We start from the raw sequence: 237024 nt of genomic DNA, 5'->3' as shown, positions 1-237024 counted from the left end.
CGATCAGAAGCCCCAAAATTTATACAGCAATGGGATCAAGTCACTACCAACAAGATGGCAAAAAGTTATGGAACAAAATGGCACCTACATACTTTAGTCAAATGTAAATAAACTATAAAAATAAAATTTTTGAATTTTCATATAAAATACGAAGAAACTTTTTCCCCAACCTATTAATAAGATCTAACAACAATCAGTTTCGAATGATAAGTCTTGTAGTGGTTTATCAAAGTAAGAATGACGTTATTGTTGCCTCTGAAAGGGTCCGAATACTTAAGTATATTTTCCGTAAAGTCAAAGCGCCCTCGGGCCGTAAATATTCAAAAGAAAAGGATAAATTCTATAATACTATTTGAATCTTAATATTCTGTTTGGGTCTTAACTTGTAATGTATGATAAACTTTAATTTAATGCAGTGATTTTTAAGTTACTATCTTTTTTTTTTATTTTTTATGTATGTTACCGAATTACTCGAAGATGGCTGGGCCGATTTTGACTATTCTTTTTTTGTTTGAAAGGGCATGTTTTACAGGTGGTCCCATTGTCAGGAGATCAGGATCTGATGATGGGATCTTGGAGAAATCGAGGGAACTCCTCAAATTTTATAGGCACACCTATAGTGATTTCGGTTTTATTCAAAGTGCCTTGGTCATATGCTCACGAAAAGTGACATTTGATGAAGTGGAACTGATGATGAAGACCACAACTGATAATCAGAACCTATTAGTAACTATTTTACGGGTTTAGTTCTATTTCTTTAAGATAGTCGTCAAGCAATTGATGTTAGTAAACATGCCTATGATGAAGTCTAGCTGATGGTGGACTACCAGGAGAACTCCTCAATGATTAACGGCATTGCATCGGGAAAAATGGTATTGTCTAATTGGCGATGAGCAGTTAACATTAGGCTATTGTAACTTAGGTAACGCTTAATTTGAGTTGCAGTCCACGTCGTATTGAAACGGCGTTGAGTTATGATTAGAGTCGAAAGCCGAAATGTACTGAGTATAATAAAGTGAATGACAAACACTACCAATTATAATTATAAATAACAAAAGAACACTGAAAAGCAGTAAATAAATTTTTATAAATAAAAAAAAACCGCCTTCAAAAATGAACTAAAAAGAAAAAAATAATCAGTTACATCCATATCCAATTTACGATTTTTTAATGCAAAGTTTTGCATGAAATCGAAGAAGTAGCGGGAATGCTTGTTAACAGAATGAGCAAGCAACCGACATTCTGTGGATACATATGCTAATTAACTTCCATGTAATTTTCTTTCAGGCAGGTTTGTTACTTGTATGAATAAGCCAGTGCACGAGACAGTACTAGCCAATCGTAAACAAATGTCTTACTGCTTCGAGTATTTAGAATATGAAAATAATATTTAGATAGTTACGAGTACTGCCCGATATCAGTGGATACGGCTAATATCATATTTAAGCCTTGTTAAACGCATGCTTAATTATTTTAAATGTAATTAGTGAAATAATTATAACTACCAATTTATCGATATTAGTATTTTGATATCGCGTTTTATGATATACCTACGAGTGACACTAAATAAACTACAGAATGTGTTTATATAAAACGTTCACAGCTTTCTTCGAAATAGACAATACAAACCAATTTCTTCCTTAAATTAATATCTGTAATATGTTCGAAAATATGCATGTAAATTACATGCTGTAATGGGTCGTATTGATTTATACAAAAAGCACAAAGTATTTATGACACTTCATTTTATAAGGATGAATGCTGTATTGCTTAAAATCACTTTATAAATACCATTTTTGCTCGTGGAAAGAAAAGCATATAAATTGGTTATTGTGATCATCGCGGACCTTTTTGGAGTCCTTTTAATGCGTACAATATTCGTTAGTTCATCAGTCAGCGTTGGCAGTGTAAACGAAAAAAGTGCTTATTTACAACATCACAATGGATACGTCTAAAATTATCAGTGTTTATATACTACTATGCACGTATTGTATATATAAACCTTCCTCTGAGTCACTCTTTCTATTAAAAAAAAGCCGCATTAAATTCGATGCGTAGTTTTAAACATGTAAGTGAGCACAGTGTCAGTCAGACAGCAGCAGCAACTTCATTTTATACTATGTACGTGAAGCGATACGTCAAACTTTTTTGATATTTAATAGAAAATATGAAATCATAGATTTGTGCCAACTTTTAACAAAAATGTACTAAAATTGTAAATAATACGATTGGAGGAATACTTATGTGTTTATTAATTTGTTGTAATATAACAACAGAAACATCAACAGTATGTATATTATTTACAAAAAAATATGTGTAATTAATTGGTAAGCTCTATATATATCCCAAAAAATGTTATTTATTTTGCTTTAAACATTTCGGACTTGAACATACTCTAGACAACAAAAAATATGCAATCTCTGCTTTATATTTCTGAAACGTTTAAATTTTCATGAAAAATTTAACACCAGCCGTAGAATAACTGAAAAATGTCTGCTATCTCGTTATGTAAACTAGACGCCTCTGATAATGGCGTCATCATACGTGACGTTACATGAACTTCGTTGCATATTGCATGTGCATGAGCATGCATTTTATAAAATCGTAATTTAAAAATTTACGTAAATTTATTTACTTTGTATTTTTTAATATTTTTAATTCTGTGAAAAAGCTCAGAATTTTTAAAAAAACTAAGAAGATACTTAGTCTAAGGTGTTGTAAATTTAATAATAAAATGTATAAAAGTATTTAATAATTTCATAACATATACAATAATTAATAGTATAAAAATGAACTTAAAACAATTCATCTCCAGGAATACATGGGCAATAAGTTATAGAGGACACAAAAGTGCCGTCATGGAAACTGGTAATGGCTATCACTCAGGTAATGGATGAATGTCAGAGAGGAAACAGATTGCTACAGACAAAGACAAAACACCAAAGTGTATTATGTTGTTAGAAATATACAGCCAGAATATGAATTATATCATTCTAATAAGGTTACTTTTATTTTTCATAACACGAGGTCAATCAGTGGACCGACCATGATAACAACGTCGATCTCGATTGACTTTCGTTTGTTAAAATCCAACAAGAATTTGTCTACGGTTGACCTTTCAATGACTAAGGAGAATTATGAAAATGTGACCTCTGACGAAAACTGAGAAGAAATACCGCTACTGTACATCTAAGTCGCATCAGTTACTCCTTTATTAAACACAAGCCCAACATGTCCTATACATTTAAGAACTGTATTTTATAACATAATATTATTTGTTTATTATTCATGAATACTTAACTAATTCAAATAAAATAACACGAATTTTTTTTTCAATTCTTCTTAATAGAAGGAGTTGCTTTATAAAAACGCATATGACTATAGTTTTTACGTCAAAGTTTAGTTTATTTATCATAAAAGGTCATTCAGTTTTCTGTCAACAAATGTTCAATAAACTCAAATAACTTTATTCAATATAGAAGCATTACACTTTCTTATTGATGGTCAATTGAAACACTACCACTGGTTCGGAAAAGAAAATACTCTGACCTGAGAAGAACCGGCGAAAGAAACTCAGTGGTTTTTTTTTTTTATTTGTCTCATATATTATTTAAACAATTTAATATGAGATGAAATAGCCAGGAGGCGATCGTTTCATTCCCAAGGTGTGCTATCGATCATAAACTCATTAATTGTATAGTAACCTTTTGCACACAAGCGTTCCTTAATAATTTTCTTAAATTTGGCAACAGAGGCATTTTGAACGCTTTCTGGGATCCTGTTGTAAAACCGTATACATTGCCCCACAAAGGAGTTACTGACTCTATGTAGTCGAGTAACAGGAGTAACAAGTTTGTGTTTGTTCCTTGTACCAATGCTATGAGTATCACATTTTCTCATGAAATCATTAATATTTTTTCGTACATACATAACATTGCAGAATATATATTGAGAAGCAACAGTCAATATCTTGATTTCTCTAAATTTATTCCTTAACGATTAATAGAAGATAAAACAGATGATATAATGTAAGACAAACATGTAATCTGTTAAATTTATAGGCAATTACTAAGATATGACCGTTTCACAATATAAAAATAAATATTTCAGTGAAAAACTTTAATTTACACAAAGTTGGGGTCGTTAAGCTCACCCAGTATTCTATATTTCAAATTGGATTTGTTTAAATCCGTTTTCTGAAACGGTTATCGCTGGCATTGCACGCATTTACATAATCTCCCGTATAAGGAGTCGAGGGTTCATAAAGGGGTGCGTAATTCGTTCATTTTCTTCACCGAAATGACGTGATAAATTATTGAATGGTCATTATGATTTGTCTCGTTGGAATAGTGACTAACTTTTAAAGTCCTGTAAATATCAAGTTTCTGGTATTAAATCACGGATTGGGATATTTTAGTTAGAAAATGGCAGTAAAATGAAGGAATAGGGAGTGTCCCATGTTTGCACACTTATGCACTGTAATATGTCATGCGGCATTTACAATTCCTTGAGTTTGGCTACCGTGGTTAACATCTTGAAAACTTCTAAGAATTGTTGACTTTAAGTTATAATAAATAATTGCCGGACTACACAGGGACTCGTGTAATTTATTCATCAACATACTTATTTAACCGGTTTACTGTATATTTTATAGTCAAAAATGTAGTTTTAACTTCATAATTAGTTAAACAGTAATACCCTTTTATTTATAATATGTAGCCAATCATGTAAATAAAGTGCTCACCATATCAGATTAACACGAGTTAAAAGAAAAAAATGCAAAAAAATAATAATTTTCTAATTATTATCTATATTTATATAGAAAAATGTAAGTAAGTGTGATAGAAGTTGTATATTAAGTGAAAAACAAATTGCCATCTAAGGATTACAAGGGTGGCTTAAAATATAGAACATCACGCGAGCTGCCAAATGTCAACTGTCTGCGGTTAGACGAAGGTCTGACAAACTAATATCCCACAACCCCGGGTCCACATGGATCGCACTCTGCATACTTCGATTAAAATATTGAAGTCGTGAAAGTAAGTAGGTTGTTTGTAAGGTGAAGATTCTTCAAAACGACCTTACTAGCCAAAATATGGAATACATTTTATTATTTGTTAATTATAGGTATTTGGCAATTTTAATTACCTTATAATTCTGAAGTTGGAATTTGACAGTCCTTTTGTTTATAGTTTTACGAAGGAAAAATCTTTTATTCATTTAAAAGCAATACGAATATATAAATAGCATATAATAGCAATACGTTCCAAAATCGATTACACTTATTTTTAATAATTCGTATAAAATAACAAAGCTTGTGTTTATCAATGTAAATACATATTAATATAATCAATGTAAATACATATTAATAACAAATACAAATTTGAATTATAGAACACTTATCAAAAATAGTTGTGGTTATGATTATGCAGATGTAATTATAGATTTATCGATAAACTGCCATCCAATTAATTTACTATCGATATCCAATATTCTAAATTTAAAATGCAATTAAGAAAGATGTTGCGTTTGAGGTGTACTTCAGAAAAGTAAATTATCACACAGAGCTACAGCAGGCATGACCCCTGTAGCAATTTATCTGATGTAGCAATATGGATTAGATGACCTACTTTTCTCCTGCGTTACCGATAATAATCTGAGGGAAGTATTAATTGCTATTGACTTGTAAATGTTTTATTTTATCGAAAAAAAATCATAAGCCAAAAATACTTATACCGAAATAGGGAAATTAGTGATTTTTAATAATATCAATACTTTTCATTTCTAAAAATTTATATTCATACGCATTTAGACTTTTTTCGTGTTGACCATGGTAGTCTATTATTTAAGTATTAATATTTGTTAATAGTGTTCCTATAGGGAATTATAACATTGTCAGAGTTAAAATTTAATAATAGTAAGTAGTCTCTGCAGTTTAATTTTATTAAAATTAAAAATTGTCTGCGTTAATTTTTATCATTTGCCTTTTAAGGATACATACCTACACTACATGTACCTAAATTTCCTAAGATGCTGCAGTATTTGTTCAAAAATTATTGTCTGTTTCTTGAAATTTTGTAAAACGGTCAGATAAAAGTAGGTTAGGTTATATTTAAACATTAAATCATAATAATTTCTACCTATGGTAGCCGCTTTCTGTAGCCTAACTGGGTAAGTATCACTCATTTACAAATTATTCTACAAATTAGTAACACTCTGAGTTGTCTGTCGATCTAAATAAATAATAAATAAATATTGGATAACAGAAGTAGCGAAGTTACCACAAACACCTAGACCTAAGACGACATAGAAAACTAATAAATCTTCTACATCGACTCGGCCGGGAATTGAACCCGGGGACCTGAGTGACGTACCCATGAAAACCGGTGTACACACCACTCGACCACGGAAGTTGTCAAATGTCGATCTAAGCTAATATAGTGATGGCTAATATTTATAACACCTTAGTGTCGTGGTTGTGTGTGTACGTCAAATGTCAACAAGTGTCATACTTCTTATGGTGCCAGTGTCTATGCCCTGGTGGATATGTCCGTATTATGACAAGGAATGTCACCAAGTGGCTAGAGTCATTAGTTCGTCAACTTTAAATAAAATCAAATGTACAAATTAAATAAAGGCCAGTAAATAAAAGTTGACCTATATACTAACATAAGGCAAGTTGGCGTTTTGTACAAACCGACTTGACTTAAATATTTATCACCTGGTCTGTATTTTTCTCAGAGCACGAAAGAGTTAACAAGGTCATCGTGTTCTGTAACGCTTTAGTATGACCCTGCGTCTGGAACTGGGTCATTTTTTTTGTTTCTACCACTTTAACACATAGTCTGATCTCTAAATGTAGCTTAAGTGAATTCAAGGAAAATATCCCTTTAAAGTTCAGCTTTCAGTTATTCATGACATTTTAATTCACAGCTATTTCTTAAAAACTCTTTCAGAACGAATCACTGTTTCACTCAAATAACATGATCCTTTTTTTGTGTGTCATTCACACACCAAAAATCATCAAATTTGTTTAGTTGTGAATGAGCAACAGACTAACAGAGAGAAAGAGTTATTTTCACATTTATAATATTGGTAAGTGTAGATTATGGTAATATCATACTAATTTTAGACTACCTATATTTCAACAAACAACAACAACTGCCTGTAAATTCCCACTGCTGGGCTAAAGGCCTCCTCTCCCTTTGAGGAAAAGGTTTTGGAACATATTCCACCACGCTGTTCCAATGCGGGTTGGTGGAATACACATGTGGCAGAATTTCTATGAAATTTGTCACATGCAGGTTTCCTCACGATGTTTTCCTTCACCGCTGAGCACGAGATGAATTGTAAAGACAAATTAAGCACATGAATCAGCGGTGATTGCCTGGGCTTGAACCCGCAATCATCGTTTAAGATGCACGCGTTCTAACCACTGGGCCATCTCGACTCACCTATATTTACAATTTCAAAACTAAAAATCTGATTGATACGTACCTAAATTTTATAAAAGATACATAATAATGTACAGTATAAAGATAGACCTTTAATATAGTTTATATAGCAAAAGAATAGAGTAAGATTTCTTTTTATGAGCTAAGGTTATGTGGCGGGTTGTAGGCATGATCTCTATAAGTATGAAGGCGTCTCCAGTATCGGAATATGCCATATTATGTTCATATGTGGCATATTTTTTTAAAAACGTTGCCATAAGCAACGTAATTGAAGAGAAAATTATTGATCTGAACTGTTGAATTGAAAACTGAAAACAATAAGCAACACGTAAATTAATGAATTACTAATTTATGCTTCGTATTCATCAATGACAAGGACGGGAACATCAGCCGTCATTGTCGATGTGATATTACACGATTAAGATAAAATCAAAGAGTCTTAATACTAAAAATTAAAAAATAAACAATAAAAACATCTTGTTTTCTTCAAATTTGATGTAGTTTACAAATTTTATTATGTTTATTAAGTATATTACTGTAGGTACAATAAATTTGATAGGAAATCAGGTATTAGATACCATGCGGATTATGGCGCAAGATTTTTGTAATCGTCTTTCAACTTTAGTAATATTGCCGCTTTACTATCTTAAGTCGACTTATTAAAGTGGGCTAGCGACGATCGAATGAAGATTAAAAGTGTCTTCAAGAAATCTGTAAATATATTTGTACTACTCGGGCTTAATTATAAAAAATAGTGAGTGAGCTTCATACAAAAGTAAAGTGCTAAAGTAAACCGTGATATTATTCATAAAGTCAGTAATTAATGGTGAGCAAAAATGATAAAAAGAGCACAGTAAGCGAATACAGCGAAGGAAGTTACTCATTCCTTTTAACATCATGAAAATATAACAGAAAAAAAATCTGAGCGAGAAGTTACTTTTGTAAAAATGTTCATTCATAAATTTTATAACAGTCATAATGAGATAAACGCGAGCCCCAGATTTGTAGATCACGTTAAGATTTTAAACAGCATGGTATTTTCTGGTTAAATTATTTACCGACCGTCTTCTTTGTACAGTTAGAATGCCACGTCTGTAATACTATTAAATTTAAGGCTATTTAAGTTTAGTGTTTGGGAGAAACGTTGATGGGTATTGCTTTCCCTTACTAGTTTCAAGGGAACCCACAAAGTCTTTTGTATTTAAAAGCCAAATCTTACCCATAAATATTGACCGAAATAAGCTAGATAGATGTTATTTTATAAAAAAAGGTAAGGTCTCACATTCTATTACCTAACGAAATTAAAAACACATCACATTAACTTTATCACAGAGAGCGTGTATGATTTTTCTTTTTTATTATCATGGTCCGCGGTGAATTGTCAGTGTGAGGAATTGTTATCTCAAAGTCAAAGTCAAAAACCTTTATTCAAAATGGAAGTGTTTACACTTTCTTATTGATAGTCGAAAATCTACCACCGGTTCGGAATATAATACCTCAGACCCGAGAAAAACTGGCGAAAGAAACTCTTTACAATATACAATAATAAACATATTTTTGTTATTTGAAACAGCCTGGAGGCGATCATCTCATCTCCCAAGGTGTGCAGTCACCTAGAAAGTCATTAGTGCTGTAATATCCTTTAGCACACACACCCTTTAACGATTCTTTTGAATTTTATAATTGAATATTGTTGAACGTTTAATGGGATCCTGTTGTAAAAACATATACATTGCCCCAAAAAATAGTTACTAACCCTGTGTTCGGATACTAGGCGTAACAGGTTTATTATTGTTCCTAGTATTAATGGAATGTACATCACAATTTTTAGGAAAATCATTTATGTTTTTGTGTACATACATAAAATTATCAAAAACAAATTGAGAAGCGACAGTCATCATTTTTGTTTCTTTAAATTTACATCTTCACGAATCTTTTGGGCCTAGGCTATAAATTGCACGAATGGCCCTTCGGCAGTACAAAAATAGTATTAATGTCAGCTGCATTACCCCAGAGTAGGATGCTATACGACATAATACTGTGGAAATAGCTAAAATACACAAGGCGAGCCGTATCCACATCAGTCAAAAGTCTAATATTTTTACCGCATAGGCTGCAGAGATGAGTCTATTCGCCAATTTACTTATATGGGGGCCCCATTGGAGCTTAGAGTCTATTGTCATACATCATATATCTATTAATGAATATAACTTACTAATTTTAATCTTGTTCTTCCAATTATTTTTCCATTACTTTACTCTACCTTAAGGTTACACAGAAGACATCTCTACTTTAGAACATTTTCCTTGTCGGTGTTTATATTTAAGTTTAACTCTTTTTCGGAATCTTTTTATGTGAAAAGAGTAACTGATTCTCACCTATTATGTAAAAAGAGCAAAATTGTTTTTCAACTAAAACGACCAAACAAATTTATTAAAACATTTACCTCAATATAAGTTTGAATACTAATACCGAGTAAGGTCTGACATTAATAATCCTTGCCACAAATGTTCATAATGAAGTCATACAACAATTTCTCATAAAGCGAGATCGGCGAGTCTGAACCGGGATTAAAATTAAACTCTTTCGGCTGTAACTCGTTTGTCCCTACTGAATATTTTAAACCTATTTGCTAACGCGGCCCGACGTGGATTTAAAAGCGGGACTGCATGCGAATTTTTAATGGATTGCGAAATTAAAACGATATCCAAATATTTCTACAATAGTATTGTTTAGACATCTACAATGTTACGTAATATAAATAAATAGGATAAAGTAGCAGCCTCCTGGAAGTATAGTAAAGAAATAATGAGAATTTTAGTAATTTTTAATGTGTTATCGTAAATTAACAAATTCTGTAGTACATTTAGTATCGTCGCTAGTAAAATTATAAAGGCTAGTAAAAATAAATATATCAACTTCATATTTTCTGCTTCTTTCTAAAAACATTTCTAATTTTATTTACTTGGAACTTCACGTTCTAGAGTTGACGTTAAATATATAAATTATGATAATAATATCCGTAGAAATGAGAAATTGAATGTTTTTAATAATATTTATTTGTAATTTAGATTTGAATATGAAATTAATTTTAAGGATATGAATACAATCTATTTTAATAAAACATTCGAGTAGGAATATCTTAAAAATAAATTTTGTCTGTTAAAATGTTTTTATACTTTGCTTAATACTTCGCCTTGATACCAAATTCAATTATCATAAGTTGAAGACGAATTTATAACGATACATTGCCTTAGCGTCTGGCTCTGGACTCGAATTAGGCCAGAACTAAATTAAATATGGACTTGGCAGGGATAAATGTCGCTAATATTTTTCTTGTGAAATTCGAGGCTTCAGAGTTTCGAAGTAATATCAACGGTCGTTTAAGCCGATTTTATGTTCGTAAAAAGTGTTTATTAAGAGTAATTTTCTAAACCGCTATCAGCACTTAATGATTAATAATGGTGTTTATATACATTTTTTACTAACAACTTATGTTTAAAAATTATGTGCAAAAGATTTTTTCAACAATTTTTGCATTTTCGAGACTTACTAATCTACTAATATGCTACAAGACGTTTGACTTATCAAATCGTCAAGTAAACGTCACGTTCGATCAAGAAAAAAAAAAATTTGATATAATCATTAACTCGTTTTATATAAATAATAATTAATCAAAATCCAATGTAAATAATATATAGATTATCACTGTCAAATAAAAATTAAAAAAAATCGCGGCTTATAAAAAATCTGCATAGTTTAAAAATAAGTCCTTTTCCGCAGTCTTTACGCTAATATCTTTTGAACTACCCAAAGGATTTTACTGGTGTTTTCATTAATAAACAGTTTTATGAAGTAGGATTTAAGCCGAGAATTTAAAATTTCCTAGTCCGATAACAACAATAACTTTTCTTTTTCTGTTTGTTCTTCTTTCATAAAGTTATATATAAGTTATATATAAGACTTGTACTCACGTACATGTATATTCAAAAACATATTACATTAATTTAATTTTGACATCCGTAGACATTTCGAAAGGGTCTCCTACAGATTAAGTTTCAGGGTACTGTTCTGGATCGGATTTAAGGGAGAGCAACAGGGTTTCGGTCGAGGGGCTGACGCGTTATTATTTTTTATTTTTAAATAAGAAATAGCCTAATGCTATTGATGTCTACTTTATACCTAATAACTTTAATTATAATATGTTATCCTGGGAATTTTTAATATTTATAATAACGCCAATGTCTTTGCACTCTACGAGGAGAAATATTTGTCTGTCTGCCTACCTATTAAATTGATATAACAATGTAATAATAATACTACGTTTTTTTATGACATAGGTGGCAAACGAGCAAGAGGCTCACCTAATGGAAAGTGACTACCACCGCCCGTGGACATCTGCAACATCAAGGGGCTTACAGGTGCGTTGCCGGCCTTTAAGAAAGGAATACGCTCTTTATACTCTATTTGAAACTAAAGAGGAGAAAGAGAAGAACAGCCAAATAAACAACATTTGAACAAATTGACGAAATCATCATCGTCGAAAGTTTGATTAATCTATCATATTCTATCATAGTTTTGATCGTCGACGAAACTGCAATCAGAATTGCAATCTGCAATTTGGAAGTAAAATTAAACTGGATATAAGTAGTTGCCTGTAAAAGTATCTTATTATAACACAAGATGTATTAAATGTATGTATGAAATCTTAGTATTTCAAAATATAGCTAAGTTATTGGCAAATCACATGAAACAAGTAAATCTAAGGTTTCATTACCTTTTTTCCTACTTCAATTGGATTAGACTATACATTGCGTTGTTCAGAGACGCACTTTCGAAAGTTATCGAATCGATAGCTTTAATAAATAGATAGAATACGGCTCCAGTAAAAGTAGTTCTGAATCCAGCCATAAATAATACTATTTGTATATCCGATTCGACGGCGAAAGGCTTTAAGCAAATTCAATTTGCGACGTTTAACTATTGTGACGTTTCGTTTTACGCACACGAAATGGAGTAGCAGTCTAGTTTAATTACAATCACCGAAAATATTGAAAATACCTTTATAAATTCCAAATCATTTCAGGCGTATACATTTGTGGTTCCGTACATTTCAACTATTGCTACAATCACTGATTTTTATTTATCAATTTCGTATTTTTATATTAATTTTAATTTTGGGAGCCATATTTTTAATAAATATTTTAGTTATGCCTACTTATAACTTTAAAAAAAGTGCATATTCAATATTACAATGAGCAAGGAATTCCTTTTTCTTCTATTTAAAAAAGAAAAATATTATTTAATGAAAATATTTCTAAATATACTATATGTATGCTCGCATTAAACTCGCGTTAAAATGTTGGTCGGCTTAACGCGAGATCTTATTTAATTTTTCCTAGTCATATTTTTTATTTTGTTTTTGGTGTATTTATTTAAATCACAAATGTAATTCAAGAAGTTAAATTAATATGTTAACATTTAAATTGAAGCGGATATTATTACCACATAGTAGTCCATACATGTGTACGGATGTAACATTTTCACGACGTCAGTTCATTATTGTGTTTGAAATTGGAATCAGAGTAGAGTACAATACGTTCGTGCTACACGTGTGGGATATATTAAAGTTTTAAACGATTTGCTCTGGCCACACACAATGTTATAATTTTAGTATTATCTGCTGTATAAAAAACTATATTATATATTATCATATTTATTTATTTATCTTCGTTTGTGAGTACATGATTTAATCGGTTGATGGGATGAAGTGCTGAAATAAAAAAAAACGCAAAGGTATTTCTTACTGCATTTCTATACTGAGAAATAAAGATATTGTAAAAAAAAATTAGTATAGTATATAGCTGTACTTGATATTATTAATTCTGACTTTGTTATAGATAATATATAACGAAGCAGCATGACCGATCCCGTTTTAAAAAAACATGACGTCAGCATAGCTGACGTCACGAGTATCAGAATTTCGATCTTTATCCATCCTTGGAGGTTTGAAATTAAACTCAGGGAATATTCTTCTCTGATTTATTCCAATGTATAGGCGGTCTGATAGCTCCGACGACTCGACCATGCCTCTCGATGTCGGCGGGCGCTTGATCTATTATAACAAAAATAGGTGGGCAGACTTATTCACTCAACATAACAGCTGTTTACAAACACTAAAATATTTCAGACTAATTTAACATTTCAAAATTCACTAAAAATTATTAATTTAACAATCAAACAGTTTTAAAAATAATCATTTCGGGACACGTGTTTTTCTTAAATTCGTGGTTTCGCGCCGACATATATTATTATTTTCATTCACGTTGTTATGCACAGCCAAATGGTTCAAGTAATGGATGGATTTTAGTTTAGAAAAAATTACGGAAATATCCGTGATTGCTAAAAAGTTTATCTATTTATTTATACTTTATTCCACAAAAGAAAAGAAACGATGGCACAGAAGTAAAAATATGTGACACTGTAGCCTGTTTCTTAGAGCATATCTCACTGACAATCATTGGTGAAAGAAGTTTTATCTGAGTACAGTGCGATTATTATTTTTTTCTCAAGATAAAAAGGGTTTGAACAAGGACTTTTAGGCAATTGAGGCCTGATGGCTGTGATGTTATCTAGCATGAAAAGTGTGACGTATTCTTGTGGAAATGAAATTGGCGGTCATACCTAGTGTTATCGGTATTCAATGAATTGTAATAATATACGTTTTGAACCCATTTGGCTACCACATACATGTTACAATGCGGTGAGCCGTGATGGTCCAGTAATGAGAACCCGTTCATGCTAACGGATGATTGCGGGTTCAGACTAAGACAAGCACTCGTGCTCTGCGGTGAATAAAAATCGTGAGATAACCTGCATGTGTCTAATTTCAACGAAATTCTGTCACATGTAAACCCACACACCTGCATTGGAGAATGTTGTGGATAAGCTACTATACAGCCTGTATAGTAGTCTACCCGTGACCAATATACGCGATTAAAATCCGTAATAACTAGTTTTATTTAAATATACAGGCTGTTAGTAGAATGTCGTGTCGGAGCACGTTCTGATATTGCATCTTGGAAATCGACGCAGCTCATTGTAAAAATAACGTCACGACTTCGTAACGTGCGGTAGCCTTTGGCTTTTTTATTATAAATATGTGTAGCCTTAAGAGCAAATGGGCCATTGTTGGTAAGAGGTGATCATCGATCGCAGACATTGGCGCTTTAACTATTAAACACAACCAAAAACAACACATTACCCATTCACAGTCAATCTTGGAAATTAAGATTTTGTGTCCCTTGTGCCTCATCCACACAAGTTCAATTACCCTTCAAACTTGGAAATAATGAGTGCTTGTACGAGTATAATACGACATAACTTAGATGTAGCATTATTGCCGATTTATACAACCAAAAGAAATAGTTCCCTATCGCGCTATTCGACGCTATTCGTCGCTATAGATTCTCGCGTCGGTTCCACCATAAAGCAAGTGCATGTAAATCGACGAGTCAAATTAACGAATATATTAGGTCATATGATATTACCAGTTATTACGTTTGTGTAAAGATCATATTCACATAAGAAATAAATATTGATAATTTGCGACAACGTACCTACTACGGATGTGATCGGTTTTACGATTTTGCCGATGCTGCATCTAATTTGAGTCGTATTATACATACATGACATATTTTTGTGTGTAAAATTCATAGAGATAATGAAATAATAAATCCTTTATTTACATAAAGTAAACAGTTAAATAAAACAATATTTACTTTTAATCAGACATATTAAATGTATTGTAGCTAGTTTGAAATTGTTAAAGTTATTACGCTCGGCGTCTCGTGTGCTCATAGTTTAGATACTCGCAATATACTAATGAGATAAGAAGTAAGTTTGTCTGTTGTCAGTGCAAACGGGAATTTATAATATGTGCTCACTTAAATTGGATGTTTTATTATTTGTGTAATTAAAATGTAAGTTATATTTAGTTTTATATTTATATTTATTTATACTATTTATATTATTATATATTTAAATAAGATGATAAGTACACAATAGGTACTCATATATTTATTTATTTTTTATAATTAGTGTTTGTGAAGATCACTTAAGTTTTTATTTATTAACAAAGTACAGTAAATATTTGTTATGAATTATTTTATTTTAATGTAAATATAAATGAAATTATTCGATACATTTTGTATGTAAAAATATAATGTATACAATTCTTTTTTTTGTTTTATTTAAAAAAAAAGTAAAAAATCAAAAAGCTGTCATAGATAATAATAAAAATGATAGGGAACATTAGGTTGTGCCTCCTGTGAGGATTGAACTCACGACCCCTGGTTTACAAGACCAGTGCTCTGCCACTGAGCTAAAGAGGCTTATGATGTTTCTTTATATAATGTAAACCAAATTAAAATACTCTTATTTTTTTTTGTAAAATCAGGACGATAACTCTGAATGTGATGACTGACTTATCTCAATTTGAGTGGTCACCATCACACCCACTTTTAATCCTCATCAAACTAAGAGAATAAAGGTTTTAAGTGCTTGTAATTAAAAAAGTTCACTCACCCTTCAATGTGAAACAAAGCTGTACAAATTATTGCTTTGGTTTTAGCATCACGCGTAAATTCTTAAGTAGGTGTCGGTTGGTACCTCCCCAGGGGCGCTGTACACAACACCCAACCGGCTATAAATGTATGATGTACTTTAGTCAATGATATACCGTCTATATTAAGAATATATAAATTAGTCATTAAATTCTTTCGAATGAGACATTGTTTGCTAAATGTTAATTTATTTTTGGACACATAAAACACTTACGACAATTTTTTGATGCGTTGAAGATAATATTTGAAACATCGAAATAGAATGGTTAGATCACCATCATTCAATATTAATTATAGCCTACCATAACGTCAGTCAACCTACCGTAAAGCACTAATGATTTGCATTGGAGAGCTAGATGGGTATTGTGACTAATTGTCCTCTGCGCTTGACAAAGGACATAACGTCTCAGATAACATGGCAATTTATACGAAATTATTTACTCGTACAACGCCAATTTGACTGTTATAACTAAGGCTTTTTGCATAAATATCTATCAGAAATAGAAATGAAAAAGCCTTATACGTTTCGTACAACAATTCTGCATATTAAAATGTGCATGGTTACATATTAAAATGTCGTTATAGTCGCAGTCATTAATAATTATTATTCTACCAGATGTACTGCCTTGTAATTTCGCCAACCTTTTGAATTGCAATGCCAAAAGTCTTTCATCTTAAAAATACTAAAGCAACGCTTTTTATCCTATTCCGAACTTATTTAGAAAACGGTTATTACTCAATACATTTTTAAATGTCTTTGTCAGCATAACTGTTTTTTTTTTCTAAAAAAAGTAAAATATCTCCATAAATATCTGAAAATGTAATTATTATTTTTTAAATCACGTTAGTTACGTTATTTTATCCGGTTTTAAATAAAATAAAATTAATGGTTGAGTTAGTTTTGTTAATTTGTAAATAGTCATTAACCTAAATGGTAGTTATTTTGAAACAGATATATTATTATAATTATTGTTGTATACTCGTATATATGTAAAGGTATTCTATATTTGAAACAAACTGTAATACTCGTATTTAGTAGGAATAGCATCGCTTTTGTGCGTACATAGATAGCTATGAGAAGCTCGTCAGTCACAAATACAAGTTCAATGCTCTCGGCTGTAGTACGTGAAATGAGATTTTCTATTGTGAATACATTTCTATTTCAGGAATTCACACATACGTTTTATTTGATATTCTAATGATTTATTCATTAGAACTGAAACAACATCTTATTCATATTAGTGAATCATTATTCGTACATAATAAGGTTTTAGTCTGTTTGTTATTGATAATAATAACTAAAGTTGCATTGTGTTAGTTATATGGTAATGCGAAGCTGAGTTTGTTTGTTTGTCTTGCCTCGTCGTATCAAACTAAACTTCCTAAAAGTCAGTAAAGCCACAACCACAATCTAGACGAAATATTATGATTATATAAAAAAAGTAAAGTAAAGTCAACAAACAGCCTGTACATTTCCCACTGCTGAGATAAAGCCTCCTCTTCCATTAAGGAGATGGTTTGGAACATATTCCACCACGCTGTTCCAATGCGGGTTGGTGAAATGCACATGAGGCATATCGATGAAATTAGACACATGCAGGTTTCTTCACGATGTTTTCTTCACCGCCGATTTGAATTATAAACACAAATTAAGCACATATATATAGTGGTGCTTGCCTGGTTTTGAACCCGCAATCATCGGTTAAGATGCACGCGTTCTAACCACTGGGCCACCTCAGCTTATGCTCATGCTACTACTACTATGATTATATACCCTACAGAAAATAACCCACGTGGGACAAAATTTACCTTTTCTACCTTTATCATGAGAGGATGAACAAATATCAAGTCTATGAAAATTAAGTATTGCTTGGTTTGAATCCTTCATTTACGATTTAAATATCAGCTATAGATGATGATATAAACTATATGGAAATTTATTTTTATTATTAAAAATATATATATAAAAATAGCTTGTTTAAGTTATATCAAAAGATAGAATGTTGAAATAATATTTATTCTAGTACGTATTCATAGATGATTAGACAGTAAAACTGTTCATATACATATATACCATATGTATATTTAGTATAATAAAAGAAAAAACTTAAAACAACAATATTATTATGGCATTCTGTGTAGTCAAGTATTTCGGAGAAGCAATAAGTTGGAATTAGTTCCAATATTGCCTAAAGGTGTTCGAGCACGTACGACACGACTATTGTAACAGTAACTATTATTATATTTTATCTAGTATGTATTTAAACAAGTATTTTATCTTCATTTATAACTAACAAGGTATATAGTAATAATGTATATTTAAATTTTTAATATGCATTTCAAATTTATTTTAAAATTCAATGATTATTGACGTATTGTTATAATTTACCATTTAAACCATTTACTTTTGTTACACATACACATACATTACATCGATTGTATTGATTGTAGCAAGGGGTTATAATCGGTTACTTGTTATATTTTCCAGTGTCCACAATCCTCTTCTCGTGTAATAGAAGCTAGAAGTCTAGCAGTATCCATTTTTTATCGCTTTGAATAGCAATTCTAATTCACTGGATGAAAAATGAAGACCTGTCACTGGTTGTGGAATGAGATGATTTTTTCACTATTTTTTCATTTGCTCTATGGTGCAACTTGCAAATTCCATAATGGCAATACGTATTAAATATAGAAGCATTTGAAGCAGTTTAATTTTATGTAAAAATAATGTTAATAAGATCTGATTTAAATATAAAACAAACTCAGGCATTTTAAAGTTTTTTAATATATATAAAACTTTAAATTTATTATTTTATCATCCTTTTTTATGAGGTAGATACTCGGAAGAACAAATGAAACAACCGATGGTAAGTTGTCACCACCGCCCAAAAATATTGATGCTGGAAGAAATAATAACCATTTATATATCCAACCAAAACGCCACCAACTTTGGGAGTTAAGACGTTATGTCTCCTGTGCCTGTAGCTACACTGGCTCTCACCCTTCAAAGCGGAACACAACAAAAAATAGTATTGTTATTTGGCGGTAGAACATCTAACCTACCTAAAATATATTTAGATAAAATAATAATATTGTTTTTTTTTTCACAGTTTTATTACAGGTCAATGGACAAAAATTTAATCGTAAAACGTGTAGGTTTATTTTACGATGTTTTTATTTGCAGTCGTTTACAAAACAAATTGTAAACAAATTAAGTACCCATTAAAATATTGCTGTCTGGAGATACACAGCATGTGACGAACACATCACCCGGCGATCGAAGTGTGATTAATGACATTGGCAAACTGATACACACGTAACAATGAAAATATTGCGACTACTTGTAATGAAAGTGTGCGATACATTTTATTTTTGTGTTCTTCGAAATGGGGATCAGCAAAAACGTATTTCATATTATATTTACGCAGTCTTTGATATACCAGTTCTGAGATTTAATCTAAATATATCGACGAATGAAAGATATACAATAAAATTATTTGCTACGTATATACAGAGTTAATATTAAACTTGATAATTTGTTTTATTTATTGTAGCGTTATATAGATTAATATTTCGGAGTTTGTGTAAGGAATTTACTTTTGTTCAAGTTGTAATGACTATTTCTTTATTGATTTTCCTCTCAGTATATCAAAGCTGAAAGTAGGATTACAATTTAATTGGCTTATCTAAGTAACTTATCTTGTTTGTAGTTTTTGTAACGGTAATGTATGTTTTATGTTTAAGATTTATATACAATATAAATAAATAGACTATTTATAATCTGTAGATTCCTCTTAATAAATATATCATGAAAGCTTGTTTAATAAAATTAAATTCAGATAAAAAACGATAGCAAATCCTCAATCCATTGTTTGAGTTTTTTAGATTTGTTTTTAAATTATATCTTAGGATTATACTACCAGATAACAATACAATTTTATGTTACTTATTTTACAAAGTGGTATATACCAAAGACGAGGTTTTATGTTTTCGAAACACTGATTAGGTTAGCTATGGGTAAGCTTTATAAGGGCAAGATCAAACTAGAATTACAGTGATAAAAACAAAACTATCAAACTATTTGTGGCAATGTTATCACTGATACAAAACGAGTAAGGTAAATGAGCCATTTGAGTATAAGTGGTCACAACCACCGAAATACTACAAGAAATATTCACTATACATAACATTGTCAATTCACAACCAATTTCGGGAACTAAGATGTTATATAAATCAGTTCACCTTTTCAACTGTATTACAATAATTTGAAGTATTGCTGTTTGACCCTAGAATGTTTGACGAATGAATGGTACCAATATAGAAGAGGTTTTATAAAGCTCAACCACCAATATTCATCATGAAGTTATAACTTACTCATTACTTAATCAAAATAATCTGCCTAAGTAAAGCACCAAGGTAATAAAAGTGGTAATAAAAGTGTACTCAATAGTTTTTTTAATGCTGACTTTTATTAGGGAAACGGTGAATATTCGAATAGTAAAGATCTTATCTTGTAGAAAGGAATGAAATTCTGCAATGTTAATGTAGAGCTCGTGCTACGATAACGCTACGGTTCAATTAATTTCATTTTCGTCTATCGCGATTTAACTTTCATTTATAAATTAAAAATTACTTACCAAAATTTTCGATTTTTTATTCCATATGTGTAAGTATATACATACATATGTCTTTATAAAACTATGTAGTAACGTAAAGGTAAATATTGGTATAAATCCTTAATAATTGGCTTGTATATAAAAAATATTTATTACCTTTATTTTTTATTTTTTTTAATCTACAGTAAAATGTTTTTATTTTATTCACTACAATATCATTACACAGTATATAACAATATCGCTTACCTCAATCTATCCCTATGTATGCATTGATCTGTAAAAATACACAACCGAATTTGGTGCGATTTTTTTTAATAGATTGATGGGGAGATTTATTTACAACTTACCTAGTAGAGAAATACTGATAATTTTAGAGATTTCTAAAGTGATGTAAAAAAACCATTCTGTATTATATTTAGTATCAGTATTACACCAGTGCGAAGCCGGGGCGGATCGCAAGTTAAAAATAAATGAAAATAGCGTACATCTTACTGGAAACGATATATTTCGAAAAAATGTTAAACCTTTAGTAAAGGGTATATATATGTACGTTTTCAGACACGTTTCGCAAGTCAAAAAATAAGTTCATGCAATACTAAATGTATAACCAAGTACATATACGATGCCTCCGCTACTGCTTCTATTAGCAATAAATCGTCAGCGCTACTGTTTGTATCCATAAGTTAATAAAGGAAAAGGGAAACAGAAAACGAAACTAGATGTAAACTATGTCTTTGTATTTGCATTTAAACGAAAATATTTAGTCTTCAAAAATAATTTCAGAGGAATTTGTATGCTCAAAGTGAATCGGATTTTAATTCATTTTCTTGAAAGCAGTGAACGTTCCGTTGTTTTGTGAAACTTGCGGTGAGTGATCTCGTAGACAGAGACTCGGTTGAATCGAGTTGCGCGAACTTATCTATTTTTCACACTATTTTTTTTTTGTTTCGACGTCACGGACTTTTGTGCAAAAGTCGCTTTATTGAAGTCTCTAGAGGTGTGGCCGGGATACAATTTGATGAATCGTTTTTTTTTTAAACGATTAGTGACGGTGATAAAATTGATCTTTCATATTTTCAATTTAATAAAACGTAGCCGTGTAATTTTCGAACAAATATTTGTAACTTAGACCATAACAATAACAACAACATTGAATACAAATGTTGTGTAGTGTAAATATTAATATTGCAATTATTGTAGCGAAATGTATTTCACATTATGGTCATGAGAATAAATAGGGTTGTCAAAGATATTACAGATTGGACTTAAATCGTTAACAATTACATGTTTTACTTAGTAAAGAATATTAGGTAAGATTTTCCCTTATAATTTTTCCAAATTTAATATTTTTGCTGACGTCGATGTTTGAATGCTTAAGACTTTATGGACTGATAAAAGATTTTTCAAAAGGAAGAAGGACTCTATTGTGGGACTTTTGGAAGGAAGTAGAGACAAAAATAATGGAAAAAGATTTCTTGTTTGGCATTCAGCGATACGTATAATTTCCAACCCTGTGCTTAGATGTTAGCAATACATGCACGCACGTGCCTACAGATAACAAAGAGAGACAACAAATGCATGAATAAAACAGAAGCGGCCACCTTGAATATTTTACATGGACCAGTTGCAACCATCGGAACTGTTTTGTTGGAAAAGCTGTGCGTGAGGTTCACATTGTTGTTTGTGTATTGTGTTTTGTGTATCGAAAGCGTTACCTTACTTTGTATTACCTATATAAGTTATGAAAATGTAAGAAAAAATACGTAATTGTAATTCGTATAAGTGATGATAGATATATTTATTCTTTATAATTAATAAATATTTGTGATTTGTGAAATAAAATCTGAAGATATTTGTGTAAATATATAGAACAAAAAAATGTTTGTATTAAAAAAAAATATTGTTTTATTTTAATTCAAAATTTATCATTTCAAGTTGTTCTGTGTAATTAACAACTTGTCGAAACCGGCTTTTGTTATCCCACAACAAATTTTAATTAATACAAATTTCATTCAAAGCTTCGCATTGAATAAAACTTGTATTCACTGAAATCTTATTTTTTTAATTATACTAAATATAATTTAGATTTTTGCAAAGATGTATAACCAAAATAGGATAATTTCTAAACAAATTCACATACGGATTTATGAATTTTATATATCCAATAATCCTTGGTGGTGATTATAGCCATAATGGTTCTTAAATATAGTTGGAACAGATCCAATATTAAAACTTGGAGGCAAACAGTTATTTAATATTCACGGATCAATTTTTTAATAAAATATTCAGGATGTCAAAGAAAAGAAGTTGACCATGTAATGTAAAGATTTTTAATAAAACCAGTGTTTACTTAATGTCTTCTTAATATGTTGTTTCCCAAGATTAACAGTGTGTTTCACCCTTTTATTGTTGTTCGCATCAAAGTCGAAAACCAAACGATTTTCTATTACAAAAAAGTGTAATAGTCTATTGAATATATGGCGTTACAGTCGTTTTTAATATTTTAAATATAAAAATTAAATATAAATAAAATAAAAATAATAAATGGTTACTGTACGAATCATGATCGCATGGAATACTGGCAATAATCCTAGAAGAAGTTATCGTTAGTAATTAATTAGAATTAAAATGAATAAGTTCAGAAGACAAATCACTGTGACATATTTACGTAAAACTTGTAAAATATTCAGAGGCGTTATTTTATTCAACATTGACAAATTTACGTAGGCCAACGCTTCCGATTTAATTGTATTAGATTTGAGAATTAATTTCGAAATCCATAAGAGTATGAAATAAACTTTACTTACTTCATAACTATGAATAAATCTAGAATCGAAATTATAATACGACACTCACCAAAATAGTATTTTATAAAATCACGAATTCAATTTGTGTCACTTGAATATTACTTCGCCAAATAAGACGGTTCTTTTCAGTTAGCATTTAGTGGTACCTGTAAAAGGAATGAAAATCATAAAGGCAGGCCTTTTTAACTTATCTTATTCTCAAGAACACGTTCTGTATTGTGCGTTAAAAGAGACATTACGCACAGTAAAGAAAGAAATATAAGTTAGGACGAAGAGTAAGCAAGGAAAATGTCTAGGAATATAAGTAAAAATGTAAGATTCTTTTTTTCATGTCAAACCTTCAAATAGCTAGACATAAACTATGAAATTGACACAAATAAAGTATTTTAATATATTTAATGGTTATCAATAAACATACTTTCCTTATTAATTGAAAGGGGATCGATTGTTTGACCGTTTCAAACTGTTTTTGAAAGCATATTTTAATACCAAGCATTAATGATAAAACACATTCGATAACATTTGTTATTATTAAAAGCAATTACAATAAAAATTCAGTATTTGTGTTTTATTTTGTAGTGCTGTGTTATGGTTATTAAAATGTATAATAATTAAAATGATGTAAAATGTAGGTTAAAAATGATCGTTCTAACCTGATCTGTGAATATTTTCATTTTTCAGGGACAGAATACTTGACCCAATAGCTAATTAATTGATGAGATGTCGATGATGTTACTATGTTAAAAGCAGCATCTTAAACTTCCAACTAGATACTCCTCAGTGACGTCACTGTTGGTTTAATATCAATATCGACACAGAACTGCACAATATTCGACTGGCTTTAATTATTTGGAAATAACGTGGAATTGTGTGGAACAGATTGTAGATGTGTTTTCAAAGTGTGGGGCTAATACTTGTTGACTTTTAAGCAGGATATATTATGTATTTAACTTATATAATGTATCTCAAATGTTAGAAGAGAGACTACTGAGTTCCTTGCTGGTTCTTCTCGGAAGAACCTTCATTCCGATCTGGCAGCATTACTTTATAGTTCTGTAAAACGCCGCTTTAAAAGTGCTTGTAAAAGCCTCATTGAGTATAGATTTCGATTTTGATTACCAAGAAGTCCATTGAGTTCGTACTTGAACAGGATACCAATGATTTATTTTATAATAACATTTATATGGAAACTGTTTTATTATACTTACAAATAATTAATACATAATCTGTTCAATAACAAGCATGCCTGTAGAAATATAATACATAATGCCATTTACTTATCATGTTTGATAATCTTTTGTAAATGTAATATGATCTTGTATCTAATCAAATTGGGTTTCTTTTCATTGTGCAAATACACTCTCACAAAAGATTCCATATCATTGTTATTTAAAAAGATGAATTAAATAAGTAGCTAAGATCAGATACCTTATACCATTTACTTGATGGTAAAGCGTTGTCCAAGTCCATCTGGGTTGGCACCACCCACCCCTCATGGGGTGGTTCCCATGTTGGTGTCGCATTGGTGATATGAGGAATGATGATTATTTCTAACAGTACCAATATCTAAAGGTATTAGTGACTACTTACCAACAGTTAGCTTATTTACGACGTCAATTCATAATCAACCTTAAATAGAAATCTTAAACAAATATTTTTGCTCGTAGAGATACTGACTCACTCATTCCTCATACCGGAACACAGCACTACTAAGTTTTATCTTTGGGAGTAGAATATGTGATGAGCGGTAGGTATAGGCATGGGCTTGCAAAGTCCTACCACCAAGTGAAAACTTTCTCATTTTCTAAGTTTTCTTGACAAGAATAGGGACATTGTTACAGGTTTGTGATATTTACTGGTATTCAATCTAATCAGAGTATCCTTTTGTCAAGTAGGCTCATAAAAACATTTTGCTTCGTCGCAGTATTCAATTAAATGTGAAATGCTATCAGCGGTTCGGAAAATAGAATCTACCGAGGAAAATTGGTAAGGAACTCAGTGGCTACGCATTTCAATCATTTTAATAAAGGAGTTTAACTCGTTCAGGTATATACTATATTCAGAATATATGTCATTTATTCTGACTGGATGTCAACACAATTAAAAAACGAAATTCATGCTTTTTTATCATTAACAAAATATCGTATACGATATTAATATTAAAAATGCGACAAGGATGCCTGCCGTCTATTTATCTAATTAATAATAAATATATATTTATTTAAATATTTGATAAAAATCATGATTAATAATTGAAGTAAAAATAAAATATAAAAATTGACAATAACTGGTGTAGTAATCAATAAAGTTTTTAATGAATTTATATTAAATAATATCGAAACGATACTTTAATGATTTTATTTTAAAAAAAAATGTGTAAAATCTACTTAGGCGTTATTTTCTGGTTTGAAGCGTACGTACAGGTTTAATTACTCGGAGAAAGCTGCGCGTAACAAAGGCAGGAAATATCGGTGTTTTCTTGCCAGTTGCCGTGAAATATTACGCCCTGGGATATTTTTAAATAAAATGAACTACCTAGACAGCTATTTATGCATTTTTATGCAAAATATAATAACTGAGGTAAGCGTCGGGCTAGTGTAATAAAGTTAAACTCTTGTACCGACGTTCTAAGAAAAATGAATGTGTAAAATATAAATATACTTTATACTTTAACAGTATAGACAGAATAGAATTTATTGTTAACATTTTAAATAGTTTATACAATTTTATGTATATTGTTACATTTTGCTTTCGTGTAATATTATAAGAATTTATTTAAATTTCCTATCTGCCTTACCATTGTACTTCACGACCAATCAGAAAAGAGGTGACTAGCGGGGTGAACCGCCATCTTAACGTTTTTGGCGGGAATGACGTATTAGTTATGTAGTCTGTGACAGGAATTTAGTACTACGCGTGACGTTGAACGTGATTTTGGATCGATGTAGAACACTTAAGAGTATTTTTTATTAAACTAGTGGGTCTCTCGAGATACTTCGTTTATTCAAAAGAATTGGATTTTATCGATGACAATTTTTTTTGCGTTTTTTTTTCTTATACAGTCGTAGTACTACTCTCTAATCGGCCAGTAACTTTTATCCATTCTATAATAATGTTTGTTCTGTAGCATGCATTTTCTGCAATCAAGAATCATCTTTATTTTTCTGTACATCTATGGCTAGAGCTCTTTAAAATGAGACCATAATCGGTTTTCTACGTGCAGCTATCGTCCCATAAGCAATGGGATAAAAATCAAGTTACGCTATTAATATATAATATAATAAAGTTGTTGAGAGAAGTTGGATCGCTGTAGCAAACCCGTCAGACGATTGTAATCGTTTGATTGATGTATTATGTTAGTAATTGTGAAGAGATTTAACTTTGTGAGGCCTTAATTAAATTGTACGAAACAGTCAAGACTTTGTTTTCGCATCCATAATACCTGTAACCACTAATGATCATGTAGAGGAGGATAACGGTGTTTTTGTATAGATTACATTATATTACATGATTTTTACAAAACTCATTTATATAATTTCATTTGTGTTAAATTAGGACTAAATATTAACTATGTAAATTAATGTGTATTGAAAATTTTCACACATATATATGCATATATTTTGACAGTGAGGGTTTATTCTCTGATGTACGACCGGTTAGGATTAATTTCGGTAATTGCTGCTATTAGAGGATATAATAGGGTTGAAATGTATAGTTTGGCGTCGTGTTTGAAATAAATTAAACAGAAAAATGTTATACAGATTTTCAGTTCAAAATGAGACGCTTAGGATATTTTTTGATTGGATTGCAGATCCAATCGCTAGAGACAAGCTAGTATTTTATTGACAACTAGATAACCGCCGCGGTTCCGAGCAGAACAAGGGCTTAAATAAAAATTTTATTTCGTATAACATATAACTTTATTGGTTTAGACAGAGGACGCTAGTTCACTTGCAATAATTCATTGTTATATAATACTTCAGTCCACTAACATAAAATCTTAACAATACTCCTTTTTTAAAACGCCACTCCGAGGTCCCGGTTCCGATTCCCGGCCGAGTCGATGTAGGTTATCATTAGTTTTCTATGTTGTCTTGGGTCTGGGTGTTTGTGGTACCGTCGTTACTTCTGATTTTCCATAACACAAGTACTTTATCTACTTACATCGGGATCAGAGTAATGTATGTGATATTGTTTCATATATTTATATACAGCTAGTATTCTTTAAAAACAAATACTTGATTTTCAGATTTACTATTATATTCCAATAATTTCAATTAAAAATATAAAATCGACAGAATGTTAATGTTGTATTATCTCATAAAAATATTTTTCACCGCCATTGTTATCCACAAGCTAACTCTGATAATACTAGTACACCTAGGTTCTCATAACGCTGCTTTTAATGCCCGTATAGGAACTAGTATGCAGCGTAAATTTTAATCAATGTGAGTCGTGGAGATTACGTTGTGGTTCTACCGGCGAATGAACCCTTATCATACTAATATTATATTCAGGTAAGTTTACTCGGTTGTATGTTACATATTAAATTTTCACGGCTAACGGCGAGTCCAGTGGTTATTTTACAAGCTCGTAAATCACAATGTGTTTTATTCTCAGGGTGGGATGATAAAAAAAATAGTTTTATGTCGGAATATTTTTTGTAGCGATCCCAAGTTAGAAAGTTGGTGATATGATCTTGTGGCTCGGAAAACCTTGAAACCTTATGTATTATCTGATTTCTCTCAGTTGTATTGGATTGCGGTTACATCAGATTATGATAATCAAAGTTCACATTTGTATGTTCACCCAGTTTTTCTTACTTTGAAGTTATTCTGACATTATGCGTTGATTTTTCTTCCCGTTTAAGGCTCAAAAACTAATTTAAATATCACAAATGATATCACCACATCACATGTGAATAGAATATGACTTAATTAAAAGTACTTTTCAAGATATTCGTATATTTTTGAAGCTCGCAAACATCTCTAATTTAAAGGCATATTTCACGTCACAGCTGCTTAAAGGGAGTTTTCGAATCTGTATCGTGCGGTACAGTTTATCTTATTTAACTGGCTTGTTGTTCTAGTGGCTTTTAAGGCTGCGGTGAGAAATTCGATCTGGGGCGTGTGATATTGTACGTCGTAAAAACTTATCATGAAAGTTTTTCAACAGCAACTACTTTGAGCACGTTTTCAGTTAAATTACAAGAACATAAATTACGAAGCTGACGTGAAAAGATTTCTAATTAGTAAAGGTATTCTGTAATATCATAAGGTGATATGTGACATTTACTATAATCATTATAAAATTTAAAAGCTATAAGTATCAAAATCGCATACCACTGTAAGTTGACATTTCACTGTCTTACAGACCGCACTGCTGTCACATGTAATAAGTTTCACCCACTTTATCTTACTTTTCCTTCCATACAAAACGTCTTAAGATCGTCTTTACAAACAATGAATTTATTCTTTCAAAGCCAGTCAAAAAACCGATGAACAATTATTCCGAACAATAGTGAGTCTGTAACGCGCCCGCGTTTGGCGACAAAGCGCCATTTTATATTGTGGAGCACGAACTCAATCTTCTTATTGCTCTGCCGCTGTGCGTCACCCTTGTTTATTGCTTGCAATTCCATCTTAATGCAATGGGGAGCCTTGAACACTATGACAGATTCCTCATTATCTTTACCTTTGTCCGCGTGGCCATTAAATCTATGTCAATTAATATCTAGGTCAATGCGCTGTAACCAGGAGAAGCTGTGTAAGTATTGCTGTTGTATAAACATTTTACACCTAGTACTTCCTAGCAAACTTATTATTCAGATTACAATAAAAATGAATTTCCGTTTGGTAAGATTATAACTTTGGACGTTAATGTTCAAAATGTAGATTCCACTAGTATAGACCTTAGTTGCTTAACAGGATATGCTCTAAGTTACTCTAATTATATTGCGAGTGTATTTAGTACTAACAATATTTGCGCGCTACGCGGTAAACGTAAGTCTTCAGTATTCTAAGTTATTTAAGCTAACTTTAATACATAAAGCCATTGTAGACAGACAAACCAATGTAGTGATATTTATTTTTTGTATTTTTTATCTGTACTGTATGTATGTTTACTTGTGTGTGTGATTTGTATGTTTTTGGGTGCTGAAGACCTGTATTTATTATTTATTTAAATCAATTTCCTGCTAAGAGAACTGATAGAACTAGAACAGTTGATAATAATACGTTCCGACATTGCGTAGCTTTCGCTTGTTTCTGTAATTAACGCATACAGAGCAGTAGATACATAGCGCATTCAAGCCTATCCAATCTATTCGCGAATCAGTAACAATGCGGGCTTTAACGAGATAGCAAACAGTTATTACTGAAACCGATTTGAATGCGTTCAATTTAATGCTTTCAACATTTCGGTTTTGAAGGTAAAAACGACTAAAAATATAATTTATAATCGACAATTCGGTCAATTACTATATTTGTTTTTGCTGCGTATGATTTAAAGTTATTTAAAATACACTTATTAAGCAATAGGAGTTTTAGTATTAAGATAAGCCGAAATACTAATATAGTCGTTAAAAATATCAACAGTGGTGGTATGTAAGAACTGTTTGTATTGAAAATCGACGGATCGCAGTATAAGCGTATGTAGGTGACTTCAATGCATGTATTTTTTAAATAATATCATATCATATCCTCACGTTTTCGACCGTGTTTTGTCTTGAGTTTCAAGGTTTTGTTTCTAACACTTTACCACGATCAGTTTAATATACTTCCTATTGCTTTATATATAAAATATATCAATTATTTCGTCAGTGTTTAAACCGACTCATCAATTAATACTACACCAGACACCGTTGCTTTGTATTACTGAATTTCCGGTTTGGTGGGTAAGTTAGTCAATGTAATTGGTTGCAGGCTCAAAGGACTCGGATTCCATGGTTAGCGGCGGCGCTTTGAATGTCTAAGGTGTGGTTTTTGTTTCTTACAGTGCCTGGTCTATTTCATCATTTGATTAAGGAAATAACTTTAATTAGCTAAAATATTTAATTTAAAAATATTAAATTAAATATTAACTTTTATTTAAAAATAAAAAAGTATGTCAAGGCCGAATATCTATTCATTCAATATTACACAACACTTGTTGATTGTTTGTCAAAAACCTATCACCGGTTCGGAAATGTACACCATATATAAACATCTCCTATTTATTCCTAACAACAAATTTAGTTATAACAATACTTACGACGGATCGTAAACAAATATTACGGTAATAATTATCTAAAATGCAAAATGTAACAAAATTGCTTTTGGGAAAAAACAAACACCGAAAAGTAAAAAAAAAAATACAAAAATTTATGAAAAAACAAAAAGGAACTCACTGACGTATATGAATAATTTGTATCGTAAATATACATACGCTTTCCTGTCATAAATCCAGTAAATAATTTATGGAATGAGCGGACAATTCTACTAATTTAACTTATGTTAAGGTTGCCTTACGGTTCAAATTCTAATCCGATATAATTTAGTTTTTTCCTTACAAAAATAAATCTTACCCGAATCGTAATTAAGGGATAATTCTACTAATTTATAACAGCTATGATACGTATCATTATATCTGATACAACTGAACCGTAACTGGATTATGTTATTAGAAAAGGAAAACGACTGAACAGCATCGTAGACGTTTCGATTCTATTGCGATAACGTAAAAAAATGTTAGTAGAATTGTCCAGCATTGAATATTATAGACATAATTTACACTGCCAGTTCCAGAATCGAGAGTACTATGTCAAAGCCAAGATTTTGGAAGTCGCTTGCTCCTGACAGGCATTATGTTATTCATCAAGTTACCTGCTCCATTAAGGATGAATAGGCCGGGTCAAACAGTCTGAATACATTTACTAACTCGCTCAAACTCAGTTGCAGGTTGCCGTCGAACTTTAATGAGAGGCAAGCATTAAAACCAACTAATGAATTAAATAAAGTACAGCCCTTGTTGAACTTTGGCTTGCATTACACGTTTCATTTGAGTGAACGTACGAATATGGTGTTTATATGTATGCAGCTAAATGCTATTTCCCTGTGTATGGTTCCATTAGACCGACTATAATAACTACGCATTTGCATTGAGAGCGACTGCATGTCGATGGGTTTTGGAAAGGTTTATGTAAAAATGATTTTCATTTGACGCCTTACGGAAGAGACATTAACGTTTTTAACTACACTAAAATTAAACATGGTTTAAGAACTTTATTAATTCCTCAAAAGAAATACATATATTTCACTTACTGAGAAACTATATAAAATAAAACAATTATAAAAGAAGCGTACAGAGATAACAAAGAAAAGATAAAATAAAATATCACACAAAAGAGGGTAGACAGATCTTAAAAAATAAACACCGTATACATGCATGTTTCAATTATTAACTTCATAGATTAATAAGTACCAGAAGTGGCATTGATGGATATTGTTCATATGGAAGTTAAGTTTATAATGTTGCAATAAATTACCTAAGCCGGTATATGTGAAAATTAAACATCTGTGCCCTTTCCATATACTTGTTTTATACCAGCATTTATAATCATTTATATTGTATGTTCATTAAGTGCAAAGACAATGTAAAATATAAATAATCTTAAAAGCGTTTCTTACAATTATGTAACTGTGCATATACGTAAATATTTTACTGAATTTTAATGAAACTAAATTTACGTCAACTCAAATGACGGTACGGAGATTGTTACCGGAAATTTAAAACTATCTTAGTCTAGTCTATCTGTCTATCAAATTGATGACTATTTTCTAACGATTTTATGAACTAAATATTTCATACTCAATCCCGAGCCAAGCACTATTATGATTCTGTTTTCATATGATTAACTTATGTTTATAATCCATCTCGTGCGTGGCGCTCAAAGAAATAATAAAATAAATCAGTATGATGGATTAAATTCTAAACTTTTTCTTCATCCTTTGCCTAGAAATGAGACACTAACAAGTTAATACTTTTCCCAGATTTAGCTAAGTTGTTAAAAGTTTATAATATATACCAGTACTTAACAGTAATTAACAAAATCAAATAAGCTAAGTATAAGAGTATTGTATCCCCCGATAAATTTTTTTCCAGCACATTCAAAATGAAAAAAGACACCAAAATTCAAATCTAGATAGTGTGATCTACAGGACCTTTTGTATTTTATAATCATCGGTGTCTCAAATATAGTTTTTTTTTTTTTTTATGGCATAGGTGGCAAACGAGCAGGAGGCTCACCTGATGGAAAGTGACTACCACCGCCCATGGACATCTGCAACACCAGGAGGCTTGCAGGTGCGTTGCCGGCCTTTGAGAAAGGAGTAGGCTCTTTTCTTGAAGGTTCCCATGTCGTATCGGTTCGGAAAAACCGCCGGCGAAAGCTGGTTCCACAAAGTGGTTGTGCGAGGCAGAAAATGTCTAAGAAATCGCGCTGTTGTGGATTTTCGGACATCAAGATGGTGCGGGTGAAACTTAGAATTTTGACGAGATGTCCGAAGGTGAAATTCAGCAGCCGGGATTAATCCGAACAATTCCTCGGAACATTCCCCGTGAAAAATTCGGTAGAAGATGCAGAGTGATCCGACATCTCTACGCAAAGCCAAAGGATCAAGGAGATCGGAAAGGGCTTGATCGTCGATAACTCGAGCCGCTCTACGTTGGATGCGGTCAAATGGAAGGAGCTGGTACTGGGGAGCACCCGCCCAGAGGTGAGAGCAGTACTCCATGTGAGGCCGAATTTGCGCCTTGTAAAGTTTTAGGCGATGGGCCGACGTGAAATACTGTCTCGCCTTGCTGAGCACGCCCAGCTTTTTTGAAGCCAATTTGGCTTTGCCTTCCAATTGACCGCGGAACTGAACGAGGCTCGAAATATCAACGCCAAGTATTCCGATACTACCTGTAGCGGCTATCGGAATGTTCTCAAATCGTGGAGATACGACAAATGGTGTTTTTTTAGCGGTTAACGCGCAAACTTGCGTCTTTTTGGGGTTGAAATGGACTAGATTTAGCCGGCCCCAATTCGAGACTTCGTTTAATGAAGACTCGATTTCAGACACAAGTTTGTTCCGGTTCTCTTCGACGTTTTCCCGAGAACTATTAGCGCGGCCGGTGTATAAGGTGTCAACGGTACTGTCGTCTGCATAGCAATGAATGTTCCCGATTTGCAACAAATCATTGATATGCAGAAGAAACAGAGTGGGTGATAGAACGCAGCCTTGTGGAACACCAGCATTGACGAATTTTAAGTCAGAGCATGCACCGTCGACAACGACCTTGATGCTCCGATCTGCCAAAAAGCTGGTAATCCAATTGCATAATTTCCCGGGAAGCCCATAGGAAGGAAGCTTCGAAAGAAGCGCTTTGTGTCATACACGATCGAAGGCCTTCGCTATGTCCAAGCTGGCTGCTAATGCCTCCCCCTTGCTCTCAACTGCTTCAGCCCACCTATGAGTAAGGTAAACTAGAAGATCACCGGCTGAGCGACCCCGACGGAAACCGTACTGGCGGTCACTAATCAGCTGATTCTCCTCTAGGTACCGCAGTAGCTGGCAGTTAATAAGGGACTCCATTATCTTGGAGAGCAAGGAGGTGATGGCTATAGGCCTATAATTGGACGGGTCTGAGCGGTTGCCTTTTTTAGGGATCGGATGCACCAAAGCTGTCTTCCAGGAATTCGGGACGACGCCTAATGTGTAGGATTGCCGGAAAAGACGCGTTAAGACCGGTGCCAACTCGGGAGCACATGTCCGTAGCACGATTGGAGGGATACCATCGGGTCCGCTCGACTTATGAATGTCCAAGGAAATAAGTGCTTTACGAACTGCACTTTGCCGGAATTTAACTTCCGGCATCGTGGTATCACACCGCGGAATTGTTGGTGGAGATTTTCCTTGGTCATCCAGAGTCGAGTTCGACGCGAAGAGAGAGCCTAAAAGATCAGCTTTCTCTTTCGCGGTATGGGCCAATGACTCACTGTCCCTGTGCAGAGATGGAAAAGAGGGCTGACAGAAATTCCCTAAGACAGCCTTAGCGAGAGACCAGAACGCTCGTGTTCCTGAAGGGAGACGCACCAGTCTCTCGCCAATTCTGCCAATGTACTCCGTCTTCGCCCTAGCAATCACGTTTTTGAGGGACCTAGAGGCAGAGTTATATTCCTTTTTGAATGCGCTGGTATTTACATCACGAGACGCAGATGCATTAGCCCAGGTTTGATAGCGTTCCCACTTTCGGCGTGATGCCGTTTTGCAGAAACGACCAAACCAAGGCTGGGACTTGCCACCGACGGGTACTGCAGAGTAAGGAATGAATAGTTCCATACCCTGAAGCACCACATCGGCAACAGAGTCAGCAGCAGCGTTCGGATCATCCGGCGAGAAACAAATCTGCCCCCATGGGCACGATGCAAAAAAAGACCGCATCCCATCCCAATCTGCTGACTTGTAGTGCCATACTCGGCGGCACCCAACAAAGCGAGGCCGTGAGTACCGCACAACCGGCACTGTACTCCGGACGAGATAGTGGTCAGACGAGCCCAGAGGGGGATCGACGATAACCTGATAGCCATCCGGATGCGAAGTCAGCAGAAGGTCCAACAGGGAAGGTGTATGATCCTCCACATCCGGTATTCGCATTGGCGAGTTGACCAGTTGTGTCAGATCATATGCTAGAGCGAAGTCCAGAACAGATCTACCCGCATGATCGGTGGTGCGTGAGCCGAGCCATTCTGCGTGGTGAGCATTAAAGTCACCCAGAATAATGATCTCTGCGGATGGAATCTGCTGAAGCACGGAATCTGTAGCCATTTGGACGTGCTCAACCAGTCGGTCGGTTTCGGCATTACCGCTATGGGACCTATAAAGGCACGCATAGATTCGCGGATGATCATCGCAGTCTACACGTAGCCAGATAATCGATAGGTCCTGTCCTTCAAGGCTGCCGAGGCGTCGAAAACAGATATCATCTCTGACGTAAACGCATACCCCAGCTCGTGGTATAAAAGAATGTTCCAATTTGTACCCAGGGTACGAGAGAAAAGTCGTATCGGCAGGAGAAGATATCTGGGTCTCGGTTAGAAAGAGCAAGGCCGGCTTCGCCGTTTCCAGATGGTAGTGAACGGCGTTGAGGTTGGAGTTGAGTCCCCTTATGTTGCAGAAGTCCACAGCGAGGGTGGTAGGGGTTGCCTTATGATGCCTGCTCCGCTTGCCCCGAACAGTGGCGAGCGCAAAATTGCCCCCCCCAGAATTCGGAGGGCAGCCTGGGCATCCCTGCTCAGGCGGTGTACGTCCTGAGCATGGATGCCCAGAGAGGGATTCTCCACCGCTGTCGCTGATGGTACCCTCCTGGGGTAATTTAACCAAATTCTGCACAACCATCAAGTTTTGGGGGGGAGGGGGATTGGGCCTCCGGAACTCTCACTTACCGGACGAAACGCGGTAACATAGCCACCACTTTACGCCGATTTTAAGTGAGAGAGTGGTACTTCCCCGGGCGTGCCGGCCCATTCGGCTGTAACCCGAAGGTATACAGCGTGGCACTACCATATTTCCATCACTAAAATACATTTACAACGTAAACAAAGAAAGGCTACATGGCATAAAACAAAACTCTACCCGATCGAACCCATTAATTTAATTAATATAGCCTGTCGCATAGCGTTTAACAATTCAAAGCGTTCATTGAACACTTTTTTTTCGCTGGAAGTTTTTTAATGAAATTTTTCGAAAAAAGAACGTTTTTAAATATCTCGTTCAAGTAATTTTTGATTATTTTTTAATTCGAAAAAAAAACTGTTATCTCTATATCCATTTGATATAATGATTACGAACGAAGTTGCGAGCACAGACTCGCTGCAAATGAACATTCGAGACTCGCTAAATACCATAGCCTCAGACACCCATCAGCAATGAGCAACGCACTTAACAAAAGTCACGTAGACGTCCGCTACCCAATAAGGTACTTTAAACATTTACAACTTTATTTCCCTTCCCACGTATCTGTTATAGGAAAATAACTCTTAATGTCTAGATATTATAGTTTATCTTTGCTCATAAATTTGGTACAGATAATATTTAACTTTGTATAAAATTTCAGTCTAGGCTGAACAGAAAGTGAAGTATATTATTTTAATAATGACGAGAGTCATTATACAATAGTCCTCGAAGTTTTTGGTAGACTTCGTTATTTTTGTGCGTTTGGAATGCAATGGTATTTGTTATATGGTGTAAAATACACTTTCTATAATAATATATATTCTGTATTGTTATCCCATATTAATGAGTACTTTTTTGTGTTTTTCAAATAAAGTATTAACATACTAATCCTGTTTGACTATTTTTGAAACATTAACATTTTAATTAAAATTTTATCTGAACTTTAATATTAAAATTTAATTTAAAAAAAATACACATTTCATTTAAATCAAAATCTTTGATGAGTATGCATCTAAATCAAAATTAAAAATAGTTAATGTACAAATGATGACCGTGTGGAACGTTACCGAGAATGCTAGCAGGATTTCCTCGTCGAATCGTAATTACGATTCTCGGGGTAAAATATAACATTAAAAAAAAGACGAAAGAGAAATTTATCGGGTGCAATTTAATTCCTTCCTATTTCGTTTATGAATTAAATTTTTATTTTTGTGTCAATTTTATATTTGACAAAATTTTAAAGCAGAACTTAATTTGACGCAGAATTAATCAATTCCAGTGCCAGTATTTTTATTTAATTTCTTAGCAGCTAGTTATGTTTGAATTGATATTTTGAGATAACTGATGAACTATGATGTTAATTAATTAGTAGGTAGTTCATGATATTCTGTTTTAAAATAAGATATAAATCATAATGAGTAATCTATAAGGTCATATTTTGATGCAGAAGAGAAAATAACTTATGTTATTGGTAAAAGTTTTATTAACGTTCTTTGCGAAATTGCTTGGAAGAGCAATTTGCTCTGCGAAATTATTAATCTGTACAACAAACTCAGCTTATCTCATATATAATAAAACTTCTCACTACGTTTACATTAAGGTACTTATTTTATGATGTATGAACTTTCCTGATGATGTAGGGTTCAAATTACAGGTTGGGTTAATGACAAGTCATTGACTATTTCTATCAATACGAAATGTTCTAATGCATGTCTGTTTAAATGTTTTAATATTTATTTCGTGGCCTCCGAGGCTGAAATTCAGTCACGAAATAATATTCATCTCGAACAACCACTCTGTGTAATCAGGTTTTGCCAGAGGGTTCACCGAACTTTCAAGAAAAGACCCTACTCATTTCTCAATGTCCGGCAGCATACCTGCAAGTCCCATGGTATTTCAGATGTCCATGGATAGTTACTTCTACATTAAATGAACCTCCTTCAGATTTACTACCTATTTCATAGAAAATATCATTGTATTCTTCTATCAATAATTGTTTTATCTTATCTTTATCTTCTATCAAAATAACGGCGTAGAGATGCTACGCACGCGCTACCACACCGTAGATGTTCTATTTTGATATCACAAATATAAAGAGTATAATATAAGATAATCACAAAATAGTATTACTAGTATTCTTATATTAATAATTGTTTGCAGTACTTTTGAGTTCTTATATTCTTTATTAGCTAAAGTTTTAGTCATTAATAGTTAATTTTTCTGGTATATTGTCATTACACATTGGCGTAGAGATGCTACGCTCGCGCTACAACCTCGCAAATGGTCTACGTTGATCTCTACATTTCGAATTAATCGCTGAATATTATATTTATAAAACAAAGTAAATTAGTATGAGTGCGATAAAAACGTCTTTTTCGAAGTTTAAGAGATTAACATTTTACCTCTTATGGTTTTTTATCTGGACAATTTATTTCCGTGTATAGTGAAATATTCGAGAAATATAACGGGAATCAGGACGATATCGGCTTAACCCAGATCATTTTTCATTATTTCAATAAAAAAACCTTCGTCTGTTGTATTTTTATACCTGTCTGTTATTTCGGAATAAAACGTAGATATTTAGATGATAAATAATAACATATTATTCTGGTAATGCTTTACGAATATAAAAATATCATAAAGTTAAGGTTAGTGATAAAATAGTTGAAATATTTTGTATAAAAAATAATATAAAGAGTCATATTATATCGCTGCTAATGCTACATGATAAAATGAGAAACTTTCATGAAAGTCCACTATTGTCAGACTTTATTGGTCAAAGCCGTTAACCGTTGAGTGCTTCAAAACATCACTCTGGTTTTTTTCATTACGAAAATAAATATTTTATAAGAAAAGTAATTATTATATGATAAACTTAGTTATTTGTTATAAGTACATGATATGCAATCACTTCGAAAAGTCAAGATTCTTTAATGCTGTGTAGCGGCTCTCGGGGGCTAAGCCGTCAAAACAGGAAATATGGTATTTCTAATATTTGTAGAAGTTAACTGGTCAAGGTAGATTCTAACGATCATGATTATAATTATACACATAAAAACACAATAATTGTAGGCTTTAAAAATTGTGTATAACCATTTTATTATTGTAATTTATATTACTCTAATCTTTATAATTAGATGCAAATGACAGTAGTTGTGTTCCGCGGTTTTGTTTACCTATTTGATACATTTCGTCTTGGGTAAGGTTTATGTTTATATCTCAGTACCATATGATCTTCACGTAATATTAAATAGTATTTGTTGTCTGTAATTCTTTATATAATCATCCGCCCATTTGCGTAGATAAAACCCACTCGTCACATACATATTTTACCATCTACTTAATAGCGATACTAACAACCCATCAAACAGAATGATGATGAGAGATCTCTTATATACATTTATATAAGAGAAGTAAGAGATAGATAATATTTATAACAGTGCCTAGTTTTTGGAAAGTAGTGATGAACTACCATGGGTATCCATTGGCATGGAAAGGCCTATTTCCTTGTCTTTACAAAACTGAAATATATAAAGCGCATAATCTTTTCAATAAATAATTGGACTATTTAGGAAAGGGTCATTGTTATTGAAATTTCGTAGTTTATTGTCCATTTATAATTATCTAAATACAAATTTAGAAATTTATGTTTTATACCATATCTTATTTTGTGACTTTTATTTATAAATCAATATTATGTAATGTTCAAAAGGCTATTGCTTTGGTCGAGTTTGTTTGCTCAAAGGTCGTCTGGAATAGATCGCTCTTTTGATACAATATGCCTTTGTACATCTTCCTTTTCTTATTATTCTCGTGTGTATAATACTCGTAAACAATGTTTAACGTCGTATATATGGAATCAGTAATTAACATACATTTATTTATTACATTATTTTAGTAAATAATTTAACCTCGTCAAATTCGATTAAAAACTTATCCAACTAAATATATAGTACTTACTTAATTTGTTAACATTTGCATAATTATAATACGTCAACAATACTAAAATGTTGAGTATTAAGCATTTTGATAAATGTTTGATCAAACAGTTTTTATGAAATTAAGTAAGCTATACAGATCTTTATATATTTACAAATAAAGTTGAAATTAAAGTAACCGATATATAACCTCAAATTTTATCGGTTTTGACATCTTGATGAATGGGGTAGGATTTCGTGTATTTATATAAAATTGGAATATTACGAAACACGTGAATATTTTTTTCCTCAATACTAATTAGGGTGCTAAAAGATAAAAAATAAGCTTTGATTTTAGGTACTCAGTTATTTGTTTAAAGGTTTTTCTTGCTTTCAGCGCAGTTGTCAAGATTATTGCACATACCAATTATCACAAATTCAAAATTTCAGGAGTCGATAAAATGTTAAAAATATTTAAATGATATGTATTATTTCTTAATACTGATAGTATGGTTTCTTCTGCATCACAAAACACAAAATTTTACGACTTTCAATAATTAATAAATAAATATTGGATAACATCACATACTTTACTCTGATCCCAATGTAAATAGCTCAAGGACTTGTGCTATAGGAGGTCAGAAGTGATGACGGTACCCTAAATACCCAGAACCAAGACAGCATAGAAAACCAGTATTTTTTCTACATCGACTTGGTCAGGAATCGAACTCGAGACCTCGGGTGGCGTACCCACGAAAACCGGTGTAGACACTACTCGACCATAAAGGACGTCGACTTTGATTTGGGAAAATAAAGTGGTGATCCGCCGCAATCTTTAGCCCGCCCGCGTACCTTTGTAATAAAAAAGATTAGCGTTCATAAAAATTATGATATATAATAAGATCTATGAATACAAAAATGAATACAAAAATGTAGTAAATAAAAATAGTCCCTAAAAGTGAAATTCTTAGTGGAATGGCCGCTGAACTGCTACGAATAGTGGGTTTAATCAGTGGATTGAACTTGCTATTCGTAACAGGGTAGCGACCCTGTTCTACTAAAGTAGAAAATTATTCAAGTAGGCTTTTACTTATAAATCTTACTTTTTATAACATTAATTTAAATTTATAGTTACCACCGGTTCTGAACATGGACTTGCCACAAAAACGAGCGGCAAGAAATTGAGGTTTCTGGTTGGTTCTCTAGCCCTCTTTCGACATATAAATTACACACGTATATTATATACAACAATTAAATTATTTTTTATGATTCTGAGAATTCGACGACTACTAAGTTGATGCTTTTTTATTGTTCGTTCATCATTCATCTTTTTTTGTAATTGGCAAAGGTAAAGGTTAAAAATGCCTGAGAAATTTTATCAAGGAACACTATTCCTTTGAAGGAAAGATCTCTGATTGACACAATATATTACATTACAAAATTAAGAGTTTAACTATTTTCGATTTACTGCGTTTTATTTGTAAAATATACTATATATAATAAATTAGATTTGACGTAGCTTTATGTTATGCATATTTTCGTCTGCTATTTGTCCTTCATCATAAATACTATCAGGGCTTTTCAGGGATGACTCAAAGATAAGCCAAATTTATTTCCTGTTATCTTAAAAGGGAAGGAAGGTCTTTTGTATTAGGCATAAAACAAATCTTATTATGATTATATATTTAAATCTTTTATTGTTTATTTATACTATTTTTATGAATTATTAAAATGATAAAATAGTATTTGTTTAATGTAAATTAATATATTTATATATATATATATATATATATATATATATATATATATATATATATAAATTAATATATAATTTTTAATACGCTTGCTTAAGTACAAAACTAACAAAGTTAGTTAATTGTTATTTACAAAAATGTTTTACGATCGCGATTTAAATTATAATTGAAATAAAATATTATATAGGTGTGCATAATCATAAATATTACAAATATTTGTAATATAAATTAAGTAATCATTATATTAAATCATTTAAATATATATTTAAGATATATTAAGTACATGAATCATATAAGGGTTTTGAGTAAATGGTATAAGTATATAAGGAGGTTTAATGTTTGGTATTACATAAAAAAAATATTGGCTAGAACGTGTACATCTTAACGGATGATTGCGGGTTCAAACCCAGGCTAGCACCATTGAATTTTCATGTGTTATCATTTGCTCGACGGTGAAGGAAAACATCGTCAGGAAACCTGCACACTGTCTTTCAACGAAATTCTGCCACATGTGAGTCCACATTAGAGCAGGGTGGTGGAATTTGCTTCTCCTTAAAGGAGGAGGACTATCAGTTTATCTTTTTTTGAATGAAATAGGTAAGTACGGGCAATGGCCATCTAATGGTAAATGGCTGGTAAAAGAGCCATTTCAATTTCATAATTTTAAATTAGAATAATAATTCATAAATAATATGCAAAACACTGTTCCTGACTGTTTTATTTTACCTAATATAAATAAAATTCTTTGATATTTAGTTCACATTACAAGTCTTGGTAGATAGTAATCAAATTTTTCCTTTATAGAATAAGACGCTGTCAACAAATTTTATTATTTATAAAGGAAAAAACGTTTCGGAAACGAAATGACAGGCTTTTTAAAATCGGGTAAGTTATATTGACATAGAATTCATTATCTTCAAATAAAGTAGACCTTGGGACTTAATGTTGCGGAAGAAAATTTGATTGTTCGAACAATGAGTTTAGAAATTGCTCTTCGCAATGTCATAATATTTTCCGTAAAACATTGTATCAATTTATTTTATTATAAAAATTCATAACATTATCTAACAAGCTCGTTTTCTTGACTTCGTTCTTTTAAAACCTGTATATATAACATTATAGGATATTGTATTTCTGCCTTTTGATAGTAGGTATCACAGTTTGAATGATTTAAATGTTTCAGTCAAACTTATTTAAATCAAATCATGACTAATAGTCCTAAATGTTTTAGATTGGTTACCATTTAATAAATACCACATTGTTTTGTAGCACTTGTTAAAAAATAAGTATACAAATATTTGTAGCAAAAATAAATTCGGACACAATCTATACACAAAAAAAAGTTATTTGTTTAAAATGATGGCTGGAATTGTATTGTGTATTTTTATTCGATAATATTTATTAAACTGAAAAATCAGAAAAAAACGTCCTTATTCGTAATACACTTACATATATTATAAATGAGGACGCCTTTTGTATTGTTTTACTGAAAAAAACTCTTAAACGAATATAATAAAATTTTAAACTTCAATAGTTTAACATTTTGCAAGTGGTCAAGCTTCGTTATTTCATAATTCTACAGAAATAACACTGCTGCACTTTCAAAATCTGTCTTTTATTTTCGTTTTCTAAGCAATGTCATGATAGAAGTGTTTCCGTGTGCATTTTTGGCCGATAAACGCGATATTTTTTGGAATAGCGTTCCCAAAAAAAACTCCGATAAATTGCAATAAACTAGTGGAGGACACAGAAGTGAGAGCCTTTGAAATGATTGAAAAATTGATTGGAATGATTGGTGCTGGCGGTCCGCAGATTGCAGTTCGGCGCGTCGACCGAATTATTGCAGGCTATTGACGAAAAGACTTTTGAGGCTAAAACGCATAAACTGCGCACTTAGATTTTAGTACCAACGACTTTGAAAGTGTTTCATTGATGTTCAGTTTAATGATTTCATAGATTTCTCTCTTATATTCTTAGTTTAAATTGTCTTGTTTTAATATACTCAAATAAAACTAGGTTTATATAAAATTAAGACTTTTATGTGTACAATTACTATTTTATAATTTTGTTATTCTTACATTTGATTTAAATGTTAATTTATCGTATCGATTTTCAAATAAGTAAGGTTCAAAGTATGTACTACTTTCAGTATCTTACAAAAGGCTTTTTGCTCGATCTTTCTTCCAAAAATAATACTTATTAAAATAAAATTAGTACAGTCTAATAAAGTACCTAAAACTTTAGAAGAAACTTTTAGAATATAAATTAATCTAAAATTAGCAATCATTTCTATTCACACTACTGGTGTTAAAATACGGTCTTATACAGGAATATAATCTTCTGCGATTCAAGCAATAAATGTTTGTAAAAGGCTGTTTAAATAAAAATTTAACTTCGCACGCTATTTTGTCAAAGGACATTTGTTCACAGTCACCGATGTCACGGAAATATAGCCATTTTTTTAATCACCATAGCAAAATTAGATCAAGTATTACTTTTATATCAGTGTTGTTTACACATATAAAGATGTATGTATTACCTCGAATATTACCCATATTAAATATTTTATTTTTTTAAGTGTTTAGTGATAAGTCGAAGGTGTAACTTTTTACAATAAATAAATAAATATCAAAAAGATACTCAATAAAGTGTTATCAGTAAGAAATTAATATAGACTCTATATTTTGCAATGTCAGAAATTGCTCCCTTCTTTGCGAGATGTGTATCTTGCTATCACAAAAATGATCGAAGACGGCCAATATTGCCTTTATTTGATTTATTTTTCGTAGATGACATGAGCAGAGATTAGCAATTAATAACTGGAGATGGGCGAGGTGTATATGTAAGACACATTGCACGTTGAAATTGCAATTTAGATGGAAGCGCTTTTAAAAATAAAAACTATATAAAATCTACATATAATGATAAAATTTGTTTTACGCCATGGAAAAATACCGCTCCCTGAGGTTCGTTTAAAAATGAGAAACTGAATAAATGGTCAGTTTTTCACTTTAAGCACTGCTTCAGTAGTGCTTAATGACCTCCCATAATAAATCTATTTATATATGTAACACTTAATAATAAATTATTATTCAATTATAAATAATATTAATGTTTATATACGAACTTTTGTTTCTTGATGATTGAAGAAGAAATTTAAATTAAATTTCTTTATAAAACCGGTTTTCGTTCGTGAGTTTGCTAAAAGGGTACCTACAGGAAATAGGCATAAAAATATGAGGCCGTAATAAAATTGTGCCGCTGCATTGTGTTATTACCAGCCTTACCCAGTGTGGAGCTACGCCAATGTATTTTTGATGCCATGACATGAAAAGTAACCGACACAAGCTTTTGTCAATATTATATATAAAGTGTTTTTATTTTGACATATGTATAACAAGTCCATTAGTAAATGTCATTAATAGCATTTATAATAAGATAATAAAAATAATAATAAGATAAATAACTATATAATTATAAAAAAAATGTTATCTAATACATAATCTAGTTCAATGCAATTCAGTTTTGTATTATTTACTCGAATTTATATCGATTTTGTTTTAAAGTGTTGTAACATAATTTACTTTGGTATAAATACAACATGTTTCACAAAGTTACATATTTTGAATTACAAGAAACTTTATCTGTGGTCGCCAAACCCCAAAAAGTTGTAAAATATTTTTTACGATACTTCCAATTTCTGTGATAGAATAAAAAGTTTTATTTAAACTGGCACTGTGGCGTGCTGGTTTGATTTATAATTGAACTCATTTTTTCGTAATCTGCACAGGGTTGCCAGTGAAAAAATATCTGAATCAGTTTAATGTTGATTCAAAGTAACGGTTACATTCCAAAAATATAATAAATTTATAAATACAAAAAAAAATTTACACCTGTGTACTTTTATATATAAATAAATGAAATATATTCTGTATCCTATTTGGACATAACATATGTTTCCTCAATATTACACGCAGTCTATGGTATCAATCACTAACAGGTGACCAGCGGTTAAATGTTCATTTATTTGATTGATGGAATCATTCGTCACTGTCAATGACCTCAGGAATAATAAGGGGTTCGTCCTCGTTCTTCATTACATATACTGTTACCGTAATTTTTAATATCAATTAATACATTAATTAAATCTATATATACCTACAACTGTATTCATCATACTATGAAGTAAAATTGTTTTACGTTCTACTTAGTGATCTATACGTATAATAAATTTGGAGTGCCCTTTTTTACTCAATGCTTATGTTACATACACGGTATATGTACCAAAATAACATTTTTTATAATTTTTGTCTGTCTGTCTGTTTATTCCAGCTAAGCTCTGGTACGGCTGGAACAAACAGACAGACTTTAAATGGCAGATAACTGAAGTAATAGGGAGTACTTTCGGCTACAATCTTTTTTTTTCTTAAATTCAAACGCGTACAAGGTCGCAGGCACAGCTAGTGTTAGATATATTTTTCATGTATCATGTAAGCGATGTAAGTATAAATGTTTAGTACAAATAATAATATAATTATGACACAGTTTTTATACTATTACCTTGTAAAGGATTACTGGACCTTAAAATTTGAGGACGTTCTGGCTCGATACCACCCATCACGTAACCTAACCCTATTTGAGTAACGTTTGCTTAATGACGTAATTGTAGGTTTCAATGTTTGTTCACGAATTTCTCGAAAACTAAAGGGCATACTGAGATGATCATTTTTAATTTAAGTTAGGTTAGGTTAGTTACTTCACTTAGGGAACAGTGTAAGTTTCATTAAAATCGGTCTAGTAGTTTCATAGATATATTTTTTTATTTTTAGTTCATAAGCTTTTTCTAATTTTGAAATCGGTTTAATTGATTTTATAAATTATTTATTCAATAAGTATTACGTATACGTAGAGTTTAATTCCTTTTATTATCGTATATGGTAATGAAACGTGTGATTTTATTAGCGATAGCTGGGTTTGCTCTGTATTTTCCTTTAACAGGTAGTCGGAGCTTCTCAGGCGTAGCTCGGTGAATAACGTATTCGAAAATAATATGGTGACCACAAATTAGATTTGCGATTATTTTCTTTCTACCAAAATGAGCTACTCTTTCTTGGGAGGTAAAATTTCTAAGTTTTAGTACAATATATAGATTAAAGTCGCATGTGGGGATGCTGCTTAAATTAATTATGATATTTTCAAGGTTTTGAAAAAGTAATGACTAACCCATAAATATAATCTGGACTGGATACATTTAAATAAGAGATCAATGCAATTTCGATTATTTTAATTACCTTTCTATAATATGTCATATATAGATATATTTTTATTACAAGAGGAGGGTAAAAAGGTATGCATATACATATATCTCAAAGAGTGTTATTTCTCAGCAATGGAGAAGGAATGCATGGTTAGAGAATAATGAAAGAGAGATTCTTAACATACCTATATGTAAAAAAACTTTGAGTTAACATAGAGCTTTAATAATTTCTTGTTATTTGATTTGCTTTGAAAAAATAGTTTTTTTTTAATTAGCTGACTGAAATGAAAATGTAATATGAATGATGTATGAAAATATCCGTCGTCAAAATTTTTCTTTACGAATGTTTATTATCTACTGATATACAATATAAAATTCATAGATGGAGATATTCACATATAAAATTAATAGATAGACAAATTCAAAGATCACAAAAAAAAACAAATCCAACTTCAATGTACACCATCTGCCTCATCAATCATCGCACTGAATTATATTGTTATGGAATTTTTTAATCATTATTCCATAAAAAAATGTTTTAGGGCAACTTTAAAACAAAAGCGATTTGCCTAAAAATAAATTATTTTATAGCTTCACTAAGTGAGTTATGAAGCGAGGCAAGACTAATCAATCTTGGCTGGCAGCCTGCCCGTGAAACTTGATCCTTTCATTCGGATACGAAGCAGGGTGGGTTGGATAGTACAGATTGAAGCCCGTATTAGTTCCAAACCTCGTTACGCGAGCAAATGAGTGCTTAGATTTAGAACTTCATCAAACTTTCTCGCTAAGAAGTTAAAAACACAGTTCCGGTCAAAGTTCTTGTTCACACCCATAGTACATATTGTAAGGTCCATTATAATAAATATAACATAACATTTAATTATATAGATATAAATAGAAATTAATAAATATTGGACAACATCACATACATTACTATGATGCCAATATAAGTAGATGAAGCACTTGTTTTATGAAAAGTCAGAAGTAACGATGGTACCACTAAAAACACCCAGACTCAAGACAACATAGAAAACTTATGAACTTTTTCTACATCGACTTGGTCGGTATCGGGGATCTCGGAGTGGCGTACCCATGAAAACCCACTACTCGACCACGGAGGTCGTAAAATATTTTATATTATATTTATATATACATATCAATGTCAATTATAAACAAACGCGCCATTTTGGGAGCCTTCTCTTATATTTGAATTGTTATTTTTTGTATTCGATAGGCTTTTATTATGGAAGGTATAAAATAATTTATTTGTACGCTATAAAACCACAAATAATAAAAACATCGTGAGTTGAAGCGCTGGGCACAGTTAGAATAAAATAAAAACATTCCCCATTGTGCCTGTGATTTTTTTTTCTACTTCAACAGTATTCGGCATTGCAATTACGACGACAACGTTTTGTTCAAAAGTTCTAACATATTGAATAAATATAAAAACAAATAACATTGTTTTTTTGCACATAAAATATTAATAGTATTCATATAACATTTGAATAAATATTATTAATATTATTTTAGTATATGAAATTGTTGTCACCCTTCAGATTGAAGCATGCCTGCTGGAGTATCGCCAACTTCTACACAAGAACGTATTTCGTAGTAATTTATAAAATATTTTCCTACAAACATATAAAGTGTTGTCGTTCCAACTTAACATCACAAGCTTGTGCAATAGCTGGTGCATCTAAAATATTCAGTAGCGCTATACATATTATAAAATAGAAACTCGCGCATTTGTATATAACAGTTTAGAAATATAATTGTATTAAAAACATATTCAAGATTATGTAATAATAATAATAAGAGTCTGGCGGTTTTAACAAAACGAGAATTGAGTAACTATTATGTACTAGTTGTTACCCGTGTCTTCGTTCGCGTTTTAGGGTTTTTTTTGTCATGTGTTACGCAAAAAAGTAGCCTATGTCGGTCCTTGGAGTTCAAATATGCTGCGTACCAAAATTCATCAAATTCGGTTCGAAACAGTGACAGACAGAGTTACTTTCACATTTATAATATTAGTATAGATTACCCACATACAACAACAACAGCCTGTAAATTCCCACAGCTGGGCTAAATTCCTCCTCTCCCTTTGAAGAGAAGGTTTGATATTCCAACACGCTGTTCCAATGCGGGTTGGTGGAATACACATGTGGCAGAATTTCTATGAAATTTGTCACATGCAGGTTTCCTCACGATGTTTTCCTTCACCGCCGAGTACGAGATGAATTATAAAGACAAATTAAGCACATGAATCAGCGGTGCTTGCCTGGGTTTGAAACCGCAATCAACCTTTCTAACCACTGGGCCATCTCGACTCACCACATAGCCAAAAACGATAGACAGCATTAACGACAAAGCATTATACTCGAATGTATGTATGTACTGTTATAAAGGTGCTCTGTGAGCTGATATATAGTTTGTGGCAGTCGCAAATGTGGGCTATAATTTGACGATTAATGTGTTTTTGGTTTTAGGTAGTTCTCAGGTAATTAATTAATTAAATTCAGTAAAAATGAAATAATCCTATGTTATCGTAGACAGGCAACCATTGTGATTTCAATTAATTATATTAATTACTGATTAATTTAATCACTATTTGAAAAATAATTATTATTACCATAATTATATGTTATGTATACAGTAAGAACAAATATTGGGATTATACTTTGCAAGAAATAATGAGGTCGCTACAAATCGCGTAGTCGTACATAACCTTATTTCAATGGAACAAGTAGAACAACTCACACCGATATCCTTTACGCGTATATTCAAATTGAACAAGGTACACAAACATTTCTTAAATATTAGTATTTATAACAATCCCAAATGTGAGCGCTATTTGATGTGGTATAATTGTCTATCATTGAAATAATATGTTGTATGTATGTATGAGTATATAATAAATGATTAACTTAACATAATATTGTACAACTTCATCTGATGTTATATTTATGAGCTTATGTCTAATAACACCTCGTATCGATCAATAATTTACTGGGCAACATATGAAGATCGCTGTCTCCTGATGATCACGCCCGATAGAGCAGTGTGATAATAAGATACATGCTCCTTAATTCCTTTTTAATTATAATTATAACTTATTACTGCGTCGGGAGTGTGATAATTGTTTACGGTTCTAGTAATCATAATTAGACAAAATTTTTGCAGAGAAAAGAAGATCTGTATGTTCTCACAGGAATTCAGTATCCTAACAATACTTTTTATAGGGTTTGGAGCTGGCAAAAATTATGGCATAAAATGTCATAAATTGCAATAAATAATTTAAAATGGCAAATATTTTGTTACATTTAAAATTATTTGTTAATTAGTTTATTAAACGTGTGTGTTTAGTTATTGGTTAATTTTGCATTAAATTTACATATAATTGTTGACAATCTATACAATCAACCCTAAGAGGCTGAAAGTACAATAACTGAATTTCAAATACGATGAATTATACAGAGATTTTTAGATCTAGCAACCCTAAAAGCATCAGGAGGCGAGGAAGCTGTAGTAATTAATTGATTGCGAGCTGCATCGGAGCTGACTTTTATTCTCCTTTTATTTGTTTAGCCGGTGCTTCGCTATTATTACCATATATTGTGTTGCGTGATCTGAGTTCCAGAGCGCAATGCTGCACTGTGTTACGTTATACAATAACGTATTGATAACTGATATATGAATTTTACTGTTTTGTTTTGTAATCTTATTTAATACTAGCGGACATACCGTGACTTCGTCAGCGTGGATGTTTACTTGTGATGAAATTTATTTGTAGCTTTCTCATTGGTCTCGATTCAATTGCACTTATATTTGTGAATTTTTGTAGATTTGTAATGCGACGCCATTGAATGTAATTGACAGGTTTAAACCACTCGGTTGGAATGTTTATTCGTTTCGGCCTTCCAAATACATATATTTGATGAGGCACACGAAAGTATTAACCATTCCCTAATGTCTCCATAGGAACCCGCTTCAGAGGTAATAGTATGTATGTTGTATAGTATAGTATGTTGCTACAATCTGGTGCAAGTGTATAGAACCTGAGCCGAGATCTGCTCAAAGTATACGGAACATTGCTGAGGGAGACGGCATCCAGTCGATCGTTTTCCCACCCCCGGGTGAGGAAGTTGAAATTCTGTGCTCGTAACGAATTATCTTCCATTAAGAAACCCCAAAAGCGTGCGAAGCAGAGCATGGGAAGCGCCAAAGGTCAAAAGGATCGATCGCAGTGGTCAGTAAGCATCTCACATACATAAAAGGTCACCTCATACCTTTGAACTTTTCCCTTGGGTAATAAATTTAAACGATACTATCAAGTTACTAGTTATTCAAAGATATATATGTATAGCTGTGCTTCGTTACCAAGGTTGTGTGAACTAGTTTAACTAGAGACACAAGGGACGGCAACAATCTCGCACGGATGCGACGTCAATGTTATGGATTGTATAAAATAATGTCTCTTGCAATATTTATAAATAGCAAAATTGAACTGGAATAAATGATGACCGCGGTCTTGTGAAAAGTGTAGTGTAGTACAACTTCGAGTCTACATGACTCTAAGTTGTATTGTAATAATTTGTTTGATATTCCTTATAATCTTACTTAGAGATTTTCTGGCTCTTGACCTTTTAAGTATTCGATTAGGAAAGAAAAATTGATTGTTGTATTTATAGCAACATTGTTTAATACATTCGGACACAGCATCGTCAAACAAATATTAGAAAAAGAGTTTACGGTCATCATGTCATATATCTTTTGATACTTTTCTTTAAAGTTTGTTTTATAAGCCTTTTTTGATATATTTGTAAAGTTAGTTATTTATTATTTATTGTTTCAATCAATCTTATTTGTATTTCAGTGAGACGCGGAAAATATGTACATAAATTATTTATCAATTATTTTTTTTCTATAAAATTATAATAATGTCTAATGTTTTCGAACAATGTCGCAAAAATAAATACGCTATAAAAAGTAAACACTAAAAACTGGAAAAAAGTATTCACGATTTTCTATTCTATATTATATCTCAAATAGAAAGGAAATAAGAGAGCAAGATGCACCTTTCATAGGCATGACTCACAACCATCCAACCAACTATTGCAAACCAAATCCTTTTAAAATACAAAACTCTTGTCTAAAGTTAACAGATTACATACGGCTATAACTGCTCATTAAATTGTTACAAACCTTATTAAATTATCAGCTTGATGTCTCTAGAGGTCGCATCAAATCTGAATTAAAGCTGGTGTAAAGGCTTAAGCCGCATAGAGTTGGAATAACGCCAGTAGTATTTGTTTGTTCCACATTTGGAAATACGTTGGAATATTTGTGAAAGGATTGAAAATCATTTTTCACTATAAAATTTTGCATGTAATGTTTGGGGAACTATATACGTTTTTTATTTTTGAGAAATAATAAATTTTTTTTATTTGAAACCTCTATTGACATGACGGCAAATGACGTGACACTCTCTACACCCATGTGTAGAATAAATATAATATGATATACCTCGTCGTTATATGTTATAATAATAAGAGAAATAGTTTAATTTTATTAACGAAACTTTCATATATTTTACTTTTGGTTTCCTCCAATTTTCAACATTACTTTCTATAATCATTTTTCGATATTTTACATCGGTAGAGTGATTCGTAACGCCTGATCGATAAATTGTTTATTATATTATTTTTAAATTTACTGATAAATGCTCAATTAACATTTGTATAATAATTATTAATTACCTATTATATATGTATGTTTATTCTGTATAACATAGATAAATAGGTTATTAAGCAAATCGTTCCCTAATAGATCAGGTTCGTATCGGCCACGTAGTCTGTGAAGTGTGCTCACATAAACAATGCTCCCTCTACACGTATCCGTAACTTCAGGCCCTGCTCAGCTTAGTGTAGCGTAACAGCCTGTTCCCAGGGGAAGGGCTTGGGAATTTTCACGTCCGCTAAGTTTTTCCTATGTTGGTCAATTCGGTAAATATATAAATATTATGCTACTTTTCGTAACCTTTGTATAATATCATAGTCCATATAAAAATATTCATAAAATACATGAAATAATTAATGGTATTCTTTTATCGTTTTTGATTTATAAGTACCGAACTGTTAAAATCGTTTATATACATTACAGACATTTAACTTAAAAGCATTTATTTTTGGAGAGATTCGATGTAGACAATCACAGATTATACTTACTGTTTAATAATAATAAAGTATGGTTTCTTATAAAGTATTATTTGTATATATTCTTTGTATTATGTAAGTAGGTACTATAGGTAATCAGCTCGCTTCGTTGCTATTCAAAAGCCATTGGAAATTACGAAATAAATTTCCGTAAGTTTCCAACAAAAATATGTTTTCAATTTTCTGAGAACTAAAGTTCCTTACTCGCTTCAAAATTTAGTTTTAGTACCGCTCCCGGTCTGGATATCACTTGAAACGAATGTACGAACTTGAACGGGAAGTCTGTGAACTGCATGCAAGTACATGCTCTACCAATTAGTAAGTTAAAATCTTTTGCTTAAACAAATTGATGAAAAGACGCATCAGTAAAACATCATAGAGAGGATTACAATTATTTGATTGTTAGAAATGAGTAACATCTATGTTTCTTAGAATTATTATTCATCTGGGATGGGTAGGTGTCACTCAATCGTCAGATATTCTACTGTCAAACAGGAATACTTAGTATGGCATCGTTCTAAAAAGTTAAGTGAGTCTGCGTAATAGGCAAAAGGTACATAATAGATTAGTTCTTAATAAAAGGTGGCACATATGCAATGTAAGGATTGTTTCATTCCATATTTAATCAATTTTGGTTCAGTAGTTTAACCGTGAAAGCATTACAGACCGATATTCAGACAGAGTTATAGTTATAAGTAACATATAGAATCGTTGTTCTTAATACAAATGAAATTCCATTTCTTTTCAATGTAACCTTTTCTTAATTATAATTATATTTTTTAAATAACCGAATATCAAATTTTAATATAAAGACTTTTTTGTTGTTTCTCGTTTAAATTCGATTAGTCACGTCTTAATGAATGTTCTCAAAGAATGAATGTCATGAATGTTTTAGAAAGAGGTTTTTATTTTCCCTTTTCATTCGTGTCCTTCTAAATTGTAAATTTAAAAGTACAACAAAAGAACTTTTGAAGGCCTTCTTCATTAAAAATACATTAAGAGAAAGGTGAATGCTTTCTAACCGACTTCAAGAAAAAGGTGTTATATGTTCGACAATTATTATTTGTAGGTATACATAATTATTCATAAACTGCTAGACCGATTATGGCTGTGAAAACAGTTTGTATACATTGGTTTTTATGTTTTATAAAATTATTTTAGCGTATTATTTTTAATTTTTATTCCATTATTACACGTGACAATTTGATTATATTAACAATATTAAATAGTAATCTGGGTGACATTCACAATATTTAGTAAACTTATTTATTAGACATAGTATAATACCCTATCTAAAATATATAACATTACTTCTATATAAAAAATCTACAATTCCATAAAATATTTAATTAAAAATGAAATACATGTTAGAACATAATTTGGGTCACCTTAGGAGCTTACCCGAATGAACGAATAAGCCATATCATTAATTATTTATGGTCCCTACCAGCACAGTGTGTGGTTGAATATTGTATGCAATTTTGTTCAGACCCCAGTTTCAATCTTTTGTATTTTCATGAAATTAATCTACGATATAGACGTTGCCAATACGCTTTCAAATTATATAATATGACGATGTGCCTTACATACCTTAGGATTTTAGAATTATTTAAACATTGTGTGTATATTTAATTTATGGTATAAAACAAGTAATGAAGTTTTCTAGTTTTACCTAAAGTCATACATCAAATACCTAAAAATAAAAGGTACAGTAAAGTCTCACTGCTAGTCTAAGGCCTCTTCCCCCGTTGAGGGCAATATTTGGAACTTATTCCGCCGTGCTGCTCATATTACTGTTGTTAATACATATATGATTTAATTTAGTCTCAATTATTAAGAGACTTACTCACGTTTCCTTCTTTCACCATCGACGAAATGTGATGTAAAATGAAAGTAAAAAAAAACTATTTAAATTATCTTAATAGTAGAAAATAAACGATGAAGTCAATCAAAAATATCATTTTGTTATATCATACAATTTCATGATAAATTATATGTTAACGCAATATTATTAATATTGTATTTGATATATTGTTTTTTTATTTATTTAATTATTAATATTCTTTATTTAAAATTTCTGTTCTATTTTGATTAGATTTTTGAACAATAATTAATGATAATCTATTTCTAATATGAATATTAAACTTTCAGCCATGAAGTAAATACAATAAGCTGAAGGCTTTGTATTTTCTGCTTCAACAATGTCTTTGTGGTGTTTTATTGAAGATTGAAATTCGTTATGGAAAGGAAATTGTTACTTAGCGTTTCTCTCTGTTAAAAGGCTTTCAACGAATTCTTTATTTGGTTTTGGACAAAATTGAATTACTTTTGTATAATTCAAAGTTAAAAATATTTTTTGTTAAAAATATTTTTTATTAAAAATAGTCTACGAAAATATGTTGGAGTGGATGTACTGTTTCTGTTTATATTTATAATTAATTTATCTATTGCCCTTCGGATGCAATACTAACGGCGGCACGTCGCCATGACAGTGACATATCGTCCGCCATGATGGCTGCCATTTGACAATTAATTCTAAATTTAAAAAATAACGAAAATATGAAATATATCATACATGTCTTGCTATTTTTCTAAATATTTTTCCAACATATTAAACTGAACTCACGAAAATGATTAATAAATTATAGAAGCCATAACATAACCATAAGATAACCTATACTTGGCTTTGCCAAGTTGGGTAGCCCACTCATCAGATGTTTCATCACCAAACCGCAACACTTTGTATTATTGTGTTCCGATTTGAAGGGTGAGTGAGACAATGCAACTACAGACGCAAGCAATATAAAATCTTAGTTATTAAGGTTGGAACATTTCTTGGATTGCCAATGTTCCAATATTGGTGGAATGGTTAATATTTCATAAAGCGCCAATCTCCACGAGTAGTGGTAACTTACTATCGATTGTCCCATTTAATTATTTTTTCATATTTTGTTCGATATTTAAGTCAGATCAGACTATTACATTATTTGTATGCAAAAAAACTGCGTAAAAAGGGTAAAAAACAATCCAAGCTATCTCTTACATATATACATACGTATGTCAAATATCCATTTCATTTATTTCATCAAACACATAAAAGCTAGGATTTATTTTGTTAAAAACAAAGTTTTGTCAAACATTTGCACTGTGACATGAAAGGTTTTTTTAATTAAACGACGTGTGTATACATTTAGGTTTTCGTGCATATTTTAACATTTTTATTTTATATGTTTTGTATCAGTTACAATAACATAATAAATAAATGCATAACACCTGAGCTAACAATACAAAAAAAAACAGCAGTTAAGGTTTCATTTCTGGAAGTCTCTTCTAAGCCAAGAATCGGGTAGAGAATATCGACAAAACGACAAAAAAGATACAACCTTTTAACAGTTACAGCCTCTCAATACTTTTTAAGAAGAGTAAAATTTATTTAAGCTGCTGGAATTTGTATAAAGTTAGACTTAATGAATGAATAAATATTTGTAGTACGAAACCTCCTTTGTGGTTTGTACTTCATTTCACATGTAATCTTCACGTGTCAGTTAGATTTCAATTGCCCATGACAGGTAATTTCAATTATGTTAGGTTATTTGATCAGCTTAAATTGATCATCGAAGAATATGAGTTCGCCTGTATGTTATGTGTGGCTATTTGATTTATAGCCACCCGCTGTGAACCCACAGGTCAAAAACCAATATAAAGATTGCGATTGTTAAAAGTTTTATGGAAGGACGTGATCTTCCATAGCCTTTAGGCAGTTAAGTTATCAAAGCCGGGGTGGCTATACGACAAACCATTTAATATGAACATTGCAGTTACGATCCTTTTAGGTTACATATTTGTATTAAAACTTTAGCCATTGTAGTCTTAAAAACAGTTATGTTATTTGCTTTGTTGTTGAAATCAAAACCTACATAGACACTTCTTTGTTATTAATTATATTGTGTCCTTGCTAATATATTATATAAAACATTTCACCCTTTATGTTTCACGTAAACTAATTCAAGTAGTACATAATTATTGCCCGCATGTATAAGTTTGGTACTTTAAAATATCGTTATCTCTGTCGAGTACAATTCTATTGAATTATAACCAGTTTAATTCGTAGTGGAAATTCAGCTTAGTAGTAATCAAACTAAGTGCTTTAATGCCGAGATGGATCCAATGATACTTTGATATAGCCTAATGTGCTTATAGGTCGTTCCTACATATGTAACGAAGATACTATGGTTCAATGGGCGTCTATGACACCGTAGCGAATGTTGCAATAATTATAAGTATAAAATTTAATAATCGAATAAAAAAAAATAACAGTTTATGAAATGATATTTTGATTTTTTTTATTAAATACTTTTTGTAAAAGAACTGATTATATCGTTATTTATTTTCCTAAAGAGGTCATATATTACCCTTAAATTTAAAGTGAAATTAAATCATTTATTTCTATGTATATGCCTATGGTGAATTATCTGATTGTAAATGGTGACTTAAAAGTACTTTAAAAGGCATATTTAGTTATCTTGCAAGTGATATTCGATGCCAACTCGAGGCAGTGTATTAAGGCTAATTCGTTTTTTGTCAGTTGTACAAAATTAACAACTAAAAAAAAGCGACTGCCACATACGTCTCGTTGCACGTAACCTTTGCCAATTGTTGCCACACAAAATATACAAATACATACTTTAATCAAATATTCTTATAATAAAAAGTAAAGTAAAGTAACAGCCTGTAAATTCCCACTGCTGGGCTAAAGGCCTCCTCTCCCTTTAAGGAGAAGATTTTGGAACATATTCCACCACGCTGTTCCAATGCGGGTTGGTGGAATACACATGTGGCAGAATTTGTATGAAATTTGTCACATGCAGGTTTCCTCACGATGTTTTCCTTCACCGCTGAGCACGAGATGAATTATAAAGACAAATTAAGCACATGAATCAGCGGTGCTTGCCTGGGTTTGAACCCGCAATCATCGGTTAAGATGCACGCGTTCTAACCACTGGGCCATCTCTGCTCTCTTATATTAATTTTATTATAATATTTAATAATCGTAAGGATTAGTGATTTGTTCACAGTTATGACAAAACAAATAAAATTTGTATGATTAAGATTGTAAAATACATTATTAATAAATCAGACATGATAATAATATATATTGGTTAAATTGAGCACATTCGGAAGAGAATTTATAATTACAGCCATTAAGCCTGTTAATTATTTACGTTAAATCACGTATTCTAAATTTAATAATTTACTTAGATACGCATTGATGTGACAGTCGAAGAGCGTACAAAGAGCGATCGCTGCCATTGTTACTTGCAAGTAATTGTCGAGACGTGATTGGCTGCAGCGCTTGGAACCTGCATCGTGATTGATTTATTATCTGTGTCCTTGCATAACCGAATAATTTAGATTATCTGTGTATAATTCTGTTAACGCACTATTTGTATTAGAATGTATTGAAAACATGTCTTTTAGATTTTTTAAAATAAGTAATTAAATAAAAATATGTAGACAATGCCTGATTTATATTACTGTTGTTGTTAAAAATATTTGTAAATTCAAATTTCGAATACCATTCAAATCTGCCGAATCTATTTTAAAAGGTAATAATGGAAAAATCCATTACTTACACTAAAACCGAAATGCAATCGAAAATCCCGGCCTAAAAATTGCACTAGAGTGCAAAGGGTTCGCTTCCAGTCCTTGCAAAGAGTTCCACTTAGTTTATTTTGACCGGACCACTGCAAACGTTGCCTCTCGCCTGAAAGGCGAAAAGAAAAAAAATCATGTGGCTGTTTACTTTTCGGTATAGCAAAAAGATTTATTTTAGAAAACATCTTTTAAGAAGAAATTACTTCTTATTTTATTAATGAATAAAAAAAAATATTATTAATTAAAAATAAATAGATAAATTTCTCTGTTCAATATAAGATGTTTGAAACACAAAACAGATTGTTTTATTATTCATATTTGATCATCTGGATGTCGATGTACCCTTAATTTAATCCTACATACAACCTTTTAAGATACCCTTTGTTCTGTTAATAAGGAAAAGGTAGCCACCATAACATTATGTATTGATTTAGTATAAAATTCGTTTTTAGAATAGTTTTTTAATTATTTTTCTTTTGAAACTGAGATGTAAGTATACTAGTATCTAAACGACACTTATTGAACGCAGACACAAACCAATAAAAGCCTGCGTTTAGAACGATACAATCAATTAACGATCCTGAGTCCAAGATAACTTCCTTTTGACTGCTTTTTTAATGCTTGCCAATGAAAAGTAAGCCTTAAGAGCTTAAATTAAAGTCCATAATTAAGGGAGTACGACAAATGATTACAGTTTCATTGCTTCCCACTCGCCTAAGGGCACTAGAGTGAACGTAAACAGTTGTTATGACTAGTCTGATAGTCAAAAGTTCGTCGTCGTTGCCAAGTTTGTGTTTTATTACTTGAGAAACTTACTTGTGCCAAAAACTTTGAGCTAGAATTTGAAATTCGCTACACTAATTCAACTCTTTGTAGTTCAATCCATGTAAATGGCTAACAATTATTCATTTATATTTATAATTAAAGTGTAATTACACACGAAAACTGAGACAAAATATAAAAGCGCCTATGAGTAATTCGAATATAAATTTCTGATAACTATTTGTAATAACTATATTTAATTTTACAAATAAATTATTATCAGGAATTTAAAATATAAAATAAACGTGTGAATCATTTTCTTTATTTCATTTTACTATTTCATTAGTCCTACACATAATAATGTATCTGTATGTATTTGAAATTAAATATATCAACACGTTCATTGCGGAGCGAGGTCTAATGCGCCTCGTATGTGTTTCCCTTGCAGTGTGGCTAAGAAAAGCATAGTTTTCTCTGTCGTGCGGAGGCCGTAACGTCTATTCTATATATTGTAGGAAAGTGCTAAATATGTTTATTTCACATCACATCACATCATCAGCTCGTACCCATCCACTAATGGACATAGGCCTCTCCAAGTGCACGTCACTGTGGTCTTTCTCCCGCTACTCGCATCCAGCTCCTGCCTGCCGCCTTGCGTATATCGTCACTCCACCGTGCCTGAGATATTTTCAATAGGCATCATATTACTATTGAAAACCGAATGATATGGTGTACCTACGTAAATATAGGGTGTATTTGGTACTGAAGAAATAAAATTCGATAACATCATATCATCACATCACATCGAGTTTTAGTTTCTTAAACGTTTCGTAGTCTTGTACACCCCGTACCGTTGATGAGAGTTTTCATACGAAGTCTTAACGTGTTAAGGGATGGTCTTAAGAAGACATTACAAATAGTTATCCCCGTTATAGTGACAAATATTTTTCTATTATGTCAAATTAACATTAAAACGTGCCCGTATATTTGTGACCTATTTCAATGTTGACCGAGAGTCAAAAACTCTAGATATGAGTACTGAAACTTAGTGCTGTTTTACATACAGGATACGAGAAGCTGCATAGCCAATGAGTGCGGCGCATAATGTGTTTGAATCATTGACTTTTATCTTCTATGTATGCCACAAGTACGATATCTCTCGATCTATTTACCCATATATATATTAAGGAAGATTTTTTGAACTAAGCAGTTTTTGCTATTTAAATCTTTTGAAAATGAATTCTTTAGAAATAAAAAGATACTCGTCTGTAGTAAGGTTTTGTGCAGGTCCGGCTCTAAATAGGTTAAAGTAAAGTAAAGTAAAGTAACAGCCTGTAAATTTCCCATTGCTGGGATAAGGGCTCCTCTTCCATTAAGGAGACGGTTTAGAACATATTCCATCACGCTGTTCCAATGCGGGTTGGTGGAATGCACATGTGGCAGAATTTCGATAAAATTAGACACATGCAGGTTTCCTCACGATGTTTTCTTTCACCGCCGAGCTCGAGATGAATTATAAACCCAAATTAAGCACATGTATATAGTTGTGCTTGCCAGGGTTTGAACCCGCTATCATCGTTAAGATACACGCGCTGTAACCACTAGGCCATCTATGATTCGGCCTTATATGATTTATTTGATGTGTCCTGCCTATTTATACAGTAATGAAAAAAAAATACTAATTAATATACAGTACAATAGTTAACTGTCTCTACTTCGTCCGGGTTAAATAAGAATTTTACCCAATTTTCTTTTTTTCCGATCGTAGAAACCCTTACAAAATGCACAATGTTTATATAACACATTGATATATATAAATATAACACAGAATATTTGACGACCTCCGTGGTCGAATAGTGCGTTCATGGGTACGCCACTCTGAGGTCCCGGGTTCGATTCCCGGCCGAGTCGATGCAGAAAATGTTCATTAGTTGTCTATGTTCTCTTGAGTTTGGGTGTTTGTGGTATCGTCGTTCCTTCTCATTATGCATAACACAAGTGCTTTTGCTATTTACATAAGGATCAGAGTAATGTATTTATGATGTTGCCCAATAATTAAAAATTCAATTCAATTCTTAGTTTAATGGCTTTTAGTTGTGCCGGCAGGGTACAGATTATTTCGCCAATGTCATAATTAAAAATATTCATCTCTATTAAATAAACACAAAACCGTTTTTGATGTCATTTACCGTAACACACATAAATAATACTTATATAAATATATATGTGAAACGCTATCTATCGGAATTGGGTAACAAGAATACCTTAAAAATAGTTATTTCTTTTATATAATATTACCCTATAAAGACAGGAAAAATAATCTTTTAAAATAATCATTCAATTAATTACCGTAGTTACTTTCAGCTTTTATCATAGTAGGTATTATTACTTTATAGCTGTTTTGTTCATAAATAATATAAACAATATTTATATAAATTAACGCCTGCATTATCTACCAACGTTGTGTTAAATCATCTTCATGATTGGGTTCTCTGAAAGAGGCTGATCATTAGTCATAAGACTCCTTTGTACTGAACAATAACATGATTAGACCTAACTCTTCCCTGTAATTACGTAGATTACAAGGACGTATATTAATAATATTAACAATATACACGGCCTCACTAATAGAACTTGTGTAACGTAATAGTTTACATCTAATTATCTCTTTCTATCATCAGCAATTTTACATACCAAAGAAGAAGACAAACATACACTTAGAGTAATAATTAATTATATTTAGTACTAGCTGTGCACGCGACCTTGTACGCGTTCGAATTTAACAAAAAACAAAATATTTTAGTCTTAGTTACTCCCTATTATATGAGTTATCTGCCAGTGAAAGTCCCATCAAAATTGGGCCAGCCGTTCCAGAGATAAGCCGGAACAAACAGACCGACTAAAATAGTAAAAAAAAATATTTTGTTGTATCGTATATGTATATAGATAATAATCAAAGACAAAAATTACACAATTTTACTGCTTCCTGTACTCTCAAAATTAGGTCTGCTCTAAATAAATTCCGAGTCTCCAAGTTAACGCAAATGAATTCGACTTTGCTCGTCAGAACTTTGATATGCAAATAATCTTAGCGAGTAAGGCAAATCTTAGCTATCGTCTTAGCCTTAAACAGCGAAAATTCCTTTTAGTAAGATTTTTGTAGCAGCTCGATGGATGAAAAGAGACTTGAATACTTTATATAATTTTCTTCTTTGTTTAACAAATAAACAACCATTTTGCATAAGTTACGGGTTTAGTTGCAATTTGGTAAAAATATAAAGTGTCTATATTTTCGGGTTACACGTTTTTTGCGATATATGATTCGGATCCATTAAATCGGTTATTATTTTGGAGACAAATAATAAATAAATAAATAAAAAAGCACTTGTTAAAATTTACAGGTATCTTCTAAAATTACAAATGACTATACTATAAATAGTGTTTTTGATTTTAAGGAAAAAAATTGTTCATATTTTTATTCCAGTTATCAGAAATGAAATACCTTAACTTAGAAGACTTAATAAAATGTTTTATATTGCAATCGAAATATTAAAGAAATTTATGAACAAAAATGTGTATATTTCCAAAACAGACCATCAGCTTTAGGAATTCTATGAAAAGGTTGTCGATGAAAGATCCTTTATGAAAAAGTAAGGCTAAAGAATTTTTGTATTGATATTTTCTGCCTCCAAATAATTTTGCCCTTCGGGACAAGCAACTTATATATATACGACAAGTGGGAGGATGCTATTTTTCATGAGCCATTTTTTATCATATAAAAGATTTATAGGAAAAAAATATGTTACAGTACAATATCAGAATTTGAACGATTTACGATTTTTGTTAAGATATACATTTGCTCCTAGTATGAAATATGGTACTTTAAATATTCCTTTATTATTTACTTTTTATAAAATTAATTATACTGATTGGCTGTTAAAATATCATTCTAACTTTTTTTCTAAATATAATTTTTTAGAGTTATATAAATAATTTATAATTTTTAACAGAATATACGAAGAAGACCTTGGGCTTAGAGATTTATTTTTCAACTAAGACTGGTAACCGGCCATAAATATTAGCGCTTTATATTAAACGTTCCTTATATAGCCAATGCGCCACCAATATTAGCTAAGATGTTATCTCCCTTACGCCTGTAACATTGGCTCACTCAACCCATTAAATCAACACCACACTATATATACTACCTACCCAGATGGGCTTTCATATAATCAATTTACTTTTTTAATTTAGAAATTATCTGTACTTAATTCTCAGACCAATCGTGAAAGTACACAAACGAACGAGCTCTCACAAAGAATCAAGGTACTGGAAGCTGAATTTTAAATCTGAAGCTGATCGCTTTCCTTTCCGATACGAAAAACCGGACGAGCTAGTTTTAAAATTAACATTAAGAATAGTTTAAAAATATCCTGAAAAAAATGTAGAAATATTTCGTTACTTCAAGCAAGGTCTCGAAAAAAAATATTACAAAAAGTTGTCAGGTGGCTCGCTTGAAATATAAAACAAAACGTAGGTACTGTATTATGGTAATATAATATACCTTATGTCATTTCGTAATTTTACCGGTGTGACCAGTATATAAACATCCCCGAAATGCGTAAGCGTGGGTGTGTGGTAATATTAGGATTATGTGTTAATCTTAGTATTAATTTCATCACGATTAACACCCTTAAGAGATATTTATAATAACAATGTGATATACATTTGCATCAATCTTGAAAAATCACGTAATAGCCTATATGACTCAAGTATATTTTTTTATAATTGAACATTCATTGTTCAGTGTCGGAGGAACTTTTCAATAAAGCCTTTTTATTTGTTAAATTCAATAATAAACAGTTTCATGGAAACGAAATCTAAATAATAAGATACTTTGTTATTAAATGTAAGGATAGGATGATTTTCATAGGAATATAATATAACGGGCTATAAGCTCATTGTTTATAACTCGTTTAAATATAAAAAAAATCCTTAACAGTATTTCTAGCATATATATACAGAAGATATATATTCTATAACACACAGAAGCATTGTGTTTCCAAAGATCACGTAAAAACTGTTAAAATGATGCGTCATTTCATTACTTCACTGATTGCTAAAATGGGTGCTATTTATTTTTCTATTAATTTGCTAAATCATCCTTTTATTTATGACTTTAAGTGCATGCAAACTTATTTTAATTATAATTTTATCTCGTAATTATTGAGGATATATAAAGTTTCAAAGTGAGCTCATCTAATCAATGCATCTTAGAGTTAGATTAGAATAAATAAAAACTTATAGTCTAGAATTTGCGACAACGTATATATATTTATATATAACAAAGACACCACTTAATAGTTCATACAAAATAAAGTAAAGCTTACAGCGGTCGGGCATATTGTTATGGCGGGTGAAGTGGTTTATCGACGTTACTTTGTTGACAACGACGAGAAACGTCTGCACCGGCCGGATGATCGCTCGTGAAAACAGAATAGATGTTGCCAGTAACGAACATGTCACGAAAGTAGAAAGTAGTCTTAAAAAAAAAAAATACAATTCAGCTAATGAATATGTGTGTTACGAAATAATATTTTCGTAATTCATTTCGATTTCACTTTCATTAATGATAGTATAAACCACTCTATCGATCGATCTATCAAATAAAATAAGCGCAATTGCAAAGTGTAAAGTAATTGGGGTAAAATATTGGAAATAAATGATTTATATAAGATAATGTTTCGTTATTTTTTATTGTTTAACTAGATTTACATAATCGTAAACGTTTTTAAACATATTAACAAATAGAAATAAGCTGCAAATAATTCATCAAAATACTTTATACTACTCATTAGAATTCTTTATTAGTCATTAAAAATAGTAATACACTCACTTGAGATAATACAAAAAAATCATTTATTATTACGTACAAGATACATTTAAATCTGTACAATCCGTGTTTTTTCTAAACGATTATCTGAAATTACAATTTTGTCTAAAAATAAGAAACTTCAACAGTGGTACTTTTTATATTTGGTATATAGAGTACAATCCGATCTTTAATGTTTGTAATTTATCTTTCAATTTACTTTGACATGGTACATAGTACATACGCGGTGCTCCTCGGTATAGAGGTTCAACGACGTAGCTCGCAGTAACTGCCGGACGCGCCGTCCAATTTGACTCCATTTCCGTTTGCTGTAGGACATTTGCACAGCGAGATTTTCCTCTTTTCATTTTTCTAGAGTATTTTCCCCTATTTTATGAAGAGGAACAGCTAAATGATAGTTTGTATCAGCATGACTGTAGGGATTTATAAGTTAGTTGTAGTTATTTACATAATAAAACATGATATTGAATTATCTTAACGATTTAATTCTTTTTAAAATTACTTATACAAAATTATTTCGAGGTACTCTTACATTTTTATAGGAATGATTCTTAAAATTATCATATTAAATTAAAATATATAAATAGTATACAACTAAATTTAATGCACATAATAAATAACAACTAGGGAGAAATTGTAACTCCACATACAAATATGTATATCATAATTTCAAAATACTTGTACCATTTCGAACATACTTACAGTTGATTTCAATAGACATTAAGCAGTAGCAGACATTTTTAACTTAGCCGTTTCGGAAAATTTAAATCGTTTATAAAAAATACTTTGGTAAAAAGGCATATCATTCGTTACAAGATTTTGTAGAAGATAAAAAAGCTTGGTATTTATACCTGTTGACTTCCAGGCAGGTTACATTACATACATATATTATATGGACCTATATGATTGTATTTTTTAAATGTTGAAAAAGAGTAACTATTGAGTTTCGTGCCGGTTCGTTTCGGTAGAATCTACGTTCCGAACCGGTGGTAGCTTCACTTAATTGTTAAATGATGATTCAAAAGTGCTTGTAAAAGCCCACTTGATTAAAGTTTATTTTGATTTTGATATGATAAAGCATGATAATACAATATACGATTTTTTATAAGAACAGGAACGATTCTGATATATATTTAAAAGACAGAGTGTTTTGCGATGAATGTTTTAGTAGGTATATAATAAATGGTACGATATGCTAATGAAACACTGATAATTTTGGAAGTTTCTACTCTTTCTTTTCTTTGCTTGGTGGTAGGGCTTTGTGCAAGCCTTTCTGGGTTCCACCCACTCATCAGTTATTCTACCGCCAAACAACAGTACTCAGTATTGTGTGTGTTCCGGTTTGAAGGGTGAGTGAGCCAGTGTAACTACGGGCACGAGGGACATAATATCTTAGTTCCCAAAGTTAGTGGCGCACTGACGATTTAAGGAATAGTTAATATTTCTTACAGCTTCATTGTCTATGGGTGATGGTGACCACTTACCATCAGGTAGCCCATATGTTCGTCCGCCAACATAAACCATAAAAAAAGTTTGTAATGCGATGTCATAATAAACAAGTTAGGGCGGTTCGATAGCACTGTAATCAATGATGTTATAGTAAACAGAAATCTTATTAACGCGCAAAAAGTGCAGACTAGAAAACGTCCTAATTGGGAAGTTTGCCTTTAGTTGTTTTACGTAGTAATACGTTATAATACATCATAATTACGTAGTGATACGTTTTGCGTAATTAAAACATCTAGTTATCCCTTTTACTTATTATTTTTCTCAAGCTATCCTTATTACTTTTAACGAAAAGTAAAAATAAACTAAAATAAACGGTCCCCGGCGCGGCACACTTTTTTCTGTTGTTTAGTATGGATATCATATCTGTTTATTAGAATATCATTGACTGTAATGATCTAATTAACTGGAATTTTAATAATTATGCTTATCAAACAAATAAACGTAACAAAGCCTATAAAGCTATAGGGATAAAATTGTTACGAAGACAAAGCAGGATTTGTATTTATATAAATTTTAGAAATTGCTTTACTTGAATAAGCAAAGTATGAGAGTTATTATTGAATAGCTAGAAATGTATACAGGGCGGCGCGACGGAGATCGTAAAAAATAATCACCCGCTATACAAAGCTTGCGGAAATCATATTACCACAGAGGATAAAAAATTCTTATAAAAGTATACAATACGGACTTTTACAAATTTTGTATACATTTTATCTTTGGCAAAAAGGTGTCCGGATAAATTAAATATTTTGTACTCAATAAAATGGTTCCACGGATGTTAAATGTATATGTCACCGTAAGATTACAAAATTCGTTAGATTATAGTCTGACGAAACAGATTGTAAACTGTCGAAATATCGTGAATAATGACATTTGTTTGGAATTAAACGCAATATTTTTCGCTATATTGTAATCTATCGAAGTTAAACTGTAAGTTTACCATCTGTCCCTGAAGCTGTTCCTGATTGGCCGGTCTTATTGTAAGAGCGACAAATCATATGTCACGGCTATTATTCGGTAATTTATTTTCGGTTCACAATATTTCGATACTTTACAATCTGACCAGACAGATTGTAATCTAACGAATTTTGTAATCTCACGGTGCCATATACATAAAATTATAGTATTTAATAGTAAGTTTTAAAGTAAATAAGTGCATATAGGTATGTAGTCTCTTTTTATTTTTTACTTTGGTGGACTTCGTTATGTCACGTATTAAAAGTAGTAAGTAAGCCCTATCCTTGGACGAAAGGCGTAGGTGATTTTTTTCTTGACGCTGTAGCAGTAATTTGTTTTGGATTTTGATTATGAAGTGTTTGTAGGTTTCGTAATATTACAGAATATAATTCATAACAGACGAAGGTGATGAAGACGAAGTCTCATATAGAAATGATTATTTTAATAACCAGAAGAAAATTGAAAAAAGAACTATAATTATAAGTATTAGGTAATATTTCAATTCCATAATACCTTTATGAAGTGCTTAAAATGTGAATTAATTATGTGCATCTTTACATAGTATAAAACAAAGTCACTTTTTCTGTCCCTATGTCCCTTTGTACGCTTTAATCTTTAAAACTACGCAACGGATTTTGATGCGGTTTTTTTAGTAGATAGAGTGATTCGAGAGGAAGGTTTTTGTATATAATACATAAACATTATACTTACATTTATTATGCTTACATTGTAAACGCTGGCTGAACTCTACTAGATAGATCAAAATAATGTACTACAAAATTGTACACCTCAAAAATGTCTACAAAAAAGTCCGCGATGCTATATGTCTATCTCATAAAGATAACCCACAATAAACATTTTTTTATCTTTTATTTTTACGAGAAAAAATGGTTTATTTTCGAAGTGATCTTAAGCAATATAGAATTAATCCTCATCCTACCTAATTGGATATTAGGATTATTATATTATGACCTTATATAATATATAATAATTTGTGCATTCCATATAGATCAATTTTGCCATTTACAACATCTAATTTAAATGAATATTTTCGAAGATATTACAGTTTTAAAACGCAGGGACATAGCGGTTTGTATTTCCTAAGGAGTGAAAATTGTGTATATTGTACCTATTTGTTATCACTGCATAGTATGAGTGAGTGATTTAAAGGGAATGATTTTGTATATATAATACGTGAACAATAAAGTAGATAAACACTGATAATTTTAGAGATTTCTAATGTGATGTCGAAAAAGACACACTTTTGCGCATATATTGCGAACGCTGGCTAAATACTATGAGATAGATCAAAATAATGTACTACAGAATGGTACACCTCAAAAATATCTACAAAAATCTCCGCCATGGTATGTGTCTATCTGTTAGTTATAACCCACAATAACATTTTTTTGTCGTTTATTTTTTACCACACATATTGGCTAATTTTCTTAGCACTTTGAATTTAGCAGCAAACGGACGCGGTTATTATCTTAGCTTTGTAGCGAGGGAAAAAACAATAATCATTAAATAAATAAAAAAAATAACAAAACGAAAAATAGACTTCAAACAAAAATATGTACTTAAAACGTTATAAAAATAATTGCGTATTCAACATACCTATATTTATTAGAGTCCTCCTAAGTAAAATGAAATGAAAAATATTAGACTAGTTAAAAGTCGATCTACGATTATATACTGTAGCTATAATTATTGCTATATTTGGAGCCAGTGTTAGCCACGGGCATGCGCCTCAACAATCAAAAGAAATAAGCTATACGAGTCCCTTGATTGAGCCCCAGTATAACAGTAGTAACACAAAATTAAAGTTTAGTGACTGGGCTACTGTTGGTATTTATAAAAGTAGAAATAAATTATACGACTTATATGATATGAGGCGGTGGAATCGAAGCGTAGCCTTTTTAGAATACGTCATTAAATATTCCAAAATTTTTAAAACAGTATGCATTTCTGCTAAGTCCTTATATTTAAAGAAAAAAATCCTGAATTCTGATAATAGAATTAAAGCCACATGGGATGTTATTAGTAGTGTTAGTGGAAAACCCAAAAAGGAAATGATACCAATAGAATTGAACACAGGTAGTAGATACACGAGTTCTGAATTTTTTTTTTTTTTTTTTTTTTTTTTTTTTTTTTTTTTTTTTTTTTTTGTGGCATAGGTGGCAAACGAGCAGGAGGCTCACCTGATGGAAAGTGACTACCACCGCCCATGGACACCTGCAACACCAGGGGACTTGCAGGTGCGTTGCCGGCCTTTCAAAAAGGAGTACGCTCTTTTCTTAAAGGTTCCCATGTCGTATCGGTTCGGAAAAACCGCCGGCGAAAGCTGGTTCCACAAAGTGGTTGTGCGAGGCAGAAAATGTCTGAGAAATCGCGCTGTTGTGGATTTTCGGACATCAAGGTGGTGCGGGTGAAACTTAGAATTTTGGCGAGATGTCCGAAGGTGAAATTCAGCAGCCGGGATTAATCCGAACAATTCCTCGGAACATTCCCCGTGAAAAATTCGGTAGAAGATGCAGAGTGATCCGACATCTCTACGCAAAGCCAAAGGATCAAGGAGATCGGAAAGAGCTTGATCGTCGATAACTCGAGCCGCTCTCCGCACCCGCCCAGAGGTGAGAGCAGTACTCTATGTGAGGCCGAATTTGCGCCTTGTAAAGTTTAAGGCGATGGGCCGACGTGAAATACTGTCTCGCCTTGCTGAGCACGCCCAGCTTTTTTGAAGCCAATTTGGCTTTGCCTTCCAATTGACCGCGGAACTGAACGAGGCTCGAAATATCAACGCCAAGTATTCCGATACTACCTGTAGCGGCTATCGGAAGATGGAGATACGACAAATGGTGTTTTTTTAGCGGTTAACGCGCAAACTTGCGTCTTTTTGGGGTTGAAATGGACTAGATTTAGCCGGCCCCAATTCGAGACTTCGTTTAATGAAGACTCGATTTCAGACACAAGTTTGTTCCGGTTCTCTTCGACGTTTTCCCGAGAAATATTAGCGCGGCCGGTGTATAAGGTGTCAACGGTACTGTCGTCTGCATAGCAATGAATGTTCCCGATTTGCAACAAATCATTGATATGCAGAAGAAACAGAGTGGGTGATAGAACGCAGCCTTGTGGAACACCAGCATTGACGAATTTTAAGTCAGAGCATGCACCGTCGACAACGACCTTGATGCTCCGATCTGCCAAAAAGCTGGTAATCCAATTGCATAATTTCCCGGGAAGCCCATAGGAAGGAAGCTTCGAAAGAAGCGCTTTGTGCCATACACGATCGAAGGCCTTCGCTATGTCCAAGCTGGCTGCTAATGCCTCCCCCTTGCTCTCAACTGCTTCAGCCCACCTGTGAGTAAGGTAAACTAGAAGATCACCGGCTGACCGACCCCGACGGAAACCGTACTGGCGGTCGCTAATCAGCTGGTTCTCCTCTAGATACCGCAGGAGCTGGCAGTTTATAAGGGACTCCATTATCTTGGAGAGCAAGGAGGTGATGGCTATAGGCCTATAATTGGACGGGTCTGAGCGGTTGCCTTTTTTAGGGATCGGATGCACCAAAGCTGTCTTCCAGGAATTCGGGACGACGCCTAATGTGTAGGATTGCTGGAAAAAACGCGTTAAGACCGGTGCCAACTCGGGAGCACATGTCCGTAGCACGATTGGAGGGATACCATCGGGTCCGCTCGACTTATGAATGTCCAAGGAAAGAAGTGCTTTACGAACTGCACTTTGCCGGAATTTAACCTCCGGCATCGTGGTATCACATCGCGGAATTGTTGGTGGAGATTTTCCTTGGTCATCCAGAGTCGAGTTCGACGCGAAGAGAGAGCCTAAAAGATCAGCTTTCTCTTTCGCGGTATGGGCCAATGACTCACCGTCTCTGTGTAGAGATGGAAAAGATGGCTGACAGAAATTCCCTAAGACAGCCTTAGCGAGAGACCAGAACGCTCGTGTTCCTGAAAGGAGACGCACCAGTCTCTCGCCAATTCTGCCAATGTACTCCGTCTTCGCCCTAGCAATCACGTTTTTGAGGGACCTAGAGGCAGAGTTGTATTCCTTATTAGAGGTTGCTAATTTATTTGAATCATTTTTTGATAAAGTACCCCATAAAATAACATTTCATTTAAAATCATCTACATCAAATGCAGCTAGGTTATTAAATAATAGTGTTTCTAAATGCGTTATTGATTTTTCATTTGAAACGGTTTCTGCAATAGATGTCATAAAAGTATTTAAAACTATAAATATTAAAAAAACTAACGACATATGGGGCATTTCGGTAAAATTTTTTAATAACATCATATACGATATTGCTCCGTATATAGCAGCAATTTTTAACACGGGTTCATTTCCTAACTTGTTAAAATGTAGTAAAGTTTTACCACTTTTTAAAACTGGAAACAGAAGCGATCCCGGTAATTACAGGCCTATTTCAATACTCCCATCCTTAAGTAAAATTTTGGAAAAAATTATTTTAAATCAACTTCTCGTCCATTTCGGTACAAATGCTATTTTTCATGGTGAGCAATTCGGTTTTAGAAGAGGTCGCTCGACAACTGATGCGGGAATTGCGCTTCTCAAACATATTTACGATGCTTGGGAGAAATCACAGAACGCTATTGGAATATTCTGTGATTTATCTAAAGCATTCGATTGTGTAGAACACGAAACGCTTCTTTATAAGCTCAAATATTACGGTGTTAAAGGTAAAGCTCTTGATCTCATCGCTTCATATTTAAGTCAAAGAATCCAGCAAGTTTTCATTAATGGAATAAAGTCTTCTGGATCTACGTTAAAAATGGGAGTTCCACGAGGTTCAATTTTGGGTCCCTTTCTATTCCTAGTATATATAAATGATCTTCCTTTCTATGTTAAGGGTATTTGTGATATAGTGTTGTTTGCTGACGATACTTCGCTGATTTTTAAGGTTGACAGGAAAAAATATGACTATGACGATGTGAACGGTGCATTATCACAGATACACAATTGGTTTACAGTAAATAATTTAGTTTTGAATGCTCAAAAAACAAAATGTGTAGTTTTTACCCTACCTAATGTTAGCAAGCAAAATTATAATATATCTTTAAATGGTGACCGTCTTGAAGTAGCTGATACTACGGTGTTTTTAGGAATAGAATTGGATTCCAGACTTCTCATTTATCATCCCTAACAGGAAGACTCAGCTCCGCAACATACGCGGTTAGAAAAGTTAGACAACTAACTGATATTGATACCGCTCGTTTAGTTTATTTTGGTTATTTTCACAGTATTATGTCATATGGCATATTACTTTGGGGTAACGCTGCAGATATTGAATCTGTCTTTATTTTACAAAAGAGAGCAATTCGGTTTATTTATAATCTTGGAGCTAGAGACTCTCTTCGGGATGTTTTTAACAGAGTAGGAATACTTACTGTTGCGTCGCAATATATTTACAACAATATCATGTATATTCACAGTAACATTGATCACTTTGATAAAATCAGTGATAATCATTGTATATGCACTAGAAGTAAGGATAAACTTATAACGCCAAGTTTCCGACTCCGCAAAGTCAATAGATCCTTCTTGGGGCAAGGTATCCGTTTCTATAATAAAATTCCGCAGAAATTTTTAACTTTTCCGTTTAGTAAATTCAAATCGTTTGTTAAAAATACATTGGTAGAAAAAGCATACTATTCGATCCAAGATTTTGTAGATGACAAAAAAGCGTGGAGTTAATACCTGTTGACTTCCAAGCAGGATACATTAATTGAAATAATTGTATTTAATTAACATGACGTTGTATTTTTTAAATGTTAAAAAAGAGTAACTACTGAGTTTCTTGCCGGTTCTTCTCGGTAGAATCTACTTTCCGAACCGGTGGTAGCTTCACTTAATTGTAAAATGACGATTCAAAAGTGCTTATAAAAGCCTACTTGAATAAAGTTTATTTTGATTTTGATTTTGATTTTTTGATTTTATATTATACTATAAAAGGTAATTTTTAAAAACATATATCTTTAAGTATATCGTATTATTTTTTGAAAGATATACTATGGCGTTTTCTTGGCTGAAGGTTTCCGCGGATTTTTTAATAGATAGTGTGATTCAAGGGGAAGGTTTGTGTATATAATACGTGAACAATACAGTAAAGAAACACTGATAATTTTAGAAGTTTTCAATGTGATATCGTTAATAAACAAATTCTGTAGCATACTTAGTATCAGTATTGCACTCGTGCGAAGCCGGGGCGGGTCGCTAGTAATTTTATAAATAAACTCTTCGTACACGATCTTCCAAGCTAAGAAGTTAATATTTGATATCGTAAAAGTTCAAATGAGGAAACCTAGAGGTTATAGCACTTTCCGATACCTCATAAAATATTATTTGCATCCGCAAGTAGGGCATCGGGCATCTACCGAACGTTCTGTGACCTCTTACATTTATACCTTTACCCTGAACCCTATCATAATATAGTACTTATCTTATATACATATGTACATATGTAGCAATTTATATAATTCATGGAATTGAAATGTGATTATATGAAGGTAAGTATGTATATAATTAATTATTTTGCGGAAAAATATACCAAGTTGAAGTTAATAATTATATTTAACTCTATTCAAATACATTTCTAATCGTAAATGAAAACAGACTTTTTATTAGCAACATCAAAATGCTACGCGAATTCAATTACAAGGTAATTTCGTTATATTAACATGTTATTTGTTTTATAATGTAACAGCATCTAACCATAACAATATTTGTTTATGTCATCGTTGTTTTTTTATTAAATTAAAAAGAAAGAATTTTTAAAAAATAACCCTTTAATCAAAGTATGTATGTAAAATTTGAATTAAAAAGTTTCAATAAAGACGCAAAATAAAGCAAGTTTCATTAATCGTTAAAGAATTATCATTTGTTGTATCTCCACGTTTTGAGAACATTTCGATAGCCGCCATAGCTATTATCGGAATACTTGGCAATTGGTATTTGAAGCCCCGTTCAATTCCGCGGTCAATTGAAAGGTAAAGACATGTTGGCATCAAAAAAGCTTGGGGAGCTCAACAAGGCTATACAGTATTTCACGTTGCTCACCACCTAAGACAAAGTGTACAAAGTGCTGCTCTCACCTCTGGGTGGGTGTTTCCCAGTATCAGTTCCATCCATGTGGCCGTACCGAATAAGCGACGATCAAGTGCATTACGATCTGCTTGATCCTTCGATTTTTCATAGAGATGTTGGATCAAATAACATAAAAAAGTAAAAACTTTCTGCAGCTACATTTATTTTAAAAATAGTCAAAGTATTTTTTTATTCAAATTTTTCTTCAATATACAATTACAGATGCGGTAGAAGACACCAAGCCTAATTTAAATTAACATTCTGATCACGTAAGTACTTTAATGAAATTCTTTGTTTTAGAAGTAAAATTGAAATTGGTATTTGATTCTTTTTAGTCTGCTTCGAATTATTTAATTTAACGAAAGCATCATGAAATTTAAGGTACAAAATAATATATAATTGGTTTCTTACAATTGATTGAATAATTAAAAATGTTGAAACAACTGGATGCTTAATAATACTAGAAGGACAGTCTTTAAATATGTATTTAAAAAAAAAACATGTTATATTTTAATCGTTTCTTAATCTAAAACTAATCATCATTTGTGTTCTACATTTAAATGATTTAAATATCTAAAATAAAATATTTCTTTTAAAACTTAAGAAATGCCAATTTATATAATGGTACTCTTAAAGTATTTATAAAGCTAATTGGGTTCACTACAAGGAACTTTGAAAACGTATCGCCAATTTAATAAGTTCTGCAAACAATAAACTACTCAAAGCAATTTCATTTATAAATACTACCTTCAGCTTACGGGTATATAAGTTAAGATGAACTATCGAGTATTTTGAAAATATTTAGAATTCACTTCAAAGTTCTCACCTAGCTCAGGAGTTTATCTGGTTAAAGTTTACGAGTGTAAGTTAGTTCTAGAGTGATTTATTCGGGTCGCATATTTTCATATCATCTCCACTCGACTATAAACGTGTTATTATTAAATATTTGACGCGAAGGTTTCATATGTAAATTCTTTCGCGCCATTAATTCGAGAGGGTGCACACGAAACGTAATACGCAATAAAAACGATTTACTGCAGTTTTTCCACTTTTTTGAACACTCGTTTCTCATAACCCGCTGTATTATTGATGGTTGTCGCTCCTCACGACGCTGATGTACGGATTTTCTGTTCGAAATCATTGCAAGAGGTTAGATATACATTTTCAAGTTTTATCGGAGCTCAAATGTTTTGAGACTTTTTATTGTATTGTGCCAGTTGTATTTTTCGTTCGGAAGGCCTTTCTTATAGCAAATCTGATATCGAATCACCAGTTATCCTATCACCAGACAATTTTGAATCATATTCAAGTGTTAATAAAGATTCAGCTAGGATATTAGTTGGAATTCAGTGGTTAGTTACGGATAAAGTAGGTACTTATATATATTATTAAAATCAAAATTCGTTTGCAAGTTGATACTAACATTTATAGTATTAATAAAAACCTTGACTTCATTAATTTAATAATCTATATTAAAATAATAGTTATTAATTTAGTACAAAGCACCAAAATAAAATGTATAATTTGGCAATACCACATCGATGAATTGCTAACAAAAATACATATTCAATTTATTATAATCTGAAATCATATAAGCATTTAATATATAGCAAAAACTAAATTTAATTTATTAAAATTGATTTTCACGAAGCCGTCAGATACAAAATCGAGTACTCTAGAAAACGTCAACCACTAGAGAATAATGATGCAAAATGGAATTTTCATCCGAAAATTCGTCCCTACGTAGTGCATCGATGCGCTGACGAAATATAAAAATGAGCTTGGCTTGAGGCCCGTGCACTGCCTCAACGTCTCACGAGAATTCCCAAGTCTTTTGAGATCAGATAACCGCCTGAGATTGGAATATAGAATATCTTTTAAATTTTAACAGAACATAGTCAAGACTAGATATTTCGATGTTTACATTATCATATAGAGTACCTGTAATGGTAACTCATTTTAATATTATTTTCGAATTATAATAAAGTAATTGAAACTATTCGCCTTCAGTATATAATTTTTTTCAGTGAAGAAATGTTAACAAGCTTAATACATAAATAATATTGTTATTTTAAGATTTATTTACTTTTGCAATCCAACGATTACCATGTCAATTATTTTGCCTTGTTTTGTTTTGATGCACATTTATTACACAATTAATCAAGTTTTTTTAATAAAACCGACATTTAAAATAAAGTGATGTGTATAAATCAATATAATAATGGACAAATATTAATCAACCGATTAATCCGGAACATTTTATTGTTGAAGCTTAAAACGGGACATAGCATATTATTTTTATTATGGAATCAATCAATTAATGACGACCTCCGTGGTCGAGTGGTGTGTACACCGGTTTTCATGGGGTTTTCACTCTGAGGTCCCAGTTTCAATCCCCGGCCTAGTCGATGTAGATTAACATTAGTTTTCTACGTTATCTTGGGTGTTTGTGGTATCGTCGTTACTTCTGATTTTCCATAACACAAGCTATTTACTTTAGCTACTTATATTAGGATCAGACTAATTTATGTGATGTTGTCTCATATTTATCATTATTAATGAAATCATCGGGAATTTTTATATTTAATTAAATTAGAAGCTAATTTTAAATTGCGACGTAAAATTCAAAGTTGTATTTATTTTATAAAATGATAGATGGAAATGTATGTTAAGATATAAAGGAATAAGCGTTATAATTAAAGTGTACATATGTCTTGAGTGCGTGCTAAGCGCGTTAATGTCTGGAGGCTGAGGGCCTCCTCAAGACGTCGACATGCTACAAGAGGCAACTTAATATAATCTTCGTCTCCGTAGGATATTTTTAGCTTGTAGCACGTTTTGAGTATTTAATCCCAGTTTTTAAATGGGTTACAATTATAATGCATTTTTTTTGTTTTTAGTAAGAGTTTTGATTCATTTTGAAAATATATATTTGAGATTTTAAAAATATTATTTATATACTAACAAAAAAAATCAGATTATCTTTTAGAACAGCCTATGTGGTTAACAGCTTATTAGGATAGAGATATGGAACAGCTAGTATTATTAGTATTCAATTCCAGTACAGTTTAGTAGAGTATTAGGTTTTCTGTGAAACATTCTCGGTAATCTGATCCTTTCATGCCTTTAAAAAGGCGTAAAATCTGATCTAAAAATAAAAGGATTTCAAAAGAGTTTACTTTCTCTAGTCATATTAAGAAAAATATTTCAGCGTTTAAGCAATGTTAGGTACATTATAAAATTTTCCAGATGTTGCTCTTTTAAGCAAATACTTTATCATTTGAGGTAGCATTTAGATCATCAATTATGCAAATGGCACTCTCACTAACATTAGTATTTAGGTTAATGAATGTGTTAACTGTTCTCGGCGAAAATAATTAAGCTTGTAATCAAAGGGAATAATTCTTGCCGCATTAGTTACCTGTCATGTAGAACTGAAATAGCTCAACGGATAGAGCCAGTGGACCTTGGCGAAAGTAGCGTTGGCAAAATAATGTGTCATATTATATAATGATTAAAGTATTTTAAAATAAATATATATATTATACACGTATGATTGAATGCAAATATGCCATGTGGTGGTAACTCATCACTACCACCTATAGAGATTGGCGGTGTAACGTGCCAGTGTGCCAACCTTGAACCTAAGATGCTAGCCCATGCCATGGGCCATGCCATGCTAAACGTTTTTAGTTACACTGGCTCACACACTAATCAATACGGAACATAATAATACTACTAGTAATAGGTTGGGGAAAAAGTTTCTTCGTATTTTATATGAAAATTCAAAAAGTTTTTTTTTTAGTTTATTTACATTTGACTAAAGTATGTAGGTGCCATTTTGTTCCATAACTTTTTGCCATCTTGTTGGTAGTGACATGATCCCATTGCTGTAAAAAATTTGGGGCTTCTGATCGAAAAACTGCGACAAGTGGTTTTGGCAGTCCTCTCGTGATGTTTACCTGACACTGCCTAAGGAATTCTGCAGAGACCGAAACAGATGAAAATCTGAAGGTGCAAGGTCAGGACTATACGGCGGATGCATTAATACCTACCAGCCAAACTCTCGTTATTTTTGTTGAGTGGCTAAAGATGTGTGAGGTCTAGCGTTTTCATGGTGAAAAACCACACCCCTTCTGTTGATCAATTCTGGCCGCTTTCTCTCAATTTCTTGCTTCAGTCTCATCAATTGTTCGCAATACAGTTCTGAATCGATGGTCCTGCCGGGCGGTAACAGCTCATAATGAATGATGCCCTTCCAATCCCACCATACACACAGCATTACCTTGTTGCGAGTTAATCCGGATTTTGCCACAGTCTGTGAAGTTTGACCGGCCTTTGAGCACGATCTGTTTCGCACGTTCTTGTCGTATGTGATCCACTTTTCATCACCAGTTATCAGCTTCTTCAAAAATGGTTCGGTTTCATTACGTCGTAATAAAGAATCACAAATGAGTACACGGTTCATTAGGTTTCTTTCAGTGAGTTCATGAGGCACCCATATATCGAGCTTTTTTGTGTACCCAGCTTTATTCAAATGAGTCAAAACCGTTTTCTGGTCAATTCCCAGTTCTTCAGCTACATCGTAACTACTAATATGCCGATCTTGCTCCACTTTTTCAAAAATGGCATAAATTTTGTCCGTAACAGGGCGACCAGAGCGAGATGCATCTTTGATATCAAAATTTCCGGCTTGAAAACGCTTAAACCAAACTTGCGCTACTCTCACAGATACTGCATTAGATCCATAAACATCACAAATTTTTTTCGCGGCTTGAGTTGCATTTTTACCTTTTTTATAGTAAAATTTTAAAATGTATCGAATTTCTTCTTTAGATTCACTCATTTTAACAACAACAAAAACAAATGAAAATCACACAAATTCCTAATTTGAATTTGGAAGTGCCTTCTTTAAAATTAAAACTTTTTAATGATACCAAAACCAGCCAGATACAAATGGTATAGCCAAAGAGATTTTATTACAAGTTCATACATACTATATGCGAAAAGACTTTTTCCCCAACCTAATATTTCGGAGTAGAATGATGGATAGTAGTCAAATGGGTTTGCACAAAGCCCTACCCATTAAAGTAAAAATACGTAATCTTTTCATGTGCTTAATTTTTTTAATAAAGTATAATTTTTACTTTTTTATTTAAAATAACTAAAAACTAATATAACTTATAAGTGTTATTACCGCATATTTGATTTTCCGTACCACTAAAGCAAAGCAATATCATTCATTAATAGTTCATACGGGTAGATAATCAAAGCAATTTTTAACTTACAGCTTTTACAAAAACTATCTATACACCATTAATTATAATGTATCAATGAATTATTATTTAGTAACATAACTACACACACATTTGTATACAACGTTTAAAAAAATACACGCATGACTTTTAAATGAAAAAAAAATATATAACAAGATAAGGGTCGGAACTATTTCATTCGATAATAAGACATCGTGCCTTGGTAGAGACATCAAAGAGACAAGAACGGGAAGTCCTCCGCCAACAGGAAGTGACGGGGCCCAAAGAGCTGAACTTGGCGGCTAAATTATTTCTCAAGACAGTGTTTTCTTATATAAAATAAATATACTTTTCCTTTTCGCAACCTGTATATAAGACGCGTTATTGAGACAATATTTTGTTTCATATTTTAAATAAAGTAATATGTAATGTTTATTATATATTCTTAATAAATAGTTAACTGTATTTTAAAGTTATTTCAAAATTCAATTCCAGCATACAATCAGGTTTTATCAGTATTATGTAACAACAATAATATTACTGAATCTCGTTCTATATTCGCAAAGATATCGTTTTATGTAATTTCCGACACTTTAGAATACTTCATTAATGCATGGGTTATTGTCGTTAAATACCAATATACTGCGTATTCTAGCGAGCTCCCTCAGACACATTCCTTTGCCTCGTAAAATCTCTGAATCTCGTGAATTATCTAAGCGATTCAATGTCACCCCAAATAGCTCTATATTTAATGAGAATAACTAAGTTTATGTTACTTTAATGTATACGTAAAGTATTTATTACGCATACATTAGTTGTTTTTTTAAAATTATAAATAAATAATTTAATATATTGCTATTTTTTTATTTATATAAGTTTAATGAACATTGAGGACTAAAATATATTAGGGTAGTTAGGTAATGTTACCTATATACCTTATCTGTGTTTTCTTGTCGCCATTTTGGTGTTCCTTATATTTTATTTCTATTCATTCCAAATGAATGTCAGTGAAAATTTCATCAGATTTAATAGTATAAGCAGCAAACGCGTAGAAGGCTACTGATGGAAACCGACTACCATCGCCTATGGAAAACTGCAACAATATACGTCTAGCAGATGCGATGATGGCCTTAAAGAGAGGCGTAGATTCACTTTGAAGATTCCCTAGTCGTATCGGCTCGGAAAAAAATCAAAAGCATCCGATTTTCGGACGACTAGTGGGTTCGGATGGAATTTGAATTTGTGACATGTCTGAAGGTAAATTTTAAACATGTTTTAAGTTTCCAATGAGCCACCACCTTGTACATATTACACTGCCTCATTCACCTTTCATTGGAAACAACAATACCAAGTGTTGCGAGGAATAATGTCTAAAGAGTGGGCGATACTTAATCAGACTGACTTGCACAACTAAAAAGGTCGTAATAGTATTTAAATAGTTGCTACACATTGATTTATTACTACACAGATTGTAGTTTATTTCAAACTGAATATGTTGACCTATTTTGCGTCCTTACTTCATATGGACGATATAGTTCGTGTTATCTAATTTACTTTATTGTCTGATCCAACATGAATGTTAAATTTATACTATTCTATACGTTATATAATTCCTGCAGAACGCAGTTCATGTCAGTTTACAGACGTTTATTGGTATCGGGGTTTACAATACGTTTGGGAAGATAACTATCTACAACTAACAAACAAACTGTGGGATATTGTTTATGTGTACTGGTGAATCGGTGTTTAGTGTCCATAACATAACAAGTATCCTATGTTGTGTTGGTAAGGAAATATCTTTACGCGCATTTGAAAAAGGAATACCTTTTATCTTTCTCGATACTAATTTGTTTTTCATTATAGTCTCATTATTTTTGCATTTTTACTAATGTTAGATAATTTCAAACCTATGATGCGATGAGCTAAGATGGCCCAGGGATTAGAACGCGTGCATCTTAACCGATGATTGCGGGTTCAAACCCAGGCAAGCACCACTGAATATCATGTGCTTAATTTGTGTTTATAATTCATCTCGGGCACGGTGGTGAAGGAAAAACATGGTAAGGAAACCTGCATGTGTCTAATTTCATAGAAATTCAGCTATATGTGTATTCCACAAACGGTGGAATATGTTCCACACCTTTTCCTCAAAGAGAAAAGAAGCCTTAGATTTACAAGCTGTTGTTGCCATGGTGCGTGAAAGATGCGCAACCTTAGTGCGTAAAGTCAGTCACAGCACCAACAGCATACATACCATGATCACCAGAAGACTTGACCGCTTGTATATCAATCACTGTTGTGCGATATCTAATGGAATGGCGCAGCAGTGATTATTAACAGTTTTTTTTCTTTTGTTCTCTTTAGTATTATTTATTGTACTAACACTAGGATAAGGTTGTTACGAACAAACTGTTCATATAGTCTGAAATAAATGATTTATTTTTATTATAATATGATAAATGTATCCAAATGAAGGCAGATTTTTGTCTCCTAGTAAAGGAATGTAGTTTATTTCCGAGAAAACCAACAACAAGCCGTTAGACATTTAGATTGCATGAAATTCATCCGTTACAACTCTGTTTTGCGTGTTATATTAATATTGTTTTCAACACAAGCTAAACATTTATTAATTAAAATTAAATTCATTTAGGTAATGCTTTTCGTTTCTATAGAAAATTTTGTTGCTTAACACAGAGAAAAGGAAATTACAATTCATGCTTAAAGGCCTTTTATCGTATCGAGAAAACGACTTATTTGAAATATCGTATTATAGCGTAGACATACTACATTATTTCGTTCACAGCTAGACACTAAATTATAATTACAGAATTAGAACTTGAAATCCTGTATCACATCGAATTTTTGAAAAATCGGTTCTGGCTATAAGAAATTATTAGACGTAATTAATTACGCCTCCGGTCTCTATTATTTCTTATTATGCTTGTGTAAACAATATTTCTTACTGTAAGTACGACTAAGAATAATGACGTCAACAAAATTTAAAGTATTTATTTATTTATATTGGTTAAGTTTATTTAGTGAAAAATTAATTAATTTTACGAAGAAGGTTGCGTTATCGGGAGTGAATAGATCAATAGTAAATAAAACAGACTGTTCGGACGGATTCAAGTCAATAAAATAGAAATGCTCATATGAACTAAACATGTATTAGTTTAATTACTACATACTTCAGTTATCAATAAAGAGCAAAACTTGATAATAATGCTTTGGTATTAGGGAACAATGTGACCCTCGCTGATTTGTTCAACAAAGCGGGAAGTCACGGACAGAAGCGGTGGAACGCGTAACCTTTAAACTGGGTCACGCTTCATCCCCCTTTACGGGGAAATAACTCACTTATCTCGCGATTATTTCGTTTATAAGAAATTATTTTATAGTCTACTAGCAACCCAACACACCTTAGCACAATTACTATGATGAGACTAAATATAGTAGAGAATGTCTAAATTATCAGTGTTTCTTTACTATTATTATTGTACACGTATATTGTATATTGTACACGTATTATATACTCTCGAATCACTCTTATTTATTGAAGAAACTGTATCAAAATCCGTTGCGTAATTTTAAAGATCTAAGCATAGATAGGGATGGAAGCGGTAAGCAAATTTGTGTTATATACTATGTCATAATTATACTATGTCATGTTAGTTATAAAAACATTGAACCTACTAATAAGTCTAGATAATTAAAATTTGGATCACAGAATTGTTTGCTAAGGATCCATCTGGTAAAAAAGAATATTTGCACATTTCAACTTTAATGCATGGAGGGGATTAATTTTGTACGAAAGCCTTTGTTCTTCAAAGTTAGAAACATAAGAATTTGAATGTCAGAACGGCAAACAACTTTGATAAAAATATAACAAAGCCCTTTAACCATGTAAAATATGGTGATTAATCCTACTTTATTTGTTACCTCATCTTTATAATTAATTATAAATAATTACATGAATGTAATTGCTTTATAATTAACCAAATATTATTGTGCATATTTATAAAAACTAAAATATATTGAATTTTATAGTAGCTTTACTAGACTTATAAGGAGACTTTAAAAATAATGTATGACTTTCAGGAAAAAAACATTTATATATAAATTTACCTTTATTTATAACCATTACATAGAAATCAAAAACAAAAAAGAATAAATGTTAACATTTAAGAGGCTATTAACCAAAATATTTTAATGTAATTCGAACAGTAATGCGTTATCTTATAATAAAATAGTAGATTTATAATTTTTCATTTCTCATTTTTTAATTTTTTCCACATACTGGTGTACAAGCACAATCATCACAACGCTTGATAGTATCTTCATCACGGCATAGACAAACGCAACTAGCTCCGTCCGTTGGGATGCAAACACATCCAGACTTACTGCATTTGCAGGAAGATTTGTCACATTGGCAGTCGTCACAGCGAATGATGTTTCCCGTGGCGTCAAGACAAACGCAAATACACGCCTTTCCATCAGTTGCGATGCATTCGCAGCCACTCTTGTCACACTTCTTGGGCTCAGTTCCACATACTGGTGTACAAGCACAATCGTCACAACGCTTGATAGTATCTCCATCACGGCATAGACAAACGCAATTAGCTCCGTCAGTTGGGATGCAAACACATCCAGACTTACTGCATTTGCAGGAAGATCTGTCACACTGGCAGTCGTCACAGCAAACTATGTTTCCCGTGGCGTCAAGACAAACGCAAATACATGCTTTGCCATCAGTTGCGATGCATTCGCAGCCACTCTTGTCACACTTCTTGGGCTCAGTTCCAGATGCTGGTGTACAAGCACAATCATCACAACGCTTGATAGTATCTCCATCACGACATAGACAAACGCAACTAGCTCCGTCAGTTGGGATGCAAACACATCCAGACTTACTGCATTTGCAGGAAGATTTGTCACACTGGCAGTCGTCACAGCGAATGATGTTGCCCTTGGCATCAAGACAAACGCAAATACACGCCTTTCCATCAGTTGCGATGCATTCGCAGCCACTCTTGTCACACTTCTTAGAGTCAGTTCCAGATGCTGGTGTACAAGCACAATCATCACAACGCTTGATAGTATCTCCATCACGGCATAGACAAACGCAACTAGCTCCGTCCGTTGGGATGCAAACACATCCAGCCTTACTGCATTTGCAGGAAGATCTGTCACACTGGCAGTCGTCACAGCGAATTATGTTTCCCGTGGCGTCAAGACAAACGCAAATACAGGCTTTTCCATCAATCGCGATGCATTCGCAGCCACTCTTGTCACACTTCTTACAACCGGTTCCACAATCAGATGTACAGGCACAATCGTCGCAACGCTTGATAGTATCTCCATCGCGGCATAAGCAAACGCAAGGTTTTCCATCAGTTGGAATACAGACGCACTCACTTTTGTCACATTTGCAATCACAAGTGTCGCATTTACAATCGTCGCATCGGATGATATTATCTTTTTCATCTAGACATACGCAGATACAGTTCTTGCCTGTTGATGGGATGCAAAAGCATCCCGGCTTGTCGCACTTCATGTCGCAGCCACTGGTTTTAGTGATAGTTACTTTGCAGCAAGGCATTTTCGTTGTAAATGATTTCTGTATCTGAAAAATATATTTGTAAATATAATAAATTTGTATACGAACAATGTCAAAATTATTAGAAACTAGTTAATATGCGTTGAAATGAAAGAAAGATAAATGTTTTAGTGTATGTATGTATGCCATGTGTCAGATGAAATATTATGTAGCATTAAACTTGTTTCTTAGCAGCGAGTACAAGATAAATTAACAAGAATGGAGTACATAAAAACGCAATGCTGCCTATAAATTAGAAACCTCTGGATTAATTATTTTAATCAAATTAATTTCATTTCTTTTTTTTCAACATTGTGTCAACTTGATTTCTTGGCTTTATATAAGATTATTTAAATATTGGGCAATAATTCAAGTTTATTAAAATAACCTTAAGAGCTAATAGTTCTGTTATAAGTTCATCTTCTAATTTCATTAGTAATTATAACTTCCTAAGGTTAAACTTCAGTTAAAAATGAATTAGTTAATGGATAATGATTGTACTTAGTATTATAGTAATTTTTAACCGAATAATAAATATTATCGTTTAAATAAAAACATTTATTATTCAACACTAAATGAAATAGATGATAAAAAGCGTACTACTGTTTAAACCGGCATAACTTTGTTTTTAAATATTGGAAAAAACTACTGAGTTTCTTGCCTGTTTTTCACGTTCTACTCTTAATAAAGTACTGTAAAATGACGGTTCCAAAGTACTCATAAATGCTTGAATAAATTCTGATTAATTGAATTCTGAAGATATTTTACCATGAATCACTGTAAGGATTTAGAAAGCAGCACAATCTAATGTTCTGTGACAGCCTAATTCGCACTATATTTCGATCTGATCGGTATTATAAAGGTTTTTTGATTCAAGAATTTACTGGCTAAGCAAACTAAGGACCCGAATTTGATGAAATTCGAGATTGAGCTTGAACCTGCTGGAAATGCATAATTATGCTATTTTACGCCCGTCAACCACCCCCGAAACGGGAGCGAAGCCGCGTCGATATCTCGTATATACAAAATCAAGTCAATAAACTTAATAACATAATATGTATTATAATTTAAGATGTATAAATCTTTCTTATGTTATTCATTACAACTGCAATTAAATAAATAATTAAAACAAAATCTACGTATATAATAATATATAAACAATACTTACAGCTTAACACTGTCGATAGGTCTGTCAACTGTGACGAATAACTTGTTTCTGATAACAACATACAGATTAGAGTATATCTGCCTTTATATACAAACACATCATACCGTGTGCAAAGATAATGTGTAGTCATAGTGTCGTGCGACCACGCTGTGCGCAAACAAGTGCCGTGTGAATGTATTTGTTTTGATGTCCCCTGATGAGTAATTACGATTGATACAATATTTACAATTGATTAATTCTTTATCAAATGTACTCTAATATCTGACGTAATAAATAAAATTTAAGAAACATATAATATTGATATATTGCAAAATGAAAAATTGAATGCTTTTTTCTTTTTTTTCTCTCGTAAAGGTAACCAAAAGCAGTCTGCCAAGGCAAACATTTTAATTTTTGCTATTGTTATAAAAATATTTATGTACAAATAATCACAAACAATCGATTGATGTAAAGAGTAAACAACACCTTGTTAATTTCCCACAGCTGGGAAAAGGCTAATTCTCCTTTCGATAAGAATATTTGGAGCTTTTACCGACACTCGGCTCAAATGGTAACAATATATCTATCTATGTAAGTAATTATGACATTTTAATGTTTATTTATGATTCGTTTGAATGTAAAAATGTTATTTATGAACCATCTCTGATTTATAGGAAACATTTTGCAATTTAAATTTTGTTTACTTTTAATTGAATTAATGTATGTTTCCTGGGCTTACGTTTCCATAATTTAAACGAAGAGCAACAGATAACATATCAACATTATGTATATTTTTGCTTAAATCCACATTTATGTTTTGAGTTTAAAATACTTTTAAAAGTAAACAATAATATGCTCTAGACAAATATTCTTAAATAATCGGTATCAAGCTAAAAAGGTATATTTGGCCGTATGTTACCGGATGTTTTTCTAGTTGGGTTTAAATAATTTTAATTTCTTTTCAATTTGTAACAAAATTTTTACGGAAAAACTTAAAGATGAATCAAAATTAATTGTTTTTAAAACTGTGTGAGCAAAAATTCCATCTAAAGTTATCACTATTTTTTCTCACTGTTGGAAAAACATATAATGTTAATGTTTATTTATTAAAATGCTTCTTTATGATTATATATTTAAAGTTTGATGTATTTATAGTGAATATTTATTCACATAATAAAATTAGAGTGCCTGTTTGTAATATTAAAATAACCGCTTTTTACTTTATACATATATACGATATGTATACCCGGTACATATAACAAAATACATTTTATATTATTTTTATTTGGACGCATTTTTTACTGGCAGAAAGCTGGTAATAAGGAGTAACTTAAGCTAATACAATCGTTTTTTTGGCAAATTAAATGCACGAAGTCGCGGGCACAGTTAGTTTAAGATAAAATTCAACGGACCTATTTAAGTGGTTAAATTTATTAAACTAGCTATGATTTACTAGTTGTCATTTCGTTTAAAAGCACTTTAACCAGGAGAACTGAAGACTTGAAGAGGGCACGCAGTACCTGAGGAGGTTTATGGCCAGCAGTGGATGACAATTGGTCGACCACGATAATTTCGTTACAATTTATTAGAAAAGATAATAAGACTAAGTTAAGTGTTTTCGGCCATATCACCCATTTTATATTTTCCTAATTTTATTTCATTTTATTTTCCAAATAAAAAATAGTATACATTTTTTATCTTATTGTTAAGTTGTAGAATGTATTTGCTAGTGACGTTATCGTTACAAACTCTGTGCTGATAGCGAATACCTGTTGTTTCTTCGTCCGGTAAACCCATTGAGGCACAAACACGAATGTGGCTCTAATCAGCCTTATGTCATCGGAAATACTTTAACGGTAGGTTTTAACTTGTTTTTTTTTAATAATATTTATAAACGATTCGTTTGGAGTGTTGACGATGAAAAATAGGGATATATTATGACAAATATACTCCATTTTTTATAAAAAAAGTAACACATCCGCCACAACACTAATGGTCTAATGCTTAGAATACGTGAAATTTAAACCAAGATTCACTTCCGTGATGAAAAAACGTCGTCATGAAACCTGCACATGTCAGATAAAAATCTGTCCCCTGTATAACCGGCATTAAACAGCGTGGTGGAATACACAATTTTCTTCTCAACTAGAACTGTTTTCAACCCTTTAATTTGTAACTTATGTAGAAAATTGTATATCACAAAATGTTTGCAGATAATTAATTCTGACACGTTCAAATTAAATGAAATTATTTCAAACTACAACTGCTACGTACATTCAAGCTCTCTCAACTTCTAAAGTAATACAACGTGTGTGAAATTGTTAATACTTACGTTGACATACAGACGTCATTCACACGCTCCTTTGAATTCTTAGGTGGTTCCAAGTGGAATGACGAGCTGAAAATTGGCTTGTTTGTAAAAAAAACAATATTCACACTTCGTAAAAGAAAGCCGGAGCATGCATTTCTCACGCTGTTTTATGGGCAAGATTCACGTGTTTTCAAATTCATTTTTTTTTCATATTGTTGGCTTGGCTTGGCATGGCTTCATCTCATATGTCAAAATGGTTTAAACCTCATAATAGTTTTAGTTAAACATTCAACAATTTATAGAAAACATGTTTTATTAATAACATGAAAGTATTTTTGTACAAAACTTTAAACAAAGAGAATAAAGTCTGTTCATTCATGCAAAATTATTAAATTAGTATATCAATGTAAAAGTATATTAAATAAGACTACTTACCAATGTTTAGGTAATTTTTTTACCTTTTCAAAGTTACCCCTGAGGAAAGTCAATAATCTATAATTCAATATTCAAATACCAAAAGGAGATACGATGTTAGCTTTAGACGGCTTCATTCTCGTGCTTGATTTCATTTCATTCTGATGAATGAAATGGAAAACGGTGTTATTACTTCTAGGTAATATTAGTCTAATTGCTCATTACTCAGTTACGTTCAATGATTAACCGTTTAACATTTAAATAATTAAACGAAACTAAAAAAAAAACATTTATGAGAACAATATTAGAAAAAACTGCTTACAGAAATTGTATTTTCATTTGAATTCTTAGTAAAATAAGAAAATTCAATTTAACTTTTCCTATAGGTAAGTTTCGAATGGTTCCGAACAATTTAATTAGATTACAGTTGGTTAAATTCATTTTAGTTTAAGCTAGCCTGCAGATATGAAATTAGCTCAAAAATTAATAAGCAATTTAAAACGGAGATGAGAAGATTCGATTTAAATTTGATCGATATAAAGTCTCAATGCCGGCATTCAACGAATTCAGCAGAGAGCGATCTTGTCTTTTAAAACATCTTATCGAAGTTGTAAGCTTATTATAACTGATGATATTACCAGTGATAGGGCTTTGTGCAAGCGAATCTGAATGGATACTAAATTGTGGTTATTCTACCGCCAAAAAGCAATCAAAATCAAAATATACTTAATTGACGACCTCCGTGGTCGAGTAGTGCGTACAGCGGTTTACATGGGTACGCCACAGCGAGGTCCCGAGTTTGATTCCCGGCCGAGTCGATGTAGAAAAAGTTAATTAGTTTTCTATGTTATCTTGGGTCTGGATGTTCGTGGTACCGTCGTTATTTCTGACTTCCATAACACAAATGCTTTAGCTACTTACATTGGAACCAGAGTCATGTATGTGATGTTGTCCAATATTTATTTATTTATTCAAGTAGTAATTTCGTATCGTTATTATACAAGATATATATTAAATAAAAGGCTTATTACGCTTCGGAACGTATATACAGAGATTGAAAACGTTAAGGAAACCAATAAAAGGTAAACTTTCAGCCTCGAAATGTTTTACTGCCGATTTCCTCGTTTCCTTTTGAGTAGAGGTTTTTAATCTAATATCAGACATTTCAAATATGATTTGATCTTCATCAGATTTTTATTCAACATATTTTCAAAAATTTTCCAGGTACAAATGAAGCGTTTAAAGTATAACTAAATCCGTAACCTTGGTTGTTGTTTACGTCTTCTGTTACCGGGTGTTCTTAATCAAGATAAAATCTGAATAGTTATTCTTTAAAAAATATTAAATGTACAGAATCAGCAAACGCTGTTACGACATTTTATCATCTATAAAATCATATACAGAATAGTATACCTTATGTAATGACTTTGTGTTTTTTAAATGTTGAAAAAGAGTAACTACTGAGTTTCTTTCTGGTTCTTCTCGGTAGAATCTACTTTGCGAACCGGTGGTAGCTTCGCTTAATTGTAAAATGACAATTCAAAAGTGCTTGTTAAAGCTTACTTGAATAAAGTTTATTATGATTTTGATTTTAATTATAATTTGTTAATATGACTATTTATAAGCTTAAATAAATTAAGAGTAAAGTATGAAATACCTCGCCGTGGCAAGATCTTCATTTGTATAGACTAACTTAACCTCCATTAACATACATATATATTAACATATGCACCTCAGCTCGCTAGCTACTGATAGTTGAAATCAAACGAGCATAAAAGATAAATACATTTTAATTATATAAATAAATTTAATATATATTTTAGCATACGCTTATAGTAAATTCTTTATGTAGACAAGACTTATAAATGCTTTCAATAGAATTTCATTTTGCTGATGTAAATTCTTTTATTGGCATTGATTAAAAAATATATTTTCTTTTAAAAGTAAAAGAGTCTTAATTTATAAAAAAGTAATATCATGTTGTATTATTTTTTTTTGTTGAAATAAATTCTTTATAGAAATATATGTTATATTATGAATGAATTCCAGTGCACTTAAGATGATTAGTTATAGAGGATTAATTAATGAGCGCCTTTCATCCATGACCATCCATCTTATCCCTGCTGCGGCTATTGGATTGCTGGATTATAATCTATCACGTAGATATAAAAGTAAATTATGATATTGCATTACGAGATATTCGGTTTTTTATGTACAATTGGGGTGAGAAAAGGTTCGTCCTTAAGATCTATTTTCATGTGCTCAGTATGAGCGATAATCTGCTTTAGCGATCGAGAATGACATTTTGCGTCGCAATTATTTGATGTTTAGATTCAAGAAGTACTAAGAGTTTAAGAATTGATAAAGGAATGAATTTGAAAACTGATGAAGTTTTTCTTACTCTGACTGTACATTTTTTATTTAGTTGATGGTAAAACTTGTGCTAGCCCGTCTAATTATTCTACCGCCAAACAACAGTACTCAGTTCTGTTGTATTTCGGAAGTGTGAGTGAGCCAGTGTTACTACAGGCACAAGGGACATTGGTGATATAAGGAATGGTTAATATTTCTTACAGCGTAATTGTTTTTGTGCTGTGGTGACAATTTACCATCGGATGGCTCATTTGTATATAGCCCATTAAAATATTGTTAACTGTGTATTTGTTTTGGAATATCAATAAAAATAAAAAAATAAACAAAAACATTAATTCTAAGTGCGTCGCGTAAGTACTAGGAAACTGAAAAGATCTGTTCATTTACCTTTTACTGAAATTGCACCGAATCACACCTAACAACAGAACCCCTAAAACGTAACGAATGTTAATCCATAATTGTTCAATTTAAAGATTATATTTCAAATTTGGAACAAAAGTTTTATTTGAATATAAAAAGGTTTTATATATCACAATTGCTAATAATAAAATTCCTTTTATGAGAATGGATTTGACAAATACTGGCTAATATTCGATTATACTCATTCTATTTATTGATGCGTTCGACGTATGTTTAAAGGTTATTCAATAAAGTACTTCATTCGTGGATGGAGTCCGTAATTCCTTACGCATCGATAAATCTTAGCGACAGGATGTCAATAGTTATCAAATATTGAGGAAAAATCATTTTCTTATTTTTATAATAACATATATGATATGATTGATACTGGTTCACTTTTTGTCTTTATTTCACGTTATATGTATTTTACTACTTATTGATAAGATAAACTAATAAATAGTTACTATTTATCTATCAGTACTAATCTATGTACATATATACTCCTATATACATATAATCAATACCCTAGATATGAACAAAAAAAATCAAATGTTAATTTATTAAAAAAAAGATAAATTTATATGACTGAAAAGAAATAATTAAATCAAAAAGAACATATGTTCGTAATATTTCTTATCTGTAAACTATTCTGACGCTTATCACGGAGGGAAGGAATAAGGCTTAAAATCCATTACATTGCAAAGAATTTCACTTCGCGTCTGAAGAGTTATCACGAATATGTCTATTTCCTGCCGCCGCCCGTTTCAATAGTAAATTAAGTTACGTAGTACAAATTGAAGCTGTTTCTATTTATAAATAAAGATAACAGCAAACACGAGACACGATAATTACATGTGTAATTAAAAATTAATTTGTTTAAAGCTATAGTTATTTCTCTTGGATTCAAGAAAGCCGTATTAACTGCAGACTAATGTTTCAGACTGGCTGTGGCGCTGATAGCTACAACTGATTGCTACGCTCACCGCGTAAAATATTTATTTATTTAAGTTCATCCCATTTAATCCAGGAAAGATAGCACCACAAACAACCTTCATTGTTGTTTTTCCTGCATCCTGATAATTGTTGTAAATGCAAATAAAATAATCGTAATTGAGATGTTTTTGGATAATAGAAAAACACGTTCAATTTTTTTTAGTTTATTGCTAAGAAGAATGGGTACCTTAGCACCCCGAATAAAAATAAATACGTCATCAAAATTATTCAACTGCTCATATCCTAAGAGGTAATTTAAATATCGACGATTAAAAAAACACTTCATTGTGAAGTTTACTTGAATAAAATTGATTTGATTTTGATTTTTTAATTTTAAACTTGTAAATGATACGGAAAAGTATACTAAATATAAGTCGTCGATAATATAGTGGGAAGCTCCAAACAGGGATTTAACACTTAACGATTCAAAAAATTTGAATTATCTTGAAATTATAAGCTTTTTATTATAAATGTGTCTGACTCCTTAATCAAAAAATAAATGTCCTCGTAATATCAAATATATATAATCTTACTTAAGTTTCCATGAGTTAAGTAAGCTCAGACAAATTTGTCGTAGCGTCGTATGTAGTCTATAACGTCGTCAAAATTAAATCTCAAACTGATTTTCACACTCGACTAGTTTCGTAAGGGATTGGAGCTGCAGACGTCGGCTGATACATCTACGAGTATCGGTAAATCTTGTTTATCGATGCTTCAACATTTCTTTGATCTTGTTTAGAATCGAAAGTATTTTTGTGAATTTCGAATATCTGTCTGTAACATTATTTTTCATCATTAATATCTCACAGGGGATTACTCAGTGTCAGTCTGAGAGATTGACAAGTATAAAAAATAGTTACGAAGCCTAGTCCATGCAATTTTCTGTTAAATAAGATAAGATTAGAGGTATTCCTCTCACACTTAAGATGATTGATTCACTAAGAAACAATAGAATATCACGTTTTTAGTTTTAAAAGTAACGTTATTTTTGATAAACATAATGAGTATTTTCATTCAGTCTTTAAAAACTATAAATAGTTGCTGTACATATCATGATCGCGTGAAATGGTGGCAATAAGGCTAGCAGCATTTCCCCGTTAAATTGCTTTTCCGATTATCTGGAAAAAAAATGAACCCGCTGCAAGTGCTTGTAGCACCTGAACCAGTTGAAAGGTTTCTTCAATATAACTCCAATGCCATAGTGTATGAAACACTAATACATGAAACTGCTTATTTTATTTTTATCTATTTTTTATCGAAAGTTATTTTAAATAAAGAGTCGAGATGGCCCAGTGGTTAGAACGCGTGCATCTTAACCGATGATTGCGGGTTCAAACCCAGGCAAGCACCGCTGATTCGTGTGCTTAATTTGTCTTTATAATTCATCTCGTGCTCAGCGGTAAAGGAAAACATCGTAAGGAAACCTGCATGTGAGAAATTTCATAGAAATTCTGCCACATGTGTATTCCACCAACCCGCATTGGAACAGCGTGGTGGAATATGTTCCAAACCTTCTCCTCGAAGGGAGAGGAGGCCTTTAGCACAGCAGTAAGAATTTACAGGCTGCTGTTGTTGTTTGTTATTTTAAATAATAGTGTGCGGTGTATTGCTTTATTAATTGAAAAATAATACTTGGAAATGTTAATATTTTAACATCAAATGATTTGAATAAAGTGAGTGTTGTATTGAGCTTTCATCTTAGAAAGGTCAATCCAGGATTTCCCCGTGGAAGGTTCCTTTCGCGTTAAGCTCCATCCTCGGGGCGCGATTTGAACAAATATTATTCTTTAATTACTTACTAACTGGACTAACCTTCCCAACATTTTATTTAAATTTAGAATTACAATTGTATTTATTATTTTATTATAATTTTAAAGAATTGTATGATGCATTGACCATGGAAGGGCTTTTTTGCTTCTGCGAAAAATTACAGACTATTACATGTGCGACATGAGACAAGAGTTAATATTTCTTACAACGCTAATTTCAGTGTCAGTTGGGTAGGTGTTCCTTCAGGAAATCCATTTGCCAGCACTTTTATAAATGAAAATAAGTAAGTATATATTTTAATTTAATAAATAAACATTTTTTCTCAATTGTCCTAGAAATATAATTAAGTAATGATTAATAGAATATTTTTACTAAACATGGTTGACAAAATTATAATAACTTTAACGATCGTCTGGTCCTAATTAAAAGATCAATTCAAATAAAAATAAACAGTAACTATTTATCTAACCGGTAAGCTTAACGAGTTATAACCTAACTTTCAACAATATAACTACTATAGATAGATAGAGATCTAGGTAAGATATGTATTTTCTTTTAGATGAACCTAGATATACATATATTCCTCTCTGGAGAAATAAAACACCAACCACAATCCCACCAAACTAATTCATTTTTTACAACTTTCCCTTTTTAATTTTACTAATACACCCAGGGCCGGATTTATCATGCTGCGGTCCCTAAGCAATGCACTTAACGAGACCCTTGTCTATCTTACTAAAATATATACTTTGTATCACAACACCATTTTATTTTTAATTACTACGTTTTCTTACTACATTTGGTCCTAGAATTCAAAGTTGAGAAATTTAGCCTTTTGCAATTTCCCATTTTGCACATAGTTAATATAGAGCCCCTATATCATAAATGTTTATAATTTTATACTATTCTCTTTAATCATGGTCAAATTAACTAACGACAACATCATGTATATATAAAAAAGGACAAAAGCATTTTATTTAGTCACCTACGAACACGCAATAAAGAAACATAGTGTCTTTATACTCCGAAGAGGTTTTATTATGGTTTTTATATATTTTTTATTTATTTGTCAAACTAAACTCTAATATAGAAGCATATATTTACTACCTTAAGGACATAACGGAACTGAGTAGTTATTACTTGCAGAGTCGGATTTAAAGGTCTGGAGGCCCCGGGGCCACAAAGCAGTGAGGGCCCTAGACAAACAGAAGTGTGAACACCCTAATAATTATATTATTATGAATTAATTAGTTTTTTTTATTTCAATCAGTAAGCTATGATTTGTTTCGTATTCTTATCGGTATCTTTTAAATTATTTTAATTAACTTGTAATTAGACTATATCTCAGTATATGTTAACTTGCTGAAAACTGTGGCCCCCTCTCATGTGGAGGCCCCAGGGCAGTAGCCCCGGTTGCCCTCCCCTAAATACGGCCCTGATTACTTGGGTTATATTATTAAATGCATAACTGACGAATTTTTGCTTTAGGATTTTCAATAAAATTAAATATTATTTTTTTCTTAATAATTGTCTTATTGTTGTCTTTAATCATGGTCAAATTAATTAAGTACAACAAAAATAAACGAAAACATTTTATTTATGTGGTTAAAATTCTGAGGCGTTCTGTCAATAATTTTTCGAGTACCTACGTTTAAAGTAAATTTGGCTTAGAAAGCATAAAAAGACAGGAGTCCTTCGTCTGGTTAATGTCGGATGGCGGTTCCATTACACTACGAGAGTTAAGATATCTTGAACCTCTATTTGTGCACGTAACTTTACATTATACATATTCCTCTCTTCCATAATATTTTATATCTTTGTCACAATAGTTAGGCGACGTGGTCAAGAACTAGTAGACTTTATTATTTTATTAAGGAATCCAGTTACATGAACAATAACGCACATTCATTAATAACGATTATTGCTAAAATTTATTATATAATAACGATAAAATAATCGTTATTATACAGGCAACGTAAAGGCTTCTCTTGTTAATGTCAGTTTTGCGTGCAAGTAAGCGATTAGTTATAAGGGTTATAACTTGTGGCTACTTTCCCTTTAAATAATTTTCTCCTGAAGATGCGAAGATAACACAAATTAATATCATATCTACATAAACGAATAATTTATAAAACATATGTTTAGTTTGTTTATCATTTTTAAAATAAAGAAATATAATTTCACAAATAAATCAGCTTTAAGATAAACCACATTACTAAAAAAACTCATAATTAATTTATATTAAAAGTTTATGAATGCAATATTTATTTTCAGTTTAATGTATGATGAAATAAAATTGAACTAAACTTTTCATAATCTCTTCATCCGACATCACTGGGGATCAATACAAAGAGCTAATATAATAAGGGCCGAATAAAAGTGTAAGTGTGGTAATAAAATTCCCGAATTAAAATGTATTTACTGGACCACAATTCTAATAACAAATTGACAGTTCTGTGCAATCGAATCGAAATAAATTCGTAACCTGAGCACCTGTTCTACAAACGCAACGATCTAGTTGCGGTTCGCTCAAAGTCAGGTCGGAATATAATCGAATTCGTAACCGATATAAATACGTAAATAGACTTGACTCGCAATTTCGATGAAGCTGAGGTTAATTTTTGTATGGAACTGTCGAAGATAGTTCGGGATGAAAAAAGTATCATAACTATTACAAGTTACTATAATAATCCTCCTGGAAGCAACTTTGCGATTTCCGTTGCTTTAAGCAAGTAAGGTCAATTTAATTGAAAGTTCGTAAAGAGATTAGTGTTTGACTAATTCCTAACCCCTAACTAACGCTTGGTTGGTTTAACTTAACAACTAAAGAGCTTCACTGTACTCATATAACTAAAGTACATGACATACAACGTAACATAAACTAAATAGATTAATATGTAAAGACATATTCGATGCTGTATTTAATAAAATTTTATGAAGACAATGAATATTTAATTTACATTCATAACGTCGTAATTCGTAACGTAATCATTTTTTATCTATAAGAGAAATATTTAGTAATATTTATTATTTATTATATGGATTACAATAACACGTTTCATTTCCGAGCTATAACACTGGAAGTCTGGCTGAAAATATGGTTTCTCACAACGTTTTCCATATTATGTTGTGGTTGTATTATGAATTCTAAATTTAAACGAAATTTACTGGGCGGTAGTTCTTTATGAAATTCTGTTTGGGTACCACATTCGTTATGTCCGGAGTGATGTGAGTCAATAACTAAAGGCACTTGGGACATAATATATATAGGTCAGTGATTCCTTGATAACATTGTGAACAATGATTGATATTTCTTAAAGAACCAAAATCTATAGGTAATGGTGACCCCTTGACATCTGGCAGACAATTTTCTAGTCCAGTTTTAGTCGAGAATTATATAATATATATTATTTATTTCGAGGAATCTTTCAAGTAAGATTTTCCACTCTTCACTGATATTACATATTCCCAAAAGTTGTATCTATAATTTAAGTTGATAAATTGTTGTCGTTTGTCGTTTATAGCCCTGATCTTGTGGCCCATCTCGGCCCAAATACTTTTTCTTTAATCATATATTAATACGTTAAGGGAAAACTTTGTTCCCCTCTTAAAGATATTGCGCGTGCGAAGGAGTGTGAAATTTATTATTTTTAAAGTTTATACATAATATGCATTACTAATATATTATTTAAAAAAACAATTTATGTTTAATCATTAATTGTTTAATGTCAGGCAATGTCATTATATATTTATGATAAATTGAAAAATATTATAAATATTCTGTTATTATATTTTTCTTTGTCATATATATTTTTTAATAAAGACAAGATCACTTTGACCTGAGCCTTCATCTTTCGAATTAATATTTCTTACATTTTTATAATAATAAATTACGGACTAATCTCGACTAATGGACGATCATTTTTTTGTATAACTAGCCACATAATACAAAATATAATATACTACCAAATGTCTTTATACAAAACGTTCACAATTTTTCAGACATTAGACAATAAAAACCTCTATGTACCTGCATTTAAAAACTCATATGTAACAAAATTAAAATTTAACGAAGTACGCAAGTAATTACATCCTGAAATTGGATACTTTATTGATTGATTTGGATTTATACAACTAATGATAAGCAAGATTGATTTGCGTATTATATAATTCTGAACAAAGCTGTGATAATTCCAACTTGATTCTTCAGAATTATTGTTTAAATTTGACGAATTTTAATATCGCCAGACAGTGAAGAGTCTCCGAGTCCTAAACAAACATAGACTACTTTACATTGCTTGTTACGTCAAGTTAAACAACCATAAACTTTATGTCGAAAGAAAACAAGAACGCTACGCTAAGGGAGAAATGAAATTATTCAAATTTTACATAATGTACATACCACAGAACAATTACGCAGACTATTATTTATGTCTGTAGCATAAAGATGGAGTGTTTGTGGCTGAACACAATAGGTACAGTCGGGGTAAGAAAAGGTTCGTCACCTTAAGATCTATTTTCGTGTGCTCAGTATGAGTGAATATCTGTTTACCGATTGAGAATGACATATTACGTCGCAATAATATGATATTTAGATTCAAAAGATAATAAGAGTTTTGAAAACTGACGAAGGTTTTCCTACTCTGACTGTACATAACAGAAACAAATTTGTATAAAATAAACACCTATTCTCAATAAAAATAAATAATATATTTTATATCATGTGGAAGACGAGAAACCTATATTCCTGTATTTATATAATTTGATACTAAATTATTTATGATCCAAATGAGAGTTCCGGAGGCATGAGGAGTCACTTGAGGAAGACAATATTTTGTGTATATTGGAAAGGTTTTTAATAAAAACGATGAACCATAAGGTAACTCTCGTAAGTCAAATTGTCTTCGAGTTCAAAATAAATTGAAATATTCCTGTTTTTTGAGGTAGGCAGACAACGAGTAAATGGCCCTGACGGTAAGTGGTCATCACCGCCCAGAGACAATGGTGCTATCTGAAATATTAACTTTACCCCACCAATGCGTCACCAACCTCGGGAACTAAAATCTTGTGTCTATTGTACCTGTACTTCCACTGGCTCACTCAGCCTTCAAGCCGGAACATACCAATACTGAGTACTAGTGTTTGACATCTGATAAGTGTACGGCATCTACCCAAACGTAAACTATGTTGAGAAATTTTTGATAATTATCAAAATAAACATTACAGAATTTCAATTCATACTACAAAAAGTATTTATATATAAAGCCTACGTTGTTTTTTTAATCAGTTATCGTAGGTTAAGATTTAATTAACAATAACAAAACTTTCGTAATTCTCGCTATTGTTGAATTCAGTCACTTATTCAGTATAAATAATGCACAAATTTTCTTTAATCGGAGGTCTTGATTCGTTTCCCGAGGGGAGATAATTAGTCGCGATATCAATTCAAGCTTGACTTTTGACGGATGCTAAATTCGCTTCCGAATGCTCCGACGAATTTATCTTTTGTCAGCGTTTCCTTTCACTTCTCGTAACGAGCACGGAGAGGCAAACTAATTAATTTTGCATCATATTGTGATGTTCCGATACAAATGTTATCTCGATAATTAAGACATACGCAACCGAATGAAGTTGTGCTATTTACGAAAATTATTAACATACGTTTATGTTATTTCGTAAAACGTATTCATTTATTTTAAATATATGCTCAGCACATATGATATATATGGGTGTTGAATATTATCCTTATAATACGTAAAATAGTATTCATTATAGAGTTTGCCTATTTAAATAATTGCTAATTGGTAGATGATAAAAAAGCGAGGTATTAATACCTGTTGACTTCCAGGCAGGATATATTAATTTAAATAATTGTATTAACTAACATGACTTTGTATTTTTTAAATGTTGAAAAAGAGTAACTACTGAGTTTCTTGCTGGTTCTTCTCGGTAGACTCTACTTTCCGAACCGGTGGTAGCTTCACTTCATTGTTAAATGACGATTCAAAAGTTCTTGTAAAAACCCACTTGAATAAAGTTTATTTTGATTTTGATTTTTGAAATATCGCTGAAATCGATTAAAGAATTAGTATGTTAATTTTAATTTCTAACATATTAAAAGTCAGATATTATCACACAAATGCTTACCTAAATTAGCTCACCTTACTAATCATCATCATCGTTACATAGTATAAAACAAAGTCGCTCACCGCTATCTGTCCCTATTTATACTTAGTTTAGTTGAGTTTGATGCGGTTTTTTTAATAGATAGATATATAGATAGATGATTCAAGAGGAAGGTTTATATGTATAACACATGGACAATACAGAAGAGAAACATTGATTACCTTAGAGGTTTCTAAAGTGATGTCGTGATCAGTCATTCTGGAGTCAGCGAAGCCGGGTCGGGCCGCTAGTTTAGTATATAATCTAACAAATACACACACACACGCTGACGCAAACATATATTTTGCCCATAAAAATTACAGCCTACATATATATTTCCTAAAAACGTTTGATTAAAGTTGGACATTTGCCAAAAAGTACCTCTCGGGTGGATATTTCACAATTTCCCGCTTTCAACTTCACCTCATGTAATTTTCATCTCCACGATATTGCTTCAGACCTCAATCTCCGGGCCGTTCGTTATCAAGTACTTGATGTATTACCTCGCTTAATAATAAATTATAAGCCATTTTGAAAACTGCATAATGTAGACGATTGTTACGGCAATCATAATAGAGTAGTGTTAGCGAGTCACCCTAGCCTCCAATGCGGTGTGTCGTCAATTGATCCTATATCATTAATTATATCGCATTATTATTACATATTATAAGTATAAGAAAAACTTTTAAATTTATTATGTTATTATATACAATTATTATTGTAAATAATTGATCAATAATTTGTACAACTTCAGTGAATATTATTTTATATAGCATAACATTTAATACAACATTTCCTCTAAGTGTCTTTCGCCGGTTCTTCTCAGGTCTGAGTTGTTAAATTCTGAACCGGTGGTACATTTGTGACTATCAATAAGCAAGTGTAAAGACTGTGTGTAAGAATTGACTTACTTTGAATACTGGTATATAACACTATTTCTTATTTAAAAAAAGATTGAGCTGCCACTAGAAAACAATTGGATGATTATAAAAAATATAGAGATTTTATTTTGTCACCCCGAACTACTGAAATTACAACAGTTATGGCCAACGGATTCCCCGCGTTTGAGCGGGGTTGGTTGTTTTGTACTTTATTCAGTTTTTAGAACAGCGCGTATGCAAATTTTTAGGGCGATAAGTTTTAATTTTTATTTTGTTAAGGTATTGGAATCGTCGACCTCAATTAGGGCTATGCTCAACAAGCCCACATGGTAGATGCACGCCTACTTGTGGCCTTGAATGAAATGTATTGTGTCAGGTTCACGCTATAACCGCATGACTGTAAATTAACTAAAGTTTGTTATACTGAGCACTAAAATCGATATATAATTTCTTCAAGTAGGCACTCACAAACATGTTTCAATAGTCATTCTAAAACATTACATAAATTGAAAAGCTATCATCAATTCGGAAAGTCTTTCAATGAAGAAACTGCAGGAATCTGGGTAGTTTCTCATCACCACCAATATGAATCTGTATGTTTAATGTTATAAATATTAAAAGTGAAAAAAAAAATAAAACACCTTTGCCTCTAAGTCACAGCAGAGCACCAGCGTAGAATGTCAGAATGTCTTAAGCAACATTGATTAACATATTTTTATAACATTTAAAGGAAACGTATCAAAATAGCGTGGCGTAAGTCGGTTTTCACCATAAGTGAGATACGAATTCTACAGAATCCACATCTGCTGATTCGGTATTTTCGTATTAGACTATTCTCTTCTATTCTTCCAGAGAACAGGCGAACATGACAATGAGATATAAGTTTCAATTTCACAATTCAATGAGAAATCAATTCGAGACCCAATAACTTTTAAGCACATAGTCATTTATTTGACCTGATTCCACTCAAGTGAGCAAACATTAAAGCCATTTCATACTGTCCCGATTTAAGGGATCAACTATAAAGTAGGTTTCACATCAAGCACGTAGCATCGAATCGCGTCACATCGCATTTTACATCTATTCATAACGGAAATTTAAACTGTCTGCACAATACTTAAAGTACATATTTGCATCTTTTTTTCTATGATATGTGATCACCACCGCCCATAGACACTAGCGCTCTTAGAAATACGAACAATATCTTACATCGCCAAAGCGCCACCAATCTTGATGTTATGTTCCTTGTGCCTGTAGTTACACTGGCTCACTCACCCTTCAAACCGAAACAAAACAATACTAAGAACTGTTGTTTGGTGGTAGAAATTACGAACATAGAATTAGTATAGTTTTTATTTCAAGTTCGACTTCACTTTACCACGTGTAAAAAGTACTGCGGCGCATTTAATGTGCATCGTACCTAAAAGGATTTAAGTATGGATTTAACTCAATTATTAAAAATGATATATATTTTTTCAAAAGCTGATGTTGAGGAAAATTCTTTATTCAGCAATTAAAATTACAGTTTGACGAATTGTTTTCGAATCGCTAGAAATTTTTAATTTGTTCTCAGATTCATCAACCTTAAATAACGTAATCGTAAATTACTCAGTAGAAAAGTGTGTTATTAAAATTAATATTAATATTGTTAACTCTTATTCATTTTATATATTATTTATTTGCAAATATCAAGCTAATATATACTTAAATTATTAAAATTCATCATTACCAAGTCCAAGATAATTTCAATTTGAAGAATGCAGAATATTTTGTGTTACATTTTCTTAATCAATTATTAATTATTTATTTTTATTAAATTATTCTTAAATAAGATGCAAGGATAACATCACTACGATAAGCAAAAATATCACACGCTTAATGGTTTCATTTTCAAATATTGATATTTTGTTTGACGAAAGGTAAAGAAAACAAATCACAAGTCATCATTAAGAAATAAAAATTTTTATTATTATCAGTTCAAATATCGTATTTACATTCTTTCAAATGATTAGAAGCACATTGTTTAAACAATTATAATAAATCGAAATAAACTCGGCGGCCGCACAAAGTCAGCGATATGAACAGTATAAATCAAATTAATAAAATTGTAAATATCCTATTACATAATTAATATTAAAATAAATCTCATAAATTCCCATGAATGCGCAGCAACTTCGTACCTGTCAATATCTCCATGCTTGTACAAAATCGAAAACAGATTATAAAAACCAACGTGTCGAATATAATCTGTGGTCGAAAACGTAAATCATTTACTATTCGCAATATTAAAGTATATTTTATGTGTATTAAAATAATATCCTACTATAAAATAATAGCACTAAGTTCAAAGAACAAGGCACAGTAATATTGCATGCTGTAACGAAAAGGCGCGGTTATGAAATATGTATAGAGCAGCAACGCTCTTTGTTGTTCACATAACATACACGGTCGGATACACAAAACTAAAAAAAAGCACGAAGATTTGACAAATATTACTCTTTTACAAAACGACGCATTTAAATTATACAAATCACTTTTATACAGTACAAAATATTGCACAAAACATTTATTAATTGAATATATCCTCTTAAATAATAGAAAACTTCCTTCCTTTTCCTTCACTACTAAAATATAAGGAACAATGACTTATTAAAAAAAATATGACCACAGGCCAACCGAACGAAGAGTTACAGAAGCGTCGTTTTGTAAAATACAAAGTTACCGCCACGAAACTCATACAGCAATGGCAACTCGTCCAGGACTGGAGAAACTAAAGTATACAAATAAACTAATATGACTATTTACAAATAACTTTCGTCTACTCGTCCACTTCGTAACATCAGTTCTTCATTATACAAATGCAAATTACATTTTACGCGACAATACATCGCCATTCGCCTAATTACACTTGTTTCGTAATTCAGTCTCGTTTACGCGCAAGCGGCACTTATTGCTATCGAAATAAGAATCAATTTCGTTTAAAATGTTTAATTTGTGGTAATCAATAAACATACACCTACCCAGTCGTTCCGAGAATAGGATTTAGCTAATAATAGATCACGATTATTTGAATCCGTAATGGAAATGAATTATGAAACAAGTGCAACGTTAGTAACAAACTCATTCAGTTAAATGCTCCGTAATCATCGAACACTATACACTTATGTTACAGGTCACATCTCAGGGATGCCAGTGCCTCACTCAACGGGTGATCATCATCTGCACTAATTACACAAATAGAACAAACTCAACAAATCATGTACACTGATAGTATTGCGTTTTTCTATACAATTTACTCGCTAGTTTGGTGTTTGGAACCGAATTAGGGTTAACTAAGCCGAGAGAGTGGGGAACGCTCCTCGACTATTTCGTTATAAATATTTCCTATTTTGTTTATAAATGACAGTGTAATAAGATCGATAAATGTTTTCTAAAATCGAATCGAATCACGTTACACAAAAAAAAAAACCAAAAAGGTTATATAGATTGAGCGAATTTATAATCTGTGCAAAGTTTGCTTTCGAAAATTTATCCTAAACAAATACGGCTCCTAAGCGTGCAATCGATCCAAAATACATATTCGAATTGATTCGAAGAGCCGTATGAAAATTTTGTGCTCAAACGATCGAGAGACGTTCCCCACTCCATTTAATCGTCTCTAAAGCTCTGTATTCACTACACTACACTAATTATACTCGCACTAGTGTCCGCGCACACTGACAACTCGACTCTACTAATGTCCCGCCTAATCAAACTTTCCCGTCTTAAAACGTGGCAGTGAAAAATGTACGACCTATGTTCGGCTAAGCCTACCTAGGCTACATCATCATTTTTTCCCGATCGGTTAAGTAAAAACGCATTTTTACAGCTATATATTTTTCATATAAATTTACCTCAATTATCCTATTACGATGTAGTTATTGTATCTATTCATTACGAGGATTAAGTTATTATTGCATAAATATATTTTTTCCTTTTCTTTCAGACCGTACTCGGAGTCCCCTAATAGGAGGAGCAACATTGTAAACCTGTCAAAACAGTTTCATAGCATGGTTTTATTGGTTCGCTCTTCATTTATATTCCGAGCGAATGAAATGAGAAAATCTCGTCGCAGACTTGCATTGTCTTTGTGAGATGTTCACGAGATTGAAAACTATAATAAATCTTTAAGGACTTTCTAGCTGAATTCGAACATTTTCTAACATTCACTTCGAATATGAAACTGTCTAAAAGGATATGATTTTTCTACCATCTTCTTATGAAATTCGAAAACGCTCTTTTTACGAACCAATGTTTACATTCTAAAATCTATATATTCATTTCTAGTACAGAATCACATTTTACTCTAGGTCGATGTTAAACATTCAAGTTGCCAATGCGCCGGTACCTACATTGCGACCCTAACCTTACAATGTGAGGGACCACTAAAAATTTCGCTAAAACGGTAAATTCCCTAACAGCTAGAAATCTAGCTTCATCCTACACTCTTGTACAGATTAATTAATAAAAAATTTTTCATAATCGAACCTATCACGTTACAATTTACAAAAGGACGGTCCCACACTTAATAAACTTGAGATCTGTCACGATACTTTAAATAAATTTTGGTTGACGTCTCATTTAATATTCAATTATATCACTGCAAGCGATCCATCGCTCGCTTTCCCCGAACTAACGTCGGCGAGGGACGAAAACAAGCGTGCGGTAAAATACCCGATTTATATTTCCTATTGGAACAACAACGCGTTGGTTATACCGAAAAACTTGGACATGCCAATTTTAAATCTTCAAAACTTGGACATGCCAATTTTAAATCTTCAAAAACATATTCACCAGCATCGGGCTCTTTCGATAGCACCTTCAATGTGCACGTTAGGACAGACGCCAAATAAATTTAACTAAAGCTCTAATAGAAACGACAACTCATCTCCGATTGTCTTTGTTCGGCAAGTATCAACTTAAGGATTACAATTTAGCTCATCCGGTGCTCGGCGATTATGATACGAGACTTCATAAGACTGCACTGATTTCATATATCCCATAGTAAATATAAATAAACATCTTCAAAATTTTTACCAAAATTATGAGCATATATCCAGCATAAAAATCTTTTTTTTTTTAAAATAACTCATCATACTCTCAGTTATAGATATACATGGCACACTGCTCTGTTTATATATATTTATACAAATAAACGGTACACTCGACACCTATCAGTATACCTTGTCACCATAGAATAATTGAATTACATGGATGGATATTATTAGAAGCTTAACAAGCGCTAATGTAACGTTTCGTCGAAGCGATCGACGGATGGACAGAGCTCGGACTACCAGGATACGTTGGTCCGTCGAAATGAGTGAAACGTATTTCGACCGTTGATTAAAACTATAGGAATTGATAGGTACTAACTAAGAATGTCCCGTTTGGGAGGAACAAGTGAACAGATTCTACTATGCGTGCTGTGGGCGCCTAGTCTTCGGGGTGGAGGCTCACGCCCTCTACTGTGAAGATCGACACCTCTGCAACAAACGAACACTCACATTACGATACATTGACGATCACTGGTCTCGCTTTGCACGATGGGGCAAGGGAAGCTAACAGGCAAATAAAACTTAACGATAAAATAAAACAAATCTTGTCCATAATAAACTAGCTGGAGTTTACCAACAGCTTCTTGTCATCACATCAAATCGATGGTACTAATTAATGCGATATTGTGGATTGTCATCCCAATTACATATTATTACTAAAAACCCTCAGTAATCCGTCAAAGGTGGTGGCGGATTAAGTTTTTCAAACTAGAGAATGCTGAATTTTCACGGTCCGGAGTTTTTAAAATGAACGTCCCGTATTCCTTCACATACAATGTTCGTAAACCACAAGCAAACTGAGACAACACGAAACACAACTCGCGATTATTCCACGTAGCGAGTTGCAACGCGCTTATGTCAGATTACATCGGAGATTAGACACAGGCCGGATTACCGAGGGTCTACTCTATTTGCCGACTTTCAAATCTATACCGCAGTTAGAGTTAGATGAAACCAACTTCCTCGATTTCCATACATGCTGAAGTCAGCTTCATAGACTAATATGAAAGTAAAAAGTAAAGTAAAAGTAAAGTAACAGCCTGTAAATTACCCACTGCTGGGCTAAGGCCTCCTCTTCCATTAAGGAGAGGGATTGGAACATATTCCACCACGCTGTTCCAATGCGTGTTGGTGGAATACACATGTGGCAGAATTTCTATGAAATTTGTCACATGCAGGTTTCCTCACGATGTTTTCCTTCACCGCCGAGCACGAGATGAATTATAAAGACAAATTAAGCACATGAAACAGCGGTGCTTGCCTGGATTTGAACCCGCAATCATCGGTTAAGATGCACGCGTTCTAACCATTTCAATTCATGAAACAATAGGAATTATATAAAAATGAAAGAAGAACAAATTATTTGATATTTCATGTATGTATGAATGTGTTACCGTCGGGCAGGTGCGAGAGGCGAGAGGGTAGTGGCGAGAAGTACTCGTGCGCGAGCGCCCGCGGCGCGGCCAGGCGGCGCGCGGGGTCGGGCTGCAGCAGCGACGCGGCCAGCCGCTGCGCGTCCCGCCCGGCGTCCCGCAGCCGCGGGAACGCCGCCGCCAGCGGCCGCGCGGGACACGCGCCCCAGCGGGACACGTGCGCCCGCAGCCCCGGCAGGCGGGACACGCCGTTCCAACTGTCTTCAGTTGGCGTGCCGACCACCTAAACCAACGAACACATTTCTTGATTTTGACATGTCCATCTCCAGAATGTTCCGGGAAATATTAATTACGTTGCCTTAGATTTTCGCGATTATTACACATTGAAATAAAACTAGTTTTAACGGATTTAAGTCGCGTGTATTAATTATTTTTATCATCCCGACGTTTCGAGCACTTTACAGCTCAGTCAGTCTACCCGTGACGCTGTAAAGTGCTCGAAACGTCGGGATGATAAAAATAATTAATACACGCGACTTAAATCCGTTAAAACTAGTTTTATTTCAATATTAATTACAATAAATTAATAATAAATAAAGAGATTTAGTACCTTGAAAATTTTGTCGAGTTGATCGTTCGTGTCTCTGACTCCCGGGAACGTGGGCACGCCGCAGAGCATTTCTACGAATATACAGCCAACCCCCCACATGTCCAACGACGTTGAATATTCCGTGCTCCCGAGGAGAACGTCTGTTTAAGAATAAATATTATTTAAATTATTTTATTTCGTATAAAATTATTTATATTTCAATTGTCAGCGGTTCATGTAACTTTTAACACTTCTGAACTAAATCATTTTCCTCAAAGATTATAAAATAGCTTTTAGCCGAACCATCTTTAAATAAAACGTACTATGGTAAACACTGTTCAGCTTTGTTTCGTCGACAGACTGGCTACCTCCACCTGTACCACTCGAGATAAATTGGGCGAGAGATCTGAAGCGTTTCAAGTGCTGTATCATCCTCGAAAAATCAATATTCCGATAGGCAGCCGATTGAAAGATATTAAAATAGAAATTTTAGTAAGGATTACCGTAGCGTAAAAGATTATAGGCTTTATAGGCTAGTGGAGTATACCAGATGTAATTACTGAAATATACATTGTTATGTAACAATTTATTCTGTAAATAAATAGTTACATAAAGAGACGCAGGCTTCCTCTACAATGAGAAGTTTATGAGATTATTCCATCACATTGTATTAATATGATTATGAAGTCCACTTTGTTATAATTCGTGAACTTTGTTTAAGTCCGTAACATTTACATATATCCCACCGCCATGTCGCCTGTGTTGTTTCATTTTTGATATGAAGCCAGTTTAAATAGTCATGAGGGACATAATTATAGTTCCCAAAATATTAGTAAATATTTCTTGTAAGGCTGTTGTTGTTGTTGTTGTTTGTTGTCTTGTAAGAAACCTCTTTGTAAACATTACGTCTTTAGGTCATAACTCATAATGACTATCAATGTGGACCGCGTGTCAGTGGAATTGGTAAAATCTCCAAAAAAGTGCTAATGTAAGCACATGAAAACTAAGCGACGCTTGCCTTTATTTGAGACACTAAGCTTCAGTTACGTAATTCTAAATTATATTAAATTACGGTAGCACTACGCGTTTAAAACCTTACTTTGACCTGATTTGATATTAATATGGACATTGCAAAATGATTATGCAAGAACCGGTACATCTGACATGCTTACATGAGCGGGTAATAATACATCTGTGAGCTATTTAGGCCATTAACATATATTCCAATACTAATATTTCGTTCAATACCAGCTGCGTTCATTTCGTTAAGATATCAGCCTATGTTTAGTGTTGTTCAAATAGCGTTGATAATATCATTATATATGCAATTTGTATGTCATATCAATTTTGCAATTCGTTTTAGATAGTGAAAGTCGTAGTATTGCATCAATCAATATCTGTTATACCCAAATATTGTAACACTTTCAATTTCTTCTTAAAACGTCAATTCAATCATTCAACTATTTCCCAAGTTAAGATTTCGTCCGGGCGAAACAGGAATTTTAATTATTTTCCAATTGCATCACCACTTACCCGGCCTTACTTAACCGTCCAGGGAATCAAATACAAACAAAAAAAATCGTCAAAATCGTTCCAACCGTTGAAGTTCTCCTGAGCGATTTACTGTCACGGCGTTTAATCTTAATTCCTAGCTAACTATAAGATAGCAGAGATGGCCCAGTGGTTAGAACGCGTGCATCTTAACCGATGATTGCGGGTTCAAACCCAGGCAAGCACCGCTGATTCATGTGCTTAATTTGTCTTTATAATTCATCTCGTGCTCAGCGGTGAAGGAAAACATCGTGAGGAAACCTGCATGTGACAAATTTCATACAAATTCTGCCACATGTGTATTCCACCAACCCGCATTGGAACAGCGTGGTGGAATATGTTCCAAACCTTCTCCTTAAAGGGAGAGGAGGCCTTTAGCCCAGCAGTGGGAATTTACAGGCTGTTACTTTATAAGATATAGTGCACTTGAGAAAAGGACGTTCGCTGTTTTTTCTCTTAAAAGCTCCAATAGTCCGAACGGAGATCAGACACAGTGAGTATACACATAAGTAGCGACTAACCTGGTGGCCTGTACCATAATGTGACGACCTCGTGCGAGTACGTGTGGCTAGGAACAGATTTCGCCCGTGCGAGTCCAAAGTCTGCCAGCTTCAGTTCGCCGTGCGAGCTTATTAATAAATTCTGTGGTTTGACGTCCCTGTTTCAAAAAAAAAAAAAAAAACAAAATTAAAACAATCAATCACATTTAATTTCGACTGGCAATATATTATCAAATATTTATGAAACTTTTATTCAAATTTCAAATACCTGTGTAAAACTCGTCTCCGATGGCAGTAAGCGAGACCTCGGAGAAGTTGGAACATGAAAAGCCGGACATTATGCCGATTGAGGCCACCGGGGTGCATCTCCATATATTGCGATAAGTCTGTGTCCTGTGAAAAATGGAAAAACTGTAAAAAATAATAAAAGAAACACAGATAAAAAATATCAATAAGTTAAACCTCTTCTTCTTCGTTATTTTGAATCTACCCGCAAACTTCAGTCTCGTGACCAAAAACGTTCATAAATAATGTCAAGCTTTATCAAATAAAAATAAAAAAATAAATATCCCGTTTTAAATACTTGTAGAAGTAAAAATTACCATGTTAATTTAAAATCTTATTAGTGAATATAACGAAAAGGTTTAATTAAATACAGATCAATTTATTGAATCTAAAATATTATACTAATGAGCGAAAAATTAATTAATGCTTTTATATACTTAAAAAAAAATTGTAAATTCGAAATTTCGCATCGTACCCTATACCGTATATACAAGTCTCAATAGTGTGTTTACATTGAAATTACAAACAATTTTTGGGCAACTTTTCCATTTCGGTAAAGTTCCACGTATCCACTGGTCAAGCTCTTATAAACTCTTTTCTATGAGTCTGTCCGTCTGTAACGAACTCACCACAAACTCGAAGACGAAAGTCAACGTTTCCCTCGTGTGCACGATGTCGTGTAACGTTACAATGTTTGCGTGTTTCAGTTCTTTGAGAAGCGACGCCTCGCGTATCGCCGTGAACGGCGCGCCTTCCTCTTCTTGCAGTCTGATCTCTTTTAAAGCCACAACTTGCTGTGTTAAACTGTGAAAGATCATTATAAGGTTAAACATTGTCAATGCAATGGCTGGAAAGTTACTCGCCCTTAAGATACGTTATCGTTTAAGGGTACAGGAACTCTTCGATATGTGTATGATACATAACAAAAACCGTTATATTTTTATTAAACGTTAATAACATTAAAATAAAATAAGAAACAGACGTATTTACGATTGACTTCTGGTCACAACCGTCCATGACTATTGGTACTGTGTGAAATATTAACTATTCCTTACACCGTCGTTGTCACCAAGATTTTACTAGCTCGAACCAAAACTCACCAGCATTAACTATTACCGAAATAATAATTGGTGTAAATATATGTAATTATAGTACGACACAACTTAGATGTCGCATCGGCAAAATTCGTAAAACCGATCACATCCGAATTAAGTACGCTATCCCAAATTATCAATATTTATTTCTCACGTGAATATGATCTTTGCACAAACGTAATAACTAGTAATAACATATGACCTAATGTATTCGTCAATTTGACGCGTCGATATATATACACTTGTTTTCTCTGACGCGTGAATCTATAGAATAGCGTCGAATGGCGCGATAGGGAGCTATTTATGTTGGTTGTGTAAATCGGCAGTAATCGGTTTTATTTTCATCCCATTGCATTTTCCGATGCTACATCTAATTTGTGTCTTACTATACTCATATGGAGTACATATTAATTCAATAAATAATACTATCATGTTAGAATATATACATAATGAAGACAGCTTCGAGATACCTCAAAGGTTATTACTGGCTCCTTTAAAGCTATGATGTCAACCGAGCGCGCCACCCACACCTCATTGTATAAAACTACATAACGCTAAACACAAGATGCGACGCCATCGAAACTCTCACGTGCACGAGTACCAAGTTCTTCACACCAACTTGTAATGGGGAGTTAATTATTCAATCTCAAGTATTCGTAAGCTAATTTGTTGTGTTGCTTCTACAGAGAACACTTCGCGCTTGCTAGTTCTGGCGTTTTCATATTAAGACTTATATAATGTCATTAAATAAATACTGAACATTACAATAAGTAAATTAAACTATTCTATACATCAATATCACTTTATTTATCTACGAATATTTGATATGTTTTGGGAAGCTACGGTATCCATCGTTATGGAATGGACGCTCCGAAATCAAGTGAAACCGGTTTAAAAATAATATGAACATTATAACTATTCATTTAAAAATAAGATTGTAATAAATTAATAGGTTGATGTTTATTGAATATAAGCATCTGACTGTCTCATTGGTCTATTAACTACTCGATTTCGAGATCACCTCGAAATAGATAGACAGACACAAAAGTCATAGTCTACAAACACTTTTACTATAGTATGGCTAGCTTCATCTTATGCACAACCAGTGACCGGGTACAGCAATATTTTGACAATAAGCGCCAAAAAATATATTTTTGAAAGATTATCCGAGGCGCTTTACCAATTTCCGGCTGGAATATCATGGGTGAGTCGGTCTTGAGGTGTCCAGGTTTTTTGCACCCTAGATTAAGAGAGGTTTACGGCTGCAGTGGCCGAAATCGCTCAGAAGGACGAATTTATTATTAAAATGGTCTCAGTAGTTTCACTGTCTACAATAATTGGGCCCAATCTGCTCTACACGAGACACGATTTCCGGGAGGTGTGAGCCGACATCCTCTGACCTCGATACTTTAAATCGAATATAATTGAATTTGAATTGAATATAAGTTTAGTGATACGGCATCGTTTGAATATGGAATTAAATACTTATTATACGAGTATGTAAATACTATGTCTCAATTCTGCAACCCACGACTACACTGTAGAATAAAGTTGTTCCTTATTTCTAGTCTGACGCTTAAAAGTGGGACATTTACAGACTGTTACGTTACTTTTATATTTGCAATAAGACTATGCAATTTATATGATACTAGAGTCGTCCCGGCTTTGTACGAGTGCAATGTTGATACTTAATATACGGATTTTGTTTATTTACGAAATCACATTAGAAACATCTAAAATTATCGGTGTTTCTTTTTTATATTGTTCATGTATTATATACCAAAAACCTTCCTCGCGATTCGTCTACCTATTACAAAAAAAATTGCATCAAAATCCATTCCGTAATTTTAAGATCTAAGCATACATAATTACAGAGCGGTAAGTGATTTTGTTTAAGACTATGTAATGATAATGATCAACAAACTGATGTACTAAAAATAGTATTTAATAATTTACGATTACCCTACACATTCAAACGGTTAAAGTATTCATGAAAAGTTGGTGTAAGCGTCACGACTCCTAAATCTGACAAAGTTATCGCTGAAACTTTCACGTGATATGAACATGGCAATTCAGCAAGTCGTACGTGCTCGTTACTCCTCTTAGATTTTGTGTGAAATACAATTTCACGTATAAAATCGTCGGTAACCAGTTTTACAACTGCTAATACGTTTCGACCTAACTCTTAACTTGGTAACGAAAACTTGTGCATTAATTGGAGCTACCCTAATATCTCTAATTACGGTCTAGTAATTCACTGAGCGACACAAGAGCGGCAATTAAAAGGTCTCAAGTGATCTTATATAACGTGCTAATCGATCGGATGAATTGGTTAATCATTTGTGATTAATGAACATGGATCATTTGCATTATATAACACAGGAATTATTGCACAGCATGACATTTTTTATTATCGAATTGAAACTGTTTTAGAAGAAATTGTAAACATTTATCAGGTCACACATTATGAAGAAACAAACAATATTCAGGTTGAATGTATTACCACACTAAAGTTCAAGTAGTTTTAAGTTTTACTGATAAAAATGACATATTAAATTTAACACATACTTTGATAGATGAAACAATATATAATCTAAAAACTAACAATGTTAATACACGAATGATGAATGAAAAAAATATTTTTTTATTAATAAAAAAATAAAAACATAAATCAATTAGTTCCGGCTTATAGTGCTCTGTTTACATATAAATATCCATGTCAAGTAGAAACATATATCAAATCAATTCAGAAGCTCTACAGTCCAACATAGAGCATGCAACGTTGGCCGCGTTATGCAAACCGGTGTCAACAATTCAACGAAATATTCAGCGAAGCCAACAATACTCCCATTGAATATTTCAGAGCTCGTTTTAAAGCGAGAGGTCCGCATAAAACACGGTCGGTTCAGAACAAAGTAGGCTAAGAGGATCCTGTTTTGCATATCGACCAAAGTCAAAGGGTTTACCGAATGTATAACACCCCACGCCGTTCGATATTTTGTGTGACATAACTAGGCGAAATGATCGACTCTTAATGAATTCTTTACATTCATAATTATTTCGGTAACTAATTATAAACAAATATTGTATGAATTCTACGGAGTTAAAATCAATAATTAAGATAAATCAATATTTAGATATTGAATATATAATTTAATATTCAGTATCAATTTGTATTAGTACAACATCTATGTAATTTTGATATAAATAACGACGATTACTAATGTTTTTTAAATAATTCCAATAAAAATGGAAAATAGTCTTTTCTTCGAATAAATGACATACGTGCGATATCGGGAACTGATATGAATACAAAATAATTCTAAGATTTTTCATTACGTTATGAATATTACGGTGATTGTCAATTCATAAAATAAAATACATTCAATTTCATAAATTGGAAGTTATTGCGTTATTTTCGTTACAATATCATCCAAGATCCATCTTCATCACAATTTGTAACACATTTTACAAACATTCAGTTGAAAATATTTTATTAGTGTTCAGGTAAAATATACTCACTTGCTATATCCCTTATATACTGTAGCGTAGGAGCCTTCGCCGAGCTGCTCCAGTTTAATATAAGCCTCGGATTTCCCGAAGGGGGAGTCACCCTGCCGACAATAAGATGACCATTCGTCAATGTTCACTCGACAATTGAAACGTGCACGAGCATCACGTAACTGATTATCTATTCTACCCTTATACATATGTATATCTTTATATTTATAGAATAGCTAAATTAAAAATATATATATTGATTACGACGACTCTAAAATATTATGTAATTTGGAAAAGTTGTCTTAAATTTTCGCGATTATTACACATTGAAATAAAACTATTTTTAACGGATTTGAATCGCGTATATTAATTATTTTTAACATTTCGACGTTTCGAGCACTTTACAGCGTTCGAGTCTACCCGTGACCACGAACGCTGTAAAGTGCTCCAAACGTCGGAATATTAAAAATAATTCATTTGGAAAACTATTTGAGAAACATAAATAACAGAAAATCGATCAAAGCAAGTCAATGAAAAAGACGTCTCATTATCATTTTTTTTTACTCAGTATCCAATATTATTAAGAAACGGACAGATAAAATTATAGTCATCTATAATTTATATACCTATACATATTTTCTTGTGTTAGATGGATAAAAATAGCACAAAAGTGTACTGAGAAACATATTAAAAATCATACATAAGTTATGTATGTTGATATATGTCAATGTGGGATGAATAAAACCTAAAATACCAGTTTCATAAATACATAAAATTCATGTAGGCTTTATTGCTTACGTTATTGACAATAAAATAAAACCTGAAAAACTACACGGCACTGTATTGACAAGGCCGAGTTGAGGTTCAGATTAAAAATACAGAACAAAATTGTGAAATTTTCAGTAGTTACTTATTTTTAACACAATCTACCTTTTTTATAATTAAATGATTAACTTTATCTCTGGAATTTAATGTGTATATTGTATATACATTTTTTATTGTATCGGTAGGCAACCTGAAAAATGAGCCAGTGGTCACCACCGCCAGTGCCTGCAATCATTAACTAAGTATGTTGTTGGGCGGTAGAAGCTGATGAGTGGATGGTAAATAGGGGCTTGCATAATGCCCTACCACCAAGTTAAAATTTCGAAACAATAATTTCGTTTAAAATATGCTTTAGCATTTTGAAGAGTTGAGTTGGCCCACTGGTTAAAACGCGTGCAGCTTAACCGATGATTTCGGGTTCAAGGCTAGGCAAGCATCACTATATATATGTGCTTAATTTGTGTTTATAATTCATCTCGTGTTCGGCGGTGAGGGAAAACATCGTGAGGAAACCTGGATGTGTCAAATTTCATCGTAATTCTGCCACATGTGCATTCCACCATCAATCATTGGAACAGCGTGGTGGAATATGTTCCAAAGCCTCTCCTTAATGGAATAGGAGGCCTTAGCCCAGCAGTGGGAAATTAACAGGCTGTTACTTTACTTTAATTTCTAAGCCTGTATCAAGCAGCTAATGCTATCTCATATAGTAAAAATGATCACAAAATAATTACTTGAAACGGTTCAAAACTATTCTGAAAGCAAAGCTTTTTAATATAGCATGATAAATATCAGTAAGTTGTTCACAGGGGAAACGTATAAATAAGTATATACACTACAAACGTACGACTCCGTAGCGTAAGAATGTGGATACCGTAAGTAATGTCGCGGCAATTTATTATCGCTTAGAATATCTTCCGCGGCAGTTGTTTATAACGATTAGTCTATCTTGAAGTGCTCTCAGCTCCGCAGCTATTCTGCTGTATATTTTATATCTTATCTTCGCAATCATACGTGTGGAGTGCTAACGATACGTTTTTAGAATAGTTTTATTAGAATCAATTTCAATACAATTATTAGAGACCAGTAAAAGCTACTTTTAAAAAAGGAATGGTAGACTATACATATATAGGTATGTGTGAGTACGTGTATATAATATACATAATTCTACTCGTATAGGAAAAAAATATTATAAAATACTTCTTAATTATATTTATAATTGTGTGTTAGTATAACAAAGGTGTATCTTGAGGAAGTTTCTTGTATAAAAATACTTTTTAGGGTTCCTTAAAATATGTATTTAATGTAGCAAACATTTTAATCTTGTTTAATGTACTAAGCCTGTTTGGTCAACTAGCGTTTATAAATATAACGTAGTTTTCCAAAGAAATGTTTAGTGAGCGCTTGTTCGCGTTATCTCGAACTTCGTTTATTCCCGCTTACTTCGTTTCGCTTTCTTCGCCAGCGCCTGTCTAAATATTTGATTTAACTAATGTGATACGGTTTGTTACGGCAGACGGTATGCGGGCTCAGGCGTTGGGGAAGTTAGAAATAGATGTACGTTGTCGTTTTCTTAATAAATATTTATTTTCGTATTAATTAAGCTGTGGAGTAATTAATGATTACACGCCTGTAACTAAAAATATTTTCGTACCTTTCCCTGGGCTATTGCCATTCCCACTCTTGAATAGGATTAATACTAATTAATTATTTTGGGTCTATGCAACTATATATTTTTTTCATAATTAAGAATTCAACGTTCTAAAAAATTAAGAAGGATTTTAATATTAAATATTATAAACAATGAACTAAACATATCCAAAGTTCATTTCCCACGTGAACCAAGACTAAATAATTTGCCTTCAGTTAAAAATTACATATACGTAATAAAAAGACAAGATATTTGAAACATTAACACACAATGCATAATGGTTAAATTCGTTCTGTTTCACTTTCCGTTCCCCGAGTACGGTGCAATCAGATATTTCATTGTCTACATACTGTTCGAACGATTTTAATAAGACAGTTCTCACCTTATACGGATACTGCATAGTAAGGCGATGTCGCGGGTTATCTTTATATGCAAATATCACGCGAAGCCTTTAAGTGACCGACGCTTCGTTCTCCGACTGCATACGTGCTATTCTTATGTCAACAAATGAATATATCTCGTTTACATTGAACATTGCGAAACCGAGAATTTCTAATTTAAAAAAAAACGTGTGAGATAACTTTGTATATGACTTAATATCAGACACATCTGTATGATATGAAAATATCACATCCATCACTGTCGGTGCTTTCTTTTTGTATTCATCATCAATGCGAGTCACTGAGCGAACAGTGACTCCATTATTTTTCCCTCAAGGGACCTTTACGAGTGACCGCCCTGACTTGCTAAATGATGCACGAAGATCTCGACACGTAAAATGCTTCTACGACCGCAAAAACATTGGGATTATTAAGTAAATAATATTTAAATACCTACCTAATTAGGAATATATACAATGTATAATTAATACATATTTGCATTTAGACTAATTAAATAAAAAAACTTTACGTACTATGAGATACAATGTTTATCAACATATGGAAGTAACTATGAAAAAACAGATGAATTAATTAGGACTATAATAACATGAAGACGTACAAACCACTTAGTAATTTTAACTCACCCCAAAGGCACTAAACCGCTTGGTCCGACGATTAGAATGTTCGTGTGGGCCAAGGAAGGCCTCCGACTTTGGCCTGGGTGGTCGTTTCGGCCTCATCACTACCCTCGCGTCCTCCCTCGCACCTTCGTCTAGGAGTTTCGAGTCTGAAGATACCGACAGCTGCCTCCGAACGCGGTACTCGCCGTTGCCACCACCGCCACTCCACTCTATGACAATATATAATGCTGTTAATATCACAAATGGAAGAGGATTCCCAGAGGCGATGGGAGCACTTCGCTAAATTAAATTTTTAGTACTTCTTAACCTTCTCTTTGTTAAATCTGGTTTCTTCATACGAGGTGAAACTAATATTTATTTATATGATGGTGGATATTTATAGGATACTAATATGATGGAAACAAAAATTTATAAAATATGGATTTCACTAAACTCCGTCCGCCCCTAAAGGGGAAAATTGGTGTCGGTGGTTTGTGTAAAACGTGTACATTCGCAGATTAAGCTAGTGTTAATATATAACAAGGGAACATCCAATAAATAAAAATCAATGGAAAATTTAAAGTGTACTATATCTATAGACCTTTCTATAAAAAAAATCTATCCAAATAAATATAATGCAACTTACAAGCACTTTATTTTATTCGATTCTCTTTCTAATAGAAGAGAGAGGCGATTAAAGAAAAGGCATTTTTTTATGTCGTCAATATTACCGCTCTGAAGGGCTCTTCGAAGCGTTAGCGTCACAAAGGCGCTATCGGCGCGGTGTAAACACGACGCGAATAAATCATAGCAGGCAGCGAAATCGGTTGTATCATACAAATCGATTGTGAAGACAATCGATCACGTTGGATAAATGGGGATAAGTAAGGGCAATTTTTTTCGTGATTTACAGATAGCGATTTTCAATATTTAGCCTTAGATGTTTATGAGGAGTATTAATATTAATTTATTACATAATAAATTTAGGAGCTTGTAATGATGTATAATATACATTACAAACAACACAACAGTAGGAGAATCTTAGATAAAGAAATCTTATATCTATATTTTCAGAAATAAGGTAAGATTATGCCTCCGAAAATCTTCTTTTATAAATATATTATTTACCTAACTATTGAATATAGAAAGAAGATGCGGAACGTCCATAGTCTTTAAATAAATACTAACATCAATATGCATTAAATATGTCATGTATATGAAATAAATCTTCAATATGATATAGTTTTCAAAAAAATTTGAAAATACATTCAAATGTCGCATCATTATTAGAAGAGTATTACTTCAGAGATATCCCCGATACGTATATATAAACATAAATTCCCCAGTCATTGCAGGACACTGCGACTATAATGAAAATAGGTCAGAGCGAGGACTTTTACCTTTATTTTCTAAACAAGTGAGACTATATAGGGAACTAAAACATTATACATATAAATTAAATTAAAGTTGCATGAATAAAATTCACGAACACGCATGAACATCTATATAATAATGTAAGTAGGTCACAGGAACATACATAGTTGGGTGCGGTTGGCACCAAATTCAGGGAACGGTGTGGGATTACTAGTCCTCATACAAATGATATCATTTAACATTTTTACGTCATACTAGCATAAATATAAATAAAAAATTACATAAGGAATTGTATTGATTTTAATAAACTCCAGCGAAATAGTCTATTGATTACCTAAATGCGGAGTTTCGCATTTAGGTAATCAATAGACTTTAGGAATTTCGAAACTTATTACAGGTTATGTTCTGATTTCATTGTCAAATGCAAGTTTCATTGGCCAAAATTATAAAATCTTTCTTTAATTAAATTTCAATGTCAAATACTATTAGTTTAGTTAGAATTGGAGCTTGTCGATCATAATTTACATTCAATTTGTTGACGTTTTTCATTTTTTTTCTTATACGGCAAAAAACACACACAACCCAAACAGTGACTGGGACGAAAACCGACTTACGCTATTAATATATAAGTTTTATACTTTATTTATATAGAATTTAAAAATATTCCAATACATCAGAAACACGATATAGAATATACGTAATTCACGTTCATCTAACATTCACGCTCCGAAAAGGCTTTTACACAATAATGACACACTAAAAGGCTGTTTCTTTATCGGTACATAATAACAAATTTTGCCGATGCACGTGAGTATAAAATGGGTCTGGCACTTGACTGTAAAATTTTGATATTTAGAGAGTGGTTTACTTTTATGACATTTAAACTCGGCAATTAAGAATTTTTGGAATTCCAATGCTAAAAGTATTGAAATATTTTATAAGCTTCATTATTTTAATGAAATTGTTAAAGAATACAAACATATTTCCACCTTTGTGAAAGTATGCCTTGACATTTGTGAAAATACGTTTTTTATGCACAGATTTACAAAATGTCTCCGGCTGATGTTCGACTATTAAATAAATGACAGACACGACACTTTACCTAACTACCATAAATTATTATCATCAAAACATTAATAAGTTATTTTTTAAATAAAACATTCAACTCAATATATCTGCCTCACGATAACAAGTCGACTGCCTAACGGAGTCTCACAAGATGTACCGATCGGATTTAATTATGCTTTACAGTTACACACCACCGTAATAGCGTCTTTATGGACTGAATTGAAAATAAAAATATACACGGAAGAGTTTATACAATTTTTATGAATGAGAGATATATTAAGCTAAAAATATCAAAGAGTGTATTTCCTGAAATAAAATGTTTACTTGGTGTGTCTTGGGTCCATTCATCAAATTGACTATACAACCGCCAAAAAACCATACTTAGTATTGTTGTGTTCCGGTTTGAAGGATGAGTGAGCCAGTGTATTATAGGCACAAGGGATATGACATCTTAACTCCCTAGTTTAGTGGCTACGTGAGGAATAGTTAACAATTTTACAGTTCATACACTATGGTCATCTAACAATACTTAAAAAGTTAAGGTGAAACTCTTATCTGCACCCGACACTACAGTGTCGGGTGCATATGCATTTATTGAATTAATATACGAACTTGAAAGTTAATCGTCGTCGCGCCCAATAAATTAGTAAATTAGTTCCAAAGGCAAGAGCTTACATATATTATTTCCTGACATTTGGTTATCGCGGCTTCATTTTACGGCCTCTATGGTCTTTTGACGTTCGTTATGCGGCACGTGACGTACACGCGGGATTCGTTGGTATCGTAATTCATAGAAGAGAATAAAAATGTTTATTGGGCCCTAAAGCGACAGTCAATTTCAGCCGGCCGTTCGTTTTCGGTGACATTTCCGTAATTAAAATGGACATTTGGACATTTGCCATTTGTCATTTCAGGTACGAAGGGAAGGTAAAATATGATTCAAGCGATTAATAAAAAATAAAGATATTTTTTATGCAAAAATTTTACGATATGATATTTCTTACAAATTACATTGACCACCAGAGTTTAATACAAAATATGGATTTCAAATATAATATTTGTCATTTATGTGCTTGCCGGCCATAACGATCGATTTATAGGTTCTCCGCTATTCAGAGTTCTTAGTAATTCCTTACTAAAAAAACTTTATTCAATTCAGAACTCTTGAAACCGAATCGACCTAAGTTTTTCTCCAAAGGAGTGCTTTGCTGAGAACACCGCACGGGATTAAAATAAACGATTTAGTAAAAAAAGTTAATTACTATCTATTAATAATTACTATACATAAATATGTTTTTTAATTTGTAGTTAACTTAAAATTGTTTAGGTTAATTTCGATATGATGTATTCCCTCCGGGTGATTGAAGTGCGCAAAGTGGGAACGACAGAGGCGGGATTACTATGATTGATTACAACATTTATGTATTACAAAATATTTTAATATAATAATGTCAACACACCATTAAAAGCGAATTTCGATCCGATAACTAGTATTAGTATCATACGAAATGTTAATCGATTACACATCGACCCCAATCATTTTATGCATACAAGATGTAGACACGTTCAACATTTAATCAAAATGTATATTCAGTAGAAGTTTCGCACATAGTTATGTGCGGAGTAACATGATTAATACCCTGAATTTCATGCATTACGTTATTCAATTAAAGGCCCAATTAAATACAAGTAGATGGGTACCCGAGTATCAGACGACGCTTCCCGAAACCGCTCGAGGGTAAATTTGACTATTGCATTATCTTTGTTGATTTAGAAGGAACTAATTACTACGTTAATTATATTGTTCGAGTAACTTTATATTAGTATACACGAAATTGTCTCGTATTACTTTGATTTAATTTTGTCATTTAATTAAAAAACATATATATCATGTTGTTTCAAATGGAATTTCATATCTCTCACTCATAACAATATGTTTTCTCGTAAATTTATTAATTAAAAACAATAAATACAGTGAAATGTAATTACCGAGTATTATGCCGGTTCTTCTCCGAATAATTTATATCGAAAAACTGGTTAGTACGTTTACGTTTAACCGAATTTAAAATTACTCAGAAATGATTTACCTCTTTCAAACAAACCTACTTGAATGAAACGTATTATAATTTTAAATTAAATAATTTTATAAATGTGCCTTGCGGCATAACAAGCGTGTAACTTAATATTTATATGTTTCATATAGTTTGACCGTATATGGTCGTAGTGTTTTAGTTACAGACTAAAACACTACTTACACTACCCTTCTAACCTGACGTAACGTGGCTATCTATCGAACGTTCGACCATACAAGCACTGCAACTATATTAATATATAACAAAAAAAATTGTAGCCTAAGTTACTCCCCATTATATCAGTTATCTGCCAGTGAAAATCCCGTCAAAAGCGGTCCAGTCGTTCCAGAGATAAGCCGGAACAGGCACACAGACAAATAGACAAAAATTGCAAAAAATATGATATTTTAGTATACGTACCGTGTATAAGTTTATATGCATTAAGTAAAAAAGGCTATTTTAATATTACAAACAGACACTCCGATTTTATTATATGTGTAGATAGATGAAGATATCTGCTCCAGCTGTTAAAACATTTATTGTTACATATACGAAATATTAATAAGAATTATGAAGGCCCAGGGGCTGTGACGTGTAAATCTGTGTCCGAAACACAAACACTTCCCTCTATATTACTTGTTTATTCATGTTTTAGAGATTCCCTTCTGTGAAACGAATATTGTTTGCCGAGTGTTTTGTTTGCCGCTGAAACAATAGCGACCAATTTTTTATTTTATTTATTCATATGATAAACAAATGCCAAACGGACGAGAGAATATTTTACTTAAAATGAATAAAAAAATACATTTGTCATTTACGTATAAAAAACAAAAATTCTCGTAAATTTCAAATACTTACAAGTTTTTAATTAATTTTAGCCGTTAATGTGTTTGGGTCATTCTAGCGACTGAATTTAAAGCCGGATCGACCCATCAGATCAAGCTTAAATTTTGTACGATGTATCAAATAAATACTCGTAAACAGATTTATTACGTTAAGTTTTTTTTTAATGTTTTTTTTTTAAATATAATTTGTAAATTTAAAAAAAACTCGTATTAAAGTCATAGAAGATGGTGTGAAATTTCTAACTCATTAGTTTAATTATATCACAATTATGATTATATAATTTACATAAGTAAAATGTTATTTGTGGTAGACAACGAATGAAAAGAACTATCGGTCTAGGAAACTGACTGGCTGACTCTCTTTTTAATCTAATTTCGAATGTTTTTATTGGAATAAAAAAATATCTGGTTTTTTTGTTAAAATACTCGGAAGTAAGATCGTGGATCTGATCACATACTTTTCGACTATAATTTTTTCTACGAATATTTTATCTCTGTCCACAGTGGTCGAAGTTCGGCCATTCTTATGCATATAGTACACTAATAAAATAATATAACTTTGGACATATAACATCATGGATTTTTGTCATTTGGTTACAAACTAAGTTTGAAGTAACCTCCAAAAGCCTCATTAGAAGGAAACCTATTTACCTAATTGTGTAACATTTAAAAGCTATTACTTTTACATAACTATTATATATTAAAATTGTTAACATTTATTCTTAGATTAGTTACTTTTTTAATTAAAAACATAAGATTTTAAAGGCATACAATTTTCGGAAGCAAAGAATTAAAAACCGAACAGACTTAAAAAACACTCCTTTCCGTACTTCGTTTCATAAATATTTATGTAGGCGGTTTATTTACTCGTGTCAACCTCGCGCAAGCGATGTCAGAATGTCAGTGTGGGTACCGGCGTATGTTTGGAAGCATTTATTTAAAGAGATAAAAAACCACATGCGCGATGATTCAGAATGAATATATTTTTAAGATCGCGTATCTTGTTTAAAGTTCAATTTAAGAATTTTTTATTATTATTAGTTATAATTAACGTTGATGGAACCTGATCTGATAAATGAGCTGAGATGGCTTAGTGGTTAGAAGCCGTGCACCTTAACCGATGATTTAGGGTTCAAATCCAGGCAAGCACCTCTACATATATGTGCTTAATTTGTGTTTATATATAATTCATCTCGTGCTCGGCGAAGAAGGAAAACATCGTGGGGAAACCTGCCTGAACGTGTGTATTCCACCAACCCCCATTGGGATAGCGTTGTGGAATATATTCCAAAACCTCTCCTTAATGGGAGAGGAGGACTTAGTCCAGCAGTGGGAAATTTACTATTATTATTTAGGCTCTCACTGAACCGGATCAATCTATGGATTGTGAGACGCTATGAAATATGGTAATAGATATACATCGCCGCTGTCATTTGTGATCCATGGCGCCACTAACATGGAACTAGGATGATCCACTTAGGTAGTACGTGAAACATAATTAAACTGCTTCATTCAACCGTAACATTGTAATACAAAGTAATGCTGTAAAGCGGTAGAATAGTGCGGTGGTAACCGCTCTAATGAGTCTCCACAAAGGCCTACAGCGGGAAAGAAGTTAAGATCATTAAGTAGTATATTTTTATAGTATGAAAATTGTTAACAATTTTGTTTAAATTCTATACGAAAATTCAAACAAGCACCTAATTAAGTTTTCATTTAATTCAATTCAAATTCTTAAAACTTTAAAAAACTGCTCCTCTCAATTTTAATGGGTAACTTTCGACACTAAAATACCACAAAATTTAATTGTGATGCTGCCTGGTTATAAAAATAACCACAGCAAAGTACATTAAACTAAAAAAGTAAAAACATATAATACAACAGAGGCCCGGACAGCTTGTCAGTGGAGATGCAAACGAGAAGTGTCTTGGGATACCCGGTTGGAAAGAGGTTTCTTTCGCTTTATATTATGTCTTAAATAACAGACACGATAAAATCAATTAACAACATTTGAGAGTAAATAAATGACAAAGTTGTTATTAAATATCTCATTTGAAATAAAAGCAAAAATAATAAAAAATAAAATCGTATACAATAGAAAGAGGCAGAGAGACAAGAGAGAAAGAGAGATAGATCGGATGGACTTTTCCTTATCTTCCAAAACGATACTGTAATATATCAAAAATAGACCTATTTTAAAAGTTATATTTCATGAATATGCTTACGAACAATTGAATTAAATGTAATTCAATATTTTCAGAGATTATAGAATTGCAGTTCAAGCGCGATCGATACACGACAAACGCCTAGTGATTTGTGTTCTCAGATGCATTCGTGCGTTGTATCACGTAAATTGTCATCAACAATGTAAATCGCCCAACCGTCTGTTTATCCGAACGTACACGGTTGAACGGTTGACTCGTTTACCGTGCGTATTGTAGATTCGTATACACATAAGTGTTTGTAATCAAAGATATCCTCATCAATATACAGTGCGATTTCATAATTTAATTCTCAATTTGAAATGAAGGCGCTGAATAGGGATGCCCGGCGGTTGTACAACATCGACCATTGATAGATTGAAAGAATTTATAATTGAAGAAAACCAATACATATTTAACACATAACTAGTTTCCTCTATAAAATTGAATTGTTATAGTACTATTATCTAACAGTTTTGTCAGGGGGAAAATCAATGATATTTTTATTTACATACCAATCGCAGCCCCACTTAATACCATATGCAATAAACATAAACCACAATAAACCAAATACAGGTATTTGGTTTATTGTGGTTTATGTTTATTACTTAGACTGCATCAGGATGCAGTCTACGCCACCCAAAACCCACTATATAAATACACAAAAAACTACATCGAAATCGATCCAACGAAGTACATTTATGTACAGAATACACACCATGCAACAAGAGACTAATGGATTCATGATCATTGCCATCAACATGCCATCATGATAAACGAGTCGATATCACCTAAAATCCCATCAAACCTCATCAAACATCAAAACTATTTAAATTTAGAATCTTTATCTAGTTTTTAATGAAGTATAAATATAAAAATGTCTAATTGGCAGGATATTAAAATTATTAAAAATTATGTATCCGATGTTCACTTCGCTGTGGAGCTTCAAAGAAATTATTTTGTAACATGATAACCAGAAATGGATGACGTCATCATTGATAGCTATTCACCGCGCCGCTGTAATGGGTTCGGCTATAGCTGTCTAATTAGCGGAGTAAGAGCTTGAAGCGCTGCATAACGATCCCATTAACGCATAACGAATCCGGTGCTTCTTTGCTAAAAAAATATCGACTTCAAAAATTGAGAAAAGTTGAATAAGTTTTTAATTACAAAAAAAAGAAGTAGACACTTTTTAATTATATTTTTTTAATCAAAAAAGTGCTTGAATGTTTCAAATATAAAATTAACAATGACCAAAATCAAAGGCCAACACAATTGTTGGCACCAATTGGGTGCAATAAGAACAAAACAACAATCATCAAATTCCATACGAAATAGAATTAGAAGTCATTTAAAAATACTGGAAATCGTAAACATGTTAATGATATGAATCGTCTGTATAAGGATAAATCATTTAACAAGATAATAAAGGAATTACAAGGAGTAATAAATGTCAAGAGACTGGATTTAGATAAGAATAATTCATCTACTGCATCGTTTAACTAAATACAGATACGAGTACTTGTGTCTCTAAACTAGCGAAATATATTTCCTGACACTAATAATAGTAAATCCCCTAGGTAGCTCTCAGCAAGCTGTACTTAATGACACAACCGGCTCGAATGCCTATGGGAATCTCCGACCTTCGCAAATGTGCAGAAGCAGAATGTTCGAATTGAAACACGATGCTGGATATTGTGATACGAGTCTACAATGGATCATTGCTAGCTACTTATCAATGTTATGCGGTCTGTGTGCAAGTACAAAGGTCGGCGTGTTGAATATCACACGTGTTGCGGTGGATAGTTCGACTGTTTGAGGCTTGGGATGAAGTACATTGTTCCGGCATTACGACCCTAATAATAGCATTATCGTCGAATAAACTAAGAATACCTAAATAATTCAAAGTACGATTCGTACATACGATAGGTGAAATAATAATCAATGTGTAACCTGCTTTTTTTTTCAGTGCAATAAGCAAGTAAAAAACTAATAAAGCTTTTTAATTCGATTTTCTATCTATAACATTTTATTAATGAGAATCCTCATACACATTAGAATATTCCTTACAGTTCTAGTAGAAGTACTGTTATAAAAATAATATCTTATCTTAAGCTACACTTATGTGCCTAAGAATTACACAATCGTGTTGTTATCAGCAACTTTCGGTAAACTTCTGTTTCAACTTCCCATATGAGGTTGAGCTTCAAGTGTACACTCACCATAATGGGAATCCTTATCATTAGGTATGTTGCCGTTGGGCTCTAGTCGATCGAGGCACTCTTCCGAGTATCCGTTGTAGGGTAATTTGCCGCGCGCACCGCCGCCACCGTTTTGTCGACCCCGACACTCCCCTTCAACTTCTGACTCGTCTTTTGTTGCTGTAACAAATAAAGGACGTATTATTTATCACATTTTCCTGTTACATGTTAATTAATTTGAAACAAATGAAACCCCATTGACCTCAATATATTTCCGCACACATGTGTGACGTCATTATTAAATGTAAAATAAAATTAAATGATAATAATATATTATTTACAAAAATCTTTACGACGCAACTGCCATTTTGTGAGATATTTCATATAGGTTAAGTTTGTAGCTTGGATATACATATTACGAATAGATTACTATTAGTTTATATACAATAGTAAGGTCAGAGCCATTTATATCATCTGTAATGTAAAGTTTAAATGGAATGTTCATTTTATTACTTACATTAGCTATAATTAATTATTATAGCCTTCTCTCCTCTAAAGGAAAGAAGGCCTTAGCCCACAAGTAGAACATTTACGGGCTAAGCTTAATTACTTACTTTTTTACTCGTATTCGCATGGGTATAATAAAAAATAATCCACACGATACTGTTAAAAAAGTAAGTCATAGGGTAATACATAAATATTAAAAAGAATAATAATAAATATACAGTGATAAAAAATTAGTGTTTTATTGATCTTAATTGCATGACTAGTTTTTTGTATTTAATCAACATTTAATCAACTATCTGGTATAATATGATTCGAATATACATATATGTATGTTTTCATGCAAATAGCAAATTGGAATTTTTAATTGTTTTAAATTTTTAATAAATATATTATTTTCTTTTGATACAGAACGATAAATTTGTAAAATAAATTCAACTAAAGCTGTCGCATTCATCCCAATTTGTCTTGTTTACATGACAAAAATGCATGTAACTTTTCGGTATATTACACTCTAGTATTTTATTATTGCAATATATATTGGGGTTTTATCAGCATTAATCATGTTAGTAAAGCACTAGTAGCCATCATCAGCCTTTCATCCTCTACTACTATGATACGAATTTTTTGTTTCAAAATAGAAAAAAGGAAGCATGAACTGAAAACGACATTGTTTAATACAAATGCAATAATAAAGTGTGTATAATACATCTCACAGTATTAGAGATAGAGCGCAATATTTTCGAAGTATAAAAGGCCGTTCTATTTCGTAAAGGGATGAAAATAAGTAGCTATAAAAGCCAGATATTTTGCGGCAACAAACCTTTGTCGCAGGACAACAGGACGCGTTGATATGGATTAATTCTTGTGTAAACTAACACCCACACTACTTAGCTTTATTAAATCTATTCTATATATCATTCCGTGAAATATATACTGTACTAGCTGACACCCGCGGATATATTAATATATTTTCAAATTAACTTAAAATATTACATTGATGTCAGACCTCTTTGTTTACAAAATATTTTTCAAGTTAAAAAGTAGCCTGTGTCTTTCTCAGACTCTAGACTATTTGTGTAGTAAATCGGTTCAGTAGTTTTGGGGTGAGAGCGAGACAGACAGACTTTCGCATTTATAATTAGTATGAATTGGCTTTCAGTGGGTTAAATAAAACGCTACGTGTTTTTTATAATATCGAAAAAAAAATTAACAGGTGTTTATAATGCCCTGAGCAGTTTAGATCTCTTATTAGTTTCAACTTGTAACTCTCTAACTTAAATGGACTGTAGCGTCAACTATTAGCAAGCTCGATAGCTGAAGACGTATTATGTATGTATTTATTCATAATTTATTATAATAAGTTATCACGGACGAATAAATTATTCGAAACAGTGTTACGAAACCTTAACAAAACTCATTATATTCCGTATCTAACCGAGATTAATCATAATAATAGTTACACTATCTTAAATATTTAAATGAGGAATATTAAAATATGCTCTACGAAGAAATTCAGGTATATAAACTGGTTTAAATATGATGTAAAACTTCAAGCAAAAGCTGGCCTGACTCAAATGTAACTTACTCACAATTCCGGCAAAGGGATGCAAGTGCGGTGTAAACTCGAGTGAATTCAGCCTGTCTACGAAATTCAAAACACAATCCGAGACAAATTGCTCAGCTTATCTTTTGTCACCGACGCCCGTCTCGTCTGCCGCCACCGAGTAACCGATTTTCTGGAGCACAACGGATATTAAGGAGACGGCAACTGACGCTCCCGGCTGTAATAGAAACCCAGCTCTTGCGAGAATCTTCGCTATTCACCTGATATAGTTCTCACTTCGAAACGCGTTAATTAAGCGATACGAGAGCGCGACGAGTAATCCGCCGTCCCAGCGGAGAGGCAGATATCAGATAACTCTATTAAAATATCACAGTGTTCACACGGGCGATAATTCTTGCAAACAGTTCGTGCCTCGTGCAAATATGATCAAAAAAACAAAGGCTCTTGGATATTTTCCGGATAGGATTAAGGGATTAGAGTCGAGTCGTGTTGGAGCACGTGCGGAGAGCGGATGCGATAAGACCGTCTTATAGTATGGGTAAACAATGGACGTGCATGTATGCGTGCCAATAATACCGGTTCCATTCCGTCGAGATGCAATTAGATAGATTGCATTGTTTCTTATATTCAAGCGATTCCCAATTCCGGTATCGATTTTATCGCTGTAACTCATCTATCTCGACTTCCTCGTGTCACATTTGACAAACGCGAGCTATTTGTCAGGGAATATTGAGTTTTCGCGAGGGATATTATTATGAGGTTTACCCATTTTATCGAATCAAAATATCATACATACGTAGCGCTTTGTTATTAATACATTATCATATTAAAATAGGTTATGCGTTTCACATGCCTCATTTTATATCTTCATGTGTGTGAAAATAACATAACTTTGCAAATTGTGAACATACTGTAAGCATATTTTTAGCCATTTCAATCTCTTTGTTGTCAATACATAATGCAGTCAAGTAATGAACTTGTTATTTTCGTTTAGAGATAAGTTCTTTGTCTCGAAGTTAAAATTAACATATCGTGAACTTGATTCGCCGAGGCATTGTCATTGTCAATGAATTTGACACGGTAATTTAGTTATAATTGCCGCTGGTTAAGATTAAATACCGCTTGCATTCTATTGTGGCCATACTAATAATTTCATGATTACTAACATTCTAAAAAGTAAAAATATTATGAATGCAACAGTTACACTATCGAGTTCAATAAAGCTACTTAGTAACTTGTAATAGGGTATTAGCTTTATATTCGGAGTTGTGGTAGTTAGAATAACATGTTTTCTCTGAAAATGTTTTAACACGAAATATAATATTAATATATTTTTGATTCTTAGTACTCTTAAAGGACACATTCTCGACAAAAGGTTTCAAATACTTGAGTCATAGTACGGAGAGCGTTGTGGCTACGTGACTCATAAACTCGGCAACTATTCGACCTAAGGTCAAGACATAACATGAATGTTTTATTGTAGAACGAAACTTGCGCAGTGTATGTGCAGTATAACAATTTATGAGCACAAAGGGTTGTTTATAAACCAATTATGTTAGCTATATCATTGCTCCAGTGACATCGCTAACGTGATTTATTATTATTTGGTTTAATATTAATAAATTTAATTTATATTCTACACAAGGGTACTTTTAGTATAAGGCTATAGTTTTAAATTGTCGAGTTAATACTAAATTTCACTATAAAATTAATACGTTAATTTAAGACAAACATATTAACTTACTTTTAAATGCTTTACTCGCACGTGACATTAGCGAAATAAACTGTGCAATATTGGCACAAATAAAAACTGCATTAAAGAATCTTTTTCCTTCGATAAAAATAGATAGTATAAAATTTAAACGCTGTTTTTTTACTTATTAATTATATAGACCCTATGATCTTTCTTTCCACGTTTATCTTTCTTATCTATTAAGTAGCTGGTAAGTGATGTAATAATACTTACTAATGTTATAAATGCGAAAGTAACTCTGTCTGTTACCTCTTCACGCTTAAACCGAATCGATTTAGATGAAATTTGATATTTTGAGTCACGAGAGAGAAATCCGATTATTTTTTTTATTTCAACCCTCGAGGAACAAAACAGATTTGAAGGTTTGTTTGTTATAAAGTTTTAACAAGTATAAAATTACTGTATTGTAACACATATACTTAAAATAATAGTTGTTATTTGCAATAATCTATTTTCTAATTTGTAATTATCACATAGTTCACTAATCTGCTCTTGATTTCTTTAGACGTAGTGTTCATTTAATTCATAACAGTATGGAACTACAATAAATATCAAAGAAACATTTCATCGTACATAAAAGTATCGGGTTGCGGAAATGAATCGCATGACCAACGACCTTGCGACGGCAGTGGTTTCATTAGTAGATATCAAAATACAATTGTATGCGATATCCATTACCTGTGCAATAATATCGTAATACTATATCGGATGTATTTTACGATTTCATACATTTACATTAATATGTATTTATTATTTTCAATTAATAAATATTAATGTAATAACTACATCATAAATCCGATGCGTAGTATTACAAAAGATAAACATTATTACATATATATATAAAGAAATAAAACGATTCAAGACACTTTAAAAAGTTTAAAAAATTGCATCAGACTCAGAAAGACACTTAACTTAAACCTTTATCTCAAAATCATACTTAAAATTATAATTTCATAATCCCTTAAAAAGTTTTATGATATTTAAAGTATAAATCCAATATAATTTAATGTGTGGATATTTACATTGGCTGACTCACCCGTCCAACCGGAAAAAAGCAGTACCAATTGTTCACAAAACCAAGTAAAAAATATTATCATATGTTAATTAAAGAATAAATCTATATCTACGATAAATCTACATGGGTAAATACGATGAATGTCAGACGCTTGTATTTTTTTAAACAAAATGTATCCATTCATTAATTCATCAATTGATGTTATTCAGTATAATAACGAGATTTAACACGGCTATAAAATCAGTGATTCATCAGATATGTAATGACATACGTCATTATATACCTTGGCTTGAGAATAATTTTACATATATATGCTACTTCAAACGAAATATTGTATCTATAATATTTGAATAATATAATCGATAAGTAATTTATGTATATCTACCATTATTAAAAATGAAAATAAATATAATATAAGCACTATATTTGAATTAATTTATCTCTTCGAACCCTTATTATTTAAAAAAAAAAAAAAAAAAATATTTAGTCATAATAACTTGGAATAATGAATATTCGTCACCGTCACTGTAAAATCTTTAAAAAAAATACATTCATTAGACATTACAAAACAATAATTATTTAAATATTTACATTAAACGAGTTCGATATTCAAAAATTATATCAATAACATTAGATTTTCAACAGAAATATCGTGTTCTATCAAAGACTTGAACATGCTTATGCAACTGTACCGTAATGGATCGGTAAGATTGCACTTCGACTTCGCAAGAAGTGTTCCACCCTTTTTCTCAACTCCTTACGTGGGCGTAATTTTTACGACTATTATACGCAATGCAGCGAAACTTCGAAACGATTCAAACTTTGGTAGTATACCTTTAGTGAGAAACAAGAAAGTAGTACGTAACACGATCAGGGTATTTGTTTTTGAGATAACTTTCACATACATAGTCATATATTCTAAAAGTCTATAGTAGTTTAAAGAAATGCGAAATCTCTGCGATTACTATGCGTACATTTTAATCGGAAGTCGCAGGCTCAAATCCGATTTGTTTTCATGTGCTTATTCGATAAATAGAGTCGAGATGGTCCAGTGGTTAGAACGTGTGCATTTTAACTGATGATTGCGGGTTCAAACCCAGGCAAGCACCGCTGATTCATGTGCTTAATTTGTCTTTATAATTCATCTCATACTCGGCGGTAAAGGAAAACATCGTGAGGAAACCTGCATGTGACAAATTTCATAGAAATTCTGCCACATGTGTATTCCACCAACCCGCATTGGAACAGCGTGGTGGAATATGTTCCAAACTTTAGCCCAGCAAATTTACAGGCTGTTGTTGTTTTGCTTAATTCGTGGTTAAGTTCAATCTCGTGTCCAGCAGTAAAGAAAACTATAGCGCAATTCGTGCATGATAGATAACACTCCAAGCTTACTACTGCTTAGGAAGAGGTCATTGCCTAGACGTAAGTTTACGGTTTTTTTTTTTCTTTCAATTTCTAATAATAATACCAAACCGAGTATCTACATATCCCGTATACCTACATATATAGTGCAATAATCGTACTAAATAAACCAACACGAAAAAGACTCTCTGTGTGAACCAATAATAATAACATTAACAAACATATTACATAAAAAGTTTCTAAAAAAAACTTTATCGGTAACAAACACAGCTTATTAGTGGAGCTAAAATTATTTCATATATTTACATATTCGCTTACGTTTCACAAGCAAAGTGAAGTGCAAACAGTATATATTTACAAACGAGAATGTTAGCCTGAATATGCAGTGGATGAACCGAGTGGTATCACGCTATACACATATATCATTTTAAACGCTTAATTATTAATTTTACTCGTACCAATAATTCTGAACTAAATATAGCGCGCTAGATTCTCGATATAAACGATGTGAACGTGGTACGTAGATTCTATTTGCATTCGCTATCATCCGATATATGTGTATATTAAAGCTTTCTAGTGCAGGTGTTTACAATACAATATGGGTTAGAACCCAGTATGTACTAGTTAAGATTCATAGGAATCAAGACTAGACAAGAATCGAGCAGGTACTATCATTATTCTTCGTCATGTAAACTTTAATATACTATGATTTGCTTATTTATGGAATCTTAATTTGTTATTAACAATACGTTCGATTTAATTGAATACAGAAACATCAATTAATACACCTGGACTAACACATTATTAAAAACCTTCCTATAAGTATAAATATCTTTATTATTATATGCTGAACGATTACATAAAGTTACGTAAACAAGAAACGGTTAAACGCCGTCATCATAAAAAGCTCGCCGCATCATTGCCATTTGATACGTTATCACTATGACACGCTAAAAATACCGTAAAACCTTAACGCCTGAAACTGTTTACGCAAATCAATAATGTAACTTAAAAAAAGTACAGTCACGCGGCGAAGTTTCAATCGTTAAGTTTGAGAAGAAAAAAAAAATACGAAAGAGAAATGGTTCCGCAACTCATTAGCGTTAAGTTAAAGAAAAAGTGCAAAGCGCGGAAACATAAATGAATGAATGATGAAGGTATAAAAGAGAGGGGAAGTTCTACGCAGTTTGTATTATACTTACATAGGTATGATACTTTTCCTCTAGCGGGGTTAGAGAGGCATGAAGCAATTGCACTTTATACATACAGTGCTTCTGGTATTCATGAATGTGAAAAATAGTGAGTGTGAAAATAGTAACAAAAATATGTATATTCTAAAAATAAAGTCAAAGACAAGACATTTCATTTTATTTGAAATTATTTGTAAGATAACTAAAACTTAGATTAAATTTTCGATCTCGTTGTATGAATCATGGTGTACTGCAATCGTGACAAACATACAAAATTAATTCTATAATTGTTCTCCATGCACGTGCCATCGAGTATTAGTGCCATTTTATAAATAATTCAACTCGATCGAGGAAAAACGCACTTTATAAACAAATTTGAGAGCAGAAGAGGAATTAAATGAAAGCCATCTGTATATTCTGAAACGAATATTTACAACTTCCGTTCCGTACCAGCACACATAATACTAACAGGGATGTCGAACTTGTAAGTACTTTTGTAGATTTAAAACTCCACGAGATGTTTTATTGAGGCACTATAACTACCGATATCGAGTTCAAAGGGACGACTAAAAGTTGTTTGCCGACATCAAAGTTGGGAAGGGTCCATTCTGGATAGTTTGCGGTCAGCAATGTCGTCGACGATACCGACTTGTGGACAATTGATGTTAGATTCCGATAGCTATATTGATTTTGAAGATAAGCTTTATATTACGTAGGGTATAAGGCCTCTAGATCTAAGAAACATAATTTTTCTTTATACAAGTAGGTTCATAAGGACTTTTAAATCATGTTATAACATAAAATAAAATATATCTTCTAGCATAACCTTTATACAAGAAGCCTAAAATATAACTAATTCAAACTTTATTTTTGAACAGATATTTTTATTCGTTTATTTTATGAAATCCATTACCGGCTAAATTTGGATATAAAATTATAACGCAAAGCGTCAAGAATATTTTTTTGGGTTATTTTAAATTTGCCGCATCACGATTGTGGCGAAGGGCAGACATTTTTTGCGTTACTTTCTACAATTTATACGCACCGAGATTTATAATAAATATCACGTTTTCTGAAATCTTTAAAGATTTAATTTGTCGATCCATCAAACTCATTGCCTTTACTATCCTATACATTTGCATTGAAACAGAGACCGTAATTCGGCAAAATTCGCTCTGGAACCTGTTAAGTATAGACATTTGCGAATATAAAGTTCGTTCGTGCAACACCCTGGCAGCATTTCGCAGGGCATAGTTACTCGTTCTGCGGGAAGTTTAACCTTTTCGTCGGGATTTCGGTTGCGACCCGTCCCGAGAAGTAGGTCGATTAAATCCCTTTATTTATTCTCAGTTTGGTAATCATACACAAACGATTTAAGTACATGTGGAGATCGTTAACTGGAATTGGTTTAGTGTAGATAAAATGTCTGTGTTAAGGGTATTTTATATTTTGGCAAATAAATCGGAAACATAAATAAACCTTTAATCATTGATGTTACGAGTATAATCAATAGACTTACATAGCTAACGTTACTCACGAAATATAATGACCTTATTAAAAATATTTTTAGACAAAGATTCTTATATATCTATTTATATGTTTTCGACGTTTATAACATTGTTTCACAAAATCATTACTCCGTAGCAACATAATACACACAGGGCTCTCAAAAAGGTAGACCAAGTAATATCGATTCTTACAAAGGTCAAGTTAGGTTGCTGATAGCGAACAGGTAGAATATGGTGCTTGAGTTTAACCTTTGTATCGTTAAACTATTACGTTAACGCTCTACTGGTTTGGAAACTGAGATATAAATATTATAATTAATTATAAAATAATATCAAAATGAATCGTAATATTTATACATATTCAGAGAAATCTGTAGCACGTTGTTCAAAGGCTCTTATAGTTGAAACAATTGCTAAAAGCTTGAATTATTATGGATTATAAACAAAGCAGTTTTCTCTCAAACAATTAGTTGTAAACATATCAGATGCAATTAGTATTGTTTTGTTAAATGATCAATGAAATAAGCACCAGTAATGACAAATTCAAGGAGCAGTGTTAAGAAACTTTCCCAGGAGGCTGTAGGAGTCAGGGCCAGTCATTAACCCGTTAACAATCCAGGTCACACCAGCCGGCGCAGACTTAAACAAACCGACTGACGATACGTCAGGAGCAGACGCGTGACTCATTGTAAACTGTGTTAACACACAATACGTCATCGCCATGTTTAACTGAACCTTAAGTGGTTTAAAGAACTTTGGCCTTATTGTGTAACTGTTGACAACTCTCCACTCTCGTAACAGCGTATGAATGTTTTGATTCTTCAATATGATCCATTAAACCGCCGACAAGGTTTATTATTATGTCGTAATGTTCCGAAATGTGAGTACTTCATTCAAGACGTTAAAAGGCTTTCCCATACAAGTAACAACATTAAAACTTCAAGAAACTATATCAATATTATAAATGTGAAAGTAACTTTGTCTGTCTGTCGCTCTTTCGCGACCAAACTGCTAAACCGAATTTGATGAAATTTGATATGAAGCAAACTTCAACTCTAAGGAAGGACATAGGTTACTATTTTTTCCTGACACATGACAACCAATACCTTAAAACGTGAAACCGCGGGCGAATAGTAGTACTATATGTATGAATTAAAAGTTGCAAAACCATATCTACACTTATAAATAAGACCTTATTATGTAATGCCTAACTGAAAAACTTAAGTTATATACAAAAAACTTATATAATTCAGCGTATTTCTGAAAAGATTTCAGCAGACTATTAACTTGATAAGCGTGATATTCGTGTTCTTGTTTTTTTTTTTTTTATAATTTAGTAGAGGTTTTATTTTGTTACGTCACCATATTAAAAATAGCTAAACGTAACTGGATCAGAAGATCTTAACATGAAGTCAATCTTTAAATACATGGTATTTGATAATTTGCCAAACGCAAAGGATGTAAAATATCATACAAAACAGGTTCGTTGAACCGGTGGTTTTATCAGTCTTTCGAGAACAGAACTAGTATTAATAGAATAGGATAAATAATTCATTACGAAATGTCAATAAATAAATCGAATACTTATAATTCAAGTGCGAAGTGTAAGTTATGACGGCAATAAGCGCTGATAATAATCGTAATAGCCTGCAGCGATCATGCACATGCCAGGACTGTTATTATCATTGCAAATTATTTAGTTCTTTATTGGTTGTTTGTGAATTTGTAACAAAGAAATATGCACAAGCCGGTTTCCGCGCATAAACTTCGTAAAAGAAATATATTTACGGTAAATTATGTAACAAATCTATACGGATATTGCCGTAGTGACATATTCATGACGATCTATAATTTTATTTATGCATTTACTACTTCAACTTACTAAGAAATTCAACTAGTAAATGCGTAATATTTCTGTATAATTCATTAATAAGCACAAACCTAAATGAATGCATTACAAACAACATCAACAAGGAAATAAAGAGACTGCGCTGTAATATTATGACACACACACACAAGCGTAAAATGATTTGATCAACAAAACAGTGCAAGTGCACCGAACTCGGGGCGTAATAACAAAGCTTGCATAACGTACGTTAAGTAACAAATAATTGAAGCTACGAAGGCAAACACGATGGAATCTATTAAAACAACATCAGGAGCACATTCGTATGTACCTATCGCTAAGGACATCGTTTTAAACCAGCAAACGAGCGAGTTAAATCATCAAGAATTTGTTTAATTGTAAAAAAGCTGCTGCCTTTGTTTGTGTTAGTTCAACAATGGGGAGTCTACAAAAGGCCTTCCAGATTTCATGGCTGCGTTGGAGGGAAACAATGCAATGTTCCTGCCGGTCGAGTGACTCGACACACCCGCGTTAGGGCGTTTATTAAATAAAAAAAACTTTCAACTTACGTCGAAATGTTTTAGACGATATTATTCCATGTTGTGATACAACATAAAGATGTAAGTCAATAAATTAGTAACACGATATAATGCTTTGTGGATGCGTTTAGAGATTAGTATCGAGTTTAAACGGTGATGGGTATCAAAACTAGCAGGGAATTTATTCGTGAATACACGGAAGTCTGCTATCAATCAACAGCTAGATAATGGAGATGTTGAACCCCTGTGACGCGTGCCGGAAGACACCGATTCTGCTATCGTGTCAGGGTTTTTGGAGTTGCAACATATTCGTTCATAAATAAATTTGGGTTGGATATTATTAACTTCATCAATTTCGCCATCGCGTTTTCGCTTTCGGAAAATTAAAATAAATTCTATTTATATCAGATGCATTTTCAACGCGACACGTTTTGCCTGATCCCAAAAACGTATATCATATTATTCGATCAACTTGTTACAGCGACCTGTAACATCAAAAATTTACAAATATTTTGTAAATTTATTAGTTCGTCTCTACATAAGGACACGAAGGTACTGTTGACAAACAATTGGTACAGCATTGTGCCTTTTTATATATATGTATTTACTATAAATCATACCGAAACTTGAATAATGGAATGCAATATAATTTAATTTATTCATGATTTTTGGACTGTTCTTTAACTGAGAAGCAAACACACGCAGTAAAGATACACATACGTAGATGGAAATATTGGAAGTTACAAACCAACTGTCACTGTCCATACTACACCATAAAATGTTAATAGCATTGACGAGATGGTTCCTCATATGGTCTTTGTGAGTCACAGTTGTAATTAGCTGATTCATACCTTGAAGGTTACACCTACATCGTGAGATAACAATCAATTAAACGTTGGTTCTTCCGGTGAAACAACAATTATCAAATATCAATTATGATTTATGCCTCGTGCCTCTTATCTCGTATCTAGTTCCTACGACTAACAATCACGAGGTCTTAGGTTCAAATCTCAGACCGGGTCAGTGAAAATTAACGAGTATATCTATGAATTCTCAGTAGCAGCACGGAGTTGTGAATTGAACCATGTCACGGACAACAGTTGAACAGGAAGCCTTTATTATACATTAGATTATATGACATAAAAATGTACTAACACATAAGAAAATTCATATGAGAATACAAAAGGATAAGAATAAACTAAACTGAGTAAACCATAGGTAACCATAGAAGCAATACAAATTATTAATAGTACACTTACAATAAAAAATCTTTTTATATATTCACAAGCGTACAATACTGGAACTAAATATTTTAAAGAATTAGTATATACGACATCACATTAGACACACAGCAGAAAGCGAGTTTGTTTTGTGTATTAATAAAATGTTAGGTGTATATACTACGTAATGATTTTTGTTAAAACGATCGTCCCCTAACACTACTTTTACTTCTATTTATATATAATAATTGGGCCATATTGTGCAAAAATGTTCCAACCTTCAAACACAAGTAAAAATTATTATGATTTAAAATAAAATCGAAAATAATGCTTAAAGTGACATCTGTATTTTAGTTCGACGATCCACTAATTAGCCTTTTAGAAACCAACCGTATGTTTTAATATATTGTTAAGCTTAAACAAAGATATGAATTCATTATGTATTGTGATATTATGCTAAGATGACCGTGATGTGAATATGTCGTGTTATTATTTCAATAACAATTGTGATTCACAGTTCTGCTTTGATGCCATTTATGCCACGGCGTATCATATTAAAAACATTTTAGCATATAATGCAGCTGGAACCAACAATTTTATATACCATAGAAAATATGACATGAAATATATTTTAATTAAAAATATTTCATGTTCAAGTAGTCGAAGACAAAACGGGGCTTCAATGAATTTTAAATGTGTACACGTGCAAGCACGATGCTCTACTCAAAATGTTAACAAGAGGAACCCCTATAGCTAACAATTAGTGTGTTTTTCTATTAAACTCGACAAAAAAAACCAGAACGACAAAAGCAAGAGCGACATAATAGAAACTTGCACTAAACAACGATCTTTATTACACAGCGTAAGTATTAATTGTTTCACTGAAAACAATGTCAGTCGAATCTTTTCAACGGGTCGGCTCTCAAGCGATCTGTAAACAAACCGCGTAACAACATATAAACGGCGTAAACGATTGATGTAATCGCGTTCGTAGTAAACAACTATTGTATTCGATATCATAACGTGAAACCGTTCCAACGCACGATAGTAAAGCGCGTTATCTGTTTTACGTAACGTATACGTGACGCTGTCAATTACATATACGACTGACCAAAGTCAATGAAGAGAAATGTTTTCGTTTACAGATTCATGCAAAATGCTTGTTCATTTATTTGTTTTTTTTTTCTTTTTATTATATGAAATATGTATTTAGGTATTGCAATATATCTTTGTTTTTTTTTAAAGAAATGATAATCACTAAAACTTACCTAAGAATACATCGCATTTATCAATCTTTAGAGCTTCATATCTCTTATATTCGTATAAGACAAATTATCAGCTTCATTCAGAAAAAAATTCAATTTACCGATTTAATTACGAAAGCAACTTCATAAAATTAGAAATCAACATTTTATTACTTCGAATAAAATATGTTGATTTATCTGTTCTAGAAACAACAAGAATAATTCCCAACAAAACTAAATTATTATGACATGATACATATACAAATTGGAGACTCTTTTAATTGCTTAACTTCTTTATTTATATGATTATTGCTAAGTAGTATTATAATACACTACATAACTTACTAAATAACATTAATCTTAAAATCAATTCAAGGCATTGTAATGTGTAAATCAAAACATTGTGGTAAACCACACGTAGAGAGCGGGTACTGAACTCTACGCATAAATGATTTATAAACAACTGCTCGGAGAAGGTCATTGTGTTGTTGGTCCAAATAAACAGATTAACTTTATATTAGTACAAAAAACCTCCCGTGGATTATCTTACAAACATACGTATTTGATGTTTATATTAATTTCGTTAATTATAAATTAGGTCATTGTCTTTTACTGATTTTAATAATACCAATGAATATCAGATTCTGGTCGTGTAGAGTGTCGCCATACATATTAAACTATGGATTTAGTCTGTTTTATTTAGATTAAACTCGACATCCTCTATCAGATAATCAGACTGTAGTATAGAGAATAAAAATATATGTATACTACTAATGTTGTTGTAAGCCAAATAGATGCTACCTACTTATCACATATTCCACCGGCAAACTACAATACTTTGTGTCGTTGTGTATAGGGACACATCTTAGTTTCCAAGGTTGATTTCGCATTGGCACTCAATAAATATTATTTACCAAAAGCAACCAGCAACAAAGTATGGGGAGTCTTACAAAAAAAACCAAATGTTTACTATATATTTAATTTAAGAAAACAGCTGGTGAGTTGCTGATTCATAATGGTAAAATATATACCTCAAAATAGAAGATAATTACATAAAAATACATTAATTTAATGTAAAAATTAATCTCATTATAAGATAACGACTCAAAACGCTTAAAGCAGCCTGCTCGAATGAACAATATTTTAGCTTGAACTATCTGTAAAATCTGTAATATTTGATTTGTCAAAAACAATTATATTTTTAAGGCTATTATAAACATATTGTTTACAATGATAGCTTGTATAAATCCAAATGATAAACAAAAATATCTACTGTACAGATCATGCCTACGTAGAATGATGACAAAAAAATGCATCATATCCCAGTCATCCGATTCAGTTGAAACTCTGTTGATGTTTGACGTCGTTGACACTTGTGTAAATGTTTCTGGCATAACACCATTAATCTATCTACAATATATGACGCTAGATATATATCATATCAAGCATGACAAGCATCAACTAGAAATAATAATAAAAATAATAAATACGCCTTGCTCGGATTATCGAATAATATAGTATTTGGATTTCTTTATTGTACTGCTAGCGACCCGCCCCGACTTCGCACGGGTGCAATACTGCTACTAAACAAACATACTATAGAATTTGTTTATTTACGTCATCACATTAGAAATTTCTAAAGTTACCGTTGTTTCTTTAGTATGTTTTCCATGTTATATACAAAAAACTTTCTCTGGAATTACTCTAGCTATTAAAAATCGCATCAAAATCCGTTGAGTAATTTTAAAGATCTAAGCATACATAGGAACAGACAGCGGTAAGCGACTTTGTTTTATACTATGTCATGATAATGATTATCAAGAAAATAATTTCGATTTCTTTTATTCTTTTTTAATTTTTGTAGCAAAGATTATCAATGAACATAAATGCCTTGTGTTTTATCTTCATATGGTAACATTTATTAATTAAAAGAATCGTACAAGTTAGATATATCCTTCCTTATTATCCTCATTTATTGCGTTGCTATATAATTACAGTACACAGAATAATACTCGGGTATTACTTCCGCGTAATTTTTCTTTGATTACAGAGTATAATTAAATGTAGTACCTATATGTTTTCATTGTATTAAAATTCAGTATTTATTGAAATTGTATTGACAAGCCATACCGGTGACCATACCATACCAACCATAAAGGTGACCGATTAATATTTTTAAAAGTTGACGTAAAGTAATAAATTAGTTTTTGCGACACTCTTAGTAATTGTTGTAACGACTGCCTCGTCAATCTAGTAGCCGGCTTAAAAGGCAGATCCTGAGGTTGATACGATAAAATATGACCGTGTTTTTCTGTCAAGAAATTCTCAGTAGCAGTCTGAGGTTAATAAATTAGCAGTTTTACAATCCCGTGCCTCTGAAAATACGTAAATCCATTTGGTAATGCAAATTATCTCTTCGGTTTTGTCGTATTGTTAAACTTAAAAAAGATATTTAATACTGTGAACAAAAATTTAATAAATCCGTAATAGCTCAACTTGACTGCCTAAACCAAACCTGACAAAATATATACTATACCTAACAATAAGATCTTGCTTATTATAGTAATCGTTTCTCTTAAAAAAAAACTTAGACCGGACCACTTCCAAGATATGTTCATATTCTCAGACAATTACAGTCATATCTACGAGGCAAGATTGTGGTAACGGAAGTTATTTTTCAATGTAATTCCTTGTTACTAAAACTTAATCATCGTCCGGTACTTCGACGTTGAAGTGAGTGACTGATAAGATTTAATCAAAGAGGGCAGCAGCCGCCCCGTTTAATCGATGAATCACTTCCTATCGTGACACAACAAACATTAAACTATTTATTGTTGTCACAAAGATAACTAACGAAGCAATTTACCGAAAATAGAATTTTTAATACGATATTTGTGTGTGATGGTTGTAAAATTACTTTAAATGCGTTATAAATTCTAAATGTTTTTTATGCTCGTATTAAACACTCAGTCATCATTACAACAATACATTACATAGAACATTAACTATTGTTTATTATTAATGTCAATCTTTATAATTAATTATATAATAAATTAATAGTAGTAATAAATACAGTCTGTCTTAATAGATATAAATAATCATTTATGTGAGTAACTGTCAGCGCACAGTTGAAGCTATAAATGCATTAATAGTTGAAATTTCGAGGAAACCTTCATTTCATAATTTAGATGCACACTTACAAAGGATTTTCGAAATGTACACTTGAAGTAGGCGTTTTCTTAATCTACAAGCGCATCAAATCCACCTGTTCAAATCGTTTATAATTTAAGCGAACCATAACAATTAAATATATTTATATAAAATATTTAATTGCTAATTAGTTCTTTATTTTATGTTAATCTATATCATTACATAGTACAAAAGAAAGTCTCTTAACGCTGTCTGTCCCTATGTTTGCTCAGATCTTTAAAATTACACAACGGATTTTGATGCGGTGTTTTTTAATAGATAGTGATAGTGATATTCGAGAGGAAGGTTTATATGTATAATACATGCCCAATATAATAGGGAATGACTAAAAAAACTGTGAACTTTATAAGACATTGCAACCGTGTGATGCCGGGGCAGGTCGGCCGAATTTAATGAAATTTGGTATGAAGCAAACTTAAACTCCAAGAACACATAACAAACACCCTAAAACGCGACCAAAGCTGCGGGCAACTACTAGTAGCGTATAATTACTTAAATGTACGAATAAATTAGCGAGCAAAATCACAGCGGATAATGTTAGTCTAATTTATGAAAATGATAAGCTAATCGTTACAACTACACGTCATGACACTGTTATCTCAAGTATGGATTCTGCGACACACAAAGAGCGATCTACATAACCTTAATCTCTCAACCCATATTTCTCTTTGAACATAATTTTTAAACAATTTTCGGCGCCTCTCACTATTGTATACTCGTAAACATGACATGATTTATCGCCTGTATCTCTTACTATAGTGCAAAGCGTCGTATAAAACGAACGATATTTTAAAAATAGGCATTCAATTCTCGACTTTATTTTTAAGGCGTTAAACCTGTTTTCGTTTATTAACTTGAATATGTTATATACAATATACTATCAATATTCTGGGCTAAATTTAATAAACTATTAATCATGATAAGGCTTCAATATCTGATATAGTAAGAAATATAGTTCACTTGTAGAGTTCTATAGGGGCGATGAGATGAGTCTATTATAAATGAACTGGTATGCGATCAAAGGAGCAAAGGAGGTTCTTTAGGATTTTTTTATTTTTAAATTTCGATGTCTACATGAGGTGAGCAACCTGATGAAGGTGATGGTGTATCTTTACACATTCAGTAAGACTTTACAGCAAAACATGCTTACATATCTGCATTGATTGAACACGATCATACGATGACTTATATGATTATATTTTCTTCACTTGCACATACTATAACAAATACCTACAAATTTTCGTCTACATTTCGGTTACCAGCTCCACTGAAATTGTGGTAATCAAAGTTGAGTTGTTTGCGGGTTTAGTTCACATGATTATTGTATTTGAAATATTTGGTCAAAAATACTATCACGCGAATGGGCTAAACTAAGCATACGTAGGTATACACATAATTTTAATATGTTATTATATATTTCATAACATATTTATTCCTACCAAATATACATATTGGAATTGATAATAAATATACTGAGTGAAACTTAACGGAAATTGTGCATTTTATATTTACGTGAATACATTTAAATTTCAAACCTATTGCTGTCTAAAATACAAAACGATTTACAATAGAAAACAGCAGTTTCGAATACGATAAAGACGTGTTTAAATCTTTACGAGGCGAACGGCCCTTTGAGGAAAATGGCTCCATCGAGGGGAGAGAATCATCAGGGATTATAGAAACGGCTAAATAAACGAACGTAAGTGTCGGTACGAAGGTTACAACAAATGAAGCAATGGACATCGATTTGTGGGAAAAGAACGTAATGTAAGAAATCGCTTGATTGCTTGTAGAGAATAATAGCGTTTAGCAATGGACCGTAAATATATTACTTCAGGACAAAGATATTCTCTACCTCTTTATGTAATAGAAAATGAGCTTTGTTATTCACGTATCTCATTTCATATATTCCATACAGATTATTCATATTGTATCAGAATCCATTATGTTACATACCTGTACGTTCGTTCAGAATGTATACTTTACTATCGAACAATAGATATTTACTTTCACGATGCATATTATCGATAACATATTACATAGAAATATATTTCTCATCCAAAAGCTGCGATCATGGTTACATCCCGAATATAATATATACAAGTAGAATTTTAAAGAGAAATTTAACCCCTAGAAAAAAGTCAGATATACTTGAAATGAACCCGCGACCTTTATTTGAGATCAACGTACTCAGTGGACGATCTCGACTCAAATAACGGTAATAAATAAAAATTTAGCAACAGTTATTTTTTAGAAATCATATCTTTTTAACATTCAAGTGCAATAGCTGTTTTAATTATTAATTTCACGAACAATGCTATCGTTTAATTGAGGTTGCAATTAAATAAAATAAAAATTATAGCACGATAAAATGCACCAAGTTACGAAAGCCATCGTGAAAATATATTTTTAAAATCGTATTTCAAATTAATGTAGCTCATTAATGTGCGACTTAAGCGGCGTTTAGGTTTTATTCCAGACCATATTTATTTACTTCAACATTTCATACGTGAGCATCGAAAAACTCGCACAACCTACTGTTATTACACATGAGGTGTATTAAAGAATTACGACGGGCAAATCTCCAAAACCTCTTCACTTGATTGGTACTCGAAAACATGGTTCGTATGTTGTAAAAATAAACATTTTACCTTTAAATGGTACACTGCATCCAATGAGTGGTATACGTGGCCTTCTAAATATACACGCGCACATGTTTCATAACAAGGATTTACTGCAAGCTACGCGTACCCAGGACAGTCGTAAACAGAGTATTTTATTCGATACTAGGTCGCACGAAAGTGTCATATAATCAAAATATAGGGCGCCATTATTGAAGGAAATGCGTATAACGTTTCGGTAAGAAAGACCGTATAAAAGGTTACTTTAAATTATGATTTTATTTTATGATCAATAACATTCCTATATATAAAATCATGATAATTCCATTTTATTTAGATAAAAAAAAGAGTGAATTTAATATCGAGTAATTAAAACTTTTAAAAACATTAAAAATATAACTGAACAAATTTCTGTAACGAAATTATATTTTCTTTCCATGAGTTTAAATATATAATTTTTAAATTAATTCTAATAGAATTACTAAAACAAGGGGAAAAAAACAAATGAGTTGTGACTAATGCAAGCGATTAAGTCGCCCTAGTACCGCGACGATGAGTTTAACTGCCTCGGTTGGTTACCTCAGTGACTAAAATTAACAGACGGTAGAGTTCGAATCCAGAATCGACACGTAATTATCTCTCAAATGAAAATATTACAAGAAATGTAAGGAAGTAAGAAACTCACGACTAGGGAGTATTACACGTGCCTGATCTCGCCTATCATCTATTTTCGTCTCATCGGAACACGAGAGTCAGGTAAAAGGGAAAGCACCTGTGTTTACACATAAACATGTGCACTATACTAACTCTTGCGCAGGTCGTCGTTGTATATTTGTATACACTCAATAGAACACTTGATTAAATAATAGTATGAATATAATTATCATTGTAATTACTATTAGTATGTTACTTATATCCTTGTATACACAATATCGAGAAAAAACTAAATGAAAATTGAAAACAATGTAATTTTGGTATATGTGCCGTGTACACATACCTATATGCATTTAGAAAAAATTTAATACTGCATAGAGACACTCCAATTTTATTATATCTATAGACAACATAAATATTATGAAGGTAATTTTGTAATACTTTTGAACAGTGTAGATCCATAATATTAAATAATTTAAAATAGTATATAATAGATTAGTCTTGTTTCACAATAATTGTACATATAGGTGGACCATGGCAATATTTTCAATATAAATTCATAAGTAGGCGATCAAAAATTTTAGATCGCCAACTTATGAATTGATTGACTTCATTTATTATTGTCAAAGATCCTTATTTTATTTATTATTGTTAGAAATCCTTAATATGATAATTGTAAGAGGAACGCTTCAAAGAAATTACAGTATATTTTTTTATTGAATTACTATACTCGCCATATACATATATATTGTGGAAATAAATAATATTTAACGGTCGTATATAAAAATGTAATCCAGTAGGTATGCAATCAATGCCAAAATATGATTACGCTTTGTGCGTCAATAGTCCGATTTGGCATGCTCTATCAACTTTATCATACGTCTATGTGACTGTAGAGAGCTAATGCGTGCTGATGAGATGGATGGGCACAAATGCTATGTTAATAAAGACCGTTTCCACGCTGTCTGCTTGTACCGTTTACAATTAACAATTTGCATTGTCGTGGGAAACTTGATATAGCATCATAGTAAGTGATTTGACGTTGATATTCGGCTTGTTATTATAGACGTATATTCGATACTAATTGTTGGATACGAGTTGTAGGGGTTCGAACATAAAAAGGAGCCTTACTTGAAACTCAAGCTTACTTCAAAACAAATTTTATCAAATTCGGTTATGTGGTTTATGAAAGAGCAACGGATAGACAGACATAGTTACTTTCGCATATATAATATCAGTAGGTATAGATTAATTAAAATTATATCAGGTATTTTGGTAGTTAATAAGTAATTAGTAATTAGTTTATTACCAAATATAACAAATAATTACTGGTGTGTTTCTTTTTGTCGTTGCTATATCAACTTGCTATTTAAACATGGAAATATTGAGTGAACTCCGACTAACATACAATATCCAAACTCCAAGACAGCACTTTAACATGTGACCAAAATTATATCGAAACATGCCGACATGCCTGTCAAACATGACGTAAATATGAAATCAAAATAATCATTATTTACGTTATAGTATAACATGTCACTATAAAGATATTTCTGAAGGTTCAAGGTACGTACTACCATAACATTCATAGACAAATAAAATTATACTTTACATTTGCGTGGGCGACGCCCGACGGTAACGTGTAAATTAGAGCATAATGAAATTGATATTTTTGTACAGTCCAAAAATAACCTCCTTATTTATACACGATTGTCATTGTTATTTTCGTTTTCACATTAACTTTCGTGACGATGTCCTCACCCATTCAATTAGTCTAGTATGTAATTACTTTAAATGCTTTCCATGTGTTCATAAATAAAAATAATTCTCTTTAGAAAACGTTTTCTTTTTCTATTTAAAAAAGATAAAACATAAATGTATATACTTACATAATCTACCGAAGCTTAGGGACAGGCGTTTCCTGAGCTTTTGCATTTTGCTCATAGCGCCTCCCCTTTTTTCTCTCATTGTCACGCCTGTGGGCAAAAACATATTGATAAAAAAAATCGTTCATTTAACAATAGAGACACATCTATATATATAAGAATCATAAACACAAAAAAAGAAAAGATAGACTATTTATTAATTGTATTTTATTCTGAACGTTTAGTAAGGCGAGAGTAGTCGAGTTCAATGATTTAAAAGTACGCTTACCGACCGAATATTACAAATGAAATGTAATAATACCGATTGAACCTTGTAATTCATATTAAGTCTAGCAATTTCTGTATTTCCACTAGCCTTGTGGTCATCGTTACTCGTGCAAATCTTATAATATATTGAATTTAAAACACGCGATTTCTAACGAAATACGCCTCTAATTAATGCATCGTATGGAAAACATATACATGATCAAAATAATATACTATGCAATCTTGTTCATATTTCGAATACAAGCTTTATCATGTGCTATAAATAATGTAATATTTTCACATCACGATTACCTTTGTTTTATCGGTAATACACATAACAGAATTATCCACTTTACAGTTAAAATATGGGAAGTACGATTCAATTTTTTTATACAATATGAGCAGTTGGATTATTTTCCTGCCATACGGGCATTTAAGGAGCTTGCTCAATTGATGGATGACGTATATGATGATCACGCTTAGAAAAAAGCTTGATTGTTCTATACTACAACTATCCGTAGCGACAACGATTACTTATTAAATTCTAAAGAAACAAATGATTTATGAAGTAATTTTAAAATTTTATAATTTAGATTTATTTATATAAAATGTTTTTTTCAACCAAACTTGGTACATAAGTGGGGAAATGTTTTACATGCTTATTCAAACGCAATAAGATGTACAAAAACACGTGAGAACAAGTTATTCTCAGCACCGAACATATGTGCTTGATATACATATTTAGGTATATAAGTATATACTTTTTAAACGACTATAAACTAGGAAACGCCGTAATAGATAGCATGACTATGATTAGTATGATCAATTAATAAGAAATAGATTGAAATCAATTCGCTTATGTATTTATATATATATTGATTGATTTAGAATCGTCGATCATAATTTCTGATAAATTATAGTTACTAATTTAATAAAATGATATTAAACATAATATTTCACATCATGCCAACAAATAAAAAAGGCCTATGGATTTCATCCGACATCAATGTGTGCAAATACGAATACTTCAAAATAATCACATGTATGGATTTCTTGTGTACAAAATTCATCTCGTAATCAGTGGAAAGAAAACATCCTCACGATGTTTTGGATAAAATCTGAGAACCAACGTGGTGGAACAATCTCCAAACCTCTACTTTCTCTTCTTCAGAGATAAGAAAGGCACTGCTAACGCTTTTATTCACGACTAGTTGCCACAGTTGGCTTTGCTCGCATTTTAGCGGGTGATAATCAGATATAGGTCATAACAATTAGACTATACCTATTCTTGGAGGTCAAGCTTGCTTCATACGATATTTTATCGAATTAAATTAAGGGCTTTGTTCGTGTAAAATAAAGCAATAATAAAAAACATTAAGACAGACACTCAGACAGATAGAGGTACTTTTGCATTTATAATATTAATATATTATGATTACTGATAAAAAATACATTAATTATTTCTCAAAACAAATGTCGTTGATCAAAATGAATGAGGTTACGATGAAGTTAATTAATCTCAAGTTATACTTACTGACCCATTTAATTCGTTTCGCTAATGAAACGTGATTCAAAACAAGATCTCACTAAAAACTCGTAACGTCAACGTAAATTAAACGGGCAATTACAGGAGTAAAGCAATTTGAAAGTAGCTGAGATTTTTTCTATTTAATTTCAGAATTCTCCGAGTAGGTCAAATGGGATTTGGTAAAATGTTTAACATAAATTTAAATTATGCAAGCTTAAAATAACATCGTTTGCATTGAAACAGTAGTACACATGTATGTGAAATAGGTAAATAAATGGGTAAAATAAATATTTTACTGCTGATCTTTTCCAATATCGAAACAGTCGTAATATCTTCATAAAAAGTAAAGGTACTACTTAGAAAATGTAAGCACATTAAAATTTTATAACTCAGGCTGTTATGCCTTTAAGGCCTTAAGATACAGTTTCTATTTGAATTGATAAAATATAGTGAGAAATACAAGTAAAAAAATATAAAATACAAAGTTGATATCGTTCGTACAAATCCTAATGGTTGCCAAGTGTATCCCACAGGCGACACTGTGTCGCCACACTACGTCGAGCGATTACTTCTAACGAATTTCACAAATGGTTTACAAAAAAAAAATATTTTTGTATTGAATATAAAAACATAGTTCTCATCGCAACGAGATTGTGCAATTATTCATATTACTACAAACTTACAAACAAATATTTATATCTTTATACGTACTAACGCATATTAATAATATTTTGAAAAATATAAAAACTCGGAACATATGACGTTAAATTTTATCGATCAATCTCGCGAGATGATCCTCAAAAGGCCTGCGACATGACCTAAATAATTCCGGGTTGACGCAGATGGCAGCAATAACGAACTCATAAACAACTCTCAAGGAAAAAAAAATGAGGAATACGCCAATTAAACGATAAAACCGTTTCGGGCCGATCGACTGGTTTTCTTAAGTTTGGCGCGCGGCCGAGTGCGAGACGAACCGCAATCTGCAGTCATTGAGGCTATTCTATCACAAGTTAACTGCATTGAATTAGATTGCACTGACCCAGAAAACGATAAACTATTTACCTAAACTCTTATTCAAAATACTATTTAAAGCCTTGATCTATACATAACATATTTATAGGAAATAAAATACTAGAGCCGTGTTTAGTATCTAAGTAGAATAAGTAAAGATGCATTTGATAACTGTTGTTTAAAATGAACGTACATATAGCCTAGATAATATCGAAGAACACTGTATGTTTATTCAGTCTGATTATAACCTGAGCTGTCCTAAAAAGGCTGATAAATTTTCGATTTGTAAGTGTTTGGCGCCAATAACATCGATTGGTCGATGCGAGGTGGAATCATAAAGCCAAATTGCAGGGTTCAATATTGTACGTAAGCCACGTTCGGATAGGATTCGGCGTCAATTTATAGTGCGTCAGTCAACACGCCTAGGGCTTGCACAAACATGGCCACCATTGACAAACATTCACGATGTCAACGCTATCTAATCTGGAAAGCGACAGGAACTATATTCGTTTTTTTAACATTATTCGTAATATTAAAACGAAAAGATTATATCAAAGAGTATATTAACCTTAAATACATATACCAAAACCGTAGGAAGGTAGACGACTTGGCAGTTAGTTATCATCATCATCACTACCAATACTCCTTGGAAACTAAGATGTTAATGTTTCTTGAGCTTTTAATTATTATACTGACTCAATTAACCTTTAAAGCGAAACACAGCAAAATATTGTTATTTGGCTATAGAACAATTGATAAGTGGGTGGTACCTATTACAAAGGGCATACAAAAAGCCCTACCTATATTAGCAACGAAGCGAATGAATTAGTTTAGAAATCTTATCTCCTTTAGACAAATCAATGTCCTCAGCTAATATAATATAATAAATCACGCCTTGTCATATAGTATGTCATATGAATGGGTTGTATAGCATCAAATGTCTTTTTAGATATTTTTCCCTGGTAACAAAAAACCAACCATATTTTTTAAGATTATAGTTTTTAATTTACATAACATTTCATTCAGTTAAAATATTAGAGAGTTCATAAAACGCGGCTGAAACCTACATTTGAAGCACCATTTGCAATTTTACAAACATAGACAAATCTTTTAAAAAAGTATGAAAACGCTATTATATACGAAAACTCACGAGGTTCACTGTCTATGACGAAGCTCCATAATTATATAAACTAGAGCGTTATTATATTCAAGTATAGAGATACTTATATAGTTTTTTTTTTAATGTAAAAGTTAGCAAACGAGCAGAAGGATCGCCTGATGGAATATCAGCAAAGACACTCGTAACCAATGGCTTTTAAGATTCGAGTGTTATCCACTGGGCCACCACATCTCATTAAACAAAATGATTATAAAATTACAAGTACATATTGAGAAATTTCTTATCTAACCTTATACAACATATTAAATATGAAAATACTTTTAAGTGTTAATGATAAAACGATATCAAAAGGAATGCATTTCCGTATCTTTGATAACGGCCTTGTTATCTTGTTTCTTCCGTGTAAAGGATAAAAATGTAATTAAAACATTACCAACAACGTGTAACTTCTAATATTTTATAGATATTTATATAAAGTAGTCAGTATTGTTATGTTCGTATGATATCTCACTTTTTGAGTATTTTACGATAACGAACATTTCGAGAAATAAATACAAATAAAAATGCAGAGTACGTGTAGTTTACGTAGTCTTTAAAGATGGTCTATGAAAGACCTTCTTTTTATTACTGTCATTTCTCTGTCCCGTAGGAAAGCAGCTTTATATTCCAAGAATACTCTTTTATGCTCAGTCAGATCATAATTTTTATTTTTCAGCTCTTATTTAGCATTAAATATCAAGGTTTTTATAAATATAGGTACAGAAAGAAAAAATAATCTATATTAGGTAATAGTTACACGAAGTATTTTTAATTCTATACAAGTTCAGTAATATAATTTTTACGTCAAGTGCCTTACTCGTGTTCTTTACTCAGGTAATAAATGCGGTCGTAAGGTAATTCTCTCCTCGCGTCCCGCGGGGAACGGTTTAACTGGCAATTTAAGACCGTAATCCATGATTAATGATGTAAAACACGAAATTAACCAATTTACGTTTATTACACTGATGTTATGCCTTGCCGACACACTCGAAACAAAGCGTTGAAGATTTATATCTTGAAAGTGTATTTAAGTGTGAATAGAGTTCAAAATTAAACAAAGTTAGTAATGTCATTAATGTTTGTACGGATGTAGTTTATAACTTGAAGACTTCGATCGATGTCTATTAATTTTTCAGTATCATACGTATAATAAGGCCGGCCGTAACGGGCGATCGAAGCTTTCGCTTAATAAGAAGTAAATACATTAGCTACTTTTTCTTCTTAAATTGCTACTATAAAATTCTTGAACTTGTATATAAGAGTTAAAATAATTTCACCAACGTAGACATGTGATATTATATTTCAACATCAACACTAGCTAGACTAACAGATTTTTTATGTATGAAAGACGCTTCCCTCTCAAATCAAGCAAAACAGGACTAAGCGTTTGTCAGTGTTTATCCAAGAAATTGACAATAGTTTTTTGTTTCTTTTTTAAGCATTCATTTATTTTAATTATTACCATGAGCTTTAAAGGTTTGCAATTCCTTTAAAAAATTCTAGTGGTATAATAAATAAGTTTTGATTTTAATGGATGAAGGACACTCATTCTATTTTCATCATAACTTTTTCAATCAATGCGTCTTATATCAGATTCTATATATGAAAACTATCAAAGAGTTAAAACTATCTTTAATCTTTATAGAAGTGATGTTGAAATACATTACGATGCAAATAGCTTTCGATGCTTCAATTTCCCAATTTTCCAAAACAATTTCTTAAAAGATCACGAACCTTAAACTTGTAACTGAAAACAAATTATTGTTGGAAAGAGCAAGCTAAAGAAGGACGAATGGAAACCAGTTTGTGAGAAACAAAAGCCGAAAACTTTTAATGGATTTTACCACACATGTACGCTCGTAACTCGTTTAGAAATATCGATAACTATTTTTGACCTTAATGTGATCACGAAACTTTCCAAACTATTATTATAAAAGCACTTTTTACGTTTGCAATTATAATGAACCTTTGTAAAAATACTTTAACCTATTTAACAATCAATGTTTTGTTGCTATTGAGGTGCACATTAATCATCCGTTCCCCTTGCAGTCAAGTGCATTGGTGACAATAAATTGGAGAGCAGACGAACCAGATACCCAGTTCCGCATACCGGGATTGTCCGATGAACCCGATGTTCCCGTCTCGCCCACGCCGACCATCGCCACTCGACATTAATCCAGCTAAATGTAAGTGCTTTGTGCCAAACTTATATACTCAATTCGATTCACAGAATTTTTTATATATATAAATATACTTAATTAAAGCACAAATTGAATGTACTTTAATATTAAAATGAAATTATTCAAACGATGAATACGTAACGAAGCAAAGCCGACATCAGTTGAAAATAGAAATTTTAATAAAAAAAACGATCATTCAATAATCAAATTATTTAAACTTCTATCGTTCTTTCAAGTCAAATCAAATTAATTAAAATATTATTAGTCTTGAAATCTTCTTTATTACAAAATAAAACACAATCCTGTTTGTTTATTAGTTTACAAGACGAGTTTACTTTCACGAATCACGCAGACAGTCATTCTATTGTTATGCTCAAAGAACTAAAATAACGCTGAGTGCAATGGTTAGATTGTTAGCAGAAATAATGGACTAGCCATTTATGATCGAAATACGAAATCTTAACGAGACCGAATTTATTTGAAAGTGAATATGAGAATTTGAGAGAACAACTCACACTTTCGTGGGTGGTCTACGCGTGTATCACCCACATAGGCCTTGAAGTCAGGGTTTTATAACACCTTTTTTTTACTTCCAACAGACACAAAGCTTAAGACCTATATCTACTTATTTATTTAAATACTCTCTTTACGCAGGATATTCATTATTTTAGAGGTTAAAATTTTACCAACGATTTTTCGATTCTTCGAACGATATTTACGATCAATTTTAGTAAAGGATTGATTTAGTTATATTAATGTATAACAACCTAAACTAATCTCAGTTTACAAAAGATGCTTAATAAAATTCTTTCACTTTACAAAAACCTTCAACAAGCCTTAAATATTTAATATAATTCTCCATAGTAATTTGTGGACTTAAATGGAAAATTATTTAATGTGAACACCAGTGCATATAACGCTTCAAAGCGAAAGCCAGAAAGAATTTGCAATTATAGTGCAGTTGAATTAACATTGCATTCTCAGTCCGTACATTTAAATGTAAATTGCAATATACCCAAATTACTGCTAAACATTTCGAATAGAAAAAAAACCCTGTCTCAAATGAAATAAATATTTTTATAAACAATATTTTGATCATGACATGTTATGGGAGAATTATGTTGCGCCTTTTAAATAATATTATTACCATTATACTAAATAGTAGGTTTACATTTCACAATGTTAAAAGTCAACGAATAATTTTAATATTATAATATTTTAATCTTATTAATCATTATGTAAATAGATCTCGAACGAAATCAAATCAATCAATCATGATTATTGCACATCATAACTGCTATTGCACATCTAAGCAAACTAAGCAATAGAAGCAACAAAACCAACACTGCGACTAGCGTGTTTTGAACGTGCGAAAGTCGTTCGTCGACCTTGCGCGGCGGACCGCGTGCCATTCCACCCACCGCGCTGCGCCTGCGCCGCTGCAGTTAAACTGGTGCAGTCACGGTGTAATCATTTACTTACAATATTCATTTAGTTCACGCTTATATGTATATTTATAATAATAATAAACCATAATAGTCCAATTAAAGAATAAAGAGAAGCAGTTAATGCGATAATCGTTAAATTTACGGATAATGTAAAACGTAACATGAAAGTCGTAATCTCCATCAACGGCTTGCGTTAAAACTCTGAATCATCCAAGCTATAAAACTAAGTGACCATTCTGTTTGAGAAATTATTGTTTGACTTTTTGAAGTAATAAGAGTCTCGAAAAGTATAATGTTGAGAGATAAAATGTCAATAAATGATGAGAAGACTGGCGCCGTTACGCGATGGAACTCATACCGTAGGCATTTGAATGTGAGCCAAAAATATGTTTTAATACGCTCCAGTTCGCGTATGTGACAATTTTCTGACTATGCTGACCGGTATAGTAGCAAATGTGGCATTTGCTGATACGTACAATTTTCTATTGTCTCAATTGGACAATATATGATTAAGACAAGAGAGATACCCTCCATTGTTTAAGACCTAAATAATGTTGATGAAATATTTTTACAAGAATATTTGTGTTTGAATAAGAATCATTCGAGTGCCTTACTGTTCGCATCATACTATTATCGTAAGCGTTAGCTAGAAACAGAACAGTAGTATTATTTTGATGATTCAGAAGGTAATGAGGCATATTATTGTTAAAACAAGCACTAACAAGTGCGTGGGCGATGATGGACTTGATTAGAGCGTTGGTTACTGCCAATCGCAGAATCGAATCAATAAACGGTAAAACCCCTTAAATAAAGCTTATTAATTTATTTTTTAGTTTTATAAATATCCTTAGAGCTACTACGTAATAGAAAATCCTTGAATCAACACGATAGTAAAATGTCACACTTTCATTTTATACATACTCATCAATATAGCGTTTCTTTTTCACTGTTTTCAGAATGATATTTGAAGCTAGTCTTACAGAATAACAACAGATCATCGAATCAAATTTTATTTTGTTACACGCCTTCGAATATTTACATTATGTGACGTAGTATATTTATAATTAAAAATGTTATTCTCTCAGGGAAACTGTTTCTGCTAATCTGTTCAGCCACACCTTGGTAGTCTAATAAATGACTGCTATCCTCTATAATAAATCAGAGTTCCGATACTCCAATTGTGCCTGCACACATTGCGTCAGCACTTACGGCCAATTCAGACCGATTCACGGGATCGGAATCCAACGATGATTTAGGTTTATATGAATCATTTACTTTAAAGACTGGTGATTTCAATACAATTTAATATTGACTATCAAGTAATGTACAATTTAACACTCGCTTAATAATAAATTATATTAATTTTAATCATGTTTTAATTGCATATTCAAAACCAATTACATCAAGTGCTTTGTATTAAAATTAACGAAGATACAACATTAAATAATTTACTATAGCGTTGATAATTAAGGATAATAATAAAAGTTGTTACAGAGAATTTAATTAATTAAATAGGCGACGTAAACACATAACAACTACGTCATAAGTCTTTAAAGGTTTGAGTTATGAATCATACAAATCTTTTTCATCAACGTCTAAAATTTAATATTGCGAAGAAGAAGCACAATTCCTTAAATTAATTCAAGTAAAATTTACCACATGTGTAAATGTTTTTACCATTGTGTAAATATGGGAAATTTATAAAAGTATTGTCCCCTAAATCTTGTTTATTTGCTTCGTCAAATCTACCTCGTAATGTTAGTCATATGACATAATTATCAAACCAAGGACCGCTTAAGCCGTTTTCAAACAAAGCTAGTTTGTATTACGTTTAATTATCTCATATTTATCTATGATATCCAAGTGGAAGTGAACAGATATTTTTTTAATAAAGGATAAATAGTCGCTTTTTAACGAACTCGGAATTTTTAACGAACCATGCTTCAGTAGAAATTAAGTTAGATATAGAACAGAAACATATAGATAATCTTCTATAGTAAATACTCTTATTCAGAACATAGAAATGACTACAAAAGGTGGAATTTTGCTGCAAACAGATGTGAAATGACTTCACCGCATCAAAGTGTTCAACTCATCAATCACTAATATAACCAAAACACATTAACGCCTTAAAGAAAGATATTTTTGAAATTTTTGGATAGCAGAACTGAGCAATAAGTTGCCAGTTCAATTTTGAAATAAATCACTGCGGTAGGTTAATACTACGATTATCATTCACATACTCGAGATAGAGGCCATTCAGGACAAGGTTGAGAACAATAGATTGTACACAAAACCTATAACAATAAGCGACGAAAAACTATTCAACCAGAACTGAAATGAGATCCTTGCCTCGCTCCGAAACTCACTTGGAATACTAAGCGTTCATTTTTTTTATATATAGTGCAGCAGGTGTTTATAATGTGTTCTGTTCCCAAAATTGTTAATAAAGCCTTGACGTTAACATCGTTCACCTTGTACGCTTTGAGACTATCTCAAACTTCTCATTTTGCTTAAACTTTGGGAACCTTTTCAAATTATATCTCAATTAAGCACCGTACCTTGAGTATTCCATCAGATGCAATTAATATTATATTAAAAAATCTTTCAGAAAATATAGATCAAAATATTATAGATAACTGCTGGATAAGACACGTAATATTGCATGATCACAAAGGCATTACGAGTTGCGCACGTTACACGACCTCGAACCTGTGACCCTACACACAATACGATCTATTATAATGTAAATTAGAATTGAGCTATGCAACTCTTTGTATACCGTTTATGAAGAGATCAATTGAAATGAATCGTTACCTGCATGTTCTATCATAATACTTAACATTTTATACATCAATAGCTTGCTACCATTCAAAGGCAAACAAATCAAACACGGCATCTTTATGTACAAAATCCATTATATGTTTATATATACGCAAATCACGTTACTAATATTATTTCTTTTCATTATCTATACTTAGACGTTTAATTGATCCACAAACATTTACTTATATTAACAGATCACGAGATAGTAATACTTTATCTATATAAAGTTTTTCTCGTGACTTAAGTATATAAATGCAATAGTATTATCTTGAACGTTTCAATTACTTTGTAAAACATTTTCTGGATTCTGTGTAGGTTCTAAAGTGAGTGAATGCAGCCCTGACCTAACGTCGCGGTCCGCCAAGCGGTTATTTTACTCGCCAGACTCCGAATACCAGTCCTATCTAAAAGTATCAATTCTGATTTATTAGCTAAGAACCTTCTCCCAAACATGCCATTTTTTATTAAGTGACTCTTTTTTACTCTTGTATCATAACTTGATTAAAGAGAAGATTTTTAAAATTCTCTTATTGAATACATAATATTTTAAACTGTGCTAACAGAGAAAGCAAGTAAAATATTATCTTTCCGCCTTCATTTTGGATCCATTAAGTCTTTCAAGGAGTGAAAGACCGTTTTTACAACATTATAAAGCATAATGCTGTCGACCGAACAGATTAATTTATACGACGCGATAAAATCTGATTTCCCTCCACCCATATATTAAGCCCTGTCAGCGCTTCTTCAGGTAAGGAAAGTCACCTCAGAATTGCGAAGAGACAACAAAGTCGAGATATACTTATACGGATGTTCAATTTTCAAGCTATATTTAGAATCGCAATCTTACAAAGTGTTAATATTTTAGTACTATTTGTATGCCGAAAATATAAACGTACTACTTACTATATACATATATAAAGTATTAATAAAATATCTCACGCCACTATTAATAACTAAAGAGGTAATAAATATAACGTGCTAAAGTATCTACCGTCTCGTATTCTCGTCCAAGCGTTTTAAGCGGAGCAACTAAGTAGCAATTATTTTTTCCACAAATTATACTGTAGCCATTATTTAAAAGAAACTTTAGCTCTTTTATATTTTAAATGGTACAAATTGTAAACAATTTATTTAAATACCTTTTTCAGTTAGGATATCAATTGAGACGAAAGACTTTGGCGGCAAATTATTATGAATGTTTAAAAATAATTTTCGTTTTAAAGCTTTGTAATTTAACCCATTATTTATATATAAATAGAAATACAAAGAATAATAATATCAAGAACTTACATAATGTATTTATACGTCCATACGAAAACATATGAAAGATAGATGCAAGGTCTAATCTCAAAATTTATTATCTTGCCAAGGTTTTCAAACATGCTATTCACAAGGTTTATGTTTGTTATTTCATTATTCCTTTAATACTTGTCATATTCTTAGGTATTTTTTAATCAGAGTAAATTTCGTTTTTAGACCGCGTAAACCTCGATAGCGATCCACGAGTGTGTTAAAAATACGAAAAATAAAAAAATAGTATTAGAATGTAAGTAGAATTTTAATGTATAAAATAATTGTCTATGGATGTATTTACTCCAAGCGTCCATCTTTACAAGAATTTCGTCGTAAATATTTTATAAACGCAACAGCGTCTACGAATGCCGCCTGACAACTTTATAAATATTAGCAATTGTAAGGAATAAAAATAAAAACTTGAAAATCCATAAGGGCTTACTGACAACAATTAATAGATCAAAGTGATCATTACTTTAGTCAAAACAAAACCTGTATTATTACTACACAAAATATGATAACTGTTAAAAAAAAATAACCAAATAATTTGTTTATTCTCGTTAACGTGTGAGACGTCAATATGGCACGCAATAAATCGAAGTGATATCTATCAAAAGACGAGCGTTAAATAAGAAATTACCGGCTCATCGAAATGCTAGTTACATACGACATGTAGGTTGTGAATACATAACGAGCTCAGTATGGCGCATACGCTACAAAAAATAATTTACCGAATCGAGTATTAAATTGATCAGATTGATTCATTACTTATAATTTATTTACATCCTGTAGTCATTGACCTGGGCGTGTCGGCACCTGCGCTTGCGACTAACATCTGACGCCTGGCGGATGCATCGTCAAGGTTGATCTGTCCAGTTTCAATCGATTGCTTTACAGAGATTTCCGATATGCGGGTCATGCTAAGCATCTGGTGCCACTTCCTATCAGAGTCAAGCACATAACGAACGAGTAACCTGTTTTATTAAATATATCGCATTAGAAAAAAAAATAAGTCTGCTACGACCAAGACCCTTTACTTCCTTAGCATGTCTATAAATTGTTACAAGTTAGTTGCGTGACATTATATCAAAACAATTAGATAATTGCCTTTTTTTTAATTAGCAATCGGGTCATGTACGTATGAGTCAGTTCCTTATTACTGACCTTCGTAAAATTTATCGTTTGACATTAAAAATAAATATTATTACATACCGACAAAAACATTGATTAATGCGTATTTACAATAAATTGTTCCAAACAATATGGCCCAGAGAAAATACAAAAAATATAAGAATTTCATTTGATTGTAACTAGAAAAATATAACTTTCGGACATCAACAGAAGCGAAGCAAAACATGAGTGGATAAAGATATGCAGTCGTGTGTTTATAATTTGAAATTACGAGACCGTTAACGTTAAAACTAGCTTTACTCAAACAGGGCGGAAAAAACACGGCAAAAAGTAGACGGCCTTTAGCAAAATACGTCTTTTGTTCAACTGTTTCTTTACGAGCATTTAAAAATAAAATCGTTCGGATTGTTTTTCTTCTACTAACTTAATAGATCTATTGCTTAGATAATAATAAATTTAATTACCTGATTATTGTGATCTTGATAAGATAAATTCATTTCTACAATGTTGTGCATAATTCTCATGTAAATATGACCAACAATAAAGAAATTCTCGCCAACAGTTTAAGAGATAAGCTAATACAAATAATAATGAAGACTCCCTTACGACAGATGCCTTAAAGTGGTGCCACAAAACTTATTTTCTGGTAAAATATTTGTTGATCAATTTTTCAAAACAAAACCATCCTTTTTTTTCGTTATTCCTACCACTTTTGACTTCGATTTTAAGTATTGACTGAACATTATATGACAGGTATGAATTAAAAATAAAAAAATACTGGCATATTAATAAAGAGTTATAATAAGCAATTCTTTGGTTACACTTGACGCGGTGTATCAAGTTTATGTAACTAACAAGATAGAACACGCGCCGAGGGTTAGAAACACCTTAAGTGCAGGTCTCAAACGTCGAAGGGTAAGAAAAACAAGACATTTTTATTAAAACAATATAAAATCCATGCTTATGGGTGTCTTGTATAAGCAAAATAACAATAACCTTAGATTTATAAATTTCGTAACAAATTTTATTTTGGATTTAGGAATGTTACCGTCTATACATACATACATACTGTAGATGTTGATTTAGAAACAAAATTAAGTACGGCTAACATTAATATACACCTACAACATGATGAACATTAGTAGATATATCTCAGTAATATTACCTTCCGAGATCGTGGGCAGCACGTTGACGAAGTTAACAATCCCGACGCCTGTTAGCTGACTCATTCACAAAATCAATTCAGCACTTCTAAGAAACGTCTGCAGACTGTATCCGGTCGGATTACAACAAATAAAAGCCTCAATTACGTTAACACTGCGGCATCACATAAACCACATAGATAAATCCGACATATTTTGGCACTTTAAATTTTTGTAATCACACCTGTGCATTGAGAGAGCGGAGAGATTATATTTGTAAACCGTTAGAATTATTAACGCGGTGCGGTCACTGAGCACTTTTTCTCATGAGCGAGAGAAATGTGAACTATCACATGAGTGCGACCTAGATTAATAAATGTACTGCGCGCGCGCCGTCCTCTCGCACTGAAGCGCAGGGGCCTACTGGACAAACGAGTCGACAAACGCCCGTTCACCAGTTTACATACTCTTATCTCTCGATGACAGCGCACTCGCTTGCTAACTCGGCACTGCACTTACTGGGCCGCTTTCATAAGAGCTGCATAAGGCAACACACGCTTGAAAAAGTAAATCAAACCGAAACATAGGCACCTCCACGATAACCTAACCAATTGGAATCAAACTCACCTCAAAATCTTTGACGCGAGATGCAGAAACGACTCAATTAAGTGTCCCATGCATTTCTGTTCAGAAAATCGTAGTATAGTGTCACCATAGCACTATATTTTCTATGGCACTAAATATTTATTGACTAATTCAAATTTAAAAGAATGCTTTGTTGAGAAAGTTCTTTGTTTAATGACATCATAAACGAAATAAATAGAGGCACATGTAAACAAACCAGACTATAGTATGTACATAAAGCATGTAACACATTTAGAAAGTGGTAATTCCAAACAATATGGATATTTTATAAATGATATGTTAACTGAAGGATCAACAAAATTTCACACAAAAAAATCGTCGATTTAATCATTTTAAAATTTTGATTATTGAATGTTTGCCTGCCTGCTTAAATGCCTAGTTTCATTATTGTAATTCATAAATTTAGTGTTTTTTATAAATCTAGCATGTGCAACGAAAATGGGGAAAAAATAGGATAAGATGTCTTGAAATCTGCTTTCTAGTTTGTGCTATATTAGTGGCTACTGCAATAATTAAAAACAAAAATCCTACATTTGCCGCTTTCTAGCCTCAAGCCTACTTTGCCAGCAGGCATCTCCACCACACGTTGCCAGTAGCAGTGCTTTTAATATAAAAATCAAAGATGATTGTTTGGTTTAAAACTGCAAGTTATTTCAAATATTCCTATATTTCAATCTCTCCTCATCCTAACATTATCCTCTGTCTTAAAGACAAAAAGATACATTGTTCTGGCAATCTCCTAACACCGAACAGATTTTTAAGAGACCTTCTTTCAATCGACAAGGCGAACCCAACTGCTCTCCTGCACCCTGGGCTAAGAGGGGTCAATCCATATATATATTATTGGAACTAATGTAAAAAAGTATTGATTTTATAAACAAAGCTAACAGGCGCTAGTGTAGAGTAAAATGTCAAACGATGTTGTCACTCCTGAACACTTTTTAATGTTCCCGAGTTTCTCATCGCGTGTATTCACCAATTATTCGTGACTTTTGTAAAGATTAAAGGGAGTACATTTATCCCTACCAATCTCTACTAAACACTGTTTCTGACGAGGTTTAACTTTCAGAAATATAAAACCTCTTTTTTTCGGACTAAACAGGACTAATTAAGGTTTTTTTTCCTTTTTATCAATTATATTTAACAAATACATTTTAAATGATAGCAATAGGGCACTCGGTATTGACTATGGTGCCCTTAAAAACGATAGTGCTCTATATAAATCATTGATCCAAACTCAATATAGTTTTTAAAACAAATTCAAGATGCATAAAACTCGAATATTTAATATACTGTACGCTAAATAAATATACAAATTCTAATGTAGTTGTAAAATAATTGATTTCATCGGTTTATGCCACCGTTAACGAGTACGGATTTGTGTGTGGCCTCGCACATTTTTGGTTGAGGGCCAATGCCAACAAAGGTTTCATCGTTAGTTCTTCGTGAAAATAAATAAAATATTTTTAGATAATCTAAAATAAATCGTATATTTATTTCTTATATAAGTCTTATCATTACTTGCAAATCTACGACTACTGTCTAATACTGTTAATTACTTGTAAAAAAAGTTAATATCTTTCGGATGACCCAAAGCATTACCTTCTGCAGAATTAGTAGAGTCCTTAGTAAAGTTTAGTTACATCTTATACCGAGCACATGAAAAGTACGTAGTACTTTGAAATCCTGTTCCAATTTTGATTATTTAGTAAAAATTTTTACCGTATAAACCCATGCCTTAAATACTGACCTTTGATTCAACGTATATATACTACGATATCTCTTTCTTTAAAAATACATCATAACATGAATACCTATACTTATATTATCAATGCGAGAGTAACTCTTTCTGTTGCTCGTTCTCTGCTAAACTTTGATGAAATTTTGTACGAAGCAAGCTTGAACTCCAAGGCCTTCCTTGGTCTATCTTCATAAGTCTCCCTTTATTACTAATACCTAACAACTACCACCCAGCAAACAGAATGGGACACCGTACGCGACAACTAGTTATATATAAAAGTAAATATCTCTAAATTTTCCATTGGTTGACCACATGAAGCAGATTTTTGACGAATGAAGAAGTTTGAACTACAAGGAGGTTTAAAAGAACTCCTATAACGCAAACAATATCGCGGAAAACAATTAATCTTCTATATCTTCAAAAAGATCGTTGTTTGTATTAAACCCGCATTACGCAAAAACCGATGAATATTTTGACATTAAATTCAATTCAACTCTTTGAATTGAACCTTTATAATTAGCTTGTTTCAGAAAAGGTTTTTGGTAAAACATTATCCATACATTTAATTAAATTTGAGTTACTGTTTGTGATATTAAAATAGCCGCTTTTTACTAAATTCACAGGTATGCATACACATATATACATAACATTTTTTACAATTTTTGTCTGTGTATCTGTTTGTTCTGGCTAATCTCTGGAACGACTGGACCGATTTTAAAGGGACTTTCATCGGCAAATAGCTGATATTATAAGGATTAGCTAAGGCTACAACAATATTTTTTTTTGTAAAATTCAATCGCGCATAATCTTATCATACAATTTAATTCAACATATAACGTAGCCACAGAAACGAGTGGCCGGTACTGCTAGTATACTATAAGTAAATATATATTAAACAGATCTAACAGTTCTACATTTTATCCGTATAACAACGTTACTTTCTTATTGCGTATTGTATAACGTACAAACATTTTACTCCTGGAAAACACTTGCACGTAATCTAAGACTTAGGTTTTTCTTTGTCTTATACTTGCTTTCATGGTTAGTTTTCAGTAACTTAAATATCTACAATAAGGTCTAAGTGCTCAACATCGTTTATTAATAGAATATAATATAGGAAGAGAAAATATCATTAAATATTTACGATAAAGTTCATTACAATTAAAACAATCTTAATTAGTATAAAGTTGATGTACATTTAATTAAGCCCCTACCTGAAATAATTAATAAATAATTATTAAACATTAACATTAAAATTCTTGCCTTTCGCAAATGTATTTGCGGTTGCAACTTGTAATTAACAATTGAAAAAGAGAACGTTAAAACTATCGATGCTGCGATTAAAAATGCAACCATTTTATTACATTTATTTCAAAACCTGTATAATAACAATAAATATTAACATGATTTAGAACTTGGAATTTTTATTTATGTCATTATCTCGATCGAACCTGGGCCATCTCGTTTTCTTTACTGTCTGATCGCTTACAAAGCTTGTGAGGCCACTAATAAAAAAGTACTTTCTCACATGTGTGAATTAAATCACTCTATTTAGTAAAACACCACAACAAGCCGTTATCGTTTATTGAGGTTAAAGTAATGCTTCGAACTCACACGGATAGTTCGTGACTGCTAATTTTAGACCATAAGGAAACATATATTCTATTATTGTATTACAAATAATAACATTGAATCATTTTTCCAGAGCGTATGTGCCTCTGCTAAGTAATAGTTTATTTGTGTAAACATTTTAACGTACACGTCTATATTCTGTCGGCTCATGATCTTGAAAGGTAAACGCATGAGTTACTATACGATTACAAAGTTACCAATCTAAATGAAAAATTGCAAACCTAATAAACATTTTTTAATTATTAAACACTCCACTTTGATGGAGTATATGGGACAAAACCCTGAATAAAAATACGATTAAAATCCAATCAAGCCTTAATGTCTACTTCGAACGCTAGACATATTTGAGGAATGTGAAATATATTAAAAAACCAATAACACAAACATGGAACGGAAAAATCGTGAACGTTTGCATACAAAGCATTAATTATTCGTATATGAGACAATATCGGGGACAATGAAATATTTGTTAGCTCACATCCTTACAAATGTGTGTCATCGATAATATCGCATGTGAAAACATCACGACGCTTATTTATCGATTGAATACTTCATACATTACATGTTATCATTAAAATTTCATGAGGCGACTTCTAGAAGCACGACTGTTTGATATAACGTCTTTGTATTAGTATCCAATTGAGATTCATATTATTGTATTAAATTCTGAAAGTGAAATTCTTAAGGTAAATCGGTTTATTGTACAAGTCCATCTGATTAATCGATCTTGAGTTCTATTTTCGAATTCAAATTTTATATAAGTAGATTCCAAAAAGTTTTCTTATTTATTTAGTATTCTATTTAAAAATAAAAATATTAAAATCTAAGAGTACTTTGTGGAAATTTGAGATATTATATTGCCAGCAGCTGTAAAAGACATTAATCCTGTCTTACTTGACCGTACTTGGCTTGATTTAATCTTAGTAATTATGCACTTTGCAAGTGTGAACATGGGGAGTTGCTAGAAGTGCACACTTGGTGCACATGCAAACGCCCTATGTCTATTTACAAACTAGATTAAACCTTTGAGAGTGCATTTCCTTCATTACATATTTCATTCCCATTCGCAGCTGGAGCGGTTACGTCATAATGTGCTATCTATTATCTGTGTGATAATACAATATAAACATAATGGCGGACTTTACATTTCATTATGTATAACTATTATTTATTTAATATATCGTAGACTTTGACCTCCATATAAGTTTAGAAAAAATATATTGAAACCGAAATTGCAATTAGTTATCAGCTGTTTAATTAAAACCCTTAATTAGCGTTTAATTTGAATTCACAGACCGTTGCTGTGTTCGTGTATTGTTATAGTACTATGACTAAAACCAAAGTTTTTTGAAAACACTAATTTAAACCGTGAAAAAAAAATTGAATAGCCGTAAAATTTTAGTACAAATTAAACTATAGTAGTTAAATTATAAATCTAAGACATTTAATGTATATTTAAATAGATCTACAAATCTACTACTACAATCAAATGATATTATATAAATTCAATTAATATGAACTTACTTTTCTTATGAGTCCCGAAGGTGTCCTCATGACCGTTGTACGCTCTGTCTTCATCGTACTCGTACTCCTTAAAACTGTCGAAGGAATACAGTTTGACGGCTTTCTGATCTCTTTCACTTGAATAAATGTTCTTTTATTTTAAAAACTTTTAGTTTCGGCACGCGTACGTTTTTATCATCGGTTTATTTTTAATTTAGTAAGTTTTTGAACAAACAAATCGTAAAAACGTCACTATACAGAATTTGTCAGGAGAACTTCGTCAGCACGTTCGAAGACAATTCAATAATCCGAGCCGGAAGCGGTATTACGCACGTAGCATTGTATATTCGAACAATGGATTTTCAACGAGATAGGTTCGAACGGAATTCGGTATTCGAATTTTAAAATGCACGAGTTCGTAATATGTTCGGGAGTCAGTTAGGCGGGAGCGCTCGTCAGGATGACCGCGTGTCGTCTGGCTGGGTTGCAGTCTCCCGACTCGCCGCGCCGGCGCCCGGAATTGTGTCAGACGGCACCCGGAGCACCCCGGCCTTTCATGAATACACCTCGCACGGAGCTTGACGCATCAATACATTCGTTACCGTATGCACGTCGGCTTCGTAATTGCCGCTTACCCTTTATTTACTCGGATATAAAATATTATAACACAAATTACGTACTATTTTCAGCTAAGCTGCACAGCATTTATAAATGCACAATTTCTTATTTGTAATTTTAAAAACTGCGAACGGTGATAGCTTTTATGAATTCATAAAAAAAATGACACAAATAAAATGAAAAATACAAAGGAATGACGTATATTCGTGTTCCGATTTCGCAATCAAGCACGCAGATAATAAAGATAACGACATTAATCAGAAAATTTTGAACTGATATGCAAATAAAATAATTCCCTATAGTTTGGCGGATTGAATAAATTCAATCAATGTATTGTACGACGCCAGGTGCAAAATTAAATCGAACATTTGTGATTTGCGAAGCAGTTTATTCAATACAGGCACAATGTACGTACGCACTACAAAATACTAACGAGACCTTTGTTTATTTGCACATTAAAGTTTTTGACGTATTCAATTGAAATAAGAAAATTAGTTCCTATATGAATACTCGAGTGTATCACGTATTTCCTGTATTTATTGTTGTTATTTATAACAAATATAATAACAACAATAAATACAGGATTAGAACGTTATTACGTTTTCCCAAATAACCCCTCGGAACAAACATTTTTTTACAATTCATAAAGGCATTGTTTGCTTTAACGCGCTAATAAAATTTGATATTACTTTTATTTTTTATCTTTCAATGATTAAAAATTTCGCATAAAAATCTGAAAACGTATTTTAAATTATTTTCGATCATTCTTTCAAAAGATCAAATACATTCCATAATATAAAAGAACAAGAGCAAGAATCGCTTTGACGTTCGCGTAGGAGATATTTCTATGAACAACTTCGAATTATGCTAAATTGAAAGTCTCATTCGATCTACGATTTCCTTTAATTAAATGCAGGGAAAATCAAAGTATTTTGATATCATATTAAAAAATACTTAATTCATTCTTGAAAGGTCATAATGTTCTAATTTTGAGAATTATAGTAGTGAATGAAATAGAAATTAAAAAGGTCACTGCAAAAAGTTTTTATATGACTTCGTAATAAATATTAAATAAGTACCCACATTAATTCAAACGTGCGGAGAAATGTAGCGCAAACTGCAAAGGATATATTTTCATTTTTCACCTCTATCGTATACCATCGACCTCTGACATTTGTAAGAGCATTACAGGCCAGCAACCTGGGAAACGTCCCGAAACTAGGACGAACCAGTGCTTACGTATCTATTCGGTTTTAAAGCTATACTTCTTCTAAAGCCATATTACACATACATATATTGTTATAACTGATTAAGATTAAAAGATTTCGACACCTATGGACCGATCACAATGAAAGTTAACTATACTAGTATTTATGTATTGTTTATAGATAAAGGTTTCATAGACAGTAGCACAATTTCTATACCGTTCAACCGATCGCTCAAGCTCTCGTATAATAGTTTACAAATAAAGTTAGAGGCATTGCAACGTAGCCAGGCATTAGATAGGTTGGTATATTTAATTATAAGTATAGCTATACGATATGAACGGATATAATTTAAACTCCATATACTTCCATCGACTCGATGACCAAAATAAATCTCTTAAAAAGCAAAAGTATTAAAACGCATACTGTAACTAACATAATGCGTTATTCAATTAATTTTTTATTTGATATGTATTGTTATTAAATATGACCACTTGTCATATTGATAAATAGTTTAACGTGCATTAATCTAAAAGAGTGTTTTAAGAATGTTCCCTAATAGAAATTATCAGTAATGTACGTTGTTATTTTTTCACGGCAAAACCGATTTTAGTATACTTAAATTAGTATGATTGGAGAGCTTGAAGCAGGATTCTTTGCCTTGAATAATATCTTATTTTCAAATATATTTTCCAATGAAACTTAATAACAGGTAAACGAAAGAAGATGCGGATTACAAATAAGATTCCGTAAAATTCCGTAATAAATAAATACCTTTTTGTGACAATATTTACCGAACATCATATGACAATGGTTGCTTAAATTGTTTTAATTGTAAATAGGAATTTACAAAACTGCCAGTCTGCAAATACGTGCGATAAATTGACGGCAACTCAAAGAATTAAAGCCTGCTGATTTCAAGCTATTCAGAAACATGTAATTTGTGTAATATTGTATGAATACAAGCGAAGTAATTATGAGGCTGATTATAGAGTTTTTTTATAGACGTTTATTTTTTATCTGTTCCAAAGGTTACAGAATCCACTTTAAGGAATGTTATAATATTCAAGGACCGATTTTACGTAGGTTTTTTGTAAGCCCATCTCTCCCCAGCCAGCCACCACAATGCCTACCCACAAACAACATTACTTAGTATTGTTGAGTTTTGGCCAGGAATGAACCAGTGTAACTACATGATGATGATGATACAATAATATCTTAGTTTCAATGTTGGTAGCGCATCGAAGATTTAAGGGATGGTTAATTTTTCTTGCCGTGCCAATGTCTAGGCCGTGTTAACCACCTGCCACCACGTGGTGCATTTGCCAATTCAACAAACTATATAATGATTTAAAAAAAATAATAGAACAATTGTCTACTATAAATAATCATAGAGATCAAAATGTACGCGTGCAAGTCGCATTCGTATGACGTAAAAACTTATAGGAATCACTGACGGCTCGTGGATATACCTACGTGAATAACGATCGAATATCGATTACTGATGTGATATAAAGGAAACGGGCTTCGTATGTGATACACGATACAATTCTAATGTGCTGTTACAACTCTATGTACGCCTAGTACGTAACTGCACAAACGTGATCTTTAAGTTGTTTTTTTTGGTAAGAAAGTTTTTTTTTTTGTTAAATCGCATCGTCGGCCATGCGAAGTGAGCTGTGAACGAAATCTGAAACATGGATATGAAATATAGGAGAAAAGAGCAATCAATGTTTTTAACGATCCTTTGTCGTGATCATTATATAATGATTTCACGCGACTCTTTTGATTTCATACTCTTATTTATTACTAGTGTAAGATTAGTGTAAATGAATTCAAACTCCACCATGGTAGCTTTCCGTTTAATAATCTCGAGTCTTGAATCTTGGAATCTTTTCATTTTTGTAGAAGTTGTATTCTTCCTAAGACATCGTCAATGATCAAATATATTTTTTAAGAAATAAATAAGAAAATTTGCTTATAATAATTAATGACCTCATTTTGAGTTCTCATATATTTAAATTCATACTTATTATTATAAAGTTTACATAATAATGTCCTAGTTAATAAAATACATAATAAACATCGTGACAATATTATAATTACATAACTCGCAAATTAAATTCAACGAATTAAAAAACAATTTCGAAATGAGATTATTTTAATTTGGATAAAATGTTACGATCGTATTAATTCATATTAATCTTGTTATTTCTCTGAACACTTTCACAGCACACTACCTTAGAACAAAGCGACGTGGTTTGTCCGCTCAAAGACAATATTACACGAGCCGAAAAAACCATAACAAAAATCATTTAATAATTAATTAATCATACATAATTGAATTATGTTAACTAATATTCAATTTATCGACATTATTCTGGGGCATGTTGTAATTGAGATTATTGATTAATTTAAGCACTGTCTACTGAACTCGTATTTTTATACGCACTTCTGTTGGAGTTGCTTATTATTAAATAAACCGTTAAGGAAATTGGTCCAGTTAATAATAAAAATATATGAACCCTTACGGTTCATTGATACGTACGTAGCAGTAAAAGTTTATGAGAAACAGCGTAATGATATTTGATTTTAATTGCAAACGTTAAACAAACCATAACGTTATACCTAAAGTTAGTTTCATTAAAATCACTAACACATTATTACTATTAAAGTATATAGTCGAATGTAATTTTTTTCCTTGGCATTGAACTGTAGAAATAATAATTTCCCTACAGTACAGTAGATTCCTTTTTACCGATATTTGATAAATACATATGGTATAATTTGATATAAGAATCCTTTCTTTATTAAGACCAATTTATGAAGAACGACCGAACAAAGTTTGAACTCACAGTACACCTGTGACAACTAGACTGTCTATTTAAGAAATTTAATCTGCAAGATCGTAGTTACGATCGCCGCCCATAACGATGAACGTATAGGCCATGTGGGTGTTTTTGCAGTCTCAAAATTGTTAGGAGAAATCCCTCCTGTAATAGACAGCCAATAATTCTATGGACTATTCCAATGGAAGTAGGAAAAAAGATAAACAGAGCTTAGATTAACGTATTACATAAGATTTTCTATATTGAGGACGATTCTTAGTAATTTATGATTAATATTTCTTTATTTGTAAAACAATACTATCACGCTTAACTACTTTTATCCACTTTAATTTTACTTCCGAAATTCCGATAAGTTAAATTGACGTAAAAAACGTCATTTTTTCGCAAAACCATTGTGACATATATATACATATAACATAGCTCTATCAAGATCTACCAAAGATATTACGTCAATCTGCTGTCAAATGTTTATTCGGCATTTTTCCTCTTGTGGTCGGAATAGAGTATGGGTGTTAGATTCAAATAGAGGTTTTTGCGCGATTACTCCAAGGTTCATCCAGTGTTTCAACTGCAAACGGAACAAAGAAATCATTTGAAATAAGAGACTAATACTTGTATTTTAAATTAAGCATTTTCCGCGCCGATTCTCGCGTTTTAATTTATCGTTTATAGAAAACAGGCCCGTCTTGTTGTTTTATTACAATATCAATTTTGATTTCACTTCAGCTAAACTCGAAACCGAAGATAGAATATCGATCGTACTTCCGAAATAGATGCGCTATTCACGGTACACGCAGCCTTGACCTTACAATCGGCGAAAAACCTAAAAGAAAGTTTTTTTTTTGTTCTATGATTCATAATTAGTTGCCAAACATAACCTAAAATAAACTGAAATGGCAATACGAAATTGAAGCAGCATTTGAAGCTTGTGTATAATAGATTGTGCATAATAAGCATATGTGTATGTTGTAATTGTATCAATAATTAAAATATCTACATATCTATATTGTGTGAAGAAAATATTTTTATAGTTAATTGAGTTCCCAAATTGAAATCAAAACATGATTAGATAGTTTATATACCATGTGGGTATATGTATATATATTTGTATAAAATTATTTTACACAATGATATGGTTGAATGCCAATTGAACTAGAATAAAAGCAATTTGAAAATAATAACTATTATTGCATATAATCATTAAAACAGTAGTAATAATTTTTTAAACAAAAGTTATTCTTTGTTTTTTTAACTTCAAATATTTATAATGTTCAGCGAGGTAATTTAAACTGACAATCATTCAAAACTTTTAGTGTATCTATACTTAATACTTGAGAAATTCTAAATATGAAGATTATCATTGGGAACATAAATAACAATTTCTTTCTAACTGATGTACACCTGTCGTATTTAAATTTCTCAAAATATTATCCTGTATTTTAAGATGCAGCTTCGACAATTTTTATAAAATTCTATATGAAATATCTCATAAATCATAAAAAGTAAATAAAAAAAAATATATTTTAACATCAATACATTATAGGATTAATAATTATATTGGACTTATTGATATGAACAAAGAAAGATGTAAAATTATATTGATAAATTATCAACAAAACCTTATCCTTTTGCCTTATCATTTTGATTATAAAAATATTATTTCAGATCTCCATAAGAAATAGACATTGTTCTTGAGTGGTGATTTAATATCTTTACAAACAGATGAACCTATGGCAAATACTACCCAAATATTTAAAAGTGAGCTATTTATAAAAAAAGGAGTTGAAAATTTTGGGATATGAAATATCGCCCAATATCGTTTAAAATAATCGACAATATAACAGACCAAAATATTTACTTTATAATAACTACATAGGATATTTTTATACGATCGGTGCAATACATGTACAATGTTCTAAGTCCCGTAGTCCATAATGATTCTCATGAATTCTTGATTTGAAAATTTAATCAATTTAATTTACCTACATAACCAAAAACGTTAAAATTCTAAATTGACAACTACAAACTTACCATCTTTGACATTCTTCGAAGACTGCGAGGATGACACTCCGGGTATAGTTTTATCACTCGCACAGTACATCGTAATTGTCTTCACAAAAAATTGTGTTGCTTAAAACTATATTGTTTAGTACAATGTAGCATATTATTATCTAACAATCAGTATAATAACACAATACATTCGCACATAATGCGAAACGCGTCGGCCATTCCACATTCCGATTGTAAATATGGCGTCATAGACAAGAGACATATAAGGCTGGATACCTACAATGGATGTTCCTAATTATTTTAAAGTGAACATCCAACGCATTAAATATTTTTAGAAATAATGTTTATTTTTAAAATGAAATAAAATAATTATTTCATAAATTACATATAAATAGCTTAAGAAATACAAACCATAAATTTTAAATTAACATTACAATGGCTTTGGTTATAATTCTACTATAAGCTGTGAAAACTATAAATTGACATTTTCTTATCTTTCAGTCGCTAATCTCTAATAACTGAACGTCACTATTTTCAGTATTTTCAGAAGCAAAATGATGATTTTTGTGATTATACTATAAATTTTCATATTTAAATCACAAGAAGTGTAGTAAATATGATGCAGCATCAGTATTGGGTGACTAAAAAGACTGTTTTAAAAAGATTAGGAACTAAAGAAGATGATTGTATTGTTTCATCCGACGCCGAGCTTGATGCAAAATTAGAATTGTTTCGATCAATATCCGATAGTTGTTTGCAATTACAACGAGTTTTAGATCAGTATCAAGAACGCCTATGTATTTTAGCTCAAGAAGAGAACGCTTTAGGAAAATTTTTGCGTGATGCTGGAAAAGTTGGCGATGCTTCAGGTAAACACATGGTATCGGCTGGTAAGGCAATCTCTTACTCAGGCCAGCAGCGGCTATCTATAAGACCGCCATTGTTAAGGCTTTATCATGAAGTGGAGACGTTTAGAGTTCGAGCTGTGAAAGATATGCGAGCAACAGTGTCTGCGATGGAAAAAGCACGTATCGAGTACCGCGCTGCTCTCAGCTGGATGAAATCTACTAGCGCACAATTAGATCCTGACACTGGACGCGGGCTTGATAATTACCGAAAAGCTCAAAGGCAGGTTCGCGAGAGTAAGAAGAGTTTTGATAAATTAACCTTAGATGTTTTACAGAAGGTGAGAAAGTAATTACTAATACATTTAATATTACATTCATAATCACAGATAAAATATACTTTAATTAAGTAGGCATTGGAAAGCACTTTTGAATATTCAATTAACTAAACTAAGTAAAGTGAAGCTACCACTGGTTAGGAATGTAGACTCTACTGAGAAAGTCAATAGTTACCCATGCTAGTTAAATACAATTGCACATTTTTATAAAATATACTCCCTGGAAGCCCACAAGTATTAGCTTCATACTTTTTTATCATCTATATCAGCGTTTCCCATTTGCCACAACTTACAAATGTGAAGCTGGGTTTTCAACACTAGTTTACCTTAAAAATAAATACAGAAACCGACTTGAAGTGGAACCAGACTTTAGAATAAAACTGTCATAATTTTCCGCGAACTTGGATTCTTTGGTCAAAAATAAGCAACAATTATACTATTCGCACTACATTTTTTTTGTGATTAAATAGACTATACCAAAATATTATGTTCCTAGTATCAATAAAATATTTTTACTATTAATAAATGTGTCTTATTTAATCTTAACGGAACCAGCTTGGGTTTAAAAGTATTCAGTGGGTCACGAAAGGGCTGTGGGAAAATTACCGGGCCATGGTAGAACAAACTTTGGGAAACACTGATCTATATAATATTGTATTGAATGGTATTCTGTATGTTTAACTTAATATCATATAATTTTTCAATGAAGATATAAAGTTAATTGTAGTGAAATCATTTTTCAGATTGATTTATTAGCTGCTGCAAGATGTAACATGTTTTCTCATGTTCTATCAAACTACCAAAATTCATTTTTGAATTTTTCAACAAAAGTGACTCAAACATTACAAGCCACAGTGGATACCATGAATGAAACTCCACAATATGAATTTAGTATTTTAAAAAGTTTGGGAGAATTGGAATCCACCCAAGATGAAGATGCGGCACCAGATAAAGATCAGATGTTATTTTTCCAGGTAATATTTGAAAGCCAGGGAAAATTAATAATTTATTGTTATGCAAAATTGCTAATCAATATATTTTAAACAGATTTTACTATTATCATAAACTAGCATCCAGTTCCTGTTTCACATAGCTCCTGTATATTAATAATTAAAATGATAAGACACAAATATAATTTAAATACCCTACAACGCTCAGGAATAAAGTAGCCTTAAAAGTAATATAGAATTGGATCCTAATGACGCAGTTAACCCTACAAGCAAAAAAAAAATTACACCTTTATTATATTAGTGTAAATAATGTATTGTTAACCAAAGTTGAATATAAAGTAATTTAATGAAATATTCAGTTAATCAATTTTATTTAATGAAATTCAGGATGATTACAAAGATGAGAAGCAAGAAAAACCTTCAGGTGATGCTAAAGAGGCTGAAAATGTGAATGATAAACAACCGTCCAACGACAACAACGATGAACCATCGACATCAGCCAATCTAATTGATACGGATAATCAGGCATCAACTAACAATAAAGATATTAATGAAGATTTAGCAGGCCTGCAACTTGATTGTGGTGATATTCCAGCAAATTTTGGATCCTTTATGCCTTCTCAACTATTACAGGTAATTTATTTACTAATAAAATTATTAACATATAAAATAAAACAAATATTTTGTGATATAAGAGTAATAATTCGTAAGCAATTTAATTTATTAAAATATTATTATTTCAGTTTATATTTAAGTCGGTATAAAGATTAATTTAATTTAAATTTACAAAACTATCAACTTTGTCTTATATTTTAAGCATGTATCTTTTAACTTTATCGACAATAAGTAAAAAATAATATATGTAGACATGTCACAGACTTATAATATAAAGAGATATATTATTTTTATTAAAATAAAAGACTATTCTGTTTCAGAGCATAAATACCAACCTTTTGCAAGGATCGTTGGCTCCAGTGCACATCAATAATGTAAAATCAACCAACCAGCCAACAATGAGCCAACATCAAGTTACAAAAACTGCACCAAAGAAGGAAGACAAGGCAGCTTGGTTTAAACTCTTTGCTGAATTGGATCCACTAGCAAATCCTGACAATTTACCTGGATCGAACGCTAATCAAAGTCATGCAGCTTGAATATTATAAAAAAACATGATAACTCTAAAAGGAAGTGCTGCATTGGTAATCATTTGAATATTTTTTTTCTTGTGTGCTGCCTATCATATATATATCTAATATCATTTATAACTATTTAATTGTGTGGAATGTACAACATAATCTTAAAATAATGTGGATACTGTTTAGGTTTACTGTAAGAATATCTACCTTTGTTATTTCCAATAATCACATGTTTACAGTTTTATAAAAATACAAAGATCAATAAGACAATCAAATTTTGTGATATCTTAACGAATATCTGATGCTGACAGCTTTCGAAATTAATTATAATGTGTATTATTTATAATTATGGCTCTGTAGAAGTTTAAAAGATCCCTGAAGTGACAAAGAAATTTTTTTGTATATCTTACAAGTACACCATACCAGTGAAAATTTTATTTTCTGTCGCTAAATAATAAATCATTACCACACATGGCTTTGCATTCAAGAAGTACAATACCAAAAATATTACAACAATATAGTTTGATGGCCTCCATTTATTATATTATGAGTTTCTTTAAAATATATATGTATGTAATATGTATGGTAAGGCTTAGGGAACACTGTTTCATTATAATATGTAGCTGTACTATTTATATATAAAGTAAATTAATGTCTTTCAAAGATATGTATGGGTCAAAACTGTCAGACTATTATTTTTTTATGCCTTATTTAATAGTTTTGGCATTAATATTATTTATGTACTGTTGATTGGAATATGGAAGAAATCCAAAAATCATATATTTAGTTAATTCAAACATTGAATTTTCACGGTTTTTTTATTAAATTGAGATTTGTCAAACATTCTATATAAAAACATAAAAAATAATTCTTGAAATACAACTGACACTTAAAAATGGTACTTAAACTTTATTGTGATTTTAGTTTTAACTAAAGATATATATTATTGATATGTAGTGCACCTAATACTACATAAATTTCGTTAAATATGTTTTGATTACATTTTTCATTACAAACAAGTTATTTCTTAAAAGATTATGTTATGTCTTAATAAATTTTAATTACCCAATGTTTATATAATATATTATTGAGACAAGTGATTATGCTTTTAATAACATAGTACTGTTAAAGATATTTTTAGGTTGAATATTAAAATTAATTGTATGGATTTATTCTTTTACGAATGTGTAATCCTCATTCTCATGCGGACAAGATATCTTAGTGTGCGTGAGGTGAAAAATGTACGAAAAATAACAGAAAAAATATGTACAGTCAGAGTAAGAAAACCTTCGTCAGTTTTGAAATTCATTCCTACATCACGTTTTATACTCTTAGTACCTTTTGAATCTAAACATCAAATCATTGCGACGCAATATGTCGTTCTCAATCAGTAAAGCAGATTATCGCTCATACTGAGCACACGAAAATAGATCTTAAGGTGACGAACTTTTTCTTACCCCGACAGTACAAATAAGGTTGGCGATAATTTTACATAGGCGCGCGCCTTCGTAAGTGAAAAGATTATTAAGCTTATGATGGATAATTTTTCACATAATTGACATATTAGATTAAGTGAAACATTCCTTAGTTTACAAATACATAATCATTATTGTCTTGGCACACAACAAATTGCATGTGGTGGGCGTTTTTATGGAATAACATTGTCCTTATTTAAAATATTCGCCTATTAGCCCTATCTAGTCAAGTGAATTTCTTTTAAAATTAATATAATACCAAAGATTTTGTTGGAATATTATTATAAAAATATTTATGTTTAATTTACATTCCAAGAACATTATTGTAATCTCTTTATATTTTAATCTATAAAAATAAATTGGTGTTCTACTTTATTGCAGTGTGTTTTTTTTTTCTTATAGACTAACAAAAAACAATTATGTATAATAATTTATGATGTTGTATACGTGTAATATCTTATAATTTCCTCAATGATTATTAAAAAATAATGCAAAGTTAATTATAATAAAAATAAGATTGGTTTGAAGACTTTAACATATGGTAAAATTTAAATTAAAAAAAAATAGAATTTTATGACTATGTTTAATAATCTCAGGAAATATGCCGCTAAGAATACCATACTTAATTAAAATAACAAGTTATATGCAAACAGATCAATTATAGAGTTCACCACTTTGACAGAGATCACCCAAAGATCTGGATAATTCCAACACAAAAAAAAACGACTTCAAGCTACATCTATACCATTTCAAAAAAAAAATAATATGCATTAAAAAGTAAACTAATAATAGTTGCGTATTCTTAACTACAACTTAATAATCAACTTACTTTTTCTACTCATTAATGGTATGGTACGATCTATAAATTTACCACACAAGAAGATAAATAGGTACCCACCCACTTTCAATGTAACTCGGCACCTACCGATGAATAACATTGATAAAAATATTTTTTAAAGTTGTTTTAGCAAATAAAATGAAAAATATTAAAGTATTTAAAAGTCGATTTTCGATTAGTTAATGAAGTTATAATTATTGCTATTTTTGGAGCCAGTATCAGCCAAGGAAACACTACAATTTATCTAGAAAAAAATATCATCATCATCAGCCCGTACCCGTCCACTGCTGGACATAGGCCTCTCCAAGTGCACGCCACTGTGATCTTTCTCCGGCTAAAAAATAATACCCAAATAAATAAATTTCGTCAAAAATATAGTTCTGAAGTAACCATTTTTTAAAGTTTTTTAAAGTCGGTTATAAAACCACATAAACAATTGTTCATAGAAAAATGACACGCTATCATTGGTCGAGAGCTTGTTTAATTTAAGATATTCACTATTGATGTGCGATTAAAAGGCAAAAATTTTACCGAAAATTTGGAACTAAAATTAAAGACAAAATAAGTATGTACTTATGTAGTTAACGATAATAGTTGTGTGTGTGAATACAATAGTGTATATGTAATTAATTACAACTTTATGTAATTATTTTAGGAAAATCGATTTCTTTCCACTTATAAGCTATCAAAATTATCAAAAATTGCATTATTCTTAATAAATTTCTGTTCTAATTAAATTATTTTGATGTTTAGCAACATTATTGGTTCAATGTCACCCACCCAAAAAAAATTACAAATCAGAAATCATTAAACCAATTCTGTCAAATCTGTCAGAGCATAAAATCACTTCAAATAACATGTACGTATAATTTGTGTTTCAGTTTTCTAATACTTAAAGATATAATATTTTTCTTGTGAAGTCTTCCGTAAGTATATTGTATACACTACATTTCATTAAGTTCTAGCCAATATATAATAAATGTCGTTTTATTTAGTTTTTTAGTTTTGTGACAATAAATGTATGGGATTTTCTCTTACAGCATAAGCGGTATCACAACAATAAAAAATATAATTCAAAAAATTCTATGAATGGTTATTTTATAAATTCAAGATGCTGAATTCATGTAAGTATTTTGTAGGAAATTAGGCACCTTTTTTCATATATTTTTTTTATATTAATAATGATATGTTTTTGCAATAGTTATTCGCGGATTTTTTAACATTGAGGAACCGCCAAATAAAGTTCTTGAAGTTCGATCAGACAACTATGTGTCTCGAACGATAAAGTATAGAGCTGACTCTATGTTACTATATGGACCATCTGCAGCTTCTGATCGCAATAATCCACGGGATAAATACTATGAAATAATTCTACACAAACCATTTACAGTGAGCTTGCATCACATGTACAGGTATGTCATTAATCTTTTCAATATTATGATTCACTACTACCATTATGCTATACAATAATAATTATGTTTCATTTGTCATCAGTTTATTGCGTACTGAGGATCTTCAGGCTTGTGAAGAACTATTTATTGTATATAAAGAAAAAATTCCACATTATATCAATTTAACAAAAGATGTGAGTACATCCACATAATTATAAATGTACAAAAGATATTAAAAACATATGGTGTTACATAACATTCTTATTAATCATATTATTTTATCTGTGTAAATAGGTCGATAGATTACAGTTTATAGTCATCACACTATTTTTAATTACAAAAACGTGAAGTAAATTAATAAGTAATTTTACTTATTAGTCATTGTGCATATGCAATTGCATTTTTAAAATGTCAGTACCGTTTTCCTAATTTACTACTATCCTAATCATACTAATCATGTTTAGTTCTATATTTAATGTGATATTTGAGACATTATTTTTATTAAGCAAATTTGATCAGTATTTTATTATTTATAATTTATAATTAATTTTGCTTATAAAAGACAATACGTGAATCTGGTTTCAAAATCATTCTTTATTTGTTATATATAATTGTATGTAATTCAAATCATTTTAGAAATTAAATAGTGTGGTAAGATGTCAACTAAATTATGTGTAATATTAAATACACAATTGGTTTTTATTAAATTCTTAATAATTGTTAATCTTATTGGCTACCTATCAATATAATAGTTTTACAAATCAGTAATTGTGTGTAGTGTACTAATTTATTTATTATATATTATAATTTATAGTGTTCAGTAGCGAGTTTGCAGAGAATCTGTGATACCTTAAGTGAGAATAAGTCATGGTCATTGGCTCATATGGTGGCTCATTTTGGCCAGTATGAACTATTCAATGATCCAGAAATACAGAGACAAATAAATGAAGTGGACTCAAACACGGGAATAACTCCGCTAATGGTATAATCAATATTTTATTGTTAGTTAGTAATAGTACTAGTTTTTTATATTAATGAAAAGAGATCATTTAGATTCAATAATAATAAAAAAGAAAGCACATTATTAAAAGGAGGTTTATATTTAAAATATTATCAAATTCCAGAGCCGCTTTAGTATAACTGTGATAATGTTGTATATATTTTTTTAATTATAAAACCTATTGTACTAATTTTTTATCTGTGCAGTTATCAATAAAAAATGTCAATGCGCGTATGGTACAGAGCTTAGTTTCATTGAACTGTTCCCTGGACACATTAGACCATGAAGGAAATACTGTGCTACATTTTGCGGCTGCCAGCAACAAAGAAATTGTTAATGTAAGTTGTTTACTTAGTAATTACTTTATAATTTTATCTTCTAGTTTTCATTGTATTGACAATTATCCATGCTGTATGTATTATTATATATAGATGACCTTAAACGGCATTTATTTGACTTATTTGTTCTTAGAAATCCGTTGAAATATTTTCTAAATTATAAATTTTGCATATAAATAAATGCAATAAAATTAGTATCTACAATAATACTTTTGTATTTTTCAATGAGTAAATAATTGTTTTTCGCGTTATATGATTGTTTAATGTATCTTAAAGGTTGCATTTTCATTCAATATTTAGATTTTAGTCGGCAAAACATCGAATTTACTGAACAAATATAACAAACAAGGCTATACCCCTCTACACATGGCGTGCATTGCAAACGCACCGGAATGTGTGCGAGCGCTTATAGTCGCCGGGGCCGACGTTAACTTACCCGCTACTCCGGGGACTACTTACACCACGAATGCAATGCCAGGTATGTACACAATTTTCATCATTGTTATATAAATCAAAGAAATGTTTGTAAAATGTTTAAAAATTTGTATATTTTGTTATCTAGTTTTACAGTATATTTAAAGCAATATCTTCAATAGCTATCAACATAGTTTGATCTGAAAGATATTAAAATTAAACTGAAAGAAAACTTTGGTTTTGTGTAGTACTTGTATTATTTATATCAGTTGTTAGTTTTTTTTTTTTTTTAATGGTACTTTTCGAGTTCCTACTCATGACTCGTGATTTCCATGCAATAAATAATTTAAAATTTTCAAAGATTAATGAATCTTAGTACAATTGTCTTTTGGTATAAGACAATTTATGCTATTTCTAGCCTTATTACGCTTATCGCTTTCGTAGAATCCCTGTCATGGGAAACCCGATCATCATTCTAAACGTATTGATGCGTCAATATTTGGCGCTCTTCCTATTTGAAGTCATTGAAACATCGAACAATAGTAAATAAACTATAATATCGTAGTTACATTGTTGATATGGCCCACCTGACTAAGCCACCGAAATACATTACCGCTAATATAGCATATAAGCGAGTGATATGATTATATGGTTTCAGTCTAAAGCGATTTGTTGCCGATAGTTCATGTGCAAAATGGAATCGAAATGTTTTCTTGCTGATTTTCTACCAGAACTATCAAGTAATTGACGATAAATTTACTGTCTTGTGTTATTTTTTAGTGATTTCTTTGTGAAAAGTGTGGTGGATACTTGTATTTATTTATTATAAATAAAGAAATGTTTCTCTTTTTTTCACAATGACTGTTACAGGTATAGTCGGCGATGTTCTCCAAGAAAGTCAATCGAAATTATTCCAGCAAGACATGAAACGCGGCGGTACACCCTTGCACTGGGCTATATCTAGAGAAGTCTTAGAAGCGTTGGCAGATAAAAATTGCGATATTCACGCTAAGAATTTCGATGGGAGGACTGCGTTACACATGATGGTGTTACGAGGCAGATTGGAGTGCGCCATAGCTTTGTTGTCGAGGGGAGCGGAACATTCTATAGGAGATAACGAAGGGAACACGCCGTTGCATTTAGCTGTCAAACAAAAGAACATCACCTTAGTGCAAGCCCTGATCGTTTTCGGCGCGGATTTGGAAGCGAAGAATAAAGCAGGCTATACAGCGAGGCATGTTGTCCCGACGGAAATGACGAATAGTAATTTCGACAAGATTTTATATGTTCTGCATGCGGTCGGGGCTCAAAGGTGATTATTTCGTTTTATATTTTAAAAAGCGATATATTAATAAACTTCTTTTTCTTTATCTTCTCAGTAATTCAGCTCTCAAAAGTTTATTGACTTTAATATTTTGTGATCATAAATTTGAGTAAATATAAAAAGAGAAGACCCCTGTGAGAAGAGTTTTATAAATTTAATTTTGATGCATTGAACCAAAATAATGGAAATATAATTTAAAAAATTTAATCATATCATATTATTGGTAGAAAAATATCTTAATTCCGGCCAACTAAGATCGTACTTATTATAAAAGGTAAATAATATCTAGTAATTAAAAGTCGGATTTCTTGAAGACGGCCGTGATGTGGACGCATTCCTCATTGTAAATTCCCAAAAGTTTGGTCATTAAAGATATAAAAATGATTAAAAGAAAAAAAAATTAAAAGCTGACTCTATAAAGCGTGTAGGAGAGCTGGATTTTTGATCCCCAAATGCGTTTTAAACGTTGGTAGTGTGGGAGAGAACTTTTGCCAAGATTTCCAAAGGACTGGTATCAATCTCGCAAACCCCGAACACGAAATAGAGAATAAACTAAAGTAATTACTAAATTTCAAATCTCCTTGACCTTTTGTAGTTCTAAGATTTCGATACATGATGAAACGATCTCCTGGTTATTTCATTTTATTTAAATTGTTTATATAAGACATGAGACAAAAAAAAAACCCGCTGAGTTTCTTTCGCCGGTTCTTCTCAGGTCAGGGTATTTTCTTTCCGAACCGGTGGTACTGTTTCAATTGACCATCAGTAAGAAAGTGTAATACTTCTGTAATATTGAATAAAGCAATTTGAGTTTCAGTTTGATATTCTTGATGTAAGGAACGCATAATTTTTTTTACATAACCAATACATATGGGCTGTGAGTACCACTCGTCATCAGGAATAGTGTACAAATATGCCATCCAAAGAGCTGAGAATGCCCAGTGGTTAGAACGCGTGTATTTTAATTAACGATCGCGGGCTTAAACCCAGGCAAGCACCACTGAATATTCATGTGCTTAATTTGTGTTTATAATTCATCTCGTGCTCGGCGGTGAAGGAAAACATCGTGAGGAAATCTGCATGTGTCTAATTTCATTGAAATTCTGTCTCATTTGTATCCCACCAAACCGCATTGGACCAACGTGATGGAACATTGTCCAAACCTTCTCCTCAAAGGGACAAAAACCCGGCGGTTGTGGTTATTGTATGCATATGAGGAACGCAAACCAATCACAAGCGAGTAGTCGGCTAAAGCTGAAACCGCACTTTAGCGGCGCGGAGCGGAGAGGCGCGGCGCGGAGTGGCGTCGATTAATATTATATCCTAATAATAAAATAATTCAAACCGCACCACAGCGGCGCGGCGCGGCGTCAAGCGACGCAGGACGAGGAGAAATAACAATTCGTAGAATTTTTCTTTTGACATTCTCAAATTAGTATGGAAACGAACGGTGTCTTTCAAGAGTCGTGGAAAAAATTGTGGTATTCTCCCTCTTTGTAGCGAGAACGTGGGATGTCATGTATCCATGTAGATTTCATACATTTCCTTTTCTCTAATTTTTCTGCCTCTTCACATAGTAAAGACACCGCGATCACTTTTTCAAAAATTTCGTCCATCTTCAATGTCGTCTAGCTACGCACTGACTAGTGAAAAGGCCGCAACGCGCCGCTCCGCTACAGTCTAGTGCGGTTAGGCGAGGCCGCGCCGCGCCGCGCCTCTCCGCTCCGCGCCTCTAAAGTGCGGTTTCAGCTTAAGTGTGAGTGCGTGCGGCAGGTGCTCGGCGGAGACGGGCGGCTGCGGCGCGGGGTGCGCGGCGCGCGGGGAGTACAACGGCGTGCCGCCGCCCGCGCCCGCCGGCGCCGCGCCGCGCGCGCACGTGCACGACATGCTGGCCGCCGCCGCCATGCAGCGCGCCGCCGAGCGCCCCGCGCACGACCGCCGCGGACGGTGAGTTCCAGACCCTCACCATTATCACATCAATCTTCACACATCTCATCGTAGTGTTTCATTGCTTTTTGGGAATAGAATTGGATTCCAGACTTCAGTGGAGTCCCCATTTGTCGTCCCTAACAGGAACAGCTCCGCAGCATACGCGGTTAGAAAAGTTAGACAACTAACTGATATTGATACCGCTCGTTTAGTTTATTTTGTTTATTTTCACAGTATTATGTCATATGGCATATTACTTTGGGGTAACGCTGCAGACTACTAATCATTGTATATGCACTAGCGTGCATATACAATGATTAGTAGTAGTAGTAGAAGTAAGGATAAGCTTATAACGCCAAGTTTCCGACTCCGCAAAGTCAATAAATCTTTCTTGGGGCAAGGTATCCATTTCTATATTAAAATTCCACAGACATTTTTAACTTTGCCGTCTCGTAAATTCAAATCGTTTATAAAAAATACATTGGTGAAAAAGGCGTATTATTCGATACAAGATTTTGTAGATGATAAAAAAGCGTGGAATTAATACCTGTTGACTTCCAGGCAGGATATATTAATTTAATAATTGTATTAACTTAAAAATTAACTAACATGACTGTATTTTTTTAAATGTTGAAAAAGAGTAACTACTGAGTTTCTTGCCGGTTCTTCTCGGTAGAATCTACTTTCCGAACCGGTGGTAGCTTCACTTAATTGTTAAAAGACGATTCAAAAGTGCTTGTAAAAGCCCACTTGAATAAAGTATACTTTGATTTTGATTTTGATCGATTTTGTCGGCTCACGTGCCAAACGTGCGCCGTTTATTATCCGATTCGAGCACGTTTCCTTTGCCCAGTACGATGCGACCATTATGACCAACTTAGATAAAAGTAGGATGAAAATCCAAGCCGCCTGTGGCTACCTGAAAGAAAGAGGGCTGTAGATAGGTTTGAAAAAAACTAATCAAATTGATAACACTATTTGTTTTAAAATTTAGATAACCTCACCGTTTATTCCAAATAACAGTGCTGATGTCACTGTCCTCTTAAATGGCTAATGCGTCAATTTAGATTCCAGGAGCGGCCGGGTGATGATATATTGATTAATTTAGACAATTCCTTTTTAGGGTAACGGTTATCTAACTATACTTTTATGCAACTGATACTGAGCTGATTTTATATTATAGCGTGCATTTAGAAGTATTAAAAAAGCACCGATACTAATTTTATTTATATTCTAGATTAAAATCTTTCTTTTAAGCCCTCATAGGTCTAGCCTTCTAGAGGCTGAACGCTAGAACTCTTTAGATTTATTTCAGCTTGCGATAAGAGTTCTGATAAATATCTGACATATCTCCTACTGTTAGTTTTCTTCCGTCTTTGCTCAGATCGATTTAAGATACGGCGGTCATAAAAATATATCATAAAACTAAGTCGCTCCGCACCGTTTGTAAATTAAAATCAATAAACCGAACGATGCAACAGGAAGGTTTTATATGAAAATTCATATTGGTAGCATAATTGGTAACATAAAAGCTGAGCACAGAAATCACATATTTTTCTATCATGTTTATTTTTCAATCTAAAAGTTATATTTAATATTTAGACCTTGTACCGGTGTAAAGCCGGATTTAGTATAAGAATTACTTTACATTAATAAATTTTATATTCTTAGCTTACTCTGCTTGGACGGAGGCGGTATAAAGGGCCTCGTGTTGGTGCAGATTTTATTAAATCTCGAAGCAGTTGTGGGAAGACCGATTATCGAATGCTTCGACTGGGTTGCCGGGACCAGTACGGGCGGGATACTGGCATTGGCCTTGGCATGTGGAAAAAGTCTCAGGGACTGCCAGAAGTTATATTTTAGGATGAAAGAGCACGCTTTTGTGGGTACTAGGCCCTATCCTACCGAACCTCTGGAGACCATACTTAAGGATTGTTTAGGTTTGTTATTTCATTTATTATTGTAGTAACTATAAGACTTATTTTCACAATGCGTAAGAATTTAAGGTAATTTTAATTACTTAATACAAGTATCAATGTTTAGTAAGTTAAATTTTTGTAATCTAATGTTGTCTTAAATTTTCGCGATTATTACACATTGAAATAAAACTAGTTTTATTTTAATCTAATGTTATTAAGAAAACTATGTAGAACTTCATTTCTTTTGATTTTTCTTTAACTTTTGTCTTGTTTTAGTCATTTTTTTTCTATTCCTTAGCAAAGTCAAATTCAAGTTTTATTTAATTTGTTTTTCTTCTCATATTATAATTCACTTTACACATTTTCAGGAACTGAAAGAGTAATGGCGGATATCGACCACCCAAAGCTGATGATCCTGGCCGTACTGGCGGATAGGAAGCCTTTAGATTTACATATGTTTAGAAATTATCAATCTGCACAAGAGATACTAACCGAATACAATGGCACCTATAGTGAGTATTTTAAGATACACGTAGCACTTTAGTTTGCATAACAATTTTGTTATTGATAATATATATAATAGTATATTCTTATATATCAATTAGGATATATCTGTTTAAGACCAATTATTACTCAGATCCCTATGTAAGTAGCTAAAGCACTTGTGTTATGCAAAATCAGTAGTAATGACGGTACCACAGACACACAGACCCAAGAAAAGTAATGAAACTTTTCTACATTGAATTGGTTGGGAATCGAACCCTGGACTTCGGAGTGGCGTACTTCTGTAATTCGGTGTACAAACTATTCAACCTCGGAGGTCTTCAAAACGTTGTTACTAGATTTTAAGGATAACTCGTCTCAGTGAGCTAGACGACTAGTTAATTAATACCAAGTAATTTCATTAATGAGTCACGTGTGTCGCGTCGACCACGGCGGTCTTCAAAACGATGTTATAGATTTTAAGGATAACTCGTCTCAGTAAACTAGACGACTAGTTAATTAATGTCAAGTATAGGCTAGACGACTAGTCGATTAATACCAAGTACTCTCATTAATAAGTCACGTGTGTCGCGTGCAGGCCCGCTGATGGAGGGCGGCGACCAGTCGTGGGTGCTGGCGCCGCCGCTGCCGCCCGCCGAGCAACTCGTCTGGCAGGCCGCGCGCGCCACCGGCGCCGCGCCCTCGTACTTCCGCTCCTCCGGCAGGTACGCGCGCACGCGTTGATAGACAGAGAGGGAGATATAAAGGCGAAACGAGAGCAAAAGAGATAGGATGCATACTCGTATTAGTTCCACCGGCGCCGCACCCTCGTACTTCCGCTCCTCCGGCAGGTACGCGCGCACGCGTTGATAGACAGAGAGGGAGATATAAAGGCGAAACGAGAGCAAAAGAGATAGGATGCATACTCGTATTAGTTCCACCGGCGCCGCGCCCTCGTACTTCCGCTCCTCCGGCAGGTACGCGCGCACGCGTTGATAGACAGAGAGGGAGATATAAAGGCGAAACGAGAGCAAAAGAGATAGGATGCATACTCGTATTAGTTCCACCGGCGCCGCGCCCTCGTACTTCCGCTCCTCCGGCAGGGACGCGCACGCAGATAGACAGAGACGGAGATATAAAGGCGAAACGAGAGCAAAAGAGATAGGATGCATACTCGTATTAGTTCCACCGGCGCCGCGCCCTCGTACTTCCGCTCCTCCGGCAGGGACGCGCACGCAGATAGACAGAGACGGAGATATAAAGGCGAAACGAGAGCAAAAGAGATAGGATGCATACTCGTATTAGTTCCACCGGCGCCGCGCCCTCGTACTTCCGCTCCTCCGGCAGGTACGCGCACGCAGATAGACAGAGACGGAGATATAAAGGCGAAACGAGAGCAAAAGAGATAGGATGCATACTCGTATTAGTTCCACCGGCGCCGCGCCCTCGTACTTCCGCTCCTCCGGCAGGTACGCGCACGCAGATAGACAGAGACGGAGATATAAAGGCGAAACGAGAGCAAAAGAGATAGGATGCATACTCGTATTAGTTCCACCGGCGCCGCGCCCTCGTACTTCCGCTCCTCCGGCAGGTACGCGCGCACGCGTTGATAGACAGAGACGGAGATATAAAGAAGAAACGAGAGTAAAAGAGATAGGATGCATACTCGTATTAGTTCCACCGGCGCCGCGCCCTCGTACTTCCGCTCCTCCGGCAGGTACGCGCGCACGCGTTGATAGACAGAGACGGAGATATAAAGAAGAAACGAGAGTAAAAGAGATAGGATGCATACTCGTATTAGTTCCACCGGCGCCGCGCCCTCGTACTTCCGCTCCTCCGGCAGGTACGCGCGCACGCGTTGATAGACAGAGACGGAGATATAAAGAAGAAACGAGAGTAAAAGAGATAGGATACATACTCGTATTAGTTCCACCGGCGCCGCGCCCTCGTACTTCCGCTCCTCCGGCAGGTACGCGCGCACGCGTTGATAGACAGAGAGGGAGATATAAAGGCGAAACGAGAGCAAAAGAGATAGGATGCATACTCGTATTAGTTCCACCGGCGCCGCGCCCTCGTACTTCCGCTCCTCCGGCAGGTACGCGCGCACGCGTTGATAGACAGAGAGGGAGATATAAAGGCGAAACGAGAGCAAAAGAGATAGGATGCATACTCGTATTAGTTCCACCGGCGCCGCGCCCTCGTACTTCCGCTCCTCCGGCAGGTACGCGCACGCACGCGTTGATAGACAGAGACGGAGATATAAAGAAGAAACGAGAGTAAAAGAGATAGGATGCATACTCGTATTAGTTCCACCGGCGCCGCGCCCTCGTACTTCCGCTCCTCCGGCAGGTACGCGCACGCACGTAGATAGACAGAGACGGAGATATAAAGGCGAAACGAGAGTAAAAGAGATAGGATGCATACTCGTATTAGTTCCACCGGCGCCGCGCCCTCGTACTTCCGCTCCTCCGGCAGGTACGCGCACGCACGCAGATAGACAGAGACGGAGATATAAAGGCGAAACGAGAGTAAAAGAGATAGGATGCATACTCGAATTAGTTCTGAGTGAAAAATGAGCATTCTATTGTGTAACAATCTATTGTGGTTTGTTAACATTAAATATTGCAAATATAACACATAATGCACTTTATTGTTACACATAGATATCTTAGACTAAAGTCCGGTTGAAGAAGGAAAAAGGTCGATAGGAAATCGATAAGAAACGCCTTTGACCTTGAGTTGACATAGTGCTTAATCATTAGTAGCTAAGGTAAAATAGCCATCACGTTTCTATTGTATGTTTGTTTGACTGTTCTTCGAGATAAATAACGATTTTATGAAAAAAATATTTTTATTATTATTTTTTTACAGATATCTAGATGGTGGTCTTATCGGTAATAATCCGACCTTGGACGCCTTGACGGAGCTGACCGAACTGAGTTACGCGTTGGAAGCGACGGGTCAGCACGATAAGGCTAAAGTGGCGCGTCCTAAAGTCATCGTTTCTTGTGGAACGGGTCAGTCAAATCAAATAAAAAAGTTTTTTTTTTCTATATAAAGTAACAGCCTGTATATGTTCCACAGACTCCTCGCCTATTGTGATGGACTATTAGCTTCTTCCACTTTATCAGATTTAAAAGTCTATTTGAATTTATTTTAAATTTCAGGATTGGTGCCCCTGACAGAGTTAAAGGATATCGACATTTTCAAGCCCGAGGGTCTGTTCGAAACGGCCGCGCTAGCTTTTAAACTGCCGAAAATGGGAAGCCTTCTAGTTGATCAGGTTTGTGCCCGTTTGGTTTATTAAAATATATATGGAATTGTAATTGCGTCTCGAGTCTCTTGTTCTTGGGCCTATAAATAGGTATAAGATTACATAATAGTACAAGACTTCATAACATTTGAATTACATAATTTAGTTTACACAAATGAATTTTATTAAACAATTTTAAATAAACCTTCAATAAGTTAGGAATAAAATAGTTTAAAATAATGGATGAGACTGCTTGCAAATGTTTGCGTATGTGTTAGCGCATGCGTGCGTGCGCACTCGTGCACGTGAGTGCGTTGCTGAAGGTGTTTGTATTTATACATGGTTGTAGCATTTTTTAACATCATAGGTAGATAATTAAAAATGAATTATTTGTGTGTGAACTAAAGCTTCCTTTCTGATATCTTCGCAGCTTTTTCCATGCTTCACCATATTGACATACATTTTCCATAGGTAGTTCGCGGTGGTATTTCATACTTTGTACTGTACGTGATTACCAATCTTTCATCAATACACTACCATTGTTCAATAAGATTCAAAAGAGTCATACAATCTAAGTGGTTTATTCTTATTGAAGTTAAATAGCTGAGATGGCTCAGTTGAGCTGAGATGGCCCAGTGGTTAGAACGCGTGCATCTTAACCGATGATTGCGGGTTCAAACCCAGGCAAGCACCACTGATTCATGTGCTTAATTTGTCTTTATAATTCATCTCGTGCTCAGCGGTGAAGGAAAACATCGTGAGGAAACCTGCATGTGACAAATTTCATAGAAATTCTGCCACATGTGCATTCCACCAACCCGCATTGGAACAGCGTGGTGGAATATGTTCCAAAACCCTCTCCTTAATGGGAGAGGAGGCCTTATCTCAGCAGTGGGAAATTTACAGGCTGTTACTTTACTTTTTACTTTACTGAAGTTAAATATTACGAGCCTATTGTTTCAACCTCGAGTCGCGGATTTGTTACCCGCAATCTGCGGTGCAAGAGTGTGACAGCGCGGCGCGTTGCGGTTGCAGGCGACGCAGTCGGACGGGCGCGTGGTGGAGCGCGCGCGCGCGTGGGCGGCGGCGCTGGGCGCGCCGTACTACCGCTTCACGCCGCAGCTGTCCGACGACGTGGCGCTCAACGAGCGCGCCGACGAGCGCCTCGTGCCCGCGCTGTGGGAGGCGCACGCCTACATGCGCGCGCACCGAGACCGCCTCGCCGAGCTCGCCGCCGTGCTGCGCGACGAGCCGTACGTACATACACTGCGTGCCATTGATACTAATAAAGATATATAAGATAGATAAGAATAAAATAAATATAAATATATAAATAAACAACATTTAAATTATAAAAATAAAAATATCAGTTAATAATAAATTAAATGTGAACTTGACTTTGTAATTTGAAAAGATTTGATTGGTCAGGGGGCGGAGTCAGGCCGGTAAACAATGACAACTCACTGCATTATTAACGCGAACAGACTATAGTACTCGTTGACATGAGACTGATTAATTTATCGAAACATTCGAACAAAATTATTCGTGTAAAAGAATAGTTGAACACCATTTGCAAAATTAGTTCAATAACATGTTTATTTTACACTATATATATGTCGGATCGACAGCGACATCAGTACGATCGTCAGACATCATAGGGGCGTATAACTAGGGTGATCGAGCAAAGAGGAAACCGCGAATACAAAAACACGTTTATTCTACGTTTATAGTACTTAAGACACTTATTCAGTAAATCACTGTATCACACTTGGTAACGAAGCGAATGACAGTTCCTAGGATGGAGGTACTGGTCTTCACGAGAGCGGAATCGTAAGTGAGTCGTCTCTGAGCGCCTCCACCGGGTAGGCTCCGTCGTAGCACGAAGTTAGTCGCGTCGTGACGTCACGACAGTGCTGCCGCCTCGCGGGATTCGTGCCGCGCTTCGTTACGCTAAGGAATTCATGACCGTCTCCGACATATATAAATAAATATTTAATATATATAAATATATATATATATATATATGAGTCAACATCACATACATTACTCTGATCCCAATGTAAGTAGCTGAAGCACTTGTGTTATGGATATCAGAAGTAACGACGGTACCACAAACACCCAGACCCAAGACAACATAGAAAACTAATGGTAATCTACATCGACTCGACCGGGAATCGAACCCGGGACCTCAGAGTGGGGTATCCATGAAAACCGGTGTACATACCTCCCGACCATGGAGGTCGTCACTATGTAAAGATGCACAAATAAATGAATATAAATAATATTTGAAAGACGTGCTGTCTTACTATTTTTTTTTAATTATTAATATTTTGTTTTCAGGTGAATTATTATATAGAGAACCTTCTACACGCACACCGCTTGGCTGTCAAGTGTCACGTACCTTGCTCGCTGGGAGCTTGTTTATTTTCCAATATTACTTATGGGTATTTCTTTTAGTTTATAGAGATGTAAATGTGCGTTAAGTCAGTTGTTACAGGTTAGTTATAACGGAACAAGAATCTCTATAGTTATAATTAGCACTTGTGTGTGATATTGAAATAGAAAATGTATTTATTATTACATTTTAAGTAAAGACGTAATATATGTAATCTGTATTGATTATTGACATGAAATAGTAATTTAGTATTTATTTTCAAATGTTTTGGTGTTGAAAGTTGTGTGTATTTATTGTATACATGTATTCTAGAGTTAGAAGTGACTAGTCAACCTTTAAAACTTTATGTGACTTGTTATATAGTAAAATGAATTCTGAGCTTTCAATATTATGTATGAAATGTAAACCTTGTAGCTTTAGCATAAGGTCGATATTGGCGCAACTGTTTTTTCATCTTGTATTGTAACTGTGATATTTCAAAATTCTGTAACATGAAGAATAAATAACTGTTAACGAAGTCAAATGTATTTTATTAAAAAAAACACAGGGTTTAATTTGCAAAGCACTTTATTTGTAAAAGTTTTCACTAATGGAGGCTCATACAAAGACTCAATAATATCACATTTCTGATGTGGATATTATTAATCCACGAACTAAGCTAATTCTAATAAAAATGCTATTCTAAATTAACTAACTATACTAAGTACCAACATTAAGTGTTTGAAACGGAACATAAAACTGTAATGTGCCTCTCACGGTCAACAGTGTGGTAACGTATCCAAATAAAGACGGAAATTTTGAATAACTAATTTAAGAAAAGAAAATGTAGATACAAATAATTTTGTGAGATTCTACAACAAAAAAAAAATAAAGAAATTTGACACCAAAGATTATAACAATCGGCATACTAATTTGCTATATTCAAATGTGTATAGCCGGCACACGATAGGGTTGGCAACACCAACAAGGAGCTAGGTAATATCTAGCGCGACGCAGTATAACCTTCGTACCACATCATAAATTGATTGCATGTCATGTCTTCACATGAAATAGTTGTCAGGTGGGTCTTCATTGAACACCTAATTTAGAATGCTAAGCGAGAATGCTCTGAGGTACTTAAAATGATTACAAATATAGGAACGTAGAATCTTATTCTAAATGTTTAACAAATTATTACCAAATATTATTTGGAAACTTAAGTTTAAATAAACAACGCACATTATTTCACAAGGTAAAGGGTCCACAATGCTTTCAATTATAATTAACATCAATATTATATATTGAAACAAAATTTTACTTTTAAAACCAATAATTAATATATAATTATTTTTTTTTTCTTATGAATATTATTCAGCAATTCTGAAACCAAAAAAGTCGAAAACTGTATTCATTAATATAGTTCTTTGAAACAATACAAGTCGCTATTAATTTTTAACATAGTTGGCGAACAAATGGGCCAACATTGGCCCCGTAAAAATATTAGCCATACCTGACAGAGCCAATGCGCCGCCAACTTTATTAAAAGTAATTTTAATCTGTTTAACAGAATCTTATCTGTATTGTTTGGCACTAAAAACCCTTAAAATTTTGGGTTCTTTATTACTGATAATGAAAATAACACTACGTTATAGCGTTTAGAGTTTAAATGAACCATGTATATATATATTTTGAATATGTACATTATATCGAAATATTTAACGTGAATTCAGAGATAATTCTGCTCGGTAAATTATTCAGAAAGGATTTTAGAATCTGAAAGCAACGGGACCATTTTCGCTCATTCGTTAAGTGTTTAAAATAAATAAAACTATGAAATTATATAAAATTATTGAATGACAATTTATATACGTATTTGTTGCTTGGTGCAAGTTTCAAGTTAATATTGTCAAAGCGTAAAAATTTTAAACCAATTTTTAATTTCTATTTAATTAATACGGTTTAAGTTTTTAGATATATTTCGTTACAGATTAAAATTGCCTTTACGCTTTTTTTATTTTGATTTGCTGCGTTTTAATTTCGTAAAGACTGCAAAAATTATGATGTTTATTTTTATTTAATTTTTGTTCTTATTTTAAAAATTTCCGTACAGGATGTTAGGATAACATGACTTATTAATTGAAATAAATTTTGTTACAAATATAAATTAATAAATAATTAAATAATTTTGATCACTTCAAAAACTTATTTTTATTATAGAACATGTCAATAAGAACGATAAGATTAAAATTATAAATTAATTTCAATAAATATAGGTAAATGCGCCTAATGATCTATCTTCTAATCTTATGGAATTTGAGAAATTTAAAAGAAATAATTAACAAACATAAAAAAAAAATACCAAAAAATAATAATTAAACTAAAATTGTATTAGTAAGTACGTGAATTTTTCAAAATGTCGATTTTCATAAAATCCTATTAGAAGCCGAATTCAGCTAAGTTTATAAATGAACATCATGTGAAAAGGCACCTTGTGATACAAAAATCATATCAAATCAATAACCCGAAATACATCCAATCTTTTGTACAACCTTAGAATAGGTTACCTTAAAATCTAATTCTATTGGACTTTTAGCTGCCTTAAAAAATCTATGGGGTCATAGGTTATAAAAGTTACATACTTAATAACATTAAAATATGACAGTCTACTAACGGTATTGCTGTTTTAAGTATCAAAAAATAATTTGTAAATGGCAACCCCGTTTTCATAACCTACAATCCAACGAAACCAAAATAACTTCAACGTAACCAGTTAACATGGTTCTCGCGCCCTACATCGAATATCACAATAACCTTTGGACTCATCACCAAGTACATAAGTACGTAAGATATGATTTTCTTTGCTTTTTAATATATATCGTCTTGTTCCATATTCGCGATTAAATTACGCTTTTCTTCTTTACCAGGCTTCGCATCAACTAGAGTCGGTCGTATCGCGTTTCTTGGTTCAAAGCAGGGCTGAAACAAAAACAATTAAAATTAAAGGTTTTGTGATTCAATACCTTACATTTATAAAAAAATAATTACACATATTACGGTGTTCGAGTGTTGCTATCATACTATAATCGATAGAAATATTTAAGCAAGCAGTAATCGCTATTCACAATTGCAGCACATACGCGACTTTCTGCAGTGCGATTCTGTAAGAATTCACTTCGTGTATCACTCGTGAAATGTTGACAGATTATATTTTTTTTAATTATAATTGTCAATGTCACAAATCACATTCTGACATTTCACGCACTTCTTCTATGGGAAATTCGAGTTTCATGTTACAGAACTACGTTACAAAAAAAAAAGAATGTAATTAATATGCTTTGACATTATTAATTAGCATAGAAATTATAATTTATAAATATTTATATGGGCCTGGATTAGTGCTTTCATTAGGGTTAATGAAGTAGGTGGACTATTTCAATATAATGTTGCGTTTCTATTGTAATAGGAATTAATGTGCCCTGGACTGTTACGAAATTGCTACAAATATAAATAGGTATTAAATTCATATACGTCAGCCATTGTTATAAATAATTCAAAAAACTATATTTTATTTTTTATTAAGTAATAACATACAATTCTCAGGCGTTTTATTAGTTTGATGCCTTTTCGGTATTATATTAATGTATAAGCAAAAATAAAACACACACTCACATATATGTAGTTATATATGCTTAAAAAATAAGTTAATGGAACGAAATGAAATCTATAACATATAATAAAATTGGAGTGCCTGTTTGTAATATTAAAATAGCCCTTTTTTACTCAATGCATTATCAAATGCAATATCTAATATGTATTTATACACGGTAGATATACCAAAATAACATTTTCTACAATTTTTGTTGGTCTGTCTGTTTGTTCCGGCTAGTCTCTGGAACGAGACTTTCAATGGCAGATATCTGATATAATAGGGAGTAACTTAGGCTACAATTTTTTTTTGTTATATTCAAAGGCGTACAAGGTCGCGGGCACAGCTAGTTAATTATAATTTTGAAAAGTATTATTATTTTCAAGAATATGAAATTGCGCATTTTTCAAATCATTTAAAGGCAATTACGTTTGTTGTGTGTAACCCGAGTTCGCTGTGTGAATAACATATATAAATAAAATGCTAAAAATATAAAAGACACATAATCATCTCATTTTAATTGCACGACACGTTTTTAATTAGGTGCCGTGTGTTATCATTACATACTATAAAGTCCCGCCGCGTCTTTAAACTCAAAAACTACTAAACTATTTTTTATACGGTTTTCACAAAGAACGGATTGATTTATGAGAAACATTTAGGTGTACAACTTATTATCATGTATATTATGATATAAATTTATGCAATGAAATTGCATTGCATTTTTGTATTATGCAATATATAATAACCAATTAAAAAAAAATTAAGTTTAACAACAAAATGTTTTAAATTATCTTATTAAATTAAATTTTATCAACGCGTTAATCCACGCATTAACTTATATCTACTCTATTCCAACCATAACAGGAAAAAGGCAAAATAAACAAGATTTGGCAGGCAATTGACAGGATACCATTGGTTGAGAGCTTGATTCATCTATGGATTTGCGATAAAAATTGCGTTTTTTACATCGGCGAAACTGTTTTCGGAAATTTGGAAGTAAATTTCAAATCAATTTTATTCAAGTACACACAATGAAGCGTTTTTGAATCGTCAATAATTAAGTACTAGCACCTACATTAAAGTGGAAATAAGTAGTTAAGTGTAATAGTGTTGTATTATAAATAGAAATATATTAATCATAAACTCTTAGTAATGCACAATATAGTTAAGTTAATTAATCAAATCGTGTGAAATAAGTAAATATATTTTTTTTTTATCTTTTCTTCTGGATTAGGTCATAAGGGCATTGAAAAAGTAGTAATATAAGTGTTTTGAATTGCGACCTCTGTAGTTTGTATATTTACGAAGTTTTTGCACTAGAAATTATCTACTCCTTCTAGAATATTTAATGCATTTATTTATATGTATTAAGATAATAATAAATCACTTTCCTTTTAGATAAACTGTAGGTGTCAACTCTCTTTAAATAGGTATTATTTTAATTATTTAATTGTTTATTGATAGCTTCGTACTATCTGTAAGGTCAGTTCTTAAACGTAATTTCTTTGAGTTTCAGTGTGTATTTAAACAAAATTAGTTATTATTGTGAGGAGACGTAAGTACTAAAATTCTTTGATTATATATTCTCTCATATCGATTTCGTTAATATGCGAATATTAGCTGCAAGGCGTTAATTACAAGTGTTATCTATAAAAGAATATAAATAAAGCCAATTAAGTAGACAGATACACAATTTATTTATAATTCTGTGCAAAAAGGTCCATTACAAAAAAGGTTCTCATCTAAAAAACATCTTTAAGCACGATTTATGTTCGCAATGAAACTATTTTAAATAGAAATGAAGGAATGCAGTCATGAAATTAGATAAAACAGTACTAAAATCTTTCGATAAAAGAAATTAATTATATCAATATACGAAATTGATGTCACTATGCCCGATTTCAGGCAGATTTAATATCAAGGGACGCTAGCCTTACGCTTTACTTATGACATATTATAGTGTTCAATTGTATTCAAAAACACACACATCAACACACAGGTGATCTCCAAGGACAGTAAATCCGATACTACAGGAAACAGTTTAGGTGCAGGATCAACGGCATTACGTGCTTTCCGCTTTCCGGGAGTACATGATCACTCTTTGGACAGTTACTGAGAATTTAACCCTTTTACCGCCTGACTTGTGATTTGAACCCAGGACCCTCGTGATCTATGGCTATGTATGCAGACACTAAACCGACGTGACAATCAAGATGTAACGTAGAGGCAAATATTTTTTTTTTAAATAAAATATCATATTTATTTTTTTAAATATGAGACATAAGTCTGTGATCCCAATGTAAGTAGCTAAAGCACTTGAGTTATGGAAAGTCAGAAATAACGATGGTACCACAAACACACAGACCCAAGACAATATAGAAAACTAATGATAATCTACATTCACTCGGCCAGGAATCGAACCCGGGACCTCGGATTAGCGCACCCATGAAAACCGGACACACTGCGGAGCACACACCACTCGACCACGGAGGTCGTCAAATTATTGAGCAAGGCATACATTGTAAACTATATTTTACTTCCTGTAGTTGAAAACCAGATTATAATCATAAAATGTTTGTAAAGATTAAAGTCTTAAGTGTGTCTTAAGTTTCATATACCGGGAAGGTCCAAAAGGCTGACCGCTAAATCGAAACAAATACATTTCCGAGCGGAAACCGAATCAACGTTTATTGGCATTGAGAGCATCGTCGTTATCACTACGCCGGCGGTCGTTTTCTATTCATATAATTAAATTATCGAGTCTTGTCTTAACGTTAATTATAATTGACAGTGAATATTTTCAATTACGAGGCTAAATATTTTTGTGTGTAAGTGTATTCTGAATGCGTTTCGTATCAAAATCTGTTGAAAAACTAAATTTAAATTTCCTATTCAACTCATTTAATATTATAAATGCGAATGTAACTATCTGTATTTATTTCACAGTTAAAATACTGAATCGAATTTAATGTTTTTTTTTTTATAATGCCAGATTGAACTTCAAGGAACAGTATAGGCTTTTTATGCTTAACATCTGACAATCTTTAAAACTTAAGTGGAGCCGAGGGTGACTACTAGCCGAGATGACTGAGTGGCTGGAATACGTACATCTTAACTGATGATTTCGGGTTCAAACCCGGACAGACAAGCACAACTGAATTTTCACATGCTTAATTTGTGTTTATAATTGATCTCGTGCTCGGCGGTGAAGGAAAACATCGTAACGAAACCGGCATGTGTCTAATTTCAACGAAATTCTGCCACGTATGAACCAACCCGCATTGGAGTAGCGTGGTGGAATATACCCCAAACCTTCGCCTCAAAGGGTAAACCCCAGCAGTGGGAAAATTTACAGAGTAAAACGTTACACGTTGAAATTAAAGTAAAATTAATAATATTATGCTCAAATTCATGCAGAATGTTTATATTGCGAATACATCATTATTTTAAGTTCCAAATATAAATTGTATAAGAATAATCTTTCCTAATATATAACCTTATCTTAAGTTTTGTTATTACGTAACTTATTTATTTATATTGTCGGTCAATACACTCAGTGTTATTCTTTAGTTGCTAACTGTAAAAAAAATAAGGCGATTATATTATTCGCAAAAAAAAATGTTTTTATGGTTAGACTCGTTAATCTCAAGTTCGATAAGCACAATTCGAATAAATAAATTTACCTTATATATATGCTCCTATTACAAAAGACTATATATCTTTAGGCCTACGACCCTAAGGTGAGAAACAGTAGTCAATAAATAATAATAATAAACATAATAAAATCTATAAAACCGGAGATCAATTCCCCTATCCCTATGGTATAAATAATAATACGTTTTCAAGCCAACTTCGATTATTCCTCGCAATATATAACTTCAGCTGAGGACTTATTCTATTTGTTTAAGTTACGATACGATTCCGAATATATAACGGTCCAAATAGTAAGTTTATCGTTACCTTTGTAGAATAGGTAAAGACTGAAGCACAAAGATTACGTTTCGATTCTATTGTAGCCAACTACAATTTATTAGTAGAATTAGGCCCTTACATATAAACTCTATTCCACCCATGATCGAAGAAAAGCCAAACAAATAATTTGACGTGATATCATTGGTCGAGGGCTTGATTAATCTTTGATATTTACTATGGATTTGAAAATTAAAATGGATATGAGTAGTCAAGTTTAATAGTAGTCAAGTTTTTTAGTAGAGCACAATATTGCCGTGCTATAAGCAAATCTCACGAAATACTTAAATATGTTTGTTTCTATTTATTCCGGTTTCGATTGGAATAGGTATACTAGCGTTTCATTGCGCATTAGGGACTAATCATATAGGCAATGTTCCAAATAACGGGCACAGCTGATTATACTTATAGTTTTGCAAAATATTTCAATGACCTCGACAAGTTTTTCGTTCTAAAATAATCATTACGTTAAAGAAGTAACATTAACTTACATTTATTAAATTCACTGACGAACGTTACGTTGACCTTGGAGGTAACAAATAAAAATAATATCCAAGTCACAATTACGTATACATTTACGTTTATTCTTATACTTAAAATAATTTCTCCTTGACTGCTAACAAACTTTATCTGATTGTTTTAAAAACCATTGTCGACCGCGGTCTTATTATAATACTTTAATATAATTGTAATTGGTGAAACCCTGAATGTCCAGGGTTAAGTATGATTAATATTAAAATGGTTTGAAGTTACATTCGAAGAATTATCAAATTTGGAGAAACTTTAAATAGAACTGAGTGTCCCTTGACCCTGTTGCACTAAGGCTAACTCACCCTTCAAACCGAAACACAACGATACTAGATAAGTATTGCTGCCTGGCGGTAGAATAATGGAGTGGATGGTACATTCCCAGGTGGGCTTGCACGGAGGCTTACCACCAAGTAAAAATATAAATAAAACGTACGAGAAAGAGAGAGATGCAGCACATTTCGGAAATTTTGCTATATTATTATATATAAATATCATACAGAATTTATTTATTTACGACATTACATTAGAAACACCCAAAATTATCAGTGTTTTTTTTTTTACTATATTGTTCATGTTACTAACATAACAATACATAAACCTTCCTCTCGAATCTATCTAAGCATAAATAGGGACAGATAGCGGTAAGCGACTTTGTTTTATACTATGTAATGATAATGATTTTGTGGTAAATTTTGATAAATAACAACATAACAAAAATCTTGAACTATATGTCCTTGTACTTATGAAAATTATTAACTTTCATAAAATTAGTGTAGAAGATAATATTTTTTATATTATTTACATACATGTATAGGGTTGGCTAAAACCGCAGACATATGCCTATAAGAATTGTAAAGCGGTAATCGAACTCATGACCTCGCACGCATATGACAACTACAGGTGTTCGTATAAAAGAACGAGGAACTATTACAACACGAATTATTTAAATGCACAATTTATTTTAAAATGTATAACTGTGCCATTTATTCGCATGTTGAAATAAAATCTGTTTTTTTTTTATTATTAAATGCAATACAACCGGAATTCTGGTTTGAACATCTTTTAATTATAAGTGTAATTCAGTGAAAGAACGTATAGCGCTATAAAAGTTAGCACATAGGTACTAATTTTCACGAAGATTATTCTACCGGAGGTCACTCTGCATCAGATTAAATGTACCGTTAAACCAATCTACATCACAATTGGAGAAATTCAATACGGACTATATAATAACGCATGACGTATCGGATAACAGTGGTCAATATAAATTTTAGTGAGATTATAACGCATGTGTCCACCCTAGTCTTCAATACGGTCTTAAATCATTTGATTCTATATCAACAATTATACGACATCATGATTACATATTATGAACCTAACAGAAACTATTGAATTTACTTCATTAATAACAATTATTATTATTGCAAGTAATTTGAATAATTGGTCAATAATTTGTACAACTGCATTAATATTATTTTAAATGGCATAACAATTAATACTGGCACATAACACTATTTCTTATTTTCAAAAATTATTGAGCTATCATTATAAAACAATTGGATGATCGCGGGCATTGTAAAAAAATAAGGAGAGATTGGAGCAGTATTGTAAAACGTAATTTTATTTTGCCATTCCGAACTACTGAAATGAATACAACAAAAAATAACGTTACTACAAAAAAAAAATAACGTTAATAACGCGATAATACCGATTACAGTTTAATTACTGTGTAACGTGATTAAGTAATAATCGCGATATGTAAAGTGCACTTAAAATATAAAATTAAAAACAAATACAAGCGTAACAAATCGTCAATCGGATAACAATAAGTTGAACTTGACCTGTTGATCTCGATTCATTTACGTGACAATTCTACATTTATTGTATAATAAGAATAACAGCACGTTTATTTTACTTCAATGTTAATTTTTAGAGATGCGATAATTTATAGGACATATTTATTAATTGATTTAAATAAATAACGTGTTCAATATATGTTTGAAAAAAGTTATTAAATAGTTACGTATGACATTTCGATTATATTCAAATGCTATCATGTTTTTGTCAACAAATGTTAAAAACTTGATTTTGATTTTGTTTAGATCTTAAAAGTAAAATGTTGGCGAAATTAAAGGTTATTTGTATATAAATTCTCACAACCACAGAGTTATGAAATTGAACTTGCATCTGATAACTCATACAGTCCTCAGCTTGTCACGTGATCGTTTTGATTGACGACCAATCGGACAATATGAATGCTGATATAGGAATTTCAAGTCGTCACAGCCAATCTTCCACAGACAGTGGCATTCTAAAGGGTTTATAAACAACTTTGCTGCTTTCTACGCGAATGTATTATACATATATGACCCTTACCTATAGGAATATATTTATGTAAATATACCATAAACTATTTTACTACAAGTACCTACATCACTGTTACTCATGTTACTGCAGTAAACTTTATTTCCAGATTTGGGTATAGGGCTACCACACTTAAGCGCATAACGTCGTTAATTTCGTACCTTGCAACGTGACACGTTACGATTTGTGACGCGAATTTTTAGAAATGCGACGTTAATTTTAACGACGTAACGTCGCAACATACCCGTCGCGATGTCATAACGTTATTATTCCCTACGTGTAAGATAACGTATTGATTTAATGTCATTCAATTCCGATTGACATAGAGCAACACTGGTTACGATTAATAAAACGTCAACCCGTTCTAATTAATGTTAAAGGTGTCTTTGGAGTACGCAAGGTTGTCAATATCACGCCATTTCGTTGTATTAGAGTTATTGGTTGCTAAGTGATATTATTATAATTTACTCTATTTATTTTGATCTTGAACCATATTTAATTAATTATTGTAACTATTACATGACAGTGAGGCAAATATATAGGAAAAAATGTTGAAGGCGAGTCGGTTAGTTTGTAAAAAAATACTGATATAACTGTACATATTTAAACGTCCACAAACATTCAATTTACAAATTTTCGAATTGGTTTTATAAGGTTTTTACAATCAAATTAACTGTAAGTTACAAACGTTGAATGATTTGTTGAGCAGTTTATGGAGTTGTGCGGAGCAGTCAAACAAAGATTTGTCTCTTATTGACATTATAGATTTGACAAACAAAAGAGGAAAGCATAGATAGCATTATTTCATTTATCTCCAGCTATACATTTTTTGTAGGTAAAGTTGTAAACCGTTAACTTAACGTTAAAGAGTATATGGGATAGATTTATACAAATACGGTCTTAGAAGGGCACGGTAATATCAAAATGTAATATATTATTAATATACAAACACATTTAGATAAATACAAAAATATTTTATAAGTAAATTAATAACATAAGAATATGCAAAGAACAAACACAAATCATGGGTCACGTATTGTGTTATCTACATATATAAGAGTTATATAAAATAAATGAAATGATTTGGCGAATATTAGAGCTATTCTATAATTTGGAGAAAGTCGAGGGTAACCGCAGAACACGATCGTAAAACGTCAGTAATTGTTTTGCGACATTGACTATATTTATTATGACATTGACAGAAGGAAACAGAAAAAAACAACAACGCATCACCATAGTATATTACTGTGTACGTCATAGCATTATTGTGATGTAACGAGTTTTTTTACTTAAATCACCCGGGCCTATAATTTAGTAGTAATAAGTTCCCATAGAAAATAGTGCCTTGATAATTAACTCTCTTTATATTGCTAATACGCCACCCATCTTGGGAACTAAAAGTTATATTTTGCCTGTAGTTACACTGACTCGCTCATCCTTACAACAAGAAATACTGCTTGGAATAGAAATGTATTAAGTGTTTAAGTACTGCGTAACGAAAAAAGTAACGAAGTTACAGAATAGCACTGCTATTACAAGTTTCATTTTGACAAAAAAGGGAACTATAAACCGAGTGGGTTACGAATTATAACGGTGTTAGTGATTTGCACGGTTGGGCTTTGAACCAACTTACCGTTTCACAGATGTTCATGTTGCAGCAGTTCTCGATGGTGATCTCACACTGGTCGGGCCGCGCCGTCAGCGGCGTCACGTTCTTGTTAACAATTATACGCTTCTTAATCCTAAAAATAACGTTTTCAAATATTTATATTATAATATTTTTAAAATAATATTCAAGATATCTCCTACGTGAGATAATTAGTTATCTGTAATGTTTTTTTTTTTAATTTTTTAAACGTCATCATTGTTAAGTAAACAGTAGGCTATTGACGATAGCTGTTATCTTAATGTCATGAAAAAATAAAGGCGTAACTGTTTACAATTTTTTAAAGATTTATCATTATGTCATGACTGTCAAAATACATTTTCCTAAAGAATAACGAATTTAGTGGTACATTTGTTTCTAAATTGAAACGAGCAAATTGACTATAAATAAAAATAATATTTGAGCATGTAGAATTTTAATTAGGTATTAAAATAAGGCTTTGCTTTTTATCTAAAGATTTACCCTGACAAATAACTACTATCAATTGTCAATAAATTTCCTAATGTAATACCCATCAACGAAAAATGTTATTACTGTTAATTTAAGACCTATACCTTATTATGCGTCTGTGCGTTATTTATATAACTGTAACAAATTTACTACTCGTATATAACAGGCTGTTTAATGTGTTTTAAGTTTTCTAATTAATTAATCTGATATTAAAAAGATTGTTATTAATTAATCTTCTTATCTTCAGCTAAAATTACAATTACTACATGTAAGGCTATGTAAAGGTAAACTGTTTTACGTAATGGATTTTTAGTCAATAAAAGAGGACTCTAACGGTTTTGTACTTTTTGCACTTTCTAAATACACTTAAATAAAATGTATGCCTTTGGGTTATGAGTACGGATTTGTTAGAAAATACAAAACGACAATGCAGTCACACACACACACACACACAGCCACAAGTACACACACACACAGCCACAAGTACACACACATGCGCACGTCTCTTAGTAATTACCTGGGGCGCCTCTTCAAATACAAAATCTTGGTTATAAGCATCGCACAGACGAGGCAAAGCAGTCCACAGAGCGTTCCGAGAACCATCAGTATGGGATCCCGTATCGGGTCCCATCCCGATGAGCAGTTCTCATCAATGTAAAGGTCGTTAGAGGAAGTTCCTAAGCTCCTTGTGGCGTTTTCTTCTTTTGTGCAACTGTAACGAGAAATATAATTATCTAAGTTTTCAATGCTATTTATAGTACTCAAAATCTTGAATTGTAATGACTGATTTTCAGATCGCTGTGGTCAAGGTCTAGAATTTGCTCTGGTCTTTGTTAAATTAAACCTCAATAAATTTGACACTAATTTAAAATATGTTAAAAATTGACGTAATATAAATTTTATTACAAGTACAGATTTCTTATTTTATGAACAACGCGTATCGTCACCGTCGTAGAACGAATGTTGTTGTTTAAAATAAAAATAAACTCGTAATTATAGTTTTAGTGTTAAAACGACATTTTAATACTAAACGAATAAAAAAGCTTTCATAGGATGTAAGTATAGAATTTCAGATACGTCATTGTACCATCTTTATGACGAATAATTGTTCAATCAATGGTGAATGAATGGATGAACTTTTTCAACGATTACATGAACTTACTTGCAAGATTCAATAGTTGGTGCGACTGTGGCTTCAATTTTGCGCGACTCACATCGCTCTCCAACGAAATCGTTTGTACATTTACAAACTAGCTTGTCATTATATCCCAAAGAACACACGCCTTCGTTCAAACAGTACTGAGAACAAATATACTCTTCGCATCTCGTTCCTTTGTAGCCTCGTTTACATCTGCGAAATTAAACCAATAACTAAACATATATTTAAGAAAAATCATTTATGTATATGAAAATATAATTTGGTCCAACAGTCTCTAAAACTCTCTCTTTAAACATTTTTTTAATTTTATAAATACATTAGATTGTGTCTCATAAGGTAGTAAATTTGTTAATGTATCCTTCACGGTCAAGAAACATAATCAACTGTTAAATTAATCGAGCTGCTATTTAGTGTTTTATACTTTTGTAAACTCACTTGCATTCCGGTTGACCTTTGCTGTTGACGCTACAATCGCCATTAAAACAGAAATTTTGGCAAACCGATATTTCACAACGCTCGCCTGTAAAACCGGGGGAGCATTTACAGTCAGAAATGCCAGTCTTAACACCGTGCAGACAAAATAAGCCAACGTCCTTTGGTATATTCATTGCTTCATTGATAATAGTCTTGTTTTCGGACAGCCCAGCTAGCACCGTGCAATCGGTGACACCGGCCGTTTGGTCCGCTATTTGATAATTAGCTACAATTCCAAAAGGAACCTCATTTTTGAAAGCTATCAATTCTTCAGGTTCTGTATTAGGAGGAGCGTTCTTTGGCAATTTCCAAACTGACTTAAAACCCCAATCGACCCAATAAATATTATCTTTCGATACCGTTAAAGCGTTCGGCTGGTGGTACGTTCCTACTAATCTTGTTTTTCTATCTTTTCCCTCTAAATCTGACGATTCAATGGAGTAGTGAATGCCTTCTTTATCGTCGGCCCAGTACAGGCGCTTCGTTCTCTGATCTATCGCGATGCTGACGGGCATGTGGATATTAGTGTCGACGATAATCTTCCTTTCACTGCCGTCGAAACGTGCTCTCTCTATTGTTGGTTTTGTAATGTTTGTGTTCGTCCAGTAAATATAGCTGTAATGGAATAATTCATTAGACAAAATTCTTTAAAATGTATTTTAGCGGATTTTGGCATGTAAACTTACCCTCTACAACTGTCAACGGCGATATCTCTCGGGATTTCGTCATCCATTTTTATTAAGAGATTACCGTAGATGTTATTCTTCGGTCTCGGCCAAAGTGATATCCAGTATATGCTTCTCTCGTTCGTATCCGTCCAGAACATCTTGCCCGTGACAGGATCGAAGGCTAGCCCCTGAATATTTTCATAGGATCTCCGACCAACTAGTGGTTGATACTTTCTAGTGAGTAAATTGTAGCTAAATATAGAAGCATTGTCATTTTGCTTATCGACGAATAACAGCATGTTGTGAACCGCGTCGTACGCCAATGCTGTGAGATCTCTAAATCTGATCCCTTCATTGCTCGTTTTTGTTTGATTCGTATAAAATTCTAGTTGGTCCCCAGTAGTTATGGCGATATCTGAAACAATAATTTAATGATTAAGTACGAGTAAAAATAAAATACAATTAGCTACGAGTGTACCAAATGAGAACTAAAGACCTACGTCACAATTGGGCAAAGGCCTACTTCATTTTCAAATATGAAGTAATATTTCACTTCATACATAATTAAGCTCATGGAAATATGCAATCATCGATTAAGATTCGAATGTTCTAACCACTGGACATAATATCAGCTTAATTGTCAAAAGAACATTAATAAAATAATACGTTTGTTTATAAACAAAGGTTATTTTCAATGACATTAATAAATACGAGTAGTTTAATTATATAATCATATAAGCGTTTAAAAGATTTCAGCCATTGATACATATTTTGGCATCGGTGCATATTGTAGTCATCTCGTGACCATTTCGAAGTTTAGTTACACTTGCGTAATAACTGCCATTAGTGATATATGTTGCTACATACGGGAACAGTCTCGACATTTCAATTACATAAACAGAAAATTTAAACTTAAACAAGTTTTGATAAGAATTTAATTTAACCCTTAATGCTTCATACTTAAGGGTTAATATTTAAAAAGCACTGGGAGTAGGTTTATCGTTATATAAAACGGCCCAAAGTTCTTCCTATAAAACAGAACTAGTCAAAATTCTCTTTAAATACCCCTGTTCGAGTAATAATCCAAACAATCCAATTCCATCAAACTAACATACTTCCGATTACCGATCAGGAAATAATTAATGGACACAAATTAAATTCCTACTCAAAAACTTATTGGTCAGAACATGCCATCACTGATAGAAATTTACATGTGCCAACCACTGGGCCATATCAACTTATAATATCGATATGGCACACGTATTAAATAGGATTGCTTGTGATAAACATTATTAATTAATTATAGTTAGATTTTTTGTATTATTAAATTATATAATAAATAAATTATAGCCATCAATCAATACATAGTATAAAAACAGTCGCTAAGTAGTAAAGTAGTCTACATGTATGCTTAAGATCTTTAAAGTTACGCAACGGAATTTGATGTGGTATTTTTAATTGATAGATATTTGAGAGGAAGGTTTCTCTGTATAATATGTGATATCATAAATAAAAAAATTCTGTAGTATATTTAGTATCAGTATTAAACCCGTGCGAAGCCAGGGCGGGTCAGTAGTTTCATAGTAAAAAAATATCTGATTGTCATATAGTATTGCACATTAATTATGTTTGGGTAGCAACTGACAGTCTTCACATTGCTCGTTATTCACAAGAGTCACATCCTAACAGAGGTCAAATATTTTAATTTATTTGCTACCCATACATTGCTGGAAGAATATATTTATAAGACATGAAAATAATTATCAAAGGTATTCGACGAACGTATTTCTTAGTACGAAATACTTTTGTTTTTATATTTGCAATTCCGAATTGACTTATAAAGCGACGTTCGAAAAAAAAAAACTGTTCTTTTTTCAAAAAAACTCAATGCTTCGTTGAAACAATGAATAAATTATGTATCATGTATAATTCATTATAAATTATTTAAATAAAACGAATATCGAACTATTATAGAGCACTTAATGGTGTACAACAAACATTTGCTATCTTACTTGCAAACATAGTTGGTGTTAATCGTCTCTTTCTGTTTTTATAGATTTGATATTTGAAAGAAGAAGACAGCATTATTTAACGCAAGCCGTCATTATTTCGAGCATTGATTCGATACAATAATATGTTCAAAAAATCTCAATGACAGTCTGTTAAATACAAGCTACAACAAGTAACTATATATATCAAGCGTTGTGTATTGGAATCCGCCCAAGTGACTACGTAATTTTACGACGAACTCGAGACACCTTGTTTACGTTTGCGTGACGTAGGTGCGCATGCGCATTCGCTTTAACATGTAATACCTATCTACCTACTTTCTGAGTGACAAGATTTGCATTTATTATAAAGATTAAATACGCTATATTTATCAAACATTCTTATATACTTTTTATTTTAAAATAAATATCACAATAAGCTTTGATTTAATATGATCTTATGAATGCTTTTTTCTAAATTAAAAACGCGATTACGTAAATGAACAATGTTTCCAACGAACAATCTTCATTTTCATATATAACAGGGAAATTTTGTTTACAAGTTATAAATTATGAAATAAGGTCTCAGCCATTGTCAATATAAATAATAAGTTATAAATAAAGTTATTATCATATTTATAATTAATTCAAAGTACAACGGATAAGGAGTAAAAGATACATTTTTCAAGGATAATAAATTACTTCTGCGTAATATAATTATGTTAATGAAATTGCAATAGTTATGTTCTATGAAATATTTCAAAGACAAATTGATTGAAACACAATTAAAAATATGAATAGACCAATTTTACGGTTAAAAAATACTATTTGTAAAATATTGTATTAAATTTGCTTTAAAATTTTACGATTTATTGAAGTTGATTCATTATATTACAATGGATTTGAAAGGCTATTAATAATAATACTATTAAAAGTTTATTTTCTACTAAAAATGCAACATTCTAAGGAAAGAAATAAGAAAATCGATATAAGGCTAGACTTAAATATAAACCTTAATAGCCAAGAGGAAGGCTCAGTACATCTCTTAGTACAAATACTACAATCAAAAATCGATTTAACGATAAATAATAAATATATTAATATAGGTATCTAGTATCAAACGTTATGAGGTCAAATAAAATAAAATGCTATACTTTAAGAGCAATGTTTTGTACTTAAGGATTATATCATGAAATAAATAATTACAATTCAACTATAAATGTGATACCGTATTATCATTAAATTGCTTAATTTTTTACGTTCATAGTCACACTTAATTTCGTTTGAGTAAAGTTGTTTTGCCCAAAAGGAACAATATCGATATTACTCACACTAAACAACAGATAAAATGACAGGGAGTTTTATCTAAAAATGTATTATAGTCATTTTTGGCATTATGTATTATGAGTTATAACCGGTTATAAATATATTACGATATTATTAATTTAATCAAGACTGCTGATTGTCGTCTTGTGATACGACGCCCTAAACATTCTAAACATCTAATTCTTCCATACAAAATAAATTGGCTTTATATAAAAGCCAATTTATTATATAGTTGTTATCATAGTATCTTGTATCAAACTCAATGCAGATTTAATAAAGTATCCTATTGTAAGTCGGTAATAGCCGGAAGAATTTATAGACGCTTGACAAAAGAAAGCATACATGCGCAAACGCATACGAATTTAAATGATTATGAACTAAGAAGTTGATAAATAAAACCTTGTAAATAAACTTGTTTATTAATAACAAATGTTTGTATATAATGACGTGAATGTAAATAATAACATTCGGTGAGATTGGATCGGGTTTTGTGTTTCTTGTAGTAATATATTCAAGCAACGGGAATTAATAGCTTATTCGGAAAGTTATAAATTAAATATTGATGAGAAGCAACGATTATGCCTATCAAAATATACTGCTTAAATATGTCATACGTTAAATAATTGGTATGCGATCTAAAATGTCTATATTAACCATGACTCATACGAAATAAATTACGCGTATTCTTAAATAATCTATATATACCCAATAAATTAGAAATAAATTTAAGTATATATGAACTGGTGCAATTAAAACATATACCTATATATTATCTCTAAATAGTTGTTCTCGTCGCTTAAGCGGCTTAATCCCAATAAATTATGATAATGATGATAATGTGATGGGAAAAAATAATGCGATAACATAATTCATGTTTTTTTTTAATATAAACAAATAGGCATAGAAACGATTGACACTCCGTACTTTATCTATGATTGATAAATATAACAATTTTATTGCAACTAATAAATACGTAAGTATTGTAAATTAAATTAAACACATACATACACAATATCATAATGTGTACGATGTGATAATTTCCTTAAAAGGATAATTCTACTGATTGGTTAGCCACAGATAAAAAAGTATTACTATCTATAAAATATAGGTTAGATTGTCAAAATTTTGTATATTTTTTATTTATTTTTTAATGATGTGTATCAGTGGGTACGTGACATATTTTTAATAAAAGATTAAGCATTGTGTACATTTTTATCGATTAAAATCTGCAATGATAAAATACAATGCTATTTATCTGTGCAGTTATCGCGTGGAAACCAACATGGGTTTGAATGCACTTAATAAAAAATAAATATTTCATACAAGTAGGCTCATACAAGCCATTAAATTTATAAAAGTAAAAATCGACCACAAGATCATTAGGTTACATTTACTAAGGATTATATAGGAAGTTTAAATATCTAATTAAGATTATATTGGATATCGAAATTTCGATATAAATAAAAAAATACAAAAGTTCTTGGATATAAATATAAAATCTCAATATAAGTTTGAAATTTAATTAATAATCTATACTGGGTGGTATTCCTCAAGTCATAATCTAGCAACACTAGAAAAACTCCCAATCCGCTCAAAAAGGAGAAGTAAAACATTTACTGGCTCTTTGTACATTTTATCTGTTGTATATATATATATATTTTTATCCTTCTCCCATTGAATCGTCAACATGTTAATGTTTTGAATGTAAGGCTACTGAACTGTTTAATATGGGTATACGAAAAATAATAGTCTTTGGAAAATATGAGGCCGAAGATTAGCCGCAGTTACGTGCCTTAGGATTTGAGGTAAATGCAGTAAACTAATAAAAACGAATAAGTTTATAATAATATGCCTTATATTCAAGGGGCGACAAATATGTTTTTAATTATCTGTCTGTGGGATTATCTGTCCACTTATCAATTTCCCTTAACCCTTCTAACGCCCTCTCCATTTTGCATATATAACGATAAAACTCATTTAAACAAGGAAAATCAATAATACAAATCATGCAATTATGTGCTGGTTTCCATATGATTACTTGTACTGAGATATGTAGGATGAAAGTTCACGAACATGCATACGTATAGACACATACACGACAAATACAGACACACTTTCTAAAGCTGATTTCCACAGCCTGTCATTACATGGCTCTTTGAAGTTACCGACTTGATGGATCCATCAGATCCGTAAGGGCGTATTCGCACAAGCACTGACAGCGTAAACTAATAGGCCGTTTGTTTGTTTGTGTAACCATAATTCGATACTTCGAAGTTCAAACTCTTGTTATTAGTTACAAATAATTCGAAAATGATTTTATTTACAAATAAGTCAGAAATTCTGCCACATGTGTATTCCACCAACCCGCATTGGAACAGCGTGGTGGAATATGTCCCAAAACCTTCTCCTAAAAGGGAGGGGATGGCCTTTAGCCCAGCAGTGGGAATTTACAGGCTGTTGTTGTAAGTCAGAAATGATACTTTTCAACTACAGTCTATTCAAATCGAAAAAGGAATGAAGATAAACAGACGTTAGATTCACGTATTTCATGCGATTTTCTTATAGTTCAGCTTTATTTTACACTCCCAACAAATCTTGATCAATATGCCTATATTCCACATTACTAATATAAACTTAAATTTTACTTCCAAAGTTTTGAAAACGCCGTCGCCGAAGTTCAAAACGCCATTTTTCGAAAATCCATAATGAAACTCAGCTTATTCAAGCTCTCGGCCATTCCATAAATATTTCATTTTTGAACTCTCGTATATTATTGCTGCTATTGTATAGAGTATACAATAGCATTTGAATGGCAATTAATATTTTGTTTAATATAAGTTGTTTAAAAAGTTATTATTACCTATACTTGGTAGATGATTAAGGAAATACATAAACGGAAAATCTATATTTAGTTATATTCCTATTTACAAATTGTAGGAAGATGGGAGTTAATTGTTTATCCTTCTAGTGTTAGTTAACTCTGCAAATTAATATTTATTATATGTAAATCTGCGAAGCTAGGTAAAACTAGGCAGATATTAAAGATTAGATTTAATTATTGTCTTTACTGATAGCAGTATATAATGCAATATAAATAGATATGTAAGTTATTGTTAATTTATTTAGTAATAGTAAATAGGATATTACTTGTTACATAGTAAGTTGATCGCGAAGTGTTTCCTGTTGTAACGGACTATACTATATACATGAGAATGAATGTGATTGATTTAATACATTTTTTTTAAAAGTATGTTGTAGAGCAACTATCCGGGTTCAATATAAGTCGTCGGTGAACCATATAAAGCACGTATTAAAATGTAATCAAAATTGGTCGCGTTGTTTTGGAGATATTAAAAACATGCATACATACATACATACATACACACATAAATACATATACGGAAACATAAAAACATACATAGAGATTACATTGCATAGTAATTGAATACATATACATGTAATAAATAAGGATGATAAAAGGAATGGCATTATAATAAACATACTTTTTTTAATATACATTATTGTGGATAACGTTCGTGTAATAAATAATATGTTTCATGTATTGATTTTAACGTTAGACCGCGCCGAATGTCATACTCATCGCCAGGCATATATAGGGGCTATGATGCCCAGCGACTCGGTGCAATTTGAACGCGCGGAGCGACGCGCTCGCTGCACCGGCCGCGTGCAATATAGGGGCTATGATGCCCAGCGACTCGGTGCAATTTGAACGCGCGGAGCGACGCGCTCGCTGCACCGGCCGCGTGCAATAATACAAATTATTATTACAAATGACGGTATGGCAGGCCGTCATATAAATGAATGTTCTCAATGAGACATCATATATATTATATAAAATTTAATAATGATATCAATATGATATAAAACGGTTTGATGGTGGCCGTATTGGAAATATTTAATTGCAAATACGTATGTACGGGGCGATACATACTGATGTCAGAGGTTTACCTCAATGACTATTAATTATGGAATATACTATATTGAAGAGTTTACTCTTCTTGTAAAACTGTGTCGATCGACGGACGCAAGTTCGTAAAGCGGTCGTTCTAAGAAATCTATAAATATTGTCAGTAAACAGATTGCATACAAGCATTGTTTTGGTACGATCACAGGTTTGCTGTGATGAATGACGAACATAAGTACGTGTAACAATTAAAATCTAATCTCTTCATGTAAAACTGTGTCGATCGACGGACGCAAGTTCGTAAAGCGGTCGTTCTAAGAAATCTATAAATATTGTCAGTAAACAGATTGCATACAAGCATTGTTTTGGTACGATCACAGGTTTGCTGTGATGAATGACGAACATAAGTTCGTGTAACAATTAAAATCTAATCTCTTCATGTAAAACTGTGTCGATCGACGGACGCAAGTTCGTAAAGCGGTCGTTCTAAGAAATCTATAAATATTGTCAGTAAACAGATTGCATACAAGCATTGTTTTGGTACGATCACAGGTTTGCTGTGATGAATGACGAACATAAGTTCGTGTAACAATTGAAATCTAATCTCTTCATGTAAAACTGTGTCGATCGACGGACGCAAGTTCGTAAAGCGGTCGTTCTAAGAAATCTATAAATATTATCAGTAAACAAGTTTGCATACAAGCATTGTTTTGGTACGATCACAGGTTTGCTGTGATGAATGACGAACATAAGTTCGTGTAACAATTGAAATCTAATCTCTTCATGTAAAACTGTGTCGATCGACGGACGCAAGTTCGTAAAGCGGTCGTTCTAAGAAATCTATAAATATTATCAGTAAACAAGTTTGCATACAAGCATTGTTTTGGTACGATCACAGGTTTGCTGTGATGATTGACGAACATAAGTTCGTGTAACAATTAAAATCTAAACTCTTCTTGTAAAACTGTGTCGATCGACGGACGCAAGTTCGTAAAGCGGTCGTTCTAAGAAATCTATAAATATTGTCAGTAAACAGATTGCATACAAGCATTGTTTTGGTACGATCACAGGTTTGCTGTGATGATTGACGAACATAAGTTCGTGTAACAATTAAAATCTAAACTCTTCAATGTAAAACTGTGTCGATCGACGGACGCAAGTTCGTAAAGCGGTCGTTTTAAAAACTCTATAAATATTATCAGACATATGCATAAAAGCATACTTATTGGTACGATCACAAAGACGATGATCTATTTGTTTTAAGATTATTATTGTTTAATAACAAAACCTTTATAATATATTTGTATTGTGCACATGCATAATGATCGCGCACGAATACTGTACTGCATATACTCTGGTGGATTCTTGATGATTCGACGCTTGGTTTGAGGCTGTGCGGCTTGATCGCTGCATTAGTGTCCCTCGTGGCGATGTCGTCTTGAATTTGCTTCGGTGATACAGTTGCGGGGTTTGAGGTTACTGTATAACGTCTTCGGCGATACGGTAGTGTCCCCCCTTCTGTTGCCGAGGAGGCTGCCTATGTGAGATGGTTTCGGGGTTCGAGGTTACTGTATAACGATATGGTAATATCCCTCACTCTGTCTTACTGGGTTGCTAGAGTAGTGTATGTACTATGTGGTACTGAGCTATGGCTGGTTGACGTTACGATGGCGTTGTTGATGTCTTTCATCAATCGGTAGTACCAGTATCACGACCGAATGCTGCAGGGCGTTGCGGAGGCTGTAATAAGCTGAAGTGATACGTTCATGCAGTGACGGGCTCAAATAATGGATTTCATCCAGGCTGCAATAACTATATACACAATCATGGCGCACTAATCGTTTTATACGAGAAGTGTCGTTTGTAGCAAAATGTTCGTCCTTTTAGGGACGCCCCTTTAGTTTAGTGTTAAGAATATCATACGAGACATGAAGTAGGACACCTAATTTAGTTATAAGTCTGCATATCACATTGAAATTGATTATCACATGCAATTAATGATCTGTGCTTTGTGCTGGTTTGGGTAAACTAGTATCGGGTGTGTGCCTGTTGTAGGTTGAAGTTAAGTTTTATATCCACTTTAGGTTTAAGTAAAACGAAATATGTGAAGCGTATAATAGGTTTATAAGCTAGTTAAGGAAACGTACGGTTTAGATATAAGTCTTAGTTTTAAGTTTTAGTTATAAGAGAGTACGGCGATAACGATCACACAACTATACGGTTATGATGTATATTCATACTTTATAATCTACTACGGTTGAAAATATAACAAATTGTGTTATATTCACTCGTATGATTCCTACGCGGTAATCTATGAGTTTCATCGAATTTTATTCCACTATGTTTGGAATTATTACGTATTATATATGTACGATATAACAACACTCTGCGTTAGTGGATATTTGAACGAAATACGTATTCCTTACATTAGGCCGCCTGACAGTGCGCTTGAACTGGTATGAGAGACAGTGATTTGATGCTGTGATAATCCAGGGTTGAACCCATGGCTACAGTTTTCCTCAGCGATAACTGGTTTACTATTTATGAGACTTTGATCCTCACATTCATTATTATTTTTGTGGCATTGGCTACTCTTTATACACTTCAGTTACGACTGTGAAAACTACCGAACCACGGTTTAGTTTATAAGTAAGACTATGAGTCTTCTATACACCTCAGCTACGGCTGTGATATCTGCTGGACTACGGTCTAGTTTATTAATAAGACAATAATATTTTATACACCGCAGTTACGACTGTGAAAACTACCGAACCACGGTTTAGTTTATTAGTAAGACTATGAGTCTCCTATACACCTCAGCTACGGCTGTGATATCTGCTGGACTACGGTCTAGTTTATTAATAAGACAATAATATTTTATACACCGCAGTTACGACTGTGCAAACTACCGAACCACGGTTTAGTTTATTAGTAAGACTATGAGTCTTCTATACACCTCAGCTACGTCTATGATACCTGTTGGACTTTAGTTCCACTTTATACGTATATTATTTTACAAAGTGTGTGCGCACTATAAAAGTGCACGTCCCATGTTCGAGGAAGGTTCGCCGATCAATGGTTGGAATCTACTGTTGATGGCGGGCGCGGGGCCATTTCAACCTCCCCCCCACTTTTATATTTTTCAAAATTAGTTAAATATAAAATGATGGGTTGGAGCGACATCCTTCAGCTACTCGTAAGAGGTGCTAAAGGAAATGGGACCGGAATCTCATACATCTGATTATTTATTATTTTTTTTAATTAAACAAATTATTATTATAACACGTATTTAAATGATTAACCTAGTTTTATTTGACTCCGCTATAGTCGATTGAGCATGTGATCTCTGACGCTCTAAAAGAACACGGTTATTACGCATACATAACGTATATTGGGTCCAAACCATCTAGACGAAATCACGAGCCAAAACGCAATTTAAAATAAAAACGTAAAATTATATATTAATACTTTAGGTAGGGATTAGTTACACTGTGCTTTGGTGACGGTTTTATCGTTTTTTTTTTAGCAATAAAACAATGACTATTATTAGAAATCTATACAAATATATAGTGTTGTTGGATTTGATAAAAAACTACGTTTTTTATAATACAATAACGTTACTATCGTGTTAATAATAGATAAGTTATCATGATTTTAATTTTAATAGTAATCGGTATGTGTTAATAAACGAATAATAAAAACTAACGATTACAAAAAATAATAATTTTAAAAGAACAATTTCGAACACAAAATATCTTATAATGATTATAATAAAAAGTAGTTGAAAAAAGCCTTAAATGTAACGCTAAAGTAACCGACCGGAAAAATACAAAAAATTGCTCAACTAAATAATACCGACAACCACTAAGGCAAGCAAATGGATTTAAATTTATGAAATTAACCGTTCTTACATTACAAACGAAACGTATTTGCTGTTTTAGTTTTCATCAAATATGTCTGGTTTTAACGGATTTTAATATAACTTGAATTCAGATTTATATTTAATTTTTAATGTAGAACTGTCGAGAACTTGGATGGACGGATGGTTTCCATAAAAAAATAAGGTAGCGACTTGCAGTAGATACTTAAATATTAGCATAAAACTAACTGACGATTTTATAATCATACTTTTTGTACAATCAAATAAATTATAAAATTTATTTTTAAAAATAGAACTTCGTTCATTTGTAAAGTAGTAGACATTTATAACCATAGCTCAAATAAAAATATTCGGCCATTACTGAGAAAAAGGGTCTTGTCTCGACAGACTGATGGATAACGATGTGATCGATGTGGTGTCGTGTTTCATTTGGGTAGATACGTCGTTTTCAAATAAATAAATTAATAACCTAAAAACAAAAATCCAAATTAAATTATAAATTATTAAAAAAAGTTCTTTCAATATCTAATTTTAGATTATTATTTTTTTAATTACATAACGTAAATTCAAACTCAAACTCAAATAACTTTATTCAATATGGAAGCATTACACTTTCTTATTGATGGTCAATTGAAACACTACCACCGGTTCGGAAAAGAAAATACCCTGACCTGAGAAGAACCGGCGAAAGAAACTCAGCGGGTTTTTTTTTTTTTATTTGTCTCATATATTGTTTAAACAATTTAATATGAGATGAAATAGCCAGGAGGCGATCGTTTCATTCCCAAGGTGTGCTATCGATCATAAACTCATTAATTGTATAATAACCTTTTGCACACAAGCGTTCCTTAATAATTTTCTTAAATTTGGCAACAGAGGCATTTTGAACGCTTTCTGGGATCCTGTTGTAAAACCGTATACATTGCCCCACAAAGGAGTTACTGACTCTATGTAGTCGAGTAACAGGAGTAACAATTTTAGTTACAATTTATTTGGTAATTGCAATTATTAATTATATCTCATCTCTCATCATCTCGTGCTCGGCGGTATAGGAAAACATCGTGATGAAACCTGCATGTATCTAATTATATAGAAATTCTGTCACATGCATTGCACCAACTCGCATTGGAACAGCGTGATGGCATATGTTCCAGAAACCTTCTCCAAAAAGCAAGATGCCTTAGCCCAGCAGTGGGAAATTTACAGTTCATTGTAGTTGTTGTATATGTAATCTGCTATCCGATATATTTATATGTAATACATTTTATAGTTTCTCTTTCTAATGCACGTCAGTTCATGTCTCATTCACTGGCGTCATCGGGATTGAACGAGTTTGTTTTTCGGCTCATTAACAATCTATCAACACAACCCATATTCCCATCTATTGCCTTAACTACAATGTAGTCGAAGAGCCAAGCGTTAGTTTTTATTTGTGTAGAAATCCTTGAGCATAGTAAAATTTATGAATAATTATAATAGATCTACTTTATTAATTCAATTATTTAACTCTCTAATGTTAAATTTAAATGAGAAATTTTAAATTGTATTTAGTTATAAATTAGTTTTATTTATAATTTAAAAATTATATATTACGTTACAAATAATGAGTTATTTCTAATTAATTTTTTAATCGTGCTTTGATTTACTTACAACAATTACAATGTACTTACTACATATCCACTATATTTCCTATAAAAACAGCCATTAGCCATTTCAAATGTGGTATAGTTTTCAAAATTGAAAAAAATATATAAATACGATTTTTTTTTAAATAACTGATTGTTTTTAGACATCGACTTTTTAAAGAGTGTCTCTTAGACTATGGCCCTATCAATTCTTGGCGTACGTGACCCAAGGCTCCAAGCAAGCAAATACTGAGGCTTCGTATTTCAAAGGCTTCTTGTTCGTAAACTATCCGAGTATCATTATTATGAAACGTGAGCGAATATTAACGTAATTGTTAATAAAATTTGCATTACATAAGCTTGTAATTCGATAGTTTAAAGTGGTCCAAAAGCTTAGTCAGCGCATTTGATCTGTAAACGAGGTTGCTTATTTGAGTCACTTAAAAAGTGAACATGATTTTTTTTAATACTCTAATTGTAGTAGGTAGAAGAAAATTGTATAAGGTAAAAATAAACATCATCTACTCTTTCTATGAAGAAACCTTTTGTTACATTTAAATTTGTCATAAATATTTTGATTGAATTATTGCAAATTAGATGCGAAAGGTGCTTCGCTCAGGTAAAATAAATAAAACTAAACAAACATCTATCCTTTACTTTTCATATAACGCATCCGTAAATGTCAAACATGGCCGACCGTCGAACTTCACGTCATTGAATTAAATATAGAAACTTCTTAGACTTAAAATGTTTTTTTTTTTTTTACAATCCGTAGTAATATCTGTGGATAAGTTTCAATCAGATTTGCACGAAATTATTATAAGTAATCTGTAAAAAAATTCAACCGTTTCAGAACTTAATTAGGCTTTCTCCATTTGTTTACTCTTGGGTTATACCATTACTGTTTATACTAACAGTTGAATCGCGAAGGCGGTAGCAAAGCAAATCTACTATAAAAACTTTATAAGCAGGATTGTAACATTTCGAATATTTTTTTTTTATATAAGTCCTTAATTTGAACTGAGTGTTCCATTATGTAAGTGGGTCGATATTGTCATGAATAACAGATTATACTATAGTTGAAAAAACCGTTACAGTGTGAGCGAACTGTTTTGAATTGAAAAGAAACAAAATTTAAATTTGCAATTTTCATACATACCTTGACGTTCCGAGATTTTTTTAAACAACGTCATAGATAAAAATAATTTTCATATAAATTATACGTAACATTTAAAGTTATAATTTATTCTATAACATAGAATATAAAAAGTAATTTTTTATACTATGTAATACATTATTTACAACAAACTTTGCTATCACTAGGTAACCTATCTTGAACATAATCATACTCTGTATGTCTTTTTATTTTTAATTATTAGAAACATGACGTCTAAATTGCCTCAAAACTTAAATATACAATATTTTCCAACATATTTTGATGCTGCTGTTTTAAAAATGAAAATACAAAATTCTGAAATTTGCAATTTTCCTTTGTACCTGCATTTTAATCAATTTTAAAACGATAGATAGGCAAATTTCAACCGGTTTCTAAAATAATTCTAGCATGATGATTCGAAGTAGTCGTTTGCACATATATCATGCTCTAGTCTAGACGGAAGGACGGAAGTGATACGTCATATTATCGTACAAAAATTGTTGATGCGGAAATATAAGTATGGGATTTTGACTCGCACTTGACCGCTTTTTGTTTGTTCCTTTGAATAAGTGCGTATAATTTGATTTGATCTGATGGAACTTTAGTGTTAATTTATTCTATTCTATACTAATATTCTATACTAGTGTAAATGCGAAAGCAACTCGTGTCTTTCCGTCTGTTACGCTTTCACCAATAAGACAGTAAACTGTATGTCATGGGCATAGGAAGAAATAGGGACATATTTAATAATTTAAACCCTTCGATCAACAATGTTTTTTATTTGTTGATGTAAGTAGTATAACGCGGTTGAAAAGAAGTAATCATTATCATTATCATTACATAGTATAAAACAAAGTTGCTTGTACCGCAGTCTATACCTATGTATGCTTTAAAATTACGCAACAGAATTTCATGCGGTTTTTTTTAACAGATAGAGTAATTTATGTGGAAGGTTTTTGTATATTATATATGTATTATATATAAAATAGCATACATATACAGCATTGCACCCGTGCGAAGCCGAAAGCGAAGTAGTTATTTAAGTTTACAAGAATACAAAATTTCTTATACACAAGTATATGTCTTAACAATAGTTGCCTTAAATATATGCCTTTAATATAAATTGCGTTGAAGAGGACTTATATGTTGTTTTTTTCTTAGTGTTTGATTTTTAATATCTTATCGAAACGAGTATATCGAGATTAAATGTATCAGTATTACAGGGAATCTAACAAAACGGCACTGTCATTATCGGTTTTGTATTTTACTACTGGTTCGCTGGTAAATTGCTTTTTGCTATGCACCTCAACCATAGTAATGGTATTTAGATTTGATCTTTGATAGCTGATTCAGCATTGCGTGTGTTACACATGAAGGACGATTTACGCAAGACGGCTGGCAGGAGCTGGATGCGAGTAGCCGAAGATCGATCTCAGTGGCATGCTATTGGAGAGGCCTATGTCCAGCAGTGGACGAAAAAGGCTGTTGATGATGATGAGCGGATTCAAAAAATATAGTACAAAGACAACCCTTTGTTTTTTCAATATATTCGTAAATAGTTCGTTTGGAAGTAATACTGTTATTTTAAGAAAATTGGAGAGCACATCATTGCATAGGCCAATTGCACTCAGAGAATGAGTGCACACTTATGATATTTTGATATCCCCAAAACAATCTTTCTTATCGAATCTGTGTAGCAAGTATTTAACGGAATTCGACGAAAATCAGTATTATCATGATAACATAAATACATAAAATCTTGAGTAAAATATTTTAAAACAATCACTGTAAGAAATTGGCAAAAAAAGTATAGGAGTTTTTAATAGACTTTGAACGTCAAAATTGCCTCTACTTTTCCGATATTAGAGAAAATAAATAAAATTGATTTGAGCTATCGTAAACAGCATAGATTAATAAGTATCAAGTCAGAGAAAATATTTCTATTAACGAAGTAATGATTGGTATAGATCAATCATTTTCTGCGTAATTTTAACCTTCCTCGACCTGTCATAATCTAGCTGATTTGAACTGTATTTAAATATCAAGACTTGGAACACAAAACTCATGTCGTTGTGAGTTTTGATGATTTAGTATAATCTTACAGTTATTATTTATTCATGTTATATCATTAAATGATGTATAGATCTATTCACTTGCTTAGACGCGCCCTCCGTAGACAATCTGTGTGTATATTGGTATGTGTGACGGTCCTTCTTTCAAGATAGAAGTATAAGAAAGAATAAAAAGAAATAAAAATTAGATTATATTTGCGCGCGTAACTCTTATTCACAAAAAAAAGCCAAAAAATTGTTTAATATTTTAAGTCGCTCTTATATTTCAGTCAGATGGGACCATTTCAGTGTCATCAAGGCATTGCTATTATGAAGAGGTTTTTTCTTACAGTGCTAATATCTATTTTAAAAATAACAAATACATTTTAAAAATTCTATAAAAGATAAGCGTGATCTAGTGAAAACGACCAGTAAAACATTTTAACGTTGCAATGGTCAAAAACTTTAATACAGAGTAAATGAATAATAATTATTGTACTTTCTGTTTAGAGTTGTAACATATAACAATATTATTATATTTGGTAATTGATATACAACCGCATTAACCAATAAAGAAAAACAAATTAGTTTTCAATGCATCGCCGTATGATGTTAATGTGTATCTTTTTTATAGTTACGAAGAAACTTTATTATATAAATTTTTTCTATTTTACAGATCGCTATCACAGTTCCTTGTGTCCTCCAAAGTAAATTACAAATAATATAAATATGAAATATTTTTAAAATTGATCGCATGGTAACAACTTGTTACATTGTTTACTGGAGCTAATACTTATTGACTTTCAACCACGATATATTATATAAAATAAATGTATCTATAATCCTTGAGAATATAATATATATCTAATGAGTTTCTTGACGATTCTTCCCAATAAGATCTGCCTTCTAAACGTAGTAGGTTACTAGGTAATGTAATCTTATTATAGTTGTGTACGTTTTGATTTACAAAAAATATTTATTAATTTATTAGTTGAATTTTGTTACCAATACAATGTGAAGAATGTTCATAAAAATATTACGATTAAAAATAATTTGAATAAGTTTAAATATCTTTAAAATTATCCTTTATAATATACTTCCTATTTTGATTATAACTTGGATATGATAAAAATATAATAAAAATAATATTGCCAAGACGAGACTTTATTTCAAGCACTGAAAAATTGTCTTTAATAAAATATCAGGGAATGCGTTTAATGATAAAAAATGTTTGTTTGTACATATTAATTGTAAGCATGTTATCTTGAAGTACGCACTTAAGACTGAAACACATGATAATATTATTTATTCCTCAATTATAGTTAATTAAAACACTAACTACTTATATCGAGTACTTGAAGAAATTCTGATTGTATTATAATTTGCGTTTATATCGTAATTATATTAATACATATATGTATTTACTACCGCCAAACTGGGGTGATAAGTATTCTTGTATTGCGGTTTGAAGGGTGAGCCGATTTGAGGAAGTGGTTACTATTTCGTACAGAACCTTTGTCTATGAGTGGTGTTGCCCTTTTACAATAAGATGGCTCATTTGATCGTCCCCCTAACCACTATCATAGAAAAAACTCTTTAGTAACTCATTTTACCTTGTATTGAAACATAATCTTAACCCTTTGATAAAAAATGTATTCTAAGTATTTAAGACAACGGCGGACCACTTTTGAACCTAATTTAACAAAAATGTTTACGGGTTATTTTATCAGTTTTTTTAAATATTTTTACCGTATGATCTTGAAATTTTGATTCTGTTTCAGACTGCCGTGTTAAATATTGGCGCACCAGTTACAACATACGCTTTAGACCGAAACTAAAGATAACGTAAAAGTCAGTTTGTTTATTATAAAAAAATATAAATTTTATATCAATAATAAAAAAAAAAACAGAAAACAATTACCTTTATTTCCTACTATTAGCTATTATAGCTATATTATTTATTATTATAGCTATTTAGTCTTTTTTGCGGAGAGCGAAAGTCGGTCCGGCTAATCAATCATATCCAATAGGTAAGTGGAACATAATCATACTTTGATGCAATATAATATGCCTCGCTTATCTTTCAAAAGAAATGCTGTTCAGCGGTAGAATCCGTAACGGGATGATATCTTCCCAGCTGACGCGGGACCTTATTAAGGTCGGATCGACGATAAAAATAACATAACAAGATAGTGGTTGACAATTTAAAATAAACAATTGCAATCAGTGAGTATTGCATTATCTGAGTTATATTTAAAACTCTTGTGAGACTGTTGCTATATTCTTACATTGTAACAATCTTATAATATTCTTGATCCTCACGATAAAACATTTTAATTGCTGAATTATTAATTTGTATGACGAGTAATTTTTACGTAATATATATTTATGTACATTAGGATAACAGAATTGACGGTAATCGGGCACAACAAGTCTATATTGGTTGGTATTTGGTAGGTGTATTTCACTACCACCCGCCGGGAAGACTAGATAATATGCTCAAGCGATCCCATGACTCCCTTCGAAAAGATGGGTCCGCTGGTTAATTATTATTAGTGGGTATTCTATTGCATGGCCTGGATGGAGGTTTCACTATTTAAGTTCTAGTGTTTAAATGTCTTGCTTTGAATAAATCCTTATCAGAATTAAAAAAAAAAAACTAAATCGTTTTAAGAAAAATGCGAACTAGTTCTTGGTAATATATATGTACGTTTATATGCAAGCTTGGGTAACCACTAGTAGCAAATTTGAGTTTCGAAAAAAGAATGACCACAAGCACTAACAAAAATAAAATATGTACATACAAAACATTCAATCTAATTTTTCTTAATTAATCTTCAAATTAATTAATCTTAAAATATGTAATTAAAGTAAGTTCAATAAAGTAAATAACTTATTGTTATTGTGGTTATTTACGTATAATTAACATTTAGTATGCATGCCAAAGGCCAATGGTCCATATAACATGCCAATAACACGAGAAAAATGTAAGCCAAAATACAACGTACGTACTTAAGTCTTATAACAGTATCGTTGTTGTGTTTGTTGTCAATAATAAATTGGTTATTAGATTATCGATGATAGTATAAATCTACCCTCAATGTATAATAGAAATGGCAATAATATTCAGAAAATACGTAATTAACAAAACAATATAAACATCGAACATAAACCAAACTTAACTCTACTTACGTAACATTAGAAAAACAATTACGAATATATCGACCATTTTAGCATAATTAAATAAATTTGTCCACACAGGTACACGATCTATTTACGGACCGGGTTGTACGAGTAAACAAGGTATGGGCACATATGTCACTCCCTTTTTCTGTACCTAAGCTACTATAATTTTGCCTCGGTCATTCAATGAACAAGAGTAAGTATATATAAATAACATAAACTTATAAGATACGCCACGAAAAATAATATACTCATTTTTTAAAATAAAAAGTATAAAATAAAACACACCGCCCGGCCCTGTCGCAATCAAAAATCAAAATCAAAATAAACTTTATTCAAGTGGGCTTTTACAAGCACTTTTGAATCGTCATTTAACAATTAGTGAAGCTACCACCGGTTCGGAAAGTAGATTCTACCGTGAAGAACAGGCAAAAAAATCAGTAGTTACTCTTTTTCAACATTTAAAAAAATACAGTCATGTTAGTTAATACAATTATTTACATTAATATATCCTGCCTAGATGTCAACAGGTATTATATATACTAAGGACGCTAGCTCGTTACTACCCCCTTATCCACAATCTATCCACCACCACCACCACACTCTTCGTGGTGGTAGGGCTTTGTGCAAACCCGCCTGGGTACTACCCACTCATCAGATATGCCGCTATACAACTGTACGCAGTGTTGTGTTTCGGTTTGAAGGGTGAGTGAGCCAGTGTAATTACAGGCACAAGAAACATAGCATTTTAGTTCCCAAGATTGGTGGCGCATTGACGATATAAGGAATAGTTAATATTTCTTACAGCGTCATTATCTATGGATGATGGTGTCCACTTACCATCAGGTGGCCCATATGCGCGTCTGTCAACCTATTCCATAAAAAAAACTATTCACCACCAACCACCAGTTTTCATCTACTTTTTTTATTATTTAATATTTATTTATTTTGTAATTCGAAAATCAACTAGAAACTTCTTTCATGTTCATTAAACTCGTACAACAGGTCAAATGTAATAATAATGATTTAAAATTCAAGTTATTTTTAGAAAATAAAAGAAATATATGCGAATACGTTTCAAAATATTGTCTGTTTCCATATTATTAAGTGAAACTACACGAATATAAACAATGTTATTAGAAGGTTAACGAAGATGAACTGCATTTTTAAAATAATATTATCTTAATGTGTAAGTTATTATAAAACATTATACGATCATTCAAATTATATATGTTTATTTCCTTCTATCTGGCTTGTTTTGATCCAATACTTGACAGGATCATTAGTTCATTCAATTCAAACTAATTTCCTTCATAAGTGTTCATAACTATAGCCTATTCCAATATACTTTATTTTAGAATGGAGATAAGCGAACTTTATATTGGAATAAACACAAAATGCTAACAGTTCTTAATCAGTTATGTCATCTTAAAATTCGATGTCAATCGTTGATTTTTTGGCTTTTATCCTTCTATATTTGGGTAGCTATATTTAATTCTTACCTAACTATTTAAATATGTAAAATGATTCGAAAAAAGTAGGGTCAACACAAATGGGTGTTGTATCATTTAAGTCAAAATATTTATCAAGATATTGTTACATAAAAACATCTAGAACCAAATCCGTGTCGTATAAACTTAGCCTAATAAAAATTTAACCGTCGTATCTAAAAACTGACCATGCCCCAGTTACTTAGCTGGTCATGTACTGACAACAATGAGAGGTTACAATTAGGCAATAGGTGATTAATGTCATCGGATTTCTTTATTCTTCGGTTGAAATGACGAGAATTTTCGCCTCGATTGTTATGCAATTAACCCATTTTTAAAGATACACTTAATAGCTATTTCAAGTTTTTAATTATCGATTTAGACTCAATATTGTCTCGGAAAATTATTACGATAAGTACCTACGGTTTTAATTCCATAAACACTTTTTGCTAGAACATTCTGAATTTTACGCGCTACTAAGATTGTTAAAAGAAAATTTTAGTCTCTCTCAGACTTATATTTTTTTTAATTTCTATCGATAATTTTAATTGTTAAAACAAATTTTAAAATATCATTATAGTTATATGTTTCAGAATTTTATATTGCTTTGTTCCTTAGGAATTGTAAAAACATATTTAATTATTAAACAATCTATTTTTATATAATATAGAGAAACAGCTAATACTTTGTTCTAGAAAATAAACAAAATATTTCGTTCCACGTACAAATATTGTTAAAAAATAATATATATTATTAATGTATGCTTCATAAAAATATAGTATCAATTTTATAATAATGATCAACTGATATCAAATTTTCAGTAAATTAATACGGAAGCTAAGTCTTTGATAAGAAAATAATTCAACAGACAATAATTATGATAATTTGGGTAATCAAATCGACTATCAGGTTTTATCAGTAAGCAAAAGTAATGAAGACTTTACGAATATCTTTGAAAATATTCGCAAGGTTTTGCTTATTGCTGTGCTCTAGCTATTTTGATTTTCATGTCTATGAAATAACATTCTCAAAGTTACCCTTATTCAAACTAGATGGCGTTGACGATAAACTTCGTTAATTTTAATATTGTAATATTTAATATTAATACGATTATTATATTTAATTCCGGATTTTGGATGCAATTATTTGCGGAGTTTTAGGTATTAAGATTTTAGTTTTCATTTTTTATTACAAATAAATTAGGTCACCGTATCCTATTTTATTACTATTTTTAATAAAAAATTGCACTTAATTTGTTAAAAGAAAAACATTTATTATGAACATAATATATAATTTATAATTACTTATTTAGAATACTTTTTTATCTATGGCCCCTAAAGTCAGGCATCGTCATCATGAATGATAAAAGTTGATTATTACCATAACATTAAAATACATTACACAGTTGTTTCAAAATAAACTACCTTCGTATTAGTAGTTAGGTGTAGGCTTTATATTATAATGCGTAATTAAGCTTTAATTCAATCATTACAATTGCAATCAAATAAAATAATATTAATTTATCTATTTATTATTACTAAAAATGAATGCGTAATACGTAAATCATTTCACATCGTAATAATATCTACTTTCTTAGCCTTGAACCTATCAACTCTGATCCACAGATAATCAACAAGACAGTTTATTTAATTATATGTACCTACATATAAATAAATACGATTACAGCCGTTATTGGAACAAAAATTCAACTTTTTATTATTCTAAATAATGTTTAATTGGACGACGAAAAGTATTAAATAGAGTGAAATGCAATTATTACTAAAAAAATATATAATTTTATATTTATGTTCATGTAAGCAATAAATTCATAAAACATTATTTTTTATGTTAAGCCAATGGAAAAATTGGCAGGATAGATGTCACTCATTACTTAGTCAGTTACGACTTATTTATATAACAAAATTTAAATTATATAATATAATTTATAATGTTACCGGTCTTAAAAAAAAATCAGTTTATGTTTTTTTTAACTGTATGTAAATAAATATCTACTCACTACTGAATAGGTATATTTTTTATTTACTAATAGTAAGTTATTTTAACTTTAGAATGTTAATAATCTACCCTAATATTGTAAATAAAATTGCTATCTAACAATTTAAGTGCAAGTTTGTCGTCATAGAGAACACTTTAATAGGTAGTTACTTCAATTCTAGGTATTATCAGTAAGAACCTGTTTATTTCTCATATTTCAAATACAATTTTTACTTAATTGCGTTAATTTGATTTTGTACTTTTACCGATTAAAAAAACCAAAAACCTTGACATGGTCTAACAATTAAAACATATTTGTGGTACTAATTAACTGTATTTTATTAGGTTATAAATAATCTATTGGTACACTCAAACCAATCCTTTTCTCTTGACATGATGTGTATAAAAATTACGAAATATTTAGTCTTAATAACATTCCTAGCTAATCTTGTATGTAAACATTTTCAATATATATAATTGACAAATAGATGTGTTGTTCAATCAAAAAGTTAATAATAATCAATCTACCTCAGACTTATAATATGAATAATTTTAATCGTTGGTTCGACTACCACAACAACACACCACAATCCACTCAGATTTTATAAAGTTTCCGTTCTACGACAGTATCCAAGTCCGCAAAGCGCTTTTCATTTTCCATACTTTCAGGATTATTACCCGATTTTGTTGTAGAGTACGAAATATGTTTACGCGTGATAAAATTTCTCTGCCTTCCCAATTCGGCCGAGTTGCCAGCGGGCCGCTCGAAGTGCCTACGTGACTAGCGGCCCCTTACATCGGCGTCGTGGCGCCAAGCGAATTACCGCCTTATTGCCATCTAGCGGTACTACACTTTATTGAATAAAAAACGTACTAAATACTTCATTCTTGTATCATTCCGCAATTATACAAACTTAACCCTCATCGTTGCGTAACATCGAAAAATTCGCACGTGTTAAAAAGTCACGCATCAGCTGATCTTTTTGCGATACTTACCCCAGGAGTTCACTAGGTTGATCGTGATCGCGAGGATAGCGAACAAACACTGCATTCTACACATTTTGTTTCATAAATTTCGAATATTTCCCATTAAATGCACATTAGATTGGACAGTATATTTGTGCGAGTTTCAGCCAATGTCAGACAGAGGGCGCGCGCTCACAACGACCGCACCGACCGCGTGTTAGACCGAAACTAAATACTCAAATCGTCGTCCGTTTTGCCGCGAAGAGAAACACAAAATAGGTTCATTGAAGTCACTGAGCGCATGCTCATGGAACAAGTACGCAAAGCGATATCTTATCAAGCCGCGAATTTGTAAGATTCGGAAATTGCAAGGCGCTTTGCCTTGGTTTGTAATTATCTTATAATCAAAAGATAATTAGTTATATAACGCAATGTCTGTGTTACATTTGTGTACAACTGTACGTTGATTTATATTGTTTTAATGATGCAAAGTTTTATGACAATCCCACATTAAAAAAATTTTAATAGCTATCACAATATTATTAATATATCAACAGTGATATAATATGTAGCATTATTTATAAATAATAACTAAATATTCAAAAACACAGTTTAAATCAAACTTAATAATAAGTAATAAAAAAACTGTATTTCATAAATAATAA

The 237024-nt window shown here is 32.2% G+C and overlaps 5 protein-coding genes and 1 non-coding gene across 8 annotated transcripts; 2 read left to right on the top strand and 4 right to left on the bottom strand.

The window, feature by feature from the left end:
- Window positions 1-15775: 15775 nt before the first annotated feature.
- On the bottom strand, window positions 15776-15847 carry Trnat-ugu. Its single transcript has one exon. It is a non-coding gene; the product is annotated as a tRNA-Thr (tRNA).
- A 68534-nt stretch (window positions 15848-84381) lies between these two features.
- Window positions 84382-87147, bottom strand: LOC124536463 (keratin-associated protein 5-5-like). Its single transcript, XM_047113015.1, has 2 exons — window positions 87038-87147; window positions 84382-85896 (listed from the first exon to the last, which is right to left on the bottom strand). Exon 2 carries the CDS (start codon window positions 85870-85872, stop codon window positions 84553-84555), a length of 1320 nt encoding a protein of 439 aa, XP_046968971.1. The 5' UTR covers window positions 85873-85896; window positions 87038-87147; the 3' UTR covers window positions 84382-84552.
- A 17115-nt stretch (window positions 87148-104262) lies between these two features.
- On the bottom strand, window positions 104263-178075 carry LOC124536019 (cyclin-dependent kinase 14). Of its 3 annotated transcripts, none has more exons than XM_047112399.1 (11): window positions 177859-178075; window positions 151671-151757; window positions 129567-129725; window positions 119809-120014; window positions 116330-116421; window positions 112343-112517; window positions 111697-111821; window positions 111450-111586; window positions 109399-109538; window positions 108810-109071; window positions 104263-107844 (listed from the first exon to the last, which is right to left on the bottom strand). In XM_047112399.1, exons 1-11 carry the CDS (start codon window positions 177926-177928, stop codon window positions 107795-107797), a joined length of 1503 nt encoding a protein of 500 aa, XP_046968355.1. In that variant the 5' UTR covers window positions 177929-178075; the 3' UTR covers window positions 104263-107794. The 3 variants fall into 3 exon arrangements, with proteins under 3 accessions (XP_046968355.1, XP_046968357.1, XP_046968356.1); XM_047112401.1 differs by lacking the exon at window positions 177859-178075 and adding an exon at window positions 171177-171643; XM_047112400.1 differs by lacking the exon at window positions 177859-178075 and adding an exon at window positions 165658-166074.
- A 248-nt stretch (window positions 178076-178323) lies between these two features.
- LOC124536360 (islet cell autoantigen 1) lies at window positions 178324-181935 on the top strand. The gene is made up of 4 exons (XM_047112890.1): window positions 178324-179023; window positions 179764-179994; window positions 180358-180603; window positions 180906-181935. Exons 1-4 carry the CDS (start codon window positions 178454-178456, stop codon window positions 181122-181124), a joined length of 1266 nt encoding a protein of 421 aa, XP_046968846.1. The 5' UTR covers window positions 178324-178453; the 3' UTR covers window positions 181125-181935.
- A 2311-nt stretch (window positions 181936-184246) lies between these two features.
- LOC124536510 (85/88 kDa calcium-independent phospholipase A2) lies at window positions 184247-198748 on the top strand. Its single transcript, XM_047113065.1, has 16 exons — window positions 184247-184345; window positions 184460-184543; window positions 184621-184831; window positions 184914-185004; window positions 185625-185792; window positions 186017-186148; window positions 186449-186626; window positions 187433-187874; window positions 189660-189833; window positions 191487-191755; window positions 192103-192246; window positions 192816-192942; window positions 195089-195234; window positions 195385-195500; window positions 196506-196723; window positions 197811-198748. The coding sequence occupies exons 2-16, from the start codon at window positions 184531-184533 to the stop codon at window positions 197812-197814; spliced, it is 2433 nt and encodes an 810-aa protein (XP_046969021.1). The 5' UTR covers window positions 184247-184345; window positions 184460-184530; the 3' UTR covers window positions 197815-198748.
- LOC124536511 (protein cueball) lies at window positions 198415-236638 on the bottom strand. Its single transcript, XM_047113066.1, has 7 exons — window positions 236390-236638; window positions 212793-213189; window positions 212068-212721; window positions 211636-211824; window positions 210991-211185; window positions 209991-210099; window positions 198415-200820 (listed from the first exon to the last, which is right to left on the bottom strand). Exons 1-7 carry the CDS (start codon window positions 236451-236453, stop codon window positions 200710-200712), a joined length of 1719 nt encoding a protein of 572 aa, XP_046969022.1. The 5' UTR covers window positions 236454-236638; the 3' UTR covers window positions 198415-200709.
- Between the last annotated feature and the right edge of the window lie 386 nt (window positions 236639-237024).

This window comes from Vanessa cardui, chromosome 16 (assembly GCF_905220365.1).
Source record: "Vanessa cardui chromosome 16, ilVanCard2.1, whole genome shotgun sequence".
Classification (NCBI taxonomy): domain Eukaryota; kingdom Metazoa; phylum Arthropoda; class Insecta; order Lepidoptera; family Nymphalidae; genus Vanessa; species Vanessa cardui.
Note: the sequence above shows the minus strand (reverse complement) of the source record. Positions and strands in the feature narration are given on the sequence as shown.

What these genes read in the sequence shown, in the direction of transcription:
- LOC124536463 (XM_047113015.1), bottom strand. Translation starts at nt 85,872, where the DNA reads ATGCCTTGCTGCAAAGTAACTATCACTAAAACCAGTGGCTGCGACATG.
- LOC124536019 (XM_047112399.1), bottom strand. Translation starts at nt 177,928, where the DNA reads ATGTACTGTGCGAGTGATAAAACTATACCCGGAGTGTCATCCTCGCAG. An exon ending in CCTAAGCTTCGGTAGATTAT is followed by an intron (nt 129,726 to 151,670) that starts GTAAGTATATAC and finishes TATTTGTTACAG; the next exon opens with CAACAAAAGACGAGTCAGAA. An exon ending in AGCGGTTTAGTGCCTTTGGG is followed by an intron (nt 116,422 to 119,808) that starts GTGAGTTAAAAT and finishes TATTGTCGGCAG; the next exon opens with GGTGACTCCCCCTTCGGGAA.
- LOC124536360 (XM_047112890.1), top strand. Translation starts at nt 178,454, where the DNA reads ATGATGCAGCATCAGTATTGGGTGACTAAAAAGACTGTTTTAAAAAGA. An exon ending in CCTTAGATGTTTTACAGAAG is followed by an intron (nt 179,024 to 179,763) that starts GTGAGAAAGTAA and finishes ATCATTTTTCAG; the next exon opens with ATTGATTTATTAGCTGCTGC. An exon ending in TGCCTTCTCAACTATTACAG is followed by an intron (nt 180,604 to 180,905) that starts GTAATTTATTTA and finishes ATTCTGTTTCAG; the next exon opens with AGCATAAATACCAACCTTTT.
- LOC124536510 (XM_047113065.1), top strand. An exon ending in AGCTTGCATCACATGTACAG is followed by an intron (nt 184,832 to 184,913) that starts GTATGTCATTAA and finishes ATTTGTCATCAG; the next exon opens with TTTATTGCGTACTGAGGATC. An exon ending in CATCGTTTCTTGTGGAACGG is followed by an intron (nt 195,235 to 195,384) that starts GTCAGTCAAATC and finishes TTTAAATTTCAG; the next exon opens with GATTGGTGCCCCTGACAGAG.
- LOC124536511 (XM_047113066.1), bottom strand. Translation starts at nt 236,453, where the DNA reads ATGTGTAGAATGCAGTGTTTGTTCGCTATCCTCGCGATCACGATCAAC. An exon ending in CAACCTAGTGAACTCCTGGG is followed by an intron (nt 213,190 to 236,389) that starts GTAAGTATCGCA and finishes TTATTGTTTCAG; the next exon opens with ATATCGCCATAACTACTGGG. An exon ending in ACATGAACATCTGTGAAACG is followed by an intron (nt 200,821 to 209,990) that starts GTAAGTTGGTTC and finishes TTTTTGTTTCAG; the next exon opens with CCCTGCTTTGAACCAAGAAA.